This window comes from Biomphalaria glabrata, chromosome 17 (genome assembly GCF_947242115.1).
Source record: "Biomphalaria glabrata chromosome 17, xgBioGlab47.1, whole genome shotgun sequence".
Classification (NCBI taxonomy): domain Eukaryota; kingdom Metazoa; phylum Mollusca; class Gastropoda; family Planorbidae; genus Biomphalaria; species Biomphalaria glabrata.
In genome coordinates this window covers 11,026,153-11,296,335 of record NC_074727.1, presented here as the reverse complement: position 1 = coordinate 11,296,335, position 270,183 = coordinate 11,026,153, and the positions used below count along the sequence as shown (strand labels likewise).

The 270,183-nt window shown below is 37.0% G+C and overlaps 6 protein-coding genes and 1 long non-coding RNA gene across 37 annotated transcripts in view; 3 read left to right on the top strand and 4 right to left on the bottom strand.

The window, feature by feature from the left end:
- Positions 1-30,618: 30,618 nt before the first annotated feature.
- Positions 30,619-93,693, top strand: LOC106055540 (protein scribble homolog). 18 transcript variants are annotated; one of them, XM_056016203.1, is made up of 43 exons: positions 30,619-30,958; positions 31,043-31,160; positions 37,554-37,635; positions 52,287-52,376; positions 52,893-53,013; positions 53,721-53,795; positions 54,083-54,227; positions 54,443-54,515; positions 54,766-54,811; positions 54,963-55,046; positions 56,062-56,177; positions 56,736-56,908; positions 57,174-57,304; positions 57,427-57,546; positions 57,735-57,906; positions 58,546-58,781; positions 58,974-59,180; positions 59,416-59,583; positions 60,038-60,115; positions 60,702-60,824; positions 60,940-61,023; positions 61,490-61,582; positions 62,246-62,263; positions 63,379-63,459; positions 66,810-67,730; positions 68,818-68,928; positions 69,815-69,874; positions 71,255-71,371; positions 72,706-72,816; positions 72,926-72,988; positions 73,288-73,518; positions 74,504-74,551; positions 75,989-76,300; positions 77,342-77,419; positions 78,627-79,031; positions 82,371-82,467; positions 82,621-82,677; positions 84,038-84,140; positions 85,178-85,261; positions 87,706-87,818; positions 88,275-88,318; positions 89,107-89,171; positions 90,270-93,693. In XM_056016203.1, exons 1-42 carry the CDS (start codon positions 30,797-30,799, stop codon positions 89,161-89,163), a joined length of 5,808 nt encoding a protein of 1,935 aa, XP_055872178.1. In that variant the 5' UTR covers positions 30,619-30,796; the 3' UTR covers positions 89,164-89,171; positions 90,270-93,693. The 18 variants fall into 18 exon arrangements, with proteins under 18 accessions (XP_055872178.1, XP_055872182.1, XP_055872179.1 ...); XM_056016207.1 differs by lacking the exon at positions 85,178-85,261 and adding an exon at positions 84,952-84,966; XM_056016204.1 differs by lacking the exon at positions 62,246-62,263.
- A 3,018-nt stretch (positions 93,694-96,711) lies between these two features.
- LOC106063779 (protein usf-like) lies at positions 96,712-109,734 on the bottom strand. 4 transcript variants are annotated; one of them, XM_013222245.2, is made up of 5 exons: positions 109,589-109,734; positions 99,409-99,528; positions 98,245-98,429; positions 97,768-97,963; positions 96,712-97,290 (listed from the first exon to the last, which is right to left on the bottom strand). In XM_013222245.2, the coding sequence occupies exons 1-5, from the start codon at positions 109,703-109,705 to the stop codon at positions 97,093-97,095; spliced, it is 816 nt and encodes a 271-aa protein (XP_013077699.2). In that variant the 5' UTR covers positions 109,706-109,734; the 3' UTR covers positions 96,712-97,092. The 4 variants fall into 4 exon arrangements, with proteins under 4 accessions (XP_013077699.2, XP_055872197.1, XP_013077702.2 ...); XM_056016222.1 differs by lacking the exon at positions 109,589-109,734 and adding an exon at positions 105,013-105,148; XM_013222248.2 differs by lacking the exon at positions 109,589-109,734 and adding an exon at positions 103,781-103,939.
- Positions 105,112-112,962, top strand: LOC129923733 (uncharacterized). Its single transcript, XR_008775719.1, has 3 exons — positions 105,112-105,435; positions 108,980-109,194; positions 110,254-112,962. It is a non-coding gene; the product is annotated as an uncharacterized LOC129923733 (long non-coding RNA).
- Positions 112,963-113,043: 81 nt separating this feature from the next.
- LOC106063780 (protein Mpv17-like) lies at positions 113,044-125,860 on the bottom strand. Of its 8 annotated transcripts, none has more exons than XM_056016023.1 (9): positions 125,778-125,836; positions 123,179-123,339; positions 120,020-120,122; positions 119,787-119,902; positions 118,993-119,082; positions 117,775-117,870; positions 117,363-117,395; positions 116,054-116,106; positions 113,044-115,613 (listed from the first exon to the last, which is right to left on the bottom strand). In XM_056016023.1, the coding sequence occupies exons 3-9, from the start codon at positions 120,093-120,095 to the stop codon at positions 115,541-115,543; spliced, it is 537 nt and encodes a 178-aa protein (XP_055871998.1). In that variant the 5' UTR covers positions 120,096-120,122; positions 123,179-123,339; positions 125,778-125,836; the 3' UTR covers positions 113,044-115,540. The 8 variants fall into 8 exon arrangements, with proteins under 8 accessions (XP_055871998.1, XP_055872001.1, XP_055872000.1 ...); XM_056016026.1 differs by having other exon boundaries at positions 125,774-125,814; XM_056016025.1 differs by having other exon boundaries at positions 125,753-125,783.
- Positions 125,861-127,494: 1,634 nt separating this feature from the next.
- On the bottom strand, positions 127,495-152,308 carry LOC106055539 (acidic mammalian chitinase-like). The gene is made up of 12 exons (XM_056016287.1): positions 151,972-152,308; positions 144,929-145,105; positions 144,025-144,187; positions 138,494-138,587; positions 137,172-137,296; positions 134,308-134,437; positions 133,997-134,182; positions 132,886-133,008; positions 132,504-132,641; positions 131,234-131,636; positions 130,821-131,108; positions 127,495-130,693 (listed from the first exon to the last, which is right to left on the bottom strand). Exons 1-12 carry the CDS (start codon positions 152,027-152,029, stop codon positions 130,500-130,502), a joined length of 2,079 nt encoding a protein of 692 aa, XP_055872262.1. The 5' UTR covers positions 152,030-152,308; the 3' UTR covers positions 127,495-130,499.
- A 12,480-nt stretch (positions 152,309-164,788) lies between these two features.
- Positions 164,789-175,222, top strand: LOC106055538 (mitochondrial nicotinamide adenine dinucleotide transporter SLC25A51-like). 4 transcript variants are annotated; one of them, XM_056016045.1, is made up of 5 exons: positions 164,852-164,922; positions 165,130-165,188; positions 166,297-166,407; positions 167,394-168,099; positions 169,778-175,222. In XM_056016045.1, exons 4-5 carry the CDS (start codon positions 167,449-167,451, stop codon positions 170,072-170,074), a joined length of 948 nt encoding a protein of 315 aa, XP_055872020.1. In that variant the 5' UTR covers positions 164,852-164,922; positions 165,130-165,188; positions 166,297-166,407; positions 167,394-167,448; the 3' UTR covers positions 170,075-175,222. The 4 variants fall into 4 exon arrangements, with proteins under 4 accessions (XP_013067282.2, XP_013067281.2, XP_055872020.1 ...); XM_013211828.2 differs by lacking the exon at positions 165,130-165,188 and having other exon boundaries at positions 164,789-164,867; XM_013211827.2 differs by lacking the exon at positions 165,130-165,188 and having other exon boundaries at positions 164,851-164,922.
- Positions 175,223-177,946: 2,724 nt separating this feature from the next.
- The window catches only part of LOC106055537 (exostosin-1-like), a 95,788-nt gene continuing 3,551 nt past the window's right edge, over positions 177,947-270,183 (bottom strand). The window contains exons 2-10 of the mRNA XM_056015247.1: positions 226,877-226,951; positions 215,192-215,318; positions 194,587-194,706; positions 193,978-194,229; positions 190,219-190,317; positions 189,033-189,122; positions 188,753-188,913; positions 188,194-188,323; positions 177,947-186,003 (exon numbers count right to left, since the gene is read on the bottom strand). Coding sequence (XP_055871222.1) covers positions 185,779-186,003; positions 188,194-188,323; positions 188,753-188,913; positions 189,033-189,122; positions 190,219-190,317; positions 193,978-194,229; positions 194,587-194,706; positions 215,192-215,318; positions 226,877-226,951 — 1,279 coding nt within the window. The 3' untranslated portion in view covers positions 177,947-185,778. The remainder of the gene's footprint in view (positions 186,004-188,193; positions 188,324-188,752; positions 188,914-189,032; positions 189,123-190,218; positions 190,318-193,977; positions 194,230-194,586; positions 194,707-215,191; positions 215,319-226,876; positions 226,952-270,183) is intronic.

Here is a 270,183-nt window from a genome sequence, read left to right as displayed (position 1 = left end):
TGATGAGCTCTCTGAGGGACATATGGAGTTATGAGCTCTCTGAGGGACATATGGAGTGATGAGCTCTCTGAGGGACATATGGAACTCAGAGCTCTCTGAGGGACATATGGAACCCAGAGCTTTCTGAGTGACATATGGAGTGATGAGCTCTCTGAGGGACATATGGAACTCAGAGCTCTCTGAGGGACATATGGAGTGATGAGCTCTCTGAGGGACATATGGAGAGATAAGCTCTCTGAGGGACATATGGAACTCAGAGCTCTCTGAGGGACATATGGAGTGATGAGCTCTCTGAGGGACATATGGAGTGATGAGCTCTCTGAGGGACATATGGAGTGATGAGCTTTCTGAGGGACATATGGAGTGATGAGCTCTCTGAGGAACATATGGAACCCAGAGCTTTCTGAGTGACATATGGAGTGATGAGCTCTCTGAGGGACATATGGAACTCAGAGCTCTCTGAGGGACATATGGAGTGATGAGCTCTCTGAGGGACATATGGAGTGATGAGCTCTCTGAGGGACATATGGAGTGATGAGCTCTCTGAGGGACATATGGAGTGATGAGCTCTCTGAGTGGCATATGGAGTGATGAGCTCTCTGAGGGACATATGGAACTCAGAGCTCTCTGAGGGACATATGGAACTCAGAGCTCTCTGAGGGACATATGGAACCCAGAGCTCTCTGAGTGACATATGGAGTGATGAGCTCTCTGAGGGACATATGGAACTCAGAGCTCTCTGAGGGACATATGGAGTGATGAGCTCTTTGAGGGACATATGGAGTTATGAGCTCTCTGAGGGACATATGGAGAGATGAGCTCTCTGAGGGACATATGGAACTCAGAGCTCTCTGAGGGACATATGGAGTGATGAGCTCTCTGAGGGACATATGGAGTGATGAGCTCTCTGAGGGACATATGGAGTGATGAGCTTTCTGAGGGACATATGGAGTGATGAGCTCTCTGAGGAACATATGGAACTCACAGCTCTCTGAGAGACATATGGAGTGATGAGCTCTCAGAGGGACATATGGAACTCAGAGCTCTCTGAGGGACATATGGAGTGATGAGCTCTCTGAGGGACATATGGAACTCAGAGCTCTCTAAGGGACCTATGGAGTGATGAGCTCTCTGAGGGACATATGGAACTCAGAGCTCTCCGAGGGACATATGGAACTCAGAGCTCTCTGAGGGACATATGGAGTGATGAGCTCTCTGAGGGACATATGGAGTGATGAGCTCTCTGAGGGACATATGGAATGATGAGCTCTCCGAGGGACATATGGAACTCAGAGCTCTCTGAGGGACATATGGAGTGATGAGCTTTCTGAGGGACATATGGAGTGATGAGCTCTCTGAGGAACATATGGAACTCACAGCTCTCTGAGGGACCTATGGAGTGATGAGCTCTCAGAGGGACATATGGAACTCAGAGCTCTCTGAGGGACATATGGAGTGATGAGCTCTCTGAGGGACATATGGAACTCAGAGCTCTCTGAGGGACATATGGAGTGATGAGCTCTCTGAGGGACATATGGAGTGATGAGCTCTCTGAGGGACATATGGAGTGATGAGCTCTCTGGGGGACATATGGAGTGATGAGCTCTCTGAGGGACATATGGAACTCAGAGCTCTCTGAGGGACATATGGAACTCAGAGCTCTCTGAGGGACATATGGAACCCAGAGCTCTCTGAGTGACATATGGAGTGATGAGCTCTCTGAAGGACATATGGAACTCAGAGCTCTCTGAGGGACATATGGAGTGATGAGCTCTTTGAGGGACATATGGAGTTATGAGCTCTCTGAGGGACATATGGAGAGATGAGCTCTCTGAGGGACATATGGAACTCAGAGCTCTCTGAGGGACATATGGAGTGATGAGCTCTCTGAGGGACATATGGAGTGATGAGCTCTCTGAGGGACATATGGAGTGATGAGCTTTCTGAGGGACATATGGAGTGATGAGCTCTCTGAGGAACATATGGAACTCACAGCTCTCTGAGGGACATATGGAGTGATGAGCTCTCAGAGGGACATATGGAACTCAGAGCTCTCTGAGGGACATATGGAGTGATGAGCTCTCTGAGGGACATATGGAACTCAGAGCTCTCTAAGGGACATATGGAGTGATGAGCTCTCTGAGGGACATATGGAACTCAGAGCTCTCTGAGGGACATATGGAGTGATGAGCTCTCTGGGGGACATATGGAGTGATGAGCTCTCTGAGGGACATATGGAGTGATGAGCTCTCTGAGGGACATATGGAACTCAGAGCTCTCTGAGGGACATATGGAGTGATGAGCTCTCTGAGGGACATATGGAACTCAGAGCTCTCTGAGGGACATATGGAGTGATGAGCTCTCTGGGGGACATATGGAGTGATGAGCTCTCTGAGGGACATATGGAGTGATGAGCTCTCTGAGGGACATATGGAGTGATGAGCTTTCTGAGGGACATATGGAGTGATGAGCTCTCTGAGGAACATATGGAACTCACAGCTCTCTGAGGGACATATGGAGTGATAAGCTCTCAGAGGGACATATGGAACTCAGAGCTCTCTGAGGGACATATGGAGTGATGAGCTCTCTGGGGGACATATGGAGTGATGAGCTCTCTGAGGGACATATGGAGTGATGAGCTCTCTGAGGGACATATGGATTGATGAGCTCTCTGAGGGACATATGGAGTGATGAGATCTCTGAGGAACATATGGAGTGATGAGCTCTCTAAGGGACATATGGAGTGATGAGCTCTCTGAGGGACATATGGAGTGATGAGCTCTCTGAGGGACATATGGAGTGATGAGCTCTCTGAGGGACATATGGAGTGATGAGCTCTCTGAGTGACATATGGAGTGATGAGCTCTCTGAGGGACATATGGAACTCAGAGCTTTCTGAGTGACATATGGAGTGATGAGCTCTCTGAGGGACATATGGAACTCAGAGCTCTCTGAGGGACATATGGAACTCAGAGCTCTCTGAGAGACATATGGAGTGATGAGCTCTCTGAGGGACATATGGAGTGATGAGCTCTCTGAGGGACATATAGAGTGATGAGCTTTCTGAGGGACATATGGAACTCAGAGCTCTCTGAGGGACATATAGAGTGATGAGCTTTCTGAGGGACATATGGAGTGATGAGCTCTCTGAGGGACATATGGAATGATGAGCTCTCCGAGGGACATATGGAACTCAGAGCTCTCTGAGGGACATATGGAGTGATGAGCTCTCTGAGGGACATATGGAACTCAGAGCTCTCTGAGGGACATATGGAGTGATGAGCTCTCTGAGGGACATATGGAGTGATGAGCTCTCTGAGGGACATATTCAGTGATGAGCTCTCTGAGGGACATATGATGAGCTCTCTGAGGGACATATGGAACCCAGAGCTCTCTGAGGGACATATGGAGTGATGAGCTCTCTGAGGGACATATGGAACTCAGAGATCTCTGAGGGACATATGGAGTGATGAGCTCTCTGAGGGACATATGGAGTGATGAGCTCTCTGAGGGACATATGGAGTGATGAGCTCTCTGAGAGACATATGGAGTTATGAGCTCTCTGAGGGACATATGGAGTGATGAGCTCTCTGAGGGACATATGGAGTGATGAGCTCTCTGAGGGACATATGGAACCCAGAGCTTTCTGAGTGACATATGGAGTGATGAGCTCTCTGAGGGACATATGGAACTCAGAGCTCTCTGAGGGACATATGTAGTGATGAGCTCTCTGAGGGACATATGGAGTGATGAGCTCTCTGAGGGACATATGGAGTGATGAGCTCTCTGAGGGACATATGGAGTGATGAGCTCTCTGAGTGACATATGGAGTGATGAGCTCTCTGAGGGACATATGGAACTCAGAGCTCTCTGAGGGACATATGGAACTCAGAGCTCTCTGAGGGACATATGGAACCCAGAGCTCTCTGAGTGACATATGGAGTGATGAGCTCTCTGAGGGACATATGGAACTCAGAGCTCTCTGAGGGACATATGGAGTGATGAGCTCTTTGAGGGACATATGGAGTTATGAGCTCTCTGAGGGACATATGGAGAGATGAGCTCTCTGAGGGACATATGGAACTCAGAGCTCTCTGAGGGACATATGGAGTGATGAGCTCTCTGAGGGACATATGGAGTGATGAGCTCTCTGAGGGACATATGGAGTGATGAGCTTTCTGAGGGACATATGGAGTGATGAGCTCTCTGAGGAACATATGGAACTCACAGCTCTCTGAGGGACATATGGAGTGATGAGCTCTCAGAGGGACATATGGAACTCAGAGCTCTCTGAGGGACATATGGAGTGATGAGCTCTCTGAGGGACATATGGAACTCAGAGCTCTCTAAGGGACATATGGAGTGATGAGCTCTCTGAGGGACATATGGAACTCAGAGCTCTATGAGGGACATATGGAGTGATGAGCTCTCTGGGGGACATATGGAGTGATGAGCTCTCTGAGGGACATATGGAGTGATGAGCTCTCTGAGGGACATATGGAACTCAGAGCTCTCTGAGGGACATATGGAGTGATGAGCTCTCTGAGGGACATATGGAACTCAGAGCTCTCTGAGGGACATATGGAGTGATGAGCTCTCTGGGGGACATATGGAGTGATGAGCTCTCTGAGGGACATATGGAGTGATGAGCTCTCTGAGGGACATATGGAGTGATGAGCTTTCTGAGGGACATATGGAGTGATGAGCTCTCTGAGGAACATATGGAACTCACAGCTCTCTGAGGGACATATGGAGTGATGAGCTCTCAGAGGGACATATGGAACTCAGAGCTCTCTGAGGGACATATGGAGTGATGAGCTCTCTGGGGGACATATGGAGTGATGAGCTCTCTGAGGGACATATGGAGTGATGAGCTCTCTGAGGGACATATGGATTGATGAGCTCTCTGAGGGACATATGGAGTGATGAGATCTCTGAGGAACATATGGAGTGATGAGCTCTCTAAGGGACATATGGAGTGATAAGCTCTCTGAGGGACATATGGAGTGATGAGCTCTCTGAGGGACATATGGAGTGATGAGCTCTCTGAGGGACATATGGAGTGATGAGCTCTCTGAGTGACATATGGAGTGATGAGCTCTCTGAGGGACATATGGAACTCAGAGCTTTCTGAGTGACATATGGAGTGATGAGCTCTCTGAAGGACATATGGAACTCAGAGCTCTCTGAGGGACATATGGAACTCAGAGCTCTCTGAGGGACATATGGAACTCAGAGCTCTCTGAGGGACATATGGAGTGATGAGCTCTCTGAGGGACATATGGAGTGATGAGCTCTCTGAGGGACATATGGAACCCAGAGCTTTCTGAGTGACATATGGAGTGATGAGCTCTCTGAGGGACATATGGAACTCAGAGCTCTCTGAGGGACATATGGAGTGATGAGCTCTCTGAGGGACATATGGAGAGATGAGCTCTCTGAGGGACATATGGAACTCAGAGCTCTCTGAGGGACATATGGAGTGATGAGCTCTCTGAGGGACATATGGAGTGATGAGCTCTCTGAGGGACATATGGAGTGATGAGCTTTCTGAGGGACATATGGAGTGATGAGCTCTCTGAGGAACATATAGAACTCACAGCTCTCTGAGGGACATATGGAGTGATGAGCTCTCAGAGGGACATATGGAACTCAGAGCTCTCTGAGGGACATATGGAGTGATGAGCTCTCTGAGGGACATATGGAACTCAGAGCTCTCTAAGGGACATATGGAGTGATGAGCTCTCTGAGGGACATATGGAACTCAGAGCTCTCTGAGGGACATATGGAGTGATGAGCTCTCTGGGGGACATATGGAGTGATGAGCTCTCTGAGGGACATATGGAGTGATGAGCTCTCTGAGGGACATATGGAGTGATGAGCTCTCTGAGGGACATATGGAGTGATGAGATCTCTGAGGAACATATGGAGTGATGAGCTCTCTGAGGGACATATGTAGTGATGAGCTCTCTGAGGGACATATGGAGTGATGAGCTCTCTGAGGGACATATGGAGTGATGAGCTCTATGAGTGACATATGGAGTGATGAGCTCTCTGAGGGACATATGGAACTCAGAGCTCTCTGAGGGACATATGGAACTCAGAGCTCTCTGAGGGACATATGGAGTGATGAGCTCTCTGAGGGACATATGGAACCCAGAGCTTTCTGAGTGACATATGGAGTGATGAGCTCTCTGAGGGACATATGGAACTCAGAGCTCTCTGAGGGACATATGGAGTGATGAGCTCTCTGAGGGACATATGGAGAGATGAGCTCTCTGAGGGACATATGGAACTCAGAGCTCTCTGAGGGACATATGGAGTGATGAGCTCTCTGAGGGACATATGGAGTGATGAGCTCTCTGAGGGACATATGGAGTGATGAGCTCTCTGAGGAACATATGGAACTCACAGCTCTCTGAGGGACATATGGAGTGATGAGCTCTCAGAGGGACATATGGAACTCAGAGCTCTCTGAGGGACATATGGAGTGATGAGCTCTCTGAGGGACATATGGAACTCAGAGCTCTCTGAGGGACATATGGAGTGATGAGCTCTCTGAGGGACATATGGAACTCAGAGCTCTCTGAGGGACATATGGAGTGATGAGCTCTCTGGGGGACATATGGAGTGATGAGCTCTCTGAGGGACATATGGAGTGATGAGCTTTCTGAGGGACATATGGAGTGATGAGCTCTCTGAGGAACATATGGAACTCACAGCTCTCTGAGGGACATATGGAGTGATGAGCTCTCAGAGGGACATATGGAACTCAGAGCTCTCTGAGGGACATATGGAGTGATGAGCTCTCTGGGGGACATATGGAGTGATGAGCTCTCTGAGGGACATATGGAGTGATGAGCTCTCTGAGGGACATATGGAGTGATGAGCTCTCTGAGGGACATATGGAGTGATGAGATCTCTGAGGAACATATGGAGTGATGAGCTCTCTGAGGGACATATGGAACTCAGAGCTTTCTGAGTGACATATGGAGTGATGAGCTCTCTGAGGGACATATGGAACTCAGAGCTCTCTGAGGGACATATGGAACTCAGAGCTCTCTGAGGGACATATGGAACTCAGAGCTCTCTGAGGGACATATGGAGTGATGAGCTCTCTGAGGGACATATGGAGTGATGAGCTCTCTGAGGGACATATGGAACCCAGAGCTTTCTGAGTGACATATGGAGTGATGAGCTCTCTGAGGGACATATGGAACTCAGAGCTCTCTGAGGGACATATGGAGTGATGAAATCTCTGAGGGACATATGGAGAGATGAGCTCTCTGAGGGACATATGGAACTCAGAGCTCTCTGAGGGACATATGGAGTGATGAGCTCTCTGAGGGACATATGGAGTGATGAGCTCTCTGAGGGACATATGGAGTGATGAGCTTTCTGAGGGACATATGGAGTGATGAGCTCTCTGAGGAACATATAGAACTCACAGCTCTCTGAGGGACATATGGAGTGATGAGCTCTCAGAGGGACATATGGAACTCAGAGCTCTCTGAGGGACATATGGAGTGATGAGCTCTCTGAGGGACATATGGAACTCAGAGCTCTCTAAGGGACATATTGAGTGATGAGCTCTCTGAGGGACATATGGAACTCAGAGCTCTCTGAGGGACATATGGAGTGATGAGCTCTCTGGGGGACATATAGAGTGATGAGCTCTCTGAGGGACATATGGAGTGATGAGCTCTCTGAGGGACATATGGAGTGATGAGCTCTCTGAGGGACATATGGAGTGATGAGATCTCTGAGGAACATATGGAGTGATGAGCTCTCTGAGGGACATATGTAGTGATGAGCTCTCTGAGGGACATATGGAGTGATGAGCTCTCTGAGGGACATATGGAGTGATGAGCTCTATGAGTGACATATGGAGTGATGAGCTCTCTGAGGGACATATGGAACTCAGAGCTCTCTGAGGGACATATGGAACTCAGAGCTCTCTGAGGGACATATGGAGTGATGAGCTCTCTGAGGGACATATGGAACCCAGAGCTTTCTGAGTGACATATGGAGTGATGAGCTCTCTGAGGGACATATGGAACTCAGAGCTCTCTGAGGGACATATGGAGTGATGAGCTCTCTGAGGGACATATGGAGAGATGAGCTCTCTGAGGGACATATGGAACTCAGAGCTCTCTGAGGGACATATGGAGTGATGAGCTCTCTGAGGGACATATGGAGTGATGAGCTCTCTGAGGGACATATGGAGTGATGAGCTCTCTGAGGAACATATGGAACTCACAGCTCTCTGAGGGACATATGGAGTGATGAGCTCTCAGAGGGACATATGGAACTCAGAGCTCTCTGAGGGACATATGGAGTGATGAGCTCTCTGAGGGACATATGGAACTCAGAGCTCTCTGAGGGACATATGGAGTGATGAGCTCTCTGAGGGACATATGGAGTGATGAGATCTCTGAGGAACATATGGAGTGATGAGCTCTCTAAGGGACATATGGAGTGATGAGCTCTCTGAGGGACATATGGAGTGATGAGCTCTCTGAGGGACATATGGAGTGATGAGATCTCTGATGAACATATGGAGTGATGAGCTCTCTGAGGGACATATGGAGTGATGAGCTCTCTGAGGGACATATGGAACTCAGAGCTCTCTGGGGGACATATGGAGTGATGAGCTCTCTGAGGGACATATGGAGTGATGAGCTCTCTGAGGGACATATGGAGTGATGAGATCTCTGAGGAACATATGGAGTGATGAGCTCTCTAAGGGACATATGGAGTGATGAGCTCTCTGAGGGACATATGGAGTGATGAGCTCTCTGGGGGACATATGGAGTGATGAGCTCTCTGAGGGACATATGGAGTGATGAGCTTTCTGAGGGACATATGGAGTGATGAGCTCTCTGAGGAACATATGGAACTCACAGCTCTCTGAGGGACATATGGAGTGATGAGCTCTCAGAGGGACATATGGAACTCAGAGCTCTCTGAGGGACATATGGAGTGATGAGCTCTCTGGGGGACATATGGAGTGATGAGCTCTCTGAGGGACATATGGAGTGATGAGCTCTCTGAGGGACATATGGAGTGATGAGCTCTCTGAGGGACATATGGAGTGATGAGATCTCTGAGGAACATATGGAGTGATGAGCTCTCTGAGGGACATATGGAACTCAGAGCTTTCTGAGTGACATATGGAGTGATGAGCTCTCTGAGGGACATATGGAACTCAGAGCTCTCTGAGGGACATATGGAACTCAGAGCTCTCTGAGGGACATATGGAACTCAGAGCTCTCTGAGGGACATATGGAGTGATGAGCTCTCTGAGGGACATATGGAGTGATGAGCTCTCTGAGGGACATATGGAACCCAGAGCTTTCTGAGTGACATATGGAGTGATGAGCTCTCTGAGGGACATATGGAACTCAGAGCTCTCTGAGGGACATATGGAGTGATGAGCTCTCTGAGTGACATATGGAGTGATGAGCTCTCTGAGGGACATATGGAACTCAGAGCTTTCTGAGTGACATATGGAGTGATGAGCTCTCTGAGGGACATATGGAACTCAGAGCTCTCTGAGGGACATATGGAACTCAGAGCTCTCTGAGGGACATATGGAGTGATGAGCTCTCTGAGGGACATATGGAGTGATGAGCTCTCTGAGGGACATATGGAGAGATGAGCTCTCTGAGGGACATATGGAATGATGAGCTCTCCGAGGGACATATGGAACTCAGAGCTCTCTGAGGGACATATGGAGTGATGAGCTCTCTGAGGGACATATGGAACTCAGAGCTCTCTGAGGGACATATGGAGTGATGAGCTCTCTGAGGGACATATGGAATGATGAGCTCTCCGAGGGACATATGGAACTCAGAGCTCTCTGAGGGACATATGGAGTGATGAGCTCTCTGAGGGACATATGGAACTCAGAGCTCTCTGAGGGACATATGGAGTGATGAGCTCTCTGAGGGACATATGGAGTGATGAGCTCTCTGAGGGACATATGATGAGCTCTCTGAGGGACATATGGAACCCAGAGCTCTCTGAGGGACATATGGAGTGATGAGCTCTCTGAGGGACATATGTGTCACCACCTCAAAGTTGGTGCCATAGAGTAGAAACCCTAATTCTGTATTGTGTATGTTAATTCCATATTGTGAACCTTATTCACAACCCATGTAGCACTAAGGTGAACACTTTTGACCTTAGGTGAACCAGAGAGTTAAAGGCAGGCAGTCCACATAGAGATCTTGTAGCAAGCACTTGTATTGAGTCACTTAAGATATAAGCAGTAGAGTTAGATGTTTAAAGTAGTTGGTTATAGAATAAGTACTAAGTTGTGATATTCGTATATTACTGTTGGATTAATACTGACCATTCCTGGGTCGAATTGTATGGTGTATTCACTATGTGGTGTTATATTAAACTTATTGTATCTGCTACACCCAGCGTCATTTCATTATTCAGTGATTTGTAACAAGAACCCAATGTCACCACCACGCCTACATTGATAACCACAGCCACATTCATAACATATAAAATAATTCAGTGACAATATGGAACTCAGAGATCTCTGAGGGACATATGGAGTGATGAGCTCTCTGAGGGACATATGGAGTGATGAGCTCTCTGAGGGACATATGGAGTGATGAGCTCTCTGAGGGACATATGGAGAGATGAGCTCTCTGAGGGACATATGGAACTCAGAGCTCTCTGAGGGACCTATGGAGTGATGAGCTCTCAGAGGGACATATGGAACTCAGAGCTCTCTGAGGGACATATGGAGTGATGAGCTCTCTGAGGGACATATGGAGTGATGAGCTCTCTGAGGGACATATGGAACTCAGAGCTCTCTGAGGGACATATGGAGTGATGAGCTCTCTGGGGGACATATGGAGTGATGAGCTCTCTGAGGGACATATGGAGTGATGAGCTCTCTAAGGGACATATGGAGTGATGAGCTCTCTGAGGGACATATGGAGTGATGAGCTCTCTGAGGGACATATGGAGTGATGAGCTCTCTGAGGGACATATGGAGTGATGAGCTCTCTGAGTGACATATGGAGTGATGAGCTCTCTGAGGGACATATGGAACTCAGAGCTCTCTGAGGGACATATGGAACCCAGAGCTCTCTGAGTGACATATGGAGTGATGAGCTCTCTGAGGGACATATGGAACTCAGAGCTCTCTGAGGGACATATGGAACTCAGAGCTCTCTGAGGGACATATGGAGTGATGAGCTCTCTGAGAGACATATGGAGTGATGAGCTCTCTGAGGGACATATGGAGAGATGAGCTCTCTGAGGGACATATGGAATGATGAGCTCTCCGAGGGACATATGGAACTCAGAGCTCTCTGAGGGACATATGGAGTGATGAGCTCTCTGAGGGACATATGGAACTCAGAGCTCTCTGAGGGACATATGGAGTGATGAGCTCTCTGAGGGACATATGGAACTCAGAGCTCTCTGAGGGACATATGGAGTGATGAGCTCTCTGGGGGACATATGGAGTGATGAGCTCTCTGAGGGACATATGGAGTGATGAGCTCTCTAAGGGACATATGGAGTGATGAGCTCTCTGAGGGACATATGGAGTGATGAGCTCTCTGAGGGACATATGGAGTGATGAGCTCTCTGAGGGACATATGGAGTGATGAGCTCTCTGAGTGACATATGGAGTGATGAGCTCTCTGAGGGACATATGGAACTCAGAGCTCTCTGAGGGACATATGGAACCCAGAGCTCTCTGAGTGACATATGGAGTGATGAGCTCTCTGAGGGACATATGGAACTCAGAGCTCTCTGAGGGACATATGGAACTCAGAGCTCTCTGAGGGACATATGGAGTGATGAGCTCTCTGAGAGACATATGGAGTGATGAGCTCTCTGAGGGACATATGGAGAGATGAGCTCTCTGAGGGACATATGGAATGATGAGCTCTCCGAGGGACATATGGAACTCAGAGCTCTCTGAGGGACATATGGAGTGATGAGCTCTCTGAGGGACATATGGAACTCAGAGCTCTCTGAGGGACATATGGAGTGATGAGCTCTCTGAGGGACATATGGAATGATGAGCTCTCCGAGGGACATATGGAACTCAGAGCTCTCTGAGGGACATATGGAGTGATGAGCTCTCTGAGGGACATATGGAACTCAGAGCTCTCTGAGGGACATATGGAGTGATGAGCTCTCTGAGGGACATATGGAGTGATGAGCTCTCTGAGGGACATATTCAGTGATGAGCTCTCTGAGGGACATATGATGAGCTCTCTGAGGGACATATGGAACCCAGAGCTCTCTGAGAGACATATGGAGTGATGAGCTCTCTGAGGGACATATGGAACTCAGAGATCTCTGAGGGACATATGGAGTGATGAGCTCTCTGAGGGACATATGGAGTGATGAGCTCTCTGAGGGACATATGGAGTAATGAGCTCTCTGAGGGACATATGGAGTTATGAGCTCTCTGAGGGACATATGGAGTGATGAGCTCTCTGAGGGACATATGGAGTGATGAGCTCTCTGAGGGACATATGGAACCCAGAGCTTTCTGAGTGACATATGGAGTGATGAGCTCTCTGAGGGACATATGGAACTCAGAGCTCTCTGAGGGACATATGGAGTGATGAGCTCTCTGAGGGACATATGGAGAGATGAGCTCTCTGAGGGACATATGGAACTCAGAGCTCTCTGAGGGACATATGGAGTGATGAGCTCTCTGAGGGACATATGGAGTGATGAGCTCTCTGAGGGACATATGGAGTGATGAGCTTTCTGAGGGACATATGGAGTGATGAGCTCTCTGAGGAACATATGGAACTCACAGCTCTCTGAGGGACATATGGAGTGATGAGCTCTCAGAGGGACATATGGAACTCAGAGCTCTCTGAGGGACATATGGAGTGATGAGCTCTCTGAGGGACATATGGAACTCAGAGCTCTCTAAGGGACATATGGAGTGATGAGCTCTCTGAGGGACATATGGAGTGATGAGCTCTCTGAGGGACATATGGAGTGATGAGATCTCTGAGGAACATATGGAGTGATGAGCTCTCTAAGGGACATATGGAGTGATGAGCTCTCTGAGGGACATATGGAGTGATGAGCTCTCTGAGGGACATATGGAGTGATGAGATCTCTGATGAACATATGGAGTGATGAGCTCTCTGAGGGACATATGGAGTGATGAGCTCTCTGAGGGACATATGGAACTCAGAGCTCTCTGGGGGACATATGGAGTGATGAGCTCTCTGAGGGACATATGGAGTGATGAGCTCTCTGAGGGACATATGGAGTGATGAGATCTCTGAGGAACATATGGAGTGATGAGCTCTCTAAGGGACATATGGAGTGATGAGCTCTCTGAGGGACATATGGAGTGATGAGCTCTCTGAGGGACATATGGAGTGATGAGCTCTCTGAGGGACATATGGAGTGATGAGCTCTCTGAGTGACATATGGAGTGATGAGCTCTCTGAGGGACATATGGAACTCAGAGCTTTCTGAGTGACATATGGAGTGATGAGCTCTCTGAGGGACATATGGAACTCAGAGCTCTCTGAGGGACATATGGAACTCAGAGCTCTCTGAGGGACATATGGAGTGATGAGCTCTCTGAGGGACATATGGAGTGATGAGCTCTCTGAGGGACATATGGAGTGATGAGATCTCTGAGGAACATATGGAGTGATGAGCTCTCTAAGGGACATATGGAGTGATGAGCTCTCTGAGGGACATATGGAGTGATGAGATCTCTGATGAACATATGGAGTGATGAGCTCTCTGAGGGACATATGGAGTGATGAGCTCTCTGAGGGACATATGGAGTGATGAGCTCTCTGAGGGACATATGGAGTGATGAGCTCTCTGAGTGACATATGGAGTGATGAGCTCTCTGAGGGACATATGGAACTCAGAGCTCTCTGAGGGACATATGGAACCCAGAGCTCTCTGAGTGACATATGGAGTGATGAGCTCTCTGAGGGACATATGGAACTCAGAGCTCTCTGAAGGACATATGGAACTCAGATCTCTCTGAGGGACATATGGAGTGATGAGCTCTCTGAGGGACATATGGAGTGATGAGCTCTCTGAGGGACATATGGAGAGATGAGCTCTCTGAGGGACATATGGAATGATGAGCTCTCCGAGGGACATATGGAACCCAGAGCTCTCTGAGGGACATATGGAGTGATGAGCTCTCTGAGGGACATATGGAACTCAGAGCTCTTGGAGGGACATATGGAGTGATGAGCTCTCTGAGGGACATATGGAGTGATGAGCTCTCTGAGGGACATATGGAGTGATAAGCTCTCTGAGGGACATATGGAGTGATGAGCTCTCTGAGAGACTTATGGAGTGATGAGCTCTCTAAGGGACATATGGAGTGATGAGCTCTCTGAGGGACATATGGAACTCAGAGCTCTCTGAGGGACATATGGATTTCAGAGCTCTCTGAGGGACATATGGAGAGATGAGCTCTCTGAGGGACATATGGAACTCAGAGCTCTCTGAGGGACATATGGAGTGATGAGCTCTCTGAGGGACATATTGAGTGATGAGCTCTCTGAGGGACATATGGAGTGATGAGCTCTCTGAGGGACATATGGAACTCAGAGCTCTATGAGGGACATATGGAGTGATGAGCTCTCTGAGGGACATATGGAGTGATGAGCTCTCTGAGGAACATATGGAGTGATGAGCTCTCTGAGAGACATATGGAACTCAGAGCTCTATGAGGGACATATGGAGTGATGAGCTCTCTGAGGGACATATGGAGTGATGAGCTCTCTGAGGGACATATGGAACCCAGAGATCTCTGAGGGACATATGGAGTAATGAGCTCTCTGAGGGACATATGGAACTCAGAGCTCTCTGAGGGACATATGAAACTCAGAGCTCTCTGAGGGACATATGGAGTGATGAGCTCTCTGAGGGACATATGGAACTAAGAGCTCTCTGAGGGACATATGGAGTGATGAGCTCTCTGAGGGACATATGGAACTCAGAGCTCTCTGAGGGACATATGGAGTGATGAGCTCTCTGAGGGACATATGGAACTCAGAGCTCTCTGAGGGATATATGGAGTGATGAGCTTTCTGAGGGACATATGGAGTGATGAGCTCTCTGAGGGACATATGGAATGATGAGCTCTCCGAGGGACATATGGAACTCAGAGCTCTCTGAGGGACATATGGAGTGATGAGCTCTCTGAGGGACATAAGGAACTCAGAGCTCTCTGAGGGACATATGGAGTGATGAGCTCTCTGAGGGACATATGGAGTGATGAGCTCTCTGAGGGACATATGGAGTGATGAGCTCTCTGAGGGACATATGGAGTGATGAGCTCTCTGAGGGACATATGGAGTGATGAGCTCTCTGAGGGACATATGGAGTGATGAGCTCTCTGAGTGACATATGGAGTGATGAGCTCTCTGAGGGACATATGGAACTCAGAGCTTTCTGAGTGACATATGGAGTGATGAGCTCTCTGAGGGACATATGGAACTCAGAGCTCTCTGAGGGACATATGGAACTCAGAGCTCTCTGAGGGACATATGGAGTGATGAGCTCTCTGAGGGACATATGGAGTGATGAGCTCTCTGAGGGACATATGGAGTGATGAGATCTCTGAGGAACATATGGAGTGATGAGCTCTCTAAGGGACATATGGAGTGATGAGCTCTCTGAGGGACATATGGAGTGATGAGATCTCTGATGAACATATGGAGTGATGAGCTCTCTGAGGGACATATGGAGTGATGAGCTCTCTGAGGGACATATGGAGTGATGAGCTCTCTGAGGGACATATGGAGTGATGAGCTCTCTGAGTGACATATGGAGTGATGAGCTCTCTGAGGGACATATGGAACTCAGAGCTCTCTGAGGGACATATGGAACCCAGAGCTCTCTGAGTGACATATGGAGTGATGAGCTCTCTGAGGGACATATGGAACTCAGAGCTCTCTGAAGGACATATGGAACTCAGATCTCTCTGAGGGACATATGGAGTGATGAGCTCTCTGAGGGACATATGGAGTGATGAGCTCTCTGAGGGACATATGGAGAGATGAGCTCTCTGAGGGACATATGGAATGATGAGCTCTCCGAGGGACATATGGAACCCAGAGCTCTCTGAGGGACATATGGAGTGATGAGCTCTCTGAGGGACATATGGAACTCAGAGCTCTTGGAGGGACATATGGAGTGATGAGCTCTCTGAGGGACATATGGAGTGATGAGCTCTCTGAGGGACATATGGAGTGATAAGCTCTCTGAGGGACATATGGAGTGATGAGCTCTCTGAGAGACTTATGGAGTGATGAGCTCTCTAAGGGACATATGGAGTGATGAGCTCTCTGAGGGACATATGGAACTCAGAGCTCTCTGAGGGACATATGGATTTCAGAGCTCTCTGAGGGACATATGGAGAGATGAGCTCTCTGAGGGACATATGGAACTCAGAGCTCTCTGAGGGACATATGGAGTGATGAGCTCTCTGAGGGACATATTGAGTGATGAGCTCTCTGAGGGACATATGGAGTGATGAGCTCTCTGAGGGACATATGGAACTCAGAGCTCTATGAGGGACATATGGAGTGATGAGCTCTCTGAGGGACATATGGAGTGATGAGCTCTCTGAGGAACATATGGAGTGATGAGCTCTCTGAGAGACATATGGAACTCAGAGCTCTATGAGGGACATATGGAGTGATGAGCTCTCTGAGGGACATATGGAGTGATGAGCTCTCTGAGGGACATATGGAACCCAGAGATCTCTGAGGGACATATGGAGTAATGAGCTCTCTGAGGGACATATGGAACTCAGAGCTCTCTGAGGGACATATGAAACTCAGAGCTCTCTGAGGGACATATGGAGTGATGAGCTCTCTGAGGGACATATGGAACTAAGAGCTCTCTGAGGGACATATGGAGTGATGAGCTCTCTGAGGGACATATGGAACTCAGAGCTCTCTGAGGGACATATGGAGTGATGAGCTCTCTGAGGGACATATGGAACTCAGAGCTCTCTGAGGGATATATGGAGTGATGAGCTTTCTGAGGGACATATGGAGTGATGAGCTCTCTGAGGGACATATGGAATGATGAGCTCTCCGAGGGACATATGGAACTCAGAGCTCTCTGAGGGACATATGGAGTGATGAGCTCTCTGAGGGACATAAGGAACTCAGAGCTCTCTGAGGGACATATGGAGTGATGAGCTCTCTGAGGGACATATGGAGTGATGAGCTCTCTGAGGGACATATGGAGTGATGAGCTCTCTGAGGGACATATGGAGTGATGAGCTCTCTGAGGGACATATGGAGTGATGAGCTCTCCGAGGGACATATGGAACTCAGAGCTCTCTGAGGGACATATGGAGTGATGAGCTCTCTGAGGGACATATGGAACTCAGAGCTCTCTGAGGGACATATGGAGTGATGAGCTCTCTGAGGGACATATGGAGTGATGAGCTCTCTGAGGGACATATTCAGTGATGAGCTCTCTGAGGGACATATGATGAGCTCTCTGAGGGACATATGGAACCCAGAGCTCTCTGAGGGACATATGGAGTGATGAGCTCTCTGAGGGACATATGGAACTCAGAGATCTCTGAGGGACATATGGAGTGATGAGCTCTCTGAGGGACATATGGAGTGATGAGCTCTCTGAGGGACATATGGAGTGATGAGCTCTCTGAGGGACATATGGAGTTATGAGCTCTCTGAGGGACATATGGAGTGATGAGCTCTCTGAGGGACATATGGAGTGATGAGCTCTCTGAGGGACATATGGAACCCAGAGCTTTCTGAGTGACATATGGAGTGATGAGCTCTCTGAGGGACATATGGAACTTAGAGCTCTCTGAGGGACATATGGAGTGATGAGCTCTCTGAGGGACATATGGAGAAATGAGCTCTCTGAGGGACATATGGAACTCAGAGCTCTCTGAGGGACATATGGAGTGATGAGCTCTCTGAGGGACATATGGAGTGATGAGCTCTCTGAGGGACATATGGAGTGATGAGCTTTCTGAGGGACATATGGAGTGATGATCTCTCAGAGGAACATATGGAACTCACAGCTCTCTGAGGGACATATGGAGTGATGAGCTCTCAGAGGGACATATGGAACTCAGAGCTCTCTGAGGGACATATGGAGTGATGAGCTCTCTGAGGGACATATGGAACTCAGAGCTCTCTGAGGGACATATGGAGTGATGAGCTCTCTGAGGGACATATGGAACTCAGAGCTCTCTGAGGGACATATGGAGTGATGAGCTCTCTGGGGGACATATGGAGTGATGAGCTCTCTGAGGGACATATGGAGTGATGAGCTCTCTGAGGGACATATGGAGTGATGAGCTCTCTGATGGACATATGGAGTGATGAGATCTCTGAGGAACATATGGAGTGATGAGCTCTCTAAGGGACATATGGAGTGATGAGCTCTCTGAGGGACATATGGAGTGATGAGCTCTCTGAGGGACATATGGAGTGATGAGCTCTCTGAGGGACATATGGAGTGATGAGCTCTCTGAGTGACATATGGAGTGATGAGCTCTCTGAGGGACATATGGAACTCAGAGCTCTCTGAGGGACATATAGAGTGATGAGCTTTCTGAGGGACATATGGAGTGATGAGCTCTCTGAGGGACATATGGAATGATGAGCTCTATGAGGGACATATGGAACTCAGAGCTCTCTGAGGGACATATGGAGTGATGAGCTCTCTGAGGGACATATGGAACTCAGAGCTCTCTGAGGGACATATGGAGTGATGAGCTCTCTGAGGGACATATGGAGTGATGAGCTCTCTGAGGGACATATTCAGTGATGAGCTCTCTGAGGGACATATGATGAGCTCTCTGAGGGACATATGGAACCCAGAGCTCTCTGAGGGACATATGGAGTGATGAGCTCTCTGAGGGACATATGGAACTCAGAGATCTCTGAGGGACATATGGAGTGATGAGCTCTCTGAGGGACATATGGAGTGATGAGCTCTCTGAGGGACATATGGAGTGATGAGCTCTCTGAGGGACATATGGAGTGATGAGCTCTCTGAGGGACATATGGAGTGATGAGCTCTCTGAGGGACATATGGAGTGATGAGCTCTCTGAGGGACATATGGAACCCAGAGCTTTCTGAGTGACATATGGAGTGATGAGCTCTCTGAGGGACATATGGAGCTCAGAGCTCTCTGAGGGACATATGGAGTGATGAGCTCTCTGAGGGACATATGGAGAGATGAGCTCTCTGAGGGACATATGGAACTCAGAGCTCTCTGAGGGACATATGGAGTGATTAGCTCTCTGAGGGACATATGGAGTGATGAGCTCTCTGAGGGACATATGGAGTGATGAGCTTTCTGAGGGACATATGGAGTGATGAGCTCTCTGAGGAACATATGGAACTCACAGCTCTCTGAGGGACATATGGAGTGATGAGCTCTCTGAGGGACATATGGAGTGATGAGCTCTCTTAGGGACATATGGAGTGATGAGCTCTCTGAGGGACATATGGAACTCAGAGCTCTCTGAGGGACATATGGAGTGATGAGCTCTCTGAGGGACATATGGAACTCAGAGCTCTCTGAGGGACATATGGAGTGATGAGCTCTCTGAGGGACATATGGAGTGATGAGCTCTCTGAGGGACATATGGAGTGATGAGCTCTCTGAGGGACATATGGAGTGATGAGCTCTCTGAGGGACATATGGAGTGATGAGCTCTCTGAGGGACATATGGAGTGATGAGCTCTCTAAGGGACATATGGAGTGATGAGCTCTCTGAGGGACATATGGAGTGATGAGCTCTCTGAGGGACATATGGAACCCAGAGCTCTCTGAGGGACATATGGAACCCAGAGCTCTCTGAGTGACATATGGAGTGATGAGCTCTCTGAGTGACATATGGAGTGATGAGCTCTCTGAGGGACATATGGAACTCAGAGCTCTCTGAGGGACATATGGAACCCAGAGCTCTCTGAGTGACATATGGAGTGATGAGCTCTCTGAGGGACATATGGAACTCAGAGCTCTCTGAGGGACATATGGAACTCAGAGCTCTCTGAGGGACATATGGAGTGATGAGCTCTCTGAGGGACATATGGAGTGATGAGCTCTCTGAGGGACATATGGAGTGATGAGCTCTCTGAGGGACATATGGAATGATGAACTCTCCGAGGGACATATGGAACTCAGAGCTCTCTGAGGGACATATGGAGTGATGAGCTCTCTGAGGGACATATGGAACTCAGAGCTCTCTGAGGGACATATGGAGTGATGAGCTCTCTGAGGGACATATGGAGTGATGAGCTCTCTGAGGGACATATGGAGTGATGAGCTCTCTGAGGGACATATGGAGTGATGAGCTCTCTGAGGGACTTATGGAGTGATGAGCTCTCTAAGGGACATATGGAGTGATGAGCTCTCTGAGGGACATATGGAACTCAGAGCTCTCTGAGGGACATATGGAACTCAGAGCTCTCTGAGGGACATATGTAGAGATGAGCTCTCTGAGGGACATATGGAACTCAGAGCTCTCTGAGGGACATATGGAGTGATGAGCTCTCTGAGGGACATATTGAGTGATGAGCTCTCTGAGGGACATATGGAGTGATGAGCTCTCTGAGGGACATATGGAATTCAGAGCTCTATGAGGGACATATGGAGTGATGAGCTCTCTGAGGGACATATGGAGTGATGAGCTCTCTGAGGGACATATGGAGTGATGAGCTCTCTGAGAGACATATGGAACTCAGAGCTCTATGAGGGACATATGGAGTGATGAGCTCTCTGAGGGACATATGGAGTGATGAGCTCTCTGAGGGACATATGGAACCCAGAGATCTCTGAGGGACATATGGAGTAATGAGCTCTCTGAGGGACATATGGAACTCAGAGCTCTCTGAGGGACATATGGAACTCAGAGCTCTCTGAGGGACATATGGAGTGATGAGCTCTCTGAGGGACATATGGAACTCAGAGCTCTCTGAGGGACATATGGAGTGATGAGCTCTCTGAGGGACATATGGAACTCAGAGCTCTCTGAGGGACATATGGAGTGATGAGCTCTCTGAGGGACATATGGAACTCAGAGCTCTCTGAGGGACATATGGAGTGATGAGCTTTCTGAGGGACATATGGAGTGATGAGCTCTCTGAGGGACATATGGAATGATGAGCTCTCCGAGGGACATATGGAACTCAGAGCTCTCTGAGGGACATATGGAGTGATGAGCTCTCTGAGGGACATATGGAACTCAGAGCTCTCTGAGGGACATATGGAGTGATGAGCTCTCTGAGTGACATATGGAGTGATGAGCTCTCTGAGGGACATATGGAGTGATGAGCTCTCTGAGGGACATATGGAGTGATGAGCTCTCTGAAAGACATATGGAGTGATGAGCTCTCCGAGGGACATATGGAACTCAGAGCTCTCTGAGGGACATATGGAGTGATGAGCTCTCTAAGGGACATATGGAACTCAGAGCTCTCTGAGGGACATATGGAGTGATGAGCTCTCTGAGGGACATATGGAGTGATGAGCTCTCTGAGGGACATATTCAGTGATGAGCTCTCTGAGGGACATATGATGAGCTCTCTGAGGGACATATGGAACCCAGAGCTCTCTGAGGGACATATGGAGTGATGAGCTCTCTGAGGGACATATGGAGTGATGAGCTCTCTGAGGGACATATGGAATGATGAGCTCTCCGAGGGACATATGGAACTCAGAGCTCTCTGAGGGACATATGGAGTGATGAGCTCTCTGAGGGACATATGGAACTCAGAGCTCTCTGAGGGACATATGGAGTGATGAGCTCTCTGAGGGACATATGGAGTGATGAGCTCTCTGAGGGACATATGGAGTGATGAGCTCTCTGAGGGACATATGGAACCCAGAGATCTCTGAGGGACATATGGAGTAATGAGCTCTCTGAGGGACATATGGAACTCAGAGCTCTCTGAGGGACATATGGAACTCAGAGCTCTCTGAGGGACATATGGAGTGATGAGCTCTCTGAGGGACATATGGAACTCAGAGCTCTCTGAGGGACATATGGAGTGATGAGCTCTCTGAGGGACATATGGAACTCAGAGCTCTCTGAGGGACATATGGAGTGATGAGCTCTCTGAGGGACATATGGAACTCAGAGCTCTCTGAGGGACTTATGGAGTGATGAGCTCTCTGAGGGACATATGGAGTGATGAGCTCTCTGAGGGACATATGGAACTCAGAGCTCTATGAGGGACATCTGGAGTGATGAGCTCTCTGAGGGACATATGGAGTGATGAGCTCTCTGAGGGACATATGGAACCCAGAGCTCTCTGAGGGACATATGGAGTGATGAGCTCTCTGAGGGACATATGGAACTCAGAGCTCTCTGAGGGACATATGGAACCCAGAGCTCTCTGAGTGACATATGGAGTGATGAGCTCTCTGATGGACATATGGAACTCAGAGCTCTCTGAGGGACATATGGAGTGATGAGCTCTCAGAGGGACATATGGAACTCAGAGCTCTCTAAGGGACATATGGAGTGATGAGCTCTCTGAGGGACATATGGAACTCAGAGCTCTCTGAGGGACATATGGAGTGATGAGCTCTCTGAGGGACATATGGAACTCAGAGCTCTCTGAGGGACATATGGAGTGATGAGCTCTCTGAGGGACATATGGAGTGATGAGCTCTCTGAGGGACATATGGAGTGATGAGCTCTCTGAGGGACATATGGAACTCAGAGCTCTATGAGGGACATATGGATGGTGAGCTCTCTGAGGGACATATGGAGTGATGAGCTCTCTGAGGGACATATGGAACTCAGAGCTCTATGAGGGACATATGGAGTGATGAGCTCTCTGAGGGACATATGGAGTGATGAGCTCTCTGAGGGACATATGGAGTGATGAGCTCTCTGAGGGACATATGGAGTGATGAGCTCTCTGAGGGACATATGGAACTCAGAGCTCTCTGAGGGACATATGGAGTGATGAGCTCTCTGAGTGACATATGGAGTGATGAGCTCTCTGAGGGACATATGGAACTCAGAGCTCTATGAGGGACATATGGAGTGATGAGCTCTCTGAGGGACATATGGAGTGATGAGCTCTCTGAGGGACATATGGAACCCAGAGCTCTATGAGGGACATATGGATGGTGAGCTCTCTGAGGGACATATGGAGTGATGAGCTCTCTGAGGGACATATGGAACCCAGAGCTCTCTGAGTGACATATGGAGTGATGAGCTCTCTGAGGGACATATGGAACTCAGAGCTCTCTGAGGGACATATGGAGTGATGAGCTCTCAGAGTGACATATGGAACTCAGAGCTCTCTGAGGGACATATGGAGTGATGAGCTCTCTGAGGGACATATGGAACTCAGAGCTCTCTGAGGGACATATGGAGTGATGAGCTCTCTGAGGGACATATGGAGTGATGAGCTCTCTGAGGGACATATGGAGTGATGAGCTCTCTGAGGGACATATGGAGTGATGAGCTCTCTGAGGGACATATGGAACTCAGAGCTCTATGAGGGACATATGGATGGTGAGCTCTCTGAGGGACATATGGAGTGATGAGCTCTCTGAGGGACATATGGAACCCAGAGCTCTATGAGGGACATATGGATGGTGAGCTCTCTGAGGGACATATGGAGTGATGAGCTCTCTGAGGGACATATGGAACCCAGAGCTCTCTGAGTGACATATGGAGTGATGAGCTCTCTGAGGGACATATGGAACTCAGAGCTCTCTGAGGGACATATGGAGTGATGAGCTCTCAGAGTGACATATGGAACTCAGAGCTCTCTGAGGGACATATGGAGTGATGAGCTCTCTGAGGGACATATGGAACTCAGAGCTCTCTGAGGGACATATGGAGTGATGAGCTCTCTGAGGGACATATGGAGTGATGAGCTCTCTGAGGGACATATGGAGTGATGAGCTCTCTGAGGGACATATGGAGTGATGAGCTCTCTGAGGGACATATGGAACTCAGAGCTCTATGAGGGACATATGGATGGTGAGCTCTCTGAGGGACATATGGAGTGATGAGCTCTCTGAGGGACATATGGAACTCAGAGCTCTCTGAGGGACATATGGAGTGATGAGCTCTCTGAGGGACATATGGAGTGATGAGCTCTCTGAGGGACATATATAGTGATGAGCTCTCTGAGGGACATATGGAGTGATGAGCTCTCTGAGGGACTTATGGAGTGATGAGCTCTCTAAGGGACATATGGAGTGATGAGCTCTCTGAGGGGCATATGGAGTGATGAGCTCTCTGAGTGACATATGCAGTGATGAGCTCTCTGAGGGACATATGGAACTCAGAGCTCTCTGAGGGACATATGGAACCAAGAGCTCTCTGAGTGACATATGGAGTGATGAGCTCTCTGAGGGACATATGGAACTCAGAGCTCTCTGAGGGACATATGGAACTCAGAGCTCTCTGAGGGACATATGGAACCCAGAGCTCTCTGAGTGACATATGGAGTGATGAGCTCTCTGAGGGACATATGGAACTCAGAGCTCTCTGAGGGACATATGGAGTGATGAGCTCTCTGAGGGACATATGGAACTCAGAGCTCTCTGAGGGACATATGGAGAGATGAGCTCTCTGAGGGACATATGGAACTCAGAGCTCTCTGAGGGACATATGGAGTGATGAGCTCTCTGAGGGACATATTGAGTGATGAGCTCTCTGAGGGACATATGGAGTGATGAGCTCTCTGAGGGACATATGGAACTCAGAGCTCTATGAGGGACATATGGAGTGATGAGCTCTCTGAGGGACATATGGAGTGATGAGCTCTCTGAGGGACATATGGAGTGATGAGCTCTCTGAGAGACATATGGAACTCAGAGCTCTATGAGGGACATATGGAGTGATGAGCTCTCTGAGGGACATATGGAGTGATGAGCTCTCTGAGGGACATATGGAACCCAGAGATCTCTGAGGGACATATGGAGTAATGAGCTCTCTGAGGGACATATGGAACTCAGAGCTCTCTGAGGGACATATGGAGTGATGAGCTCTCTGAGGGACATATGGAACTCAGAGCTCTCTGAGGGACATATGGAGTGATGAGCTCTCTGAGGGACATATGGAACTCAGAGCTCTCTGAGGGACATATGGAGTGATGAGCTCTCTGAGGGACATATGGAACTCAGAGCTCTCTGAGGGACATATGGAGTGATGAGCTCTCTGAGGGACATATGGAGTGATGAGCTCTCTGAGGGACATATGGAACTCAGAGCTCTATTATGGACATATGGAGTGATGAGCTCTCTGAGGGACATATGGAGTGATGAGCTCTCTGAGGGACATATGGAACCCAGAGCTCTCTGAGGGACATATGGAGTAATGAGCTCTCTGAGGGACATATGGAACTCAGAGCTCTCTGAGGGACATATGGAACCCAGAGCTCTCTGAGTGACATATGGAGTGATGAGCTCTCTGAGGGACATATGGAACTCAGAGCTCTCTGAGGGACATATGGAGTGATGAGCTCTCAGAGCGACATATGGAACTCAGAGCTCTCTGAGGGACATATGAAGTGATGAGCTCTCTGAGGGACATATGGAACTCAGAGCTCTCTGAGGGACATATGGAGTGATGAGCTCTCTGAGGGACATATGGAGTGATGAGCTCTCTGAGGGACATATGGAGTGATGAGCTCTCTGAGGGACATATGGAGTGATGAGCTCTCTGAGGGACATATGGAGTGATGAGCTCTCTGAGGGACATATGGAACTCAGAGCTCTATGAGGGACATATGGATGGTGAGCTCTCTGAGGGACATATGGAGTGATGAGCTCTCTGAGGGACATATGGAACTCAGAGCTCTATGAGGGACATATGGAGTGATGAGCTCGCTAAGGTACACGGGCATTTCTTTGTTGTAGATGCACTGATGACAAAGTGTGGCTACCGGGTTCAAACCCTGCCCGCTCCCATCCCCTGCGTGAGGTTTGGACTAGAAAGTAAACTATCTTCAACTCTGAAGGAACATCCGAAACATGTAAAACAAACAAACCTTGTAGCCGATTCTTGAATTCACATGAAGATCTTCTTGAAAGATTCCTTGTATAGTAGTAGCGCTCTTTCCGCCGCTTCCGGATTTCCAAAGGACAATATCATCAGCATGTAGCATGTAGCTTCGGGAGAGGGGGGGGCGCTTACATCTATTGCGCTCCCCACCTAAAACCTTTGAGTGGAGGTGGTCTAATTTGTATGCAGAATCATAGTTTTTGAACAACATTTGTTGAATATCTATATTATATAAGCTAATTATATCTTATGTCGCACCACAGTCTAATCTCAAATTAATTCATTAGTCAATATAAAAAGAAAGAGGGAGGTCGATATCAGGACCTTAACTGGCCAGACCAATACTTTTTTTTTTAATTTTAGTGAAGAAATTACAATTTATATTTGTTTAAATCTGTCACTAATATAAGTTATGTATACTATATATTAAATTCCATAAGCTAGGACACATTTGTACAAATGCTCCTTCTTCCCTAGCGCTATTAGAGCATGGAATGGGTTGCCCGAGCTAGCCAGGAAAACCAGTGACTTGGCAGAATTAGGTCATTGGTTAATATGCATGACTTAATGCATGACGTATAGGACTGTTCCCGCAAAACCTCATGCGACGCTCTGTCACAACCTTTGTAAGGATTCGATTCCCAGTTCGGCATATGATTTTTTTTATTTAGACCCGATCTCTATGACTGACTAATAAAATCTGTCTTAGCCATCTTTGTTGAGCCACATTTAATGTTTTTCAATTTCGGCAGAAGACTATTCACACTTTAGGCCTATTAATGGAGCCCAAGCCACTGGTAGAAATTTGTAACCTTTCTTGACTACGCTCTTGGAATTACATGCCTGTATTTCGTTTTAGATTTTATATCAAAAAGGAAAGTTTTTTCGTCAAATCATCTGTTAAGGGGTTTTAAATTAAAAAATCTCTGGAGTTTTTTTTTTTTTTTTTTTAATTCAAAACCCCATTTAGCTACCATCATAGAATTTGGTGACTGTAGTTTGCTTTAAAATAATATTGAAGAGAGAGGTTTTCAACTCTAAACGCTCTGTAGGGGAATTTTAAACCCAAAACCATCTGGAGGGGGTTTAAACTTTAAAGAAAAAGCCATCAACTCAAACCCCCTTTGGCTACGCTCATAGATTTTATAGTGTGTAATTTGCTTTTTTTTTATATTGAAGAGGTACTTTTTAGCTTCAAACCCCAACTGGAGGGTGGGTTTAAACTCAAAACCTCTTTGGCTACGCTCATAGAATTTTGAATGTGTAATTTGCTTTTTTTATATTGAAGAGGGGGTTTATTGTAAATTTTGGAGGGGGTTTTTAAATCAAAATCTTCCTTAACTGTGCTGTTGGAATTTGGGGATTGTTGTTTGCATTTTTTTTTTGTTTTATAGAAGAAGGGGATTTAACTGCAAAAACCTCTGGTAGGGGGTTTTAAACTCAAAACCCCCTGGTAGAGGGTTTTTAACTCAAAGCCCCCTCGGCTGTGCAGTGGTAAGTGATGATTTAGTATTAAAATCTCACCTAAAATAAACAAAATGAAAGCAAAAATCAGTTACTTAATTCCGCTTAATTTCCTTTGGGGGGGGGGGTTGAACCCCAAGAACCCCCCCCCCTGGCTACGCCCATGAAGGACATAATCATCTTTTTTGAAGTAACGTCTGTATTATATAAGATAAGATAAGATTCTCATATCGAGTCAACCTATTCTTTAATGTCGAATGCAATCATGAGCAATTATTATAAAATGGAGAGAGGACTCTTACTCAGTTTGAGATATTTTTATTGGAAATATAAATCATAATTTATACTTGAATCCTTGAAATTATTTCTAAAAAGAAATTTAGAGTAGAATCTAATTTTCTACTTAATTTCTCCTCCCACTTCCGATTTGTGTGTGTGTGTGTTCAGAGCAAACGTTACATTGAAGCAGTGGCGTAGCTAGGGTGATTGGGGGGGGGGGGGAGAAAGGGACAATTTGAAAATCCCCCTGGGCTACCACTTGAGACGGCTCCCAAATGAATGTTCGATTTAAATATTATGCAAAATGGAGGCGTCCCCAAAGAGGTCAAGCCCCCCCCCGGGCCCCCAAATGATGGAAAACTCCTGCTACGCCACTGGATTGAAGAGACATTTCAATACTTGTTCGCCAATGCGATTCTAAATTTAATCCGTATTTTTTACGTCAGGGTGGCTTAATTTCTCCTGACAGGCTTGCGTTGATCTCTTGACGTCTTTGCGTGAAAAATAAACTTCTCACTAGAAACAAATGTGCTAAACACGAGGATGATCTTACGACGACCCTGCTCATTTTAATCCTGCATGCTGTACTGGTGTACTGCCTCGCATGTCTCACACTTTAGTATCCTTTCTTAATTTATTTTTAGTTGACCTATGATATTCTTAGTATGAGAAATAGTGTAATGTAAACGATTGTAGAATGAATTACTGAAGCTCATAATGCAGGGGAATGCTAATCACCCTGAACCCCACTGAGGGAGCTTGAAGACCCCTAGGTGGTGTTATGGAGTGTGCATATGTTTCTATGTGACTTGGCAGAATTTAAGTCATTGGTTAATATGCATGACTAAATGCATGACGCGTAGGACGTAATCATCTTCTTTTTTGAAGTAACGTCTGTGTTATATAAGATAAGATAAGAAGATGTGACGGTGGGAACAGCTTAGCGATTGGTTGTAAATGATGCAAGATAAACGGCATTATAATCAGCGGTCTTAGGAGAGACGACTCCAGAACGCCAGACTGAAAAGACGCGTTTTTGTAGTGAGATTTTGTTCAGAATACCAATTTATATTATTACTAAAGTCTAAGATAGCATTTCATATCAAGTTGAATTTATTTATATTGTGATAAAAGTTCTATTTAGAATTTTTCACAAAGAGCTTACCGGTACTCAAGTTATTTAAAGTTTTATAAGTTAAAACATAATACGCCTACAGCGATTTAGTTGTCTACAAGCAGTTTGGTGCTACAAGTCGACAACCATCTACAACAGATGGCTAAAATGAAAAGGGGGCGAACGAAATTTTGTGGCATGTCTCACAATTGATCTTCTTAGTTTGAGAAATAGTGCGCTCTAGACAATCGGAGAATGAATAGCTGAAGCTCATGAAACCAGCTGATGGCGCTTACAGAAATTGAGGGTGAACAGTTTTGTGGGATGGGAGTCTAGGGGATGTCAGAAGTAAATACTGGATTTAATTAAATAGTGAATTTTTCAGTGGCCTAGCAAGGTAGGCCTTCCTGTGGGTCGGAGTTCAAGAAAATGATAGTTAACGAAGCAGGAGGTTTTGGCACAGCTGTTTTGGTGCGAAACGTTGTAGTTGTATTAGATATGTTCATTTTATTATGTCCTTAAAAAGAATGATACATTACATATATCAATGCTTTGTATGTATTTTTGTGTTTAATCGTATTTTTGTATGTGAATAACAATAACTATTTTTGTCCATTACATTTGGAATTTAAGTTTTTGTGTGTGTAATTATTGTTATACCATTAACACTATAATTTGTGTGTGTGTGTGGGGGGGGGGAGGGATTAATCTTGTAAGACTAGATCAGTCTGGCCTTTGGCGTTCACTGGATAAAGTATGGAAAATTAGGTATGGATGAGTAACATCCGTATCTTATCTTATATAATGCAGACGTTACTCCAAAAAAGAAGATGATTACGTCCTACGCGTCATGCATTTAGATGTAGATGCAAATAGTAATCGCAGAGCTATCTGAACGATGGGTAAATTACGTTTGCCGTATATTTCCTAGGGAGTGTGGCCGATAAACAATTATAAAATTAAGGATTAACAAGATTGCTGGGTAGAAATTTTTATATATAAAAAAAGTATATGGAGAAAAAAAAAGGTAGGGCTATATTATTTATAGATTGTAAAATCTCGTACGTCAATAATGAAAAGAGGTCTTCCATATTTTGAGTGTTGAAACGGGGATGATACAGACACACTAGAGGGTAGAGAGAGCATTTTAAGGGTCACCAGAAAATAGGCAGGATTCGAGCTGGATGGACATGCCTCCCTATAAACTAGTATAAACGTTACTCGTTAGTGTCTACTTTTGACATGGCTTTAAGGTAATCCTCATATCAAGCCTACAGCGCAATTAATGATTATGGCAGTCCTACTATATAGTAATAGTTAAAAAAAAACACACACACAAAAAGGAGAGATCTAAGAAAGTTAAAATTGTTTCCGTAAGTAAGACTCTAGATCTAATCTTTCTGAACGTAAAAGCTCCTTCGCATACATGTATTTGTTAAATACATGGCATGCCAGACACTTTGTCACGTGATAGGTTAACGGGGTGAAAAAAAATCTTTTGGCTCACCTGTTCTTTTACTACCAATAAAAAAAAAACTGAGCCAAAAAACTTGCTTCTCACAATTATAAAGCGACGCATATTAATTCTATAATAAAAGAGACAAAAACTATTTCATTTTATTAAATTATAGAAAATATACAAAATACACATTTCCATGCAACTTGTAGGTAAAATTACTTTTGGTCGAAAATCCTGAACACCAGGCATAAATGATGGACTATTTTATCATGACGTCACGTTGTGGGCATCACTTCGAACTAAGGCTCATGTATTGTTGACACTGGTCATATCAATGATCAGAATGTGAATGCCTTCATCTTTCGTTTCTTTTGGATTATGTAACATTTCACCCATGTTCCTATTTTGGATTAATGTTTGGTAATTTTCGACATGTTGAAGTGCATTCCTTTATTTCGAGCCTGTAACAGGCAGGTTGAATCAGTGGACAGGCGACACTGGGGGCTTACAAGTGTTCCCGACGATGTTTTGCGCTACGCTAGAAGTTTAGAAGAATTAGCCCTCGATGCTAACCAAATTAAAGAATTGCCAAGAGTAAGTTTGGTTTGACAGTGTACTCTACGCCGTAATAATATTCATTGAAATCAACATGATCAACAATTTGTTTCTTCTTTTCAGGGATTTTTTCGGCTTGTTCAATTGCGGAAGTTAAGTCTCAGCGACAATGAAATTGGGCGTCTCCCCGAGGAAATATCAAATTTTGTCAATCTTATGGAGTTGGATATTAGTAAAAATGGTAATGACTTTTGTTATTAAGTATTTAGATAGCTCCTAAATCGTTGAGTTACTACAGGTGTTTTTTTTTTTGTCGTGTGAAATCAGTGGTTGCCGCCATTTTGAATAGTGGGATTGAAGTGTACACAACACAGACAACTACACATCTAGGCTAGGTCTAGATCTACACACACCCATAAAAACACTTGGTCTTTGGTACAGACTTAAAAAGATAAATATTATGAATAAGATTATCTGGTCATATAAGTGAACCTTACAAAATCTTATTTTTTTTTAAGTATGTTGAGTTATGAGTTAGATCTATATAGACTCTAAAAACTATCTATTAGATTTGAATCTTGAAATGCAAAAATTATTAAAAGCTAATATATCATATAGGTCAGTGATATGAGTCAAAGGAAAAAAATTGTTTACTAACCAACTGAATGATGAATTCTACATTGCACTATATATAATATAAATTAAAATTATTATCTATATTTTAATTCATGGATTATTCGGATATTTGAATGTTTTTTTCCTTATATTTTTATTATTAAAATGTTTTCTTCACCAAATTGACTAAAACTAAATGATATATAAAACTGTTTTGCCAATAGAGTCTTTTTTTAGAAATCACTCTGTTTAATACATGAATCGTGTATTTCATTAGCAAAGATGTAATACATTTAAGTGTAAAATTAATTTTTCAAATTACAAAAGATATATATTATATGCAATATTTCATGTTGAGAAGAATGACGAAATTCGATTGGGATTACTAAATTAAAAAAAAAAATTAGCATGGCTCAATAAAAAAAGGATGGATGAGTTGAATTTGCTAGTTGTTTTTTTTTTCTTATATGAACAAACTAAATACAGTTTATGCTTATACTATAAAGTAAAAAGTAAAGTCAAAGTGTCCATTTCAGATCTTGCGATATCTATGGGGCAGATGATATTTATAAAGGTTATGTTTCCATGGTCGATGGTTAATGAAGGTGTCATGTGGAAAGTACAGCGACCAACTGCCTTTAATTTTTCCCAACTAATGTTAGGGTGGACTCAGATGTTCCATAAAGATACCTAAACAAAAAATCCCAGTGTAAAATATTGATATTATATGTACATTTGCACACTATCACGTCAGTGCAACACCACTTGTGTGTTTACATAATAAATGGAGTACCTAATATGTCTTCCCTCTTAAACACTAGTTTGTTATTTGTGTATTACAAATATTCTACATGGTGTCAGAGTAAAACTTAAAAGCTGTCCAGACAAAGGTTTTTATTCATCTAATAATGGCCTCTTTTTATTTTGAGCAACCAATTTTGAATTGGAATGCAAAAGATTTATATCAAGAGTTTTTAAGGTGAGCTTTTGTTTCAAAGGATCGTTAGCTGGTGCCGATAGTAAACAAAAAGCCGGATGGCTGGGAAAGTGGATAGGTCAACAGGGGTGTGAAATTTACAAAACTCTAAATATTAGTGATAGTGAAGAGGGAGATCCGCAATTACTATTAAAGAAAATAGAAGACTACATAAGGCCAAGACAAAATAAAAGAGTGTCTAGATTTAGAGCACATCAGAGAAAGCAGGTAGAAGGAGAAAGTTTTGATAACTTTGTTACAGACCTAAAGCTTCTCATTATGGACTGTGAGTATGACAATCCAGATGACAGACTTATTGATTTGATCATTATTGGAGTCATACACGAAAAGGTACAATTAAGACTACTTGATCAGGGACAGAAGTTGACCCTTGCAAGGCTATAGATATAGAAATTGGACAACAATATGAGATGTCGCAAAGCCAAGTGAAAATGTTTAGGGGCCAAGAAGTTCTAGCAATCAAGAGACAGTCACACAATGTACTCAAGCAGAAGTCTAAAGACAACTCAGAAAGGTTATGTAGTAAATGCGTCAAGAACCACAAAAAAAGGAATATGTCCAGCATTAGGAACCACATGCAATTTCTGCAAAAAGAAAAACCACTGGTTTCAAATGTGCAGAAAAAGACGCAATGTTAATCTGGTAGAAGATGACAGTCACAGTGATGAAAATATTGTATCTGTTAGTACTGCAAGTAGCCAGTCTAAGAATGGTAAAATTGAGAACGTCAATGTCGTTGAAGACAAGTAGACGGTAAAACTAGTAGTGCATGGCAAGACATTAATTTTCCGTATTGACACTGGTGCAAGATGTAACATTCTTGTCAAATCAGAGTTTGAAAAGCTCAAAGACAAAGTAAAACTTGCTTATTCTGCAAAGTCCTCAAGTCTTTCACTAATCACATCATTAGGACTTTAGGAGCAATGGTGCTAACTTTGAAGAATAGGCCTAATACTCAGGGAATGAAAGCAAGATTTGAGGTTGTAGACCTTATTCAAGAGAACATTTTGAGTGGTGACACATCAGAATGCTTAGGACTACTACAAATAACTGATACACAGACATGTGAGTTTACAGAGATGATTCAGTGCATATGATCTCTAAGTGATTCGAAGTAGTGAAATTCAAGACTATACAAGCAGAGAACTTTCAATGCTTCGGGAAGTAATTATGACTGGTTGGCCAGATACAAGAAGCGAAAACCCAATTAAAGTCAGGCCATATTGGGATTCAAGAGACCAGTTATCAACTTCGGATGGAATTATATACTAAGGTCTGAAAAATGTCATGCCACCAGCTTACGTAAATACATGCAAATCTGATACACAAGTCTCACTTAGGAATAGTAAAGTTTAAGCAGCGAGCCAGAGAAGTCATGTTTTGGCCAGGCATGAATGCAGACATTGAAGTGACAGTCAGGGATTGTAGCAGGTGTGCTGTACATCAGAATCAAAATGCGCAAGAACTGCCAATACCTACCAAGACACCAGACCTTCCATACAGCATGGTTGGGTGTGATCTGTTTAACTTTGAGGGGGAAAAGTATGTGCTTCTAGTTGACTACTTCTCAAAGTTTATTGATGTCAAAGAACTGTCACAGGAAACTACATCAGATATCATTGGAGCAATGAAGAGTATGTTCGCATGCCATGGAATACCTAGAAGACTAAGGTTAGATAGTGGATCACAGTTGGCTTTGAGAGAATTCCTGAATTTCTGTAAATCATACAGGATAGAGCATGAAATGTCAAGTCCTCATTTTCAGAGTTCAAATAACGATGCTGAAAGAGCTATTCAGACAGTGAAGAAACTGTGGAAGAAAAGTGAAGACAAATTTCTGTCGCTATTAGACTACAGAACTACTCCACTGACTAATATTAATTTGTCGCCAGCACAGTTACTCATGGGACGCTGACCCAGAAATTTGTTACCTTCGAGCGAGGAAATCTCACCCCTAAGACACCAGATCTCAAGGTGGTGAAGAAACACTTTGATTCCGAGAAACATTATTATCACAAGAGGAAAGGAGTTGAGAATCATAATCCACTACAAGACGGAACGGCAGTCAGAATGGAACTTAATTCTAAGTGGAAACCAGGAACAATAGTTTCGAAACATCCTAAGCCTAGATCATATAATGTCAAAAGTGGAAATCAGGTCTTGAGAAGAAACAGGAAACACATCAGAAAGACTTCTAAGAAAGCAAACAGATTTGACAATAATTATATGACTTTTCAGATGACATCTTAGAACAACTTGAACCACAATATCTAGAGAGTCCAAGATAACAAACTATGCTAGATGTAGAACAGCCACTATACACTACTTCTTCTAACACCTCTAGACCACATGAACCTTTCGTGACACGCTCAGGCACAATAGTTAACAAACCCAAGAGACTTGATTTGTGATTAACTGAATTGACTTTTTAGTTGACTAGTTTGTTAGTTATTCTGATAAATAGACTTTCTGAATTAAAGAAGAGAGATATAACATATTGATATTATATGTACATTTGCACACTAGTGCAACATCACTTGTGTTTACGTAATAAATGGAGTTCCTAGTACGTCTTCCCTCTTAAACACTAGTTTGTTACTTGTGTTATACAAATATTCTACACCCAGTCCTCACCAGGTTTAAATACTTATGCTGTAGAGATTATATTTTTTTATGGAAAAAAAGTTGCCATGGTTTCATTGACTAATTTCATAAATGTTTAAATTCTAAAGCACTAAGAATAATAATTGGCTTGCATATCTTCAAATGATTAGTTTATTATCTAGCTGAGAACACAGACAGTTTTAAAGACAAGGAAAGAGTGGGGATAAAAATGTTGTTGATGAAACAATTTTACAAGGAAAACTAGTACTTTACACAGATTTAGCATTGCAGAATGCTACTGAAATATTTCAAGTCTATGACCAAACCTCAAAGCAGTGGGAAGACATAGTCCAAACCCTAGACCGCACTATGTGGAGAGAGATGGTTGTATTTTTTTAAAAATTTAATTTTAATTGTGAAGTTAATGCCTTAAAAATACATATATTCTGTGCTCTGGTAATTTTATTTATTTTTTATTTGTTCTGATTTTCTTGAGAATAGTTGCTGACCATGGAATACAGCTGTTGATAGAGATAATAATGTGATGAATGAAATCCACAAAACATTTTACATAATTATGCACATTTTGAAAACTATGTTTTCTGTTAAGTCATTTTACACACTGCCTGTAGTTTCTCATACCTCAATTCAAAGTTTATTTTTAAGCATCCATTGAGGATTAACTTTGTTTTTCTTGACCCCATACTTGTAATTTTATGAATGTTTTTAGAAGATTGGGGGATTATACAGATTAAATTCTATTTGTTTTCTAAAAAAAAACGTTTGGAATATAAATATTGATATATTACCAGTATACAGTTTTTAAATTGAACCTGGCAAACATTGATTTTATCCTTTTCTTAGTGATAAAGGAAGGGTCTCGGATTGCAGATTACATATGCCCAACCTGCAATCTGTTTTATTGATCACCACTGACCATGTATATTGCATGTTAAAAAAGTTGCTTCATACAGGGTCATAAGGGGGTTGTTAACAGTTTACTTCGATGCATCAGTATTTGTTCCCCTTTCAGACCTTGTGGTCTATAGGGCAGAAAATTTAAAGTTCATCTGTTACTGTGTCCTACTGTTAACGAGGGTGTCATGTGGCTAGCAAAACTTTACTTTTCTCCAACTAATGTCAGGTATCCATTAAAGCTGGGTGGACTCAGAGGCGCCCAAAAATCCCAAAATTAAAAGTCCCAGGATTTGAACCTCAGACCCCAGTTTAAAAGCCAAGCACTTCATCAGTCAGCCACCGCGGCTCTGCATCAGTATTTGGTTCAAGTTAAGATTTCAAGTATTTGTTTTTAACAGTGTAAATGTTATTGTTATGTGGAAGAGAGAAAGTGATGCAGGTATTATTAGGGAGACAGGATAGGAGGTATCTAAAACAAAATACTGGTATTATGAATCTTGAGTTGAAACTCTAAAATAAAAGCAAATGTTCTCTTCCAAACAAAGAGGACTATTAGCTGTTGCTGCTAAGCTTATTGGTTTGTCTGGCTAATTGTTAACAAATGTGTCATTCCAATACTTTAGTAAACCACCTTTATTTTCTTCAATAAATTATTTCAGTAACTGTTAGAGATAGGTGCAGTCAGTCTGACTCGTAGTAAAGTACCTCCTTTAAAACCTTGCTATCTATGGGACAGATGGTTAACAAGAGTTTCATGTGGCCAGCACAATGACCAACCGTCTACACCAGGATTTTAACCCGGAACCCTTGGTTCTGAAGCCAAGCACTTTACCAATCAGCCACCACGCTTTGTAGTCTGACTCGTAGAACAAAATTCCAGATTGAAAAATTCCAACTTTTTTTTTTTTAATTGCAATTTGAATTAGAAGCAATGTACATTAACATGGCCACTTTTCTCTTTTTTCTTTAAAATGTATGAATGTCTTACTAAATCATACTATGTTAAGGTTAAAATCAATAACTTTTAGCTATCAGTCTATTTTATCACATTGGGGGAATGAGCTGTTGGGCTAAATCATTTGATTCAGTTTGCTGACAAGATGGCAGATCTGATTCACAAGGGACATTAAACTGATAGGATCAGATCAGTCTTTCAGTTTCACACAGTGTTCATTACTCTGATGTGAATCAAATAATAGTTTGCTGCTCAAAACATTATTCATAATATAATACTATATATATATATTAATTTTCTACTAATGATAAGGTCAAGTCACTCTTTGATATGGAGCAGTTGATTTTTTGTTTTTTTTTTTAATACTGAAGATGTTGTTTGATTGGTTCAGTGGTCATTAATTTCCCTTATAAATGTCTGTTATCTGCTAGAACTGATTGGACCATGATTATACATAATATGTTTGTCACAATATACTTAACTAATCCAGAAGTAGAAACTTGATAATGATAAAAATATGATATTCCATTACTTTTCTTTCTTAGAAATCTATGAAATTCCAGATAAGATAAAACTATGTAAAAATCTGCAAGTCTTGGATTTCAGTAGCAATCCACTTACCAAAGGGTGAGTAACATTGTGAACTTATTTGTATATTAGTTCCCTTTTGTTTCTTGTTTCAGATGATAGCTAAGGCAATCTCAACTACTTATGTGGTCATCACAATGACCATCTTTATTCTCCTGAACTGATTTTAGTTACCCAGTAGGGTTAGCTATCTTTAGAAACACCTTCAATCTCTTAATCTCTATAGCCAGGCACTATCATGTAGCCATTATGAAACTTTAAGAATCTTTAGATCCTGGTGGATTAAGTTTTTTTTTTCTGTAGCCAACTGTTTTTACAATGTATTGCTGGGTATTTGTCTACCATTCAGCTTCCATTTCTTGTGCTGATGCAGTATACATGTATTAGCAGCAACAGTCTAAGCTGTCACTTAGGTGTGTGTAGTTTTATTTTTTTTTTTAGATTTGTTTTAAAATCGTATTTGTCTTCTTGCATTCACTGCTAGATTATTGCTTGCAAAAGGTTTTTAACGTTTTAAACCCACTTATTTTTAAGGATAGCACTGTGTCTGCATTAATTGGCTAAATCACTTGAGTCTTCTTTACCCAGTGTGTAGGCTAATTTTCTTCCTATATATCTTTTACTTTATTATTTTAATATAGGCTTGCATTAAAAAAAAAAACAGGATGGCCTGAGGTATAATTCCAATGTGATTAGAGATATTTCCCTAAGGCCGTTCACTTGATAGGTTTTGTTATTGATGTCATCTTTGTGAAACTTGATAGATGGACCTGTGTTAAACATAGCTTAAGTAGATTTAGAGATACGGTTCTTCATTGAAGTATAGGGGAAAAAATTAACAGAGATGTTGAGCCATGCCCTGAGAAATCATTTGTGTATTTGTGTCACGGTACGAAAACTTTTATGGTTTCAATATCAAAAAGATAAACAACAAGTACATTGACTGCTGTGTTTTTTTTTTAATATTGATATGGATAAGGAAAAGAAATGAACATAAAAACACGCTATTTAGAACCTATTTCGTAGTGTACTAACAGAAGACAACGCGCTGTAACGCAGGCAGCGAGGTTTGCACCAGTTTAGTGCCTGGTAATGAAGAATGATTAGAATCTTAGCGGGATACCTCTTGTCTAGTGTCCTTTGAATAGGCGAAACGAGAAACATCAGCCGTACGCTTACAACAAATAGCCTATAGATGGGCCCACAGAGAGTTCGATTTAAAAACAACAACAGCGAATTGTGGGGGGGAAAACGTGTTTGAACAGTTAAACCAAATCTGCATGCAGGGTTTACTGCACATATATATTGGGCTATTCTCATATGTGAAGTCGGTCGTTAGGGAATCCGGTGTACAGAAGAAAAGTCCCCTTTCAGATCTTGCGATGATGTGAGGGTCACCTGTTTCTATGGCTGACGGTTAACGAGGGTGTCATGTAGTTGGCCACTTTTCCGCAACTAACGTCAGATTCTTATATTCGTATCGAGCTGTAATGGCAGGTACCCATTAGAGTTGGGTGGAAGTTCAAAATCCTAGATTCGAACTCAAGGCGCCTCGGTTCAGTAGCCAGGCTCGCTTTACTACTCAACCAATGCGGAGGTACTAGGCCTATTTCCTCTTTTCATGTTTTCATTTTTAAATTTTCTTTTCAGGTTTTAATGTACCACATTTTACCGTATTGCGTTATCTGTCATTCCGTGTTGAACTGTAACGGCGAAATACATTCATATTGTATTGCTATAGAAAGTAACCCAAATGTTACAGATGATAATGTAACAAACAAATAGATTACTGCTGTGTATGGACATCCTTTATGAAACATCGAAATTATTTGTTGATCACTTGGAAATGTTTTTAGGAAAGACTTATTAGTTTTAATTGTTTCGTCCCGTTCTGACTTTAACCCCCCCCCCCCTTATATTTACATGAGTTTGTAGTGGCATGCAAGAACCAAGTCTTTATTTGCCGTGACTAATGTCGCGGAGGAAGGATCCTAGTCAGACTGGCCAGCGACCAGCCAAGAATTCCAACCAAGATCTCTGAACAGTGACCGGATCGCACCTATTAAGATCTAAATCTGTATAGTGTAAAGAGACGGCCAATGTTGCAGAAGGATTTTCTCGTGAGTTAGGTAGCAAGTCAACACGAAGGGAATGTCAATGAATCTTCACTTGTTTTCTCTTGTAGTTTTTCTGCACAGCAACTTTCAGTAGATGGTGTGTGTGTGAAGAAGAGAGGGAAAAGGAAAAGTTCTCGATCTTTAAGTGGTTTGACCCTGTGCGTTACTGCACTCAACTGTTCTGGTCTTGGCGCTTTGAACGTAGGTTCTAACACTAGGAGGTTGCTAGTAGAAAAAAGAGAGAGGCAGAGATGAGGATGACGTAATGCGAGCTAGTTGTATACAATTTCCACTCAAATAGTCTGCTCGTGGACTTGGGGCTCGGTACATTTTCTTTCCTTTGAAGTGGCTTTGCTTTCTTATACACATATCGAGCTGTAGATCTGAAGCAGGCTTGAAGTCGTCTTCAAATGAACCTAATCTACAGTACCGTGACAATAATACATTGTTTGGGGCGCATTTTACGTTTATCATCATGACTAACCATTCTCCCGTTTCAAATCTATGCACCTCATCGATGGCATCTACAGACCAACACAGTCAGTTTCGTATGCTGGCATGTTTACGTTGACCATAGACATTCAAGCACAAAAAAAAACGCATTGAAAATGAAATGAAAGGAAAACAGTGTCTGGGCAATGAGTGGCAAATAAAAAATCATGAATGTTGCCACGTTCGAACTGCGATTTGAAGCTGTGTATTTAAAGGTGTGACCGGACCCTACCCTTCCAGCGGTTAAAAAAATAATATTCGTACTCGCCGATTGGTTTAATTTGTTAATGGTAGAAGAGTTAGATTATGAAACATGTTTGTGACATGCAGGGCTTTTTTGTGTGACGGTACGCACCGGTACAGCGTACCGGCACCCTTTTGGAAAATATTTTTTCTTTTCTTGTATTATAACGTATATTATTAATTTTTAGTCGTTAAAAGTTAGGCAATCAACTACTGAGTACCAGCACCTATTTTTTTTTTTTTTTTTTTTTTACAAAAAAGAAAAAAAAAAGCACTGGTGACATGTGAGAAATGTTAAACTCAATGCATTCATATGTAAGATGGCATGGGGTGGCCCTAGAAACTCAGTGATCACATCATTGGTCTACTAGTTATTCACATCTTCTCCCCCATTTCTTGTATGGGTACGTGGACCGATTCGTTTTTAATTGTAAGTCATTCTCCATTGGCATTGGGCCATAGGCGCCAAGGTTTGTTTGTGACCTCATGACCCGGATATCCATAAAGGACACTATTGATTCGTCCAATCAACTCACTGGATGATCCCCCACTTCAGGTCAGTGTGTTGCCATGTCTAGACTGCGGTTCTCAGGTTTGAGACGTAGGTCCAAAGCGTGAAAGAAATGTCCTGACAGTGGAGTCTCATTCACCTACAGATGTTTCCTTGATGTATTATTTGGAACAATAATTCGTTTCTAGTTATGTGAGAAAACAAAATGATAAGGATAGATAAACAAGAAAAATATTTTTTAAAAGTACTTTTTTTTTTAAAGAAAAAAAAACAAATAAGTTTAGATCAGTCATGTGATAACGCTTTCGATATAGACATAATAAATGTGTGCGATTAGAAAATAATTATACCAATTGTTTTTGTTTAGCTTTTAGCTTTCTCAGTGCGCTATGATCCTATCACTTTGTCTGGACCAGTTGGGAAAGGGGGAGGGAAGAAGGGTGTATCTTTGTGAATGTTTACATGATCGTTTTTTAAATGCATAAAAGGGGGCTGATTCAACTTATACCACCATATCTGTCAAGTACGATTTCTTTCTCTTGTTTAAGATACCAAACTAAATAATGAATTACCAATAGTTAATTAACTAATTGTTGTTGTTTTTTTAAATTGATTATTGTTTTGTAAAAGAAATAATTGTGCAAAATTTCGGTGTGGGAGAAATAACGTGTACAAAGTTTTTGCCAGACAGACAGTGAGTTTTACATCAACATAGAAATACGTTAAAACACCAACACAAAAACATTCCCACTCACTGAACCCTTGTTTTGCGCCATTGCTTGGGAGATGCAGGAGGGCAGAAGTAGCCCAGTGAGATCTTATCAATTCTGGCTATTGTATCAGCACTACTGATTAGTTATAATGTTAGACCTCTTTTTAATTGCAGCTGTCATTGTCATTGTGGTCCAGTATCTTGATGTACAGTGTATTAAGAGATCAATGGACGAGGTCGGCTAGCGAGTTGTTCTTTTGTTCTTTTGCACCAAATAGTTTATTATTACATTTGGGGGGGGGGGGGTTGTAAACTTGGCAGACGAGAGCTATCTGAGTGCGGTCTTGTTGGGAGGGGGGGGGTCATCGAATGACAACACAGGCATGTTTGAAGAGTTTGGGCCTTTGGATTGGTCAATTACACCGACGTGCTCATGACAGATGTGTTCTCTTAAATACAAGGGAATAACAAGTGGGTGTCTCAACTTGGGTCTATGAAAGCTTTGTGTGTAACAATTAATTTGAGATCCTTTTTTTTTTTTTTTGTTTCTCTTTGTATCTTACATGCACATTTAAATCTTTGGGATTCTTAGGGAAAAATAAACTCGAGGCACCATTATTATTATTATTCTTTGTTTCGATTTGGAGGCATTTTCCTTTCTTTCCTCTCATACTTTTGCACTAGATCTAGATAGGGGAGTGAAACCAATTTGCTTTACGATCTGAATCCATATTTTAGTTTGGCTTTATTTTTGTGTTGAATTGCTACCTTTAAAAAAGGATCTAACAAATAATCAATTTCTTCTTTGTGTTCAATTAATGAGTTAAACGCTGATATTTTATTTCTCGTTGAAAAACTGGCCAATATGAGGATAGTTTTTTTTTACTTGTGCTTTGATGTTTTGACCATATTTTGAAGATTTGAACAAATTGTGGCAGTTTGAAAAAAAAAAAAGACACTAGTGAAACAAATAAAAAAAAAAACTATTTACAGTGTCATTTGTATCTCACCACTTCACCATTTCAAACATTTGTTTTAGTATAATTAGTGTCAACTTTCTTGAATGAGTGCAACTTTCTTCTAGTACGACTTGGGGCAATGTTTGTTCTTCGTTGTCATTCCAAGAAATGTACAGAGATTTCCGCCATTTTCAATGTCAGCAGCTACATTGGCAGGTGCTTAACAAAAAAAAATTGATGGTCAACTCAGACACAGCACAAGGGCAAATACTGACAGTCTCTACATTCGACCACATGGAGGAGTGTAGAACGGTGTAACCTTCCGTTTTATAGGCCTCAGCTTGTTAGATAATTAAAAAAAAAAATCATGGCTTGAATATTCCTTGCCAATTGTCGGATCCGATGGGGGCCGCCTTGGAGTTTATGTGATAACACAAACTCTCTTTAGAATCCTGTTGTCTAGTACAGCTGTAGATCTCGCTGGACTTGCAGTACTATATGAATATAATATAGAAAAAAATGTCCATTTGTTTTGAAGAGGAAAAAAAAAACTTGACTTTTCCAGGCATACATTCTTTTTCCTTTTTGACCTACTGTTCCCATTCTATCTGTATGTGTATTCTATCTTCTTCTGTCAGCCATCCTGGCACACGAATAACGCGCTATTTACCTGTTGACTCCCCAGCCCCCTCCATATTGTTTTCTGCCCCCCCCCCCAATCATACACACACTATCGCGCGATACATTTTTTTTTTGTGTTTTTCTTGCTAAGAGAAGAATGTTTTCCCACCTTATTTCTTTGGTGCTTTTTGTAAACAACACATTCTGTGTAGGCATGTCTACTGTTTGACTTTGAATACGAGTCATACACAGATAGCTAGAAGAATTAGCATTTCAAATTCGCATCATGGTGAGATTATGTTGAGCGTATTTCCTACGATAGATCTAGCTCCAGTCACTGTCCTGCTATGACGGAGAGGGGACAAGTGTCAGTCGGTTTAATGATGGGGTTCAACCTCACCCTACATTGTAGATACTGCGTCTCCCTTCAGATAGACATGGGCAGCATGCACATGTGTTGACCCCCTTCCTATATCTTTTGAGGTTTTCTACCCGCTTTTCTCTGTAGATTCCAGTTTAGTCTTTTATTAATCTCAGGGTATACAATACATTTTCATACCGCTCACGGACATTTAAACTTCAATATATATATATATATATATATATATATGCATATTATATTATATATATATAGTTAACCTTTTTGTGTCTCGCCTAAGACAGAGATGTGAGATTTTCCAATCGTTTGTTCTCCCTTACGAACTGTATTCTGCATGCTGCTATACATTATACTTGTATTTCCCAGGAGCTGAACTCTTCTTTATCGTCGATTCGGATTGGGGGGGGGGGAAACAAATATGGGCCCAAAAGAAAAAAAAGGCAACAATTTAAACACATGTTGTTTCTCCAATCTATTCTGTTTTTTTCGTGGACTACAAGCCTAACAACGAGTGTATTTATAAGTGGAGTCTAATGGCATCGCACTCTTACAAAGAAAGACCGTGGGATGAGAGCGTTACAAGGGACATGAGAGATCTACACCTAATGAGTGATCACAACAAATGGAAATCTTTTCAGAATTCTCTCTACGACAGTGAACGAAATACGTTGGGGGAGCTACGGTGTAGATTGTTTATTCATTTCAATCTAAACGTGGCTTTAAAACGATTTTGAAACACTGAGCCAGTTGTGTGTTGTCTGAATGAATGTCCATTCTCTCCTCCAGAGTAGACATGCTCAAGCAGTTTGTTTTTTTCTTCAGTCATTTAGGTTCATCATTTCCTTACGGCCAATAAAGATTATTATTGTTATTTGTATGACTTGTCATTCACACCTTAATTTTGTCAAGGACAGTAATAGAATTGATTGAACTTTGTAAAGGTCTAAATGATGGTAATAGAATTGATTGAACTTTGTAAAGGATGGTAATAGAAATCATTGGTAAAGGTTTTGGCAGTGCTCCCCCCCCCCCTTTTTTTTTTTGTTTCTCCTATATCTCGGTTGAAAACAAATTTGTTAGAACACAAGCGAGTTAAATGTTAAGTACTGAACTAGTCACTTAGAGATGGAAAATGAAAAGGCTGAAGGGGGAAGCAGTGAATGTGCCAGACAGACGACGATGTCGTCTGTTACTGGCTAGACGAGTCCTAAGAGTATGAACTTGTTCCCACATTCCTTGCGGTCCACTGGCCGCTATGGGGTATCCTCTTTCAAGTTGACCAGTTTGACTAAAGGCCATTTCCTTGTCCTGGACTTGTCCCTGTAACTCGGTGTCATTAGTTCAATCTGTCTCAAACGTAAAGTTTTTTAAAAATGTCATGTTAGCTCTTACAGAAACAAATAAAACAATATATGTAGAGAGAGAGAGAGAAAAGTCATTGTCTTCGAAACCAAAAGATTACACTTGAGTACGCGGACCCAGATGCGTTGTAGCGGTAAATAAAACAATATGTAGGCTGTTGATTTTATTTAAAGAAGAAACAACAAAAAAAAAAAAAAAAAAGAGAGAGATTCACTGCTTAAGAACGTACGTTTTATACAGCCAAAAATATATTTATAAAACCCACGCTCGACTGCACATTTGGTCCAGAAACCCGATTCTCCTATTCTTTCAGTCCGGTCTCTTGAATTTATTTACAAAACAATTGGTCAAGATCTCAAACCTACGCTGGCCATCTAGAACCTTGTAGTCCCCACCCCTATTTTTTCCCCATTTTGGCCTACTTTAATACTTGGCTTCTAAATTCTGGACAAAATGACGAAGACGAAATGCGAAAAACAAAATGAACAATTTTTCTCTATTTTGTGCTTTGTTATCTGGTATATTCAATGAATTATTTCCATGATGATCTAGACTTACGTCTCTGGCCTACTTACACATTTATTCACGTTTATTATTGGTGTAGTCTTAGAGAATTAGGATTGGCCTAATATTAAGTTGAGCTACAGTGCTTTTAAAAGTCCTAGTAAAATCTCAATGGAAAAATAGCGGCGGGTGTGTTTGTGGTGTCCGGGTGAGGGCTAGTATGTTGCTTACTGTCACTAGAATGTTTTAGATGCATGTTTCAGTGATTAGATAGGCAGGGACATCACAATGGTTTGGGTTTGTGTACAAAAAGTGAGAATAAGAATGCTCTGTAAAGAATGAAGAGTGGCCTCCCCCCCACCCCCTTAAACAAACAGCAGAATGGTACACAACTTTACTATTTGTAAATAAAATACTCTTGAAGTCTTGCTAGCGCTAGAGGCTATGGGGTGGGGGAGTACTCCATAGTTTTTTTTTAATCAGCAAAGAATTTTATTGACATCTTTTTCTGTTATCCTGCATATTATCACACACACACACTTTCATAATTCATTCCCCTGACCTGACCTCGAGCTTTGTGGTCACCCAGGGCAAAGATCGGTGAAAACCTCAACTCTGAAAGTGAAATGTAACAATGTGCTCTGCCCGGCGTCAACATTTACACTGGTATTCCTCCTCCTCTTTCTCCCTCCTCCTCCCAACGTGCCTACCGTTATCAGTTTTCATTACTGTTGATTTCTTCTCTTGGGAGATTTGTGCGCGCCCCTCCTCCCCCCTCTTGTTTGCAGCCCATCCATCCTATTGTGCTAAATATAGACATTGTCTGTCTTAAAGCTTGACTGATATGGGAACTTGGGCTAACACTCGGAACCAAAGTCTCAATAACAACGGGTCCCGCTAGATTTGATTCTCCCGCTGTAAACACGGTTTTGTTTGTCGCTACGTGAGAGGCGACATCGACCACCCCAATTAGTGGTCAGCATTATCTACTCTTATAGTAGTTAGCGGAGTTACTAACGGAACTGTCAGAGTATTCCTGTGGCCCAACTTGAAGAAGTTAGCTTAGTTAATAACGGAACTGTCTGAGTATTCCTGTGGCCCAACTTGAAGAAGTTAGCTTAGTTAATAACGGAACTGTCTGAGTATTCCTGTGGCCTATCTAGAAGTATTTAGCTGAGTTGATAACGGAACTGTCTGAGTATTCCTGTGGCCCATCTTGAAGAAGTTAGCTTAGTTAATTACAAAACTGAGTATTCCTGTGGTACATCTAGAAGACTTAGTTATGCCCTAAAACAAACGATGTATCCAATGTTTCACTAAAATGTCACCATTCCATGCAAACGTCTTGTCGGCTTGTATCAAAAATTGCTTCCTAATGGGAGAGGAGAAAATCTAATAACAATTTTGTTTACAACTTAAAAATGTATTTCTTCAAATCAAGACGAGGTTTGATCGGATCACATTCAGCAGAACGTGTTTTTGGGCGGCACTACACTTTGTTAAAGAATAGGCCAACACGGAACAGGTTCTGTAGGTCAGCGAGACACAACCTTTTTTCATTATGGGAGACATCAATTCGTCCAACGGAAACAAGCCTCTGCTGCTGCATTGTGGGCAGAGATCTCGAGGACCCGGATAGCACCGCGTCACGGCTAGATCAGTCCCGCGGGCCGAAGTTTGGGCATGCACGTGAAACTGGGGTTGTATATAAGTGAAATCAAATCAGTGAACATCAATACTGACAATGGACCACATTCACCAATCGTAAACAAACAACATTTAGCCACGTGGTGCTCTATCTCTTCTATATAATTCACTATTTCATGTTTAATTCATGATGGTTGTCACGTGACAGTTTTTTTTTCCGTTTTATCAATAAGATCACGTGACTAAATGTTGTTTGTTTACGATTGGTGAATGAGGTCCATTGGGAACAGGTGGAGAGAGACAGTGACCAAGAAAGCTATGGACAGTGAAAGTACATGGGTCTCAGCTCAGGAAGAAAAACGCACAATCCGAAAAACGGCCAGCTCCTCTACCACCGAAGCAAAACCCACCTTAACCTGCGCTATCTGTGGACGGGAGTGTCTCTCCAAAATAGGGCTCCACAGCCACATGAGGAAATGTGCTCTGAGATGAACCATAGTCGTTCTACGACTGAAGGAGGCCAATGAATATAACTGCATGCATCAATCCAATGGATTCATAATTTAAGCCTCAATTACTACAAATAATAAGAATCCGTGTCTAATGCAAGGTTTACTGGTAACATACAGACTAGTGACTAGTCTCACTCACCTTTTCCCGCGCGCTTCAGTGAAGGTATACTTTATGTATTGACATGATGCAAGGCTGTTACGTGTAACCCTTGTGCCTCTGTGTTTTTGTGTTTTTTTTTTTTTTTTTGATGGTGGAAAATTGTGAATCCAAATTTGGTTGTTAGTGGCCAACTATCATGTCCAAGCTTTATTTATTGCGTCGTATTATCATGCGGAAAGTGACTCTGTGTGTGTGAGTTGGGAGGAGGGGGTCAAAGGGGTAGGAGACTTAAGATTATAGGGCATATTTGGCCTGGCTTTTCAACTACTGAACGAGCCACCCCCTTCTCTCCAGCCTCGACATTCTCTCCCTGGGCTACCCCCAGACAAATGAAAATTTAATTATGCCAGGTCGCGTGGTGTTTCCTTCAGCACGTAACGAATTCGAACGACTCCCAGGAATCTAACTGTGCCATGTGCTGAGTGTATTCTAGCTGACACATGCATACACAGCAGGCAGTATTGACTTGGCCGTGTACTCTTTGATCAAACACATTCACCGCTTGCAAGTGAATGAACATGTCAATGAACAGCATACATGTATCATTCCTCCCATCAAAACGTCAGTGGTAGAGCATTGGGGAAGTGCTAGAGCAGTTGTGGGACATATTTAACTTTGTCGATAGACTTGACATTTCAGCAGCAATATTAGTTTGTAAAAAAGCTTATTTGAATATTATTTTCTGTGTGTTTTTGTGTGTGTGTGTGTTTTCTTTTTGTAAATGTAAATTTTGTTTTCCATCTGCGTAGTAGTGCGCCCAGCAGATTGCTGTCAACTTGCTTATGCCTGGACTAGAGAATTGTTTTAGAAGTAACTACATCCGTATATTGAACCCCTTTGTCTACTCGCTTTGTTGGCGTGACAAGCATAAAATAGTTTATTCATTAATGGTCAACTAGCTACAGTCACAAGAAATAATGTTTAGTATGTTTGGACATGGATTCAATAGCCACTGATCGAGCATACGAACACTACTTGTTCAGCAAGACTGATATAATTCTGCAAGGAGGACCCAACGTCTCTCTGCATCAGATGCCTATTGGTCTCTGACCATTGCTATTCACATCTTCTGCTTCTACTCTATCCAGACTTTGTCTGGCATATAGAGATTCGATTTCGCCCCAAATTATTTAACTAAATTCTTTCACACACACGCTATACTTCTTCACATTCTCTACACCGGCCGCCACCTTACAAGAAGTTGAATCCACAAAATACCTATGAAATGGCAACGTGAGCTAAGTATTAGAATCTGTTACTGCCGTAAGATCGATGGTTTAAAATTCATTAGCTGCTAATATAACTTCATGTTGATAGCCGGTTTTTTTTTTTTGCACCCGACCCCCGTCGCTAAACTCAGCTGCCACTTTGGGCATTAGAGCAGGGTTAAAATCTAGGGGTAACTCTTTAAGATGTAAGCTGAAACAAGGAAAGATAATCTGGACGAATGTCTTGTGTGTGTGTGTCTGTGTTTTTGTTTTTATAGATTTTGTTACTTTCTTTCAGGGAACCTGTCCGCACCCCCCCCCCTTTTTTTTTTTAATCCCGTGATCTTCCCGGTGCCACAGTCAGGCTTGGTATTTTCTTGAACTATAAATAGCCCTTCATTCTCCCTCTTCCTGCCCCCCCCCCCATCCCCCCCCCCCCTCCCCGTTCTTTGTAAAACCACTTGCTGACATGAAGTCCACTCGTAGAGGGCAGGCTACGTGATGGAGTTGGCTAATTAAAGCTACTTTTTGTTCTGTGCCGCACAGGAACATTAGAGTAATAACACGAATAGAACATCAACACCATCCTTGTAGGCCTGCACCACATTGGTGTGTGGGTGTGTGTGTGGATGAAAGAGATGGCTGTACTTGAAATAACAATTGATGGATACGTTCTAGATCAATGTAAAAGTACAATTGATAGCTTTGTGACTTCCATTGAATGTTAAATATAAGTAGGTCACGTCTGCTTCTATTATCAATCAGTTTTTGAGGGTGGTAGGAGAAATAGTTTTTTTTTAAAGTTACTATCTGTGGAGTTTGGTTTAAACATGTCAAATACATTTTTTGTTGCTGTTTATAAGTTTTGCTCAGTTTGTAGTTGATACAGTTCTGAAATCATCCTCAGTAATACAAAATATAAACATAAATGTTTGCTGCTCGTCTGTATAAAAAAAATCAGGTATTTTTCCACTATTTGTGTCCAATATTGTGCTAGACATGAGAAATAGATGGGTATATAGATTTTATAATATAAATTAATAATTCAAATTATTAGGAAACATTATTTTCATCTTACAATATAGGTTATTAAATATCTCTATTACAACATATATTGGTTATAAAAATTCTTTCTGTTTTCAAAGTTGACAAAATGCTGTCTAGTACAGTGAAAGCTTTGGATAGCTTTAACATCGATTGATTGTGCTTATCCAGCTAAGTGTCCAGACTAAAAACTATGGCATACAACATCTTTATTTATGCTGCATAACTGAGTCTTTCTTCATGGCATGCATTTTCAACAGAAAATTGATACCCTATTTCCTTAGAGCTCTTCCTGGGCTTAAGTCGCTTCTTTTCTATTGATTGCCTTGGGCAGTGGTTCTAAAATGGTGACTGTCAATCATAACATTGCATCCTGGTTTTGTTTATTTTGTATTTTACTGAACTGTCCTCATAACATTACTGAATACACTTCTAGTATTTTATACTGATGCAAGTTAGCATTAAGTTTTATAAAATATTTTGTCTCTTTCTTTCTTCTAAATAAACTACTACAATAAATAAGTATTAGAAACTGTAATTAGCATGCAAGTTATTTCAGCTTTCCACTGCCTAGCAAGTATGTTATAATTTTATATTTGATTTGTTCCACCACTCTCCCCACCCACTTGTTTTTTTAGATCTTGTATTTGTTTTGCCCTCAGTCTGCATTATCCACCTTGTCTTGTAGCATGAGTCTGTATCAAGATGATTGCTTTCAGTTTGAACTGTCTTTGTTGGGACATAATATTTCATAATGACATATGAACTTTTTTTCTTTTTGAAAGCTAAGAGCTTGATGCCTAAAAATATTGTGTTTCTTTCATTGAATTAATACTGCTGCGTACTATAACTACACATTCATGTTAAAGTTAGTTGGCTTTTAAAACCAGAAAACACCAGCCAAGTATTTAAGGGAGATAAATACGGCAGGCTGCTGTTATTAGGACAAGGTTGTCTTTGGTAAGAGCTCAGAATGAGTTCTTTAGAGTGGTTTCCCATCGCTGGTAGAGATGTTAGTGCTTTTATTTCTTCTCCCTTCTGAATTACTACTATGTAGCCAGCCATATTTGGACACTGCTTATTAACCTAGCTAATGGTATAAGGAAAGTGGGGTGCTCTTTGTTGGTCATTCTGTCATGAGCCTCCTTACAATGGAAACACCAATCAGTGACTTTCAAAGATTTAAATACAAATAATTGAGAAACGCTTCTTTAGATTTGATTGACACAGTGTTTTTTTTTTCCAATTAAATGTGTTGATTTAGTAAAACATACATTTCTCATATCACTTGGATATTTTTCTTTATTTAGAAAAGATTAATAATAAATGTGGCTATTATTATCTAGCTCTATACTAGGGGGCATTGGGTCAGAATTTAAATGTTAAGAGTGCCTGGCTACTGAACTAAGGTATTTAACATTTGGAATTTTATTGCATCTCTTTGTCTACCTAGCTGTAATAGGTACCTGGCACAATTTAAAGGGGAAAAAGTAGTTGGTTGTCTGATGGCTTTTATGTAAGAGCACTGATTCTAATCTAAGAACCCATAGGATACTACTATTTTTTATATTTATTGTCCCAGTCTCATATCATGAGACACTACACAGTTTAGGAACCACTCAAGTACATGTGTGCTTAACTTATGAATTTGAATTATATTATGGTGGTACATGTCAGTAATTTTGTATAACAGGAAAAAAAGTATAATAAACATAGCTTTTAATTTGTTTTTAAAAACTTGATATTTATCCTTTACAGTATTCATCGCTAAATCAATATCTGTTCAGTTTAGTTCAATAGTATTTTTTTTTAAAATTCAAAATATACTTGTATGGCCAAACCCCTAAAACAACATAGTTACATACAAAACTTTGATTACCCTGGTTTAGGTAGTGCAGGAATTTTTTCAGTTAGTGCCACAAACATGATGACTTGACTTCTAATGATGAGATTCTGTTAAAATTGGTCATTTTGCTAAAAACTTGATACATTGTTAACCTAGCAGGTCTAGTGTGTTCTGCTTAAGATATTCCCATAATGATAGATTCATAAACTTGAATGTTGGTAAATAATATTAGTAGCTATACAATGTTTGGTACCTATTACAAGCTTCTGACATATTAACTTGCCTTTCATTTTAATGTTGATGTTATATAATCAATCACTTTTGATTGAAAAGAATCATTTTATATTTTTTTTTATTTTTTTTGTGTGCACAGTTTACCAGATGGCCTACTCCAGTTACGTAACTTGACACAGCTAGGCTTGAATGATGTTGCTCTGCAGAGGCTACCTTATGACATTGCCAGGTAAAGTACTTGGCCAACAGGTCTATCTGCTGCCAAAATCTTCTTAGGTTTTCAAGTAGTTCAAAGTATTAGAAAATTGATTCTATTTTTGACTCTTCATTTTTTATGAAGTGATGAATTATTATTTGGAATAGGTTCTGAAAATTTTCTGGGCTTGATTTCTTTAGGTTAATGTGATGAAATGGAAGAACCAATACTAATTACTTGACATATGATAATCCCACTAATTCTGTTGAGGACAATAGTAGATGTTCTAGTTTGGTTAATGAAGTCTGTGATTCACACTAAATGTAGGGCTATATGAAATTCATTTGTACAAAACTCATATAAAAATTAGCAACAAGTTTAATCGAGAAAAAAAAATGAACAATGATATAATACACTTGATTATCAAACTAATATTATACTTCAATGTCTGCATAATTAAAACAATAGTACCTCATATAAATGTTTGTAAATGTCATTTACAATTTCTTGTGTATATGCTTAGCTGCCTACTTGTTCTTTTGTTTTCAGCCTGACAAGTTTGGTTTCCTTAGAACTTAGGGACAATATGCTCAAGGTCATCCCACAGTCCATTTCTTTTCTCATCAAACTGAAGATATTAGACTTGGGGAGCAATGACTTGGAGAACTTGGTCAGTACAATGTTGAACACATTAAAAAAACCTTCAAACTAACTCTTGGGTTTTTTATATGCTGACTACGAAAGTGTATAATTGTTTTTTTTTTTTCAGTTGAACAAAGTAGATTTTAACTTAATAAAGATTTTTACACTATTGAATTGTGTGGATTTCCCTATTTTAAATGTTATCCATTTGTTTTAATTTAGAAAATGTGTAGTGATGTTTCATGCACAAATGGAAGACCATTTTATCTTATCTTATATTATACAGACATGCTTTAAAAAGATTGCTTATTCCTACCCATGTTCTATCTAGTTGAAGAATATTGTAATATTGTTTTTCATCAATTCAGGCACCTTATTCCATAGCTCAGTTAGTTGTATCAAGCTAATGGGGCCAGACACTTTAAATCCAAATCTTTTAGTGTCCTACACATTATTGCTTTTTTACATTTGTCTTAACATCTAGTTAATATTTCAAAATGCATTGATTTTATTATCTTTAACTAAATATTTATTCTCAATATACTATTGAGCATGGACTGGGTTTAATCAGCTGTCAGGAAAACTAATGATATAAAGATATGATAAAGATATGAATTTATTTTTCTAAACCCTTGAAATGTTATTAATATAACTTATTAAATAATTTTACAAATTTTTTTAAAGTTTGATGCGTTTTGTGTTATTGTATAATATTATATTTATTTTCTGTTACAGCCACCATCTATAGGTTCTTTACCTGCTTTGGAGGAATTGTGGCTTGACTGCAATTACTTGACAGAATTACCTCCTGTAAGATCATTGTTTACATATAGTTAGTGAATTTTGACATCTTTTTATGTCTAAATTAATGGTTGGGTTACACTTGTTATGGACAATGTTTAATTTATGTCAAAATAGTTCAATAGTCATATTGCTGCTAGGATATGGTTAACATGGAAAAAAAACTTATACTGAGTCTCATGAATATCTACTTATCACATTAGAAAGATCACTTTAAAAAAGATTTATATATATAAAAATGGCAGAAGCCTTTGGATTACAAGTTCTTATATCACTTCTGTTGTTGTTTTTCCCAGGAGATTGGCAATTTGAAAAAGTTGTCTATACTAGATGTTTCTGAAAACCAACTTGAATATCTTCCAGAAGAAATTGGAGGCCTGCAAAGTTTAACTGATCTTTGTTTGTCTCAGAATGGTCTGGAGTATTTACCAGAGGGCATTGGTGAGGAGTTATATTAACTTTAATTTTTATAAGATTCATAATCACTGAATTACACAAGACTTTAGAACAAACAAAATTTAAGCATTTTATAGCTGTATTAAAGATAAAAGTTGAGGGCTGATAATTTTGATGAAAATTAAAAAACAAAACAAATTCTTTGAACATTTTTACATAAGAAATTATTTTTTGTGTTTTATTTTCTCTTGTTTAAATAGGTAACCTGAGAAAATTAGCAATACTTAAAGTTGATATGAATAGATTATTGGCACTAACTTCATACATCGGCAGGTTGGTATTCATTGTTTCGTACTTATGCCTAAGAAAAAAATAGGTGCATTTTATTGGCAGAATGAAGATATTGGAGCCACTTGTTACACACTCAATTAACTTTAAAAAATATTAATTTCTGTTCCTTTTTAATTTCTCTTGTCTGCTTCTCATCTCATCTCTCTGTTTCTTAAAGACACATATTTATATCATATCATCGTAGTGTATTATTGATTGTTGTTTTGTTAACATATCTTGTTTCTCCTAACAGCTGTGAAAATATGCAAGAATTAATTTTAACAGAGAATCTGCTGTCGGTAAGTGGAATCTTTTTTGTGTGGGTTTTATTTTTTAGCATAATAAGATATACTAATGAATAATATGATAAAAATACATTAAAATGAACTAATTTTGAAAGTAATCAAAAAAAAAAAAAAAAGTTAAACCAATAATTAATATTTTCCTCAGGATTTACCCAATTCTATTGGGAAGCTAAAAAACCTGCACAACTTGAATGTAGATAGGAACAGATTGACTGAAATACCAGTTGAGGTAAGAGGGAAAAGGGTTTTGAGTCTTTTCATTTGTCAACATGTTAAGAATTGAAGAAATTAATTGTAAATAAAATAAATGAGAAATGGATGAGTGCTCTCATCCAAATCACAAGAAAGATGGCGCTTACTATAAGCTATCCCGACAAGACCAACGTCTAATCTTTCGACTCAGGACCGGACACTACAGAATGCGACAACATATGTACCGGAAGCTCAAAATTGGAACCAGTGAAATCTGCCCATGTGGAGTATCACCAGAGAATGCCGTCCACGTCCTCCAAAACTGCTCTCTTTACCAAGAGGCCCGTATAAGACATTGGCCCCAAATCACCCCAATAGAAAGAAATCTATATGGAGAGCTCCCTGATTTGGAAACCACTGCGCAGTTCATCTCATGTATTGGTCTAGTCGTCTGAACACTCCAACATAACAATGAGAACGAAGAAGAAGAAGAATTCAACATGTTCAAATATGTTTGTAATGGGTGAGAGGATGAGTGATTGTAGCAAGTCTTTTGTGTGGATTTATTTGAACATGTTGTCTTATTTAGTGAGAAATGACTTTTGTTAGCTATTTGTGCTGTTCTATGTCACATACTCCATAAGAGAGAGCACAGCAACAAAAAGACTGAAATGAAAACATTGTACTCTTCCTATTGTTGTGTAGTTTTAATATATATATATATATATATATATATATATATATATATATATATATATATATATATATATTTTATATACGGCAACTTTCATGCACACTCACAGTGGTAAGGTTTAGTCTCTTTTGTTGACTACTAGGGGGAGGGGTAACTGGGAGAAGGTTTCCATGCTACCTGTAGGTGCTCAGCGAACACAACTCTGCTTGAGTGGGGAATCGAACTTGAACCCTACCCCCATCCCCCTTGATATTTATCTAAAAGGTTTTTGCCCCTCAGCCCCACATTGAAAAGGTTCAATATCAAAATGTGGAGCACTGTGGTGTGATGTTATAATCTACTTGTTCTCTCCATTTAGATTGGCAAATGTAACAAGCTAGGAGTTCTCTCTATGAGGGATAACAAATTATTGAGATTACCCCAGGAATTGGGAAACTTAAATAAGCTCCAGGTCCTGGATGTTTCAGGAAACAGGTTAGTAGCGTCTATGTGAGCAGTTCTGTAAGAAATTCTTTGGTTTGTTTTACCTAAGCTTTATTTGCATACAATCATTTTAAATTAGCCTATACTCTTAATTCATTGATTGGTAGTTGAATTTTATTTATGTAAAAATTTAAAAAATAAATTGTCACATAGTAAGATATTTATGAAATCATGCCTCCCAGAAGGGCAGAAAAAGCATAAAGATGCTGTAAAAATATATTTTTTATTATTTTGTGTACAAAAATGTTAATAAAAAGGAGATAATTGAAGATAATTTCTGACTAAATACTAAGCCTATTTTTTTTCTTCTAATCACTGAAATCAAAGAGTTAAAGTGAATAGCACAACATTAAATGTGTGTGAGATTAACACAGGAGTTCTTGAACATCAGCTTTTTATCAAATTTAAAGAAAGTTAAAAGACAACACAGTTCTTCAACATTTTCAAAATAAAAATCACTCACAAAACATAGTGTGAATTCTTGCATGTGTGACCATTCCTACTGTAATCTTTGAGCCATTTCATTGTACACATTGTTTGTTCTTCTAGATTGGAATACTTGCCATTCACCATTGCCAACTTAAACCTTAAAGCCTTGTGGTTATCTGAAAACCAAGCCCAACCAATGCTCAAGTTTCAGACAGACTTTGACGAGAGAACTGGTCAGCGTGTTCTCACCTGTTTTCTGTTACCCCAGCAAGGTTTCCACACAGAAAGCATGGGTAGGTAACAGCGAGATCAGCTTATGTCTTTATTGTATTTTATCTTAAGATGTGGTGTATTTCCTTGAGATTGATTTATCAGGTTCAACTGTTTGAGAAATAGGGAAATACAGTTTTATTGATAAATCATGTTTATTTTTACTTGAAATAGGGCATTAGAGTTTCAGTATCCTTATTCTTTTTTTTAAAACTATTCAAATAATGTATAAGTATGGTTCAAAATGTTTAAGCTTTATACTTAGTATTTATTTTTTTGTTTGCCTAGAAAACCTTCTTAAAGGCAGCATAGCAACTGAAGGTAGTTTCACAGACAAAGATAAACCAAGAGACAGCGTAATTAGGTTTGCAGAGGATAATGACAAGTTGGATGATGGGGAAGACACAGATTCTGACTCAGTAAGTATCTTCATTCATGTTTCATTTTTTTCTGTGTTGTTCAGAGAGCCTCTGAACTAGATAGCTAGTCCTTCCCTTTTTACAGTGCGTCTTGTGACACATGCATATATTGTGTTTTACAGAGTCACTTTGTCAGGCATGACACACCTCATCCCAAAGAGCTAAAGGCCAGACATTCTAAATTTTTAAAAGACAAGAATATTGATGGACATGTCATACCCCATCATGAGAACCGAGAGGATGTAAGTGTTTTGAAAATTTTTTTATCTTTAAATTATTTCACATTCCAAAGAGACCAAAAAATATATATCTAGTATATTATTGTATACTATAACCCAAATTTAAGTTGTAATATAATATCAGACTATTAAAAGAGCTAGAATTTATTTCACAAAATATTTTAATGAATTAAAAAAAACATTCATTCCAGGATCGGGCCTTTCAGCCGTCACGTGATCATGACACTAGGTATTCTGATGATGATGAGGCTCCAGGGCCTTATTATAAAGATTCAAACCCGCCTGCTCAATTTAACTCTACATACACTAAAAGTCCCAGCAAAGAAGTCAAACCTGTGCCTAGACCTCCTGAAATCATCAAAGGTAAGGTGGACTATTAGAAGTATCTTATCAAAAAAACATTAACTTACTAGAATTCTTGCTGGTTTACAGAGAGTAGCAGGATTCAAAGACCAGGGAATATACGTTTGGGAAAAAAAGCACACCAGCAGTGTCTGTTAATTTGTTCCAAGGCTTTACATTGTTTATTATGGCAGGAATGTCCCCCTCTTTTTTTTTTTTAAACTTCCATTAAATGGGACACATTTAAATGTCCCCCCAACATACTTTTCATCCTGTGAATTATTGTATTTGTTACAACAAAATAAAATGAACCACTCTCTTTCTCTTTCCTTACCCATCACTCTCTCTCTCCTTAGTCTCTCTCATCTCTCTGGAACCCCCTTTTGTTTTGTTTTTTCACCTTGCACACTGTAATGTTGTTGGGCATAAACTTTTGAATCAATTAGAATGACGCACTTTTTACCCCTCCCCTCTTTATTTCTTTTATTATCATTTTTAGTTCACTGCTTTGTGTAACAAATTCTATATATTGTATAAGTCAGCAAGATTTCATCAGTTAAATGATGTTGAAAATACATAATTTGAAAAATTGAGTATATTTATTCAGTCTCTTGAGGTACACTTTTAAAAATACATGTACAATTTGTGTTTTTATTACAGCCCCAGAGCTTGAGGGTCCACCACCTCCCTCAGTGCCATCAGAATCTTCATCCTCAGAAGATGAGGACTTGCCACAAGAGACAGCCCCCTTATTAACTAAAACAGTGACCCTCGCCCCACCGCCTACAGTGAGGATAGCCCCCAATGAGGTGGAGGAGATAGACGAGGAAGATTCCAGAGAAGACTCAGGTTCTGAGCGAGCCCGTCACAGCTCTGGGGAAAATTCTGAGGATGAAGTGAGTACAGAAAAATTACTGGCGGCTTATTATAGGGTTTTATTAGCTAGTACATGACATTAAATTATATCTTCATTAGGATATTTTTTAAAAGTTATAATTTGTAATTTAAATTTTAAATAATTTTTGGGCTTAATGTACATGATCAATGTATTTACTCTTTTACTATTGGAAAGTCTTATCTTTGCACAGAATATACTGAGAGACAAGAAAGTTGAGTTTGCTCCAGATATTGATGAAGATGTAAACAAAGATCACAGACTGAGGCGAAGAGACACTCCCCATTATTTGAAGAACAAACGTGTGAATAAGGAAGAGGATGCTGAACAGAAGGTCCTGGAGATCCTTGCCCAAGTCTCAAAACAAAGAGAGACAGCTGCCCTATCACCAGCTGTTCAAGTGGGTGGCTTTCAAAGACATTTTTTTTATATAATTAGCAGTAACCTATTAGATTTTTATATCAATCATTGAGTGCAAAATGTGAGTATTTGGCTATGAATGCTTTTTGATTCTAAGGCTTCAGTTTGATTCCAGGGCATGTAGATTATGACCATATTCTTGTGTACTACCAAGAAAGATACTATACTAGTCTTTAGTGGACATTGTTAAATTGATGAGTTTATTTTGTTAATAGCCACCAGAATTAGACGTAATAACATCACCGCCCCCTGCCACACAGCAGATGCCTGTTGAAGTGCAAGAGGAAGAATTTGTTATTCACATCCTGCGGGAGCCTGGCCAGGGCCTGGGTATCAGTATTGCAGGTGGCAAAGGTTCAACACCAGTCAAAGGCAACGATGAGGTAAAGCATGAATTAATAAATGTACTTTTGTCACAAATGTATTTATTACTTTCCTACAAAGTATTCAGTTCAGGAAGGTGCTGAATGTAATTTGATTGAGCTTTGAGCACTCTTGTTTGCATAGTTAAGACTCCATACATTGGTTCAATTACCAAACCCTAGCTAGCTTTTTCAACTAATTAAACTGTCTGTCAAATCAGGTGCATGGTTAGTCTGCTTGGTTAGTACTTTAAAGCATTATTAGATTTTAGGCAAGGCTGTCCTTAAATTAACTTATAAAAGTAGAAATAAGATAAAGATAAGGTATTTATCTACCAATAGAATTTTGATAATTTCATAAAAACTCACATAAAATTTAAAAGATTTTGCTTGTTTAATAAATATCAGTAATTAAATTACATGATATTATTTAGTAATAAGAATGTAATATGTATTTCTATATCAATATCCACAGAGTATCTTTATATCCAGAGTAACAGAAGATGGTCCAGCAGGTAAAGCTGGTATCTTGAAAGGAGATAAATTATTGAAGGTAGGAATGCATTGTATATTAGGGTAAGGGAGAATTATCTGTTTAGTCTTATGACTGATGATAAATATAACTGCTTTCATGTAGAAAATCTGGATAGAATGTCTTGATTTGATCTATCTCCTCATGTTATTGTCAGTTAGTCAGTTTTCTAGTTTAACATTGACCATAAAAATGTGTGACCTTATCTTCATAGGGACTTATGGATCTCAACAGGAACTTTAGAAAAATTACATTCTGTTGTAGATGGTTCACATCATTGCAATTACATCCTCATAGACTTCTGTAACTGAACTCTTTGTTTAAAGGATTAAATAGAAGCTAATTTTGATGATGTCCATTATGTATTGTGTCTAGCCCTTTTTTTTTCATTATTGTTTTTTTTCTGTTTTATAGTAGAGAATTTTTAGAAAAACTTTGGTAGTCAAACCAAAGTTCAGCTTTATATAAAATATCATTATTTTATTTAACCCCTCATTTATAATGCCTGTGCACTATATATTGTCTCATTTTATCCCTCCCCAAAAACTTGTTCTATACCTGCAATACAAGACTTACTTTCTAAACAAGTTAACTGTTAATATTTCAGGTGAATTCCAATAGTTTAGTAGATGCTGATCACTATACTGCAGTCAATGTTTTGAAGAACAGCGGCAATGACATCACGATGGTTGTGGCTAGAGAGAAGCTCGTAGCCAATGCTCATGCAGAGGTCAGTTGTTAGCAATTTTAAAACCATTGTGAAAGTTTTAATTGATGGGTGAAAAACTTCAACTTTAAAAATTTCAATGTGAGATTAAAAATTGGTTTCCCTTGTGTTTCCTTAGAGCTTGGAGCTAGGTGACACAACACATGATAACATCACTACTGTTTCATTTACTGCAGAACCTGAGGCAGAAGTTTATGGAGAGGTAGATACAACTATTTTTTATCTAGTGGGTCTTAGTATAAAACAATAAGATTCAATGGCTTAAAGCAAAGTTGGAATCATAATAAAAAAATTGGAATAATTTGTAGAATAATGTTGTCGTTAGTTTCTTTATTTGTAGATCAATGTTGCTAGTACCTTTACCCTATTTATTTTTCAGCAAACGCTGTGTATCAATTTGTATCTGGATTAACATATTTATTGTTGGTAGAGTGTTACTGTTTGAGTGACACTTCTGTTTTGAAATTTTTAGTTTTGTATTTAATTTTCACCCATTGTTTTTTTTTCCCCTATGTCAGCAAGTGTAGCCAGCATGATATTACCCTTCTTTTTTTGTTTCCTCTTTTATTATTATTTAATATCTATTTCCCTGTTAGGGTTGTGACATACCTCACCATGTTTGAATTTCTCATACATTCAATGAAAATCAAACAAAATCTACTTTTCAGACTGTCTCCACGACATTGATACGAGACCACACTGGTTTAGGTTTTAGTATCGCTGGAGGGAGAGGAGCCGTGCCTTTTAAAGGCAATGACTCGGTAAGTGTTTTCTATCTCCTAACTGGCATGTCAGATAATTTCTGTACTCTGTACAATGATGTGAGGTCTTTTTGTATCTGGGCAAATATTCAAACATAATGATGCCTCATAAATCATGCCAGTTGTTGATATTTAGCGTTCAGGTAAGCTTGTATAGCATTATCAAAGTAAGCCTCGCCTGATATAATATTTTAATAAGTGAGCATAATATTATGATGAAAAAAAAAAGACTTTTTCTCTGTAAAAGTTATTGGCTTGTAAAATGACTTAGGGTTTTGTAGTTTCAACATTGTTGATTCTGTCTGTCTGCTTATTATGTGAGCTTATGTGTAAGGGCTGTTCTATTTTGTATTGGTGTGATTGTTCATCAAGTTTATTTTATTCTTGATCAGTCATTTATTCAAGAAACTGGTTAAAATGGAGAGTAAATTTTAAAAAAGTGTTATCTCAACATTATTTTATATTGCTATCTCATTGAGGATTAATAGATCAATGATTCAAGGCTTACAATGAATAATAAATCTGAGCAGTCAAAATATTGTGTTATTAATTAATGGTTCACTATTTTATTGACTATACTTGTGTTAAATAAGTGTTACACTAAGTCAATACTAATACACTGTAAGAAAATGTCATGTTTTGTATCAACCACTGTTTCAACAGATGTACAATTTATTAGAGGTTGGTATATTTGTGGGTGACAACACTTATCAGTCTGTTACTAATTATAGATTCCTGGACCATAGAACTAAGTCATCCTGCATTTTTTTTTCATTTTCTTGTTAAATTTTTTTTTCTTTTCTTTATTGAATATCTTCAAATAAGTGCATGAAAAGAAACTTTGTTGTTTTTTTGTTTCGCTTAAAAATTTTTTTTTCTGTTTCTTTTGTTATTAATTTCTTATGTTTGACAACTTTATAAATGTGTAAACAGAGTCTTGTGAGTTGTGTTTCTGGAAGCATGAGTAGCTAGCTTGCTGACTCAACATTCTTTTATTATTTATTTTTTTTTTTTTTATTTGTGTCTTTGAGCTATATTCATGGTACTTGACATTTCATTTGTTTTGTCTTCTACTTCATGAATGTTTAGCGTTGAGCTAATCAAACAGCGCATATGCATTGATCTTTTGTTTCGTATGATTTTAAATCTGTAAAAAGTTTTTTCCTATATAATAGGTTAGGGTTATACTACTGGGTACAATTTTAATAGTCACAGAAATATTTAAAATATTAAAGCATGTACATAAAGCAGGTAAAATAATTGACCCCAAGCCCAATGAAAGTAGTACTCTAGATGATAATGTAGAAGTTTGCCCCCAGAATAATAACCTTTGTGAAATAATCTGTCTCTGCATGATAATACTTGTTGTAATTCTATACTTATTGAGTAGAAATACATACATTACATGTACCTCTAATGTCTAAAAGTTGTTAATATCTCGTAAACTCTGGTTTAAATAAGGTATTTAGCTTCATGATGAACTTTTTTTAGAATGTTAAGACCTTAGAACAGCGGTTCTCAACCTTTTAAGCTCGGCGACCCCTTTTTACAATCCCCCACAATACCAATCCATATTTTCAATGGTCTTAGGCGACCCCTGGCAAATGGTCAATCGACCCCCGGGGGGGGGTCGCGATCCACGGGTTGAGAACCCCTGCCTTAGAAGAAAAAATGAAGGCTTCTTGGCAGCTAAGTTATTTGGCCTTTTTTTTATTATTAAATCAGAAGTGTCCTTAATCTGTATATTCATATTTATCATTATGTTACTTGGATCCATTTGTTATACTTTTGTTTAGGCAATCTACATATCTAAAATAACTCCTGGAGGCACAGCTGACAAAGATGGTGTTTTGAGAGTGGGCGATAGAATAGTTTCTGTAAGTCTTCGTTATTCTTCACCAATTAATTTAGAACAATTACACATAGAGTGAAATTCAGCTTTTTTTTTCTCCTCATCAACTTTGAATACATTTGATTGCTTTCTATGAAAGAAGGATTGAAATAATTGATTTCTTAAAAGTAGTTAGCTTGATCAGTTTCTGCAATAGATTAATGGAAAAAGTAAACATAAGTTGTTTCTTTCCAAAATTTTACATTGTTGATGTACTCAATTTTATTTTAACTTATTTATATATATATACTAGCCTGGCATTACCCGCGGCCTGCGGGTCTAAGTTTGTGTTTACTAATGTAGTGGATTGGATTTAGATGTATGTTAAACTTAGCTAATGATCCTTTCACGTTATTTCTCTTTCGCTACGAAAATGAAATTAGTTTTGCGAAAATGGGTTTACCCAGAGCAGATACATACATATCTATTAAAAACGAAAAGAGCGATAGATTTGTTAAATGAATGGGATTATAAAGTGAACAATTAAACGAAATAATTTTTAGTACGCGATTCATGAATGAATATAGATCTCGGCCCATCTCAACTCGGCTTCGCAGCTTTTGTAAACGAATGTAGTCTCTTAAAAATAATGCTTTAGAAAACCAAATTTGAATGTTTATTTGATCAAAATATGAAATGAATGGACTATAATTAGTATGTTCATGTGTTAAAGTATAAAACTATCTGTGCGAAGAGAAGTTTTATCACCTTAGAGTTGAATTAGAGTTTTAGATCTAGGGATGGGATTGATGGGATTATAAAGTAAACAATTAAACGAATTAATTTTCAGTAAGCGATTCATTACGGTATTGTCTAATGAAAGAATGTTTGTCAGGAAATCTGCAGTCACAGATATAAGAAACTAATTAATGTAAAAAATGCTTTTGAAACACAAAATTGAAGGTTAATTTTATTATATAATGAAATCAATGGATCTTCTTTTGTCTTTTCATGTGTCAAAGTAAAAAACTATCTGTGCAAAGTGTATTTCTTAAAATTAGATCTAGGTCTAAATCCTTTCTATCTTTTCTCATGTCAACATTGTAGACATGGCCTAGATCCATACTATAGCTTTAATAGAGTCGGACAACTTTATTTTTTTTTTAGGGTCTTAAGTTTGTTTTATGGCTACAATACATACACTAAGGTTTAAGTTGGTACCCAAGAAACATTCGTGCCAAGTTTTATCAAGATTGGTCAAGCGGTTTTGATGTCTATAAGTAACATACATACACCTCACATTCTACTTTATAGTATAGACTAGCCTGGCATTACCCGCGGCCTGCGGGTCTAAGTTTGTGTTTACTAATGTAGTGGATTGGATTTAGATGTATGTTAAACTTGGCTAATGATCCTTTGAAGTTATTTCTCTTTCGCTACGAAAATAAAATTAGTTTTGCGAAAATGGGTTTATCCGAAGTCGATACATTCATATCTATTAAAAATGAAAAGAGCGATAGCTTTGTTAAATAAATGGGATTATAAAGTGAACAATTAAACGAAATAATTTTTAGTACGCAATTCATGAATGAATATAGATATAGGCCTATTCAGCTTCGCAGCTTTTGTAAACGAATGTAGTCTCTTAAAAATAATGCTTTAGAAAACCAAATTTGAATGTTTATTTGATCAATATATGAAATTAATGGACTATAATTAGTATGTTCATGTGTTAAAGTATAAAACTATCTATGCGAAGAGAAGTTTTATCATCTTAGAGTTGAATTAGAGTTTTAGATCTAGGGATGGGATTATAAAGTAAGCAATTAAACGAATTAATTTTTAGTAAGCGATTCATTACGGTATTGTCTAATGAAAGAATGTTTGTCAGGAAATCTGCAGTCACAGATATAAGGAACTAATTAATGTAAAAAATGCTTTTGAAACACAAAATTGAAGGTTAATTTTATTATATAATGAAATCAATGGATCTTCTTTTGTCTTTTCATGTGTCAAAGTAAAAAACTATCTGTGCAAAGTGTATTTCTTAAAATTAGATCTAGGTCTAAATCCTTTCTATCTTTTCTCATGTCAACATTGTAGACATGGCCTAGATCCATACTATAGCTTTAATAGAGTCGGACAACTTTATTTTTTTTTTAGGGTCTTAAGTTTGTTTTAGGGCTACAATACATACACTAAGGTTTAAGTTGGTACCCAAGAAACATTCGTGCCAAGTTTTATCAAGATTGGTCAAGCGGTTTTGATGTCTATAAGTAACATACATACACCTCACATTCTACTTTATAGTATAGACTAGCCTGGCATTACCCGCGGCCTGCGGGTCTAAGTTTGTGTTTACTAATGTAGTGGATTGGATTTAGATGTATGTTAAACTTGGCTAATGATCCTTTGAAGTTATTTCTCTTTCGCTACGAAAATAAAATTAGTTTTGCGAAAATGGGTTTATCCGAAGTCGATACATTCATATCTATTAAAAATGAAAAGAGCGATAGCTTTGTTAAATAAATGGGATTATAAAGTGAACAATTAAACGAAATAATTTTTAGTACGCAATTCATGAATGAATATAGATATAGGCCTATTCAGCTTCGCAGCTTTTGTAAACGAATGTAGTCTCTTAAAAATAATGCTTTAGAAAACCAAATTTGAATGTTTATTTGATCAATATATGAAATTAATGGACTATAATTAGTATGTTCATGTGTTAAAGTATAAAACTATCTATGCGAAGAGAAGTTTTATCATCTTAGAGTTGAATTAGAGTTTTAGATCTAGGGATGGGATTATAAAGTAAGCAATTAAACGAATTAATTTTTAGTAAGCGATTCATTACGGTATTGTCTAATGAAAGAATGTTTGTCAGGAAATCTGCAGTCACAGATATAACGAACTAATTAATTCAAAAAATGCTTTTGAAACACAAAATTGAAGGTTAATTTTATTATATGATAAAATCAATGGATCTTTTTTTGTATTTTCATGTGTCAAAGTAAAAAACTATCTGCGCAAAGTGTATTTCTAAAAATTAGATCTAGGTCTAAATCCTTTCGATCTTTTCTATGTCAACATTGTAGACATGGCCTAGATCCATAAAATACTATAGTTGTAATAGAGTCGGACAACTTTATTTTTTTTTAGGGTCTTAAGTTTGTTTTAGGGCTACAATACATACACTAAGGTCTAAGTTGGTACCTAAGAAACATTCCTGCCAATTTTTATCAAGATTGGTCAAGCGGTTTTGATGTCTATAAGTAACATACATACACCTCACATTCTACTTTATAGTATATATATATATATATATATATATATATGTGTGTTTTTTATTTATATATATATAAATATATATGTTTTTTTAAAATTAATCTTTAGATCAATGATGTAGATATGGCAGATGCTCGTCATGACCAGGCTGTGGCGCTCCTGACAGGTCTAGATAGGACTATCAAACTAGTTGTGTATAGAGAAAAAATAGTGCCTAAAGGAGAAGGTTCAGAACCTCCACCCCCAGGCAGTCAGCGAATACCAAACATTACTCAGCCAGTCATCAACTGGCAGCAGAGCAGCACGCCTCCAGCACGGACGCCAAGCCCAGTTGGAGCCCAGCTCCCACCTAGACTGTCGCCATCATCAGCTGGTGCAGTGTCTTACCAAGCACCAACTGTGTCACTGACAAGTGTATCTAGTCCTTTGTCACCAGCAGGTAGAGCAAGTGGTTCCAGTCCTTCGTTTGGTTCTCCTAATCGGTATTCTGGGATAGAAGCAGGTCCAACTATGAGCCCTCCAAGCCCGTTCTCTGCTGCTGTTCCAACATCGTATTCATATCTTAGCCAGCCAGCTGCACCATCACCGACAGGGCAGACTTCACCATCACCTATATCTCCTAAATTTGGAGCAAAGACTATCTCCACAGACTGGTCAGTGCCGCCAACCTCTGTCCAGCCTCCAAAGTTTGTGTACCCTGGCTTTAGTAAAGCGCCATCGACCACAACGTCGGCAACGATATCCATTGCCTCAGCGCCATCCATATCAATCCCTCCGCCATCTCCTTCAGTTCAGACTCCGTCGGCCAGAAACTCAACATCACTTCCACCATCACAGACTCTGACTATGCCAGTACCAGCACAGATCTCCAGGTCATCTTCAGCCAGCTTGAACAGGGCAAGCACAGGAGATATTGGAGTCAGCAAAGTGTTGAACATGCCCACTATGTCCATTGAAACTCCAGATGATAGCCCTGAGTCGAACCATGTGGAGTTGAGGTCTCACTCTCCTCAGCCTTATCCAGTAGAAGTAAGTAGATTTGTTTCTAATCTAAAATATACAAGCCCACTGTAGACATGGCAGAAAAAAAGTTGAAACTAATGACCATTATTTTGTGCTTCTCTAACACTGTATCTGAAATTGGACCCATTGAAAATATAATTTCATTGTTGTTTTTTTTCTATATTTTATTTGTTATATAATAATAATCTTTATTATTCGTATGGAAATTTGTTTTTAACTAATGATTTTCAAATCATTCTTTGAAACACTGTTTTTGAGTTTAACATTATAAAACTGGACAGTGACAGTTTACTGTCACTGTTCATCTTAATAATCTTGTGTTAATGAATCAACTTGAAATTTCACATTGCAATTTCAGTCAGTGTTAAGACTAAAATGTAGCTTATTATGTGTTATACATCATTTATAAAATTAACTGCTTGTTTTAAATATAAAAAAACAACAACCCATTATTTGAAATAAATTTAGAAATCTTTCTTTTTTTCAAAATTAAGTTAACAGCAGAGCTTATTTTTATTTTATATAATAGTTATATAACTGTTATGCACTTTTGTTTTACTTTATAGTGACAGGATTTTTATAGTTTGAAATGGGAAATAATTATGAGCAATGGCAATAAATGCCCTGTTGGGCAATGTGTTTATTTTTCTGCAAGAATGGTTTCTATAATACGTTTGGCATCTTTGTAAAGAAAGTATTCAGTAAATTGACTGTTGATATTCCATTGAAGTAAATCCTTTATTATATCATTATTGACCTGAGAGAAATAGTTGTACAATCTGAACAGAACTATTCAAAAATTCAATTTCAGAATTGCAAATACATACAATCAGGGTCAAATATTTGCTTTGTACTTATATTTAAGTTAATTTGTATTGTAGAAAGAGAATTTTTCCTTATTTGAATTTATTTTATTTCCTGGGATAAATGAATCTTTGCATTGCACTGTTTTTTTTTTCTTTCTTATAAACAAAGTTTGTTTATTTGTTGACTTCTGGCTGTTAGCTTAAGTACTGAAACCATTCACTATTTATTATCTTAGTTTGATCACACTATTGTTTGTGCTCTAATCATTGGCACTTCTTCCACACAGGATATCACAATAGTCAAAGCTGGGGGTCCACTAGGACTCAGTATTGTGGGTGGTGTGGATCACTCCAGTCAACCTTTTGGTGGAGATGAACCAGGTGTTTTTGTATCCAAGGTAAGTCCTTCATGTTATTGTTTTAACTAGGCTACAAGTCTCAAAACTTGTTTTGTTCTAGTTTTAATTTGTTTGCTTTTTAACTATTTCTTCAAGTATTGAAATGGGATTCTTTTTGTTGTCTGTTTTATAATGGTTAATGCTATGTAGTTACAAACATGGCAGTTTTAATCTTTTCATTTAACACCATCATAAAGACTTAAGATTTGAGCATTATAAATATAATACAGTCAAATCAAGTTAATTGGACCTTAATGGGACCTGCTTCTTATTTATTAAAGTAAGAATAATTTTATTTATAAAGTGCTGTTAAGAAACATAATGTAGGCTTAAGGCGCCATAATAACATTATAACAGACATAAAGTTAATAATGACAAACTAATCTTAAAGGTTTTGAATTGATACGTCTGAAACAATTCTTATTATACAATTGAATTATGTTAATAGGACTAGCTGATTATTAGGACTGAAATGATCCTGACCTAATGTGGTCTAATAAACCAGATTTGACTGTCCCATTGGCAGATGGGGATCAAGCTGGAATCTTAAATAGTTTTGAAATCAAGGAAATTTTTAAAAGTTAAATGATTACTAGAGATTGAAGTACTAGCATTGAAAGTCAAATATTAAAATGTAGAGTTGTTTCTTTGGAAAAACAGAAAAACTGTTCCGCATGGTGTAACTTATAGATTTACTTTTCTAGTTAGTTCAGGCATCTATTTGTCAAATATTGTTGACACAGAGTGCTTATATTGCTTATTTTTTTTAAAGCTTTTTGTTGTTGTTTTTTTAGCACATATTTTGATACTATTTTTGTACTGTATTTATTGTTTTATCTGGCATTCATAGAATCAATATTTATATTTCATTTTATTTGTACCATAGATAGTGAAAGATGGTGCTGCTTCCAAAACAAGCTTGAGGATAGGGGACAGAATTTTATCTGTAAGTAGTCCAGTTTCTAGAATAGAGTGTGCTTCAGTCTTTTAACCAAAACAAGTATCATAAAATAAAAAAAAAGCTTTATTTCAAAAGACTATTCCTCCGTTATGAAGCTGATGACTTGCTGTAAGAGTGATTACTTTGGTCTTAATAACTAATGAATGATAATTTTGAAAAAAAAAGGAACATTTATTAATCAGCCCCTTCCCCATCACTCCCAGAAAAAAATCCTGTTCAAGCTCATGTATAAATCTAATATTCTAGTTTGGTGATATAGGTCCAGACTAGGAGACATTAAAAAGACAATAATGTAGACTAGGATACTGGATCTAGTTAGAGATATGGTATAGAAAATTTTAGTTTGGTGCTATAGATCCAGACTTACAAACTTAAAAAGACAGTAGTCTAGAATGAATTCTACATAAGATGGTTCCTGAACATCTATTTTTATTTAACTCTTTAGTGGATATAAGCATGAATTTTCACTGATGTGGTTCAAGATATAGCTCTTCAGACAAAATTTAATTTTAAGATATTTTGAAAAATTATATGGTCAAACCAGAGTTTTCTTTGTGTGGCCAATAAGCTAGTAATTTTTTTCTCAATCATATACAAAACTCAAATTTATAGGAATTCGTTAAAGCCCACCCTAGAGTTAAGTAAAAGAGAAGTAAAGTTCCCCTTTCAGACCTTGGGGGTCTATATGGCAGATGATGTGGCCTGCAGTTAACGAGGCCGTCATGTGGCCAGCACAACAGCTAACCGCATTTACTTTTCCCCAACTAATGTCAGGATAGAGCTGGGTGGACTCAGGTACCCAAAGATCCTGAAAATAAAAATCCCAGTCTTCACCAGTATTCAAACCTGGGACCCCCAGTTTGGAAGGCAAGTGCTTTCCCCTTCAGCCGCTGCTTTTTTTTCTAGAGTTAGCAAGCTAATATAGGAGGAATTGTACAAAGTTGAAATGTGTCCAAAAATAAAAAGTCTGGACAGTGTGACATTGTCAGATATTATTAAATTGGGTTACTTTTACTGTACTTTGACTAATTAAAATTTAGTATTAATATTTTGCCTATTTTAACCTCAGTCTCAAAATTTTCCAATGCATGATGTGACTGTCTTTTTCTGATAATAAAAAATTTACTTAGCAATGAAAATCATTTTCAACATCTACTAATTATCAATCCATTTTTTTCCTAGGCCTTTTATATTTGAAATGTACAGATTCGTTTACATTTTTTTAGCTTTTTACATTTTTTTAGCTTTTTTTGAATTGTGTTGTTCTGAATATTTTAAAGAGGTTTACGGGGATAAAAATTCTGTGTATATTATCTGGTCATCCAACTTGTGTGTCTATAAAATATATCCTTTTTTTCTTCCTAGGTAAATAACAAAGACTTGAAGCATGCCACTCATGAAGAGGCTGTAATGGCATTGATATCTCCGACCTATGAGATCCACCTTAAAGTCAGACATGATCCACCTCCACCTGGCTTACAGGTAAACTTCTATCACTATGGCATTGTCAGTTGCTTGTCACTAAAGGTCTACTGTGTTTATTTCCTGTGCCATAGTTACTGAAAAGTATTTTTTCTTATCTTTAAGAACTAGATTTGTTCTTATTTATTTTCAATACACCTTTCATAATTTTTTTGTCTTATCAGCTTTCCCCATAGTTTTCATGTTTAAGAAATTAACTAAGACATTTTAAAGCACAGGTATGCACAAAGTGTATATTTAAACAAAATAACAGTGTAAATAAATACTTAAGTATGTTTTCTTTTTCATTCAACAAATCTGTTTTTTTTAGAAAGCATTTTTCATGTGAAAATAATTTTTGAAATACAGCAACAATTTTTTATGCTATTAGACAATCTCATTATAGGGGAAGTAATTATTTTCAAGAGTGTCTTTAGAGGCTGTATTCTACTCCCCCTTAAAAGCTGTGTTCATCCTAGACAACCAGAAAAACAATATCTTTCAATATACACTAGAAATTGGGGTCTGATGTAATAATAATGTCCATAGTTATAAGATACTTCTATTTCTGATGCTGTGTAATAGGGAGTCCATCTATTTCACTGCACAGAATTATGAGGCTACATACATTGGTGCCTTGTTCAGGGTGAGCCTATGTTTACCATTACTTCTCCCATAGTACTTAACATCAATCTTCAACAAATACTCGGAAGCTCATACAATTTTTAACTTTTTTCCCCCCTTATTCTTTTCTTCTTTTCTTTTTTAAAAATTTTTCTTGATTTAGAAACCCCCTCCCCCTTTTTTTTTTTTCCTTGTTATTTTTTTATATACAGTTTTTGCTATGACTAACTATTTAATATTGTAAAAGAATATATTACAAAGAATGTCAATGATATCAAAAGTACATCCTACATCTAAATATCACTAGACTTAGCTGGTTTTGTTTTGTCATTATATTGAATTACCCAGGTAAAGTCAGCTAATTCTATCAACATTTTTTCTAATTGGAGGTGTGGCCAAAGTCTTCTGCATTTAACTGGGACAGAAGTTTTTTGTTTTAAAAACATTTTTGGTTCGGCAAGAAACCATTTACATAACAGTTATCAATGACAGTTATGTTTTTATGAGAATTTTTTTCCCATTTTGTGAAAAGTTTTGCTGTATGTAATTTTTATATTATTTTTAATTGGTTTTTGAAGTGATTCTTTCTTGTACCTTATAATAAGATCTACTTTCTAATTGTGTTATTATATTATCAAACATAGACTCACTTGCTGTCTAGAATAGAAAATAGAAAATTGTCATTTCTTCTTCATGTTCTAACAATGAAACCTTGATCTACTTTCTGTCAGGAGTTGACCATTGTGAAAGAAGCTAGTGAGAAGCTTGGCTTGTCAATCAAGGGTGGGGCCAAAAACCTGGCCACTCCTAATCGCAGTGATGAAGGAATATTTATTTCTAGAGTAAGTTGAATCTAAAAACTGTTGTAGTCTAGATGACACACATCAATCCATGCTAAATGTTTTCTGAAATTACAGCTATTTCTTAAATGTATATATATATTGTGTTCAGATCAATGAAGATGGTGCTGCTTCCAGAGATGGACGTCTTCGAGCAGGACAAAGAATTCTGGAGGTATTTGTTAATGGTTTATTGTCATTTTAACAATAATTGAGATTTTTTTAAAATCCATTTTTTTTCAATTAGTTTAATATTACTTTGAATCATTATATATAAAGGTAAAGCACAAAAATCTACACATTAATTAGACCCTACACTTAAAGTTATATGCTTTCATTTTTCTTGTTGACAACTAAAAAGCAGAAGCCAAGCTTCAAAAGGAGCTTTAGAAGAGTTTCATGTTTATTTAGTTAATTTTTAAAATAATTGTATAGTTTAGACTTAGTTGACACAAGTCTTGTCACAATTTTCAGGTGAATGGCACATCATTACTTGGTGCCACACATCAGGAAGCTGTGCGTGCTTTGCGTAGTGTAGGGGACAAGATGACCATTTTGGTGTGTGACCAGCCCCCTGAAAAGAGTGAGACCAACTCGCCGGCCGAGCTGTCCTCCCCGAGCAGTCAGGGTGGCTTCCTCTCATCCCTGCATGGGTCAGTGTCCAGTATTGACAGGGATGATGAGGAGGCTCGAATAATGCAGCAGGTAGGTTTTTGCTTAATTTAGAAAATTAACTAAATTAGCCTGTCATTCAACAGTTGAATGAGTTTATTGCATCATTCAAAGACAATATTTAATAGCTAACTATACAAGAAACAAAATGACTGACTAATATTACTTTAATTATCTCTTAAATAATTGTTACTTTGTATCTTGGTATATTGGTCATTAGAAAGTAGCTTCTTTTATTTTTATTTTTTGTGTTTACATTATTGGTTTTCATTTGCATTAATTGCATATTAATTTTTTTTTTCAAGTAAATATTTACATGGTATGGGTTAAAATTTTATTGTTAATGGATTGATTACATTTGTAAAATTTTTTGAATGACGTAGTTAATTTTCTAGTGAAACAATGAATCTCTTTGCATGTCTAGTTCATTAAATGTACATGAAGGTGGCCTAAATGCAATGTGCTCACATGTGCTGTTGTTTTGCACAAGTACTGCTTTGTTGCTGTGTTTTTGGTGTTTGTAAGTGAAACACACTTAGAGAAACTAAATGATAGCAAACTAAAATGAAATTTAAAAAAATACTCTGGCTCTACTTTATTTATTATGTTATTAGTTGCACAAGTTTGAATGTGCTATGCAACATGGTGCTTAAATGTTCTAGAAACAAAGATATCACTTATGATGCTGCTAAAATGTTCTAGAAACCAATATATCATTGTTGGTGCTGCTTTAATGTTTTTAGAAACAAATCTGCTTTTCATAGTCTGAGTGGGAGAATGAATGTTAGCAAAAAACAATTTTTTAAAATATATTTTCTAGAACTGTTGCTCACAAAGCACTGACACTTTTTTTGTTTCCCTGGCTGATAAGTTCTTCTCATAGGAATATATAGTCATGTTGGCTGGTCCAATAGCATGCCCTCTTATTGCTGAAGTCTTTTAGGAAAAACTCTCTTTTAAGTTATCTGCACTGTGGTGAATGTTATGGCTTTTGTTGTTGTTTTTTTCTTGTGTGTAGGAACTGGAGATGATGAAAGAGACAGAACAATGGGAGTTAGAACAAAAGGTAGAAGGCAGTTCTTGTCAGCTAGTCACTTTCACTCACTAATATTACATAGAAATGCAGGCAATAACTCTTAATACAAACTGTTGTAACATGTTTTACCAATACCATGAAAGGATTAATGCTTTGCTATGATCTTGAAAGATATTAATTCCCATCTTTTTCTTATTAATTAAGGTAGTGTTGAAAGATCTTAATTATCCCTAATGAAATCATGGAATGTAGAACAAAATTTCAGGATCAATTACTCGATACTAAAAAAATTGTAATAACATGCACCTTAGTATTATTTAGCTGTAACTATTGAATAATAGATTGAAACAAAGACTTGAAATAGGACTAAAAACAAAGAACATTTTTATCCTTATATATGGTACACACTTAATGAAGGCTAAATGATGCTTAATCAAATTTTAGCAAGAAACATCAAATTGCCTAGGGTTTGTTTGGTTAGTTAAGTAATCTAGCATTTGGACATCATTTCAAATTTACAGTTAACACCCAGGGCTTTTTTTTTGTGACTGTACGCACTGGTTTGACGTATCGGCACCTATTTGAAAAAATTATTACTTTTCTTGTATTTTAACGTATATTATTAATTTTTAGTAGTTAAACGTTAGGCAATCAATTACTGAGTACCGGCACATATTTTTTATTTTATTTTTTACAAAAAAAGCACTGTTAACACCAGTACATTGATATGCCATAGACATAATAATATTTGAAACAAAATATTTTGATCTACACACTTTACTGGTAGGCTATTAGATATATTTTGTTTCACTTTTGTAAGATCTATATATATATTAGATCTATTCAAAAGTTTGGCTTCGTTTCACTGCAAAAAAATATATAAAAATATTCAAATGATAGATCATCTATGAGTTGTGTCTACAAGACTCTGCATGATCACAAGTCTTACATTTACCTGTTGGGCTTATGAAGCCTGGTTGAATAGAACATTCAGTAGATCTACTTTGTCATTTTCAGCAATCCCAGTGTTCCTTTCTTTTGTTTTCTTTTCATTTTTTTCATTAGTTGCATTTTGTATTTCGTGTGTAACAAACACCAAATGGCTTAGTTTTAGCATGAAGCGTTAGACATTTGTTGACTAAATAGAAAGGTGTAAAGTATTCTAGTCACTTTTTGGTCAAAGTCAAATGGAATTAAACTTAAAACAGTACAAATTAAAAAAGAAACAAAAACAAAAAACATGAGTGTCTTTTAAAGATGATATTTCTAATGTTTTTGGTTTGTGATAAGTACATAAAACCAATATAAAACTTGATAATCTCATCTTCAGTACTGTGACTTTAGTACTTTAAGCACCACTATCTATATTAATTTAATTAATCTTTAGTTGGTAATACTGCTTTTAATGCTTTGCTTTGATTAGAACATACTTTTAGATCTTGACCAGCATGATCAACTAATTTTCAGGAAAGACTCAGTAAATTGAATGATCCTGATAGTCCAGTAGTTGTCCCTCTGACCTTGCCCCCATCCCCCCCACCTCCGGCGCCACCAATTCTTGTCTCCCCTGCCATCAATGTCCAAAGTACCCCACTGCCTAGTCCACCAGTCATTGCCCCTTCCATGCCATCTCCTCCGCCCATCTTATCCAGCAGCGAGTCAGAGACGGCTGTGGTGGCCCCTGTCAGCGTACCCGTCATCCACGCAGACCAAGTGAAGGAAGTAGTTGAGCTTGAGCGGGCCCAGATTGAAGTGCCGCAGCAAGCAGTGTCAACAAGTGTATGTTAACATTTTCTTTGAAAACCCAAACATGGTATCAAATTAATGACTCAATGTAGCAGATAAGAACATTTGTTAATTTTTTTTTTTTACATCGAAGTCAGAAATATATTAACAAATTGCAGTGCTTTATAATTTATTCATTGAACATTTGAAACAGTCAGTTCCTGAGTGCTGGGAAATATAACTAACACTAATGAATATCTTGCATGAACCTACATTTGTTTCTTTCTCTCTCTTAGCTTGGTGGCATGGAATTAATGAAATTATAGTTTTTATCTTGATGCGTAGCTTTTTTGTAGTCTTTTTCTTCTTTCATAGCTTGTAGTTGGCAACTATTCCTTTATAATTATTTCATGTTAGAATATCTTAACTTTGTGAAGAAAAGAATTGGACAAATGAAATTGAATGTGAGTGAGGAATGCGTTGTTGAGAGTTGTATTGATTAAATAACTTAACTATATAACAACACAAAAGATGAAGTAATGGCCAATCAGTAAACAATGGAATGTTGGTGCTTTTGTACTTGGAGATAGTTTAACAGAAAAACTGCAATTACAACAAACACTGCATGAGATTGTTAAAGCACTATAGAGAGTCAGTGATGTTGTTAAATGGAATAGTGGATGGAGGTTTGTTGTGAAGTGGATTGGGTTTGATTCATTACCTTTACTTATTAGTTGTGACATAAAACCTCTTGCTTTTTTAAATTGACATGTGTAATAATCAAAATCCACACACTCCAAACACCAAGGTATGTGTCACGATCACATAGACCATAAAATACAAAGATTAGAGCTTTTGGAGCTGACTTTAGCAACCAATACAGAGTCATGATCTTATGAATGGGTTAGAAATTCCTTCATTTTAATCTCACTTTCTTGTCTATAATCTATTCCATTGATGCAGGTATGAGCTAGGTAGGGCGTGGGAATTATCTTCTTGAATTTCAAGATGAATACAAGGTGTAGACCATAAGAATGAATTAATGTTACAGTTTGTAATAAGGTAGTTCAAGACCTTTACATTCCCTTTCTTCAGTCTGCCAACCAATCTGTGATGAACAATCAAGTGCCTCTAAAGCCACCTGTAGCTGAGAAACCTCTCAACAGCCTTGGGGTAAGTGTCTTTAGGTTTTCTTAACAAATTTGATCTTGGTTTTAAACTTGGCCTTCTATAACAGATTATGTTTACACCAGTGCTTCTCTAAGAGGTGATCTTTACAGTCATGCCATAGGACATGACATAACACATGATATTGGTTCAACAAGGAAATAAGATGCAAGAGAGAAGTACACATTTGCATGAAATTTGTCAATTCTTTTCATTATCCTATTGGTAAACTGGAGAAGCACTGATGTAAATAGTCATTCATATATGGTAGCTATCAAACTGAAGGTTCTAATAAAGTTATTCTTTGACTAAGACCAGTAGCTCAGTCATTAATGACATAATCCTTCTATAATGATTAGCTCTATAATTGTAAACTTTTCTAGTATTGCAACGATTGTTGTACCCTTACATTTGTTGTAACATGGTGTGTCCTATGCAGCATGTGTTAGTCATTGATTAGTAACGGTTTGTACACTTGTGCCTTTACCTAGAATCTTATCATCTTGATATTTTAGACTCAATTTTTTTTCTCAAACCAGATATTTTAAGATAAACATAAAATAAATGGGACTGGCATGATTTATAATTTTTTTCTCAGTATTTCAAGTATTGTTTTGAGGGGGTTGCACATTCGTTTTTTTTTTAAACCACAAAATAAATAATTAACACTTTGCATTTCTATAAGTTACATTCAAACTGTATGTGTTGTCTGTTATATATATAGCTGTGTTTCTCAATACAGGACTGGGCAAACTAGTGTATGGCCAGAATGTTTTTTTCCAATTAAAATCAGTTTCATAATTTACCCCCTAAGTAATTTTTAAAAAGTGCTTGCTCCCAGAAGTTTTGAGAAACACTGTTATATACTTGTTGTCATGGTTGGGGTGTGTACAAATATGCCTGATGATTGGTCATTTACAAAACAAATATATAGGACATTTAAAAATATTGTTGCCAGTTTTTGAAAACTTTGTAGGCCAATGTATGAACCAATGCATATATTTGGTCTCATGTTTGTGTTTTGTGCGTCACTGAGTGTCCAGCCATCAATCATCATGTTGTCTCTTCTTGTTGTTCTTGTCACCATGACTTGTCATCATTTGTTTGGCCAGTTTTGTCAACAAAAAACATCTACTCTGCATCTTGTTTATATATGTGTATATATATATATTCATCTATATTTTGTTTCTTTGACTCTGTGGTTTGCATGCAGCATGTGAAGAGACCTGAGCCCCAGCTAAGTGCAGCTCCAGTTCTGACAGCCCCCAGGTCATTTAGCACCACCAGCACAGCGGCCGAAGCAACAAAGCCTCCCCCCGTGTTGTTGGGTCCCAAACCTTTTGCACTTTCTCCACGACCAGCTCCGTTCTCAAAGCCTTCCACTTTGAACAATTCCCAGCCTCCTTCTGAGCCCACTGTTCCTAGGCCAGTAGTGCTACCAAAGCCTGTTCCCTTTGCCCCTCCTCCTAAGATTGCCCCAAAGCCTGTGTTCAAACCAAGTGTTTCACCGGTTAAGCACGAAGCCCAGGATGGTGGGGACGTTTCCTCACCCATTTCGCCTCCTGAAACTTTTGATGTGAGGAAATCAGCCCGTGTGCCTTCAGGATATATTCTCAAGGTAACTTCACACAAATTCACATTAGAAAGAATGAGCTAATACCTCCCCCCCCCCTTTTTTTTTGTTTTTCAAAATCATAACTTTTTATTAAGGTGATAAATAAAAGCATTTCCCTGTTAAAATTTACCCCCCCCCCCTTTTTTTTCAATATCATAACTTTTTATTAAAGGTGATAAATAAAAGCAGTCCCCTGTTAAAATCACCCCCCCCCCTTTTTTTTTCCCCCCCAAACACACACAGACACACAACACAAATACCTTAATATCTACATTTGTTTAAAAAGTTGTTTTTTTTTTTTTTGCAATACCTATGCTACTCGGTAAAAAAGAAATATTTGGTATTTGAATTTTTACTCACATTTCTTGTACATTGCTGCTACATTTTAGATATTTATTTAGCTTATGTAAAACCTTTGTTAGATGCCATTTTGTACATTGTTCTAGCATCAAACTTACTGGTTTGTTAGATTACTCAAGAGACTTACCTACTGAAGAGACTTTTTCTGTATCATTGAATTTGACACTGATACACATACATACATTAGATTTAGTCTTCTATTGAATGTTCTATCAAATCAAATTGTTGAAAAGTCTGCACCATATTGTTGAGCATCTTTCAAACTATGATTCAGTCTTTTCTTAAACATTCATTGTTGTGTTGTTTCTGGGTTGTCTTGCGTTTTGTTTAATGTATCAGTTGATGTTGTTACATCCAGCCAAGCTGCCCTATGTCTATCTGCTAGTTAAAGTTCAAACAATGCACATTGATCATTATTCCTGTTGTTAAAATTAAGTTTTTTCAAAATCATACCATACAATGTGCATTGTAGTTATCTTATTTTAATGTTTTTTTCAAGCATCACTAATTATAAAATCCAACATGTTATAATACATTCTAAGACAATTCTTCCATCTTTGTTAGCAGACGTGTAATATGTTATCAGTCAATTAGACAAAAGATGTTTATGTGAACCTTTTTTTTTAAACATTGAAAATAATAATTTTTTATTAAAATTAAATTGTGTACTGTGAACCAAACTGTGAGCTAGCCTTTGAAAGTTTAGCAACTGGACAAATTTTAAGGCCAATTGCCATTGTTAAATGTTTAATAATGCAAGTGTTAAGTGATTTTTTTTTTCTTTATAGAAGTTGTTAGGATCCCATTCAAATCTTTTGGATATCTAGTCTATTAGTTCTAAAAACAATTTTCCTGCCCATTTCTTCTTTAAACATTGTCACTTTGTTTTAGTTTAGAGAAAACCACTCTAAAACTGAGTAAAATGATGTCATAGATAAAAACAAAACAATTTAATTATCATCCATATGTTGAAAACACAAGGTAAATTTGTTTTGGCCAGCTAAGAACAATTGATATAAATAGTTATCTCATATGGTTTGGTAGGAAAAAAACAAAATTTTAATCTTTTAGTTACTTTTTAAATTAGTAATTAGAGAGATATTATTGGTGGGCCTTTTAAAACTTTTGTGTAAGCTTATTGGTCACAAGGTAGATTTTCAGATTCATATATATTTATATCAATTAATATGACTCTCTATAAACTTCATTGATCAACTTGGTGTTGGCTATAGGGGGAAGGCGGGTGGGGAGGGGGGGAGGGTCTGGGAACACTTCACTGTGATGGAAGCACACAAAAAATTGTGTGAGTGTGGTAACAATCTAGTCAGAGACAAAATTATGATGGAACTGACCAGTAGTTGACCTGATTGGTTTGACCTGTAACATTTTGACCTGCCTGTGTGATGGATGTGGCTTGTGAGTCATGGCCCACACATCTAATTACTACACTTGATTAACCTTTGTTTGAACCATGAATTCATTGTTTCCAGAAGCTCACCACTTTGTGACTCATTGCTGGACATGAGACTAAACTAGTGAATATCTTTCTACCACAGGGGTCCTCATCCACCAACTAGAATGGTTTACTAGACTAGTGTATGTCATTGCCTCAGGGGTCCTCATTCACCAACTAGAATGGTTTACTATACTTTTGTTCTTAATAAATTTAAAATTCAAGCTGAAGCTAATTTGCATATTTTTTTAACAGTTCTTTTTTTTTTTGTAGTAAAAAAAAATAATTTCTATTCTTCAATTTTTATAGTTTTGATAATAAAAAGGTTATAAATGTTGTAATTGTTATTGACAAAAAAAAAAGTTTGTAAGTGTATTCTCAACTGCAGAAAGTGAAAGATAATGTTTGAGAAGAAAAAAAGGTTCCCTATATATATATATATAATAATTTTTTGAACAAGGAAACATTTAAAGTTTTTTTTCTGTGGTTAGGAAACTACTGCTGCACAAGATGAAGTTGTTGGCTTTGACAATTTATTCATTAAATTCATGCTACCAAGAAGGTTATGTCCCAACTATCACAACCTTGATGGATAGAAATGATGACATATCCAGCTGAATAATTGTTGTACATTGAATCTATTTAGTAGAAAGATTTCTGCCAATGTGTAGAAGCCTTCAAAAAATTTAGTCAATAAAACCACAAATGAATGCTAAATCAATACCAAGAGCCATCAAATCAAGTGCATGTTGTGGAGCTAACCGAGTCAGCTATATTTATCATGTGATTGTAGAGCTTGATGGAAACTATTGACAAATAGGAATACCAGCTGGGAGGGAGGGAGGGAGGGAGCTAATGATTGCTAGACTGTCCTGCTAGAGGGATGAATGAGAGGGAGGAGAGGCTGGAATTATTGATCTCTTAGCTGTTGCTCCCTGGTAGTGTCTCTGGCCTTCACCCCTTGGACTCACACAACAAACTCAGAACGTCCCCCCGCCCCTCTCCCTTTCTTTCATTTCTCAATGCCAGTCAGAACTGAGTGAAGCTCCAGTGTTAGAACTTGTTGGTGGCTATTCTTTGACCATTTCCTCTGTTGCTCTGATCTAGTTCTCCTACACTGATATATTTTTGTGTTCATCTTTAAGATGGTAAGTTTTGTCTGTGTCAGTTTGTTAAGATAGTTAGAGCCTTGTTGATTTAACAAAGGCATTTGCATGTAAGCTTTTATGATGAGTGCTGTTAATCATACTAACTAAGACTTTTTTTGGTTCAAAGTGCTAGATTGAGTTGCCTGTGCACACAAACACTTTTGCATCCATTTATTCTTTTTGTTCTTTACATTTCTTTAGCACACATTTTCTGTATATGCACTGACTTTGTTTATAAAGGTGATCCCATGAGGTCTATAGACTTGGCTGATTGGAACACAATTTAGCATTTTCATAAATATATGAGACTTACATTTGCTTTTCTGTGATGTACACACACACACACAAAACTCAGTTCTTTAAAGTACAGTTTCTTCGCAGGCTGCAACCAATGCTGAAATTGAGAAGATGAGCTTCAGGGAGAAGCAAAAGTATTTTGAGAAGGAAATCAAAGATGCTCCAGCTACAAGACCAGCTGGTGAGTTGTTTAACGAATACATTTTTCAATCACTTTAAATTAACTTTAAATTAAGATGGACTAGTATTACCTTTGAAAGAAACTTCTATGTTATGTATCTAAAGCTAATTCTAATAACTAAAAAATCTGGTTGTGTTTCTCTGCTACCTTCAGCTAAACATTTTAGCTACCTCTCTGAACATGAGGTGGCCATGTTGCGGCAGGAAGAAGGTTAAATTCGTATTTATTTCAATGTTAATCTAGTGTTTTAGTTTAGTATGTCTTGTGCTTTAAAAAAATGATTTGCCTTCTCTGTTGTCATCTGTCTAAATGTTTGTTTTTACGTGAATTTATTTACTTTTTTTACTTTATTTACTTATTTACTTGAAATATGTTTCTAGTTATTCTTTTTTTTTTTTTTTTTTTTTTTTTGGCATTGTTTCCTGTATTATTTAGTTTTGTTTTTTTTTTTTGTTTTTTTTTTTTTGAAGTAACTATTTTCTTGTTGACTTTCTCCAAGCTAAAGGATTGTAAAGCAAATAATGTATGCCTGAAGTAGCCGAAGGTTTAGAATTTCAGTAGCATGAATGTACCTGTTGAAATAAGTTCAATGAAAACTGAACTCACTTCAACTTGGGCCACAAATATTTTGTAAACTTTTAATCTTTTTAGACTTTGTTGGTAATTGCTTGTTGTTAAATGTCATCGGTGCATGGCAGTTCCATTCACAATAGTCTTTAACTAGAGTCAGTAACAATGAATATAATTATTGGTGTCATATTTCATGTGTAACATGAGGTAATGCTTGCATTTTTTTTAGCTATATAAGTTTGTGTGTGCATTAATCATCTTTTACAAAGCAAAATATTGTGTGTTGTAATCATTTGCATGTAATTCCCCTTTCCTCCAGGTTGTGTCTAATAGACTAATTTGATATAATTGCTCACTAATTACATTGTCCTAGCTAAATAATTAATTAAACTATACTGTTCCCATCATTTGGCTTTTAAAATATGTTACTAACTGTAGACATTCTAGTTGTGGTGTCACCTTGACCAAGTCCTACATTTATGGCTTCAATTCTTGCATTTTAGACTTAGTTACAACTAGTTATTATTCATTCTTAGTATAGCATTCACTTTGAACCATTAGTATAGCATTAAATACTAAAGTTTAGCAGGAATGATCTCTATTTATCAACTGTTTGATTGGTTGCTAACAAAATATTTTTTTTCTTCTTCTTCTTGAAAATGTTTCCTATGCTGGTTGGTCACTGACATGTTCTTCACATTAACTTGATGGTGTGGCTTGCAACTGCTGCAATATTCACCAACGCCTCTGGCTACATGTAAAAACTGTGGATAATTATCAACATTTTGGATAACTTAACACGCTTTGATAACTACGCTTTGATAACTAACAACTTCATGCCATCTGATTTTGGATAATATATGTACAATTTTAACTGACCTGATGGATTAACTCATCTCTGATCTTCTGTACTGCATGTCTTGCTTATTCACAATGGCTTGTGGGTTTCTGTGGCTGTCTTAACATTGTTTTTAAACTAATTGACACATCACACTGACAGCCAAGAAAGTCGGTGGCATGTCACAGGCTGAAATACTATCTTATGTTACAGGAGGAACAGGGGACATCACTCCAGATCATGATTTGGATCAGGTTCTTTCAAGGTAGGTTTGTCCAAACACAAAATACATTTATATTCTTTTGGTTACAAAAACAAAAAAGTTCAACTAAATAATCAGCTTGCTAATGGTCACTGAGAGAACTGTTTATTTGTGTCATTTGTGCAACTAGAACAATATATAGTATTGGCAGTGTGTTGTTTTCAGTGTTACTTTATGAAGACATGCCTGTACATCACAAAGATCTTAGGTAGCAAAAGAGACTGGGAAATTTTATAATAGTTATTTAGAAATATGTGCAGGTAAAAAAGCTGTAAAGAAAGTAATGCATAGATTGATTTAATTTAAGCATCTTTGGTCTGGCATGGTTAGAGACTTTGTTATTGCTCTAGGTTTTCTAAATAAATGAATCAAATAAAAAGAAAACTGTTCCAATAATATTTCCTGCCCCTAGAAAAGTCATTAACACATCTGCAATTTCAGCTTTTATTTAAGTAAAGGAGACTTTTGTTACCTGCCAACTAATGTTTTTATTTTAGTTTGAAACTTATGAGTAGTGTTACTGCAAATGCATAAATGTTATTGTAAACATGCAAGTTTAACATTTTTTTCTAGCGTAACAATAGTCACTAATGTAAAAATACATAGCCATGTTTGTTGCCTTGATTAAAAGAGAAATGTGATAGGTCTAGAATGATAATTTCAAGGTGGTCTCTACCACATCATCATGTTTCATTAGTTTTGTATAAATCATTGATGAGTTTCTGATTTGACATGGTTACTGACTTCATGTTTTTTTATCTTCATTTTTTTGTGTGGCATTCTCTCCCCTACTCACCACATAACAACCTTGCAGTCTTGATTCCAAAAGGTATTTGAGTCAGTTTGTGATCTAGCACTGATGTTGTCTCTTTCTCTTCCTGTTCATCAACAGTCCAGACAACTGTGCATGAATATGTGTCACTTTTGTTTGTAACATGTCACTGATTTGTCACAGATTACACTTGTAGATAATTGTCCTGAAATACTCATACATCACATTTTCTTAAAGTGGATAAATTAGATTGGATTCTTAATCTTAGGGGTGTTACTCCAAAGGAATCTTCAGATGGTATTATTGCTAGGCAAAGAGAGGCAGAGAAAAGGGCATCGTATCGGAGGGCTAGGTTTGACATGTTTTTCTTTTCATACTAGTAGCCAACATATGGTTGACTCCCTTACCTTTCAAACTATTTTAACCGTTTAGTTTCTTTTTTGTATAATATTTTATTTCCTTTTTTTAGAAGAAATTTTAATCTTTTTAAAGCTTTTACATGTATTCTATTCTATATTGATTTTATATATAATGATTAATATTTTGTAAGTGGATGGATTTTATAGCTAGATTTCTATAAATTCTTTTATTTAAAAACATCTCTTACGTTTCTTAAAATGTCTGCTATTTATGTGTAGTTGTTTGCCAACCATCTCTGCAGATGTTTATTTTTTTTTTTTTTTCTATTTAAAAATGAGAAAAAGGGCTAACTCTGGCTAGATGAAGTAGATAATCTCTTTATAAACTTAGCTTTCTTTTGTTCACCTAGAAGGTTCATGGTGTTGTAGATCATTAGTTATTAGCTTGTCCTCACACTTGTATTGCATCTTGAAGACAGTTGTTGTTTGAAGTGTAATATCCTGACAGTTGATATACATTTGCGATTACATGAATGATTACTAAGAATTAGCCAATGAATACTGCAAATAATATGACACAAGAATGACTTGTTCATAACTTAATATTACCCCCATCTTATTGTAGTCATAACTCATTACAGTGATGCAAGCACTAAAATACATTGAACATTTTCATTTTTTAATTTATACCATCACTTTTATAAACAACAACAAAAAAAAAATGATTAGTCTCTAAATTCAAATTAGGATCAAAGAAAAATAATGACACAGTACACTTTTAAAGTGTTTAAGTTGACTTGAGATCACTGTGGATTTGTTTGGAATATTGGTGAACTTTACTTTTGAAAAGCAGAAATAAACTTTATTTCAAGTCTAATGTTCATTTTTGTAAAAAATACAAAAGAGGGGCATGAAGGTAGAACTTAATTTTTATTTTTTTATGGGTCTAATACAAAAGAATTGTGTGTTATCTGTAATGGTTGTTTGACTGTTTTGCTCTATGACTATACTAGGTCCTTTGAGAGTAAGTCAGTCACTTCCAGCATCCTTTAGAATGGTTGAGCTCTAAGTTTTAGTTTATTCAATCATCTTGTTGAGTAAACTATAGGAACCATGACCAAGTCAAAACATTAGATGCATGGAAATAATCATAGAAGTAAACAGGAAATATTAGATAGGAATTCATTAGGAAACAATTTTTTTTCAACTTTCTTGTTCTCAGTCTGACCATTTGTAATGAGTTTTTTTTTTTTTATTAAAATGTTATAATGTCTATAGACTGGAAGAATTCCTTACATTTAACTTTTGTATACCAGTGTAGAAATAAAATTCTAGGATTTGTTTGTGTTTCTTTCAGTGTCATGTTGAAAAAAAAAAATTCAGATTATTAAAATTCATATAGAAAGATTTAGTTTATTAAAAGTCAAATACTAATTGGCTAACTCTCAATTGCTACACTAGTTACAATCTGCTCTAAACTTGTTCTTTATAAGCATGTGTTAACTAAAGTGCTACTTACTACTGAAGACACTTCTATTAATATATATATATATATATATATATATACTCAAGATACATATGTTGACATACATTGACTAAGGCACTTCTAGTGCTAGTATGTGGAAACTATATTTGTTTTTTGGCATTTTGGCTAGACTTTGTAGGTGAGAATTTATTTAATTTGGTATTTTGGGTAGAATTTTTTTTTAAAGTAGTAAGTAGCTTGTTAGTTTTTGTCTTTATTGGTGTAAGTTTGACACTAGTTCACATTAGCAGGGGACAGATGATGTTTGTAGTAATTGAATAGATGTGTTCATTTATTAGACAATTTTCTTGTTACAGAATACCAAAAGGCTGCAACTGTTTGTTTAAAAGTATTTGTTTTTAGCTGTATTAGTTTCAAAATTAATTCATTTTTAGTAATCTATTGATAACAAATGTTCTTCTGAAATCCATATTTGTTTGTTTTTTTAAATTAAAAACCAAAACGTTCACTCAAAATCTTATGCCTGTAGTCTGCTTCTGTATTTATAGACTTGTATTCCTTTAAACTTAGGCCTGGGGATATTTGGCTGGTTTTATTATATAGAAACATAATATCATAGCTTTTGAAAAATAATGTTATGCAGGCCTAGCTTCATTGATAGACACTATAACATTTCATAATTTTAAAGTCATAGATTAAAACATTTATTTCCCCTATATACATTTGTTTATTACATTGAATATTAAAGAAAAACAAAACAACTATTTAATGTTAGAAATGTTTCTGAAGATACACTTGACAGGATTAGTAGTATACATATTATATATGTATTACCTAGCATCAGGTCATCTTTACAGTTTCTTGCCATTAGCCTTGCAATCAAAATTTTTTTTTTGTTGTTGTTTTTCCAAGTTGTAGTTGTACTAACAAATGTATTTGTTTTTATATTAGAATGAAAAGTCTTGAAGCGGATGCAGTCCAGGCACAGGCTGTGATAGCAAAGGCACAGGAGTTGTCTAAAGATTCCAACAAAGCAAATAGACTGCAGACTGTTGCTTTTGCAGGTCAGTTATTGTCCAATTCTATATTAATATCATTCAAGACCAGCCACAGGTCTTCTGGGCTAGGAAAGTAAACTTCACCTATACCATTGGTCAGTTAATAACTTTTACTTCCCCAATAGCTGTCACATATCAATTAGAACTGGACATGGCATAGACCTTATAAAATCTTTTTTTTTTTTTAATTAAATCTCAACCTTCAAGCAAGACTGAAACTTAAGATCAGTTTATACTTCATGTGCAAAGATTTATTAAATGCATTGAATGCTGGAGGACAGATGACTGACATTTGTTTTGTTTTTTGTTGTTGTTTTTTTTAGATTTTATCTTCTTTTTTTTTTAATGAGACATGTATATTGTAGTACTTTCATTAATCTAGTTATGAGTGTGAATAGATGATGCCTAGACACAATGAACAATGGTAAATACTAACACTATAATACTTGTGTTGTTTCTTAGATGAGGACCAGCCCAATCATCCAAATCATAATGGAGACTCAAGAGTAAGTTTACAGTCACATTTCTAACGGAACAATGTTTTAATATGTATGATGTTAATTTAGTGTTGATACAAAAACTTTAGCAATTTAGCTGTGCTTAGGCCAAAGTTGTTGGACTCGTATTTCATAAGTAGATGATAGAGAATAGCAGAAACTATAACATTGTCATAACTTTAAGGGAGGCAACTCAATGAGGACAGGTCTTTATTTACAGGGCATCACAAACATAGGTCATATCAGTTTTCTTTAGTACAGTTTCTTCCTAATCCCTCAACTTAGGCTGAACTCTGTTTTTTTTCTCTGTTTTTTTTTTCTCTGTTTTTTAATGCCAAAATTCTTCTATGTCTGTTTTCTAAATATTAAAAAGAAAGAAATATAAAAAATTTAAGTTTATTGAGAGCTATTTTTTAAAACCTAAGCTTTGCTTAAGTCATAGTCTGACTGATGATGAATTCAGACATTTTTTTTTTTTTACCTATGCTGCTTTGTTTGTCGAATAGGTGCCATTAAAAAGTATTAAACTATTGAAATAGTTTAAATACATTTCGGTGTGCAGCTATTTGACAGAGATAATAATACAAGCAAGTGTCCATGTTATTGTTGCTTTCTAAAAATGTGACTTTGTAGGCATTGCCATTGACCTCTGGTTTGAGAGAATAAAAATATAATTTCATTGAATGTTTGGTTATTAAAATTTCACATTGAGTTGTAAAATGTACAAGCTCGATATATATCTAGTCATAATGTTGATGTTGTATTTTCTCATTAGCCACATATACTTGTGTCCCCAGCTGGAAGGTGTTAGACAACAATTGCAGGGTGTCAGGCTAGCTGAGAACAAACATTAATATTAATGGTAAGTATAGATCAGTTTTCATTTGGCAGTCTTTGTTGTTGAAGAGTAGATAAAGTTCACTTCACTTTCTGCCATGAATTATCCTATTCTATTGGATACTCACACCCTGGTGGCTAAAATAACTTGCACCAAACAACTAGCAATCAAAAGATTTGTAGACAGTCTAATCACAAAGCATGTCACGTGAGGAGACTTAATTTTTTTATTTTAATTTGAAACACTTGTCTGTCTCACTACACAAAGTGTGTGCCCAAGGAACTCCATAAAATGACACTATTTAGCAGAAGACTAATGGAATAGTTTCATTATGATGACTGAAGCTGAAAGGTGGCATCAGCTTGCCCTGTAGCAGTTTCTCTTCATGTTATCCATGTGTTTCAAAAGGGTGATTTTGGCTGACAAGCTGCCATTTCTAAGTTAACATCTGACTAGCATGTCGACCATCTCCATTCATCTCAATAGATGCTGTTACTCATTAGAGAGGAATGTTTTTATTCCTAGTCTTCAATAGAATTTTTAGCTGACTACCCAGTAAAGAAAAACAAAATGGGATAGGAGAATTGGTTCATTGGAAGTTTTGCTTTTCAGTTAGCAATAGTATTACTTTGTGCACTTACCCAAACTTGGGGTAATAAATCTGGCTGAGACTAAATCATTGGAAATTAAAGACTTAAAAGTGTCCTACCCATAGAATGATTTATATATAATAATGTTGTATTATACAGCAATTACCTGCAGTATAAAGAAAGCCATAGCCTTTATCTATAATTATTATAATTGCAATAAATAATAAAACATTTTCTATATTATTATAGATACAAGTGTTCCTATTATGTCATTTTTTGTGTGTGTGTATAAAATGTACAATTTAAAGTTATGAAATGGTGGCCATAGACCAGGGAAAGCATCAACAAAATAGATCTTGATTGAGTACACACTTTTTTTTCGTAATTGAAGATCAGTCTATATTTATTTTTATGGCTCTCCCCTCCCTCCCCCCCCCTGATCATCACATCTCTAGTCATATCATTGTCTTGTTATTGTATATTTATTAACATGACCTATTACACAAGTACATTTTTGTCTCATTTGTTTCAGCACTTTTAGGAATTCTTTTAAACAATAGGATTGGATGGATTGTTTCAGCAGCTCTGGTGGCTGAGACTAAGGGTGTTGCTGCTATCAACAAACAGCTGTAATAGTGGACAGTTCTTGGTCAGTTTCATCTTCACTGTTGTCAATGTTGTCTTGAAAGATAGCCCAGACCTGATTTTTTATTCAAACTCAATTTTTAAGTGATGCATTTTTAAACAATATTTTTTAAATAATGAATTACTATGTACATATTTTCAAAGTACATTTTCTGATTAGCCAGTTTTATAAATGCTGAACACATTTTTTTATTATCATCATTACATTTTTTTTTTTAAATTATGCCCTTAATTTTTAGGCAGTTTTGTTAGTGTCAAATTGTTTTTATGTTTTTTGTTGTTTTTTTTTTACTTTTTATGCAAGATAATCTATAAAGGTTCAACTTATAGACTTGTCTAAACAATAATTATATTCAGTTAATTTTAGTTGTACAATGTATTATTCAGATACCAACTCAAGTCATTTTTGTTTAATTTGGTGTCAGTGAGCACACCCAGGGTAGATCACTCAGTGTCTGGTGTGGTTTAAAGAGCCTGTCTTGAGTTCTTGTCCTTAGTTGTTTCGTACATTCACTCTCACTTTTAATTTGCTACAATAGCTGTATATAAATATACATAATGACCTATTTAAGATACCAGTAAGTGAACGTGTTGGCAGTGTTAGTCTGTTGTGTTCTTCTATGTGTAAAGTAACCAGATGTATAGGAAATGTCAGTATGGTATCAACACACAGTGGTGTTTTTTTTTTCTTCTCATTGTTGGGTTGCTTTAAATGAGACTTTTTATTATTGAACTATGTGTAGGAATGTGTTGTTGTTTTTAAGTCAGAGTTACACATCTTTGTTATTTTAAAACAATGTTGTTGTTTTTTTATTTATAACTTTTTTTTTTTTTTTCATTTTGTGTTAATTAGAAGAATGTCATTGATTTCAATATTTGACAAGAATTAGGTTGTGAGAGAAGTAACTGCTTTGCTAGCACTCTACATACATTGATGGCTCTAATTGCTTTTTTACATTTTTGGTTTATTTTTTAGTAAACCTTTGACCTTTTGGGTGTTTAAAAGATAAAATATATGGTGCATACTAAGACCTGGGATGGCTGCCTGCTCATGCACTCTAGACTGTCATTTCGATTGTCCCAGGTTTGAACGCTTCCCTGTGCCATCCTACGGGAGGTTGGTCTATGATGTAATAAACTTAAAGCAATGGAAAATAAAACTCTTGTTCATAAAGTTATTAAAAAAACAGCAATGGAAGCAGCTTTTTATTTGTTAAATTGTACTTTAGAACTTGGCTTTAGTGCACTGCACTAAAGCAAAAGAGTTTCAAAGGAATGTTGTTTTTCTGTTGTCAGCAGTATAGGAACTGTTTTTTTATCTACATCTGTTCCAATAATCCTGGTTGTAACACAAAGCTTAACTAAGTAAGATAGCTTTGTTTTTTTTTTTAATCTGGCACCAACATTATAGTTTAAAAATTGTAGTAGGAATTTATAGTTGTTAGCTTGTAACTTTGCCTTTTCTTTTTTTGATCATGATTTGTACAGAATTGTTTCTTACTGCTGTAGGTCACTAGATTGAGTTCACATTTAACATAGTCTTGTTGAAGCACTGTCCCCAGTTTTCACATGTTCAATGCATTGCTCAACTCTTATCAATGCTCTGATGTGTCCAGGAGAAATGTAATTCCTTTGATTGAATTATATTTATTTGACGCTTTTTTTTTTTGGTGCACTTAGAAAGAAAAAAAAAAGTAGTTGATGTAAACTTTGTTTTAAGAACCTGTGTGGTGTGGATTGTTGTTGAGCTAAGAAGTAAACAAACATCTTAACATTATTAGTTTGTAGACAAATAATTAGTTGTTTGTTTTATGTATTGAAGGCAGTGTGTTGACATTAGAGACTTGCTAAATAACGAACAAAACATACACGTTTTTATTTGCTAAATTTATTGCATTGGTGGTGTAGTAGAAGTAATGTTTTATGTTGCGATTTAGCTTTTACTATAATAGATTAGTAGTATTGACAATACTTCAATTGATTTTGTACTAATTGATTGACAAACGCTTAATAAACTCATAAATAGTGGCCTGGTGAACAAACAGTAACAAGAGTATAACATACATATTTATGCTTAGGTTGGAAATGGTGGATTGTTTTACAATAACGAACTTCTTCCATTATCTTCCCAATTTACTCGGCAGATCTTTAGGGTCTACAGTTTTCTTGGTAATTGTTAGTGTCCTCAGAATAAAAATAACATTCAAAATAAACACTTATTAAATGTGGCCCACAAAACAAATCAGTAACATAATCAAATATGGAGAGATTTAAATAGTAACATCGAGCAACTTGTTAGTATGCTTTTTGTACCAAATTTTTTTTTTTTCGATTGTGTAATTTAATCAGACACTACAGATATATGTTTTTTTTTATTCTTTTAAATGGAAGACATACAAATTGGTTGTGTTCAAATGTTTTGCTTCAAATGTATGACCCCCTCCCCTACCCCCTTTTTTGGAACCAGTATATCTATATATTTGTGCAGAGATGATATATCACTGTTTCTTGTGTTTTTAAAATATAGACACCTTCCACCCGCCCCACTTCCCAGTGATAATGTGCCCTTCTGTAAGTGTTCATGTGACCTTGTTATTGAGAATACTAACATGTATTACATTGTGTGATGTAGTCCAAACTATGAGATCTTTGTCTAATCTGTACAAATATATATAGATATATATAGATTGTTTTTATTGATCCAAGTTTTGAAGCATTAATTACTATTGATTAAGAGATGAGTCATGTTATTTTTATAAGAAACTTATCAATACACAATACAATGTACTGAAGAAAACCAAATGATCCACACCCTATGTCACCTTGTAGAAAATTCAACAGTAGATCATGCTAAGTCCTAATTGACTTGGAGTAGAAATGTGCCCTTTCCTAATTGAAGTCATCATGTCATGCCTGTTCAAGTTTTGTAAATAGCTAAGTTGTAAAACCTGCCTAAGTTCACACTAGGACATAAAACCTGTCATGCCATCTCTGTGTTCTTCATGAAAAATGGTGTGTTTTGTTAACAAATTGATGTTAAAGTCAGCCAGTTGAAGGGGGTGAAAATAGAACTAGATACAATACTTTTGGTTCCCTGCCCATCCTTTTGTCTTTTAGTGTGTGGTTTCTCTAACTTGGATTAGAATCTGTGAGTGAAAGTGTTCTTCCCAAAGGCTACACACTGTATCAGTAACATTCTCTTATAAAATTACTTTTTTTTTTCTTGTACATAGACAAAAATGTTCATTTTTTTTATTTGTAAATTGGTTGAACAAGATATTAAAAAAAAAAATAAAACCATGATTTTGCCATCCAATAAATTGTTTGTTTTCTAAATAGTTTAAATAAAAGTAATACTTATGTTCTTTAAATGAGTACAATACAAATATTTAGAAAATAAGATTATTGTGCTATTTCAACTACAATGGAGAAAATGTTTAAGTAGAGTATTGGAATTATAAACACTAGGCACATCACTAGCAAACAGAAACCTATGTCTCTTTGGTTGGAAAAAGTCTATGAGAATAGGAAAAACATTTCCACATATTTTTTCCATTTGTCGCAATCACCTACATCGTTATAAATATTTGCCACCCTGGTAAGGGGAAAATGTTCACTCAGGATCAACAGGAAGACAAAAATAACACTCTTTCAGACCTTGCAATCTATATGGCAGATGATGTAAAGGTCATCTGTTTCAATGACAGACAATTAACAAGGGTGTCGTGGCCAGCACAACAACCACCTTTACTTTTCACAACCAAAGTTAGATACCCATTTCAGTTGGATGGAGTCAAGGGACATTCTAAAAATCCCGAAATTCAAATCCCAATCTTCACCAGGATTTGAATCTGAAACCCATGTTGCTGAACAAGTTAAACATAAGGAAAAAAAAAATCTTTTTAAAAACCTCAAATTGCATCGATTATTTTGAATCATATCATGTGATGAGTCAAAATGTAACCAACGTACTTGTAATATCTCACAGGTCTGTTGTTCAAAAAAGAATAAATCATTTATTTCATAAACACATGCACCGGAAGCTCAAAATTGGAACCAGTGAAATCTGCCCATGTGGAGTATCACCAGAAAATGCCGACCACGTCCTCCAAAACTGCTCTCTTTAACAAGAGGCCAGTATAAGACATTGGCCCCAAATCACCCCAATAGATAGAAAACTATATGGAGAGCTCCCTGATTTGGAAACCACTGCGCAGTTCATCTCATGTATTGGTCTAGTCATATGAACACTCCAACATAACAATGAGAACGATGAAGAAGAAGAAAAATTTATTTCATAGACAATGAATAATTTAGCAAAGTTTCAACTTGATCTGAGAATGGAAAGTGGTAGAAATGACATATAATAGATTTTGACCAGACAGATGAAGTGTTGATATAAGTTTGGTTAAAAACAAAGCTCATTATCTAGCCCTTGATAAAAGTTTGGTTAAAAACAAAGCTCATTATCTAGCCCTTGATAAAAGTTTGGTTAAAAACAAAGCTCATTATCTAGCCCTTGATAAAAGTTTGGTTAAAAACAAAGCTCATTATCTAGCCCAACTACCTAGAAAAAAAACAAACTCCCTTCAATCCAATAGTCCTTTTTGCTGCTTCACAAAATAGGCTGATGATACGGCTCTTCTTGCCCTGCTCTCAGAGAGCTCACATAAATGAGTACTGTAAAGATAATGTTGCATTATTAAATGTAAAAAAAACCCAAAGAAATAATAATTGATTTTCATATGGAAAATAAGGAAAATGATATTGTTTCTGTAGCTGGAGAGACCATTGAAATAGTGCAAACTTTTAAATACCTTGGTACTATCTTAGACAATACATTTTACTGCAAATACTGATTATATCAGCAAAAGAGGGCAGCAAAGATTACGATTACTTAGAAAAAATGTCCTCATTTAATGTTAGCGAAAAGGCCTTGGCTATACATTGTCACACTCACATCTGCACTATTTTAAGTTTTAATATCACTGCCTGGTATGGCAATCTGAACAGTAAAAAAAAAAAATAAACTTCATAGAATCCTAAATGCTGCTGGTAAAATTATTGGCAAAAAACAAACCCCATTTGGGCAGGGCAGCTGTTTGAGAAAAACACTCATAAAAAAGCTAAAAAGATTCTAGAAATAAAAAATCACCTTTTGGGTCAGGATTTTGTGATTTACCATCACAAAAGAGATACAAGACACTGATACCAAAGACAGACACAAAAACTCTTTTGTTCCCCTGGCAATCAAATCATTAAATAGAAACTGATATAAACTTTTTGCATATATATTATGAATGAGTCTGGTGTGAATATGAATGGCTGCCTGGTCGTGCGGTTTGCGTGCTGGACTGTGGTTTGGATTTATTGATGGTCCCGGTTTCAAACCCTGCCCGCTCCCATCCCCAGTCGTCCTGCGGGAGGTTTGGACTAGGAAGTAGACTATCTTCAACTCTGAAGGAATATCCAAAACATGTAAAATTGGTTTTTCTATAGTTATAATGTTTTGTTTGGTGTAATGCACAAATTTCCTTTATGGATAATAAAGATTATGATTATTATTAAATCCATGGCTTGAACGCACCCAAACCCAAACAGAAAAACTTCAGGAGCCAACCAGAGGAAAAATCAGGGGCAGGTAACTCTTAGGTAGTTTGTAGTACAAAATGCTATTTTCTGGCAGATCTGCAACACAGCTGACCCTAAACTGTTTTGGTCATTGAAATTTTGTTTTTTCCCAACACCTGCAAGGAGCTGGACAGGGGAGATGACGTGAATGACAACAGTCCAAAATAACTAGTGCACAGATTCTCACTTTTATTGGAAGGATGCACTAAGAATGAATATAACCATCTAGTTCCCATGGAGTGTCACAATTACATAAAATATGACTATATTGATAGTAAACATTAGAAATGATATAACGTACCACAAACAAACCTTATCAGTACCGGTACTTCTAACTGTGGTAAGTCACCTAATTAATAACAATACCGTCCATTATATTTTAATTTTTCAGTTTTTAAAGATTTTTAGTCTATATTTATGCATATATATTTGTATCTATTAGAACAAAATCTGATCCTAACTGACCAAGTCTAACTTGGCAGACACATGGATCACAAAGATTTTGTCTAGTGGCTGATGAAAGTATGTTTTTCCACTGGATAGGTAGCTTCAGACTTCTGGCATTTAGAAATGGTTATACTAGCACACTTTATGTTAACTACTAACATTCATTAACACAAACACTGTTGGTGAAGCTTGAATCGCCCTATAATGTTTAAATATCAACATCAAGTTAGTGTTACAACAGGACAGCAGGCTTAGATGTCATCTGTTTATTGATTAACAATAACAATCACCATCTCCAAAAGTATCTTCTAAATCAATGATATACTCTTTAAAATAAATAACAAGAACAGTTTACATATCAGAGAATCTCCATGACTATAAATGTACACAAATTCTTTCAAATCATAGTACAGTACCAGTACTAAAATTAATATTTAATTTCACAGCTTGATAAAAAGAAAATACTTTAAAAAAATAAATGATATAACAAATGGCATGTGTAAATCATTTTTGATTCAAACAAAGTCTATGAAATAAAACATATATTTGTTTTATCAGAAGCGCAAGCTAAAAGAAACAAAACCTACAGACTTATAAATACATGAATAAACACACAAAATTGAGTTTCCAATTTATGACAAGTATTTCTTGAAGAATTCAGACATTCTAGAAAAAGCCAGATCACGACATTCTTTGTTATAGTTTGGCCCAGAAGTGTTTGTGAAGGCGTGACCCGCGGGGTATACGTAGAATTCTAACACTTTCAAGTTGGCGTCCTTAAGCTTAGCCTCCAAAGGACGGAATTCATCAGGAGAAGCAAACCCTTTAGTCTGTAAAATAAAAGTTCATTTTAGATTTTAAAATGTCAGTATTTTATGAAGTCAATATTGTTAAAAAATTCATCCAAGGATTATTTTATTATTTTAAAAAAATAGTACTGATGCTACAAATAAAGAGGACACAAAATTGAATGAGATTCACTGCATACAAATCAGTTAGACATAATGTTCTCAGAAATCCAGTGAGGAACATGGAAACAAACAAAATGGTAAATAAAAATATTTAAGATTTCAAACAGAAAACATAGAAACAAATTGGAGTTGTTTGCTGACCTGTCAGATAGTTATTTAACATTATTTATTTTCAGTGTTTTCTTAGTTTTTTTCTTTTACATATTTGAGCATCATGAGAAAAAAATTATCCATGGAACTGCTCTGTGCATGTACAACTGTACATGGGAGAAGGTTTCCATGCTTTGCTTTGTAATTAAAATATTTGCTATAGACTTAGCTTCCTATGTTACCTACATCATCTTTCTCTGCAAAATGACACTGAAGTGGTATTTTAATTTTTGTGACGTCACATAGCTGGTCAGAGGGGATTCCGTAAAAGGGCACGGCTGCATCCACCTCCTCAATCAAAGCTGCTGCTGCCATGGACAGAGCTCCACCCATACAAAATCCTGTGACGCCCACTTTTTTACATCCTTGCTCTTTTAAATATCTGAAAGAAAAAACAACACAATATTAGCAAAGCAGTTAACTGACTATGCCACATTCCAGAACAGTACAAGTACCAGGAAGATGGGGGCCACTGGGTCTACAAGGCCACATACATGTAAATAAGTTAGTTACATTAGAAACACTAATCTAATAAAAAGCCTGTTTTCTTCTTATTTCACTTAAAACATACAAAATAATGTTTATCACATTAAAAACGACTAAACAAAACAACTTATAAAGTGATCTAATTCTATACAGCAACAATGTGACATTATGTCTTACTTGGCAGCTGCCCGGATATCATCCACTGCTCCCTTCCAGTCCAAGCTGCCCATGTAGTGACCTGCAGTCTCATTGTCTTCTGCTACTTTACCTCGGTATAAATCTGGGACCAGAGTGACAGCATCGTAGCGTCCACACAAATCCTTGCCACACTCTTGGATCTGTTGATTGACTCCCCACCATTCCTGGACAAGGAAAAAACACATGCATGTCACAGCTTAAACATCAAACTATGTAGGTCACATCAAACTAAGTAGGTCACATTAAACTAAGTAGGTCACATCAAACTAAGTAGGTCACATCAAACTAAGTAGGGCAGATCAAACTAAGTAGGTCACATCAAACTAAGTAGGTCACATCTTTAAAACTTGCTTTGGTGCACTTTCATGTAAGGTAATAAAGTCTGCTATTCTTTCAAGCACCTCATGGCATGTGGGATGATTGTATTTGTGTATAGAATCTTAGTTGTAAGATAGAACAAATTCTAGATTTATTTATTATGATTTCATTGGTCTATTAGTGAAAGTAGAGATATGTCCCTAGGGACATTGTTGTAAGAGGCCTGAGTTTTTAGTCTAATCGTATAAGCACTATAGAAGTCAGTTTCATAGCTGTGTATATTTAATAGTTTAATTTTGATGCAGTTGTCTACGATTGCAGTTATTCTGATTACTTTGATTAAATTTATATTTCTGTTACTAAATGATCCCTGGTGTCTTTTGAATTATTGAAAGAAGTAAATTTATTTATGTGTCCATGTCAAGGCCAGGAATTCACAACAGTATGTGTAGAATGTTTGACTAAGTGTAGAAAGTTGCTGAGAAAATGTACTGCTAAAACTTGGAAACCAGTGTCAGCATTAAAATAAGGGTGAGTCCATGTTAGCCAAAAGCATTAAGTATTAAAAGATAAGACGGGACAAGTGGGGAGGGCAGAGAGGGTTCAGATGAATAAAAGTTCTTATAGGATGGAATTGTCAGGCTAGTGGTAAGGTTCATCTGATTCTGGTGGTTTACTGTGCTCATAAATTCCAGTTGACTTTAAGCTTTAAAAAAAACAAACAATTATGTCCAAGGAGCATTACTTGAGAATGTGTCTTCTGTGTTCATTGATTAAATATTAGATTACAATCTGGACATGGCAAAAAGTGGACACTTGTCTTACCTGTAATACAATAATGCCTCTGGGCTGTTTCTTGGGGTCACCACACAGGACACCAGGGCAGGCACCCAGTTTGTTTGCACTTTCAAATTTGACTACTTTAGGTGTGGCCATGGTACTTAACTGAAATAAGAGTCAAACTATTGGCTGATGAAATTAACAAACAAACAAACACAAAATTATACAATCAATAGAATGGGGGGAAAAGAAGTCTACAGTGGATATATTGTATATATATATATATATATATATATATATATATATATATATATATATATATATATATATATATATATATATATATATATATATATATATATATATATATATATATATATTAAATTAAGTCCCACATTACACTCAGGTGCTGTTCGTGGGTCTATTATTGAACAGTATCGACAGTTAAATAAGATCAAGTGGATTTTTTCTTGTTAGTATGTTAACAATATAGTCAGTCTACACATTATGTGACACACACAGCATTGGATATACCGGTACGTCTAATAGTGAAATATTTTAAATGCCCTAAAGCGAAGGGTCAAGGTTAGCCACGTGACATTATCGTAAGACAACAGAAGGAATGTGACGGTATGGTCGACCCAATTTATAAAGGGCACAGGCTAACGCATGAAAGACCTATGTAAAGTCAGTGCATTAAAAAAAACAAAAGATGAAAGAGACTACAACTTACTTTAAAGACATACAAAGAAAATAATATCGATATAGACACTAGATCTAATAAACGCGAGAAAAGGGGCATTACTCTGTGGAAAGAATGACTTTGAATCTTCACGCAATTCAACAGAAAAGGGGGGTGGATGGGGCGAGATAGAAAGTATGTAGACTTTGTTTGGACTAGAAATACAAAAAGAAAAAAGTGCCTACTGAGAAAACAGAATTTAATTGAAAAAAATAAAGATATAGGTCTAATTACTAAACTACTTCACAAGACTCATCTGAAATCCTTACGCGCCTAAAGCTCTTAGGTTCATTGAGGTCAAGGTAATGCTGAGACCAAGACCGACCTTAACACAAACGAGGCCTTTAGATTTTATGGGAGGTAGCTATTCGAAAGCAGTAGTTGAAATGGCATCCAGGCCTTTCTATCAACAACATGAAATAAGCCGGTGATAGGATACGAATCTACCGGCCACCACACGACACAGTGTAGGCCTAATATCTGACCCAATTTTTAAGCAAGCATCATGTCTAGTCAAAACACACACCTCCCTCTCGGCCGCTTTGGAGACATTATAAGCTTTACGATGCATGGCGGAGACAGATCCCGATGTTAACAAGTTGAGAACGAAACTATCCAATCTCAACAGGACGCAAGTTAATGACTTGATACTGCACTAGGATCCAAGCTTTACAATTTAAGAATCACCAATGTCTGTCTCATAGAGCGGCACTACAGAGAAACAGAGCAATAACAGATATTTCTGCACATCAATGCAAAGTAAATGGCGACAAGCCAGAAGTAACACGCCCAAGACGAACTTGACTCCAAGTGATGTAACTGGTGTCAACTAGCCACAGAATGCAAAGTGTCGTTTGGTAGTGAGTTTAAGTAACAGACAGACTGGACAAAAGCCTCACAGGATGAGCACACAAAACAGATCACTTGAGATACACACGAGTTGAACAACAAACACGCAGTGGGTGAAACATCAACACCTAGACTTGGGACTTTAGTAACGAGGTGAACAACAACTGTAGAGAAACAAAGCCAAGTCATGTGTCTGCGCAAGATGATTGGTTTGCAATAAAAGAAAAAAACAATATTGACACGGTAAAACAAAGGCGGTCTATCACTATCAAAGAAAAAAAGGGTAGAGGGTCTAATATCCCTCTCCTTCTCTTATAAAGATTTTTTTGGTCCAAAATAGATTCTTTCATTATATTATTGATTTTAATGTTTTCCCGCGCCGCCTCTTAAGTGTAAAAAAAAAAAAAAGCAAGAGAATTCATCCGTTCTCTTGTGTCAGTAAAGCGGAAAGACTAAAGGCACAGGTAAATGTCACCCTAACGATACACTAGCATGCAAACACTTCCTCTAGTAAATACCGGGGGACTTTGTGTTTTGCTGACTGAAGTCCAACTGAAGGTTTAATTAAAGAGTTCAACAGAAGACTTGTTTGGTTTTCTACTGACACTCTATGGTTTCAATGGGAACACATTTAAAATGGGCCCAGAGGTTTTACGTTAAGTCTGGCAAAAAAAAAAAAAAAAAACTCTAACAAAAAACTAGTGAAACCCAGCACGTATGATCAGCAACATTTGGTTAAGTGTTTTGTTATTACTGAATGGAAGGGGGAGGAGGGGGGTCATTAATGGAGACCAAAGTTGTTGTTTAAATACAAATGATCGAAATGAATGGAACCCACGTTAAACAGATGTAAGGGACAAATGAAGTCAACCGGCAAGTCAGTCGAGACAATCAAAAAGTCAGATCTTAAGATGGAAATACAATCTTTAAAAAAAAAGATTACTTTAAAAATCTCTTTTCTTAATAATAAAAGGAGTTTGTGTTAGGCTACACGTAAACTCTTGGGCGGTCCCAGGGGTGTATGCTGTACTCATAGATTAGGATCCACACTAACAAATTGACCTAAATATATCACACAAAATTGACGACTAAGATGAACAACCTTTTATATTGTATGTTAAAAATGTTTTATATAGATACATACATTTTCCTTCTCTTTCTCCTACTTACAATATGTATATATGTTACGTTAGGCCATTAAGTTTTATATCTCGAGTTTCAATATTACCACTGCTTTGAGTGACTGCTTGAACAGTGTAAGCCTAGATGTTTGACATCTGAAAGTAAAGTTCCCCTTTCAGGCCTTGTGGTCTATAGGGCAGATGATGTAAAGGTCATCTGATTCATTGGCCTACGGTTAACGAGGGTGTTATGTGGCCAGCACAACAACCAACCGCCGTTACTTTTCCCCAACTAATGTCAAGAGACGCCTATGGATCTCAAAATTAAAAATCCCAGTCTTCACCAGAATTCGAACCCGGGACCCCCGGTTCAGAAGCCAAGCGCTTTGCCGCTCAGCCACCGCGCCTCCTGTTTGACATGTAGACACAAGCAAAGACTGAGTCTCAGTTGCAGTCTAATACAGGCTTTAGATCCCAAGCTATCATTAAATCCTTAAATTACCCTTCGTAAAGTTCCGCCCAGGGCCGGCCTTAAGTCTCTGCAAGCTATCCGGCCGCAGTGAGCCCCGCATTTTCATAGGGCCGGCGCTAATACTATGTGCAATCCGTTTCGCATAAGACCCCGCGATTGTTAGAGCGGCGCCTTCGACATCACGGAGAGCCGGCCCTGGTTGCGCCTATACCTAGTTATAGTTATTTTTTTAACAAGTGCCAAAACATTTGGTTTATCAAAAGGAAAAAAAAACAACTATTTCCCATTCGATAACTGTCCTACGAGTAGGCTACTACAAAGAAGTATAACTATAGAGCTAAGACTGTTAAAATAGCTTGTTTATACATGTCCTATGTGTAAAAAAAAAATAATTAAAAATTAAAAAAATAAACAGTATGCGCAGTTAATAAAAAAAAATAATTTAAAAATAAAAAGATTCACTTTCAGAAGACCAAGAAGTACACATTGCCACAATTTAAAACATTCGATGGGGACATTGGACTTTCCGTAGCATGAAGCTTTTCATTGATGAGATCTAGACATGACAGACTGACAAACGGACAGGCTACACAGAAACCAATGCTGACTTTTCCCTAAGGGAAGAGGCACTAAAAAAAAAAAAGGATGAATGTCAAGTTTTATAGATACATAGGCTTAAGTGCTGATCCGACATTTAATGCATCGCCGAATCTTTGTTCTTAATTTAGGTCTACAACAAAACTTTTTAATTTAGGTCTACAACAAAACCGTTTTAATTTAGGTCTACAGCAAAACTGTTTTAATTTAGGTCTACAACAAAACTGTTTTAATTTAGGTCTACAACAAAACTGTTTTAATTTAGGTCTACAACAAAACTGTTTTAATTTAGGTCTATAACAAAACTGTTTTAATTTAGGTCTACAACAAAACTGTTTTAATTTAGGTCTACAACAAAACTGTTTTAATGTTATAATTTAGGTCTACAACAAAACTGTTTTAATTTAGGTCTACAACAAAACTGTTTTAATTTAGGTCTACAACAAAACTGTTTTAATTTAGGTCTACAACAAAACTGTTTTAATTTAGGTCTATAACAAAACTGTTTTAATTTAGGTCTATAACAGAACGTCTTCAAATTTAGGTCTATAACAAAACAACAAACACTAAAAGAAAAAAAAATGACTACATTTATAATGACATTGAAAAAAAAACTAAAGTCTCTAGCCAACTCACTCGTGTTAGTTCCCCCTCAAAAAGTGTATGAAGCGAGTGGCAGACCAGCCTCTACCAATGGATTACAAAATTACAAAAAAGAGGAAGTTTCTTAAAGCATGTTTTTCTCAGAAACTCTGGGATAAGACTTGTTTGTGTTTCTGCGGTCAACAAACGCTGAGAGCTCTAAGGGGATTTCCCGGAATTACACTGGCTGTAAATATCGGAGATTTGAGTTGCTTGGGGTTGAGTGGTTCCAGCTCAGCTCAACGTGGGGATTTGGGAATGATTCATTTTATACAACAAAGTCGTACGATAGAGAGAGAGAGAGAGAGAGAGAGAGAGAGAGAGAGAGAGACGATAAAGATAGAACGAAGAGATAAGTTTCGCTTCATTTTTAAGGCTACAATAGGCCTATTGGCGATGACGAAGCTTATATCAACTCACTCTGTCTGTCTGGTAAAAAGTTTGTACACGTTATTTCTTCCACACCCAATCTCTGATCAAGTTGAAATTTTGCACAATTATTTCTTGTGTCGGACAAAACAAGAATTATATATATATATATATATAACCAATTACTTAATTAACTAATGGTAATTATTTTGTTTGGTATCGAACAAGGGAAAGAAATCGTACTTTACAGATGTGGTGGTATACATTTCAAATTCAACTTTTTTATGTAGGTTTATTTAAAAAGCGATCACCCTTCCTCCCCTCCCCCAACTGGTCCAGGCAAGTGACTAGGATCAAAGCTAAAAGCATGAAATTGCGACAAACAAAAAAGCAATAGGTAAAAACATTTCTAATCGCACCGATTTATTATTGTTAGTCTATATCTATTACAAATTTGGATACATGACTGATTCAAACTAATTGATACAATTACACTTATCATACGCTTTTTTTTTAAGTATTTTTTTTTCTTGTAAGTTCAGTGTAGAGTTTGAACGATTTCACTGTTACCCCTCGGTTCGCAGGCTAGGCGCTGTACCCCTCATCCACCATGCCCCGCCCATGTCAATGTGTTATACAACTCTAGTCAAGGGCGGCAACATCGACAGAATGATTTGTGGACTGTAACATTGTGATAGCGTACAGAAACCACTTCTTGACACAAAGCAGGAGCCTTTGGCTCGAATACATTCAAGAACATCATCTGTTCAATCCTGGATGTTAGAACTACTGTGGTTTCAGTTTGAACTTAACAAACAGACTAAATCAAACAAAGTCGTGAATTGTGTTGTACTTACATAGTGAAAGCTAGGTCGTAGATATGTAGTAGCAGTCAACAAACGTGTAAGTAACCAGACGCTAACTTGAATACAATGTTGGGGGGAAACCTCCGCTGGTTATTTTTATACCTACTTAAACCCTCCCCCGTGCTAGTGCAGCCCCACCCCGACCCCAGCCCGCGTGAACAAGCAGTTTTATGTTTTGTGTTTAGGTTTAGTTAAGCTGGTAGTTGCTGACCCAAGGCTATGAGTCAGTCAACGGAAGAGTTCCCCCATTTCCCTTTAGTATGAATATGAAGTCACACAGGGGGATGGTGTAAAACAAAGGAGGATCCAGTTTTACATTAATATCGAGGCGGATATAATTGTAGCCACCTACAGTGCACCTGGGGGAAAGAGGACACAGGTACAGAGTATTACCGGGAGATGGGGGAGGACAGGGTAGGTAGTATACTTATATCTCTACATTTTTCAAACCAGATTATAGGCAGTCATTTTGTGTATGTGTCTTAAACACAAAAGCTTTCAACAAAGCTATTTTAGAGCATTTAATTCACCCCATGTCTACTCATGTATTTTTAAAATGTATACCAATGCCTAACATTTGCTAGAAATGTAAAAGCAGTTGGGCATAGTGCTGGCAACATAAACCTCTTGTTCCAAATCGCCCACATTAATATCTGAGATGCATACCTCTTAATAATCTAAACCAGGATATGGGACTACTGATGTTTATCAACAGGAACAAGTTTAGTCCCTTGAAGCACTGAAAGTTACTAAAAAGATGGTCATTAATAATCAAATGACTGGGATTGGTTATGGTACACACAAAAAGCTAGAGAGTAATGACATCAATACTATATGTTGTGTAAAAGCTACCTGTTGTTGTTGTTTTTTTCTAGATGTGTGAGTGGGTAGATCTGTGTAACAAATTGTTACTTAGTAGACTATACAATTGTTTACATTGTTTTCAAATGAAGTTCTCAGTTTCATCAATATTCATTTGCTCAACAGTTCTATTTTTACTAGTGAAGAGAAAAAAGAAAAGAAAGCCCATATGGATATTTGTTTTAGAGAGGATAAATTATGACTACTCCCTTCCTGATTTAATTTCTAAGCTTGGTCTACATTTGTCAACAGGAAAAGTTCACATGGTAAATGTGCAAGATAAAAAAAACAAACAAACTTGACACATTGATCAGTTTATATATAGCTGTCCCAAGTATCCAGAAAAGTTTCCTAGAAAATCAGCACTTTGATTAAAGTGAAGGAAGTGCAGCTAAGGTCTTATCTCGCCAGGGCCTTAGCTAAAAGAAAAGACACTCCCAACACTTACTGCCACATTAAAGTGATGTTGCTAGCATTTTGTCATGAAACTGACCAGGTAGTCTTTTAACACAAAAAGCATAAAGAGCGTGAAGAACATTTTCCACAACTTTCTGGCATTAAATATCCCTCTATAATAATATATAAGAGTCTAATTTATCCAAATCCATTTTTTAACACATAATTTGATGTAAAAAAAATATTTTTAAAGTAATTTTTAGTGCTTAGTATTTAAAGTAATTTTTAGTGAATAGTCCATTGTTGCAAGGCCACACTTCCAAGTGAACAACCAAGACTAAATTCTATTAGAATTTCTTTCCAATTTGTGTAAACCAGTCAAATATCAAGACTGGCCCAAGATTTCCTATGCAGAAGTGTGAATAAAATGAACACACTCACTACTTAAATCATGCCTAACTATTTTGTTGTCTATATCATTTTATTGTGTGTAAATAGTATCCTTTTCCCTAGAAAAAAATAAACAAAGAGAAAATAAATCTGTTTAACATGTTAGAGACAAGCATTTTGTTTTCCAAAATAACAGACCTCGAAAATGGGCAATTATAAAGATATATTTTTTTTGTCTACAAATCATTTTAATTCCCTTTTTGACTCTTGATTATAAAAAAAAATATGTTTAACATAGTACCCCAGTACACACATTCATTAGCTATCAGTAGTATGACAAGAGAAGACATACAGAAAAGATTATTAAGGTTTTGTTGATGTCTTAGGCCAAAAATAAGTGTAATGCATTGTCAGCATATTTACCAATTTCCATTTAAATCTCTTTTCAACAGATCAAATTAGTTAATAATCACAGCTGGGTAGACTTGAGTTTGACCTCAAAGCACATTTGCAAAGCAATGTCTAAATGCTTAAATTAAGCTATATATATTAAAAGGTAAACAGAGATGAAAACTAAAACAATGGCCTATATTTGAGTTGGTCTGTATTAAAACAATGTTGGAAAAGATTTGTACTGAAAAAGAAATAAAGTTATTATGTATTTTGTACAGATAGGGTGGGGAGAGAAGTATTTCACTTTTTAGTGACTATTTCACTACCACCAGAGTCTGGTCTGGCTGGTATGTGAGCCCAATGAGGGAAAAGATGTTGACTTAGCCCCCTAAACAAACTGAACAGGTTTAGACAACAGTAAATGACAATACTTGGGCCCTCCTTGTTTGTATTTGTGAGACAAAGCTTAAAGCTATTAGGACTAAGAACCATTGTGTAGGCCTAGCTACTATGTTAGAATATTTAACCTGTCAACTTCTATATTATTAACTTAGTAAGGGTAGTCAACTTCATCTGTTACAACAATTATATAAACTATATTTATGTTTGTATTTCTAGGATTATTTGATAACTTAAAAAAAACAACATAATTATTACATTAAATCTAAAGTATAAATCATATCTCTACTAATTACTTAGATGCCTATAAATTAGTCTAAGTGTATGATATTTATGTGACATATTAAATGTAGGCATTGTGGTTGATTGGTTAATTTCTAATAGTTATCTAACAAAACCTTGGATGTCTAAAACAAATAAAGCAATTAAGTCTATTAAAGACGATTGAGTCACACTTGTAGTCCCTGAGGTACAGTTGTTCTCATTACATCACACACACACACTTACAGACTGTTATATACTCATTAACAAACTTTTAAATAGAAAAATTAGGTCTCATTAGCTTAATGTATAAGCCATATCAGAATAATAGGTACTGGGCAAATAAAGATTTTTAATAGCATGTTTTGTAATCTAGTTTTAAGACATGCAACATATATTATATATGCCCTTTGAACCTTGTTTTTCTTTTTAAAATAGTTTTTATATATGTGCTATCTAAAAATCAAAAGTAACTTAACTATTCTGAGCACAATGGAAATGATAGTAAACATTTCAGTCAGATCATACATAAGACAAAACAGAGTTATAAAAATGATGTATAATAAAAATGGTGCATAATCTGAATGTGCATATATATATCCAATAGCCATACTAAATTTTTAAAAACAGTGACAGCTATTGAAAGACCAAGATAACTTATATATGCACCTTTACTATTGTTACGTGCGCAGCATAGTGTGAATATGGGATGGTGCAAATGCGTATTGAAAGGGGAAGAAAGAGAGGATTGAGAAATGAAGTAATGTAAACGAAGATCTAATTCACATATTTTTAGTTGTTGTATCAAGATTAAGTCCTCATTATATACTATATATTCGAGTCTGTTTGGTGTATGATTAAGAGTCTCATCTGCTCGTAACAACTATCCTATATTTTGACCACTCACACTGTATAGGCAAAGTAGGCGAAACCAAATTTTTGACAAATGAATTGATTACAACAGACAGTGGCTTTTCCGGGGCAGATAAAATGAGATAGCCTTTATGCTACAAAAGCAATGGAGTCTATAAATTGTATCTATTAGATCTATACTTATAGACTCTAGATCTATGTAGATCTATATAAAATCATCTAAAAGTCTAATTTATGAAAATGAAAGTGGTAGTTTCCTAGTAGTATACTACAGTAGTTATAAAATTGTCAAAAAAGATCTAGATCTATACTTAGAAACTATAGATCTAGAAATATAAATAATCATAATGTGATCATCACTTGTATGTTGTTTTACATGTTTCAGATGTTCCTTCAGAACTGAAGATTACATCCTATTACCTAGACTCTACTCTATAGAGTATAGTTCTCGATTCTATACTTCTACTACTACTAGTCTACTACTAGACTTCGAAGTTGGAACCTACTAGGTCTAGATCTAGAGTCTAGTCTAACTAGTGAGTACTACTCTCAGCTCTGCTACTGTCAGTACTGAACGTGACTTATAGATCTACAAGACAAGTAAGTATAGTATAGTCTAAATAAACAGCAAAAGACAAGATAAGGCGAAAGGGTTCCCATGCCCATATGCTGATCTATTCTTAGATAGTAGACCCTCTATAGTCTATAGATAGATGGTTAGCTTTAGTGACTTTAGTCTAGATTTAAAATGGATCTCTAAATCTAAGTTCTAGATCTATAATTTAGATTCTGCTAACTACTAAACTAAGTAACTAAACTAAACTAAAGGCCGATAACTATCATCCATTTTTATTAATTGATACATCAAAGGCAGGATCAGGGGCAAAATAAGTTTTCTTCAAGTCAAGGACTAATCTAGTCTATCGAAATTTAATCAAGTAGAAAGATGGAAACACGTTTTAAAATCGAAACAACCTAAAATTAAGCTGCTTACGTGTCGAAATATTACTGCAACACGATTTGTAGCAGAAGAATTAGACAAATTTATAACATTACAAGCAATTCGATAAAAAGTATTAGCAGGAAGCATCTTTTGCCAGATTTTTCGCATGATAAAGTTTTCTTTAATAATAATGTTGCCTCTACTACACCAGTCATAGTATAAAACTATAAACAATTAGAATAATAATTTCTTTAAATTTAACTTAAATTTTTTAAACTTTTTGAAAAGCTATATTAGACTTTATATATCGTTTTATGCTAAGGTGACTAGACTTAGGCGTGACAGTCCCGCTTTAGACCGTCTGTCACGCTTTTCATAAAATGTCCAGGCGGGACGGCCAATGTCCCGCTTTCATAAAACCCAAAACATCGAAGTTCAGACAGACTTACCAACAGAGTTCACGTTTATAAAGACGGCAAGAAAGACCAACAACCACAGTGAGGTACGATGCTAGAAATGTCGATCACAGTTTTCTGTCGCACATGTTTATATAGAAACCAAACATCTGATTGCAGATCGTACTTTTTAATTGGGAGCTCCCACAAAGCTTCCTTTAAGGTAGCTTCTCCAACATTTAAATATCCTATCTATTTAATAGATCAATTCCCAGCTGCTAAAGGTACTTTTGGCTATCATATAGTTTTCCTTATCAACAGTTTTGGATCAATGGACTGCACTTTGACATTACTTTAAAAGTATGACCCAAATGCACATCTGCAAGAACCAAATGTGAAGATTTGACTCCTGGGTGTTAATGAACAAACTAAAGTAACAGGTTCTTGATGCTCAGTTTTTGAATGCTTTCACGGATGCTTCAAGCCCACAATGAAGTGAAATTGTTTCCCCATCTCTGGAAATCTATTTTTAATTAACAAATTCGTCGATTTAGAATCTACCAGAATTTCGGGTATAGAAAGACCAGGTGGTTTTAGCGGCTTTAGCCTTGAATCATTCGGTGGTTAGACTATCTAAATTACATCCTGCTTTGAAATCGTATTTCATTTCACAAGAGAAGTGTCCAACCTTAATCAACAGCTTCTTTGAAAACCCGTGTGATGAATTATGGCCTCATTTTATACACAGCACTGCGGCTGTATTCCATGCAGAAGTTTATCGAGGGACAGAATGTCAGACTTCTTGAAGTATCTTCTGCCACAAACGGATTCGTTCAGAAATACACGAAAAGAAGCTTGAAAACTTTCCTCCTCAACGGTGACGCGAGTTGGTTAGAAAAAGTGATATAGCAGCAACAACCGTAAACGTTTACGACACGTATGCCGAGTAGCGGGTATTTCAGGGGGAGAAGTGGCTTCTTGACAGGTTGACGCTTTCAGATGGGTTGCAGAGAAAGATGATTTATCTTTGAAAACGTTTCAGAAAGCCTGACATTATTTCAATTATTGTGTGCAAATTGTGTGTCTATGTACATTGTGGTTTATTACAATAACTTCCAAGTTCTTGAAAAAAAAAATATTGCTCGAAAAAATCTTAGTCTGTTCTTTTTACCATATGATCGACATGTGTCCCGCTTTGGCTCCCCAAATATATTGTCACTTTATTTATGCTCATCTAATTTAGAGAGATTCCGAGCTATCAAAACAGGTATTGACAATCCCCCCTCCTCTTTTCCTCCATCAAATTCTCTCGCCCTCTCCTTAGACTTCCATACCCCCCCCCCCAGCTCACATCTCCTTTCCAAGTTGTCACACTCGCGGTTAATAAAAAAAATCTATTTTTAAAAAGTTACAAAGGGAGTAGGTCTTTTAAGTATAAAGTCATAGGCAACTCCCTAACCTACTTTTCACATTTAGAGTCGAGTATGTATAATTTATGGAATTTCAGAGAGTGCACTGTCCAGTATTTTACGCTATGAAGACCCAGTTGTAACCCACTTATTTTGTTTTCAACATTTGTAAAAAGTATGTAAAATGCCCCATTCAGACTTTGCGATCTATGGGGCTGATGATGTGAAGGTCATCTGTTTATGTGGCCAACAGTTAGCGACGGTGTCATGCGGCCAGCACAACGACCACCCTTACTTTACTTTTCCCCCAACTAATGTTGATCTGCTGGGTGGACTCAGAGGCACCCTAAAAATCACAGGACCCCCACGGATCGGAACCCAAGCGCTTTACCACTCAGCCACCGCGCCTCCTTCCAACATCTGACACAAGATTAATTGTCTGCCGAGCGAACGACTGGGGTTGGTTCTGCAATAGTAGGCTAATGTCACGGTATTTCTTTTCGTTCACCCGCTTGCCACACAGCAGCTCAATGAAGAAACACTTTGACTCCTTGTTACAGAAATTAGTTTTATTAATTAACTATAACAGGGAGAGTAGGCTGGTTATCTTTTCGTATTGTGCGCCTGTCTTCGTCATGTGCTTTTCTTTGGGTTTCGAATGTGTTTCCTATGGCCTTCATATGTTATCTGCTGCCAGCTACTTTCGTCCAGGGCCTGCGTTAGTCATAGGTAAGTAAACTAGGCAGCCGCCTAACGGTAGGGCCTCTGATTGGCGGGGGCCTCGCACAGGACTAAAACAGCAACATTATTTTTAGAGACAAAAACGCGAAACATGGATCCAATCTTATATTTAACAAAACTCTATGGCTCCGAAATTCCCTTAGAAACAGCGTAGGTGGAAATAGTTAGGCTTTTTAATGTAGTGGGAATATATATAAGTCCAGACTCTGAAACGTATAGGAGTGAAGGGAGCATTACAGCACTGTAGACTTTCAGTTTTGTGGATATACTGAGTGTCCTTGAAGTCTGACAAAAGCAGCCCTGGCACACCTCATCATCTGGCATTGGCTGAGATGGTGCTTCCCAAAATGAAATATTTGCTAGTTTCTGTATAATTTTGTCGGTTCTTTGACAGATTTATTTTGAGAAGGTTGGTGCAGCACTTGTTGTTGTTTTTTACATTTATGGGGATATCTTTTATATACTTGGGAGTTACATAGACCTAACAACAGTGTTTTTAAACATGATCTTGGGTTCGGTTTGTGTAGCTATGAGCCACCTATTATTTTGCCTTCATGTCCAATATAACTCTAAAAGCACTATAGCACTATTTGATCAGGGCACTGGTATTTAGATAGTTCAGCGCCAAGTTTGAAATGTAATTCAATAATTATGAGCCAATGGATTACCGTCTGTCTGAACTTATTTGAACAATGTTGTTGAACTTTTGTGCTCTCTTTGTTTCTTTCAATAATGGCATAATATTAATAAACAAACTTTAAAAACAAAACAGAAATTGTGTTCACCATTCGCATGTGTTAGCATGTGTTAGCACATGAAACAATCAGTAGGTCAAATGGCTCATGCTAAATATAGCTCCAGACATCAAACAGTAACAAAAACAATTAGTTGAAATATAAATGTGATTTTCTGATAATTCTTTTATCTACAAAAAAAAAAAAAAAAAAAAAAAAGACCTAAGTATATTAAACTGTTTTTTTATTTTTTTAAAATGTTAATGACCATTTCAAGGATAGACATGAACAAAACAATATGAAAAATAAAAAAATAAAAAAACATTAGCATCAAGTAAAAATAATATGGCTATAATGAACATCTATAATTCACATTAACGACTATAATGTGTAGTGACACTCAAACTTAAAGGAAGAAAAACAGATCTAAGTTAAAGCCAAACATATTTCATACAATAAAGAATGTATGTAATGAAATAGGGATGGAATCCTACCAGTAAAACTGTAAAAACCCAATAGTCATCCTGGACTAACAGTCTCTCTTTTCAAAATACAGATATAAGCTTTTCTTTAACACATGTTAGAAGTTAGAATGAAGGGTAGGGGGTTGTCAAAGTTACACTGATGACCGAGACTCAAAAATACTATTTTAAAAACCTAAAAAAAAATTCTAATCTTATAAAAAATGATTAATGTATAAAGAAAAATTAAAATTCACATAAACAATAAATATATATATATTAGAATAAAGTAATAATCAAATTTTATTACATAAAGTACCATTAATTCCAAATTAATCACTCAAAATGCAAGAAAATATGTTATATACAGTAAGGTCTGATTCAAATTCTGATTTTAGAACATTCATATCAAAATGAATTTATTTCAAGTTACAATTTTTTATTTTATTTTATATATATATATATATAAAAAAGGAAAGATGAGGGGGGGGCATAAATTCTCTTTTTAAAAATGCATAAAAAAGCAATTAAAATTGTTAATAATCCTTTTCTGTTTATAATATTAAAATATTTCTTAGTCCAGAATAATTCAAACATAAACAAGCGTATACAAAAGTCCTAAATAGATCATACAATGAAACATTTTAGATTGATCCCATAAAGACATTTGTAGGACATTTCTAAAATAACAGTACATAAACAAGTTGACATAAAGAGACATGACACAGAGTAGTGAAGAGTCCAAAAGAGGACATTTCAAGGCCAACAATAATAAATGGCTACTAACAGTTTTAGACATTTTGTTCTATGAAAATGCTGAACTCTTGAAAGAATAAAGAGAGATAATGTTCAATTTTTTATTTTTTTAATAATAGTAACATATTGCAGATAATAGAATGTCAAGTGGTCAAGTACTTAATTATTTATTATTCTGATTGAAATTAATATTATTAGTGCAAATAGTTTAGATCAGTGATGCCCAACCTAATCCGACCTGCAGGCCATTTTTATTTCCGACACTCGTGTCGTGGGCCATATGACCACAACGGTACAAAAACGAAATGAAATCGACCTGTAACAATTTGATTAGAAACTGATTAGCACTTACATTAATTAATGGGATATCTACAAGTTATCTTTTTTTTTACGCGTCGGAAAATAGCTTAATACTTAAAATGTAAGCAACAGCTAGCTAGCTGACGCCTTTTTTTTTTTGTTCTCTTTTTGTTAAATTTTCCCATAAATCCTTCCATATCTAAGCGTAACTTAACATTTTTTGTATTTGCAGCTCCAACCAAGAACGCCTTCATATCTGTTATATAATGCTGCTTAGCCTATATGTTGTTTTTTAAGCTACTTTCTGTACAACTCAAATATGTTGCCTTATGATCATGTTCCACTAAAAATAAAAGCTCCGTTTAACTTTTGCTGGTAGATTCTACATTCAGAGTTCACTTGTATTTTCTTTCTATTTCATAAAAGTACCATTGTTAAAGGTCATGGTACTGATCCATCAGAGATAAAGTCAGGACCCTAATGTTCATAAGATACTTTTTTAAACCTTTTTGGTTTTTGGAAAGGGAGAAGGGATTTTCTACACTTTGTGCCGACTTTTTGGCGGGCCAAATCTGGCCCGCGGGCTGTATTTTGGGCATCACTGGTTTAGATCATTGAGATAATTATGTATGGTTGGAATATAAAGTCTTTGTTGGTTATAAAAAAGTAACACACCAAGTAAAATAAATAAAAGAAACAGTACAACACATTGGATGCAGATTAACTATCACAGATAAAGCAATTTTTTATCTGAATATATTCGAATGCTTCCAAGTATCATTATATATAACCTTCAACAGTAATTCAAAATGAACTGAAACAGTTCAAAATGTTTTTGACTTTGGAGAAGTATACTTTTAGACCACAAGGTTGAATATTATTTTTATTTAAAAGTTCCATATAGTCTAGATAAGAACAAATCTGTATGACTATGATCTCTATAATTAATTGTTTATTGATTTTTTAAATTAATATAACTGATTTTAAACCAAAAGACTGAATTCATTAAGTTAATGACTGAAGTAATTATAACATTTTCAATAATTGTTTGACAAAAATCATAAGTCACAATGTCTTTAAGCCAATATTTCACTAAGCTTTCTGGCATATATGTGATTATAAAAAAATGAACTAGAAGCTGGTAAAGTTTGAATCTTCCAATAACAATCTTAAATCTATGATTCACACACACACACACACATCCTATCTATTGCTTTCGCTCTGTTACCCATGCCAGATATGTGTTCCAACCAAGAGCTACACAATTTACAAATAGCACCCTGAAAAAAAAAATTACAACAAGTGAGTTTTTCATCATAATCTATTGTAATAATATTATACTAATTATAGTATAATAAAGCAAAATCTATTTCACTCTAATAATGGTTATTAGACTGTCTTTGGATAGAAAAATAAGGCAGCACTTTATTGGAAAGCTTATGGATGGACTGGGTTGAATAATGCAAGCAATAGGGGATAAAGAATATTATCAATAATTTATTTACTTCATATAATATTTACTTAATTTAGTCCTTGGGGAGAGAGAATGCACCAAAAGAACTGTAGTGAAATGGTTGAGATATTTGAGTGGTGTGGAGTAAGGTGAGCCATATAGTGCAGAAAAGTAAGAAGAATTGAAACTGAGACATACTAGACTACACTTAGATCGGTCCTGAATTTCTCCATTTCCATCAAGACTGAAAACATTTTCAAAACTTACCTATGTTGTAAAGGCAATACATAAAAATTGATTAATTGAGCCAGTGGCCAAATCTGAAAGAAAAAAAAAAACAGTCAATAGTAGAGTGGTAATGTCAGAACTAAACCCAAGAAAATTTTGAAAGCGCTTACATACTGATAAGAGGGAAGGAATCTATTCTAAAATACAAAAGACTAACTCAGAAAAAAAAAGGAATGGAATAGGTCTAATGAGCATTTGTTTTGAAACTGAATAACTGATACAGGGTGAAAATGATTTCGACTACTGTTGACAATGAGCTGAGTGCAACACTTGAGGGAACTATTGTCATTCTAGTGGACATTTGGGCATGGAACATGGTAAGTACAAAAAGTAAAGTTCCCCTTTCAGACCCTGCAGTCTATAGGGCAGATGATGTAAAGGTCATCCGTTTCTCAGGCCAACGATTAATGAACAAGGTGTCATGTGACCAGCAGAACGACCAACACCTTTACTTTCCCCCAACTAAAGTTAGGTATCCATTAGAGTTGGGTGGACTCAGACGCACCCTAAAAATCCCCAAATTCAAAATCCTAGTCTTCAAGAGGATTCGAACCAAGAACCCGAGGTTCAGAAACCTAGAGCTTAACCACTCAGTCACTGTGCTGGTGCCAAACATTATAAGCTTTCCCAACAATTTTTTTCATTTTCTTTGCATTTCTATGATGTCAAAATCAGACTAGTACATTACTTAGCACTTCCTTTTTTAAAGAATAAACAAAAAAGGATTATTCCATGGCTGTTTTTTTTTCCATTATAATATATGCCCAATAGTGAACAATATGTAATTTATCACCATATATATCTCTCATAATTAATTTCTTTTGAAAATAACGATACTTGTATAATATATTACAAAAACATCTCATTAATTATCAATGTATCATATAATTGCCTTCACCATTAGGTTCTTCTATATAAACTTTTAAGGTCTTTTCCCCTCCATCTTTGGTCTAACATGGATTTCTCAAAGCTCATAAGCTTAAGACCAAGATGGCGCTAGAAGGCTAGTGTAAGGCTCAACCATCCAGAATGTCAGGTCAAAATCTCATACAATAACCTAAGAATATAACATGGCGATGGACATCAGAATTGTAAACAGATCCCACCTATTTACTTTGATTAACTATGTTGAATATTGAAAGTGACAATATTGGAACTGCTCTGAATTTCATTACAAGAGTAAACTTGAAGTGTGCGTTAGAATAATATGAACGCTGGTCACACTTTTATATATTTATAGTTATTAAGATATGTGATGTCTGACACCATTAACAAATAGCAGACTTACTTTATAACTTGTGAAGAGGAGAGGCAAAAACTCCTGGAAGAAGACAAATAAACTAGAATTAGAATGATAATATATCTAGTGCCTCTTCTGCTCATATCAGAAAGTTAAGTAAACCTTATTTTTACCTACTAGCAAGTTGGGATAAAGTAGATTCCAATTGCATTATTTCAATTGATTATCACTTCTCAAATAATATTTATATTTTATCTTGTTGCAATATATGAAATAAACATTCTGCAAATATTATTAAAATGCTGTCTTGCCCGGCTTATGTAATAAAGATGGTGAGGGGTGAGTGAATGAGGTAAGAAGGAGTGAGATTTTTTATTTTTTTTTTATTTCGATTTTAGGCACATCGGCACAATTTAGGAGTGAGTGAGATTCTATTAAATACTCATAGAAATGAAATCACCTTTTGAAATTTGTTTTTGATTTCTTGAATTGTTTCTCCTTTTAATAATCCCATTACTGTCAGAAATGTGGACAGAAAAAATGGAGACATACACAGCTGAAAATGTAAACAAATAAAAGTTATGTTACATTATCTTCTTTTCTTTTACTTCATCTCATCCAGATTTAAAAACAAATTGTACCTGATGACTATATCTTATTTGTTAACAGGGTAATGTTTAAAACACTGGCTAAGTCTAAAATAATGGCAAATATATCCTCATAATATATTTAAAAAAACAACAACAGGCAATGACTAAAATAATTCTGCCAATGCATGATTAAGAATCTCACAGACAACTTGGCAACTGGTTATTTATAAAAAAGGATTATAAATGTTGATTCTGTCTTATATGTATATATTACACCCAAAGTTTATATAATAGTTAATGGCATTTCATGTCTTCAAATAACTTTAAAAAAACCCAGATGATTTAGGACGTCCAACAAAGCTCAATATAATAAGGATTGAATGTCTTGTAAATAAGTGTGTTTACTACTTTATGTGTAAAAGTATGAGTTGAAGGCATTGCAAAGCGCTTGTCAGCTATACCAAAGGACTTGTGCTTTAATCATGGTAGAGTTTGGCTGTGTTTCTCAACTATTTGTCATTCCCGCCCCCCTTGCACCCCACCAAAAAAAAATTGTATGTCTGTGCTCTTGCATTACCTGGAAGAAGCTGTAAAGACTTAATAAGTAAAAAGTTTCCCATATAGACCTAAGTACCCTAATTCAAAAACCCTGTCTAGAACAAGTAATTTATTGGTTCCGAAGCAATTTGATTTATCACTCAACAATAAGACAAAAGTGAAAAGATATATATTAATTCATAATTTTTTTTTCTTCAAAAACATATTAATTTTGTAATAATGTCTTTTTAATTGATCAATACTCCAATATCAATTTAAACCTACTATAATAAAAATATAGGTAGTAAATATCTTCTCTTTTGAATGTCTGTAATTTATAAGATAGATAACAGAGGTTACCACTTTTGCACCTCCTTATTAGCACTTCATGCTGACCCTTCCATGCAGGGGATGTGCTCCACAGGTCAACTAAAGTCACTGATGACCTACAGTTTTACCTTTTACAGACTTAGGTATTGACAACACACTTGTCAATAAGACAAATGATTTAATTACAGTTTTCAGGGCTTATTTTACACATTAAGACTTACTTGATCAGTTGCCATCATTTTGATAGCAGCAAACTTTTTACCAGCATATAATTTATCCAGTGTTAGATACCATCCTCTCATCATTGGACCCTGCATTCAAATAATTCCAATGGTGTAAACATTTTGAAAATAAAAATTATAGTTTTTTTTTTATTTTCTGAAAAATACACAACCCAAAGTGACAAAAGACTATCAAAGAGTTGATTGGGTGTTTTGAGATATCCATGTCTTACTTATATTCAACAAGGTTCAAAACAAAAAGCTAAAGTACAGGGACTTATACTTCATCAAACTATTTTTATGTAGACAGAAATATGTCAAATCAAATGAGTTTTCATTATTATAGCATTGTTTGAAATGGGTCAAATCAAAGAGCAAAAATTTAAATGTTAAAAGACAGTTTAAACTAACTTTAAAATAGCTGTGAAGTATTTGAATATCAATATGTCATCAAGAAATGCTAAAGAAAGTAAAGAAATTCAAAATGAAAACATTGTATCCGTATTCTTTGTCACATATATTACAGTAAAGACTGGTTGATCTAATTGTTTTTTATTTAAATCTCATATTTAAAGTAATATTACATTACTATTTAGGCCTCTGCTGAATCGCTGTTACTCCTAATAACAAGACACAAGTTACTTGTACAAGAAGGTTTGAAAATATTTGAAGGTGCTACTGGCACATACACACATATATATATATATATATATATATATATATATATATACTAATTAAAATATAGATGAAATCTAATCATATTTTAAATATTATAAATAAGTCTATTTTCCTACAAAAAAACAGAATCCAAGAACCAAAAACCTGCTACTTCTTTTCAAGTCATATTGCTGAAGTCCTTTTCTCTCTATAGCTAGCTGGCTGATACAATCTCCAGCAGTCATAATTGTACCTAAAGAGACAGGATAAAAAACAACAAATCCAAATTATCAAGAAATCAGAATATAAAAAAAAAAACAACTAATTTCCTATTAGTCAGTTTAAATAGTAAAAATAGTTCCTACATTACCAGTTGTGAAAGCCATAGTTCGTAAAGGGTACATCTTTAGTAGCCGTGAATAGCCCTGCCATAATCGAGTTACCATGTTGACAGATTGAACTGCTCACACAGGCTAGAACATAAAAGAGAGAAATTGAAATCTGGAAAAGTGTCAAATGAAGGTGGCAAAATATAAACTCTATTATGAATTAGTAAAAATCTTGGAGAATCTTTAAGAAGGTGTTTAGCTGATAATAGCTCATTTTTTATTTTGACAAATCTAAATACTATTAGAATATGACACCAGGAATGTGATTTTATTAGTTGAACTGGTCTATTTTTTTCAAGGGCCATACTAATGAAAAGAGTTGAGCTGCTAGGTGTGGTGGAAGTATAAGTACCAGAATTATGTAAAAGAAAGGGTAAAGCAAGATATAATTGTGCAATCGAAGTTTGGCTTTGCTGTTATGCTCTATTTTATCATATTTAATAATTAAGTCTTTTTGACTTGGACAAACTTGCTTTTATTGATTCTGACAAATATGCTTCTTAGGAATAGCCTTGTAAACTTTTATTTTATAGCCTGGGACCATAATAAAGATTATATTAAACAAGTTGACCCACGGCGTAGCATACGCCTTTATTTTGCAGGGCCGGCCTTAGGCTAATGCAACCTATGCGACCACAGTTGGCCCCTCACTTTCAAAGGACCCCCGCTAATTCTAGGTGCAAATTATTAAATTAAACTTATAACAGAATTCCAGCAGCCTCCTGATTTACCAGGAGCTCCTTGAAATCTCCTGAAAGTGCAAAATATACGAAAAAGTCCTGGAAATCTCTGGAAATTATTAAAAATCTTTTGAAAACTCATACAAATCTCATGAAATATATAGACAAAATTTGTCATTTTGGGGTGTCATTCAATATGGAAAATGCCAATCCTACGCGTGATAAGCAAAAATGGCATTATGCATTACCCGTAATTGTGTAATCTGGTGAAAGAAACTTCTCATGCCTCAAACTAATGAAGAATTACTTGAGGTCAACAATTCTCATAGATAAATTGAAACATTTGGTAATTCTTGCTATTGAGCGTGATCTATGAAGGAAATAAAAATTTTATGATATACTGTATGACTTCGCTACACGCAAGGCTCGTGAAGTAGTTCTGTAAGTAGTAAAGAATGAAGAAAATGCAAAGACAAATTTATTTTCTTATACAAACTCTTAAATTTCACTTATTATCTGTATCCCTACCCAATCTTGGCCCCGCGACATCTGTTTTGCATAGGGCCCCACAACAGTTGAGTCCGGCCCTGCTATTTAGTGACTAAAATTATGTGGGGTAGAAATAAAAAAAGAGTGATCCTTCCATGACTTTTTGGTCACAATGGTTAAGCCCGGCCCTGCTATTTTGTGACGGGTGAATACTACTTGTTCTCCCACCCTCTTTTTTTTTGTAGGGTAACTCTAGTCCGTCTGACATGCAGAAATAAAAGAGTGATCTTTCCTTTACTTCGTGCGTGTCCAAACTCTTTTGCTATGAAGAGAATTATATATATAGATTTAACTTATTTAAGCATATCACTGTCAGCCATGGCTCTTGTCACAGGCTTTTAAAGATGTAGATCTTGGTCTTAAAGGGTTAAGTGTATCATACGATTGACCTTTAACTTTAATTATAGATTTGCAACAAGCCTATGATAGAGTGTGGAGAAAAGGTCTTATTTTTGAAAATGAAAAAAATGGGCATCCATGGAAGAATGTACAGCTAGATCAGGGCATTCTTAAACAGAACCATCCAAACTCAATTCGAAGGTGCCATCTCTAGTAAAAAAAGTTTGGAAGAAGGACTACCACAAGGTTCAGCCCTTAGCTGCACTCTCTTTCTAATCTTCATGAATGACCTCCCAGACCTCATTTTGGTCAATAAGGCAATGTACTTTTCTTTTTGTGTAATTGGCACATAACAAAAAGAAACTATCCCCTAAAATATTTAAGTCTATTTCATTAGACCAGTGGTGCCCAACCTTATACGGCCTGCAGGCCATTTTAATTTCTGACACTCATGTCGCGGGCCACATTAATGAAAGATAATAAAAAAAAAGGAAATAGAGACTAAACCATTTTAAATAGTTTTATCACAATCCCATGTATGCTGTAGATAAGTGTAGATCTACTTACACCCATAAGTCAATATGTAACAATGGTTTCAGGCGTCTTGTAGCTGAACGTTTTTCCACTAAATTAAGTTCTTGTAAACATTGTGATCATACCCAGCAATTGTTTTCAGAAATGTGCAAGGTTTGTGAGGACAACAAGGCGTAGAAATTTATTGTCTGTATTGACCAAATTTCTCAAGCAGGGAAGTCTGGCTTTGTAAGTCAATCAGTTCCAGTTGGTGTCACTCCTCAGCGGCAAAAGAAATGATTTTGAAATCTGCTGCTCTGTCATTTAGTTTTGAATTTGGATTTTCACTAACATCTTTCACTCATTTTGCATTTTTCATGGCAGAAAAGCTGAAAGCTACAACTGTTGTTTTTTTCTGGACAAATTTATTCCATCTCTGCCAGCTATCTCTTTTTTATGCTTCATTTCTCTTCTTAAAATGTGAGCAACTCTGGAGCCTCTATTACAGCCGACTCATTTCTTGACTTCTTGGTAAATATTTTCGCCAATCGCTAAACTCTACTCAACTTTTGACGTAACTTTCCGATCTTTTCTTTGCGGCTCAAGACAACAATGCCTCATATTTTTGTAATGGTTTGTTTTAGAATGCATATATGTTATGTTACTTAAAAACATTACTGTACAGATCAAACATATTGACTTATTATGTTCCACAAATAAAAAGATCTGTCCACTTTTCCTGAAAGTTTCAACTTCCAATTTTGTTTCTTCGACCATCCCATTTCAATAACGAACAAATGTTACATGGAACGGCACCAATCATGTTGGTGTCAGAAGAACACGAATCAAAATGATGCAGATAAGATGCGCTGTGATAGACACATGAGATGTCAAGGACACGGCTAGCTCAAGACAGCCGCGGAACTATCTAAGACTATCCAAAACAACAACTTGTGTTTTTATAGAAAAATAATTAATGTGACTACTACAAGACGAAAAATTAGAATGCAATCCATCAAAGAAAAAGTGAATCCTAACATAGAAAATAAATTTTTCAACCTTTTTTAATTTTTTTCTATTTCCTATCTTTTGTTCCGATATTTTGGCGGGTCAGTCTGAACTACATCCGGCCCGCGGGCTGTAGTTTGGGCATCACTGCATAGACTGATTCATTGTAACATTTTCTTCATCTTGGCTAGAGTTTCATTTACATTCAACATCTGAAATTACAGCATCATCTTCAGAAATCTCAATTGCCATTTATTTACTTGCCAAATACAAAATTTACATTAATTACATGTGAGATTTCGATAATATTACATGCCTGAAGAATGTTGTCATTTGTTAAACAGTGACTATTAGTTGGCATTCTGATATTACAATGCTAGCTACTATTTCAATACATTCGATAAAAACATTGTAAAAGTCGAAGCAGTGTTTATATACATGCAGCTAACATACAGAGTTGTAAGTAAGGTTTCACATCTGCTTTTGATATAAAATATTATGTAAAGTTTTGGAATATTTGTAGAATTTCATTAAAAAATTAAAATATGTTTAGCCGAATTATTTTTAAAAATGTTTGTAGATCTATTCATCAATTGAGACGACAATTGTGAATAACAAGTTCCAACATTTAGCCACTGACAGTTTTTTTTGTCAGTTATTCCAAATGTGCATTTTTTTTTTCACTTGGGTATCACCCCTGTAATGGTTATCACACGGTGCTGACCGCACCCCCCCCCTGGTGATGCCACTGATCTCAGTATAGATCTTTATGACCTGTACTAGTGAAGTGTATAAAGTGTATTGTTAGGTTCTTTGACATACTTACTCTACTGACCAATAAACTGCTAGACTAGCTGCTATATTTACTAATTTAGTATTATAATTTATTATATTATAATTTAATTAGTTAGATAGTTTATTTATTTCGGACATTACATGAATTCAGACATTCGCTGTTTTTGTGGTCATTAAATAATTATTTTAATATTTATTATAAAACTAGCGCGCTGTATAATGTGCTTGTCCATTTTCCAATGATTCTGACCTAATTTCCTTCCATTTAGCTGTCTTTTTATGTAAGAAAAACGAATTTCAAATTTGTTAGTCAGGTTGTTTTTTCCTATGATGTTACCCGGATGACTTTACCTCTTCCTAGGGTTAAGACTATATTTTTTGATTGGCTAAGTCTATACTAATGAGCCGGCAATATTTATTCTGTTTTTGGAGCTGATTTATTTGATTTATAAGCCAAGTTATTTGATTCCATACAAATAAAAAATTAATAGGGTGTCCGAATTAAATTACGATTTTCTTACCAAAATTTATTTCGGACAGCCAGTTTTGGACATCAATAAAAAATGATCTTATATTATATTTGTTCGTTTGTTGAATAGAGAATAAATGGGTAAATGTTTGGAGTGAGCTTTGTACATTGAATGAAGTTAAATGCTTAGATCTAGACCTACTAGATAGATCTAGATTTATATAGAGAGAATATATAGAATATAGAGGATTCAGTTAGGCAAGAATAGCTATCCTAACATGTACTATACTACAAAAGATCATCTGACATCTGTATTAGAAATTTATTAAATTAATAAACAAAAAACACAAACATTCAACACACATCTAATCATGCAAACAATTCAAACATAAAATAAGTCTAAAAGTCGGTATTACTATGGAAGTCACTATCCCATTGACCTAATTTTGGTAGAATAAGTGTGTTCATATTTTTACTTTTGTGTTCGTATTTATGCATAATTCCAAAACATCTTAATGATTTAATGTGAGGGGTTATGCCTGGGGATCTTAAAATTTAGTTAATGTTAGTAAAGAATTAAAATCTGAGTTTATTGAGGCCTAAATATAGAGATGGTCCGAAATAAATAATGGTGTCCGGAATCAAATAATGTGGGTCAAATTTGTCCGAATTAAATGAAAACACACGGCCTCTTTGACCTTAAATATAATAACAAATATAGGTTAGGAGTACAAATATAAGTAGTCATCCTTATTTATTCTTCTTAAACTAAAGAAGATTTTGATACTTCATTTTCTTTTCTATGTCGAACCATTGTCAAATGAACCATTGTCAAATAATGCGCTGTCAAAGTCAAACTTTCAAATTTGGGCCTATAGGGGGGGCATAGGTGTCCGAATAGCATAAACTACTCTAGAATCTATATAGTTTTGAAACAGCATGGCTGGACTTCCAAACCCATACTCGCCAAAACTAGTCACTCATTCAATTCATAGTGTTAGTTGATTGATAAATTTGGTATCATTGTAATCAATTATAAACTTCTCAGCAAGCTCTAGGGCTCTACTAGGGGCTAGCCTCTACATAACTAATTAATAACTTTAACTAGATCTAGAATACTAGATGATTAGTAGATGTCTAGATCTAGAATTCTAGATAGTTTCTGTTGTTATAGATTATAGGGCCTAGATGAACATTTATTTTGAATTTTTGTCGAAGTCCCAACCTAGGCGACCTAGCTAGATCTAGTCTAGATGTAGTACTAGTTATCTAGACCTCTAGCATTGACTATATTCATTATATTGCCATGATTGTTGTACAACTCAGAATCAGAGACTGACTCAACAAGTTGAACAACTTACAGTACACAGTGACACACTCACTCACACTGGCAGTGACACTCCACTCCACAGCAACAACTTGAACAAAGCGTCTTAGTTTTCTATGCTTACGATCTTGAAACCATGACCCATACAAATTGAAATCATGTTTTATGACTTGTTAGAATGGTTGCTTATTTTTATTTCGCATTTATTGTGTACATATTGGATCTATATTTTTAAACCAGAGGTCACAGAAGCGAGTAAAGTTTACTTTCAGCTATGGCTCCCTCCGTTCTTCATTAATAAATAAATACCCGGTAGTAATTAACTTTAAACAGTGTCAAGTGACATATGGTGGTCGATCTTTCCAACCTCTTAGTCACCCTACTGGCCATGAAGAAGTCAATTTAAAGGGCCGCAGAAGCCCATCTTGAACTGTTTGGATAAGGTTGAACCTCAGATCCCCCCTTGTAACGCCCATGGGATTTGATTTCCGTTCATTGTATGTAATATATGGACCCTAGGCCAATATATGGCTTAAATTATATGCCTATTTTTGTTGGGGGGGGGATACCCAACCAACCTCTCGCCACGCCCAAACGCTCCCTTTTCTGAGCTCATGATTTTAAGTGTCTGCAGTTTTGCTTTATTTTTTCTTATACAGCAAAGTTACAGTAACTCAATGTACATCTCATGGATGGACAATTTTATTTCGGGGTGGGGGGTTGTGGCGGGGAGTTGTCTGAACCCCGAACCACACATGGTTCACAGAATGGTAGATCTGGGTCTAATATATTGTTGATATCCTGCTTGCGCTTGCAATTTGTTTCCATTTAGAATTTGTAACTGGACTTGCACCTAACAAGTAGGCTATAAATACCCTAGCCATGGGAGACTACTGTGAAGGCGACATCATTCCGAACAAAGGTAATAGCCCAGGCATTCATTTCATTTCTATTATGATCTATAGTCGCTTCGCAACAGAAGACCATAGGATGGATAGATGGTGAGACATGGCTAGGATTACCAGATTTTCTCCTTTTTTGGTGTCCTTTCCTACGTCCGGCAGGTATTCGCCTAATTTTGAAAAAATTCTGCGTTTATTCTGTTGCTTAGTGCAGCGACATATTATTCAGCAATTATTCACATTTTTTGGTTTAAATACAAAACCCCGTTCTAACAAAGAAGTAAATTCAATGTTTTTTCTATCACATTCCATGAACATGTGTTCGTAGGCCTATTTAGCCTAATGGCTTTCAAAAAGAAGCTGATACTCAAAACTGACGAGAATCGGTGATTGTTGTTGTGTTTAGTTTTGCATCGTCGAGGGAATTCCAACTGTGAAAGTATTATTTCTCTGAGAAATGCACAGTAGGAAGTTAGGAACCTACAATCCGAAGAAAACGTCATGCATTTAGTACCGCCACGAGTAATTCGTAATTGATGAACTACTGGGGAAAGCAACTTTATTTTAAAAAAGTAAATGTAGCAGTTTTAAAGACTTTATTTTTTTAACTAGATTCTTCGAATAAATTACAAGCCTTTTTTTTAAAGTTTATTTGTCCTATTTTATGTCCTCCTTTTTTATGGTTTGTCCTCCTTTTTATCCTCTTCTGGGCATGTAGGTGTCTGGTAGCCCTATAGTGCCCTAGACATGGCCTGACGACGGACATTAGTTAAAGATTTTGTACTCGGTCAGTGCACTGGTGTTCCTTTAACAATTTCATAGAAAGAGAGCAAACGACTATAGGATAAAAAAACAACTAATGAACAAAAGGGTACAACTGTTCTAAAGAAATTTATTGTTTTTTTTAGTTGACAAACTTAGTGACAGCTCAACAGTTGTTTTTTATTTTGGTTATTTTGTTTTCAAAAGGAGAGAGAGTGAGACAGAGAGAGAGAGAGAGAGAGAGAGAATATTATTTTAAATTATGTTGTCTGCGGGAGACTTTGGGATTTTGATGTCAGATATAGTGCAATTAGGGTTTAATTCAATAAACAGGCTACAATTATAGTTAAAGACATTAATTCATATAACTGTTTTTATTTAAGAAGTAAGAGTTAATATTTTTGAAGGTTTAGTCTTATTTCAGGAAGATAGTTGTTTTAATGTACACAATACAAATAGGCAACAAATAAAAGGCTAAGACTATTACAAGGCAATGAATGTACAAACTTACTCTTGTATCCAATAGCATTAAGTAACAAGACAAGTTGTTTCAAAGTATTTAGTTTTCAAGGTTTGTCATTTATTGTTGGGCACTTCGGGAAAGTGAATTTCTTTCACAATGAAGGCTACAAATAATGCAGGTACTTAAGTTCAACGATTACAAGGTGTTCCACACAGTGCTGTCTAACACACGATAAACTTTTTACTTCTTGGTTTTATTTATGCCAATGGTTGTAGGGCCTACATTTAGTGCATTAACATCCCAATGGCTATTTGTTATTGTTGCTTTAAAAAAATGAGTCTTGAAGAAGAGATAATTTTTGATGTACATTTGAGGAAACAGCTCCATTGAAGGTAAATAAAAAATGTATGAAACGATTCTATTTCACAGATTTTTGTCCATTCGAATATAATTCACTAGCAATCCTTTCCCACTGGCTTTGATTTGTTCCCAGGCTATATAGTGTTCATTTTGCCACGAACCCTTCCCATTTTTTTCTTACTTAAAACAATATAATGAACCCCACATGTGTCTTAACACTTTAATAACACCAATAGCAAATCAAACTGTTTATCAGTCTGCACTTAGTGTGGTGATTTCATTGCACAGTACCAAGTAAGAGCCATGCTTGAAGCTGAGCTCAGAAAGCCTCAGGAAAAAGACCCAGAGGCATTTTGAGGCCAGCTGAAAAAGACTCATCAGGACGCAACGGCCAGCTCAGTGGGCTATTGCATTAAGCCGAACAAAGACTGGTTCGACAAGAACAAAACCCAGCAACTCAAGAGTTATTAATATATTGGAATACTATTGTCTAATCTAGAGAAAAAGGACAGGGCCAAGTCTCATTTCTTAAATTTAATAATGTGTAATTTAACGAATACAATTTCGAATAAACCGATCGTGTCTGGGATTCAGAAATTCTAGATGCATGGAGTCGCTACAGTGAACAAAAGTATTCAGATTTTGAGTTTTTTCTCCTAATTAAACTATTTTTCTTGTTTGTGTCAGATCTTTTATCCCAGTTTCATTCAAACTAAGTCTGTTTCATTGTTGAAAATATTTTGTGTTTACGAGTGCGTCAAGTTTTTTGAAGCTCTCACACGGTTGAAACATTTAGTTTCATTTCTAAATCACTGAGACTGTTAATCTACTGCGCGTAGGTCGAAATTTGTTTGAATACCTGTAAACATTTATTTTTTGTTTTCTTATGTATTGCCCCTTACTGAATCCCTCGTATCTATATAAAGCTTGCTGTTAGACGGTATGTATTGCCACTTACTGAACCCCTCGTATCTATATAAAGCTTGCTGCTAGACAGTATGTATTGCCACTTACTGAATCCTCGTATCTATATAAAGCTTGCTGCTAGACAGTAAGTATTGCCACTTACTGAATCCCTCGTATCTATAGAAAGCTTGCTGCTAGACAGTATGTATTGCTACTTACTGAATCCCTCGTATCTATATAAAGCTTACTGCTAGACAGTATGTATTGCCACTTACTGAATCCTTCGTATCTATATAAAGCTTGCTGTTCGACAGTATGTATTGATACTTACTGAATCCTCGTATCTATCTAAAGCTTGCTGCTAGACGGTATGTATTGCCACTAACTGAATCCCTCGTATCTATATAAAGCTTGCTGCTAGAAAGTATGTATTGCCACTTACTGAATCCCTCGTATCTATATAAAGCTTGCAGCTAGACCGTATGTATTGCCACTTACTGAATCCCTCGTATCTATATAAATCTTGCTGCTAGACAGTGCGTTTTATTGGAGATGTTCATACATGTCAGAAAGCAGCAAGCTTTTTTTGTGTGTATTCTGTGTACAAGATAAAGTGTTGATTAACTATGCATATTGTATACACTTTATAGCACAGCAGAATCCTTTTTTTTTTAAAGATATCCCGTTTTTTAACTTTTATTTAGTTGGCAATTTTAAAGTTCAGTTTAGCGTCCTTGACATTGTTTATTTTATCAAAGTTTCCTAATCGGACCTATTATTAATTAAAGTTAGCTTTATTGATATATTTCTAAGTAATATGACAAAAAAAAATGAGAAGGATGCACTTATTACGATGTTAAAAAAATGATCATTACAATTTTTTTCTTTCCAAAGTTTCAAGATTGTATTGATATAGATTTAAATAAAAAATACGGTGACTTCTGAGCAGTAGCGTAGTGCGGTAAGCCTACTTGCCTTCCGGGTTCAAGGGTAGGAATATGCAGGTACTACTTTTGACAAATTTCAAAACATTCAATTCAATAACAACTTGTTAAAAGTCATGCATGATCGCAATGCAATGCATTGGCAATCTTACAGTCAAACTTTTTTTTTTCTTTCAAGGGACACAGCGGGCACCCAGTGTTCATGAGGGCACCCAGTGTTCATGAACCCTTCGCGCCACAGTTGCTACACTACTGCTTCTGAGCCAGCAAGGATGAAGCTCGTGGTCTTGAGTTAGACAGCACTGGCATGGAACTTCTGGACTACTTGTACATAATTGATTAATTCTTTCGTTCGATTCCGGATACATTTGAAACGTAGATTTTTAAATAATCTTTGAAAAGAAGAGAGCGTTACAAGGGGGGTAAAATGCAAACTTGTATCCTTTAATGATGACAGTGGACATTGAAGGCGTAGTTACAGATTTTGAGCTGTTCGTCATACTTGGTCCCCGGTGGACAGGCCATCACGTGAGGTGGAACGTCTGACCAACTCCCAGCCATGCAGATAATAAAGTGGTCACATGAGAAAGGATCAGCATATGTCCCCATTCCTTTTTCTCGACAAATATTTAGTCTCTCTAAAAGAGAAAATAGTAAAATCATGACATATAGTTCACTCATTTCTCAAATATAATGCAAATGATCAAGAAATAAATATTTGCAAACGTAATAATATAAAATCTTAAAATAATATAATATATTTACCATCCATCTCTTCATCTACTCCTTCGCTACTGCCATGATGGCTGCTAGCAGCCGGCGAGTTGCTCTTGGGTTCCTCCGCGTGTTCATGCGCTGCTGTCCGAACCACGTGATTCTTCTCTTGCGGATGATGTTGCACATGGTTGACATCTTCAGCAGAGTCCTGCGAGGATGCGACACTCTCCGAAGACTCTTTGCTGTCGGGACTTTTCTTGTCAGGTGGGGACGACGACCACCATTTTGTAGTCTGCCAGGAAGTAGTGTCGTCACTTTCCTTTTGTTTTTGCGGAGCTGCGAAATATCATAATTTATCAAGAGAATAAAAATCTGTTTTAATATCTAAGGCACCAGCAAACCGTTTATTAAATATTTGTATTTTTAAGTAATAAAAGCATCAGAGAAGAGCCTTTACATACCAGCTTTGTGGTTTCGTACAAACTTCTTCCTCCACAAATATCTGAGCCTCTTTGATGGCGACCCTGTGGTACCGGAAGTCTGTGGTAAACTTGTAGGCGCCTTTTTCTCTGAGAGTGGTCGCCATTTTGACATTTTGCGGGATTGTGTCCACGGTCGAACTTTCAGTTTCTCTTGACTTTCAGAGGTGGATTCCTGATTTTCAGCAGATGTTGGAGGAGGGGCTGTCGTCACTACCTCTGCCTTCTTATTGCTGGCAGCGGCCGCTATTTTCTTGCCTTTCTTCCAGGTTCCTTTTGCGGGACCACTAGTCACAGAGTTCGGCTCAGCCCAGTCTTCGAGAGGAGCGTCTGGGCGAGGCCTTGTGTCTATCTTGAACTCAGGATGAGCTGCAGCTGGTCTAGCCTTTAATCAGCACATATAAAGAGATACAAATGTATTAGTTTGACACTCACAAATGTTTACCACTATGAGGATTACACGTATAATTTAATTAAACTGTTCTATTGATGAAACGAAAAGCTAAAATAGGTGACTAGTAGGCCTATAGCGATTGTGTCTTACGATGACCTGCTAACTACTGTCACAAATAGCAAACTAGAACTCTATGGCCATATCACAAGGTCCTCTGGGCTAGCAAAGTCCTTCCTTGAACAGTACCAGGAAAAAGAGAAGAGGCAGACAAAGAAAGCGATGGGGAGACATCAAAAAAATGGACGGGTCTGCCGTTGAAAGATTCTTTCCAAGGCAAAAGACAGAGAGGAATGGAGAAAGACGGTCAACAGATCTCATGTGGTGCCCCAACAGACTATGAAAATACAAGTTGAAGCCGATAAAAGAAAAGCGAATAACGTCTTAACTAATCTGAATTCTGCATAATACTTGTCTTACTTGCCTATACTGTAAACTACATCTACAGCACTTTTAAAGATTTCTTAATGAAAAATATAATGCTGTATTATGTTATAAAATATTAGAAAATAATTTTTATTGAATCAGACATCTGATGAAAGATATTCCATTTTTTATACTCTTCTATTATTACTTTTTAATCTCAGACAAAGCAGCTTCAGCATCAGCACAATACTACTATCCTGTGTCATTGAGTCTCGTCAACTCCCTTTAAAATAATATTTGGGGGTACTTTATACAAACCGTCAAACTTTGCTCTGTTAAATTAACGCAAGCCTTTTATTATAAAAAAAAATAATAAATTCGGCAGAATATTCAAAATAGGGATAAAAAAAATGTTGCAATGAAGTCAGTACTTACCACAGACGAGCCTCCGATTGATTCTGTGATCGTGCTGAGCAGGGGATAATTTCCCTGGCCACAAACATTACCGAAGTCGTCCATCTCAACAGACCAGACGAAGGCACCTGCAAGATCTCGCTTGAGAATGTTGCTGGCCTATTTAAAAAAAAAAAATAAATATATAAAATAAAAAATAATATGTAGAATAGTTATTTTTTTTATATTTATTTGCATTCAATAGTCGCTACTTTTAATAGAGAGCATTTAACGACGTAATGAAAATATTCAGCAGAAGTTTCGCATCCCCAAGAAAAGCGGAAAGTTGATAGAATGTGAGGCTGAGGTTCTTTATTTAAAATACAAATTTATCTTTATGAATCCCATTAAAAACAAAATTTACCTTGATGGAAATACTTTTCTTGTCTTCGTAGCCTGCCCACTGGTCACCTCCGTAAGCGTAGGGGACAGACTGCTCGTCAATCCATTCAGACTTCCAGCCTTCATCTTGGAGATTTTTACAGATCTGTGAACGTACATGGATAGAAACTGATGCATGTTAAACTGATATTTAAAAATAAACTGCATAGTATCCTAAATTCCGCTGGTAAAGTCATTGGCAAAAAAAAAAAAAAACCCAGTTGGGGCAGCTGTTTGAGACAAACATCCATTAAAAAAGCTGAAAAAATTCTAGAAATAAAAAATCCCCTATTGTGTCAGGATTTTGTGATTTTACCATCACAAAAGATATACAAGACACCGATAGCAAAGACAAACAGACACAAAAACTCTTTTGTTCCCCTGGCAATCAAATCATTAAATAGAAACAATCTGATATAAACTTTTCACATGTAAATTATGAGTGAGTCTGGTGTGAATGTACATTTTGTTTTTTATAGTTATAATGTTTTGTTTTGGTGTAATGCACAAATAGTAAGACAAATTTCTTTACGGACAATAAAGATTATTATTATTATTATTTTCTTGAATGTTAATTTAAATAATTTTGGATTAATGCGTACGTTAACTAAGTATTTGTTCTAAAAATAGAAATAGTAGACAAGACTGCTTTAAAAGCAGCATCGACTGTTCGAGGAAGGGGAAAGAATATTAAAGGGTGATGATTTTTTTTTTGGTTTGTTTTTTTCTTTTAGGAATGACGAATAGTTGAATCAATTCAATTTCATACTGTGCATATCAAGACATTCGCGTCTTGAGTATCATATATTAACATCAATACAGCAATCAGCATCGATCATATTTTTTATGTTCCTCATTGTGGTTGTACAAAGAGGCCTTTTTATGAACAACATATCTCTGAACTCACTTCAACTTTAATATACTTGCCATTCAACAATCACACACGGTTCTTTCTGTCTCTCATCAGCTGCCTCCCTTCTTTATTTTCCACGCCTGCCGTTAATCCTAAAGAATTACTCCAGCCAATACGCAAGCTCAATCTCCTCTACCCCTCTCTAACAAACTTTATAAGGTACGATGTTAATATAGCATACCTCATAGTAGGCCAAAATTCCAGTCTCCCGCGTGTACTCTCCCTTGTGGCCTCCACCAACAGCCGGCGCCCTAACACCGTGGTCGTCTGGGTCCGCCAAAGTGTAGGTCATTCCGTAAGTGGGGATGCCCACCACCAACTTATCTTTCGAGATACCAACATTCAGCCAGTAGTCTATGGACCATTCCTAGAATCATCAAGATATATCATAGTTAAGGTAATCTGCCAAGCATCTGAAACTGTAGCGCACAAAAAAGAGAAAAAACAGAGAAACTGTGTCATTAAAATTAATTCACAAAACGGTCAAATTACCTGATACAGTTGAGATTTTTCGCCAGTCTTTGGGTCATCTTTGTGAGGGTAAAGTCCACTATGATGTCCAGTCCACTTCTCCCACTGACCATGGTAGTTGTAGGTCATGAGAAACATGTAGTCAATGTATCTGTAGAGTAAGCAATATTCTTGATGTCTTAGATAATATCGTATAAACTATTTTAATCAAACGGAGATTGTCATACATGGCAGAGAATCTATAAATAGCAAGATTTTTGGTGTATCCGGTGTACGAACTAAAGGAAGCGTTGAGAAGCTCGGTTTTCAAAAATGTCATTTAATATTTGATGTACTTTTAACAATAATATTTGATGTACTTTTAACAATAATATTTGATGTACTTTTAACAATAATATTTGATGTACTTTAATAATAATATTTGATGTACTTTAATAATAATATTTGATGTACTTTTAATAATAATATTTGATGTACTTTTAACAATAATATTTGATGTACTTTTAACAATAATATTTGATGTACTTTTAATAATAATATTTGATGTACTTTTAACAATAATATTTGATGTACTTTAATAATAATATTTGATGTACTTTTAATAATAATATTTGATGTACTTTTAACAATAATATTTGATGTACTTTTAACAATAATATTTGATGTACTTTAATAATAATATTTGATGTACTTTTAATAATAATATTTGATGTACTTTTAACAATAATATTTGATGTACTTTTAACAATAATATTTGATGTACTTTAATAATAATATTTGATGTACTTTTAATAATAATATTTGACGTACTTTTAACAATAATATTTGATGTACTTTTAATAATAATATTTGATGTACTTTTAATAATAATATTTGATGTACTATTAACAATAATAATTGATGTACTTTTAATAATAATGTTTGAAGTACTATTAACAATAATAATTGATGTACTTTTAATAATAATATTTGATGTACTTTTAATAATAATATTTGATGTACTTTTAATAATAATATTTGATGTACTTTAATAATAATATTTGATGTACTTTTAATAATAATATTTGACGTACTTTTAACAATAATATTTGATGTACTTTAAATAATAATATTTGATGTACTTTTAATAATAATATTTGATGTACTTTTAATAATAAAGTTTGATGTACTATTAACAATAATAATTGATGTACTTTTAATAATAATATTTGACGTACTTTTAATAATAATATTTGATGTACTTTTAATAATAATATTTGATGTACTTTTAATAATAATGTTTGATGTACTTTTTATAATAATATTTGATGTACTTTTAACAATAATATTTGATGTACTTTTAATAATAATATTTGACGTACTTTTAATAATAATATTTGATGTACTTTTAATAATAATATTTGATGTACTTTTAATAATAATATTTGATGTACTTTTAATAATAATATTTGATGTACTTTAATAATAATATTTGATGTACTTTTAATAATAATATTTGACGTACTTTTAACAATAATATTTGATGTACTTTAAATAATAATATTTGATGTACTTTTAATAATAATATTTGATGTACTTTTAATAATAAAGTTTGATGTACTATTAACAATAATAATTGATGTACTTTTAATAATAATATTTGATGTACTTTTAATAATAATATTTGATGTACTTTTAATAATAATATTTGATATACTTTTAATAATAATGTTTGATGTACTTTTTATATTAATATTTGATGTACTTTTAACAATAATATTTGATGTTCTTTTAATAATAATATTTGACGTACTTTTAATAATAATATTTGATGTACTTTTAATAATAATTTTTGATGTACTTTTAATAATAATGTTTGATGTACTTTTAATAATAATATTTGATGTACTTTTAACAATAATATTTGATGTACTTTTAATAATAATATTTGACGTACTTTTAATAATAATATTTGATGTACTTTTAATAATAATGTTTGATGTACTTTTAATAATAATATTTGATGTACTTTTAATAATAATATTTGATGTACTTTTAATAATAATATTTGATGTACTTTTAATAATAATATTTGACGTACTTTTAATAATAATATTTGATGTACTTTTAATAATAATATTTGATGTACTTTTAAGCCCTTCAGAATGAAATTACATAAGCTCTTTTTGTATCACAAACTCATTTCAATACAGAAGTAAAAGACTTCAAACGTATTATTGGTACATTTACCTAACGGTAATAAAGGAGACTTTATCCGAAGATCTCACGCAGTGAGATTTTGTTACAATTACATCTCATTTCTTGCTTAATTTGGTTGGCAAACAGTGAAGCGTCCTTGACATTGTCTTGTCTAGTTCATCGTGAAAATCGACAATAAATAGATATCGATGTATTTATTTTTATTATGACAATAAAGCATAATTGACGGTATTGAAATAGGCAAATGTAATTCCTTAAAGCAGTGTTTCTCAAACTGTAGTCCGCGGACCCCCAGTGGTCCACGAGACGACCGTAGGGGGTCCTCAGAAAGATGAAAATTGTATACAATTAAAATACCTTTTTCGCTAAAAGCTTTTTTTCACTTAGGGGTGCTTGGGCAAGTTTTGACTACCGGTATATAAAAGGGTCCCCAGGTTAAAAAAAGTTTGAGAACTTCTGCAAAGCCAAATGTTGTTAGGTAGAGACACACATTGACTGCAGCTTACACACTTCGTGGGGGCGTCCACAGCCATACACTTTGTAACTGAGAGTCTGCTCGTTTATGCTGCGACACATCCAGTAACTGGATTTAGCAATACCCTGGGTACATTCCCATATCTAACAACCATATAAGGAGAGAGAGAGAGAGAGAGAGAGAATCTTAATGGCCCTCGGACATCACTTACTGTATAATCTTACTCGGCTCGTAGCTCTGGTCAATGTAATACGTCCCCGAGGCTGCGGCTATGGTCAGAAGCAGCTTCTCCTTACCACTCTCTTTCGCCTCTTCCTCAAAAGCTTCATACAGACCCTGACATGATGAATGTCAAATTCATAGCCAAAAAAAAAATGTGTCTTAAAGTTAAACACAAATAGTCTACAAACAAAAACGTACTTTAACAATAATATCCCACTTACACAATATTCCTGTGTGTGTACAAAGCAATGGCTACATTTTTAAGAAAACGCAAAATACTTTTAGAGACTTTTTAAAAACGATAAATGATTTTAAAATGAAATATTGGCAAGCTATTTCCATTAACTTCCAATATGTTTTCTTCTTAGAGTAACCTACTACTGGAGATTTTCATACTTGGAGGATAATCTATAAATAGCTTTTTGGTGTAACCGGTGTACAAACTAGTGTTGAAGTGTTGAAGTGTTGATAAACTTTGATGTAAAAATGTTCATTATATATATATATATGTACCACAGACCTATATCTATACTATAAAGTAGAATGTTAGGAGTATGTATGTTCCGAAGAGAAATCAAAATCGTTTGACCAATCTTGATGAAAGTTTACTCTTTGGGTGCTAACTGGAACCGTGACCTTTCCTTTTAGTTTCCATGGAGATGAATATATATGTCTCCGTTCCGACAATCCTAGATGTAGATCTAAATTATAAATATTTCAAACCCGTTGTTTTTTTTTTTTAATCATTTTTTAAATATTATATTTAAATAATAGGCCTACTAAATTATTGCCTTCCCAACCACAAAACTGAACGGCATTATAATTTAGATCTATATCTATATCGTGTATAACTGTATATTATATGCTACATAGGCTAGGTTTGAAAAAAAATTACATCTTATAACTACTTTACAAAACAACAACAAAACAACACCTTGGTTCAGCTTTTGGAAGTTTTTCACAATATTTTTGTGTAGTGTTAATAGATCACAATTTCCAGTCTAGGTATAACATATATAGGTCTGTGGCATGAATCTACTTTTTAGCACTGCGCAATGACATTTTTAAAGCTCTTCAGTTTATAAGTTGTTCAGTTTAGCGCCCTTGACATTTCTAAGTTTCTAATGAACACCTGCAATAGTAGGCCTACTGTCTTAACTTGCGTAATTACTGATCTCATAGAGATACTGTGCTCTAACATATTTTCCAAGTAATGAATGGGTTTACTAAAAAAAAAAAAAACTTATTATAAAACAAGACAAACTATTGAAACTACTAAGACCAGGCTATATCATGTAATGTTTCACAGACCTTCATTAACAAAGTGAATCGGTATTTATCTTCAGGGGGACTGCCACGAGTGGCCGGGAACTCCCAATCCATATCAAATCCATCGAAGCCGTGCCTAGAATGAAAATTACGGACATCAGTAAATGTTTTGAAAATTTCATTTACTGAAGTAAAAAAAAAAAGCTTGTTACACAACTATAACTAAATAAGAATATTAATATTAATAATATTAATCTAAAAAAAATATCAAAATAATGACATTACATAAAAACTTTTCAAAATCAATAAAGCTTTGTCAAGAACAATTTCGTATAAAAATGAATATAATTAATTACTCTTGTGACAGGTGGGGAAATGTGATGTGTGTTTGGCGCGTTTAATGTCTAGGGGATGATTATTTTTAAAGCTATCACACACCAACCTATCAGCATATGAATCGGGAGCAGACACGCAACGAGACAAGCAATGAAAGATAGATACAAAAGTTAAAAAGAAGAATATTTATTTACCTAAATATTTACAGATAATAATAAAAAGGGGGAGGGTTTGCATCTATCTCTGATAAATTCTATGTTTAATCATCATTCTTGCACCTAATAAGAGAGTATGTCACTTTGTCCTCTGACTTAGCTGGTTTTCCTGTTGATGTCGCAGCTGGCTGTGTCCTGGCTTGAGGTTCTGCAGCTGGAGGTGGCGCTCTAGCGGATAGAGCAGTGTTTCTCAAACTTTTTTGTCTGGCGGCACAGTGAAAAAACTACAAAAATTTCGCGGCACACCACGAAGAGCAACAGTTGTTTTAAAATAAAAAGAAAAAAATATTTTACCTGTTTTTAAGTATTACATTTAATGTGAGGGGTGTGCCTGTTTTTGACAGCAAATGCGATCTAATCGAGGCTCCAAAGTCGACAAACAAACTCGCATTTCATCGTCTATTGCAAGAAGTCTCTCTCTTTTCTTAGATTTGATTTCAGCCAGTGCTGAAAATCCAAACTCACAAAACCATGAAGATGCAAATGGAAGAATTATTTTGATTGCTTTTAAACTGATTGCAGGATATAACTTGTTGATTGAAATCCAAAACACATCCAGGCTTTTCTCGGCAAAACTTGACTTAAGAACTGCATCGTTTTTTAAATCAATGAGCTGCTCTGCTTCTTCAGTTGTCAGATTTGTAGCTTCATTGTTTCCAAATGGATAGCTAGCCCATCCATACACATTACTTCCAACTGTTGCAAAGTAATGCTGCAATGCTGACTGCAGGTGTTTCAAAGTGTCCAGAATTTCGGGGGTGATTTCTTTATTTGAAGCACATTCATAGTAAGTAGGAAAGCAGGACTCCTTTCGAGATCTTACTTTGCCACAAAGACAATTTTTCACCACATGACTTCAGTTTTGAGGATGCAGTGATAATGGTTTCTGAAGACTTAAATTCAATTAATTTAATTTGTCAAATAAATCAGAGAGAAATGTCACCTTAACCCACCAGATCTCGTCATGAATAGAAAATCCAGTCTTTTTTTCAGTCTCCAAAATGAAATCAGCTTAACCTTGAGCTTCTTTGTACCTTCGTTTGGTTCCTTGCTTTTCATTTAACGCTTTCGCGGTTTCATTTTTACTAACGTATTTCTCCATGGATAAAAATGAATAATGATTATTGATAATTTGTTATTATTAGCATACACCTAACAAATTTACATGAAACACATCGCTTATTATTATCGTTACCAATTCAAGAACTGCTGTACGTCTGCTAAGGCGGCTAACTTTTAGTCATTATAATAATATATTGTTACAAATGAACAGTGATAGGTAGAGGTCAACGTATGACCCCGGCGAGATGACACAGCAGCTAGTGTTCCCTGGAATCGACATGTACAAACAAAGACAGGATGTGACGTGTCCACACGTGTTGTTCCAGGGGACGAACAGATCTAAGTAGGGGGACAGTTACTAATGAACAGTGACAGATAAAGGTCACTACGTGTGACCCCGACTTGATGACACTGCAGCGAGTGTTTTCTGGAGTCTACGTGTATAAATAAAGACAGGATGTGACGTTTCCTGACATGTTATTCCAGAGGATACTAGGAGTGTTTGTGCAACTTTGGAGAAGCGATTAGGGACTCTATATAAGCCAGAGAGTTAATGTGAAAGTCAGTCGTATGGAGTCGTGAGTGAGCCGTTACAGTCGATACAGACTATGTAAGACGTGTGCGGCTCTGTGGAAGAGAAATGTGTACGACTCGATGCAAGTTAACTAGGGTAGAGTTAACTGGAGTGGACTACTGTCGTTAAAGTCTATACAGCGAACTACAGTGGACTTGAGCCGTTACAGTCGCTACAGTCGATGTAAGACGTGTGCGGCTCTGATTCGGTAGACTTGAGTACGACTTGGTTCAGCTTTGGGAGACCTGGAGCGACACTGGGAAGTGTGTCGTTGGTCTGTTCTGTGGAATACGGCTCGAGGAAAGTTGAGAAGAGATGAATTGCAACGAAGTGAAGAGATGAATTGCAACGAAGTATAGCTAACTGTAAACTGACAGATATTGTACAGTCTTCTACGCTACATGTTACAGTAACGAATTGTTAGAGTTAATAGTCATTAAAGTTATATGAAACTGAAAGTTTAGTCGTCAAGTTCTTTGCTGTGTTTTTATTTGTGTGCCAACTAATACATCTAGCCAGAAAATTCAGAAATACGTAACAATATATATAGTGAACAATTCCATAACCTGAATAGCTAACACCCTTTTACGTCACTATGGAGCAATCCACTACTATTACTGGTCGTTGTAAGTGGGGATGTCATCGCAACGTAAAATAAACATTTAATAGTTGGTAGACCTGTGTAACGCTGCACGTGTAGCGTTCTCAAAACTCCCGCGGCACACCTGCAAATCTTCGCCGGCACATTAGTGTGCCGCGGCACACAGTTTGAGAAACACTGGGATAGAGGGACGCCGGTGATATAGTTCTTGTGGAGTCTCAATAATATCTGTAGTGGGCACAGTAGGGCGGGTGGCCGGCTACCGTGGGCACAAGGTTACTGCGGGCAGAGCTGATCTGCCGTGGGCAGCGTAGTTGACAGGATATGCCCAGTGAGTTGCAGAGGGTTGGCGTAGCTATGACGTCTCACACAGATCTGAATCTATCGGCACGTCGCACCTAATAGCTTGACAGGTGGGCAGTCGAATAGGCGGGCAATGCCGATAGCGCCGAGTAGTATAGTTGAGTAGATCTCAGTAGGCAAGTGCAGTGCTGAATAGCACAAAGCACATAAATAGTAGGTGATTCTCGACAGCAAATAAATAGGCAGGTAACTCTTGATAGCAAATAGGTGATTAATCCAATAGATAAAAGGCAGACACCTGAGGGAGGCACCAGGTATTCCTCTAGGAGAAAGAATGTATGAAGTAGTCCAGACTCAATAGCTCAACGACAATGAGAAATAAGAGGGTCTGATTTGATTTGGATCTACTTTATATATGCCTGGAAAATGTGGGCGGGAACAGGAAATGTCCTAGGCTAAGAATTATCTTACACGTGGGTGAAGTCTGACAAGAGATGGGATTCGCACATTGGGAGGCCAATGGGCGTGTTTGTCCTCGTGGTCTCCTAGATCAAAGAGAGACATAGGAAAAAGGGGGGGGGGGAGGGGTGACTTGCATTCCACACAAGGTGGTGTCCACTGCGGCTGTCAGACATCCTGTCGATAAGATCAAAGTCTGTGCGTATCTTTGCCCCGGTCAAGGGAAGATAACTCAAAAGACGTGACCTAGCTATCTCCAATGTGGTCAACTAAGTCTAGCCTGGAGCGGAAAAGGTGTCTCGGGTGAATGATTTAGGGGTAGGATGGGGAAATAATTAAAATAAAATAAATAAATAATGAAAAATAATAATTAATGCTGTGATAAATTTGAGTGACTCTGACAGCGAGTTTTGGACTTGTCACAACTCTAATTAGCATGTGAAAATGTCTACAGAACAGATGTGAATTCTCCGTTCAGACATATTGAGTTCCTTATTCAAAGGTCATCATGTCATAATATCTCCTCAGCGCTGTTATCCTCACCGACCCTAAACTACACTCGCTATTCAAAATATAGCTTGACCATAGACATAAATAAATAGCTCTATAGTTTGGCCGATAAAAGAAAATTTGTGACTTGCAATATTGTGTACTTTATTATACAGCAGTGTAGTTTTGTTTAATCTCTAAGACTGAAGATCATGCAACTTTTCAGAATTCGGAAATCCGACAACAATAGATAGGCCTATACATGTTTTCAAGTTACATGAAGTTACTTCCTTTTTCCAGTCTATATTTATTTATGTCTATGAGCTTGACACTATCAAGAAACAGACTCTAAGAGATGAAGAATAACTGGAAGACTTCCTGTGCAATCTGTGCATCACTATGACGCTAAGATGTTTCCAGATAGAGTCCTGCTCATCACTTCTCGTCCAGAAGGAGGCCTTGTCAAGCACTTTATAATCTTTATTTAAAAAAAGCCTCTGATACTTTTTAAAGTTTATTGCAACTTTAATAACAAAAATAGACATTTGAAAAAGTTAACAAAAGTTGTTAATGACATCAAATAGTTATAGTTTTAGGCAATCAAACTCAAATGAATAGGAAACATCTATCAAGGTTTTCTGTCAATATTATTCGCCTTTCCCCTAAACGAGACACGTTCAATATTTGGACCAAGTCACATGACAATGTTCCAGCTGATTGTAATAAGTCTCACTGCCCCCTAAGCAAAGGTTTCTGTAATTTATAAGATAATATAAGACACAACAGTGTCCATAAACTGATTTTTTTAGAGATAGAAGACCTAAGTAAGGTACGTAATTCATTGGTGAGACAAAGACTCATAAGGTTGTAAGAAGGTGGCTTTGGTGTTTAATTAAAGAGTATTTCCCCTGATTTGGCGTGATGGGGTCTTAAGGGCTATAAACACAATATTTTTTATTCCAAATCATCGTGATCTTAGTGCTTCAAACACGATAGGGCACTTCTCATGACCGACAGATTGCCCTAACGGTAAAAATTCCCAATAGGGGCCTAAGCAATCCTTCCATTGTTAACTAGTCCCCCATGACGGCCGCCTAGCGCGGTGAATGCTTGCTTAAAATAGCAAAACAAACAAAGAAAACAAAACAAAGAAATTGTCAGAGCTTGTAACTCGTGTGTTCGAAAGGCTTCGAATAGTTCAAAGCGAGAACACTTGTTAACTGAACAAAAAAATCTTTCGATATAATGCATCTGTCTGCCTGCCTGATAGCCTGACTGCTCATCCATCAATCCATAGATAGAAAGCAAGACAGATAGATAGACAGACAAACAAATGGATGGATGGATGGATAGATAGATAGATAGATAGATTACTAGTTATCAGCAAATCGCTAATGGTATTGCAAAGTTTAGCCACAATGCGCCTACACACGTCCCATATCTCACATGGGACGTCTTTAAAAAATTCCTGAATATTGTGGTTTAAAATATATTTATCTAACCACCGAAGAGCATTTCTTGACCCTTGACCTACTTGCGAACATATTTGACTACGTTTTGTATCCACGTGTTTCGTGTGTGTTCGTCTCGAATCATTGGAACGAAAGGCTCCGAGCCTATGTTCCACCCTCCAACGGCCAAAAGCACCTTCAGGGAAGGGTTTTTCTCTTTCAGTGCCAGAGTTCTTGCATATAGTCCTGTTGAAAGTGAAACAGCATGGTTAGATCAAGAAAATAACAAATCATATGGCGAGTTCACCATATAGTAACTAAAGGTTACCATAATGGACCTCATTCGCCAATGGTATACAAACAACATTTAGTCACGTGATCTTATTGATGAAACAACGAAAAAAATTGTCACGTGACAGACATCATGAATTAAACATGAGATCGTAAATTATATAGAAGAGATAGAGCACCACGTGTCTAAATGTTGTTTGTTTACGGTTGGTGAATGAGGTCCCCCAAATGGGCCCATGTGTTTATCCCTTTCGGGCTACAAATTTTGCCCCTTACTGGCCCCATTAGGGTTCCATCAGGTCTTCCTTCATCTGGGCCCCCTGATTGCGCTCTGACTCGCCCCTAAAAAGGTCCCTATTTTGGGATTTCATTTGGCCCTGTTGGGATCCACAAGTCCTTCCCATTATTGGCCCCACACGGGTTTCACAAGGAGATTTTCTGGGTCCCCTGACTGAGCCCAATCCCTTGTTCATTCCCGAAACGGGGCCCATGTGGTTAGTATGGGCTGGCCCAGTTGGGGCCCTAACCGAGGCCCAAAATCTTTGCTATCAGGGATATTGCTCTATGTTTTCAAGTATTTATCAATATTGATTTTTTTTATCAGCACATATCAATATATTTATTTAAATCTCAATGCTCTTTAAAACAGATGTAACAAAATATTTAGACCATCCATCGTTATCTCCCTGAACTGACCGTTTGGACCATGGTCGTTCTTATTGCCAGGCTTCAGGTCAGTGCCGTCTTTTGAGATGTCCACAAAAGCGTATATGATGTGTGAACAGAGATAGGGGTTGATGTCTTCCGGTAAAAAGTTGCCAATGCTGTGTCTTTTGTAAGCAAAACTGCTGTAGTAACAAAACACATGTTTCCCTGTAGAGGAAACGCAAAGTTTAAACAAGGTCTCAATAAGTGAAACAAATAACAACAAGGTTTGTATACGGTGTAACTATGTGTGTATATCAAAGTGTGTATAAGTAAAAAAAAAATAAAACAAGGTTACAAAAGACAGTTTGTGTGGAAACACAAACTCAAAATCGGCCCCCGAAGTAAAATGTTTTACATAATTCGGATAATCCTTCAGAGTTGAAGATAGTTTACTTCCTAGTCCAAACCTCCCGCAGGACGACGGGGGATGGGAGCAGGCAGGGTTTGAACCTTCGATCGTCGATAAATCCAAATGACAGTCCAGCGCGCAAACCGCACGACCAGTGGTCCACCCAGGTAGGCTTTAATATTTTCCGAAAGAAAATCCGAATGAAATTATATCAAAGACAAATGAGAGATAAGAATGGAGAAAGAAGGTTAACAGATCTTGTGTAGTGCCCCAACCGTCCCGCAGATCAAAAGATACGTGAAAGTGAATGTAAAGTTAGATGTGAACCTGGCCTAACTAGTTTGTGGTCTATAGGGCAGATGATGTAAAGTTCATCTGTTTTTGTGGCCTACGGTTAACGAGGGTGTCATGTAGCCAGCACAACGACCAACCGCCTTTGCTTTTCCCCAACTAATGTCAGGTACCCATTAGAGCTGGGTAGACTCAGAAGTTGAAAATCCCAGTCTTCACCAGGATTCGAACCCGGGACACTCGGTTCGAACTAAATTTGTAATGTACAAAACTCTGTGTATGCATGACACATCAAAGTATGTATAAGTAAAGTTAAGTTTGTTTATGTAACAGAGACTGTCCCGCATCAATACTTATGAGGGACATTGTTCTTTTAATTATATAAACCAATATCCTTAATGTTAAGAAACAACAGTAATTTTCTAATTGAACTAAAAATAGCAAAGCTAAAAGTAAGCAGAGATGTTTCCAATAGAAACGCTAGTTCTTTCTAGTTTGTTGGCGGAGTTAATTTTAGGGAAGACAATAAGCTGTATCAGTCAATAAGTGTCAAGCTTCATGTTAAGTTTACTTTTGTGAATCTATGATTTTAAATTAAGTTATAATGTGTGTTAATTGTGTGTGTTTTAATGTTGTTGTTTTTTTAGGAATTTTTACTTTAAGACTTAAACTTTTTTATTTCGTAAAGAAGAATTCTGTCCTTTATTCACCTGTACACAGATTCTCCTGCGTGCTTTGAAATTTGGGTCACCGTCTAATACTATAATTCCATCGTATGTAACAAATTCCATTGTAACAGGTACATTCTGTGTTGATATGAATAACGAGAACACGAAGAGATCTATATAGTTTCAAGTTCAAGCAACGTTTTAAGCCACTGATTAACATGCATGACAAGATTAACACAGGGACACACTTAAGACGTCATCATCTTTTTTTGAAGTAACGTCTACTATTATTTTCAGACGTGCGTGTTTCTTTCTTGCATGACTAGATGCATGACGGCTTTATTGTCGTCACCTCTTCAAATTGTGTGTGTGTGTGTGTTTGACTATTGCACGTGCCAGGTACTTTGTGACATGGATTACTCCGCAAGCGTTTGGGCTCAAACACCGACAAACAGGCTACAAAGACGTTTTCGGTTGAACTAGGCCTTCCGTCTTCTTTCTTTGTTCTAATTGTGTGCAAGCATGCTGTCAACGATGTGCCTTAGAACAGTAACACAGTAACACACTCACTCCAAAGGTGTCCCCCCCCCTCAAGTGAAACCTGGTCAATATGTCAGTCATCCCTGGGGAACAAGTTGACTATAAAATGTGTCATTAACCAAAAGCTCTAACTCACCAAGAGATGCTGGCTGTATTTATAAACGAATAAAAAATAATATACTAAAGTTGTTTACATTAATGTTTTTGTTTTTGTTGTTTAGATCAACTTACTCTGTCAGTCAGGTTAAAATCTTTTACACGTTAGTTTCCTCTTTCCCCCTTCTCAAAAACAAGTTGAAACTTTGCACAATTATTCATTGTCGATGACAACAAATGAATCAATCGAAAAATTATCCAATTAGTTTATTAATTAATCCTAATTAATTCATTTTGAATTATATATAAAATGTAGGTATACTAAATTGGCGAAGGGCAACCCATGTCAATAATCACAATAATGTAAACAAATGTAGAAAATTAGGTCGTTCACCAAAACTTTTAAACGAATAATAGACTAATAAAACCTTCTATTTTTATCAGTACTTGATTGGCACAGTATCTAAACACGTCATAATTTTCATCATGGAGGCTCAAGTTCAATTCAGACTCGAGAAACGTAAACAAACAATTCTTTTTTAAAAAGCAGAACGGAAACTTGCTCCCTGATGCCCCCTCCCCACCTTCCCCAGGTTCACGAAAGGGAATGGGACCATAGTGCACTGAAAGAAAACCTTTTTTAAAATTTACATATATATATATATATTTCATTAACATACATTGTCACACAAGTACAAATATTGTTTCTTGTTTAGTTCTACTAAAAAAATAAAATGAAGTCTCCGCTATCCAATGTACAGACTACAGATAAGCTATGTAGGACTTTTTGATTAAAAAAAGCGTTTAGTAATTTGTGTACACTTTTTTAGCATTACAAAATCCAAAATGTCTAACCTTGTTTATAGCACTACAAAAAAGTATCATTTAGTTGACGTAATATTCCAAATAGGATCCCAGACATTGTTTATTTTATCTATTTATTTAAAAATCTCTGCCTATGTTCCACTTTTGTTTCATTTGTTTCATAGCCTTCACCTCCCACATTTAACTTTCTCCTCGCTTTTGTCTTACTGTATTTTATTATCGAGCTTCTAGCGACTCACTCCGTCTGTCTGTTTGGTCAAAATAGTTATTTCCCACAATTCCCACTCTCATTTCAAGTTGATAGGCAGCACGGAAACCTTCTCGCAGATTTCCCCCTCCCCCCAACGGATACACTAAAGTGATTGGACCATAGCATACTCAGCATGCTAGAATCAGGAAACAAAAACAATGAATATTTCAAATCGCACAAACTTATTATTGTTAGTCTAGACAGAGGCGGCCCTAGCGGTGCGTGGGGCCCTCGGCGAATGTCATATGCGGGGCCCTCTGAACCCTAAGGGTAGACAATATATATTTCGTACCACGTCACGCTAACGGGATCGTCCGCCTCTAACGCTGTAGGACTTATTTTTGTTAGAAAACATACTACCGTACTTTAAGCACTGGTCTTTTAACTACACAAGCTCTCCGCCTCATCTTCTGTATCTGATACGTCCCTGAAACACTACGTAAAAGACATCTGCTCTTTGTGGCAAACATCAAGCGTGTAGTCAAGGATAACGAGAAAAATAATGCATATGGGTCCGTGAGCTAATTTTGAATCCTATATCCGAGATAATGGTCGTGAGCCTCTGCGTACTTAATTCGTCGAAGACATTCTTGAATGGTTGGGTCGAATTCGTCAAGCATCTCAACCAAGTCTAAAAACTGAACGTTGTTCGGTGCAAAAGCTTTCTCTGTTCTCCCACGAAATGCGCTGTTTTTTTGTTGTTGTTTTTTTTTTTTGGTACTGAACAATCGCTAGAATTCTTGCTAAGACTGCGTGCGAATGCAGTTTTTCTTTTGTAATTTGTTCTAGCATCAAGTTATTCGTTGCAATATCATTTGGCGCTGTGGCTGAGTGGTTCAACACTTGTCTTCCGAACCTGGAGTCCTGGGTTCGAATCTCGGTGAAGACTGGGATTTTGAATTTCGATATTTTTAGGGCGCCCCTGAGTCAACCCAGCTCTAAAGGGGTAGGCCTACCTGACTTTGCTTAACCGTGGGCCAAATCTGTCGTTTAGATGGTAAGGTCTGAAATTGGAATTTTACCTTTGGCATTAGAGTTTAATCCAATCGCACTGACTCATAATTATAACTATGGATGACTGCCTGGCCGAGCGGTATGCAGTTCAATCATCTCAATGGTCTGGGGTTCATATCCTGCCCGATGCTATCCCCGTCGTCCTGTAAGAGGTTTGGACTAGGAAGTAGATTATCTTCAACTCTGAAGGAACATCCGAAACATGTAAAACATTTTACAAACATTTTAACGTGATTGACAGAAACCTCGTGCTGCTGAATGTTTATCAAGTTGTTTCCAGTCGCAGCAGCTTTCGTTTGCTAATTGACCTCCAGTAGCTATCATGTCGAACAAATTAATAGGAAAAGAAAATACTGTCTTTAGTCTTTGGTATTAGAATAAAGTGTACAACAAGAGCTACTATGGTCCATTGACTTTCGCACATCCCACTTTCCAATGAACAAAAAAATATATTCGATGTAAACTCGATGTAAATGCACAGTAGCCTACGGGGGCAAAAATGAATACGTCATCGTCAAACTTTTTGTCTATGGCGGACAAAAGTAACAGTATATTTACTGTATACGTACCAATTCTTTTTATACTGCAATGCGACATAACAGAACTAAATAATGACTCTTTATTTACGAAACAAACTATTTTGATTGGTTGCTTTCGGTGACGTGTTTTATTTTAGACCAAGGTGAACTGTTAAATAGTGATAGCCGCTTAGAATGTACAGCTCATAAGAAGCTGTCCTTACCGAAACTGAACGGTATTTCGAAACCGAGAGCTTACACGGTAAGTGGTATCACATAGATGCAGGAAAAGGCTTCCAAAATATAAAATATTGAACAACAAGTCCTAGTTTATGAGAACTGGTCTGGTTTTCGAACCTGATGGTGACAAGGGACCTGGGGCGGTTGCCCCACTTGCCAGCCCCTAAGGCCGCTACTGAGTCTAGATCAATGACACATTAATTACACGATTTAAAAAAATGATGCAATTTCATATAAACGAGTCTTTAAAAATATTTTTATACACCTATATATTTTCTTACTAAATTAGGGTTACCAGACATTCGGTTTAAAAAGGACGTCCTTTTTTGGGGTCATGTCCTCCTTTTGGGAGTCGTATACTTCGTAGCGCATTCATTGAGTGCAAAAATGTCTGGCATATAGGCCCTCTATGCTGTTTACTTCAAGTGCACAGTATCCCCGAATTCAATCCACATAAACTCAAATGTATACAGTAGAAAGATGACACGTTTTATAATGAATCCCAATATTTCGTAGCGTATATTTAAAGCTGTTCTAAAGAAACGTTTCACTAAAATCTATAATTTTTTCTCTTGCATTCCAGGGCCAAATGTTTTTGTTTAAAGAACGTCTTGATTTATCAACAGTAGACAAGGGGAGAGAAACAATCCTTCCATTGACTGAGTGAGGGGAATGTTTCTTACATAGAACAATCTGAATGATTTTTTCTTTCACAGAACAATCTGAATGAATATTTCTTACATAGAACAATCTGAATGAATGTTTCTTACAGCGAATAATCTGAATGAATGTTTCTTACATAGAACAATCTGAATGAATGTTTCTTACAGCGAATAATCTGAATGAATGTTTCTTACATAGAACAATCTGAATGATTTTTTTCTTACACAGAACAATCTGAATGAATGTTTCTTACAGCAAATAATCTGAATGAATGTTTCTTACACAGAATAATCTGAATGATTTTTTCTTTCACAGAACAATCTGAATGAATGTTTCTTACAGCGAATAATCTGAATGAATGTTTCTTACAACAAATAATCTGAATGAATGTTTCTTAAATAGAAAAATCTGAATGAATGTCTCTTACATAGAACAATCTGAATGAATGTATGAGTGTTTCTACATAGAATTATCTGATTAAATTTTTCTTATACAGAACAATCTGAATGAATGTCTATTACATAGAACAATCTGAATGAATGTCTCTTACATAGAACAATCTGAATGAATGTCTCTTACATAGAACAATCTGAATGAATGTCTCTTACATAGAACTATCTGTATGAATGTCTCTTACATAGAACTATCTGTATGGATGTCTCTTACATAGAACAATCTGAATGAATGTTTCTTACAACAAATAATCTGAATGAATGTTTCTTAAATAGAAAAATTTGAATGAATGTCTCTTACATAGAACAATCTGAATGAATGTATGAGTGTTTCTACATAGAATTATCTGATTAAATTTTTCTTACAAAGAACAATCTGAATGAATGTCTATTACATAGAACAATCTGAATGAATGTCTCTTACATAGAACAATCTGAATGAATGTCTCTTACATAGAACAATCTGAATGAATGTCTCTTACATAGAACTATTAGGTTTGAGCAGCACAAATAATTAAATAGTGCGAATAGTCGCTTCGTCTGACCAACAAGATCATCATAATTGTCTAGTAGTTTTACAGCCTTTAAATTATTGACATAGCTCATCAAATAAATTGTAAGTCTAGTGTTTTTTTACAAAGCTTATCTTATCTTATAAAATACAGACCTTACTTCAAAAGTTGGTTACGTAGGCCCAACTACGCGTGTTCCTATATGTCAATCTAGTCATGCATGTTAATCAATGACTTTAATTCTGCCATGCAATTTGTTTTTCTGGCTGATAGCGTTTTTAACTTGTTATTCTTCCATCAAGGAGGCTTGAACCCTTCAAATCGAGCTTTTTAAAAGCCAGCACTGATAGCCCCTCATCCCCACCCCCTCCTAACGCCAACTAGTCCACACGAGGTTGGACCATACCGCATTCAGATTCATAATTGCTAGTCTAGATCTGTTACAAATTAATTGCACGATTGAGCTAAAATAGGCCTAATTGACAGATTACATTAAATATATTAAATTTTAAAAATAATTTACTCGTTTTCAAATTAATTAAATACTTACAGACTTTACTTTGAAAAGTTATGAATTTTTATTATTTTAGTTCTAAGTCTACTCATGACATACCCACAGCAACATATCCAAGGCTGCATAAAATCGCCAATGCTAGCACGAGTCCTTTCATAATGATTTAAGTATGTAATCCCTTAACAAATATTTAATAATAAGTATCTTTTTTTGTTAGTTTCTTTTCAATTGAAGACCAGTTTAAATATTTCTCTACATTTGGCTTCTTACAAGTCTTCACTGCAGCGCTCAGAAATTAACTTCTTCGGCACTGACCTATGAATCCATGTAAGCAGAGCGCAATTAGAAATTATATTGAATGCTACCTCTTTATAAGTGGAAGCTTCTGACACAGTTGCTTGGAGCAAAAGTTCCGCGGAAGACAAAAATTCGGCTTGTGTACAGTCTCATTCAGATGTGTTCTTAGAAATCTCCGAAACAATGCTCAAAGTAAACCTAGTCTTTCATCGGAAATGCTCATACAATGACCATTGGGGGAAGGGAGAAGGGTAAGGTGACCATTTTAGTGGACTCATCCTCAAACCCAAAGCTAAACACTTGATGTCCGGTGCTATGCCAAAAGCAACCATCCCCAATTCACTTTTTCATTTTCCCTTCTCTTAAAAAAAAAAGCTAAACAAATTGCAAAGCTGCTCTCCGGGGAGAGATGTTTAATGACACGGCATTTCACAGACTGACAACAAATTTGTTACTTCTGATCTGTCGTGGGGGGGGGGGGGAAGGCTCACCATTTTCCTTTCTTCGTTTCTCCCCAGTTCATTGTTCCTTTTGCTTAATGTCCAAGCCTTTTTTCCATTCATAGTTTTACGAATCTCAAATGAATACTGGACCAAACTCAATAGCCACTTACTAGAAAACCGTATCTATGAACTTACAAATTCCAACCAATTTTCTTTTCTTAAAGAAAGCATTTTACAATAGTGTTATGGAATGTGTGTGTGGGTGTTTCTATGGTGTCAGTTGGAAGAGGGGAGCGATGCAGTGTGTGTGTGTGGGTGTTTCTATGGTGTCAGTGGGAAGAGGGGAGCGATGCAGTGTGTGTGTGTGTGTGTTTCTATGGTGTCAGTGGGAAGAGGGGAGCGATGCAGTGTGTGTGTGTGTGTGTTTCTATGGTGTCAGTGGGAAGAGGGGAGCGATGCAGTGTGTGTGTGTGTGTGTTTCTATGGTGTCAGTGGGAAGAGGGGAGCGATGCAGTGTGTGTGTGTGGGTGTTTCTATGGTGTCAGTGGGAAGAGGGGAGCGATGCAGTGTGTGTGTGTGTGTGTTTCTATGGTGTCAGTGGGAAGAGGGGAGCGATGCAGTGTGTGTGTGTGTGTTTCTATGGTGTCAGTGGGAAGAGGGGAGCGATGCAGTGTGTGTGTGTGTGTGTTTCTATGGTGTCAGTGGGAAGAGGGGAGCGATGCAGTGTGTGTGTGTGTGTGTGTTTCTATGGTGTCAGTGGGAAGAGGGGAGCGATGCAGTGTGTGTGTGTGTGTGTTTCTATGGTGTCAGTGGGAAGAGGGGAGCGATGCAGTGTGTGTGTGTGTTTCTATGGTGTCAGTGGGAAGAGGGGAGCGTTGCAGTGTGTGTGTGTGTGTGTTTCTATGGTGTCAGTGGGAAGAGGGGAGCGATGCAGTGTGTGTGTGTGTGTGTTTCTATAGTGTCAGTGGGAAGAGGGGCGCGATGCAGTGTGTGTGTGTGTGTGTTTCTATGGTGTCAGTGGGAAGAGGGGAGCGATGCAGTGTGTGTGTGTGTGTGTTTCTATGGTGTCAGTGGGAAGAGGGGAGCGATGCAGTGTGTGTGTGTGTGTGTTTCTATGGTGTCAGTGGGAAGAGGGGAGCGATGCAGTGTGTGTGTGTGGGTGTTTCTATGGTGTCAGTGGGAAGAGGGGAGCGATGCAGTGTGTGTGTGTGGGTGTTTCTATGGTGTCAGTGGGAAGAGGGGAGCGATGCAGTGTGTGTGTGTGTGTGTTTCTATGGTGTCAGTGGGAAGAGGGGAGCGATGCAGTGTGTGTGTGTGTGTTTCTATGGTGTCAGTGGGAAGAGGGGAGCGATGCAGTGTGTGTGTGTGGGTTTCTATGGTGTCAGTGGGAAGAGGGGAGCGATGCAGTGTGTGTGTGTGGGTGTTTCTATGGTGTCAGTGGGAAGAGGGGAGCGATGCAGTGTGTGTGTGTGGGTGTTTCTATGGTGTCAGTGGGAAGAGGGGAGCGATGCAGTGTGTGTGTGTGTGGGTGTTTCTATGGTGTCAGTGGGAAGAGGGGAGCGATGCAGTGTGTGTGTGTGGGTGTTTCTATGGTGTCAGTGGGAAGAGGGGAGCGATGCAGTGTGTGTGTGTGTGTGTTTCTATGGTGTCAGTGGGAAGAGGGGAGCGATGCAGTGTGTGTGTGTGTGTTTCTATGGTGTCAGTGGGAAGAGGGGAGCGATGCAGTGTGTGTGTGTGTGTGTGTTTCTATGGTGTCAGTGGGAAGAGGGGAGCGATGCAGTGTGTGTGTGTGGGTGTTTCTATGGTGTCAGTGGGAAGAGGGGAGCGATGCAGTGTGTGTGTGTGGGTGTTTCTATGGTGTCAGTGGGAAGAGGGGAGCGATGCAGTGTGTGTGTGTGTGGGTGTTTCTATGGTGTCAGTGGGAAGAGGGGAGCGATGCAGTGTGTGTGTGTGGGTGTTTCTATGGTGTCAGTGGGAAGAGGGGAGCGATGCAGTGTGTGTGTGTGTGTGTTTCTATGGTGTCAGTGGGAAGAGGGGAGCGATGCAGTGTGTGTGTGGGTGTTTCTATGGTGTCAGTGGGAAGAGGGGAGCGATGCAGTGTGTGTGTGTGTGTGTTTCTATGGTGTCAGTGGGAAGAGGGGAGCGATGCAGTGTGTGTGTGTGGGTGTTTCTATGGTGTCAGTGGGAAGAGGGGAGCGATGCAGTGTGTGTGTGTGGGTGTTTCTATGGTGTCAGTGGGAAGAGGGGAGCGATGCAGTGTGTGTGTGTGTGTGTTTCTATGGTGTCAGTGGGAAGAGGGGAGCGATGCAGTGTGTGTGTGTGTGTTTCTATGGTGTCAGTGGGAAGAGGGGAGCGATGCAGTGTGTGTGTGTGTGTGTTTCTATGGTGTCAGTGGGAAGAGGGGAGCGATGCAGTGTGTGTGTGTGGGTGTTTCTATGGTGTCAGTGGGAGGAGAGGGGAGCGATGCAGTGTGTGTGTGTGGGTGTTTCTATGGTGTCAGTGGGAAGAGGGGAGCGATGCAGTGTGTGTGTGTGTGGGTGTTTCTATGGTGTCAGTGGGAAGAGGGGAGCGATGCAGTGTGTGTGTGTGGGTGTTTCTATGGTGTCAGTGGGAAGAGGGGAGCGATGCAGTGTGTGTGTGTGGGTGTTTCTATGGTGTCAGTGGGAAGAGGGGAGCGATGCAGTGTGTGTGTGTGGGTGTTTCTATGGTGTCAGTGGGAAGAGGGGAGCGATGCAGTGTGTGTGTGTGGGTGTTTCTATGGTGTCAGTGGGAAGAGGGGAGCGATGCAGTGTGAATGATGCAAGAGAAGTGGCAGTGTCGTCAGCGGTCTTAGAAGGCAGACGACTTCAGAACGCCAGAGCGAAAAGAAGTGTTTTTGTAGTGAGTCTGATTTTGTTCAGAATACCATTATATATTATTACTAAAGTCTACTACATTTTATTTCATTTGATCTCAAGTTGATTTTGGTTATATTGTAATAAATGCTATATAGGCCTATAATACTTTTCACAAAGAAGTTATTTCAAAATTGTACAAGTCAAAATGGTGTGCTTCTTCAGTGGTTTAGTTGTCTACCAGCAGTTTGGTGCTACAGGCCAACGACCGTCCAAAACAAATGTAGGCCCTATATCTACCTTTTCGTGAGGTTGAAGCACTGGACAAGCATTGTATTATGGATCTCTTTAAGACAATGTAGGAACATTTCAATCGCCAGACTACAGTGAAATATTTATATTAATATAGCATTTTTTAAAATGAAAGCAAAAACATGTATGTATACAATTTAAAACGTGGAGACATGCTCAACGTATTGTGAGAACCCTTCGTTTTACAAATGTATAATAGAGCAGGTTTATCGCCTGCTCACAAATACGATTTCCAGCGTAGACCGGAAGATTCGCTAGCTATGCATCGCTCTGTAAACCGAGGCTCGGCAATCAAATTTGGATTAACTCCCTTTCCCATTCCAGTCCGCACAGTGGCCAGTAGTTTGCGAGCCAAGGTCGTTGGACCCAACAGGTGAAACCGTGTTGACACAGACGAATGTTAAACTGCCGCATCTCATATTGACACCGGTCAATGTTTTGACATGGCCTATTGACAGTGACAGTATCCGAAGAACTGCATGGACCAATCGGGCATACCTCTAAGTGTGGGCGCTGGTAGATTGCGTCAAGAATTGACAGCGTAATTTGTACTTGATAAAGAATTGCGACAGACGGACATTAGCTAAAATATATTTTATATATATAGTCTCAAATATTTCTATGAGAAAAATACGCTTTTAACTTTTAGAATAGGTTTGATTCTTTTGTTAGTATTGCACTAACTGATACCAGCGCTTCACTGCTTCGAGATAGTTGGTAGCCTACATCTATAAGCTTATTTGGACCGAAACACAATTTCTTTAAAAAATCCATCAATGGAATGGCCCGAATTAGAACATGCCCACATTCTTTGTGTGCATCTACTGGAACGCTCTTCTGTCAACCATACAGTTTTTGCCCTTTGAATACTAGAAATAATTTCATTATTATTATTATGTTAGAAATGAACGAGTAGTCATTCTCTGGCGCTGCCAGAGTCGAGTTTCGCTAAAGAGAAACAAAATTCATCGTAGTCCCTTTAACAGTTTCCACTGAGGAATTTTCTGGTGATGTGGCAGGTCTGCAGCAGTACCGCCCTCTGACAGGCAACGAAGATGTTCCTAGGAATGTTAAGGGCCTTGAAGGTGTCTGTGAGGTCAGTTGTTATTATCCCCTCGGTTGATATAACAATGGGGTATATTGTTATTTTGGACAATTTCCATAGACGCTTAATCTCCAAGCCTAGGTTCCCATATTTTCTTTGTTTTTCTATCTCAGTTTTTCTTAAATTATGAGACAGTGGTACAGCGATATCGATAATGGTAGCGGTTTTTTCTTTTTTATCGATGAACAGCAGATCCGGGCAATTGAAATCTACAGTTTTGTCGGTCAGAATAGGCCTATCCCAGTACAGCAGATGTTCAGTAGACTCGAGAACCTCTTGCGGAGAGTATTTATAATAAGGGGGAGTGTCCTTACCGATCAATTTGTACGTCAAAGCCAGGTGTTGGTGTATTAACTTTGCAACTTGGTTATGGCGACCCAGGTAGGCTGATTCTGATAGGGCTGGACATCCTGCCATAATGTGTTCAATCGACTCGCCCACATTTCCACATTTTCGGCATTTGTCGACAACATTGAGTTTCAGGATATGCTTCTCGTAATTTTTTGTCCTGATTACTCTGTCCTGTATTGCTGTAACAAAGCCTTCTGTTTCAGGGTAGAGATGACCTGCTTTGAGCCATGTTAAGGAAACAGCCTTGTCGATGTTGTCCCCATGTAATGAAGCCGGAAATTTTCCGTGGAGTGTTTTTTCTTCCCATTGGCGAATCTCATGCCCTACGTCGTCCAAACCGATATTGACATCAGCATTGTGTAGGTTCAGAGGGGTTGCATCGGAGTCGTATTTCCGTAGGAAGGAAACTAATTTGTTGCTGGAGGCGAGCAGTTTTGATCGTATTTTTAAAACTTGCATCTTACACAATTTGAAGATGTTCTGCAATCCACGACCCCCATCCTTCCTGGGCAGGTATAACCTTATGGTGGAGGACTTGGGGTGTAGACATCGAAACTTGGTTAGTAATTTTCTAGTGAGTCTGTCAATGTCATGTAGGTCGGTGTCAGTCCATTTGATCACACCGAACGTGTAAAGGAGCACAGGGACGGCCCAGCTGTTAATTGCAGTGATGAGATTACTGCCAGACAGTTTGGTGTTGAGGATTTTATTAACTCTTTGCCTATATTTGCCAAGAAAGTCCTCTTTTAATTTCTTATGGTTTATCTTGGCATTCTGGTTTATTCCAAGATATTTATAAATAGAGGCGGAGTTCAATTCCTCGATGCCTTCAAATTCAATGTTGGTGTTCGTTGCCTTGCCCTTTTTAATGCTTATGATGCCACACTTATCCAGGCCAAAAGACATACAGATATCGTCACTAAAGCATTTTACCGTTTTGATTAAGGTGTGTAATTTTTGCTCGGTTTCTGCATATAGCTTTAGATCATCCATGTATAATAAGTGGGACACACATTTTGTACATTTAGTGTCAACCCTAAAACCGTTTGTAGAGTCTTGGAGTAATGTAGATAGAGGATTAATCGCTAGGCAGAACCAGGGTGGAGATAGTGAGTCACCCTGGTATATACCTCTTCTTATGTGCACAGAACCTAGTTTATCACGAATTAGGTGCAGGTTTATCTTCCAATTATCCATACAGACTTTCAATAGTTGTTTTATTCTTGGGTTGATTCTATGGATGTCCAGGGTTTTTAATAGCCAATCATGCGGAACTGAATCGAAAGCTTTTTTGTAGTCGATGTAACACATGTGTAAATTTCTCTTTCTTCTATTAGCTTGATGCAATATAATACCATCTATAGTTAGCTGTACTTTACAGCCCATCGACTCTTCAATGCAACCTTGTTGTTCATCTGCTAGTAGCTTATGGGCAGAACAAAATTTATACATTTTACTTTTTAAAAGTGAAGTTAATAGTTTATACACCACTGACAGACAAGTGATAGGGCGATAGTTTGATGGTTGGTTCGGATCCCCTTTTTTGGGGAGGAGAGATGTTCTCCCTTCAGTGAGTCCTAACAGCATCGAAGACGGTTCTGATATTAGCTCGTTAAAACTTGATGTTAGTGGTGCATGTACGGCTGTAAGTTTTTTCAGCCAAAAGTTGTGTATATTGTCCGGTCCAGGAGCAGTCCAGTTGTGGGTTTTTGAAATAGCTGCGGAGACTTCCTCAGCTGTGAAATCCTCATCAGGCATTTCTGGTATTAGGTTGTTTTTAGTTTGGATTTCTTCGATCCAGTCAGCCTGCACATTGTAATGTAGCGGGTCGGACCAAAGCGCCGCCCAGTAGTCGGTAAAGGAGCCGTGTTTAGTGCTATCAATGGTTTGAATTTTGTCAGCACCATTATCAGCTAGTTTACGGAAGAACTGTTTTCTCATGTGCTGAAATAAAGCGTTATGCTCCTTTCTTTTGGTGGTTTCGTTGTAGCGCTTTAACCTAGCTCCCTTTAGTTTAGCTTTCTGTCTCAGAGTATCTTTCAAACATAAGAGTCGTGCGTGGCTATCACAGTCCGTTAATTTGATTCCAGTTGTTCTTAGTATTGTCTTCATTTTGTTAAGTATTTTCGCGGAATGGTTGTTTCCCAGATATTGTCCAATTGTATCCATTTGGCTCCTCAGTTGATTAATATTGTCTTCAAGGCGCCTTTTCCAAGCTGGCACATGTTGTTTTGGTCTTTGATTAATTGGGCCTAGCTCGAAGGTCTTTTGTCCAGAGAGCTCCGTGACAGCCACAGCGGCGCAGTATATAGCGAGGTGTGTCTCAAACAAGTTTCTTGGTGTTTCAAAATGGTTGGCTAAGACTTTATTTATTTCATTAATATATGTGTTTGTCTCTTTCTTGACGTTTAGCTTGGGGATACGAGGCCTAGAGTTAAGATTGGTGTTTTTATAACGGTCTATAAGATTAGAAAATTTTGAGTGTAGCTCATTGCTTATTGCCGATGTTGGGTCATTCTCTTGTTGGTTGGGTGTTCTACTAATGTCTTCGTTGGTCGGCTGTGTGGGCATGTCGTTTATGTCTGAGATGAGCTCTTGTATATGAAGCTCATGACCTACTTCCCTTCTTATCACGTCAATTTCTGCAGGGGTCAAATAACATTTTTTAATTATTACAGATCTTCTGTCTACAACATTCTGCTCTGTAAGGTTTAGATTAAGGTATAATTTGTTAAATTCCAGGGAGAGTTTTTGCCTATAACCTGGTAGAGGTTTATCATCACAAATGTAAACACGGAAGAACGATTTGATAATGTCTATATTCATTTCTCTCGTCCATTTGATCCTTTTGGCTCCTCTTGTTCTACCACCAACAGCACCTCTCAATTGTGTGGGGTGCGAGTCAGGGAGTAGACCGACCTCTTGTGTTTGATCATGAGGTTGTGAATTACCCTCAGTAAACACTCGACTCATTGGTGAATAATATTTACCGCCTAATTTATTTCATATTCATCGCTGTCCTGGAAGAAGCAATGGGTCCGTTCTATTTCCTCAAAATTCAAAAATGAAGTTAAAAAATGAACGTGCGTTAACTAGTTTATTTTGATCTACTGTCTCAGTAAACAAGCTTTTTAGATCTAGGTCTAGTAAACATGGAAGTGACACAGCGAAAATGGCGTCCCTAGCCTAGGATAAGAAGTGATCTTAAAACTAAGAAAGTTTTCAAACCCAATGCATAAAAACATCCTAAATATATGCAGACCTACAACCATGTAGCAGTATGTAGCAGTACTTCAGTATTTGTAAAGTCTAGAGTACAAATATTATTATGTTAGAAATGAACGAGTAGTCATTCTCTGGCGCTGCCAGGGTCGAGTTTCGCTAAAGAGAAACAAAATTCATCGTAGTCCCTTTAACAGTTTCCACTGAGGAGTTTTCTGGTGATGTGGCAGGTCTGCAGCAGTACCGCCTTCTGACAGGCAACGAAGATGTTCCTAGGAATGTTAAGGGCCTTGAAGGTGTCTGTGAGGTCAGTTGTTATTATCCCCTCGGTTGATATAACAATGGGGTATATTGTTATTTTGGACAATTTCCATAGACGCTTAATCTCCAAGCCTAGGTTCCCATATTTTCTTTGTTTTTCTATCTCAGTTTTTCTTAAATTATGCACTTTTTCCCCAGAGAAGTTGAAAAACGGGCAGGGGTAGTGAGTGTCTAAACCAACCACTAGGATATGGATGTATGATTTTAATGGATTTAGATTTAACAATTTTAACTGTTTTAATGAATTTAGGATTGTGATATCAAATGGAGCAAAATATTGACGAGAGCGCTATAAACTTTGAATTCATTTGCTTTTATGTATTCAGAGCAGAGAGCTATTCGCAACTTTATCTGATCAATAGATGCTTTAACAAATATGATAAATTATAATAATTTGGTTTTAGGCCGGTATTCTTTGGAGATAAATACTTGGAACTTATGCTGGTAGTGATGATGGTGTAACAGAATTATCGTGTCGGTGTAGAGATTGTGATGTGTTAGAAAATTAGGCTACTAGCACTAAGGGCGGGGGAGTTCGTCTTATCCCGAATACAGGTCAGTTCTTTCTGTCATTCTAAGCACTGGCGGATCCAGAACTTTTGGGTTGGGGGGGAGGGGGCGATTTTTTTCCAAACCCTATACCTAATGCCCAGTAAACCCTAACCCTATGCATAAACGAGAATAAACGAGCATATATGAGAATTTTTAAAAAGCAGCATTTCTCAACCTTCGGTGAAAAACAAAACAACTGGGGCAGCGCTATAACGTTCTCTTGTGGGGTTCGGGGCGAAGCCCCGACGACAAAAGCGTTTTCTTGCTTTTCTCACTGCAGAAAAGTATTCTCCTGACATTTACAGCTCATTATTCATCAATGGAGTTCGGGGCGAAGCCCCGCCGCCAAAAGCGTTTTCTTGCATTCTTCACTGTAGAAACGCATTCTCCTGACATCTACAACTCATTATTTATCAATGGAGTTTGGGGCGAAGCCCCGACGCCAAAAGTGTTTTCTTGAAATTCTTCACTGTAGAAACGCATTCTCCCGACATCTACAACTCATTTATTATCAATGGAGTTCGGGGCGAAGCCCCGACGCCAAAAGTGTTTTCTTGAAATTCTTCAATGTAGAAACGCATTCTCCTGACATCTACAACTCATTATTTATCAATGGAGTTCGGGGCGAAGCGACGCCAAAAGTGTTTTCTTGCATTCTTCACTGTAGAAACGCATTTGTTCCTTGAAAAGATAAGATACCCCACATATTTAGATTTTGGCTTTGAGGATCTCCGCCGAAAAAAAATTATTCGATAAATAATATTCAATAAAATCAAAGTATAAATTGTGAGTTATAGTCCCAAATTTATTTAACTAGAAAAATATCAGATTGAGTAAAGGTTAGAAAAAGGCGACTATGAAAATGATTTGGGTTTAGAACTCATCTCAATCGTGACTCTTATACTGAAAAATTTCGTTTGAATTCTAATTTTTTGAATGCAAAGTCTTTCTTAAAATAGTTATGATAAATTCATGTGAAATTACATAAACTCTGTCTGGAAATGGGAGGGGCGGTAGAGTAAAAACGATTAATCCTCGCTCCTTTAATAATTTCTGCTAAAGATTGCATTTGGCATTAAAGAATAGGGGTGTGGCGACTCGATATAAGAATTTAATTTATAGTATATATAAATTATATTAGTGACAGATATTTTTGTTTTGTAATTTCCTAACTGTAATACAAAAAGAAAAAGTATTGGTTTGTCCGATGGGGGAATGGCGATTGCATGAATCGCCCCTCCCACCTGGTACAACCCTTTTTCATTTAAATTTTACTAATGATAAAATTTGAGATTATAGTGAGGTACGACATAATATACAATGAGTTCACATATCAATATGTAGTTTATATTATATAGATATTCAACTAATTTTGTTCACAAACTATGATTCTCCATAAAAATAGAACCGCCCCCCCCCCACTCAGAGGGCTAGAGTGGGGAGGGCATTACATGCAATTTCCCCCTCCCCCAACCTCACCGAAACGACCAAGATACAAGAAGGCGAGCGACATAATATAAATCTATATATTAATTCATCTAATTTTGTTCACAAACTATGATTTCTCCATTTAAGTAGGACCGCCGCCCCTCAAAAGGTTTAGGTGGGAAGGGCAGTAGAGATAAATTGGCAAACAGGGAACGACATAATACAAAGATCGGTTAAAATATCAATAACAAGTTTTAATCACATAGATATTTAATTGATTCTGTTAGCAAGCTGTGATTTCTACAAAGAAATTGGACCGCCCCCCCCCACTCGAAAGTTTATGGGGGGGGGGGCGGGATTGATACCATCGCCCCCTCCCGACCCCAACAAATCGGCCAACATACTAGAGGGGGGGCGAAATAATCTAAAAATAGGTTGAAATATAAATAATTAGTATATATTATTAACATAAGTAATGAATTCGTATACAAATTGTGTGAATTCTATACTAAAATTCGTCCGCCCCCCTTGGGGGGGGGGTCGTCCGAGTGGGGGGGGGGGGCGATCGCCCCTACCGCCCCCCCCCCGGATCCGCCAGTGATTCTAAAGTGTTCATTAACTGGTCAAGGCGTTTTAGAAGTTGTGTGTTAAAAAAAGGGAAGGTGTAAGGAATCCATACGTTGTTCCTTCTGATTCACCTAAAGGCAATACTGGTTTCTTCCAGTTTAGTCTAGACAGAATCTTTTGTTAAAAAACAAGCCAATTCTGAAATGACAGATCCTAAATGAAAATAACAATCCAATAAAGCAACTTTCTTTTTTTTCCACAAGCATCCCCACCCCTTTTCTCTCTGTATTGGTCATGCCAGCATGCATAAACTGCCTTCTTGCCCATGATACACAAACTCGCAGCTATATACGGCTTTTAACGAGTAGCTTACCCCACGAAACGTCTGGCCCTATTGGAGGAGGAGTATCGGTTCCAATTTATTCTACTATTATTTACAATACCTCTATTCAACTCGTAGCTTCGCGGAATCTAAAAATTTCTGCGTGGGTGAGCTAAAAAACCTGGGTGGACACGGATCTCGAAAACGGCTCTGACGATTTTCCTAGAAATTTGACAGCTTATGTAGGCCTATATTGTTGGGAAAAGAACTATTAGCTCGTTGGACTCACTTGGGAAAATTGAGCTTGACCGTTATAATTTTTCAAAGATTAAAAAGAAATTAATTTACATTTGGCCAGAAAACTAGAAAATCTTTATTTTGAACGAAGTAATAATAGGCCTACGTCTTCGGGTATTTCCTCATGTAGGCACTATATTATCAAATGTGTAATAAATTAATGTTCAGGCACATTTTGCACACAGGCTTTTAAGTCTAGATCTAAATAGCTCTCATTAGAAAATTATGAAGTATAGTAGATTTATACATTCGCTTGAGAATGATTTTTATCGGGAGTGGGGAAATGGGGCGGGTAAAAATGTTCAATTATTTTTTAATCTAACATTCATTATCTTATATTATCTTATATGATACAGACGTTACTTCAAAAAAGAAGATGATTACGTCCTAAGCGTCCTGCATTTAGTCATGCATATTAACCAATTACCTAAATTCTGCCAAGTCACTGGTTTCCCTGGCTAGCTCAGTCAACCCATTCCATGCTCTAATAGCGCTAGGGAAGAAAGAGCATTTGTACAAATTTGTCCTAGAATATGGAACGAAAAATGTGCCTTTATCATTGTATCTTTCAGAGTATTTTATTAAATTTTGTTTTTGTATTTGAAGATTATGGTTCAGTGTTTTATGTATTATTGCTACTTTACTTTTGAGCCTTCTATCCTGAAGGCTTTCTAAATTTAGTGATGTTACTCTAGTCATTAGTTATTAAGAGCAAAATTGCTCTATACGTTGCTTAAATTAGGTATTATCTTTTTTTAAATGTATTTTTGAAAAATGTTTTTTGTCTTGCTCGGTGATGCGATAAACGACACATATTATATCAAAACTTTATATGGTCCCTAGGCTGAAAAATGGTTGAGCAGAAAATGAAAAAATGCGAAAGTGTATGAAAAAGCCGAATTTAAATGGATATTCCTAGATCTATAACAAAAGATTGCATACAAGTAAGGTCATATATAATCTTTCGCATCATTAAGAAATTGTCAGCTATTCGAATGGGTAAAATTACTTCTAAATGATTAGAAATCTTTAGATCTACATCTAGATCTAGATTTTGTTTCTAGAATTTAGATTCTAAATCATACCCTAGATCTAGTCTAATAGTTACACAACACTGCCTACACTAGTTACTATATAAGTTACAGATATGAGATAAGACTAAGAGTTAAAGTTGAGTATATCTATGTTTTTTTTTTTATGTTACAGTTACTACAGTCACAGTATCATTACATTACTTTACTATCACTATCATGAGTCTATGATGAGTATGTTATATATATTTTAATATATTAATTTAAATATAATATATTATTATTATATTAATATATATGTAGATGTAATATAGATTAGCTAGAGTTCTCTAGATATCTTAGTAAACCTCATTATCTAGATCTAGTTTAAGCTGGTAATTAAAAATTATATTTAATGTTAATTAATTTTATTAAATTTAATCTTTGTCTTGACTTGTAAAGTCCTGTATGATGGGGAGCGAAATAGCTTTACTAACCATTTTTTTTTTGTACACATAAAACATTACGCCATGCACAATTCTTTTATCATGAAATCACAATAACAAGATACTTCCATGCTAGCTAAGAGGCTGTTTTGATAATTTAAAAAATGGCACAGTAATTGTTTTTTTATTTATGTTCGGAGAGAAATTATCTGCAGACGAGACAGAAGTCTTATATAATATGTTATCTTTAACCTAAAAATGCATTCATCTGTTGTTAATTTATACCCAAGAAAGTCTGACAGAATAGAATGTTCTTGAGAAACATAGTTAAATTCTTTGAAGTAAAGCTAACTTTTGGTAATCTGATATTTTCGTCAATCCGACATCCTCCAAGTTGTAAATTTATGTTAACTTGAAAGTTTCAGACTTTCATTTAGAAATGAAGATTTTTAAGTCCTGGCCCAAACCCCTGAATCAACTTATATTGGACTCAATTATTGGTTATCTGAAGGTCTTTATAATAATATTCTCATTGAAATGTCTTAGTACTAATACTGAGTTTATTTACTGATAAAGAAATAATTCAGTATTAAAGGATTCATGAATCCTTGAGATTTGTACATGTCCTAAAGTAAAACCATCGAAACAAATAAAAATTGATGATTTTTTTTCTTTAAATCATAGTGAGTTAAATAAATAAAATATTCTAAATTTAATACTTACAAGTCACAATGAAAAATGCAATCAATTAATTATGGTCATAGTTAATCTCATTCTATTAATAATTTTCAAAGGTGAGTCCTTTTTAAGTACTTATAAACTGTCCAATGATGTGCATTATATTTCTTCACTTTTTGTCATTTTTTTTTTTCGATGAATTCATCTATTTTTTTTTTTCTAAACTTTTTTGTTTTCAGGTTTATACTGTTGATAATCTCATAAGAATCTAAACTCAGTCTACCATGGTCATCTTGGATGAAGGCTTACTGAAACATCTCATACCAGAAAGATGTATACAACAGTTTTGGGTAAGAATTGATTGGAACAAATCTGCATATTTTTTTTGTCCCTAATGACATTATAAATATTGACCTATTAGATTTATTTAGACTTAGATCCTCCTTGCACTGTTTTCCAATTGGGCGCAAGCTGTGACCATAGAAGTGAGTCTCCATCACTGGTGTCCACTGTCTTGATGCTATCCATGAAGGTGAAACACCAGGCTATATGAGCTCATCCCTGTTAGAGTTTTCATCAGCCTCCATGTTATGCTACCTTTCAGACGTGATTCATTCTGACAAAGGATATGTCCAGCGAATCTCATGCAATGCTTGGTTACTTCATTAAGTGGCTGAGCGCCTATTTAGCATAAGATTTCTTTGTTTGTGACCTGATCTCTGTAACTGAATCCTAAAATAATTCATAACCACATCTGCTGAGCCACATTTAACCTTCTCTTGATTGTTTTTTGGTAAAAAATTTTTTTACAAAGAGACGTTAATAAAAATAAAATTCTTCCCTACTGGTAAAAAAAGAAGTAAAAATCAATATATACATTTGTTTCCTACTAGGGGCTGGGGGCATTTGAATTCCAGCATATTCCGTTTGTGATTGAAATTTTAGGAAGATACTTAGTCTTAAGTTCTTATAATCATTTAAAGCTATGAAATCAGATGGTGGATGAGGTGGTTTACGATTCTTGCCTTGGTGAGAGCTCTCATTGTTTCGTTCCATGGTTCTACAATTATTTTTGTATCAACTGATGGCCTTCAGGATCTTTTATTTCATGCTGATATTTTATTTTCACATCTCAATTATTTCAGCACTTTATCTTCATCATATTATTTTAATTTTTAGTTGAACTCCATTGGTTGTTTAGCTACTATTTGTAATATGTATTATATATATATATTTATTTATTTATTTATACACATATAAATTAAAAATTTCTTTTAGGTAGGAAAAAAATTATACTTCTAGTTTCCATATTAATATTATGTGTTAAATTCATCAGTGATCTTTAGTGTCCAAGGTGCAATAATCTACAAGCGATATTTCAACATAGCTATATGGAAGAGAGGATGACTGTAGACAAAAATGCAGAGCAGGCAAGTTACAGCCAGGTACCACTCCCAGTTCCACAAACAGGCCTTCTATTGCCTACAGGACAGCACAGAGACAGGGAGTTTATATGTGGTTGGGGGGCCGCCTTCATTAATATATGCATAACATTTCCTATCAACAAAACCATCTTCCGACAGCAGCTGCATGGAGTCTCCATTACTCAGGCTCTCCAACAGCTCCGCAGTGATGGTGTGCAATATTTATACCGTGGGCTGCTTCCTCCTCTGCTTCAGAAGACATCGTCTCTGTCAATCATGTTTGGAGGCTACTACATGTCCCAAGATTTTCTCCAAGTTCGGCTGCCCAGCCTGAGTGTCTATGTGAACCACACAATAGCTGCCATGACGGCTGGCACTTTGGAAGCAGTCCTGAACCCTTTTGAAAGAGTCCAAACACTGATGCAAACTGCTAAATATCACAACAGATTCAGCAACACACTAGATGCCTTCAAGCACTTGCGGCAATATGGGCTGAAGGAGTATTACAGGGGTCTTAGCGTGATTATTCTACGCAATGGGCCTAGCAATGTTGCCTTCTTCTTGGGTCGTGAGTGGCTTCAGAAACATGTTCCCAAGAGCAATACAGGAACTGAAAAGGTATGATGTAAATGAGTTGCTTCCTAGTAGTACATTGTGTAATAAAGATGTAATTAAAGTCTGTATAAAGTGGGTAAGAGCTTAACTATTTTTTTTAGCATATTGACATGTTAGAAACCTATCGCAGGCAGGCTGAGTTAAGAGGCAGAAGGGGGACCCATCTACATTATTAATGCTACCCAACAAAAAGTCTATATATAATGTTTGTTACTTTATTGGCATTACCAAAAATTATTTAATATCCAACACTTTATGTAAGTTGTAGAAAAATAAATAATACTGAAAAATATGTCAAACATTTTACATAACCACTTATTGAAAGAACATTTTTAAAAATTCATTTCTTTATGTCAGAGCTTTCCTCAAACATGATTCACGGTTTTATCTTTTAATTACATTTCCTAGTTTATCCCTAGGAGCATTCTTCACCATCACCATGATCATAAGATGTGTTTCCAGTTATTTCCAACTTATCTGCTACATTGTCCCAAAGTCAGAAATTTTGCTGGGGATAAACCCCTTAAAAAAATAAACAAAATAACATTATTTTTAATTCCTCAACAATTTTGACTGAATATATCTTCACATGAATATAAATGAATCACACTAATATTATGAACTCACTTAGTTACATGTCATATCTTCATTATTAAGTCAAAGTGTTATCATTTCAATTTCATTTTATTGAATATTAAGCGGTTTCTTTATCTTGAATATCTTGAATGTCTTACGTCCTTGTCTAGTTTAACATCCCCCCTCCTGCTGTCCTAGTTTTAATGTTGAGGAAAGATTGCAATGTGACCCTTGCCACTCAAATGTAATCCATGTCATTGATGAGTTGTAATGTTTACTTAGTGAGCACTAGAGATATGAATGAAGAGGTGGTCTTGGAGATTACTGCTCTGAAAGTAACTAGCTGAAGGCTTTTGAAGTGTACTGGTCAGTTAATTGTTTCTTGACCTGGAAATGGATCGCTTTGAAAGTTTCTTCTAGTTTCTTCTAATGATTAATAACATGACATGCATCACCAATATATGTGGATGAAGAAGGACAAAATGTATAAATAAGTCAATTGTCAAAACCTATTTTAAGCAAAAGTCAACACACATGCACACACACACATACAAATTGCAATAGTATTTCCTGCACACTTGAATAAACAAGTAAAATTAGGTCAGTATGTGATGCAAAAAACTAAGCATAGTAATTACAAAGCTTAAATATCATTTCACTCTGTCTGTCTTTGTGTCTGATAAAAAGTTTATGTATATTATTTATTTCTCCCAGACCCATTCTCAGATCAAGTTGAAATTTTGCACAATTATTTCTTGTACCTGATAAATCAAGAATCAGTTGAAAAGAAATGACCAATTAGTTAATTAACTATTGGTAATTAATTATTTTGTTCAGTATCAAACTAGGGAAAGAAATCATACTTGACAGATTGTTGAATTAGTCCCCTTGATGAGACTTGAACCCTAAGTGAACACATTTTTTTTAAAGCATTTAAAAAGGGATCATGGTAACATTTACCAAAATACCCCCTTCTCTCCTCCCCCCTCTAGGCTATATTTCCCTAAATTATTCTATCAGCTCTGCTTTGTGACAAAGACATTATCTGTTGAACCATGTTGGGTATAATGATCATCACTTATCTATATTTTGTTTTTGTGTCTAGATGTTGAAAGACTTTATCTGTGGCGCCATGTTGGGCATGTTGATCAGCTCTGTTTTTTACCCTCTCAACGTCATCAAAACCCAGATGCAATGCAAACTTGGCGGTCCCTTTGATGGCATCTGGGTCACCTTCAAGAGACTCTGGCAGGAGAGAAATGGCAGCGTTAGAGGTATATTCAAAGGGGTCCATCTCAACTACATGCGTTCCTTTTTGTCCTGGGGAATCATCAATGCTTCCTTTGAGTTCCTGATGGAGACACTGTATAATGAGAGACACCAGAGGCCAGGCATCAGATAAACTTTGGAGTTGTTAGATGTTTTCTTTGGTATGTATCATACTTTAATTTACTGACCATTGATGTCTGGAACAGATGTAGAATATATGAGGAAAAATCACAGTAGCCTCACATTACTACTTGCAAGGCCACTAAAGTTTTGTGTTAAACAATTATTGTTTTTCTGTATTATTTTTGTTTCAGATGAAAGCATTGCACCACAGCTGTTATTTCTTTGTTTTTTTTATAACCAGTGAATTAACTTAGTACAAGGAAATTGTCCTCTAGATTTTCTTTTTTCAGAAAAGTTAGACAACTGTGTTTTTATTCATCTATTGTCTTTGGATACTTTCCAAACTGAGAACTATAGCTCTATAACTTATATTAATGAGATTTACAGTTCTATAACCTTCTATATTAATAAATGTTAACACATCTGTGCTATACATTTGATCATTTTGTTTATTTTGAATTTGTGACTTTCATGCACCACAACAACCTCATGCAATGTATGTTCAGTTTCCTAGAACCTTCTCCAGTTGTTGTTGTCATTGAAAACTGTTGATCATTTCTAAAAGGCTTTCCATCTATTGGAAGGCATTCCTGCCTTAAGAAATATTTGGGCCCCAGACTGCCCTGTATGTATGGACCCCTCTTCTTTCCCCTCACATGCCAGAAACCTTCAAATACATATATAAAATGCATAAAAAGGGTAAAGGGGCCCTCCTGTTGGGACCCCGGACCAAAGTCCTGTTTGTTCCCCTATGTTAGCGAACCTATAGTAGGAAGTAGTGATCTTGCAATTAAAACAACAACTTCTAAATAGCTATACCAACAGAATTGTTTTCATACTCTAAAGCATGTAGAGCCTGTTAGTTTGTTACTTCTATAACAATATAACAGCTCAGGTTTAGCTATTTAATTATTTGTTTCATTCACTTGTTCGGTGAGTACTAATTTAATCATACTGATAATTCAGAAATATATTTTTGTTCTTTTGAAGAACAGGCACATTAATATAAATTGTAATATTTACAGTTTTTGTTTCATTTCCAAAGTTTTCTTGTTGAGTAAAATATTATTTGATACTAGTGCACAAACATGTCAAATTTTAAATTTTGTCAACAAAAAAAACTTTCAGTAAAACTCATTTAATATATCAGATTGTGTTAGAGCGGATAAAATATTTTTTTTCTTGTCTCATTTTTTTTCTTTAAAAATGGAAATGATTTTTATAAAATATTTTCTCTTTTTTTTTTCCTCCACTACTTTGAAAATCATCTTATATATTTATAGTAAGTTGTAAAAGAAGCTTAACAATCTGTTCTGTGATTCATTAGACAAATAATTTAAGATTTATACATTTCATATAATGCAATATACATTGTATAAAGATTACCAGGCATATAATGAAATATAAATTGTATAAAGATTAACAGGCACACTTTAAACTCTCTATCTTTATAAGAAACATTCTTGGTAGATAGTGCCTATTTTACAAAGAAAATATATTATAATAATATATACATAAATTTGACTGTTAGTTTATAAATTCTAGATTTATTATGAAATAATATCAAGGTATTTATGCAGACATGGTAGTGGTCAGTTTCTTTTTTCTTCCATTTATAAATATATATGCTGTTCATACTTAATTACACATTATAAATGTTAAATTTAACGTTTATTAGTGTATGAATTTTATTCAAGCATTTGAGTCTTCTGCGTTTTAAACATTTTTCTGTGAGACGTTCTATGGTTGGACTGACATGGAAGACTAGGGTGCATCTGTGCTAAACAAAAACATTTTGTTTCAAGACTTTGTTTGTTTTTTTTTGGTCTGTGTAATAGTACCCTAGTGTTTCTGCTTATCAATATTTTATTTAATCAATATTTAAATATATCTGTAATCAAATTAAATACCCTAATAATTATTGACATTTTATGTTCAATAAACTATTACAATGGCAATAATGTGTATGTATTCAAGGTAAAAGTGTAAATAGCTGTGACGCCATCATTAATGAAATAGTCAACAGCTATTATTCCATACCTAATAAGCAATGCTCACTGAGTTGTCAGCGTTGATCTGTTAATAGTTGATATACTCTTTGGTTTCTACATTTAGTTTCGCAGCCAACAGTTTGAATGTTTGTTTGAATGTCTGCCGTGTAGATATACCTATACAAACTTCTCAGTTCCATTGTTTTTTAATGTGAACATATTCTAAGTGAAACATTAGTTTTTTGAAACTGAAAATCAACTGACCACAGTTAAACAATGTACATTTTTTCATATTTATTTCATAGTTTTGTTTATAAAAAATACTAACATTAGCTTCAATGTTTCTGCATTGATTTTTGCAGGTTTTTCTGAGTGTGATGATTATAATGTTGACTGATAATGTCATATACTGCCTATAATGTTTCTATTTTCTTAATAGTAAAGAGTTTGGCATAATGTATAAGCATAGTTTATATATTGATATATCGATATCTTTATTTATTTCTACGTTACTGCGCTTCAGATTTTATTTTTTTTGTGATTCTGTCATTTTATTTTATAATATGTAGCAACTGTGTAGTGCTTTTGAGCCTTAATTCATGTTTTAATTCTTATTACTTATATTTAAGTTAAGAGTTAAAACTCATTGGCTACCCAATTCATGGCTTTTCTAAATTTGAAAAAAAAAAGAATTTACTTGTATTCTTTAGTTAACAAAGTAATAAACTTCAGTTTTTATGTTTCACTGACTCTGAAAGTATGCCAGTTGGGCCAATACATTTTGTTTTGTGTTGTTTTTCCCTCCACATTGTAAGAAGTCAGTTTGTTTCTGTGAAATAGAAACTGAGTTCTAGTGCCCATACTATCTGTTGTATTGTACAGTAAATTCACATGTTCATGGTGAATCAAAGAACTTAATATTTTCAATAAGATCTTTACTTCTAATCAGTAGAACACAAATATATAATCTAATTGTACTCTGGGTTGTGTTAGTCACTGACAACTCCCAAATATTGTTCTTTTGTAAACAGAGGTGTGAATGTGGTGTCTCCTTGTTCTTACTATAGATTTCAACTGGGTCTAAGTAGCTTCTTGTTCTTTCCAGCATGTAAACAGAGGTGTGAATGTGGTGTCTCCTTGTTTTTACTATAGATTTCAACTGGGTCTAAGTAGCTTCTTGTTCTTTCCAGCATGTTAACAGAGGTGTGAATGTGTCTAAGTAGCTTCTTGTTCTTTCCAGCATGTAAACAGAGGTGTGAATGTGATGTCTCCTTGTTCTTACTATAGATTTCAACTGGGTCTAAGTAGCTTCTTGTTCTTTTCAGCATGTAAAACATGTCCATTGCTGAAAGTGTGAATGTAGTCAGTAATACTTAGGAGAATGTTGAATGGCCAGCTGGGGAATCAGTTGGGAATGAGAAAAACAAAATGTCCATATTAGTTAAGTAAACAAAAACCTTGAGGAATATATAAATCACATCTTTGTTGGTACATTTTTTCTCCAACATTATTGGTCTGATCTGAGATATGGATTAAGATGAAAATATCTGCATAAAAGTAGTTTAAAGTGTATAAAGAATGAAGCAATTGTTTTGCAAGAAAAAATGAGCATAATTAAACTTACTCTGCATAAAAGTAGTTTAAAATGTATAAAGAATGAAGCAATTGTTTTGCAAGAAAAAATGAGCCTAAATGAAACTTACTCTGTTTGGCTTTTATTTTCGTGTAATTCATCACAAGACAAAATTCACTCAAATTGTTTCTGTTTTGCAGAAACGTGAAGACTTCATATTTTCATTTTCCAAATCCTGTAGCAACGTTTCATTGCTGTGCTTGTGGAATGTTAATGTTCAATTTCTCTAACTACTTGGTCTGCTTACGGCTCAGGAGCTATTTGTATCTAGGACACCATTAAGTTTCTCTTCTAGTCTCAGAAGTTTGCAAGTAGGTTCTATACATTTCAATGTGAAGGGTACATAGCTTAGAGCTGTTGTAGACAGCTTGTCATTATAGTCAATATATTTGATATGCAATAAGATTCAGCATTTTTCACTGGGTGCTGTGTATGTAACGTCTTACCTCACTAATTATCTTTATCTTAAAGCATGTGCTAATGCTGATGGCAAGCATTTTTTTGTTATATGGGTTAGGGTTAGTTGTTCAAGATCTTATATAAATTGATAGGCATTAGATAATCTAAATAGTAATTTGGTTCATATCTAAACTGAGTCTCAGGAAATTTCTTAGTTTCTTATCTTATCTTATCTTATATAATACAGACGTTACTTCAAAAAAGAAGATGATTACGTCCTACGCGTCATGCATTTAGTCATGCATATTAACCAATGACTTAAATTTCTTCTTGAAGAAAGTAGTATGATTAGTTTGGAGATAACATTATTAGATGGATTTTATTGACATCGGTATGTACCTATGTCCATAAAGTGAACGTTTTTAAAATTTTCGAATGAATTGATGACAGTGTTTAGTTTAATGTTTAGTTTTTTTTTAACTATTAATGAATGAACCTTAAGCATATTGTTTAATACAACACAATTTCACTTCAGTCTGTTTAATATTAATGTCAGTGATGATCTACTTATTTAGTTTTTTTTTTGTTTGTATTGTGTCTATGTGACATTATAATTAAAACTGAAGGTCTCTTTGCAATAAAAAAAGTTGGGCCCTTTTTGAATAATCATGTTTCTGTCTTCCCTTTGTCTCTGTACTAGACTCTGCTTTTATTTCAAGATTTAAAAAAATATAATAGAAAGATAGTAAGATTATAGTCAAATATTCTTAATTTATTGAATGAAAATCATTTATTTTGTGTGAATTTTTTGTGTATTCTAGAATTGTGATGATTATATTAATGATTGTGATGTTAATGATTTCATTTGTTTTAGGAATGAAACATTATTTGTTTGTTCCATATTGTGAAAAAAAAATAACAAGAAAAATGTTAACATTTCATTTTATGAATGAGTTGGTTTATCTAATGCACTGAACTATAGAAGTGTGATTAAAGTTTATTGAACACCTTATTAAATAACTTGTTTTTCCTTTGTAATTCACCATTATGCTTGGGGGACACTTTTAGTTTAATTTCCAGAGTGTGTGTGTGATGCACTGATGATAGCTTTATACAATAAATATTCTCAATTTTCCCAAAAAATAAAAGGACCACAAGCTAAAAAAATTCATTGTTGTTATTGCCAAACTGGATCAATGTACTACATTAGGTGTTTACTATTCATTGTAGTTATTGCTATAACTACAAAATAACTAGTTAAAAGAGCTTTACAGAAGCCACTTTAGCCCCTAAGATAAATCTAATGTTTGATATGGTAGTATAGTCAAGTTAATCTAATGTTCTAGATCAGTGATGCCCAACCTTATATGGCTTGCGGGCCATTTTAATTTCCAACACTTCTGTCGCGGGCCACATTAGCAAAAATAAAATTTGTTTAAATAAAATAGAGTGGCTCCAGTAGGCCTATTTATACACATAAGTCAATTACATCATAAGGGTTTCAAGTGCCTTATAACTGAACAAGTTGTTATCATATACAGCAACTGTTTTCAGAAATAAGCAAGACAACACAGCGTAGAAACATATTTTCTGTATTGCTCGAAATTTCTCAAGCAGGGAAGTCTGGCTTTGTACGTCAATCAGTTCCAGTTGGCGTCACTCCTCAACGGGAATAGTAATCATTTAGAAAACTGCTGCTCTGTCATTTAGTTTTGAATGGAGATTTTCACCAACATCGTCTACTCGACTCATTTTGGAATTGTCATGGCAGAAAGGCTGACAGCTTAAATTTTTTTTTCAAGATGATTTTATTCCATCACTGCTAGCAAGCACCTTTTTATGCTTCATTTCTCTTCTTAAAATGTGAGCAACTCGGTAGCCTCCATTACAGCCGACTCATTTTATTGGCTTCTTGGTAAATATTTTCGTCAACCCTAACCCTATCTCTAGACATGACTTAAGGGTCTTTTCTTAACGGCTCAAACCAACAATGCCACCATATTTTTGTAATGGTCTGTTTTAGAAACACAATAGATTAGAATTAATTCCATCAAAGAAAAAGTGAGAGTAATAACATAGAAAAAATAAATGTTTGAACCTTTTTCTTTTATTATTTTCTACATTTTGTGCCGCTGTTTTGGCATCACTGTTCTAGGTAGTGAAATAGTCGGTGTTTTCTTTCAACAAAGTTTTCAGTACTGAAAACCTGAAAGTAAAGTTACTTGGTTAAAATGACTGTATGGGAACATTAGGCTATTAAGTAATGCCAAAAAATCACCTTTTTAAACCCCCCTTGTAACAGATCTCAATATCTCCCCAACCAGAGTAACATAACAAAAAAATCTAATTTTCTAAAGTCTTAAGGATAAATATTTTTGACCGTTGCAATGAACACATTTTATAAATATTTTTGACTGTTAAATCAGTCTTTGTTATTGCTTAAACTTTATGCTAAGAGCAAATGCAGAGTGAAATAATACTAAAAAATGTTTGATTATACAGAACAATCGTGAATATCTTTTTTTTAACAAAACTTATTTCAACTCACTCTGTCTTTCTGGTACATGTTATTTCTCCGACACCATGTCTCTGATCAAGCTGAATTTTTACACAATTATTTCTGTTACATGCCAACACAAGAAACAATAAAAAAAAACAACCAATAAGTTATTAATTATTTTGTTTGATATCTTGAACAAGAGAAAGAAATCGAACTTGATTAAGTGGTGGTATAAGCTGAATTAGTCCCCTTTATAGGTCGCCTCTCTTAATTGAAAGAACGATAATATACAATCTTGTCTTGTCATAAGTCACTAGCAGAGCAGTTAGCACGTCTGCCAGAGGAGGCATTAGCCACAAGTTCGAATTCAGGTTGTTCCCCCTTTGATTTTTCAGCTTTTAAAAACCAATTACAGTAAAATCCACCCAGATATTCCTTTCTTTCTTCCCCCCCCCCCTTTCCTAACTGGTCCAGCTCATAGGATTATAGCGTATTTGGGAAAGCTAAAAGCAATTGGTAAAAATATTATTAATCACACAGATTTATTGTTGTTGGTTTAGATCAGTAATGCCCAACCTAATTCGACCGGCGGGCCATTTTAGTTTCCGACACTCGTGTCGCGGGCCACATGACCGAAAAGGTACAAAAAACAAACAAAATGAAATTGATCTGAAACAATTTTATTGGATCTGTTTAATGAATATTTGAAGTTGATCTTTGTTTTTACGCGTCGGAAAACGGCTTCACGTCTCTACTTAAGATGTGAATATCAATTATCATTGTAGCTATTTTAAACCGTCTCATTTTCTTGACTCATTTTGGTAAATATTCCCATCGATCCTACACTCTCTAGGCGTAGTTTAACAATCTTTTATCGCGGCTCAAAGCAAGAATGTCGTCATATTTGTTTATAAAGACATTTATAGGTTTACTTTTTTCTAAACAACCGCATATTCTTTACAAAGCAAATATTTAGGATTATTATCATTATTATCATGGTGGGCCGGATCTGGCCCGCGGGCTGTATTTTGGGCATCACTGGTTTAGATCTATTTGAAAAATGTAATTCCATGACTGATCCAAACTAATGGATACCTCTACATTTCATAGAAGCATTGTTTGTTTTTCTTGTTATACAGTGTTTTTATATTTTAAAACTTTTGATTGATACCTGTTATTTCATTTGAATATTTTTTTGTACATAACAAATCTCCAAACCCCCTTTCCCCCCCATAGTTATTACATACTATCCAAACTTTGCCAACAGTTTTGATATACTATGTCTAATGTAGCATAGGACTACTATACCTAACCATTTTTCTCTATTTTTGGAAATTGAAGAACTAGAAACACAATTAATAATTTTCATATTAATGTAATGTTTATTCCAAGCATTTAAGATTTAAAAAAAAAAAGCAACCTAACAATATAAACCTCTTAATGCAAGTAGTTCATATCATTGACAATATTTATATCAGCCTTCAATATGCATGAATCCTGTACACACACAAAACAGTCAGGTCATAATTTAATACAACTTTTGTATATACACATTAGTTTTCAAAATAGACATTGTTTTTGTTTAAAACAACCAAATTTACATCAACAGGAAGTACATACATGAAACTGGAGAAATAGAATGCATTCAAATACATCATTACAAATATATATATATATCAGTGATACAAAAACAACAAAACATGACAGACATGTCATAAAGATGGTGAAAGTGGAACTTCAACTGATTTACCATGTTGCTGTTTTTTTTTTGTTGTTTTTTATTTGTCATTAACCCCTGAGTAATTAGTCTTCAAAATGTTTCAGACAGAAAGAGAGATAACCCAATTTAAAAAAAAAAAAATCAACAGGTCAGAATAATGCATGGGATGAAGCAGACACAAATCCCACAATGCCTCCTGGAAGTGAAAAGAAACAAAAAAGTGTCCATATTGGTGCATAAATATTATCCAATGGAAGTCAGGTTATCCCAGCAATCAATATAATATGTACTGTGCGCCATTCATAGATACAAGGTACATAGATATGTTATCAGGGGGGTATGAACCACAAACACATTTAAGCAAAGAAAACAGCTGGTCTGGAAGTCTTTAGATGAACAGTGACAACATTAACCAAAATGCTAAAAAAGAAAATTTAAAAAAATCTAGCAATTGTGGTTGTGCTAGAACTAAACTTTTAAATGGTAACTATTGAACAATGGAAAGTCACTCGAGTTACCACATTAACTGATAAGACAAAAAGTTATTTCAAAAATTGTTTCCCCTTACCAACATGGTTGACCAGTTTAAAAACAGCAATGTTGTTACCCTCAATTTTTCAATATCTGCTAAGTAAAAATAATAAAGAAACAAAATTGAAACGTAGAGATAATGAAATATCTTGGACAATCCATCGTGAGTCAGAGGGCTTGCTATGAGGCTACTTTGGACTAAAAAATTAAAAAAAAAAAAGAGCAGAAGTGCAGGTGATATTATGTATGATATATGTATAATAGTCCATAATAAATCAATAGCTGGCAACAACCAGAATGATGAGTCTGGATAGTCATGGACAGATGCCCCCTGTATTTTGATCCCAGTCATTTCTTGTTCAATATTTAGAGACATTCCCAGTGGATACAAAGAGCCACTTATAAAAAAAAAGTTTCAATAGTTACAGAATCTAAAAGACAAATAGAATCATGGCCTCAAGAGAATCTAAGTCAAAGAAATTATGGGCATAAAACAAAAAGATATGACTAGTTAATAGTTATTTGGAATAGTCAAACTGTGATAATTTAAATGTACACAAATCTAATACTACTAAATATTCTAAGAATTCTGTAATAATTGTGCAAAACTCGCAGCAAATTAATATCCTAGCATTAAACAGCATATAATATTGAGAAATAACTGTTAAAAATCTACGTAGGTAAAAATGTAACCAATTTTGTTCACATACATACATGTAAGATAAATATAAAACAAAGTTTCTGCTACAAAGCGAGTAATACTTTTGTGTAAACCTTAATTTTCCAAACATTTCTTTTTCCCACCCTATATGTAAGACATCAACCACTATTCTGTTTTTTTTTTTTTATACAAATGCCATTAATATAATTTTGTTGAATGGCATTTAACTTGATGTTCACTTTGGTGTCCTCATGTTTGATGATAAAAACACAGTCTCAACATAACAGCATCACACACACACACAAAAATGCAGACAAATTCTATACATAGTGTATCAAATAAAGAAAGTACTTATGTTCTATAAAACAAAACAAAACAAAAAAGTATATTAAGTTTCCAACAATATTAGTCAGGGCAAATTTTGTTTTTTTATTCTAATGGAACTAGTGTACAACTGAACAGGCAATAGAGAACTTGTGCATAACATTGGTTCATCCTAACACTATTTTAATGAGTCTCCTTCAAATAAAAACTATTTCAGTTGTTGATTTTTGTAAAACTGAAAAGCAAACAAAAAGTGGTAATGGAAAGTCAGAAGAATTAATTCTAGAAAGAGTCATTGTGGTATGCTAGTTGTCATTACTCTTAAAACAGCATTTTAAAATATCATTTCAAAACCTTATATCAGCTACTGAAATATTCCCAGAATGCATCTGGAAGCCAATAGACCTCTGGCTGCCTGGTCGTGCGGTTTGCGCGCTGGACTGTCGTTCAGATTTATCGATGCTCCCGGGTTCAAACCCTGCCGCTCCCATCCCCCGTCGTCCTGTGGGAGGTTTGGACTAGGAAGTAATTATCTTCAACTCTGAAGGAACATCCGAAACATGTAAAACATTTTACAAAACAAACATTTTACATTACATCCCTAGGCACTGGACTAAGTTCAAAATGATAGCAGTGGTGTTCACCTTAAAGAAGGATCAAGCTGTGAGCTGTGATAACTGTCACCAGAAAGGATTCAAAAGTTTTCAGTGGACATGTGACCGTCAAATTGGGTGAGCAACATCATGCATCATAGGGCACACCCAATCAAATGAAAGATAAAAAGTTCATTTCTACTTATTAATACTGAATTATTTGGATAATGTATTCAAAGACTACATAAAACTGTCACTGTCTGTACTACAAGCAGAAATAACACCTCAAGACCAATGAAGAAAAAGAGAAAACTAACTAAAGATCACAGATCAATGAGTCTATCTATGGACTGACTTTTCCCCCACTGTAATCTATTTGATGATGAAAAAATGAAAGAAGTCCAGAAAACTAAAAGCAAAAATGTATGTACTGGTAGTTTGTAAAGTTGATTTTAAAAAACGTAAAGGTTCAATATGCCTTTGAAGGTACAATGACTATTATGGTTTCCAAAAGTGTGCATTTTTATTATAGATCTAGTTAGTATAAAAGACAGTCAACAGATATTGTGTGGTGTTCAATGGTCCGAAAGACTAAAAGATAGGTGAAGGTTTTTTAAAACAAAATTTAAATTTGTATAAATCTGTGGTGTAAATGTAAAAGCATGTTTGATTATAAAACTGACCCACTGGGGATAACTACAAGTTTGTACGTAAAGCTAATGCTTTTCATTATTTTATTAATATAACATTTTTGTAAAATAGCAGATTTTAAAATGCTATAAATAAATTGAAAGTAATGTTTTGTTGTATTATTAAATTTATAATAAATAAAAACTAAATGATAAATTTTCAAAAAATATATAAATACTGATAGAAATATTACTGCTAAATTTTTTTTTTTCGGACAGCAAGCTAGATAACATCACAATTAAGAACTGATTTGCAGGCATTAGTTTGGGGAACCCTGACATTGAACTTTTGTCCTTTCCACATAGTTTCTTAGTTCTGTAGACATTAAATCAATTAGAAATACAATTACATTGTTTAAACCAAGACTATGACATAAAAACAACAACACAATCAAAATTAGATTTCCACTAAACAAAACAGATTCTATGTACTATATAATATATGTATATATATATATAATATACTATGATATTGCTTGTGCTCTTATTGCCCTGCAATAAAAGTATTGAGAGTCATTAACACACATACACATCAGCATCGTGCCAACACAAGTTCATTGTTCATAACAAATCTGTTGGCCCTACACAAGAAAACAAACAAAAAAGGGAAATAATTCAAAAGAATCACAGATTAAACTAACAGATGACATGGCTTTAAACAACAACAAAAAAACAGGCAAAGATTAGAAATTAAAACCTAGATTTTCATAGCACCCCAGCCAAGGTATGAAAATACAACATAACTAATACATTATGTTCAGTTAAAACAACAATAAAACAACTATTGTGTATCATTCAATAGGTTCTTGACAAACATGTGTGCAATTTATACATTCAATTGAAAAGTCTTCAAATTAGTTTCAAGATGTAGAGCACTATTAGCGTTTCGTAGATAATAAAAAAACAGAACAAGAGATTCAAGAAGAGTCACAATCTTATAATCAAAACATTTCTGTTTGATTTGCATTCTGAATGCCTTTAGGGTACAACTAAAACAATTGTACAGAGACTATGAGAAGTAAACCTAAATTAGCTCAGGCAGGAACAAATAAGATGCCCAGTTTTAAAATTGAGAGTTAACAAAACAAAAAATGTGTTCGTTGAACAATTATCCCAACACAAAACTCTTTTTTTTTTTTCCTCAAATATTAAAAAAAAAACGTGTGGAAATTCTTTTGTTTGTTTTCCCATGTAATCTACAATCAAAATGTAGACATCTATGAATTAGTGATTTAAATTGATTTGGAAACAGGGGAGAAAACTAAGAAGTAATAATGATAGTAAGGAAGATAACTTGAGAACAATGTAAACTAATTTGAAAAAGAATGATGAATTACTAATACAATGGTCCAATCAAAATGACATAAAAGGACAAAGAGATGCAAATGTATGCCAACTGCAGCTGCATGGCACATGTAAAAAACAACAAACAAACTTTAAGAACATGGTGCAAGGATTCTTCAGAGGTGAGTGATGCAAACCATCGTTCCATGCCATAGTAATACTGAGTTATAAGGAATAGCAATGACATCCTTGCACTATAAAACACTTAAACTCTAACCTCAGCATTAACCCTGGTCTAAACAACTTGTGTTGACAAATCTTTTTAATTTTTATTTACTTGAGAAATGTTCATCAAAAAACAAAAGAAAAACATACAAGATAATTGCAGTCCTTGTTTGTTTTGATGGTTTCAACCTGTCTGTATTTTCCTAGGCTTTCTGTAGGGAATTTAAGATGATTGAACTCTGGTGTTTGAACTCAGAAAGCTAATCAAAATTGAATCTCTTGAGGAAGTTTTAAGAAATGTTACAATGCTTATAAAAGTGGGACACAACTGGACACCATGTCATTTACCTTTATCTGAACTCTGTGATATACTAGTGCACAAAACAACATCAGAGAAAGAGATCAAGAAGGTAAGCATGCATTAGAGAAAGAGATGAAGTTTTACAGTGGAAGGAATGTATTGACAATTGAACTCTTTGATATGATAACAACATACTATGAACAGAGTGCAGCTCAAGTAAATAGACATCCATAGTGCCTTCCAGTTCTGAACACAACAACAAGAATACAAATGCTCTTTTTTAACATGCCAATTCATAAACTTTAAAAAAAAAAAAGTAATTATGATTACTTTCTGAAATTACATAATTCTAACTTTTAAAAGCCAGAATCTTTTAAACTCCTTAAAATAAGTTACTGTGAGCTCTTCTTTAAACCTAGTCATTTCTGCTTGTTCAACTGGTGACTATGTACAATGGTAAGTCTAAAAAAGGGAGAGTAGGAGTTTTAGCAATCACAAAATTCCCAGTATGAGAATAAAGATTGAAGTGTCAATGTCTTCAGAATTAAGGCACACAGCAAGTATAAATGAAAAATTTATTCCTAAAGCAGCTTGGAGTTGGCTGGAAATGAGATTAAAAAAGACATTAATCACTCAGTAAAAATGTGTTCAATATAGTTATACACTTTTCAAATAGAGTCATTTTTCTATGTTAATTTTAACACTGTTACAAATTGTTCAAAACTCACAGAGTTTCACTTGCATATGTACAGTGAATGTATACCTCCGTATTTCCACTTACAATAAGTAAGTAATCCCATGCACAACCACACACACACACACATAATCAGTTCAAGCTGCAGAAATATAACTGAATATGAAATACAAATTAATGACGACTTTCTTAGGACTAACAAATAGAGTCTGTAGCTAGTTTCACTTTGATATTACCCTAGTTCTGATAACTTGTTATTCTTGACATTAACAATCAAGTTGCTAGGGTGATTTAACTTTGACTATTAAATTAAAATATTTGACAATTTTGAATCTGTGGGATTGGGTAAGCTCTGCAATTTCAGAAGCAACCATTTGCTAAACTAAATATCACAATATGTAACAAAAAATCTTTATATCTCTATTGTTGTTGAAACTAGTAGATGGCAGTCTTCATTAGTTGAAACTACAAATGATTTTGAAAATTACAAATGGTTTTTGATTTAAATAACAAGAAAATTCGGCACTGTTGGCCAGTTTTCTGTCTGTATGACAGGTGATGGTTGTCACCTGTGTTCTTTTGCAACTTGTGTTTGTTAATCTTGTTAATGACTTTGTACCTGGGACTGCCTGTACATTGCAGAAATATTTTGCTATGTGTAAATATATTCTAATTTAGTTTTAGACAGAATATTATTTTTCTACTCAGGTGTTATCCCCCCGACGACAAAGGCATGTCCTGACACCCTGACCCAAGTATAACGCTCCACTTATGGAAAGAGGCGAAGTCTAATTGGTCAGCTGTTTAAGATTAGCCAGCACCCAGGTCACCAGGTGAGTCTGTCCACACCTAAACATAGTCCATTATGTTTAAAGCTCACATTTTCTAAAACAATGACAAGCAGAATTAACAATTTGTTGCAAACATGCTAGGAATAAACCTAAATGTCCATTAGGTCTATAGTTTTAACATATTGTGACACAGCTTCCATTACATATTGTGACACGGCATCCATTCTTATGCAAACAAAGATATACCCAAAAAAAAAACACATAAATGTCCAAATTTACAAGGCCCCAAAAAACTCTTTAAAAAAAAAAAAAAAAAAAAAAAAATTTAAATAAAAAAAAAAAAAAAAAAAATTTGCAGTGCTTGAAATATTTCATAAGTGTGTGGCAGCCAAACATGTATTCTTCTTGTGCTCTAGCAAGTGGTAGATCTAGGTCAGGTCATATTGTTTACACACAGCCACTATGTACAAAATAGAAGAATGCACAAACAAATCATTTTATCCTTAAACTTTTGGTTTGTTCACATGAGCTCAATGCTATACATTAGGACTCAAAGTGCTAAAGACCTAAGAAATCGGCCAGTTCTTGAAGGAATGATTAGAAAATTATGGTCCCTAGACAAGGTACAAAAAAAAATTATATAAGTAATAAGAAATGAACCAACTAAAAATTACTATTGCCATAAGTGATCTAAATAAAAAAAAATGTATTTATTAGCGCCAAAGAAAAAGGGATTAGCTAAGCTTTAAAAAAAAACTAAAAATAAAATACATAGATATATTTACTAAAAGTTTTGATGAAGCTATGATTTGATGATTAAAACAAACAAACAAATTATTTCCACCAATCAATGCAGACAATAAATAGAACATGAGCTCTAGAAGCTGACTAGATATGAATGAAAACTGTATAAATACATGAATAAATTAACATAGATCAACACAAGTGTGTCATGAACATGCACAATAAAAGAGAATCCCATTAAACTACAAGAACATAAGTTGAGTACAAGAACAAAGTAGTGACAGTTTGACTTGAGCAGTTCTGGAACTTTATGGTATTTGAACATACCAATACATGAATACACTGAACATCAGAGAATAGAATAAATTAAAACAACTCATCTGGCATATATTAAAACACACTACAAATTATGCTCTATAGCAACATATGAATATAATGTCTGTTTTTTCTCCTTTTAGTTCCTACAAGGTTGATTATTTGATATCTCTTTAGTTTTAAGCAGCAATATTATTTACAATTCTTGTTGTATGAATGAAACAAAAACACCCACACACATGTATACAGTCAGACAAACTATCATTCAAAGAACACCCACACACATGTACACAGTCAAACAAACTATCATTCACCAGGGTCAGGACTGGACCGTCTCTATCTGTCTGTACTTCTTCCTCATGTTGGACACTGGGTCCTTGTAGAGCATGGTGTCAAGCCTGACTACGGAGTGGAGCAGGGGCATGTAGCCGAAGTAGTCCACAAAGTCTTCTAGACACTCCTGCCGTTGCTGGAAGTGGAGCTGACCTATTTGGTCCAGGGTCTGTGCCTGCAGCGACTCTTTGTACTGCTTTCTTTGGGTCACCTGTTCAGACAAAAAATGTCAAATGGTTAGGTTCCAGCACTTACTGGGAACTCCTGGTTGATGAGGAAGAGTTACAAGACCCAATCCCTTTTGAGCCATGGAGGCATCCCTTGTTGATTCCTTTACAGTAGTGTGAGTAAGGGCAGCACAGGCCTGTTTTGCTCAATTTGATAAACTTTTTGTTTTTTTTTTAACTTAACAAATCCAAAACTAAAAACCTGAATAAGGTTTGAAGATTGTTCAACAAGATTTTAACACACCACGTAATCAGATCAAGTAAACGATGATTGAATACAAATATAGTTGACTCGAACATTGTTCCTGATTTTTTTTACAGAAGTTTTTCTTTCCCCACTACAACATTACAATTACACTACAACTACAATTTACAACATATACTTGTTAAGATTGTAACATGTTTCTAATGCAGGGCAGCCCTAACAATTGCAGGGCCCTATGCAAAATGGATATCCTTATCCCTACCCAGTCTGGATAAGGATAATAAGTGAATATTATGATTTTCTACTAGAAAAAAAAAAGTCTTTTTTAATAAATGAAAGCTGACGATGCCTTTTTCTATCCAGCGTAGTATTGACATTTTCCATATTGAATGACAATTTTGTCTATTTTTTAGATTTTTTCAATTTTGCAATTTCAGGAGATTTCCAGGGGCTCCTGGAAAATCAGGTGGCTGTGGGAACCCTGTACAAGTTATAATGGTTTAATTTAAGAATTTGAACCTAGAATTAGTGTGGGGCCCACTGTGGCCATATAGTTACCTAAGTTTACAGAGGCCTAAGGCTAGCCCTGTTCAAATGCACAGGGGAAGGTATTGATGCATTTAAATGGCAATAAAAGGCCCATGTTTCTTATCTTATCATTTAGATTACAGATATGAATTATGTTCCACACATTTCATGTTTCAATCTGTTTATGACATATTACAAAGAGAACTGAGAAAAGAAGTAAAAATTTCCATTGTCTAATATTTTAATTTTCTTGAGTTGTAAATTGCAGATTTAGCAATGTTGTCTTTTTGCAATTTTTTAGTTGCTATGTGAACAATTGAAACATATTGAACAGACCTTTACAGAAATACTTCCAAAAGATGGTAAGAAAATATTTTGATTTAATCCTTGCATCTTTCTGAGCATTTGATTAATGCTATGTTTTTGTATTTGTAACTTATGGCAGAGTACTTCAATTATTATTGCTTCCATCCTAGAGTTCTTTAAGTTTAGTACTACTCATGCTAGTTTGAATATTCACTCATAAAAAAATCTCACAGCTTCTTTTTGTGCATTGTCCCTACACCCCCACCACATAAGAAGTCAAAGGCTCAGTGAAGTGAATCAGGACCTATATATTAATATAAACTTTCCTTCAGGCAACAATGCCAGGTGAAAAAGAAGAAGAGGCAGACAGAGAAAGTGATGACAACTTTAATTTCAAAGAATTCCCCCATTCATTATCATCAGTTTGTTCTCGAGTCAAAACAAAACAAAAAAATTTGTTTGTGTTCAATAAAACATGGATAACTAATTCTAATTATCCTCCCTTCCAAATATAATCATTTCTAGGTTTATCTCCCTTCCATAACTAAGTGACAGTGTCATTCATATTTACAGACCTTGGTACTATATTATAACCTTTGCAGCTATACCCAAACATGGGAAAGGCTTTAGGAGTCAGCCCTGAGGAATAATGCGACATTGGCAGTTTGCAGCTCAGAGTGCACAACCTGGCAGAACCAGCAATGCCGCTGACCCCAAACTGTATAGTCACTTGCCGTTCCTTTGGATACATCAGCTGTCTGGAGGGGGAAACTGCTGTGAAGGTGATATAGTTCCAACCAAAGCTAATATCCAGGCATTCATGTCATTTCTATGAGAAGATCCATAGTCGCATTGTAACTGAAGAAGGCCTTACAATAACCCACTGAGGCACTTAAGACATCTACTGAGAAACATTGACTTTTTTAGGACTCAACATATTGTCAAGTAGCTCCTCAGTTGGAACTACTTAAATTCTATAGATAACACAACATTCAAGCAAACTATATCTTATTTGGCAATTGGGCATTATGTATTATCCTAGTAAGCCATATTCTCAAAGGGGATCACATATCTCCTAGCAAATGTATGTATTCAAAAGACAAGAATAAAGAAGTAACTATTTGACATGCATTACCTTAATGGGAGAGAGTCTGGTTGAATGTGTGACTAAAAAATTCATGAGAATGTCTTCACAGTTATTGCACTCATCCACCTTGGCTAGAATCATGGGACTCAAATAGGTTGTGTACAGATAGTTGTAGTATCTGAGGGATCACAAAATATCATTAAAATTCAATATCAACATGAGTCTCTATAGGATCAGATTTGTAGCATTTGATCAAATTGTGTCAGTGGTAATCCAGCTTTTACAAGCAGATGATATTGTTTGTTAAAAAAAACTTGTGTGTGTGTGTGTAGAACAGATCACAAAATGTATATAGACAGTATGATGACTGCTTTGTCGTGTAGTATATGATTTAGACTGTCACCATAATAGTTCCAGGTTCAAACCCTGTCACTGCCATAGCAAAACTTACAAGTCCGAGTAAAACTGACAGATAAAGTAATACAATATTCCTAGATCTTATCAACTGGTTAGAGAAACAAAACAAGTATTATCCATGCTTTGCTTGGTTGCCAAACTAACAAAGTCCTTTCCCTCCTCTAACTCCCACCACAGCAAAAGAAACTACCTGTGATAAACAGCAGCTGAAGTCAGCACCATGCTATATTCATTGGTCCACCTTGAGCTGTACTTCCATCTCCCCACAGACTCGTCCCAATGATGGCTTCTTGCTGGGTAACCAACTATTCTGTCTGGGAACTCTTGCCACACACTAAAGGCAAAGTCAATCTGAAAAATATTTTAGAACAAAGTCTATAAAATATCAGCGCCAACATCCAGTAGGGGGAACATTTTAAATAAAGAAAAATGATTATAATGATTTTATGAATACCATAAAGAAAGCTGACCTCATCAGTTGTCAGTAAGACATCTTCATCCAAATTAAATACAGCATCAGTCTCTATTTCCTTGTAGGGGGTGAACCTGGCATTGATGGACTGGAGACAAATGAAAACATTATTTCTATACATTATAGATGCAGTTGAAAAGGAGATAACCTAAGAAAGAGGACAATGGAGATCTATAGTTGCTGGTCAATACTCCTGTAGGGGGTGATGAACTGTGAGTAATGAAAGATGCAATTTAGCATTCCCCAAAAAATTATTGCATAATGCTTAACATGTTTCAGATGTCCCTTATATTGAAGGCCAAACCTCCTGCTGGATGATGGGGGATGGCAGGGGTCAAGGTTCAAACCAAGAGCAACACCCCAGAGCACACATCCAAAATAAAGAAATGTTCCTTTAATATGTATCAGAGAGCTACTGGGAATGTACTTGGTCTAGACTAGATCTTAAAAGTTCTAAATCATAAGTCTAAATCTAGTTCTAGATGTCTATCTAATGAGAGTACCAATAAATAATTACTCCATTATACAAAGCCCGCTGGCCTAATGGGTAGTATCATTCCTACAAGGAGCTGACGGTGTAAGAATCATGAGTTTGAGCTAAAAACTTTTTTTTAAATTAATTTTTACAAAATATTTTTTAAATTTTAAGTTGTATAGTGAATGTATTGTCTTTTCATAAAATGTATTTTTTTAATTTCTTGTTTTCTTGAATATTTTCCTAAAATGTTATTTTTCATTCTCTCTTTAACTCTTAAAAAATTGTAAGAAAAGATCCCAGGTAGGTGAAAATGTTCTCAGAGTTAACATATTATTCTTGGGAAATCAGGGCTGGCTAAGCTGGTCTGTTTCTTAATGTGCATCTCTTCAATTGAACATCTCTTTCCTTCTTGTGACTTGCTTTGCACTTTGAATGTATTACACACTTCCAAGTTTTTTTTAAACCAAGACAATACTAAGTGATCAAAAGGGTTACTTTCCTTGGGGACATTACTGCAGACCTCTTTTATGTATAACATGTTCAGTGTAAGAAACTTTTGGACTCTACAGCAACATTGTGTGTCATGTCTGTGACACTATACTGTGAGCTGACAACACACTTTTATTTTTTCTCACGGGCACTGAATCACAATATTAAACAACATTAAGAATGGCTGATAAAAAAAAAATTCACTGAGTGTAAATACCTTTATATCTCTTGTCTTGACCCTCACTGGTATCCCCAGGTCAGTCGGCCATTTTTGTGAAGGAGGGGGTGGGACATCACAGTGCCACAATACAATCACCTAAAACAACATGAGCAAATAAAAAACTTTTCAACACAAAACATGACTGGATGATTATAGTTTTAATCAGGGCCATAAATATTTTGATCTTCTCATGTTTAAATGTCCAAGGTAATAAAACAACTTGAGATAAATACACTAAATTGACTAAATACCAACATAGCCGAAGAATTTAGGAGTACCAAACAACAAGGCAATGATAAGTACATGGGCTAATAAAACAACATCCATAATATTTATTTTGGTCAGGATGAAACAGCAAATTATAATATTAATAAAATGATAGTAATAATATTACTTTATATTCTATAAAAGCCACAAGTTAATTTAACAAGCACAGGTGGTGTGGCTTTTGTCATTTTATATAGAAAAGGGGATTTGGCTAGTAGTTAATTGTTCCTGCTTTCTATTTGTTTTCTTAGTGCAGCTAAAAATAGTTCAGCTAATTCCAAAAGAAATCAAGACCCAATTGGAATTATTGGGCAGCATGGAACTTATAAAAATATTTTAAAAAGATTCAGTCATCAGAATGTGACATCCACACATTTCCAGCATAATAAATGAAGCCTTGAGAAGACAATGTATGTAAAATAGTTCAATTTGACGCTTAGAAGATAAAAACACTTTATAAAAAATCATCCTGAAATACAAGTAACAAGGATAATTGAAAATATATCTCACGTGAAAGCACTTTTGAAAAGGATTTAATTATGTGCTAAGATTATGTTCTGCAGAAAAGAAAAAAAATCGTTTTGCATGTTCAAATTTCTAGCCCAAACATTCAGAATGGCAGGGGATGAGGGCAGGCAGGGTTTGAACCCAGGATCATCAAGACTACCTATCAACAGTCCAGAGTGCATAGGATATGATAAGGCAGCCATCTAAACAATGAAAACAGCTTTTTAGGATTATGATAGGTAGAAGAACCTTGAAATGTGAATTTTCCAAATTCAAGTAGAGCCTTGTAACTTCTACATAACCTCTCCACGTACACGATGTAGCATGATGGGATCTCTCATAACCTCTCCATGTACACGGTGTAGCATGATGAGATCTCTCATAACCTCTCCACGTACACAATGTAGCATGATGGAATCTCGTGTAACCTCTACACGTTCACAGAATAGCATGATGGGATTTCTCTCATGAACTTTTATGTTCCCTTTCATTTGATTTTATTTCTACAAAAGTGAGAAGATAAAAGTAAAGTTTTTGTTGACAAGCTGAGCCACGTGTCACTATCACAGTGGATTGATGTAGACCTCATGAAACAGATGGGCTCTGTGCACAAAATGGCAAGAGATGCACATAAAAAAATGTGTCAATACTTCAGTAGGCCTGCTGAATCAGCCCTTTTTTTTTTATTTCTCTTTGGCTATGCATACATAAAAATCTGGATCAATACAATTGATGATGATCATTAAATGTCAAACACCAAAATTTCAAATATAGATAATGAAAACTTCTAATCAACTTCTTTTTAATGAAGCATCATCGAAGATATGTCAACTGCAGCTACTGAAAACTTAAAAAAGAACAACTGATTTTTGTAGTAATATTTACTTTTGTAGTAATATTTACTAAGGCAATATTTCTAAACAATTTAACATTAGTAAAATTGTAAATCTTTAAAGGACATTTTTACTGCTGTCTTTTTCAATTTAATCCTTTGTGACTTTAGATTGTAAGCTGAGATTTTGCTCTCCAAATAAAGTTAAAATGTAGACATTTTTGTGTGCAAAAAAATATACTTATAGTGTAATTTTAAAAGAATTTTATCAGCTAAAATAAAAATCTCTTAATGCACTTGGTACTTTCAATGTAATCACACTAGCCCCCCCTCCCCCTCCCCCACATATCAGAAAAGAAAAAATAGTATTGGTAAAAAATTAAGTTTGACCAATGCAGCAAAATGAGTATTCAAGTGGTACACTTATTGTTTCAGGTTTTACTATATTCTATTCTTGGCAGTACAAATAATTTATATACTCTCTGTCTTCGTGTTTTAACTTATCTTCTGTCAAACAATAAATTCCATTCTAAATTCTCAATGTTTATTAACCTCCCTGGTTTGAAACTAGCCTAATGAGGGCTGATGAGTTTACTAACAATTTTTAATAAAGATATGATTTGTATTATCTAAGATATAGTCCATAGCTCACCAACACATATTCATTAATAGCCAACATTTATGTCAAGTTACACACATCCCTTTCCTGTTCAACACAAAAGTAGGTCAGTCACAAAAGTGTTAAATATCAATACTAAAATGTGACAATCATAAATAGAGTACAATGGAAAAAAAAAACACATAAAGGGAAATACTTTTGTTTTTACATTTTAAAATAAGTAAAAAATGTCCTAACAATATTTTACTTTTTTAAAAAAAATCTTACAAATATACATCTCAGAGCATTTACATTTCAAAATCTTTCAATTATTTCTTAATTTGTTTTCACAGAAAGCCCATCATTTCAGTAAAAGCTTTAATGATTAAGTAAAAGCTTTGATAATTAATAGGTAGGATTTACAACAGTAGTAACTGTATACTATGGATAGGTAACATATCTCTCAGTAAGATTAAAAGGTTATCAATATACTATGTGTTTTTCACTTATTTGTAAATGTTATACATTTTTATTACACTTTATTACCTTACATTCTGACATACAAAGCTTGTTATACAAAAAAAAACAAAAAAAACAATGACTAATGAAGAAACTTGGAATCTAACTTGAGGGAATGGAGATGCTACAGAAGAATTCTAGGCATCATATATTAAAACCATATATAAAAACCTTGGAAATCCAAAACAGGATGTTGTTTCTCTGTTGTTGGTTTGTAGCTCCAATCAGATAGTACAACTAAACTGATGTAGGCGTATTATATTTTAATATAGAACTTTAAATAAACTTGAACAAACTTCTTGATTAAATAAAACTTAATGTAACTTTTGTTAACACTTTACACAAATTTAACTTGAAAGTAGATAGTTGTAGAAACAAGTGAAATGATCATTGAAACAAGATAAAACTCGCTACAAAATATAGCTCCTTTCTGTCTCACATCTCTAGCTAATCTTCCTAACTTCAAACAAGTCATTAAATTAATTTCTATTACACCAGACCACCTTGTGCTTTTATCAGAAACTCTCCAGCCTACACAACCAAAACATCTGCCCTACTTTCCGCCTAATTACATCAACAACATACACACATTTCATAGCACATTGGGTCCCATGATGACCTTACATACACACATTTCATTACACAGTGCCACAAATTTTTGGGCCCCATGATGACCTTCTGACCACTTTAAAAAACAGCATACTAAAACTGTACAGCCATATTACACGATTAACAGGGCTGGCAAAGACTTTTCTGCAGAGAACAGTACCAGGGAAAAGAAGAACAGGCAGACCTGGGAAGTGATGGGAAGACAACATTAAGAAATGTCTATGTAGGAAACTCTAATGACAGAGAAGAATGCAGAGATTTTGTCAACAGAGGTCCAGCAGACTAAGCGACGGGCAAAGGCGAAGTCCTACCTTTATTAATTATTAAAAATATGTCTAAGTCAAGTAAAAAAAATCATGCTATCAAAGCTAACAAAGCTCCGTTTGAGACTAGAAAAAAATCATCTTAAAGTACTTAAAACTACCTTGTGACAATACTGTGACTTGGACACCATCCTCAGCACTCGGAACAAGGACGGTGAAGACGTGGTGACTGGGGTCGTTGCATAGACCACAGCTGTAAATTTATCCCTTGGTGTCTCACCAAATGGGCTGAAATAGAACGGGTAGTTGCTGGGGATGTCTGACCACTCAGGCAACACAACATGAGCCCCAGGGACAGTGTTCCAATGATAGGATGGACGAACCAGGTGATTTTGAATGCGATTTTTCACAACCTGTGAAAAAAACAATATGTAGACAATTTTTTATCAAAAACCCAAGACACTGTTACTGGTCATGTCATTAAAGAACAGTACAATCACATACCTATAAATAAATTACAAATTAACATTTCCTACAGATGCTAGATTCTCCTTACATGCAAATAACAGGTAGCAATATTGATAGGTCAGTGTGTATAAAAAAAAATTACTAGAAATATATAATACATGTTCTTTAAAAAAATAGATTTAATGATGAAAGTAGAATATAAATTACTATATTTAAAAAAAATATTTAAAACAAAATGATCTCTAATTGGATTTTACTAGTTTACATTTTCTCTTGTTGATATTAAACTAAAATCCACTTACCTCTATAACTGTATTAATAATTTTATCAACAGAAGAGAAATAAGACTCCCAGACCAACTGACACTGTTGCCTCATGGCCAGAATGGAGCTTTCTGTGATTGAGTGGACAACTGCTGGGACCTGGACAAAAAACAGAGCTCTTACTTCACAGACTAGATCTAATTCATCAAAACTCATGACCGTAGAGATCTTCTTCTAAGCTGAATATGTTTTTAAAGGTTTACTTGGCAGAGTGAAAAAAAGATACATTTTTTTTTAAATAAACAAAATGAATTTAAGATATGTTAAGCAAATGTTAGAATTCTATTAATTTATAAAGTAATACAATATATAATGTAGTGCTTTTTTTTTCTCTTCTTTAATAAATTTATCAAACTGAAACAATATGTAGTCTAAATTAGATGCAGTAAAATTAAGTCAAAAAAAAATAAAAAATTAAATAACAACTTCAAGTTTAAAGATGAAAGCCTATTTGTCTGGACCAGTTGGGAAAAAAAGGGAAAGGGGGCTGAGTGGGAGGAGAAAGAAGGGGGTATCTGGGTGAAGGTTACTGTGATAGCTTTTTGAAGGCATTTATAAATAAAAAAAAATGAATGACCTGAATTTGAAATCAAGGACTCAAGCAAAGTGCTTATGAAAATAGGTTTATAGTCAGTTAGTTTCAAACTTTAAAGAGGCAACCTATTTCAAAGTATAAAGGGGACTAATTCAACTTATATCACCACATAAGTGAAGTGCAATTTCTTTCCCTTGTTTGATATTAAACAAAATAATTAATTACCAATAGTTAATTAACTAATTGGTAAATATTTTTTTTTACTGATTCTGTTTTGTAAGGTGCAAGAAATAATTATGCAAGATTTCAATATGATCCGAGATTATGTGTGGGAGATAAAACATGTACAAACTTTTTACAAGACAGACAGACAGAGTGAGTTGATATAAGTTTTGTAAAAATCAGAGATGGTTGCAACAAATGTTCTATTACGAATTCTTACTAGTACAAGATAAACCTATGAGTGCCAGTGAAGTAAAATTGTGTCTAGGAATGTCAATTTTACTATCTTCTGATTGGACTATTAACTGTTATTTCTGTGTACATATGGCTTAAGAGTGTTCCATGTTCCTATAGCATGTGGAGATGTGAATGAAAAAAGAAGGTTTCTGTGCCGCTCAACAAACACAACTCTGGTTAATGTTACACACACACATTCCACATATTAAAAGAACGAGAGATGGTTAACAATAATACAACTTAATACATTGTGGTTTGCTACATAGTCATGAAAAAATCTGCCAGCAAAAGGACTAACATCTCAAACATTTTCAATATATATAATGTCGCTGATTATAACCCATACATACTTCATACTGGTTATTAGTATTGTAAAAACAACAAAAAACAGTCAAAACCATTTTTTACTGACAGCTTTGAAAATGATCATGAAAATGCTATGCTCTGTTAACCCCTCAATCTTCCAACCTTTTTAACTATTGTACTTGGGTCAGTTTACCAAGGCTAACAAGTGAACATTTGACATAAGAAGAAATCCTAAATATTTATATAGAAGCTTTACTCAACCAATATTTCTTAAGCAGCTGAAATGATGCAAGATATTTATTAATCATTGACAAATAGACTGAAATACCTAGAATGTGTGAAAAAGATAGAAAGGCGACTATTTTCTGGCCTACATACGTCTATAGGCTACATAGAATGTTACAGACTTAAAGTTAAAGTCAAAGTGTTAAAAGCCTACTATTTGCTAGTCTACATAAAATGTTACAGACTTGGAGAGTTAACAAGCTACTATTTGCTGGTCTAAATAGATTGTTATAACCCTTATACAAGTAACATATTATTATTAGAAAATTGTCATTTTGGAAAGTACGGCCGTCATCCCCTTTTTTATTTATACTTGCACTCCCCACGTAGGACAAAAAGTCACGCTAGGTGTAAAAATAGCTCGTGTTATCTCCCAGAGTTACGACACACAGAAGAGATGTAGAGGGCGCTGGATTCCATGGGGGCAGGAAGCATCAACATATTTGGTGTTTGTTTGATCCCGCCACGAGGGCATCCATTATTATCTTCCAAGAGAAAGAAACATCCGACAGGATGACGCATGACTAGGAAGCCAGAATGCCGAGCAGTGCAAGTTGAATCAGTACATCGAGTAATTCAAGTCAATCTGAGAACGAATAAAACAAAAGGGACAATGGCTTGAGCGATGGTCACGTGCTACAAAAGGGACATCGTGGAGGAGGTAATCAGAAAACGACGTAACTAGAATCCAACTATACCTCTATTCTTTTTTTTTCGCCTCTTTTACGCCACTAAATTTGTAATAGACAACTTCATTTAGGTTAAAGTCTTTTGAAGCAACATTTTTGCGGTAAAAAAAAAAGTCAACCATGGAACTATAGTTAGGTCAACTACGTTACTAGCATCTGCATTTATATGACACTGATTGTCAAGCAAGAGGAAAAGCAGTTCAATAGCAGACGTGACCAAAGTGCTTCCCCTTCCTTCTTTGCTTCCGGTAATCTATTCTCTTATATAAACTTGTAACAAACGTTAGATACGTATATTAAAACAATACTTAATACTTTTACGATTATTTGACTATTATCTTTGCCTCTAGCTTTTTCCCTACCTTTGCCCCCCCCCCCCCCATTCTTCCCCACACCCTGCACCCCTGAAACCCAAAATTTACGACAATCAATATCGGAGATTACTATTTGACATTAAGGCGCAACGCTGAAACACGATACTACGGTGATAGATAGCTCAATAAACACGACTACCGGGCCACTAATTGTTTAAACGATCTCACTGGTATCGATTTCATCCTGCAAGTAGTCAAAGCAGTTTCTCTTAAGGGCACACGACTACCTCTCACGTCCTTCCATACACAGTGAAAGTATGTTCCCACTATTCTACTTCTTCTCCTAGCCTTCCCCCGCTCTGTTCAAATCACACACACACACCTTTTTCTGCTCACTTATATATGTCATGGCAGCGAGTCTCAAACTGGGGAACAAATCTGCGCCATTGGCAGTGGAATTATAAATCCATCTCCGAGTAGTCACCTTCACCTATGTTGGACCGTTCGGAAACCACATACGATTTGTCAACCGTCTTGCTTCATTCTTCTCTCTGTATTTTTGCTTTGGATAGAACCTCTTTCAATGGCAGGCCCGTCCGTTCTTTTATGTTGTCTTCCCATCGCTTTGTCTGCCTCTTCTTCGTTTTCTGGTACTGTTACCTGAAGGAAGGTCTTTGCGAGTCCTGAAGACCTTGTAATATGGCCATAGAGTTTTAGTTTGCGTATTTATTTTTTTTTACAATAGTTATCAGGTTATCGTGGGGTCCAATCACTGTAGTAACCATGTATTTAATCTCTTTGTTTGTGATGCGGTCTTTATATGTGATACCTAGGATCTTTCTATAGCATCTCTATTCCGTTGCTATGATCCTCCTCTATAGCTCTGCAGTCTGCGTCCAAGACTAGCAAGCATATGCAAGAATGTGGTGTCGAGGGCTATACCTTTGTCTTTCCATATTGTTCTGAGTATTAACGAGATTATTATTAGCATTTAAAAATTAAAACGTTAAAAATTAAGTGCCGTCGTTTAGTCCAAGTAGGATTTTTAATATGGCATTGTCTACGCGAGAGGCGTCTGCAGCAAGATCGATTTAATTTAAAAAAAAAAAATGTCCCTTACGTCTTCGCCAACGCGATTCTAGCGTCCCGTCTTTATTACGTTTAGAACGATACATGTACCCCAATAGAAGCATCATCGTTCTGGTGATTTTTTGACGATGCCAGTTTTACCCATGCCATTCTTTAGGTTGTTATTCTCGCGCGTGCCATTCTAAATAAAGTTGCTTTCTTATTTTGACCAAATCTCCCCCTCGCTCATAAATATTCATGGATGTTCTTCGTTTCGCGATTCGGTATAAGAACAGTGGTGGGCGTACTCCATACATCTTCTTTTATCCCGAGGAACGAATCTTGGATATCATGTTGACACCATCCACATAAAGATAATTATGTAAATAATGTGGAAGTTATTTCTACGAAATAAATCAACTTAACCGTGTAAACACTTGCAGAAGTGGATATATGTGTGTGTGTGTGTGTAGTAGTAGTAGTAGTAGCTAAGTAGTAGACTCCCAAAGGGAAGGGGGGGGGGAGAGGTTTGTTAGTGTTGTTGTTTAAGTCCAATTAGAGATGGCAGACTCCAGTATTGATTCAGTGGGTACACGAACCCGGCCACACTTCACCTGAGCATCTCAACCAGGACTCGTTAAAAAAGTTTCTCCCGATCTAAGTGATAGAACAGGCTGAGAGGCTCTCCAACCGGAGGCGGCCCCACTCCCAGAAGTACTTAGTGCGATGTCAGCTGTCTATCTGTAGCATTTGGTTTAGTCTTTAAATGTTAATATTAAACCTTTGTAACTTATACAAAAAATATGGAAATCTAGCTTTAAGGCAATCTTATCTTATATATTACAAAAAAAAAGTAAAGTTCCACTTTCAGACCTTGTGGTCTATAGGGCAGATGATGTAAAGGTCATCTGTTTCTGTTACATATATATTACAGACGTTACTTTAAAAAAAAAGAAGATAATTACGTTCTATGCAACAAAATTATCAACTTTTAAATTTAAGCCTAAAATATTAATTTCTTAAAACTTGAAGAAAGGTGGGCAGCTGATAAAGTGCACAGCAATAAAATTCTAAAAGTATTATCCTAGTTTTACCTAGAACGATACAGTGCCAAAGAGAGCGGACGCTTAGCAAATTTCGAGAATCACTGTTAGAAATGGACAGAGAAGAAGAAATGAGGTCCCAAAGATCAACATGGTTTGATTTAAACAGCGAGGTACGAACTTAGTCATAGAGCTCGTCATCACCGATCAGACCATAGGTATAGTAAAGGGGGGGGGGGGGGTAATTAGCTTTCTTTCTCATTCTGTTACACCCATTCATTTGTGTATATATTAAAAAAGAGCAACAAGTTTCGAGAACAAAGTCGTGTAACTGGAAATCGACTAACTTAACTTCTTTGGTTTTCAATAAAAATTCAATTAAATAGTTGTTGTTTTTTTGGGGGGGGGGAGGGAATGGAAAAGTGTCTGTCAGATTTTTATTTCGCCATTTAACAATAAAGCCACTCAAAAACAAACACATGTTAAATAAGATTAAGCTTATTGCAATAGCAACACGTCGTCCAGACCAACAAGCTTTGTCAACGCACACAGAATTGGGTCACATTTTGTGTGCGTGTGCAAAACGTGCAGATGTTTTAGTGACACAAACATGACGAGACTTTCGCTTTTTAATTAAGATACCATTTGCAGGTCAAGAAAAACGTGTGTCCGTAGGTCAACCTAGTGTTATCGCTGATAACAAAACTTCTCAAGTTAGGCATGCTAACCAAAACACACATGACTTGCGTTCTGCACTTACAACAACAAAAACAACTTTTTCAATACTCAGTTGTACACTTTAAATGTCTGATTTGTGTTTGCTATATAAACGAAAAATGTGGGGGAAATTCTATCTAGCTAAAAGTCACTCTCCAGTCAAGGGCAATAAGCCTGATTTCATGACAAACTCAGTGACAGTGCGAGTTAACAATATTAATGCTTACGTGTGTGTGTGTGTGGATATTAAGTTAGCGCTGGAGGCATGAAGCTACGCTGCCGACCCTCGACGCGGTGGCTGTATGGAGGAGAGGGGGCAAACGTGTGATGGTGAGGGCGCCAGGGGGGGGAGGAGGAGGAAGATGAGCCAATTGAGGACCTGGCAAACATTTCAATTACGAACAAGTGTGAGTGGTGTCCAAGTGGGGGGACTGTGGACCGGATGTGAGCTGTGAACAAATGAGGTGTGAGCGTGTGTGAGAAGCTGTGGGGTGTGGGGGGGCGTACTCGTCAGTGGATGTACTCACTAGAGACCCCACTAGCTTTTGTAAAGGTACGCTCTTTATGAGATCCCAAAACGTCGTGACTAATGAACTTGAAAAGATTCCATGTACTTTTGTGACTGTATGTGTACACCATCCTAGTCACTTTGGTGTTTCCATGTTCTCAAATGTTGCAGAGTCACACGAGACAAGAACAGTGTATATGTCCCCCCCCCCCCCTTTATATTAAAAACAACAAACTAGTAATGAAACATAAGTGGAGTTTAAAGCTTTTAGTTCTGAAACAAATGATGAATAAACACGACATGTTTTTATATAAAAAACAACAACAATGTAAGCTCATTTTGGGGAGAGAGGGGGGAGGTATATCAGAAATAATCCTGCAACAACATTTAAAACTTTCTCTTTTTCATATCAACCAAAGCTGACACACACACAGACATAGACTCTCTCTCTCTCTCACACGGAGCCGTCTGAACCAATCATCTCCCGCCTCACCTGTGACCCTTGCATCCGACACCCCAGCGTCAGATTCTGTTAGTGATCAAAAGTCAAGTGGAACGTGGGGAGTCCCCCTCCCATCTTTTTTTTCCAGCTACCATTCAGCACGGCTTTGGTCAAAGTCAAAAGAATCACAAAGAGAGAGAGAGAGAGAAGAGAGAAAATTAATAGCCAGATCTATTGTCACCTTTTGCTGAACAAAGCTGCCAAGTCCAAGTTATAAAAGCCAAACAGATCTAGCTTTCTAGTTCTTTTATTTTATTATTATACAGAATCCAGATGGTCAGTGGTAAATTGAACTGTACTATTAGGAGATTCCTATACGCTATATGCTCAATGTATCAAATGATCTATATTGGAAGGAGGACCTTAAAAAGACGACTCCAAGAACACCTTAGAGACATTCGAAATTGTGCAACTAAGCTCGAATCTATTCACTGATCTCTTCGTCAATGCTATACAACAATGCAATGACAAAAAAAACAAAAACACCCGTCTGCAGATCTAAAAAAAACTTTATTTACATGTAAGGCACCCTCCAACCTTACGGGATCAACAACCAGCACACTTTTAGTTAATATGCGATGGATACTATCACCCCACCTTTCTCATTTATTTTTCCTTGAAATTACTGCCACCTTTCAATTTCCCGCGCTTTTTACACCAGCGTAGCACATCTCTTTTCTGCCTCGATCGAGAACAACATCGGACAGATAAGTCAAATTAACCCTATTTTGAGTTGTTTGTCCATTTTTTGTTTTCTTTGATGAAGGCCTCGTGGCCCAAACGTCCTTTGTTTTACTTGGTCCGGCAGGGTTACACAAATGCATGTTTATTGTATTTTCTTAGAATTTAGATGAGTTGGATGCTAACTTTCCAAATTTGTAAGACATTAACATTTTTATTATTTGACACAAATTTGTAACTTTAAAAAAAAATAATTCACATGAAATTGGTCATATCTTGGGTTATATCTAATTAAAAAATAACCCTTTTACTGATTAACCTTTTCATTTCCTATATACCTACTTAGTATTTGTACTTGTTTTTTGTTTTTTTTAGTTAAAGTGTGCAAAATATAATACAAATGGCAGCTTTGCCTGCGTGTAGCGTTTGCTCAGTATCACTACACAGCATGCCGAGTCAAGAGGTCACTCAAACTGCTCAATGGCATTATTGAAACCGTTGGGCACAATCCTGAGTAGTGTGTACCATCCTCCTCCCCACCCTACCCCCAATAGTCAGGGGCGTTATCAATATGAAAAGTTGGAGGAGGAGAATAGAATAGTCCCTAGAAAAGCATCCATTGTCCACCTTCCTCGCCTCTCTAAATGTCCATTCTGTGTCTAGATTTCGATCCTCCCAGGTCTTTCCCACCACAGCAGCCCCGGAGAGTTCTATTGTTGGAGGCGGTACGAGAGTACTACATTTCTTTGTCCAGGTGTCGCTGATGTCTGTGCCGTTCTGCCCAACAGAAACAAGTGCTACAATTACAGGTTTTACAGCCGACGCGAAAGTAGGAGTGAAAAGAAGAGCCTAAGTTTAAACCCAGAGCCTAAATTTAAACCCAGAAGTCAGACGATACGCCAACTTCTTGTGAATTTGTTTTCATTAGCAACAAAGCCACAAAGAAATGCACATTTCTATTTCATCGCAGACTGAAACTTTGCGACCTTGGTGATCTTTTGGCTCCACAATTGATGTGCAAATAATTAGCAGGAAACAGCGCGTATTCAATGCCTAGGTCACGTGATTTCGTGCATTTATAGATACGATCTTGGCAATTTTTTTTTAATTTCATCTGGAATCTGACATACTTTGGGGTTTGAATTTTGGTATTCATTAGGAGAAAAATAAAACTATGTGTTTTTTTTCCCAACACACTCAGAAATACCTAGAACTGTGCAACTTTATATCATTAAATTGTGTTTTTGAAGAAAATATTTATTGCCGTATTTCGTCAGTTGTTAATGATGAGGTTTCCTCTAAAAGACCCGTCATAGCAAACACTCGTCCACGAAATTTCATAATTTTAAGAATCGCAGTAGCCAAAGTGTCGAAGATTTTTTGCTTATATTCAGATGCTGCAAAATTGGCAAGTGAAAAAAAAAAACAACAAAAAAAAAAACAACTTTTATTGGCTTACCTAATAAAACAAAAAGGTATGGCGGTGCGTCTTCCAGTATCGGTCTAAACATTAAAACTATGAGAATCGATATATTCCCCGCACCGATACCAGTTCGGTTTCTTATACAGAATAATAGTCAAAGTCAAGAATCGACAAACACAACTTATATGTATTCTTTCTGAGTAGATGCATGCCATGAATAAAAGCAAACATAAATTATAAAAACAACAAACAACAACAACATGGTGTAACAGAAACTAGTTACTGTGCCCAATGGAATCAACCGCTTTCATGCATTGACAATAAGTAAATAAGTCATATACTTAACTAAGGCATGAAAGAGTCGAATATCATAATCTTCCTCGCCTTTGGTAGACTGTGTCGACTGAACGCATGCTTGAGACGGTGGAAGGTCCATAAACTAATTCGATTGAAAGGAAACATATTTTTAATCGGACGCAGTATCGAATGTGTTGAAATGCTCTCCTAGAGAGATTGCCGTGTGTGTGTGTGTGGGAGGGGGGGAAGAATAAAAGCATGAGTCCCCAAGGAGTAAGCTGTTGGCTCTCACAAAAAATAAACTTGAGCATCTCTCTCACGAGTTCACCTGCTGGTGTCATGTTGGGAGATCTCGAGCTAAGAAATCTGGAAACACAAATATAACAGGGGAGGGGAGAGAATCAGGTAGAAGTGGGCATTGGCTGAGTACTGACGCCTGGACCCTGATATATACACAAACACACATTAGCTAGTCGACGCCGTCCTACTGCACGAGCCTTTTGTTTCACCTTAACCAACAATCCAAAGTGGGTCACACACCTTCAGCCGAGTGAAACGCAGATTGATCTAAATACACAACACACACAAACACCTAAAAAAAAAAGCGTAAACAAATACATTCGTATTACGATAAATATACAACAATGGACTACATTCTGATAGAACATGTGCATTCTCTTTACTAGTCAAAATGAAACAGTTTCTCTCCCTTTCTTCTCTTCTTCCTTCTCAATTCTTCAACCTGCCACTGTGCACATTTCTCGTTAACTTTGTTATCATCTTGATATCATCTAAGTCTAATCTGAACCAGCTCTTCCCTCCCTTTACCTCTTTGAACATCTTGGCATAAAACAAAATAGAGTTAGCCACCTTTTAGGAAGTTCAAATCAGGCGGCACTTTTCAAAGAACTACTTTCAGGTCAAGGCCGTTTTATTTACAACTTTTTTCCCCCCTTTTCAAACTCGCAAACATTTTTTTTTCAAAACATCAATAAGAAAATATTTTAAGGAGATAAAACTTTTTTTTTTCGTGAAACGTGAATATGAAAAAAGGGGATTGGGGGAACTTGCACCTTGAAATCATCCTAGCCCCCATACCTTTCGAGGTCAGAAACTGTACGAGAGGGTTTAAGGCTAGTGTAGGTATGAAGACTTGGCGAGGTGTATGAATCAATAGTCACAAAGATAGTACAAATGAATCTACTGACTTTAGTTTCAGATCCAATAAGACTATTGTTATTTTTTTTTTAACGTGAGCAGTAGAAGCTATATTCAGAAACACCGTGAGTCAGTCAAGTCAATGTATGTCAATACACTGACACTATGTCCATACAGCCTCAGATAGGACACACCCTGCGAAAACCAATGACCAAAGTTGCAAGGCAATTGATTGGACTCCGTAAGAGGACAGTGGTCCAGCCCATGCAAACCTGGACAAATCTCGGCCATCAGTATGAAGCTGAGGAGACTGGAATGACATGGAAGCAGATGATGAAAACTGCTCAGAACCAAGTTCGGTGGAGAGGTGTGGTTGCCGCCACTGGGAGTGCACGGGAATAAGTCAAAGTCAGTCTGTCAATATATTTAAGAAAGAATTGATGCAGACAAAGCCGTTATCTGCCGGGGATCTATTTAAGTTTCCTTTAAGTCTTCTGTGCCTGTCTTCAGCAAGGGATTTCCTCTAGGGTACCCCAAACAAGACAGTCTATAACAAAATTATTTACTTCACAATACACAGCGGTGTTTGTAAAGAAAAAAAAAACAAAAAAAAAACTACTTTTGTTTATTGCTCACAAATGTGGAACCTTTTCTCTCTCTCTCCTCCCCATAACGTTACATATTACCCCCTTCCCCCACGCTTTTTTTTTCTCTCTACTGTGGGTTTTACTTTTTTTTTCAACAAAAGATAAGCGATATTTTAAACTGAACTGTATAAACATGCAATGCCATATGAGTGTTACTGCCATCGGGTCTGAGCACTCATAAAGTCTACTTAGCATGGCCAGCAAGTGAGAAAGAGAGAGAGAAAGAGAGAGGCGCGAACATGTTTTGGGGCGGAGTAGCTATAAAACAAGTTCAGCAAGGTTCTCGAGTGGTTCCATGTTTGATTCTTTGAGAACCACATGACAAATAGTGTCAGGTACAAGTCTACATTTTAGGGTGAGTAATAAGAAAGTATTACATGTTACTAACAGTCTGCTCCCCAAATGGATGACAGGTGAAATAATTGCTTACGTCAGCATTTTGTATACGTTTTAAAAATATCTACCTTTGAAAATACCTGTCCCTTCTCGCATAAACATCACATGATATCATTCATTCCAAACCAATTTTTTTTTTTAAATCATCTAACAAAGCATCCATCTTTATTCTAGGACATGCAGTATCGGTCATGTTTCAAGGCCATTTATTGTCTACCAAAAGTGCATTGGAGCTTGTTACACAGTGACCTCCGTGACCCTAAGCGTTTGGCTATAAGCACACAACAAAGTTTAATGTAAGAACAGTATAATGTCTGCAAATTTTAATACAAGAACATAATACTATTATATCGTCGGCTAATAAGTATATTATATCGTCTGCTAATTATCATACAAAAGCAGTAGAACTTAATATCGTCTGTTAACACAATAAGCAGTATAAAATAATACCATCTGCTAATTTTTATACGAGATTTTCTAGATAAAATTCAGAATGTCAAGGATGCTAAATGGAGCTTTCCTGTTGTCAAGTTCTAGAAAAAAATAAGAACAATTTCAATGCGTCACAGTTGATCATCGTATTAAAACACTTTTATTACCACTAGTCATGCACTAGTTTTTTGCTATTAAAAAAAAAAAACGTCTGCTAAGGTCATTGAAGGAAAGCCACGTGCTTACACTAATTTGAACTTATTTTGTGCTTTTAACGGAAGTGGTTAGAAAATTGAATTCTGTGGTGCCAAGAGTGCGCCAAAACCATAGACTTAGATATTAGATCTAGACCGGAAACCGGAAACAAATTCTTATCCGCGATTGATCGATTCACAGACCTATATATATAGATTTTTATGTACATTTAAATAGATTGATTACCTAGATCTTTCTACATTATGTATCTAAAAATTGTAAAATAATAATTATGAGACGAGAGTACTCTTATTTTTGATGTTCAATTACTAGATCTAGATCTAAAAATTAAATTATATGTTACATAAGTTAGGGTTGGAAAAAAAACAACAAAACTTTACTTATTATAACTACTTTACAAAACAACGCCACGTTTTAGCTTAAAAAAAAATTCACGACATTTTACGACAAAAGCTAGCTATTTATAGTTTTTCCCGCCAATTATGAAAATCTATAATACAAGAATAGTTTAATATAACATCGTCTGCTAATTTTATGAATTTTACAAAACAATATATAGTGATATTATTGAACAGCCTGTGGCGAAAAAACAAATCTGAACTTTGCAGAAGACAAATATGGAAAAACAGACTCGCTTCTACCTTTTATTCCAATATTTGTTTTACATTTATGTAAAAATAACTTGCTAAGTTTATCCAAGGAAAAAAAAACACATCTTCCTTCTCACGCGCCTATTTGCAATACAAATATTTATAAACATAATGAAAGGTAAACACAGAAACCTTTTTTATTTTAAACCCAGTCTGGAGCTCACGAAGTGAGAATTAAAACTAAGGAACATGCGTAGTTCTAGATCCACGAGATAAATTTGAATTGTGATATTAAAAAAGCAAACATTGCAATAAGCGATCAATGTGAGCTTTACTTTTATCTTTATAGTCCAGTAAAGTAAACAACACGCGAACTATTCAGGAATGCGCAGTTAGTAATTCCATCTTATACCCCTCCGGCTTGAGTTACTTCATGTAACACACATTGGACTTAAGTGACCAGCTATGTAAGCAAAACTTAAGTGACCAGCCATGTAAGCAAACTTAAGTGACCAGCTATGTAAGCAAACTTAAGTGACCAGCTATGTAAGCAAACTTAAGTGACCAGCTATGTAAGCAAACTTAAGTGACCAGCTATGTAAGCAAACTTAAGTGACCAGCTATGTAAGCAAACTTAAATGACCAGCTATGTAAGCAAACTTAAGTGACCAGCTATGTAAGCAAACTTAAATGACCAGCTATGTAAGCAAACTTAAGTGACCAGCTATGTAAGCAAACTTAAATGACCAGCTATGTAAGCAAACTTAAATGACCAGCTATGTAAGCAAACTTAAATGACCAGCTATGTAAGCAAACTTAAGTGACCAGCCCTGTAAGCAAACTTAAGTGACCAGCTCTGTAAGCAAACTTAAGTGACCAGCTATGTAAGCAAACTTAAGTGACCAGCCCTGTAAGCAAACGTAAGTGAACAGCTATGTAAGCAAACTTAAGTGACCAGCTATTTAAGCAAACTTAAGTGACCAGCTATGTAAGCAAACTTAAGTGACCAGCTCTGTAAGCAAACTTAAGTGACCAGCTATGTAAGCAAACTTAAGTGACCAGCCCTGTAAGCAAACGTAAGTGAACAGCTATGTAAGCAAACTTAAGTGACCAGCTATTTAAGCAAACTTAAATAACCCTCTCTGAAGCATAAATAATGTATTCATTGTAGCCTATTATTCAACGAAAGTTTCTACAATCTCGCTCTAGTTGTAGGCTAGAGAAAAACTTCCTTTTAAAGAATACAATGAAGTGCTAACAAATAAGAAATTGTTAACGTTTTCTAATTTTGTAGTAGTAGATTTTCTGTTGTTTCTAAAGGTCGTATTTTTTTTTTAAATTAATGAAACATATTTTCAATCCAGTCCACATAAAAGAGTATAGAACTTGACCATTGAAAGTTCTAAACTTCAAAATTTAACCCCCCAAAATTGGTGTAAGAAGTTAAGCCATTAAAAAACTATTGCGCACCACCATTGACTCTACGAATGATGAGGACAAGGGGAAGACTTAATCAATGGTTGTGTCAGCTCGACAGCAAGGGCATTAACTAATACTCATATGACATATACTTCCAAGAGTTATGCATAATGTGTAAGTTATTCAATTAATCTCGAGTAATTTAGATCTTATCTTATCTTATAAAATACAGACGTTACTTCAAAAAAGATGTTGATTACGTCCTAGTCAATCTAGCCATGCATGTTAACCAATGACTTAAATTCTGCCGAGTCATTGGTTTTCCCGGCTGGCTTCATCCAGGTTAGACACAAATTGTACCACGAGTAACTTATATCTGGGTGCTTCCATCCAGGTTACACACAATTACACAGAATCTATGTTTTTGTAGAAGAAGAAAGAACTGAATGCTTATAGCCATGTACTGTTGTCGAAACTCTTTCTAAATGATGATGGATGTCACGATTCAAAGTAGTGGAGAATCTAAAGTCCAATCTTATATGTATAGGTCAGTCGGAATGGGTGAAATGATGGCCAACAAGTATGAAAGAGGAGATAAGCGAGTGACTGTTGCGTGATATCTGGATGAGAAGAACTATAATGGAGTGTGTGTGTGTGTGTGCTTAGTACAGAAGAACGCGGTCCAAGGGGAGACAATACTACGATGGGATAGATTTCGAGAGCTTTGGATTCTAGTTTTCAAGTAGTCTTAATAGTTGTTTTTATGTAAGGATTTTTTAAAATATAGATCACTTCACTGCTAAAGCACACTCGATCATTGCCATATTTTTCATCATTCCCTTGTTTATCCTCCTTTAACTTAATTTATACACCATTCCCTGTCTGCACCCTCAAATCCCTTGTTTTTATCCTTTATTCCTTTATGTTTATCCTTTATTCCTATATTTATATCATTCATTCCTTTGTTTGTATCTCCTAGTACCTGTATGTAAACCTGAATGCATGTACATGCGACATGGTTGTACAGCAACCAGTCAGTACAGTGAATCAGTTGCTTGGAGCCCAGTCTGCAGTCAATGTCATCAACGTAACCCCTGGTAAGTTTGCTTCCAAAAATGCTCCAACAACCAAATGCCATGTTGACTTGCTTCTGGGATGTTTTGAACGTGGCATGACAGAAGTGACCTCCCCTTGGCCTCGAGTACAAGAGAATCAATTAGAAAAATAATCTAAATGTCAAAGGAAGGGGGTAAGAGAAAGCTAGCGGTGTCTGAGAATATTGTGTGACGAAACATCTTTGGTAGAGAGGGCGGCCATTACGGAAATAATATCAACGGACCAATGAGCTTAAGGAAGTGTGTATGTGTGTGTGCGTGTAAGTCTAACTAAAGTGTGTGTGTGTGTGTGTGTGTAGTTGTGTTAGTCTAACTAAAGTGTGTGTGTAGCTGTCTTAGCAAAAGTGTGTTTGTGTGTGCCAGTGTGAAATATATATTTAGCCAGAGTGATTTTATTATGATGTTTTGTTTAAAGTTTCATTCATTACGCTATAGGACTTTTTGTTTTAGATCTAGAAATGTATTAGTTTCTTTCAAAGCCGAACTGTATTGTCAGAAAGAGAAAAAGGGACCTACATCTCTATTTGGCCTACAGTTGAACAATACAGTTTGGACCCATACAGCGTATAGTATATTGCACTAACGTTTTCGACGTCCACTTCTGCTGGCGAGTTCTCTACCATCCTAAACAAGAGTCAATGATGCAAGCTGACCTTCTGTTAGTTATACATAGATCAGTGATACCCAACATTCGGCCCGTCCCGGGTTGAGGAGAGCATGTAAATTTCCTACACACCCTGGTGACGTTTATTAAAAATATATTTTTAACATGTCATTTTTATGCAAGTCTCGAGGGGCAGGATATAGCCCGCGGGCCGTAGGCTCGGGCATCACTGATCTATGTATAACTCCAACATGTGGCTACAGGGCTGAAATGTGTGCATGTATTATCACTTATAAAATACTCAGCACAGGTTGGAGGCGACGGCTTCTGAAAGAGACAGCTGGAGAGCTCATACTAAGGTCGCGGGGCACACTTTTAAAGTTCACAGAAGGGCTCTAGTCGAAGACGAAAAGTAAAAAAAATACCCCCCTACCCGCGGACAATGGCTTTGTTTGCATTCGTAGTGGCAAAATATGCAGGTCGCAACTGGGTCTTCGGAATCGAATACAATGCCTGTGTGTATATATATTAACAGTTTGTCCGCTGCACCGTTGCCAGCTAACAAGGGGTTAGAGAGTATGAAATTGATGCAGCGCGCAATTTGTTTCGAGCAATCTCCCTTGTTACGAATAATGGTTTTAAAAAAACTTTTTAAAATTTACAAATAATATGTAAACTTATACTAATCAGTATTGGAAAAAAAAAGTCAAAGTAAATACATTTATTCAAATGCGATTAAAAAAAAAACAGCGCCTTTTGGTAAATGTAGGCCTTTATGTTAGATCTGGTGTGCTCTCAATAAACTCCTGAAACTTTAAAGTGTTGATTTCGAGAAAAATGCTGGCAGAAGTCTCTCCCCCCCCACACACACTTCCTCAACCAGGTGTTCAAGGTAAGCGCAGGAAGTCAATAATTTAAAGTAAACAAAACAAAAACAACAACAAAATAATAAAAAGGCAACGCGTCACGTAGACCAAAAAAATATTTTGAAAGTGTAAAAATACACGAACAACTTACTGGCCCTTGGATATCTGTTTGGTTTCTTTTTTTTTTTTTAAATTTCATTTCCTTTATCTTAAGAATGGAAATAAGTATGTTGTATTTGTTTGTTTCACTTAATATATGAGGTCAAGCCATTAGCAGTGTTGTCAGACGAGGTTGCCAGTTTGGCTGTTGCCCCTTCCTCTCTGTAACGTCCTCTACACATTATCACACAAAAGTCACACAAACTGTCAGCCATTGAAATTGAATGAGTTACTGATAGGTAGCGAGAGTACATAAATACATAGTTTTTTATCTACCCACGTCCCCCACACAGCTGATAAAATACATTTCCAACACAACGGTCATAAATACGTAAGCTAGGATTAGGCTTACAAAAAAAAAAAGGATGAAAATAGAGGCCTTGTTGAAAACTACTTCCATTCTTGATTGTTTCCCCCAAGATTTAGAAAGAAATCCCAAGGTAACAACCATATATATATATATATATATATATAATATATATATATATATATATATATATATATATATATATATATATATATATACCACAGAGACAGCAGTAACATCAAGAGATTCACCTACATTTCTTGTCAATGCGAGTTTGCGCTATGGCGATGAAGTACTGAAATCAACCCTTCCGGGGTAATTATAACATATCTCCTACCTAGAGTTGTATTTTATTGCTTTGAGCCTACCGAACCTTTGCCCAGCTATCCAGTATAACCAAGTTGTTGTTTTGTCCCACTGCAGACATCTTTGTTGGATAGTGCGTGGAGACAATTAATTCTGGTTTGGAACATCGCCCGCTAGGCCACATTAACAAGCATCGAATACCTCGGGAGCGATGCCAGGTCACCCAGTGGAGGGGAGGACTGAGACACCCCAGAAGTTGACCTCTCGTTTCTTCGTAGTCCTACCAGATGAATATGAAAGGTATTAATGAGAACTGTCATAAACATCCCAGAGCAAAGAACATTCCGTTCACTATTTCACGTCAATAGTTCATAGCCAACAGTTTTAGTTAGGGCCAATAGTTCATAGCCAACAGTTTTAGTTAAGGCCAATAGTTCATAGCCAACAGTTTTAGTTAAGGCCAATAGTTCATAGCCAACAGTTTTAGTTAAGGCCAATAGTTTATAGCCAACAGTTTTAGTTAAGGCCAATAGTTCATAGCCAACAGTTTTAGTTAAGGCCAATAGTTTATAGCCAACAGTTTTAGTTAAGGCCAATAGTTCATAGCCAACAGTTTTAGTTAAGGCCAATAGTTCATAGCCAACAGTTTTAGTTAAGGCCAATAGTTCATAGCCAACAGTTTTAGTTAAGGCCAATAGTTTATAGCCAACAGTTTTAGTTAAGGCCAATAGTTCATAGCCAACAGTTTTAGTTAAGGCCAATAGTTTATAGCCAACAGTTTTAGTTAAGGCCAATAGTTTATAGCCAACAGTTTTAGTTAAGGCCAATAGTTCATAGCCAACAGTTTTAGTTAAGGCCAATAGTTCATAGCCAACAGTTTTAGTTAAGGCCAATAGTTCATAGCCAACAGTTTTAGTTAAGGCCAATAGTTTATAGCCAACAGTTTTAGTTAAGGCCAATAGTTCATAGCCAACAGTTTTAGTTAAGGCCAATAGTTTATAGCCAACAGTTTTAGTTAAGGCCAATAGTTCATAGCCAACAGTTTTAGTTAAGGCCAATAGTTCATAGCCAACAGTTTTAGTTAAGGCCAATAGTTCATAGCCAACAGTTTTAGTTAAGGCCAATAGTTTATAGCCAACAGTTTTAGTTAAGGCCAATAGTTCATAGCCAACAGTTTTAGTTAAGGCCAATAGTTTATAGCCAACAGTTTTAGTTAAGGCCAATAGTTTATAGCCAACAGTTTTAGTTAAGGCCAATAGTTTATAGCCAACAGTTTTAGTTAAGGCCAATAGTTCATAGCCAACAGTTTTAGTTAAGGCCAATAGTTCATAGCCAACAGTTTTAGTTAAGGCCAATAATTCATAGCTTACAGTTTTAGCTAAAGCCAATGGTTCATAGCCAACAGTTTTAGTATTACCCAATTAAAGCTAAAGGTTTAATGGGAAATTACATTAAAATAACTCTTCAAAAAAATAAAAAGCATCAAATGACAACAAAAACATCTACAACGGATGGAAAGAAAGCAGAATTGGTAAAAAAAAAATCTAAAACACGATGAAGAATACGATTTAAATGACTTCAACTCTGCTAAGTCGTTGGTTTTCCTGGCTGATTCAGGCAACCCATTCCATTCTCCAATGTCACTAGGGACAAAGGAGCACTTTGTTCTAGCATAAGGAATAAGAAATGTGTCTCATCTTTGTGATGTGCAGAGTTCAAAGATGTCGAGACAGCCTGATCTGGGATGATGGCGCCAAGTCAGCAGAACTGTGTCCCAGGTGGGAGACAACAGGTAAACACGACACGAAGCACATCGCCAGGAAACTGGGACTAGCTTGATGATTTTGACATTCGTGTTACATGCTGCTAACGAAATATTACCTGAAACTGTCACTGAAAAACGTACCAGGTAAACAAGGAGAGATGACGTGTGTACAAAGACTATTCCCCGTCCCCGCCCCCCCCCCTTTTTAAAAAAAAAAAAGAAACCAAACCAAGCCGAAGTACTTTCAACTTGTAGTTAGATAGTAAGGTGTGTTGTTTTACTCAATTATATCAAGACTTCAAACGACTATTTATCAAAATATAACAGTACATACAGACACAATGATAAAAGCTAATTGGATGGCTGCCTGGTCAAGTGGTATGCGCTCTGGACTGCTGTCTCGATGGTCCGGGGTTCGAGCCCTGCCCACTGACATCTGCCAACGTCCAGTAAGAGGTTTTGGCTAGGATGCAATATTGTTCAATTCTGAAGGAACATTCGAAACATGTAAAACAAATGAACCAACTAAAAAAAAAACCTATTTCTTATTCAATAGGCCAAGACAAATCCATATAAGAGCTCTTATTTCTCCCCACGCGCAAATTGATCATGGAACGATTGTCTGAATCATCCTGGTAAAACCGATGACGTGATTGAGATAAAATCTGTAGTGATCATGAAGGGGCCAAGTTAAGACACGGGTATGTAAAAAAAATATATATATAAAAAAGTTAAGTTCCACTTTACCTTGCGATCAATAGGGCAGATGATGTAAAGGTCATCTGTTTTTGCCGCCCACAGTTAATTAACGACTTCTCCTGTGGCCAGGACAACGACTAAACACTTTTACTTTTCCCCAACTAATGTCAGGGGTACGCAAAAGCGAAATCCCAGAATAAAAATCCTAGTCTTCACAAGGATTCGAACTCAAGAACCCCGGTTCGGAAGCAAAGCGTTTTACCACTCAGCCACCGCGCCTCCCAAGGCATGGGTAAATGTGTCGCAAATTGTTGCTGAAGAGCTGTGATGTTCACATCATCACTAAGTCACGTTTGAAACGCACTTATGAAACGCAAAGTTGCATACCATTCGTTTAGAATGTTAAGTCTTCATACTGAAATGAAATTAATAACTCCAGCCATGAACGCTTGAACAAAGGATTATGAATGACAACTACTGGTCATGACCAACGGCCAAAAAAAACGCCCGATATCTCGCCTAGTTGTACTTTTGTAGACTCCCACAATCGAGCGTGACGTATGTTAGGAACGTCTTAATTCATTAGATAAAGTTTCCATTACAAACATTCTAAATCTACATTTCCTAACATCTCAAGACAAAAACAAAACAACAATAACAATATTTTTTTTTAAATCCTTTAAAAAAACAACAGAGCTTATCTAAGAAGAAGAACTCCGCACTTACACCTATACCTCTCAATAATGTAGACGTTATTTCCCCTATTCATTATCAAACAAAAAAATTAAATGACTAGTTTATTCACAGTTTTGTTAGGCACAGCAATTTTTTTTTTTTTTAGATTGATCCGAGTGGGTGTGGAAGAAATAACGTGTACGAACATTCTACCAGACAGACAGTGAGTTGATATAAGCTTTGTAAGAGCCCCTCCCCCCGCCCCATAATTCCAACAATTTAAGACACATTGATTAGTTTACAGAAGCCAAACCTGGGCAGCTTTGGGGGATGAGGGGGGGGGGAGATGGTCCTAATACGCGCACGCTCCCCAGCCCCGACATGTGCTTTACACGAGTCTTACCTGCAGCAGAAGCCTCTCATCAGCCCAGACGACCACCTTGTTCCAATCGATCACCTCAGAGAAAGGCAGCTCGTAGCCGTTGCTTAACAAAACTGGAATGCATGTAGCTTGTAGACTTTCTAGGAACCTGAGCAGAAACAACAACAAAAAAACTGATTTCAATAAAACGTGTTGGGGGAAGGGGAGTCGTGGGTGTGGTATGTTAGGGGGGGGGCGCAGTGGTCAAGGACGTGTGAACACTGGCCTATATTTATTGTGTACTTAAGGTGCCAGAGAAAAGCCCTTGTAGAAGACAGGCGCGGAGGACGTAGAGAAAACATAAATAGACCCCCCCCCCGGCTTTGTCTGCATCAGAAGTGGAATAATATGCAGGTCGAAACTGGATTCGCATGGCCATGTAAAACACTGCACTCGTCCTTAATCTTTGGATACGTGAACTAAGTGTATGATCTACTGATATGTTCATCGGCGATTGTATGCAACGTACCGTCAGAGTATAACTGACCACATGGGTCACAATGCGAGTTTACGTGTAACACAACTCCTTAAATGTTCTCATTTTGTATTTATTTTGTACCTAGGGATACAGTAAACATTTTAAAAAAAAAAGTCACACGCAGAAAACAAATCTCAAGCTTATTTCCACTCTACATCATGGCCATTTATTTATAGGTCTGTGATTTATAATTTACTTAACTGAATCTATATAGGTCTGTGATATCAACATTTACTAAATCTATTTGCAGAGGCAGCCTATGCTTGTAGCAGGTATCCTATCAGGGCTGATGGTGACAAATGATTCTATTTATCGCCCTCCCCCCTTTAGGCGCGGGGCGATTGCCCCCCTCGCCACCCAAAAAGCCGCATCTGCAATTTGCAACAAGACTAAACAGGTTGTAGTAAGTTTTTTTTTAATTGGTCGTCTGAGCCTGACGTAAGGGGAAGCTTTCTGTCCCGAAAGGTAATATGACGCGGTTTTAGTCACGTGTAAGCTGTTTAGTTTAAGCTGTTCTGAAAAAAGAGATCAAATTACGTCTGGGACCTAGATTATAGATATTTATACATTTCTCTACACAGAAGACACAATTAAACCGACACCCAAACAGGCAACAGTTTAATCTTAGTCAGATTTCACCAACTATGCAGATCACAATCGAGATTTTCAGACTCCAAGACAGTACCTAAACCTGGATCTAATATTTGACACTAAACACGAAACTACATGTCTGTAGTGCTGAACTGTGTTCCTTGTTTAGAGAGGTCTAGGTCTAGTGTTACATGATGATTCACGCTACAGAGAATTCAGAAAATTCAAGCGATTCTCAACCATTTCAGATCAACTATTTTAAAATATAAAAATAAGCATTTTAAGACTGTTCTTGCATAAAAAACTAGTTATGGAGACTGGCCTCTTGACCCCGAGATATTTTGATTGAGATCTTGAGGAGATGGAATTATTGATTAATAACACAGGAATCTGTTCTGTCTGGGAGAATACATGTATGGATCAGAGAAATGGACACTGACTCTATTGTTGTCATCCGCCTTGCGCAACACTATCAACACAGCACTAAGTGCGCACAATCCACAACAGTGCTAAAACTCATCGTGTCAAAAAAAAAAAAAAAAAAAACAACAACAACGTTTGTACACAACTTTATAGTGACAACGTATGAGGACCCTGAAGCAACGGTAATACCACTATTTGAGGCGGCCCCTGCCAACTGAGTGGACGAGGAAAACCGAAGACCCCAAACTACTGTTCATGTTTGTTTCATCAGCTCATTCATACACACTGTAATAAACATCTGTATGTTCTGGGATTCGATGAGTCGCTTGTCATGGATTTACAATAACGAACATTTTTTGAAAATTGGTTTTCAATTTTACAATTTATAAGTACACTAGCCATATATTACCAGCGGCCCACGGATCTTAATTTGCGTATCACTGTCGATAGAGTCACTGAGAGTGTTTTGTAAACAATTAAACGAAATAATAATGTTATAAGTAAAGTGAATGCGTGAATGTAAAAATAGTATGAATGGAGCTATCAAAATAGCTAAACGACCTAAATCCATATTTTCAAATAAAAACATTTGCTTGTTGGCCTATATATATTTGATTAAGTTATGAAATGAATAGACTTTATATTGTATGTTCATGTGTTAAAGTATAAAGTAGATCTATCACCTTTGAGTTAGATCTTGAGTAAGAGATAGCCTAGATCTAGACTAATATAGAGTTAAATATTGGCTTGGATAGAGTTCTTTCCGCGCGTGTGTGGAGGCTTCGCTCTGCGCATGCGTGACCTTTTTTGTTAGATGTACGGAATCATGAATGGAACTATTAAAATGTATGTCAATACGACTTAGCAGCTATAGCGAACGAATGTAAGAAAAATGCTTTAGGAAAACAAATTGGAATATTAATTTGAATAAAATATGAAAAAATGGACTATAATTAGTATGTTTATGTGTTAAAGTATAAAACTATGTTTGCGAAGAGAAGTTCTATCATCTTAGAGTTGAATTAGAGTTTTAGGCCTAGGACTAGAGAGATGTGTAACAGTTCGGTCTTGTCTAATGAAAGAATGTACGTCAGGACTTCTAAATTCGCAGATATAAGGAAGCACAAATTGAAGGTTATTTTTATTAAATAATGAAATCCATAGACTATATGATGTATTTTCATGTGTCAAAGAAGCTTATTAATTATTGTATGTTAGTATATTTGATATCCCCCATATAGAGCCTCATGTATCCTGTCCAATCATAGCGTGTTTACATAGCGGTAAGCACGACACATGAATGGGACTATTAAAATGCATGTCAACATAATGGAAGCTATAGCGAACGAATGTATGAAAAATGCTTTAGAAACACAAAATTTGAGGGTTAATTTGATTAACATGAATGGACTTTATTTTGTATGTTAATGTGTTAAATTATTAAGTAGATCTTCCCTCTTTGAATTAGATCTAGAATTAGAGTTAGATCTAGACTGTCTAGACTTAGATGTCGGCTTCGATAGATGAATGGGATTATATAGACTATATTTTGTAATTTTTTATGTGTCAAAATAACAAACTATCTGTGCAAAGTGTAGTTTTAAAAATTAGATCTAGATCTCGATACTTTCGATTTAAACATGGTAAACATGGCATTTGTGCACAGTTTCATCAAGATTGGTCAAACGATTTTGATTTCTATTCGGAACATACATACTCCTTACATTCTACTTTATAGTATAAAAAATTTCCCCTTTTCTATATCAAACAAAATTAATTAATTACGATTATTAATTAATTGATTGGTTATTTTTAAATTGCTTCATGTTTTGTTAAGGACAGTGAATAATTGTGTAAAATTTCATTTGATCCTAGCATGGGAAGTGGGAGAAATAACCTATAAAAAATTTGTACTAGACAGACTGACGGGGTGAGTTGCTTTGTAAAAAATTTCTTGAGAATCAAAAGAACACGTTTCAGTGAAGACGAGAAAACTGTGATACTCAGGTACTCGGCGAATCACTCACCAAAATCACCTTCACGTTCTACGAGTACTCACTTTGTTGAGACATGTTGCTGACATCCAGGTAGCCATGTTGTTGTTTTTTTTTTGCGGGAGATTTTCGTTGCCAACTCTCCCACGCTTAGATAAGGTCACTTGTTGCGCGTTGACAGTTTGTAGTCTGGATCTTCCCAGCCCTACACTCGCGCCTCGAGCTAGGAGCATGTACAATATCCAGATCGTGTGCAAGCGTGTTGAGTTTCATGTAGAATTACCATCCGATTTACGAAACTCCATGCACTTTACATAACCCGAACTTTCGAACTATACTACTACAATTACAAATAGTTCCATTTTTTTGTTTTCTAGGAGGAATTTGATTTTTAAAAAAAACGAAAAAAAAAAAGTCTTTGATAAAACTCCGAGATAAATGTTGTCAAAGCTTTGTTTTGATAGCTCTTCCTTCTCGTAAGAATGCACTAATACAGGGGTGGGCAAATTACGGCCCACATGCGGCCCGCCAAGGCATTTCATGCGGCCCGCGGACAGCTACTAATAATAGGTGTGTCAACTGTGTATGTATATAAGATATGTAATATATTGAAAATAAATCGATTAAAACTTATGATTCTTATGATGAAGAGTCTAAAGAGTCAGCCTCAATACATGTCATTATAAAAAGTTAAAAGTACTCGAAAATTTATCTAATTGGCAATTAGTCGAAACTGTTAGTCAAAGATGCAAATTCAGGCCAATATTTATACAATGCTTTGCAGAGCTGTGTAGGTTTTGTTATTTTCCTTTGTTAATACGTGAAACTAGTTCTAGTGAAGTGGTTGAAAAGTTCAAGACTTATTTGAATTTGCTGCCACACTTTCACATTATTCGGGACCACATACATCTGTGAACAAGCATTTCCTTGTTTGAAAATAAACAAGTGTAAACAAACTACAACAACAGGTCAATGCTGACTGACAGCGATTTGAAAGCAGTCACGAGGAGAACAACTAGTAAGCTGATAGGACAGTTCGGAACATTACGCACTGTTTCTGTTTTACATGTTTCGGATGTTCCTTCAGAGTTGAAGATAGTTTACTTCCTAGTCCAAACCTCCCGCAGGACGACGGGGGATTGGTGCGGGCAGGGTTTGAACCCTCGACCGTCGATAAATCCGAACGACAGTCCAGCGCGCAAACCGCACGACCAGGCAGCCATCCAGGCACGAATGCAAACAGTTAAATACTTCACATTGAGTACGTTTGTTGGGAATTGTTATCATGTAAAAGGCAATGTTATTGTAAAATTAAAAAGTATAATTAAAATTAAAATTAGTTTCAGAAATTGCTAATTATTGTTGTAATTCTTCCATTGGGACTGATAAAAATTAGATGTAAGTGTATAATATAGTATAAATGTGAATTTAAAAGACATTATATATATAGTTTGCTATCGTATTTTCTAAGTTGTAAGTGTACAAACAAACAAACACGCACACACACACATACATATATATATATATATATTTCCAACATTTGTTTAATGTGGCCCTCGTGTGAAAAAGGTTGACCACCCCTGTACTAATACGTCTTAACCTAGCGAAGTTCATGTCAAATGCCTGGTTTCTAAGTCTTCTTGAAAAAAAAAGTACGCGTCCGGAATGCAGGTAGATAGACAGGTTTCAATACTTGCAGCAAGAATATCAGACGCTTCAAACTGCTAATAACCACATTCCTAACCCCCATCACTACAAAAGTTGTTATTTCCCTAGCCTGCTATCACTTAAACCAAATTCACGCGTCCTGTCGTGTCGCATGTCTCCCAATACGATCAGCGTGAACACTGCACGACATGCAGACATAGAGATTGATGGCGACATTCAAGTCCTGGTGTGTGTTCACTACTTACGGGTGTCATTTAAATGATCAACTAGTTGATGGGGACACTTCGGAAAAAGACTCATTTCTGACCTTTGGGTCTCAAGGATCTTTGACGTGACCTTATTAGTACATAGGCCGTAACATTGAGTGCTGTTCTTAAATAACACCAACAAAAAAAAAAAAAAAAAAAGACTAAGTTAATCTGTCAAAGTTTTTGTTACACCGGTACACACAATATGTGTAGGTCAAACATAAATCACTTCCTTAACAGTGAACTCGAAAGAAACAATTTGATCTCTACAGACTGTGTAAGAGACACTGGTTATTACTAGATCTATATTTGTCGACCTCTATTGAAGTTATGTATTAATTAGATCTCAAACAGCTATAAACAACACCAGCAGACTTTTTCGTTCTGTTTTTAAAATGGTTTATATGTATATGCATGTATAATTTTGAAAAAACTAAAGAGCACGTAATCGTAAGATCAGTGGCTGTCGCAGCTGTGCAAATATCTTGAAACAAGAAGATAGCGGTAGTGAAATTGCATTTTTAATTATTTTTGGTGGGCGTATTGAATACAGCCTTTTATTCCCCTCCATCTTGTTTTAAAAGTTCTTTACGTATGTCATAAAATATACATCCTTAATTTAAAAAAAATAGCATGAACTTTCGGAAGTTTTGCATTGAAATATTGTTTGCTTAACACAAATCATTGTATTATTTTTTTAACGTTGTTTTAAAAAGATTTTAATAGCAGGTGTCTCTAATATGACTTTTTTTTTTATAAAGTTCGCTTTTCGAAGACAAAAGGAAGCCTCTACTCCTATTTTCAGCGTGCTAAATACACAACTCGGAATTTCAAAAGCGCTTTTATTATTATTTTTTTTATCTTCGGGGTCGCTAAGATAGGCAATAATTATTCATTATGCATGCTAATTATACTAGACCTTTCGCCTCGGTATCCAAGCGTTTACCGTCAGCACCCCCCCCCCCCCATTGCTAACTGTATTCCTGACATAAGTGTTATGTTAATAACACCCCCCCCTTCCACATGCTACACAATTTCGTGCTCTTAAGTGAGCAAAGTTCAGGCAGAATCCACCAGGTGTTGCAGTAGCCCCGCAGGGAGGGATGGGACTCCAGCTAGTGAAGCGGACACAAAGGGCGACAGGTGGCTATTTAAACCATTGGGACAGCTCAATGGTGAAAGAGTAACGCGAAAAACTCCTAAAAGGTGAACAAAAATTGTCTTAATAATCGTGGAAAGGTAAAAGTTAAATCCTTTTTTTTTATTTTCTTTGTTACGCCACTGACTGGATATCAGAAGGTGTATGATTCTATATATCAAAGTATTATCTTACTGAACGAAAACATTCATTAAAGAAATAAAAGTGGGATGTTGGAATTCATAGATGTAAAACTGTGTGATACGTTAGTGTTAATTGTTTTGTCTTTTTTTTTTGTTTGTTTTGTGGCAGTGAAGGCCTCGTGGCCCAAACGTCCTTTGTTTTACTTGGTCCCGCAGGGTCACGTATATGCATGTTTGTTTTTGTGTGTGTGTGTATTTTCTATACAGCCATTCACCCCTGTAGCAGTATATCTTTGTTTTTGTATATCCATTACAATGACTAGCGGGAGGAGAGGGTCGAGGGGTTGACAGTAGGAAGCAGAAATGAAGCTGTGAAGTCTGGCAATGAGTGTGATGCGAGCCCAGGGTCGAGGGCTATTTGGAAACAATGGCCTGACTGAAACAAACAAGGAATTATTCGCCGGCTGACTCATTTCGGGAAAGGTCATCGACGTGTTAGACGTCCAAGTGGATTGGCTGTTGTTGGTGCGTACCACTTGATGCGGTGTAGTGTGGGAGTGACAGGCGACTAAGTGATTAGTACACTTGGGGGGGGGATGCAACAAGAGGTAATGAATGGCGTGCTACAAAGTGGAATGTGTACAGAGTACACGGGGACATCCAGCCCTGCTTCTAAACAAGCGATGTATACAGCCCAAAGTACATAACACAACTAACATTTGTGGGGGAACTTGAACACACACACACACACACAAAAGGAGAAGGGTCAGTCAGCAGGTAGACAAGGCCAAATGAAAGTGATGCGCAGATTCGATGCGCAGAGCGATGCTCAACTTGTCACGTGTGGAGTACCATAGTTCCAGAGGGAAATAGTACGAAAAGCAAGACGCTGTAGATCTCTGAGCCGACCCTGTCCGAAGTTACACAGCGATGATCCAATGGTTGCAGCCTCCTACCGGGACCTTCGGGATATGTATGTCAAAGATGCCGATTCAACCAAGATGGAGTCTCTTGAGAAACAGAGCGTGTGTGTGGGGGGGGGCGGGGTGGATGACGTGAAGTATCAGCGAAAGGATGCGAACACAAAATATCTGCCAAACTGAGGTTTGTATAGCGAACACAAAATATCTGCCAAAGTGAGGTTTGTATAGCGAACACAAAATATCTGCCAAAGTGAGGTTTGTATAGCGAACACAAAATATCTGCCAAAGTGAGGTTTGTATAGCGAACACAAAATATCTGCCAAAGTGAGGTTTGTATAGCGAACACAAAATATCTGCCAAACTGAGGTTTGGATAGCGAACAAGAAATATCTGCCAATGTCAGGTTTGGGTAGCGAACAAGAAATATCTGCCAATGTCAGGTTTAGGTTTGGATAGCAAACAAGAAATATCTGCCAAAGTCAGGTTTAGGTTAGGATAGCGAACAAGAAATATCTGCCAAAGTCAGGTTTAGGTTAGGATAGCGAACAAGAAATATCTGCCAAAGTCAGGTTTAGATTAGGATAGCGAACAAGAAATATCTGCCAATGTCAGGTTTGTATAGCGAACACAAAATATCTGCCAAAGTGAGGTTTGTATAGCGAACACAAAATATCTGCCAAACTGAGGTTTGAATAGCGGAACAAGAAATATCTGCCAATGTCAGGTTTAGGTTAGGATAGCAAACAAGAAATATCTGCCAAAGTCAGGTTTAGATTAGGATAGCGAACAAGAAATATCTGCCAATGTCAGGTTTGTATAGCGAACACAAAATATCTGCCAAAGTGAGGTTTGTATAGCGAACACAAAATATCTGCCAAACTGAGGTTTGAATAGCGGAACAAGAAATATCTGCCAATGTCAGGTTTAGGTTAGGATAGCAAACAAGAAATATCTGCCAAAGTCAGGTTAAGGTTAGGATAGCGAACAAGAAATATCTGCCAATGTCAGGTTTGTATAGCGAACACAAAATATCTGCCAAAGTGAGGTTTGTATAGCGAACACAAAATATCTGCCAAACTGAGGTTTGAATAGCGGAACAAGAAATATCTGCCAATGTCAGGTTTGGATAGCGAACACAAAATATCTGCCAATGTCAGGTTTAGGTTTGGATAGCGAACAAGAAATATCTGCCAAAGTCAGGTTTAGGTTAGGATAGCAAACAAGAAATATCTGCCAAAGTCAGGTTTATGTTAGGATAGCGAACAAGAAATATCTGCCAATGTCAGGTTTGTATAGCAAACACAAAATATCTGCCAAAGTGAGGTTTGTATAGCGAACACAAAATATCTGCCAAACTGAGGTCTGAATAGCGAACAAGAAATATCTGCCAATGTCAGGTTTGGATAGCAAACAAGAAATATCTGCCAATGTCAGGTTTAGGTTTGGATAGCGAACAAGAAATATCTGCCAAAGTCAGGTTTAGGTTAGGATAGCGAACAAGAAATATCTGCCAATGTCAGGTTTGTATAGCAAACACAAAATATCTGCCAAAGTGAGGTTTGTATAGCGAACACAAAATATCTGCCAAACTGAGGTCTGAATAGCGAACAAGAAATATCTGCCAATGTCAGGTTTGGATAGCAAACAAGAAATATCTGCCAATGTCAGGTTTAGGTTTGGATAGCGAACAAGAAATATCTGCCAAAGTCAGGTTTAGGTTAGGATAGCGAACAAGAAATATCTGCCAAAGTCAGGTTTAGGTTAGGATAGCGAACAAGAAATATCTGCCAAAGTCAGGTTTAGGTTAGGATAGCGAACAAGAAATATCTGCCAATGTCAGGTTTAGGTTAGGATAGCGAACAAGAAATATCTGCCAAAGTCAGGTTTAGGTTAGGATAGCGAACAAGAAATATCTGCCAAAGTCAGGTTTAGGGTTAGGGTTAGGGTTACTATTAGGAACTATTTGAAGGTCCTGAGTGTCAACGAGTGAGAGTATTTCATTCGAACGCATTGTCCCCTCTCTATGATCTCATAGATGTCCAACCTTTGATTGAGTCACATTTTGGTGCAAAGTATAGGCAAGCTTTAGGTCATTCCAATAACTCACAATAGATACGATAAACTTGAAAGGCCAGTAAGTCTACTAAAGGTAGAAATAAAAAAGACTTGATCATCTGGGGCCAGTAAGTCTACTTAAGGTAGAAATAAAAAAGACTTGATCATCTGGGCTAACAACTTGCATTTCAGTCCTTTTTCTTCCTTGCTCTAAGCAGGCACCAGCTTTGACCCTTTGTTTCAGCCAAATGTTATACTATAAATAGTAACAGATCGACGCCTGTAACTAGCGAGTTCCGGGTGTCAAGGGAAAGCAACCAACAAGAATGATAGATAGTAGGTCACGAGTACACGCATGCCAGTGTCGGCGCCTTGGCGAGGGCTATCTACTTTCTCACCTACTCCATGTGCTGCCTTATAAAACAATCATCAACCCGTGGGGGGTGAGGTAGGGGATTTGGGGGGAGGGGGGTGATGGATTTCCGGATCAGCAGCTCAGATTTCTACCTCTGCCCTCTCTAAAATCTGGGGCCAGCAGAATAATTCACTCAGCTCGGGGCTATTGACAGACGAAGTAGCGAGATAAAAACAAAAAAAAAAGAACATTTCCAACCGCAAATTACACTGATGTATATATAGTCTGGAGTAATGAGTGTAGCTATATATCGGTGTCGATGTGTAATAAATAACAAGCAATAGAAAAAAAAACACTTTTTTTTCAAAACAAAGTTCATCTAAGGAAAAGAACCACTAATTACTTCCATTTATTGAAAATTACAGGATTTATCTCCCTTTCTGCTATATGAAACATAATTAATTAATTAGTACTAAATGAATAATTGGTAATTTTTTTTGAATAATTCGTGAATTGTCATCGACTATAATCGACTATAAATAATATTTTTTTTTTAAATTTCAACTTAATTCGAGAAGGAAAAATGGGAGAAAAACATGTCATAACGCAATAAGGGGATTAAATCCATAAATACATCCACATCTCTAATTAAGTAGCATTTATTCCCCTCATCACCAATAATTAATTAACTAATTGGTTTTATTTTATTTATACATGTCTTGTCAAGTTTAATGAAGAATTGTGTAAAGTTTTAACTTGATCCGAGAATGGGAAATGGGAGAAAAAGCTTAGAGCTTTGTAAAAATATAACCTGCCACATCACTAGCATATTTCTCAGTGGACTGAGGCTACATCGAGGCGTGTTTTCCTTCAAGGCATCTCCATCCTGGCAGTGTCATCGAATGACTATATCTATGAGTTCAAGTGTGAACAAAGCTTAAATAAACTCACTCTGTCTGGTAAAACATTTGTACACGTTATTTCTCCCAAACCCATTCTCGGATCAAGTTAAAACATTGCCCAATTATTCATTGGCATAGATAGAAATAAACCAATTAGTCAATTAATTATTGGTAGCTAATTATTTTGTTCGATACCAACAAGGGAAATTATTCCTTAAGTACTCAGAGATATGGCTAAATACGTAGGGTTCGCCCTCTTTAATAATTGTACACGTTATTTGTCAAACGCCCTTTCTCGGATCAAGTTGAAACTTTAAAAAAAAAATTATTTATTGTACTTACCAAATCATGAATCAATTAAAAAAAATAATCAATTAATTATTGGCAATTAATTATTAAGTTTGATATCGAAAAGGGGAAAACTTTTACATTATTGAGATATATTTGTAAATCACTTAGATAAGCTTTGTTCTTTTTTTTAAAAGTATTTTCGCTTGTTAATAATAAAATAATAATAAAAGAAAAATAATAATAGGAAAGACTTTACAGACAAGGTAATCGACCAGATCGACTGCTGTTCATTGCCAGACAAGAAGAATCAGCAATTATTGTTGAACTTCACGGGTCGATATATTTCGAAAATGAAAAATACCGACAATGAAAGAAAAAAAAAAAGACAATATACACTTGTTGAAGAAGCAATACGAAAGTTGTTTAGAATTCAGGATTGTAACATATCCAATACTTACCTAAAAGACCCCAAGCGACGACCCCGGGGAACTAAACAAAATGTGGAGTTGTATAACAATTTTTTATAATCATATCTGTGGAAGACACACAAAAAAAAACAACATATGTTAAAAAAAATAAAAGTGAATGCTTATTATATTCAAGTGACTCTGTTCATTAAATTAACCAAGTGTGAAATAAAAAAGCAACACCATGATGTGATCGTGTGACGTTCCAAAGTGCTAACATGGCGACAGAAGTGAGAGACGGAGAAGTCACCAATCATATTTATTCCGAAACTTAGGTTCTTAGAGAAGTCACCAATCATATTTATTCCGAAACTTAGGTTCTTAGAGAAGTCACCAATCATATTTATTCCGAAACTTAGGTTCTCTTTATTAGTACAGTATCCAGAGTCAACCGATGTAATTTGTTTTTGTTTTTTCTATGACCTACTGTTTACAAGGATGTTGAATTACCATCACAACGACCAACCAACCATATCTGTTGTCTTCAAGTGCCTACAAGGATAACACAGCCTTCAGCCAGAATCGGGATGCTTTCCACTAACCCTAACCCCAACAGCATAAACTAAACTATACATTCAAGCCTAAGCCCTACTTGGAAATACTTTCATTCTCTTAATAGGCTTGGTGGCTATGTGGAAGTGCGATTGGCTTCCGAGCCGAGGGTTGTCAGGTTCGAATCCCACCTGGGATTTTTAAGGCGACCCCGAGTCCACTCAACTCTAATGGGTACCTAAACTTAGTTGGGGAAAGGTAAAGGCCGTTGTGCTGGCCACGTGACGTTAACGTTACTTTTTTTCAAAATACTTTTTTCATTCGCTTATTTGAGATAAACTCATCGAAACTCATACATCTTAATAACTGGCTGGTCCGATTAATCGGATGTATAATAGAATTTCAAAGAGTGATTCGGTTCAAATAAGCGGCTGGTCCGATTAACCGGTGGTGCGATTAACCTGTGGTGCAATGCAATTGCATAACGGTGCGAATGTAGAGCGGTGCAAATGCAGAGCGGTGCAAATGCAGAGCGGTGCAAATGCAGAGCGGTGCAAATGCAGAGCGGTGCAAATGCAGAGCGGTGCAAATGCAGAGCGGTGCAAATGCAGAGCGGTGCAAATGCAGAGCGGTGCAAATGCATGTTTGTATAGAAATGACGTCTGAAAAAAAGAAAAGAGGGTCTGCTTAAGGTTTTTATACTAAATGTATTCATTAACATTGATTGACGCCATAGATTTTGGTGCATTTAAAGTTACTAGAAATAAAGTCAAACCAGCCGTTGTTGTAGAATGAGTCTCTTGCAACAACAGGGAAGGTCTCGAGTCCTTATGTGGTGGTATCTACGACCAATCCCCGAGGGAAACTATTTCACAACCAAACGGATGAAAGAAAAAGAATACAGGGAGATAATCTCCATCGAATTGATACGACGGGACGGCGGAAATTAAAGTGTCCCAAATGGGGTTCAGGCGAAACGGGATCCACTCGTTAATAGCAGCTGCCGAGTTCGTGGTTTCGGGGTCATGGAGTTTAGCAACCGAAAGAACCAACTAGGTTCATCTCGCAAGGCTAAGGCGAGGGATGATTAAGAAAGGGGGGGGGGGGTAGAAGTGCGGGGGGGGGGGTAGAGGGAAGCTGTCTGAAATCGATTGCCGCTTTATTGAACGAAACAATGTGCTAGTCTGATCGCCATTTCATAAGCGAGTACAGGAAGAGGTGCACAGCTATACCGTAAGGTCGTGGGTTTGAATCACAACAGTCATCTAGACATAGTAGAGAATGTATGTGTGTAAATGTGCGAGTGCATGTGTATTGACTGAAGATTTCAGAAGTAACCAACGAGTAAGAGTGTCGCGGGGTACTTTAATGGGAGAAAAAAAAAGGGGTATTGAAACTTGTACACTGGTATTGAAAGATGTACACTGGTATTGAAAGCTGTACACTGGTATTGAAAGCTGTACACTGGTATTGAAAGCTGTACACTGGTATTGAAAGCAGGGTATTGTATTGTCAATACAATTTAAGTTCATTTGATCAAGTTTTTCAAGTTCTGCTTTAAGAGAGTCATACTACAAAGATTTAGTTGGGCTAGCTGTCGAACAGTCATCTGCAAGCACAACTTAGGCCTGGCAAGAGGTCTCAAAAGTACCTCCTGCTTTTAATAAGTACTGGCTACAGGCGAGAAAAAAAAAAAGGTTTTATTCGCCACAGTGTGAAAGGAGGCAATTTGAGTTTTTCATGGCTCATCAGGACTACGGCCATTCGTAAGGTCTTACGCAGAAAAAAACAAAACCAAACATGCGATATCTAGATCTAGATTTTCATGTTTACGCTTACACTAAACTTGTATAATATAAATTTCATGGGGCTCAATAAAGAAGATACAGCCTTTGGCAGAGAGAGAGAGAGAGAGAGAGAGAGAGAGAGAGAGAGGGGGGCGTAAGGACACATTGGACGAGACGTTTGGTGAGCGTGTAGCCAGCAAGCAGCACCACGAGACAGTGTGATTCATCCGTTTATAAAATGGTGAAAAAAAAAAGTGACAAGAGTAAATCAAAGAAAAAAAAATTAAAGGAGAGAGAATTTCCGATTAACACCGGAACATTGAATCAAACTTGATTAATGATCGACATTAAATTCCAAACACGCCCATCCGGAGGCGCCACCCATGAAGCAGCATGCAATTATAAGATCATTAGGACTTCCACACATAATCATTTAGATGTGCACGCGCCTATCGAATCGGCATAATACATTTCAAGTTATTAACGCATCGTCTATGACTCTGTCTCAAAAAAAACAACGTCTGCTGATATATAAAGAAACAAAAAAATGGCAGCACTTCCTGTTTCCGGTCTAATCTAACTCTTGGAATGCGTAACGTGTTTACTATAAAAACTTCAAACGACGACGACTTTGACGTTTATTTAGTGTGTACTTCTGGGTCGTCTTGACTTGTAAAGAACGAAGGGAAAAGATGATTGTGGTCCCGGGGTGGGGAAAGGGTTAAATCGGGAGAATGAGAACAAAAACAGGAACTCCTTTCAAATGTGCACCAAACAATTAGAGATGGGCCTCTACTAAATAGTGCTCAAACAAAAGGTTACTGCAGCAAACAATTAGAGATAGGCCTCTACTAAATAGTGCTCAAACAAAGGGTTACTGCACCAAACAATTAGAGATAGGCCTCTACTAAATAGTGCTCAAACAAAAGGTTACTGCACCAAACAATTAGAGATAGGCCTCTACTAAATAGTGCTCAAACAAAAGGTTACTGCACCAAACAATTAGAGATAGGCCTCAACTAAATAGTGCTCAAACAAAAGGTTACTGCACCAAACAATTAGAGATAGGCCTCTACTAAATAGTGCTCAAACAAAAGGTTACTGCACCAAACAATTAGAGATAGGCCTCTACTAAATAGTGCTCAAACAAAAGGTTACTGCAGCAACAACGCCAGTCAAAAGTTCAATGGATTGTGAAAAGGTGAAATTTACTTCTGAACAGTGGTCATTCACAAACTGGTCCTGTGGTATGCGGCCAGGACTGTCGTCTGGATGGACCTGGGTTCTAACCCCGCCGCCGTCCTGCGGGAGGTTAGTGGATGGAATAATCTTCAATTCTGAACTAACATCCGAATCATGCAAAATTATACAATGGCTTATCAAGAGGCGAAAAGAAAACATTGACCTTCTGGCACTAGCGGATCCAGAACTTTTGAGTGGGGGTGGCGATTTTTTTCCAAACCCTAACCCTAACGCCCAGTAAACCCTAACCCTACGCATAAACGTGCATACAGCGCGCACACACACACGCACACACACACACATATATATGTATGTATATATATATATATATATATATATATATAAATATGAGAATAAAAAAAGCATTTCTCAACCTTCGGCGAAAAACAAAACAACTGGGGCAGCGCTATAAGGTTCTCTGGTGAAGTTCGGGGCGAAGCCCAGGCGCCATAAGCGTTTTCTTGCTTTTTTGACTGCAGATACGCATTCTCCTGACAAGTACAGCTCATTCTTCACAATGTAGTTCGGGGCGAAGCCCCGACGCCAAAAGCGTTTTCTTGCTTATTTCACTGCAGAAACGCATTCTCCTGGCAAGTACAGCTCACTATTCATCAATGGAGTTCGGGGCGAAGCCCCGACCCCAAAAGCGTTTTCTTGCATTCTTCATTGCAGAAACGCATTCTCCTGACATCTACAACTCATTACCCATAAATGAAGTTCGGGGCGAAGCCCCGACGCCAAAAGCATTTTCTTGCATTCTTCTCTGCAGAAACGCATTCTCCTGACATCTACAACTCATTACTCATAAATGGAGTTCGACGCCAAAAGCGTTTTCTTGCATTCTTCACTGCAGAAACGCATTCTCCTGACCTGAAGCTCATTATTCATACTATTAAAAAACGACCTTTCGAATAATGTTGTATTTGAAAAATATTCTAATTTGAATTTATAGACCCATAATACATTGCAAATAAAACCGATTTGTTCCTTGAAAAGATAGGATACCCCACGTATTTAGATTTTGCTTTGAGGATCGCCGCCGAAAAAAAACTTATTCGATAAATAGTATTCAAGAAAACTCTAGCATAAATTGTGAGTTATAGTCCCAAATTTATTTAGCTAGAAAAATATCAGATTAAGTAAAGGTTGGGAAAAGGCGACTATGAAAACGTTGAGTTTAGAACTCATTTCAATCATGACTCTTATACTGAAAAATTTCGTTTGAATTCTAACTTTTCCAATGCAAAGTCTTTCTTAAAATACTTATGATAACTTCATGTGAAATTACAAAAACTCTGTCTGGAAATGGGAATGGCGGTAGAATGAAAACGATTAATCCTCGCTCCTTTACTAATTTCTGCTAAAGATTGCATTTGGCATTTAAGAATAAGTATGGGGCGACTCGATATAAGAATTTAATTTATAGTATATATAAATTATATTAGTGACAGATTTTTTTAATTTTGTAATTTCTTAACTATAATACAAAAAGAAAAAGTATTGATTTGACAGATGGGGGAAACGCGATTGCATGTATCGCCCCTCCCACCTGGTACAACCCTTTTTCATTTAAATTTACTAATGATACAATTTGAGATTAGAGTGTGGTACGACATATTTACAATGGGTCATATATCAATACGTAGTTTATATTATATAGATATTCAACTAATTTTATTCACAAACTATGATTCTCCACAAAAATAGGACCGCCCCCCCCCCCCAGCACTCAGAGGGCTAGAGTGGGGAGGGCAGTACATGCAATCGTCCCCCCCACTCACCCCACCGAATCGGCCAAAATACCAGAAAGGGAGCGACATAATATAAAATTTATATATTAATTCAACTATCTTGTTCACAAACTATGATTTCTCAATAAAAACGGACCGCCCCCCCCCACTCAAAGGGTTTAGGTGGGAAGGGCAGAAGAGGTATTCGTCCCCTCCCCCCACCAATCGGCAAACAGGGAACGACATAATATAAAGATCGGTTTAAATATCAATAAAAAGTTACAAGGATATAGATATTTAATTGATTTTGTTAGCAGGCTGTGATTTCTATTAATAAATTGGACCGCCACCCCCACTCGAAAGTTAAAGGGGGGGCGGGATTGATGCCATCGCCCCCTCCCGACCCCACCAAATCGGCCAACATACTAGAAAGGGGGGCGAAATAATCTAAAAATAGGTTGAAATATAAATAATTAGTATATATTTTTAACATAAGTAATAAATTCGTATACAAATTGTGTGAATCCTATACTAAAGTTCGTCCGCCCCCCCCCCTTTCGATGGGGGGGGGGGGGGGCGGCCGAGTTAGGGGGGGGGCGATCGCCCCTACCGCCCCCCCCCCCTGGATCCGCCAGTGCCTTCTGGTTAGATTGTTAGATGAATGTATAGTACTGACAGATTTGGTCATCCACACAATGTGAATGTGACAGATGACTATGGCCTTAACATAACTGTGTCGATGATTACAAAGTAAGTAGCATTAAAACATCGAGGACTTCATAGTTTTCATGTCTATGTCTCTTAATCTCATAGTAGAACTCACACATGATCAGACATGTAATTTAATTTGTAACAGATCTAGACTAACAATAATAAATCTGGGCGATCAGAAATATTTTTACCAATTGTTTTTGGTTAGCGCTATTTCATGCTTTTAGTTTTCTCAATCCTCTACGATCTTATCACTTATCTGGAACAGGTGGGAAGGGACGGGGGGGGGGCGAGGGTGTATCACTATGAAGGTTACCGGGATAGCTTTTTAAATGAATATTATGAAAAAAAAAAAGAAGCTGTATGACTTGAATCCAAAAACGAGTGCTCTTGTTTCGTCAGGTATGAGACATAACTGTGCAAAATTTCAGCTTGATCTGAGATTGGGTGTGAGAGAAATAACGTGTACAAAAAGTGTACCAGACAGAGTTGATGTAAGCTTTGTAAAAACTAATGAATAAAAAGAAGGGAGAAAAAAGCACACGGAGGATAGAAAGCTGATTGCGAACAAACAGAAGGAATCGGTCAAGGACTGAATTAAAGCGAAGATCTCTTCGATTAACGTAAGCGTACCCCCAACACCCCAATCAATGTCTGACCCATGAATCATTAACAGGCAAATAAAAAGGAAGAAGAGGGTGAAAAAAAAATTCCGGGGAGGGGAGGATGGTGTGGTAAACCATCTAGAATTTCCCCAGAGATAATCACTAGACTCGTGGACTCGCCTTGTCTGACCCCTCGGAATGCGGATGGGTCGATACATGGTCAAGATGTTCCTAGGGATATAGTGGACGCTGGGGGGACGTCCGAGAGCGTGAGTCACAAAGACGTATGGGGTATGTCATCGTTTAGACCGTATCTACAGCCAAAAATATGGGGTGGAGGTTTTGGTTGACCCGTGGTCAATCTCGCCAGTACACCATGTAGATGAGTTCAGACTTTTACCAACTTTGTTTTTGTAAGTTTCAGACATTCCTTTAAAAAAAATGAAGATAATTACGCCCTAGCCCAATGGCGTTCGACATCATGACATGAGATAATGGCGTAATGTTTAATATTTAATGTAAAAACAAATTTCGGACACTCATTTGGGGGATCCCTTAAGTGGGGGCCGGGAGGGTGTTCAAATTTGAGGCCGCCTCCCCAACCCTAGCTACGCCACTGTCCTAGCCCAAACCTCAAACAAGACGACATTGGATAAGAGCAACAGGGTGCAAAATTTGAACCATCGCGTATTGGATCTATGTGAGAGTGTAAAGAGAGAGAGAAAGAGAGAGAGAGAGAGAAAGAGAGTGAGAGAGAGAGCTAGGGCTAGAGCTAGTTCCATGTTTATGGGCAGAAACTGCAAAGGCACAATGAGCGGACATATTATTAATATTGTAAACTAAGTCTCGAAGGAATTATTCATTGTCAGATATCTTTAAGTGAACGTTCAAGAATACAATATGTGACAAGACCACGTGGTTCTAGTGGAAATTGTGACAAGACCACGTGGTACAAGTGGAAATTGTGACAAGACCACGTGGTACTAGTGGACATTGTGACAAGAATACGTGGTACTAGTGGACATTGTGACAAGACCACGTGGTACTAGTGGACATTGTGACAAGACCACGTGGTACTAGTGGAAATTGTGACAAAACTACGTGGTACTAGTGGACATTGTGACAAGACCACGTGGTACTAGTGGACATTGTGACAAGACCACGTGGTACTAGTGGAAATTGTGACAAAACTACGTGGTACTAGTGGACATTGTGACAAGACCACGTGGTACTAGTGGACATTGTGACAAGACCACGTGGTACTCGTGGAAATTGTGACAAGACCACGTGGCACTAGTGGGAATTGTGACAAGACCACGTGGTACAAGTGGAAATTGAGACAAGACCACGTGGTACTAGTGGAAATTGAGATAGGACCACGTGGTACTAGTGGAGATTGAGACAAGACCACGTGGTACTAGTGGACATTGTGACAAGACCACGTGGTACTAGTGGACATTATGACAAGATCACGTGGTACTAGTGGACATTGTGACAAGACCACGTGGTACTAGTGGAAATTGTGACAAGACGTAGTCTAGACCAGCCTTACACTGACCAGCTTGTTCGAATCATTCAGACACACGATCTATTTACTTCTTGGGATAGGGAAAGGCTTAGATGAAAATGTTACTTTTTTTTTTCTCGAGTTGGTTATCCTAATGCTTTTGGAACTATCTATACATGTTTATATATATAACTGTATCATGGCTCTGGACTAGGCCGTCACTAAGCCTAACAGCTACTGTAAGAATGAAGCGATACGATTGGTTAAATCAAGTTTCTCTTTCAGTATTGTTTAGGGACGCATGAAATAACTTAAAACAAAATCTCGCAGAACCCCGTTTTTTTGGAAGCGTGAAGAATTTTCTGTCTAATTTATTAAATATAAAATTTTCTGAGCATTTAAATAAAAAATGATATAATGTTTACTATTACAACTTTTTACGCAGAATTTAAATAAGTCAATAACTAAAATTTGAAAAACTATCGGAGTTTCCCTTTAAACACTTGGATATAAGATACGAATGAAGAGCTACTCCATTTTCCAGGTTTTATAAACACACCATGTTCTGAAACTGAACACATTATGCCTGATAAAAAAACACAAGAAGAGGACAGGGGGAATGGGTTTTTTTTTTGAGGGGGGAGGGATTTTTGTTTCGACATAAAGTGTCTACTAAATTCCCTCTTTCTAAAATGAACTACCACTCTCAGCGTCTAGCAGTGCTGTAGCGTCACTGACTGTATAGGCCAGATAAACCCAAACGCTGGATACCATAGACCAGTTGACAACGAATGAATGTTATATACAATTTAAAGCTCAAACACACAGACGTACATAAATGTGAGGGCACTGGAGACAAGATCTAGGCTTTAATGGAGATGGAAACAAAAATATCATCACCACAGGGCAAGTGTTAACATGTACCAGGCATTCAGAAACACACAGTGGGGGAACAAATGAAACGTCTGGTGTCTGTAAGACATGTCTGCATCTAGGGCATTAAACTGACCTGAATACAACTGCTTGACTTGATATACTTCTTTGATACGTCATGTAAACAAAATCAATTGTCACCTCATATAAACTAATTCAACTGTCACCTCATATAAATAAATTCAACTTTTACATCATATAAATAAATTCAACTTTTACATCATATAAACAAATTCAACTGTTACATCATATAAACAAATTCAACTGTTACATCATATAAACAAATTAAATTGTTACCTCATATACATATATTCATTTTCTAAGGCATACACACAAGTTCATTCAAACATCTAGATCTATTGCGGAAAAAAAAACGTTCAACATTTTCCTAACGTCCCAACTTTCATAAAGCTGCTGAACCGGCACTGACCGTGACATTCGTGGGCCGGCCTTCCGCTGACCAACCCGTCCTTGGAGAGTTCGGCATACAGTACAAAAAACAAAAAAACGACCTTAATTCTTTTTTTTTAAACCTGGTCTAAAAAAAATCGAATCCAGGTTCTATGGTTTTGACGTGACCTGTGGTGACCCCGTAAGCTACGGTTTGGCAGACCGCTAAGTTATCTAACCGACCACTGGAAGTGAGCATAAGGAAGTGGCCTATAACTACAACTGAAAAGATACCAGGGTTTTAAGAGATTCGCCATTGGAGAACAAAAATAATGGAAAGCTCATTCCTCTTCTAGGCCCCTTTCATCCCGTCTGTCTGAAATGTCTTAAACTGCAACTTAATGACCAGTGCGGTACCCTTAAGTGGCCAGACAGACAGTGACACGAGACGATAGATTACAATACCGGGGACCTACCATTACTGGCTACGTTCCAAACTCCTGGGCAGCAGAGAGTGCTCCGTGACATTTCGTAGGGCGGTGACGTGCCAGGTGGGCGTGCAAAGAAATTGGGCTGGGGAATCAACGAGCGTAGGGCGAGGGGGAAAAAAATGAAGATTAGCCTTAACAAACAGTCTAGGTGTCTGCAAGTAGCACAGATCCACAGTGAAGTTCTCTTGTACATTACATACGTCATCAACAGCACAAAGTGCAGCAAAGCGGAAAAACATCAAACAACGGCTGTAAACGTACAGGCAGTAAATTTCGTTCACTCATTATGGACATTAAGTCTATGCAGTAGGGCGTACATTATGTATTTGAAGTAGGGCGTAGATTGAGTCTATGCAATAGCTATAAAACGTACATTAAGTCTAAACAGTAGGGCGTACATTTGAGTCTATGTAGTAGAGCGTGCTTATAATTCTACAAGAGAAATGAAAATTTGATGAGTAAATTTCCTGAAAATGGAATTAGATTTTTTTTAACCCAAACAGTTTCAGAGTAGCACATTCTATCGGTTATACTGAAATAGAGGCAAGGATTCATTCGGTGCGCCGAATTAATTCACCTATTGTTTATGATTTTTTAGGCTTGTCCGATAATTTTACAAAACTTATGAACTCGATAATATCGCTGGGGGGGGGGAGAAACCCCCACAGGTTGAGAAGCGTTGTATTAGCAATATATATATATATATATAATATACAATATATATATATAAAATTGCTGTTGGTGTTGTTAATCGTTTTCTTTTGATTGCAGCTGACGAAGGCCTCATGACCCAAGCGTGCTTTGTTTCTACTTTTAGTACAGCGGGTTTCCTAAATGTATATTATGTTTTCTATACACATGATCTAGGGGGCCACAGATTGAGAAACACTGCGCTCTGCGCCTTCCGTATTCTTCTGTACCCAAGTCTGTTCTCAAGTAAAGACTATGATAAAAAAAAAAGAGGACAAAGAAATAGGTTCGGGGTTCAAATCCATTCGTTGATAACAGCGGGCTCCATTGTGATGCCTCTTTCATCCCAACCTGCCTAAGATAAACACGAGCTGCCCGAAGAAAGGGCAAGGTCACAGCCTCGTGATGCGTGATGTTTACCAGACGAGAGACATGAATGAGATAGAACGAGGGTTAGATTTTCTACTTCAGAGCTAAAGACAAGACCCCTTTCAGCGTCTGAGAAGAAAAGAAGCAACGAGAAAGAGAGAGAGAGAGAATGAAAACAAAAGATAGTGACGTGCAAAAAGATGTGAACAATACAAAAGGTCCTAAATGCAACCCATACATTGACATCTTAATATACCGAGACAGATACAGCACTTTCACTGGGCTTAGCTATTTATCAGAATCTATTGGATGTAGCAAGTGTTTTGATTCTTGTGGGTTAATTAAATGACACAGCCATGTTCCAATAATTTAAAACAAACAACGAAAACAAAAGAAACACACCAAAAAAAAAATAAAAAAAATATTTTTTTTATATTATAAAAAAGAACATTTTAAAAACATAGATGTTGGCCACAAAATCAATAACTTTTGCACGAACACTTACAATTAATAACAAAATGAAATGCCTGATAGATATTGTGGACTAGCCTTCTTGCATGTTAGCCACGGTTTGAGACTCTGCTGACTAATAGTATAATAAAGCACTTCACACAGTCGACTATTTATTATATTCAAAGTCAAGTAAGAACGGATGGGAGAGCTCTAAAAAAAAAGTTTTAAAAAAATTTAGGTCACGTGATTGATAGAAAGTTTCAAGATGACGTCATATCAGCTGATGGATGTTTTGGGAATTCCGTTCCCAAAAGTCTGCAGATAAATGGCGGGATAAATCCTGGGCAGACACAACATTTTGGAGAGCTGTCTTCTATCAACTCACAACAGACGAAGAGATCTAACAGCCATCGTTCTCTCTCTTTATATATCACATATATCATCAGTTGGTCATTTATTGAAACACTTCAGTTACACAAAGTTTACTTAACGTTAAAACCCTACATTAAACTGAAGTTGATTTAAGTAAAACCCACAGAACAAACAAACATAATGTATGTCTAGAGCCATAGATTGCTATATGTACAACAGCTTGGGAATGACTCATTGAACAAAGAATCACGGCAAACAGAAAGATGCAACAATAAGACAAATGAGCGGTTCTTTTAATATTATGCCCCCTACTCCCCATCCCCCCCCCCTTTTTTTTTGGAGGGGAGGGGAATAAGAATCTGAAAAAAACCTTTGTTGTCAAGATCTATCCAATCATATTAGACTTATCATCAAGAGCTATCCAATCATATTAGACTTATCAGACAGGCGTATTTATAATGATAAACTTAATGAGATTTTTCAATTACGCTCAGTTGTTGCCCAGTGGGCGCCAAGGAGCGAGATGGAGGCACGATGGGGAAACTTCATTAAATAAGTGAACACAACAAAATCTCTTCCTCCCCCCCCCCCCCGCCTTCTTCTCCCTAACTCTCCTCCCATCCTTTCCCTCTTCTGTAACGCACAAGTTATGTTCAAATCGCATCCGTCACAGATACACCCACACCCATACACACACGATATCTTTTACAGTCTTAGGAGGTCAACAAAGACCATTCTGATGAGTCTTAACAAAACACTTAGGCACCTTTCATAACTTACTGATCTACAAACTACGTGGGACAGAAAACTCACCACGTACAAACCGGCGCGTTTCGACTCAAAAGTGTCCAAGCTCAGCCCTTCAATACACATAAAACAGGTGGGCAGTGCGGGTCGTCCAATTCACATACAGTCGATAGGTCGTAAACTCTGACGCTCTAGATACTTTCCGATCCATACACAAACGGCAAAAAGAAAAGGGCCTTAAGTTTTATAATAGCAAAAATAAAATCGTGACTTATCCTAAAAAAGAGCTTCCACTTCGTTGTTTGGAAGCACACAAAAAAAAAGTCTTGTGATAGAATGACCAAGTTAGGAGCTGCTCCAGCCTTGAATAGATATTAGCATCTTGTCTGAAGCTGGAGGCTTTTATTCTTGTTATTAGTTGACAGAAATACGGAATGTGCTCTACACATGTGTGCTTCTAAACAGAGCGTGCTTTACACATGTGTTCTAGACAACACATTTCTCTACAGTATGTGTTCTAAACAGAGCATGCTTTACACATGTGTTCTACTTGAATGTGCCAGTGTATTTATTTTGTTCATTGATAAATAAAAAACAAAAAAAAAAGGAATTTATAAAGATTGATTATTTTAACTATTTTAATTATATGTTACACTCTAGATAGTCCCCACCCCCCTTTTTTTTCCTCCGGTCCTAATGTTCAGCCAGTAACTCTTTTTTTTTTTTAAAAAACACTGCAGTCATATGAAATTTATCAAACAGAAGTACACAGATCAAGTCGAAGGCCATTTAAAAAAATAAATCTTTATGGTGATTCATGCACTTGACATAAATACGGCAATCCCATCATCCTTCCAGACTATAAGCACTTCCCTAAACTCCATCCAGACTATAAGCACTTCCCTAAACTCCATCCAGACTATAAGCACTTCCCTAAACTCCATCCAGACTATAAGCACTTCCCTAAACTCCATCCAGACTATAAGCACTTCCCTAAACTCCATCCAGACTATAAGCACTTCCCTAAACTCCATCCAGACTATAAGCACTTCCCTAAACTCCATCCAGACTATAAGCACTTCCCTAAACTCCATCCAGACTATAAGCACTTCCCTAAACTCCATCCAGACTATAAGCACTTCCCTAAACTCCATCCAGACTATAAGCACTTCCCTAAACTCCATCCAGACAAATCATATCTTTCGAACTCACCAGTGCTTGTTCTAAATAGCTGGTCTTCCGATTGGGTCAGATTTAAACTACACGAGAGAAAGGAAATGAAAAATATTTTTTTTTTCAAGACTCTGGAGTCTATGCTTAATTGACCACAGGTTTCAGGAGTTAGCAGACAAGAACTTTAGACTCACTAGGAAAACCGTCTGACCAAAAAACATCCAGACTCTCTCCCCAAAAAGACAGGAATGAAAGATCTGGCGCTTGATTGAACTTTCTGCTAAAAAAAAAAATCCGTCTACTGGAAGCGCCGTCAATTATACAACAGTTACAGGAGCATCCCTCCCATTCCCCCGAATTTGATTGGGGGGGGGGGGTGATGGGGGAAGAGACCGAGCACTAGAGTAAGCATTTAATATTCCAACCTCATCTATCCTAGAATGATAGTCATTGAGAAGACCCCCCCCCTTTTTTTTCCCAACCCGCAGAAGAATGGCGCAGTGGATATGGATTAGGGAGAGGAACCTCTCATACCCCACCACTTTAACTTGGTTACTGTGTGTGGTGGCCATTCGTTCGTCTTCCTCGCCCTTGTGTTGTAATTCCTTATTCTCTTTATGTGCGTTACCGAGAAGGTCGGTTCACTGTAAGGCTGGGACACTTATTTGACCAGGTACTAACTGGGACACTTTTTTGACCAGATACGAACTGGGACACATTTTTTGACCAGGTACGAACTGGGACACATTTTTTGACCAGGTACGAACTGGGACACTTTTTTGACCAGGTACTAACTGGGACACTTTTTTGACCAGATACGAACTGGGACACATTTTTTGACCAGGTACGAACTGGGACACAGTTTTGACCAGGTACGAACTGGGACACATTTTTGACCAGGTACGAACTGGGACACATTTTTGGACCAGGTACTAACAGGGACACGTTTACACGACCAGCATTTCCCGGTAGCGGCTCACAAAAGTCCTAATGCCAAGCACGGAAAACAAAAGGGGTTATTAATTTTTTTTTCGATATTTAACACAATGTTTAATTGTAAAAGATTCTGAGATTCTTACCCCTCACACTCAACTGAGAAAACAAGTTAGGCAAGTATTGAAAAGAGATTATATGACACCGTACGGCTAATTAAGCTAGCTTGACCCGGTTACACGTGATTTGGACAATTTGAAAACAAAACAGGAACTGCCGTTTCTTTATGGAGACTATTGTAACAATATGGAAACATACACGAGTCTCTGTATGGGCAAGTGTATAAAGAAATTCATTGTCTTAGGAGTTGCTGTAATGCTAACTCACAGAAGTGTCCTAGGAACGGCAGCCAATCAAAGGTATACACAAGGACAGTTAAAGGTGACCCCCCTCCCCCCCCCCCCCAAACAAAACAAAATCTTCAATATTTCTATATTCCCAAACTTATATTGTGAACTCACAAGACATGGGGCCAGAGCCGAGCACGACCAAAACTAGAAAACGATTTACCGAAAAGGGAATCTAGAGTGGCACAGCAGAAAGGAATCATCTTGGAAGAAGGCGCAATGAAAACTTTGGGCGAGGAGGGGGGGGGGCTAGTTCAAACAAAAAACGTCAGACAACGTGTTGCAGTAGAAAACACGCGCCTATCCATCTCCGGTCGCGCTCTTTTATCTACAAGTTTCATGTTTGTCCAATTTGAAAGTTGATCCTATCGTCTGCCAGACAATGTCAAGAGCAGAGTTATTGTTCGTGTTTAACATCCGCGTAGATCTGTTAATAAGTAGGTTCACGTATTATTTTCCTTGTACTGTAAACAAGAAAAAAATCGCAAGCACTATTTAACTTTTACCACTCAGATACTATAATTATCTATCCAATCAAGGTCAATAGGAAATTAACATCCTTGATCTATCTACACAATCAAGGCCAAATAGAAATAAAGATTCTAGATCTACCTCTATCAACCAGGTTAAAGCCTTTAAAACAATTCCTTTATTGACTTAAATTTAGACCTATCTACCAATCGAAGAACTTAAAAAAGATATTCCCATTTATGCATAGAATGTAGATCTGTACCTATAAAACAACATGCACGAAATTGAATTTGTGAGAAAGCATCATGTTTAGAATCAAATTTCGCTTAATTTGTTTGGCTAGCTCAAACAGAATTTAAAACTGCATACGACACGTTATTTCTGTTGACTGCTGGAGATGTTGACGGTGACGTAAAAAAATGTTCATGTCGCTAAACTGAACTTCAACTTTGAGAAGTTTTACACTAATTGAGCTACGTACGGAAGTGCTTAGAATTTTTTTGAGCTTTGAATCTGCAGTGCTAAAAAGGGCAAACACAAAATTCATATAACTTTTAAAAAACAAAGCGTATCGTCACTTTCTTTTACCCTGTACACAAATACTCCAAAAGAAGCAAGCACTGTTGTTTTTTTCCATAGATGAAAATCTCTAAAAACATGTGCAAATAAAAGCTGTGGGTATAAAAAGCGAAGTGTAAGTCTGAGTAAAAATGTGAAATGTAAGATGCATATCAAAGTAGTCAGGGAGTTCCACATTAATAGGCTCTGATCTAACATCAAAATGCGAATAAAATAACATGACTTAGTCTAAGACTCTCAGTAGTATTAGAACTACTGGCGTAGCATACAAGCACGCACCTACACACACGCACATACACACACACATCCGGTCGTAAAACTCAGACGACTGCTAAAAATTGCTAATCCCAGGTATAAGAAAACAAAAAAAAAAAAGTATAAAAAAATATAAAACTTCATGTTAGTAAATTAGTGTCAGAAATGTTTCTAGGTCAGTGTTTCTCAAAATTGTACACCCTAATCCGAAAAAAAAATCAACGCCCGTACTTGATGATGCTCGAAAATGGATTTACGAATACAATACAATAAAAACTGTATTCGCACCCCCTTGCTAGCACGTCACGCCACAGTTAGAGAAACATTGTTCTTGGTCTAATAAAACGTATCTCTTTGTTAAGCACTGCGACTAGAGTAAAGAATTTTTTTTTAATTTGATGGGGCGGTTGGGGGGGGGGGTGGGGTGGAAGACTTGTTTGAACATTATGTTCTCTTATGGTCTTTTGTGGTTGCCGTTATGTTGTGAATTTATTGTTAGTATTACTTAGTAATATAAATGTGTATGAATTGTATGCTGGAGATTGGAATCGTGACTTTTATGGGCTAAGCAAAGTTTGACCACTACGTTTCAATACACTTCTATGGGCTAACCAAAGTTTTGTGCTTCAAGTTGTTATGTGGAAATGTGTACATTGTTCATTATATTATAGAACATCGAATTCTTCATGCAAAGAAATCTCCGGATTAGGCTGGCATATTTGTGTCACTAGACTAGACATCTAGAACTACTAGCTTGTACTAACCACACATACACTATAGTCATTCACAGACTTTAGAGAGTTAGACTGAACCACACATACACTATAGTCATTCACAGACTTCAGAGAGTTAGACTGAACCACACATACACTATAGTCATTCACAGACTTTAGAGAGTTAGACTGAACCACACATACACTATAGTCATAGACTTTAGAGAGTTAGACTGAACCACACATACACTATAGTCATTCACAGACTTCAGAGAGTTAGACTGAACCACACATACACTATAGTCATTCACAGACTTTAGAGAGTTAGACTGAACCACACATACACTATAGTCATTCACAGACTTTAGAGAGTTAGACTGAACCACACATACACTATAGTCATTCACAGACTTCAGAGAGTTAGACTGAACCACACATACACTATAGTCATTCACAGACTTTAGAGAGTTAGACTGAACCACACATACACTATAGTCACAGACTTTAGAGAGTTAGACTGAACCACACATACACTATAGTCATTCACAGACTTTAGAGGGTTAGACTGAACCACACATACACTATAGTCATTCACAGACTTTAGAGAGTTAGACTGAACCACACATACACTATAGTCACAGACTTTAGAGAGTTAGACTGAACCACACATACACTATAGTCACAGACTTTAGAGAGTTAGACTGAACCACACATACACTATAGTCACAGACTTTAGAGAGTTAGACTGAACCACACATACACTATAGTCACAGACTTTAGAGAGTTAGACTGAACCACACATACACTATAGTCACAGACTTTAGAGAGTTAGACTGAACCACACATACACTATAGTCACAGACTTTAGAGAGTTAGACCCAGCGTCAACACACAGCAACGTTTGGTGGAATGTCACAGACATTGAGTTCAGCTTAACGTGCAGTTTTCTGCACTGCCGATTTAACACATTTATTATCATTTTACCACAAAGTACAAATGTGCCACAAAGTACAAATGTGCTACAAAGTAAAAATGTGCCACAAAGTACAAATGTGCTAAAAAGTACAAATGTGCTAAAAAGTACAAATGTGCTAAAAAGTAAAAATGTGCCACAAAGTACAAATGTGCCACAAAGTACAAATGTGCTACAAAGTACAAATGTGCCACAAAGTACAAATGTGCTAAATAGTACAAATGTGCCACTAAGTACAAATGTGCCACAAAGTACAAATGTGCTACAAAGTACAAATGTGCTACAAAGGCTGTCAAAAGAAGTAAATAAAAAATATGCAAATGAAACTAATACTAAGACAGTCGATTTCTAGTACACAGTACACAACATCTCCCGAGAAATGTACATCTACAGGTAGCTTACATCTTTGCTGTACTAACCCTTAACATCACCCCCAAAAAAAGTAAGAAAAGCGCTACCCTCCGCCACAAAGAAAAAAACAAAAAAAAAAAAAAAACACCGGCCCTTCCGGCTCCTCACACAAAGTAAAAATCAAATATCTTTAAAACACATTTTTTTTGTGTCTATCTTCGTGTCACAGTGACCTCATTTGGTAAGTTAACTCGAAAGAACTCTTCGGTACACACGGGCCAAGAGGATTTAAAAAAAAAACGGGGGGGGGGGAGGGGTTTTATACTGTCTACAAGATGTAGATCTTGTTTGAAATTCTAATTTTATTTTCTGACTCCAGGATAAAAGAACCTTACTATATTTCTTTCGCTATCAGTTTTAATGCTCCTCCACCAGAAAACAAAAAAAAAACCCCGAGGTACAGCATTTAATCCCATGCAAGTGATAAAGATAGATAACCCTAGTTGAGATCAAAACATAACCCATCAGAGAGGGCAGATAACTCCAGACAAAAATGTTTCCAGACGATGAGTAAAATTCGCACAGGGGGTTAGCCTTATCAGATCTCATGCTAAACTAGACGGAGGGAGTCTTTTTATGCATGTTGTTATAAACAACCATTCAAATATTTTAATGCAGCCTTTATATTTTAAACAAATATTTCTATTCAGACACGTAAAACCATTAACTAATAAAATACTATAAATAATATAATGAAATAAGAAGCAATACCCAGAGATGCCGCCACCGATATTTGACAGTGCAGTGAGAAAGAGAGAGAGTGAGAGAGAGTGAGAGAGAGAGTGAGAGAGTGAGAGAGAGAGTGAGAGAGAGAGTGAGAGAGAGAGAGAGAGAGGTAGATGACGTAGAACGGGGGATAACATGATATTTGACAGTGCGAGAGAGAAAGAGAGAGAGTGAGAGAAAGAGAGAGAGAGAGAGAGAGAGAGAGGTAGATGATGGGGATAACATGATATTAGATAGAGAGAGAGGGGGGAGATATCTAGTTCTATCAAATGTTAAAATCGTGTTACTCAGATACACAAATCAGTCTGGACATCTAGGTCAGGTTGACCCCATTCCAACAGTTAAAAAAAAAAAAGTTCTGTCCGGAATCCACCCTTCCTCGTTCAGATGTTCGATACGGCCCTCCGACAAGCCTCATTAAAAATGTACCTCGTAAATCGTGTCTCGGTTGCTAAGGAAATGTAAACAGTACATGTCCTCCTTGGAGAAATAAATACACAAAATAAAATGTCACGGGCTCGTCGCATGTAAAAATGACGAGTTCTTACGCTTCACGTTTACACGTAATAACAGACATCTAGAGATGTTACAGTAAACATTCGGCTGAGATCATAATGTGGAGGGGTGGGGGAAGGATATTTTAATGTAACTTATTATTGGACATAACTGGATGATTTTTGAACATTGTATGTCATTCATGAGAATAAATAGAAGATGCAAAGAGTCAGGTGACTGTTCAGACTATTGGAGAATTTCATTTATGGCGGGAAAAGGTATAAAATAAACTTTTTGGTGTATCCGGTGTAAACAATAAATAAAGGAAGTATTGATAAGCAATGCTGTTCAAAAAGGTAACGGGAAATAACTTGTTTGTAAATTTTAAGAACAGCAGAGCCGAATTCTCTGTTCTCTTCTATTTGTAGTACAAAATAAGTGTACTATAAATGAAGTATTAGACTTTTAATCTATGACTTAAACTGAAATTTAAAAAAAAAAATTCAGTTCAGTGTATCGTTTAAAAGAACTCGCGAGTGGTGACGCGTTAGAGATCCCCCCCCCCCCCAAAAAAAAAAAAATCGCCACATACACATTATAAGGATTAGTACAAGGCAGTGTTCACACATATCATAGCTTTAGGGATCCGAAGATTAGGGAATAGTGATCTTTTCTAAATGGTTGCAGACCCAGATGTAACCCCAATATTTTGTCACTTTCAAAGAAGACAAATGCCGTGGTCTTTCGGGTTTATATATTTATCTACTCTCTCTCTATATATATATAAATACTATAAATGTGCAGCATAAGTTATTTTATAAGAGAAAACTGTATTGACACATAGATCTAGGCCAATAAAATGTATGACCAAAGCAATTTTGATGTTATTTTGTTTTAAGTTATACTACATTGAACTCGCATTGCAACCAAGAGAACATCCGCAGTTTATTTATTTATTTAATTTTAAATCATTTCTTTTCTTTCTGGGCGTGTCGTTTGTTTAAGCCAAACTTTAAGCTATTCAATGTTGACAAATTACAATGTATTAAACAGATCTGTATCGCTTTTTTTTATTAATCTAATCATCTGCACCTGAGCCGGAGCAAAGGCAACTTCTGACATCAGCACTGAGGGAGAAGACTGATGTCATGATCGTTTAGGCTCAAGATCCCAAACAAATCGACCATGTATCCGAGCAGGTGAGCCTATCAGAGCAGGTGAGCATATATATATATATTAAGTAATATGTCCGTGAAGTGAAAACCCATTAAATGTTGCGCAATTGAAAAAAAAAAAGGGGGGGGGGGCTCTAGCTTTAGGTTTCAGTAATCCTAAATGCACTATTATAAAGTTACTTGGTTTTATGAGCTTTGTCCATCATACTAATAGTCAATTAACTGACAAAAGTAATCAAATGTCCATAGAGTTAACAATTGGCAGGTCTACTAGTGGTGACTTCCCAGACCTGCTATTGTAACTATTACAATTAAAACACACACACACACACACATACAGACACAGATATATATACACACACCCTTAGCAATAGATTTCGTCAACACTTGTTGTTCAAAATGTATAGAGATCGTCTATTTCCTTCATAACTTTACTTCCACATAGTCTCCATCCACTGGGCACTAACAAGACTAATTGATATCAAACAACATCCATCACGTTCATTACTCAACCAAACCGTAATCGGTACAAACACATACAAACAAAACACAGCTTACTAAAATTCTGACATCAATGTTAATGAAGATGGGGGGGGGAAAATGGAATGCCAACTTATATAAAAAGTTCTAGATGCCTATTAAAGCGTTATTGACAAACTTACCTTAGAGACAATATCGGCATCTACACCTAGTCAAGGTAATTTACAATGTTGTGGCTCATTGGCCACGTTTCTAAAGCACATGAATTCAAAAGTATGCTACAGGCCCTGTATTGCACACCAGTATTCACAGTGCAGCTAGTTCGCACCAAGGCACCATTCAGCACAGATCCTGAACACAAGGTTGTGGAGCTGTGAAACAGGGACATGACGGACTTTCACCCCAAAGCAGGGAGAAGAATATTAAGGTAGCTGTTCTGAAATGAGGTCTTAGTAAAGTTCAGGAAGCAAGAGTCTCTGTATCTTTTGGGAAGTCGTTCTGTGGGAGATGAAGACTTGTTACTTAAAACCGCAGTATAGCAGTGTGCGACAACCGTTCTTGAGAGTCTTCTGCGTAATTGCCCTAAAAGTTGAGTTTAAGACTCTTTCAACTCTAGGCGCACGGAAGCTTGCCTCCATCTCGTGAGTCCACCTACCTGTCTAAACAAACTCTGGGAAAGATTCAAGCAGATGTATATTTTTACATTCCTATTACCGATATCTCGTCACCCAAGACAACTTGGTTGGAAGAAAGGCCGAAGGCCGAGCGCACATGGCAAATTCCCCTCCCCACCCTCATTTATTCTCTGTACCAAATCAGCCGTGGAGGTGTCCGAAATAAGGGCGGCCTTTCGAGGAACAGTGTGTGGACGGTCACAAAAGTGACATGTTTGTAGGGTTTTCTTTCATACAGCCATTGAAATGTTCTCGATCCTTAGACACCTCAACAGGGGAGGGCGGGTACCTCCATTGGGCTCCTCTAACGAACGATTCTACTCGAGCGCCACGTTGACGCTGAGAGGCATAGCCTGGGCTGCTCTTGAAACAAGGATGTGTAATTATGATAGCATTGTAACGGCCGGGGCGACTGAGACGAGTGACAAGAACTGTTCAACATGCAGAAAACTGTGTGGCGGAGCCGACATCAACGGCCGAAAGCTGTTGTATGTGTACTTGTTACGTCATCGCCTTTCTCATTGTGTACATGAACACCTGAATTTTTAGTCGAGAAATTGTTTGATAAACACATTTATAAACATTTAGAGGCCTAAAAAAGGCGTAAGCTAGATGGGGTATACGCCGTAGTACCAAATTGCTGCTTGGTGTTTATATACAATGTATTTTAGTTTAATATGTGGTTCATATATAGTTGCATAAAATGTAATGATTTTAAATGAACGATAACAAGGTTTTAAAACAAAAATCGACATGTAGCCTACGAGTATTTGTCTTTCTATTAACTGTCATATACAAATAGACTCTTTTACGATTCTAAGCTTATAAATCAATTGCGAAATTTAGCCGATGATAAAGTTTACCTAAGTTAAGAAAAAAGAAGGGTTAAGAAGTATGTACGTATACGAACACACAGGTATCCTCCACATCATATTTGTAAACTAATACGTTCAATCTTCACATGTAATGTGTATGAGAAATCATGGTTTGAACGTCTCTAGTCCGTGGGTGCCAACGTAGACTTTGTTAGCTCTTATCATGTGTTTTGTTTTTTGTGTTATGCACAAGTGTTGGACATATTTCCTCAAGAATAATACATAAATTATTATTTATTAAGCGTCAAACGAGACTAAGTCGATAACGTTCTGTCCACCACCCACGCGCGCACAAACACAACAGGGACCAGTCATGGGCTAAATCCAGGTTAAACACTTCTAAGTCTCGAGTCTTTTTGGAGTCTGCAATGATCCCTCGCCAAAATTGGCGTCATCGCATTATGCAGATTTTTTGTACGAACGAGTTTTCTCCCCTCTATTTATTGTTACTGTATTCCAATGACTGATGGTTGAGGAGTGAGCCCTACAGAGAGGTACTTTGATTAAGATAATCGGAGAAAACCAGTCAGTGCTAGAGATGAGCGATTGAAATAAGCTTGTATGGTCTACTTAACGTAAGCCAGTTTAACTTTGCAAGACTTTTAAGAAGAGGGAGAGGTTGAAAGAGACATTTCATGAACGTGAGATCCGTTTCGCATTGGGCCCATAATGGTTAAGTGCGGCACTGCTTTTTAGTGACGGGTGAATACTACTTGTTTTCTCCCCCCCCCCTCTTTTTTTTTCGCCTCTAAAATTACGTGGGGTAACTCTATTCCGTCCGACTTGCAGAAATAAAAGAGTGATCTTTCCATTACTTGGTGTCCAAACTGTTGAGCTATGAAGAGAATTATATATATATATAATAAGGGGGGCACCCAGGAGAAGGGTATCCGTGCCGCCTTTCAACTCGGGTCCAATCCCGATTTAAAATTCCTTGCCTACATCAGGATTCGAACTAGAGCTCCATTGTTAGAGAGCGGTTTATGCACCTGCAAATGTGTTATTATATATATTTTTTGGTCATTAAACGAAACAGACTATAAAGAAGTTGTCCATTATTTGAGGATTTGGATTAGTTTCCCTTTGATTGGTTCATTCTTATTCTGTTTACCTAAAGCACGAGGTGATGTGTGTTCTGTTATAAAGTGTATTTGATGACTTGAAATAGTATACACATATATAAGGTAGGAGCTAAAATTTGAAAAAAAAAATTATCTGACAAGGGATATCCACAGGAAATGTGGCCAACACATTGTAACGGAATCTTAGCTGTAGAGAGCTCGCGCCATGTCGAGGATATGACGAGGGAAATAATTGTTCATTTTCCCCACAAGTCAACTTTGCATAAACATCTCACAAAGTGGCTTGCCAATAAGCAACATTCACAGGTTTCCCCATGTGTGCTGGCGGCAGTACCGGTATGCCATTTGTACATGCCCCCCCCCTTTCCCACTTTCCTTTACCGGGGCAAGCTCCCGGGGCAATGGATATGTATTTGATCCAACAGTGATTTCTATCTTAAGGAAGTCACAAGGAAAAGGACGACCTTTTTTTTTTTTTAGCAAGACCCAGATTTAAAAACTAAGACAAACTGACGTGCATGATTGAGCCGTAAGTTTGAAAAGCAAACAATCTTTGCACCAAAATGAGGCAAATACCAACACATATCATAATGTATACTTACAATAATAATATTAAAACAAACATTTACAAACCAACCGAGACGGTAAAGGAGGGAGAATACTCGGGTATACATATATGTCTAGTTGGAGTGACTGCGCATACATACACACATACGCGAGGTCATTTACATTTCAATAGGTACTTAGATCTAGATCGACATAGACTTCTATTTAAATGAAAAAAAAAACACAACTATAGATTGGCGCTGCTTATAGAGCATAGATAGAAGATATCATGTATCAAAACTTTCCACCACTCTGCATATTCATCGTCGTCTGAAGATTTGAATGGAAAAACTAGCGTGGTGTTGGAAGATGAGGTCGGCCTTGGGAGATAGCACTTTGAATATCTCATTCATGTCCACCATGCTCGTCCTAGTCAGCGTAAATAGGAAGTCGTCAAGTTGAAATAGATGCTTTCTTTTTTCAAGAACAATTGTACAAGCAGGAAGTATGGTAGCTTCCTAATCGAGGAGTTGCGAGTTCAAATCTCAGTGAAGACATGACACCCATGTCAACCGTCAGCCACAGAATGAGCTTTATAAACAACAAGGTCTGAAAGAGGAACTTTAAAGTAAAAATAAAGTTCCCCTTTCAGAGCTTGTGGTCTATAGGGCAGATGATGTAAAAGGTCATCTGTTTCTGTGGCCTACGGTTAACGAGGGTGTCATTTAGCCAGCACAACGACCTAACCGCCTTAACTCTTCCCCAACTAATGTCAGGTACCCATTAGAGCTAGGTGGACACAGAGGCAGATCTCGAAATTGAAAATCCAAATCTTCACCAGGATTCGAACCCGGGAAGCAAGAGCTTTGCCGCTCAGCTAACGCGTCTCCCAAAGAGGAACTTTACTTCTGTTTAAAAAAAAACAAACAAAATAAAAACTCCTAACGTAGTAGAACTCAATAATAAGACGGCATTGATGGCTCTCGCTTGGATGGGTCGGCGAATCTGAGCAAATGTAAAATGAAACCTATCTTGTCTAGCAGAACTCTACAGGCCTATAAAGAATGCCCAAAGTGTTTTGCTTGGCTTCATACCCAATTTACTTTTATTGGACAATATATTGCTAAGTAGCAAACAAACTCTTTTGACAGAGGCTTGGGCTTTCACAAAGCAGATATCTCTCCAGAAGTGACCGTATTTTTTTTAAACGTAATGTTAATAGAATATAAGCTAAATAAAACCATTAACATTGCTAATAAGATCATTGCCAAGAAATTGCACTTAACATATACGGAAAAAAATATTCTTTCAAAAGCTAAAATATTTAAAAGAAAAAAAATCGACATATTTGTGGCATTATTTTTACGTTTTACGTGGTACGAATCGTCTTATGAGTTGTTAATGTTAATTAAGATATTAGTATTATTATGAAATACATAAATAACACATTGGAGCGAGACTTATCAAGGGCAAACAGTCTCTTATCGCAGTTTTCTATGTCCATATAAAGATAACATAACTAGACCGGCGCTTAGCTAGCACCGCGGTGTGTTTAGATATATCGATGTCACAGCCACTCGACGGTGGACGTGTCGTGATCCCAGGTGCAAATCCTTTCGTTTTTTTTTTTAAATATATCTCAGCGAGACATTTTGAGAGCTTGTTAGAGTCAACAAACTGACCCCCCCCCTCCTTTCTCACATGACTACTCTAGCACTTGCACAGAGCGACCCTTAGAACATTCTAGTACCAGGATTTTGTGCAGTAAATATATACACCATTACTACTTGGCCTCGACTTTATGTAGCACTGCGAACCGAACAAATCTGAGACTTGTGATGCATTCATGTTTAGTTAGACAAGCAATACAGTGGCTAACACCAAACTGTGGTAGAGGGGGCCACAAATATAGAGGTGCCGATCCTATAGAGAAAGTGGAGATGCAACGGTCACACCATAAGAAAAGATGCCAATAACAGATACATCTTAGATTGCAACCCTCCGGGGTACAAGACGCTGAGGAAGACCAAAATGAACATGGTGGCGGAGTGTAACCTACTAGATGAAGCCGAGAGGACAGGATAGAGCTAGGAAACCATTAAAATACCAGCAAGAGACAGTGGAGAGTGTGGAGTGTTTCTACCGAGGCCCTATGTTTCACGAGGAACACAAAGGACTGATGATGATGACGACGCTAAAGACAAGAAAGACAAATCAAAAAGCTTAAAGACCGAAAAATGTTTTTCGATGAGAACAAAGGACGTATGGCCGATGGATATATTACAAAGTTGTACTATTCATCGAATCGCTAATTCCGACCTGACAATCTGTCATCGTTATTCTTAGATGTATCGATTACGACACCATGACTTAATCGTATATAATGAAGGGCCTTCATCTAACTATCAAAGAAAAAAAAAATCTTTTAGACGCAGGGGAAGCGAACACAAAAGCACCATTAAACCCGTGAGAGGGCCCTTTCATTTGATCGCAGTCAGCACATCCTCAGCAGCATGCTTCACTAGGATGTCTCTCAAAACTGAGACGATGCCCCCCCCCCCCGGTATATGTGTAAATGAAGGGGGCTCACGAAGAATTAGATAAACGAGTACCCAAGTAGACTCCGTTGACTAGTGTCTTAACTCTTTATCTCCTAACTGACGATGCCAGCGTTGATTCCACCAGAATGTGGTAAATAATTACGGAGAGAAAGAGACCCAACGGAGGTGCACTTATCAGATAGTATTTTAAGCTGATTACACATCTATTGATTTGTCCTTCAATGTGAATAAAATAAAAATTGAACTAAGTGTGCTAACGAGAGCGTCACGTACATATAAAAGTCGAGAGTTGTCTTACTTGTATAAACAATAAACAGAATGTTTACATTTCGAGACAATACAGACGATTTCCCAAAAATCTAAAATTAGCAAAGAGAGTTACAAAAAAAAAAAAAAACATTTTTTCAATAGAGAATTATCGTTATTTCCTGTACAATAGAGAAGCTAGTTTAGTGAGGGTATACATATTCGAGGGAAGATAATAAGCGGGAATTGCGTCAACAAGTATAAAGCTTCATGTCAAGCCTACTTTCCTGACTCTATTATTGAGATGAAGTTCTATTGTGGGTTAATAGTGTGTGTTAAAAGCGTTTCATAAAGCGGAATTATAGGGTGTCCATAACTAAATAAATATCTCCGGCAATACTTTGGGAATTGGGTCGAGACCATTCTTTATTCGTGGAAGACCACGTCACAGGTCTGGACGTCGTGGCAACGAGCTATTGGTCTAAACTGCCCACAGGTTCAAACTTCAAACTTCTAATCAAACGGATAATTACTATTACTTAATATAAGCCTTGTTGTTATTGTTTTTTTAAAAGTATTTTGTGTGTATTTCTTGTTTCCCCATTATTTTCCTCTGTCACCACAAATACATAAAAACAACATTTATTGTGTATTTAATTATATAAAAAAAAGTTCAGCAGGGGTACCCCCGTATAACAGTTTAAGAGACACTGTACATTTAATCCCACTCCTCAACGTCGAGTATGTAACGGCCTGGTATTCTAGGTAAGGGAATCCGTCTGCAATGATAAAACCGTGCTGCACGGGAATCCTATTACAATGTCACGCTAAAATGATTACAGCCCTCGCTTAAAGCCCGAACAAAAATACTTTTTTTTTCTTTTCAAAGTGTGTTGCAGACGTCGAAGAGACTGCACTTCCGTTCTCGCAACAAGTCTACCTCTTTAATCTCAAAGATATGTGTGGGGGGAGGGGGCAAGGCCTTTATAACCCGACTGGTTCTCAAAACCAAATTTGAAATCGGTGGAGGTGAACTTTTTGTTTATCAAAGACAAAGGCGGGGACGCTACTATAAACAGATCAAGAGCCATCGCCCACAACCTGACAAGACATGCATCAATAAAAAAATAAAAAATTATATATGGATTTAGTCCCCTTATAACGTTTTGACACGTTTTTTCTCCCACTTCCCATTCCCGGATCAAGTTAAAATTTTGCTTAATTAATCATAGTCGATAACAATACACGAATCAATCCAAAAAATTAACCAATTAGTAATTCATTTAGTACTAATTAGTTAATTTTTTATATAGAACAAATGGAGAAAAAAAACCTCAATTTTCAGATAAATTTCAGATAAATGGCAGTAATTAGCGTATCCTTCCCCTAGATAAGCTTTGTTTTTTAAAAGTATTCTTTTTTTCTATTGCTTGTTATTATTAGCAATCTATAAATTCTTAACAAATGCGTAAATGGAGCTCAAATACTTTTTTTTTCCCTCAGAAAGATGTTTGGGAGTTTGAATGTTACATTTTCTCTCATACTTTTGTGCTATTGGCATTAGGTTCATTTCATCTTTAGGACTGCGTGGACCGAGTCTAGAAGGATCTGATTCGTTGTCACGACATGCAAGCGAATGAGAACCACTGGAAGTCCGCTCAAACTGAATGCACCATTAACCCCGAGTCCTTTCTCCCACTAGTTCCCAGCCCAAAGACGGCGTTACGCTGGGAAGGAGGAGGGGGGGAGGGATAAGATTTACGAGTGGGGTTTATAATTAACTATGATTGTCATGGGGAATAAGAAAAGAAGGTTCCGAGCATGAGGTCGAGGGCTTAAAGAAAGAATGCCATTGTAAAGCGAGTACGAGAAACGTGGTGTAGACTTCACACTCACCTCCCTTTATTCATACTTAACGCTGTCAACGACTTTCAAGCTCTCACAAGCGTTTCATTTGTTGCTGTTGTTGTTTTTCTGTGCATACGCTTATTTTCTTCTAAGGCTGCCAATTGTGGTAGTTCGTACTTTTTGTTTTTAGTTACGCATTCGCATTGTTAAACTTTTGGAGCTACATAGAAGGCTATGACGTTAGCGTAGTGGTTTTTCCAGACTGTACAGTAGAGCGTCCCACAGTTCATGTTAAATGTATACTAGTAATACAGTGTGCCGAGCAAGCGAAGGTTAACATTCCAAGAATACTAGAGCCTAATTGTTACACAAGTGCAGATATAAAACGAATTCAAACACAACCACAAATAAATTTTTAAAAAATAATAACGGACAAGAAAATCTCTTTGCTAGGTTAAAAAAAAAACAGTAAAAATTTGCTTGGAAGATTTAGGTCGTCTGCTTCTGCAAATTGTATTTGAATTACATCCCTTTGTGTTGATTTATGTTAATACATTTCTGTTGCATTTCAATGGAGCATGGAATAAAAGCCTCTAGATAAACTAAGCTTGAAGCAAGTTAGAATCTCCATCGTAAGATCCGCCCCTGCTTTGATGTCCAACTTTCTATAATGTTTTTGGTTGAAATATTCATTAAAATTAATTGTAAAAAATTAGTTTTTTAAAAACATTACCATATATACATTATAAGTCTGTCTTGACACATATTGGCAGCTATTTAGTTAGTGAATTAAGCGAAATTCTGCTACTGATTTATACGACATTTGTTTCAAAAGATTTCAAAACATCACTTGAATACCTCAAAGATAATTACAAGTGCTTAGGGGTGGGGGGCGCAAAGGCTAATTGATAAGAACCAACCTGAACGGAAATATCCACTCTATTTATAGAAGGCTAAATGTACTCACAAGGCATCAAGTGAGACAGAAGGTATCAACAAGCTTGGGAGTCTAGATATATAATGTATAAAGTGTTTATTTATAGATGAGCTACTTCCAGGCTACTACCTGAGTGGATGGCGGGAAATGAAAGCACTAGACGTGGGGGTCGAGGGCCTGATGTAACTCTTTGATGAGATGGATCACAAAGTAGTCCCGAGTAAATCAACGTTACCATCAGAACATCAATAAGTCTTGGAGATGAGAATCAGTTCTTCCATATTTTAAAATAAATTTATTTATAGCGGGAAGACCTTCAAATAGATTGCGTTTAAAAAACAAGTTTCTTAAGGATCAGAGGTGAAAGTTCACTAGACTAAAGTAAAACAGTTTAGAGTTAAAAATGTGTTGCAACAGATATTTTGTTTTTTGGCTAACGGAAAGCATTGATTCAATCATGGAACTATTAACTCAATATGCTAATGAGACCATTGGAGATTTTCACGATACAATACAAATTGCCAAGGACGCTACATTGAACATCAAGGTGGCCAAATTAAGAAAAAAAAAAAAACTACAAACGAAATTGCTTAGAAAATTTAATTCCGATACTATATAAATATATAACTTTTAAAACAAACATGAATTTTTTTTTACTAATCTTACATGTGGGAAACTACGTAATTGATACAAATTCGTATAGTCTCCCACTTCCACGTACTAACGTCAGGCTCAGATGTGGACTCTATAGAACAGTGGTTCCCAAACTTTTTTCTTAACGGAACACTTAGCACATTCTGAGTATTTAGCGGACCATTTGCATATTTTTAAAAGAGATTAATTCACGAGGTGGCCTACTAGTTTATTATTCCAGTAGTTCGCGGAACACCTATTCAGCCCTGGCGGAATACTACGGTTCCGTGGAACACAGTTTTAGAAAGACAGCTCTAGAAAATACAAAATGGCAGCAACGTTCCGCTTAGAAAACGAGATTTCAAGAGCAGCGGTAATTAATTATGATCATTATACAAGCAGACGAGATCAAATGATGTCATTAAGAGAATTGTTCGTTCTATAAAACTTAAAGGAAACTCCGATGGTTTGACAACTTTTGATATAATATTCTTTTGATTTATATAAAATGAATATACTATTCTTTTTATTTTAGTTTCAATAATTACTTAGTAATTGAGGTTTTCTGAAGTAGTTTTTCTGCGCATCCAAAATCGGTCAGATTTTCACCGGGTTTCTATGTGACGTCACACAAACCTAACTAAAACAAAACAAACAAAACTAAATGTAATAACGGAAAACCATACAGTAAAGTTTACAATCTCGTAAAAGAAATAGAACTAGGTCTCTGCAGTTAGATCTAGATCTTGTAAGCAAAGAAAAAAAAATAACGTGTTAAGAGTAGATCCTCATGCTTGACTAACCGTGGCAGTGTGTATTTTCTCGCCTGACCACTCAACACACAACAAACACTATCGCTTGCTAGTCTTGTCATGTTTTTTTTTTGTTTTTTTTGTTTGTTGTTTTTTTTTTTAAATATCAAAAAATTTACTGTCTAATTTATTAAATATAATGGTTTCTATGCATTTCAATAAAAAAAATGGTAAGATATCAACTATTACAACTTTTCAAGAACCTAAATATGTCAATAACTCAAATTTGAAAAACCAAAAGGAGTTTCCTTTTAAAATATATGCCGAACTTTCTGCCAATGTCTGTCAGTCACTTAGCAGAGAATACAAAAGATTCTCAATCTGCAGGGCAGAAGGAAGACAAGAAGACAATCTTCAGGGCAGAAGGTAGACAAGAAGACAATCTGCAGGGCAGAAAGAAGACAAGAAGACAATCTTCAGGGCAGAAGGAAGACAAGAAGACAATCTGCATGGCAGAAGGAAGACAAGAAGACAATCTGCATGGCAGAAGGAAGACAAGAAGACAATCTGCAGGGCAGAAGGAAGACAAGAAGACAATCTGCATGGCAGAAGGAAGACAAGAAGACAATCTGCATGGCAGAAGGAAGACAAGAAGACAATCTGCAGGGCAGAAGGAAGACAAGAAGACAATCTGCAGGGCAGAAGGAAGACAAGAAGACAATCTGCAGGGCAGAAGGTAGACAAGAAGACAATCTGCAGGGCAGAAGGAAGACAAGAAGACAATATGCAGGGCAGAAGGTAGACAAGAAGACAATCTGCAGGGCAGAAGGAAGACAAGAAGACAATCTGCAGGGCAGAAGGAAGACAAGAAGACAATCTGCAAGGCAGAAGGAAGACAAGAAGACAATCTGCAGGGCAGAAGGAAGACAAGAAGACAATCTGCAGGGCAGAAGGAAGACAAGAAGACAATCTGCAGGGCAGAAGGAAGACAAGAAGACAATCTGCAGGGCAGAAGGAAGACAAGAAGACAATCTTCAGGGCAGAAGGTAGACAAGAAGACAATCTGCAGGGCAGAAGGAAGACAAGAAGACAATCTTCAGGGCAGAAGGAAGACAAGAAGACAATCTGCATGGCAGAAGGAAGACAAGAAGACAATCTGCATGGCAGAAGGAAGACAAGAAGACAATCTGCAGGGCAGAAGGAAGACAAGAAGACAATCTGCATGGCAGAAGGAAGACAAGAAGACAATCTGCATGGCAGAAGGAAGACAAGAAGACAATCTGCAGGGCAGAAGGAAGACAAGAAGACAATCTGCAGGGCAGAAGGAAGACAAGAAGACAATCTGCAGGGCAGAAGGAAGACAAGAAGACAATCTGCAGGGCAGAAGGAAGACAAGAAGACAATCTGCAGGGCAGAAGGTAGACAAGAAGACAATCTGCAGGGCAGAAGGAAGACAAGAAGACAATATGCAGGGCAGAAGGTAGACAAGAAGACAATCTGCAGGGCAGAAGGAAGACAAGAAGACAATCTGCAGGGCAGAAGGAAGACAAGAAGACAATCTGCAAGGCAGAAGGAAGACAAGAAGACAATCTGCAGGGCAGAAGGAAGACAAGAAGACAATCTGCAGGGCAGAAGGAAGACAAGAAGACAATCTGCAGGGCAGAAGGAAGACAAGAAGACAATCTGCAGGGCAGAAGGAAGACAAGAAGACAATCTGCAGGGCAGAAGGAAGACAAGAAGACAATCTGCATGGCAGAAGGAAGACAAGAAGACAATCTGCATGGCAGAAGGAAGACAAGAAGACAATCTGCAGGGCAGAAGGAAGACAAGAAGACAATCTGCATGGCAGAAGGAAGACAAGAAGACAATCTGCAGGGCAGAAGGAAGACAAGAAGACAATATGCAGGGCAGAAGGTAGACAAGAAGACAATCTGCAGGGCAGAAGGAAGACAAGAAGACAATCTGCAGAGCAGAAGGAAGACAAGAAGACAATCTGCAGGGCAGAAGGAAGACAAGAAGACAATCTGCAGGGCAGAAGGAAGACAAGAAGACAATCTGCAGGGCAGAAGGAAGACAAGAAGACAATCTGCATGGCAGAAGGAAGACAAGAAGACAATCTGCAGGGCAGAAGGAAGACAAGAAGACAATCTGCATGGCAGAAGGAAGACAAGAAGACAATCTGCAGGGCAGAAGGAAGACAAGAAGACAATCTGCAGGGCAGAAGGAAGACAAGAAGAAATGTGGATTGAAGGACGAATGCAAGTTAAACAGAAAAGAGAAAGCTGGAATGCAAACTCTCACCTTCCAACAAAATCTCGTCCACGTGACCATACAACGAGGTCGTAAAGTCATACAAAAAAAAAAACTTCACCTATTATTCTAGAGAAAAAAAAAAGAAGTCAGAAGATGGCGGTGATAATCGCGCTTTTGTTGCGCTCGCCTGTCCGCTCGGGGATTGACGCATCTCTTAATGAAAATCAGCGGGAATTCCCTATTGAATCGGCCGAAAAACAAAATCGCCTATCAAAAGTCTTAGGGCACGTTCTTTGCGCTACATTTACACGGTTACCTCGCGATATCAGAGCGTGCTGGTGTCGGGGCTAGGCTCTGACTTGGTCACACAGTTGGGTTTTTTTTTTTAAATTTCAACACTTTGTACACGTCAGAATATAAACATTGAAGTAAAGCCTTTTTTTAAAACTGCCCATGGTGACCACTGGTATATATGACAGAATGGGGACAGCTGCTAAAAGAGGGGGCGATAAGGAGGATGAAGCAGTAACGGTTTTAAAGTTACAATCCCCCCCTCCCCATTCTCATTTGAACCAAAAATAGCACGGCGATAGCATACTGTGTCTGGGGAGGTGATAATCCCCATTTAAAACTGGTTAGTATATAATTTGATAATTTTGTCAGCTACCCATCAAATATAACCTCAAGAAAGACTCTTATCGGTATAAATATGAATGTCAAAGAAAGAAAATTACAGTTGAACAAACGCCCAAATGTAAAGGCAAATATGTTTTGTTTAAAACTTGTTCACTATTCGGACTTAAGATCAATCTTAAAAATATTTCATTTATAAAACTAAAACATTGAAACTTTGTGAAGAAACTGAGTAACTGATCACCTCATTAGTTTGACTTGAATACTGGTACCCGTCTTACATGATATTCAACTGCATTAAAGTAGTATAATTTATGACTCCAAACATTTCTTAACCTGTTGGAGACCTACTTACACCTTCACATATACCTTAATCTGTTTGGGCACCACACAAGAACTGTTGACCATCTTTCTCCATTCTTCTCTTTGTTTCGCCTTTGATTGAATGTCTTTCAATGACAGGCCTGCCCATTGTTTTCTCCTCGCTTTCTCTGTCTGCCTCTTTTTTTTTTCTGGTACTATTCCCTGAAGGAAGGTTTTTGCGAGCCCTTAGGACCTTGTGGATATGGCCATAGTGTTTTAGTTTGCGGTTGTTTTTTTTTTTTTGGAAACTAGTTCGCAGGTCATCGTGGGGTCCGATCGCTGAACTAATTCTGTCTCTAATCTCTTCGTTTGCGACCTACTTACACAAATTATTTAATTTATCAACAAAAGTTGATCAACTTCTTATCTTACCTTATATATTACAGACGTTACTTCAAAAAAGAAGATGATTACGTCCTTCGCGTCATGCATTTAGTCATGCATATTAACCAATGACTTAAATTCTGCCAAGTCACTGGTTTTCCTGGCTAGCTCAGGCAACCCATTCCATGCTCTAATAGCACTAGGGAAGAAGGAGTATTTGTACAAATTTGTCCTAGCATATGGGACGAGGAATGTGCCTTTATCTTTGTGTCTTTCTGTGTATTTATTAAATTTGAAGATTATGGTTCAGTGTTTTATGTATAATTGCTACTTTACTTTTGAGTCTTCTGTCCTGAAGGCTTTCTAAATCTAGTGATTTTACTAAAGGTGTTACTCTAGTCAAATGTGAATATTCGTTTGTTATGAATCTCACTGCTCTATTTTGTGTCTGTTCCAGTTTCTTCATGTTTTCTTGAGTTGAGGGGTCCCAAACAGAGGATGCATATTCTATTATTGGCCTAACCAAGGTTAAATAACATTTTAGTTTTATGTTCTTATTTTAACTCAATAAAAATAATTTTATCGTATCTTATAAATAGATCTAGCAAACTTAAGAGAACGCATCTTTTAGTTAAGGGTTTATTCGTGCCATGGTTTAAAAAAACAACAACCCATAGAGTCAATGTCTTTTAATAATAATAAAAAAAAGGTTGCTAAGAGAAGTCTAGAATTTCCCCCATCGACGCTTGGCTCAGCTTCTCCGCGTACATCAAGCTTGTCAATCCTCGTGCACAGGCCCGACATTTGCTGAATCAGTTTAGAATTTAGTGCACCGAAACACGGCCAGTTCGAGTCTCGAGGGAAAACCCAGATGTCGTTCTCGGCGGCGTAAAGATTAAACCCAGACACGGCGTTAATATAAAATCAATGAAATTATGGGGTTATTTTCAGAAAGGGAAACATCGAATTCAATTACATATCGGGACATTGCTTAGACTAAAAGCTGTCTGGAGGCCGTGTAAGAAACAACGGATTATTTCCAGAATAAGTGGGCAGGGGTAAAAACGTTTCTTTCAGCGTTCAAAGTGTTTAATGTAAGAGAGCCCCCAGTGATAGGCAGCTCCTCTGATAAGGTCAAAGGCGCTGAGGATACAACAAAATATTAAAATGTTCCACAGTTGCTCTTTTTTTTTTTCATCATTTTACAATCAAAATGACTCAGGGGTGGATAGTTTTTCTTTTTTTTTTTCAAATTATTATTTTTTTTTTTGGATTTGAGGAGGAGATTGAGTAGAACACATACACATAAGGTTAGAGTAAAGATGGAGATATTTAGTCCACCTTTACAACCCCCCCCCCCCAAAATAGTTCCCCCGAGGCCCACAAGGCTTCTGAATAAAATTGGGAATGTTCTCAAATACAAATTTAATAATTACGCCAGAGAAGGATGGGTTCTTCGTCGCCTGCATTGGTTTAACGACATAATGCGTACCTACAGGGGTTCTTATGTTGATAGAAACGAAGAAGAGAATGTTTCAATGGGAGGGAGGGACGCAGCGCCCTTGCCATCCGCCTTTCTTAAACCACACTCTATCTCCATTCAATGTAAGACATGGTGGGCAAGAGAGAGAGAGAGAGAGAGAGAGAGAGAGGCAGTCCAAGGAATACATAAACATATATGGAGCTCTAAATGGTAAGAAGGAATAATAGTTATGACGTTTATGTTTTTGCTATATTATGTTTTGTCTGCGTCGGATGTGACAAACTATGTAAGCCACACATGGGTCTGCGTAGCCACTTGACATACTACACTCTTGCTTGACGCGGAGACAATGCCTCGTACAGGTTTATATAGTCAAAGCAAAAGAAGGGCGACAACTTTTAACAGAATCAGTGTGAAACTGGGTGAACGTCTGCTGCAACTGACGTCAATGCACTGCGAGGCGATCAAGACTGGCAGAACTTGATAAAAAACTTGGTAGTAGACACAATGCATTTAATAGACTTCTATTAATGAATAATAATAATAATCAACTTCACAGAACTCGAAACAAATCGGTGCTGAAATTGACGATCCCAGTCTCCCCAATTTCACAACAAACCCAAGGAAGGTTTCTTCCCGTCACTTTCTATAGCGAAATACTTTATGTTCTTCTTTCTCAAGGACTATTGCTAAAATCCAGGATATTTCTCAGTGTTTGCAGTGCAGTCTCGAGGCTTGAACTAAGAAGGCTCGAGAAACACAGTGATGAGATGACCAATAGAGAAAATCACCTCCCCTACCCAAAGTAGCCCTTCTTGCGCAGCACTTTGATCACACTTTGTAATCTGGAAATTTCACACGGAGGAGGGCATGAAACGCCCCCCACAAAGACAATGAGAAGTACCCTCCCCCCCCCAAAAAAAAAGGCGTACCCATGTACACACAAGTAAGTCAAACACAAACACACACACGGGTGTATTGCTTCTTATGTATCTCTTTATGTTTTTTTTTTCCCTTAACCAAAAAAAAAAAAAAAATCAATATATCTATTTGTCTATCTTGACAATTTTATGATCCTAAGTTGATATCGACTTGAGACTATTACCCGAACAAACCTGGCGAATAAAAGGGACAGCCCCTACCTACAAAAAGGACAGTTACTTTTCTTTTTAAAGTCACGTTGATTTATGATCAAATTATTGGTTGAACTATCGAACCTCATCTCATCGTATGCTGTCACCCCTGACCCATCAAAAAAATGGGTGATACTTTTTTCCCCATGAGCCTTCTTTCAACCCACATCGTTTCCATGTTGCTGAGTCTGTTAACAGAAAATGAACGTCAGTAGAACCAAACTTTTTTTTTTTTTTTTTGTTTAAGGTCCATAAACGTTTCAGTCACGTGTCACACTCCGCATAAAATCTCCGAGTCTTTTGACACAACTGTTCTTTTCTTCATCATGCACTGCGGGCGGGAATTTTAAGAGGCCGGAACGCATCTCGTTAACGGACCGGATCTGGCCCGCAGGTCGTAGTTTGGGCATCACTGGCGTAGATGGTGTTTAATGCTCATGCCCAATGACGTTTACTCTGCACGTGCCGGGCTCAGCAATTATAATTGAACCAGATTTCAGGCTACAAACTTACATCTAACCTGGGTATTTCCTTTGGTTATTTATTGATTTATCGATCGAGCCAAGAAGGAACATTAAATTTGGTTTTCGTAGTTTGCATGAACATAAGATTATTTGCAGTGAACACACACAGATACTAGATCTTGATTTCTGTGACGCAGATTTGCTGTTATTTTCTCGCGCAATACGCCGAGGCAGAAATAATGGCACCAATTACAATCATTTAATAGTTATTGAAAGTAGTGCGGGACTATATCTCTGTATAGTCATTTGTGTACATTGATATCACTGTATAGTCATTTACCCAAGCAGAAACCAGCATGATGAGTATAATCAAGTATAATCTACTTGTGCGCCCATTGTGAAATGTCATACAATTATTGGTTTATTTATTTTTCTTAATATGAACTAATTTTGTTTTGTTTTTTTAAGTCATCTTCCAATGTTAAACCCAACAGTTCACCGTGTAGTCTAGATAGAAACTTTGAGCTGTGGCGTTCGAATCTCTTTATTACGATAAAAAAAACAAACTAAGGCAGTTGTAAACTAATGTAGGCCTTCACTGGTTATAGGGGTAAACAAGGAGAAAGAGAGAGAGAGAAAGAGAGAGAGAGAGAGAGAGAACACGTCAGACGATTTAGTTTCACACAATGTACTAATAGCCGGAAAAATTTGGCTGGTCCTTTCTTTAATTTCTAATCCAAATTGACCAGAGTCGGACTTCATTATTGAAGAGGGCAAAATACAAGCGTCTAAACACACACCGAGCTCAATGTAGGGACGTCTGAAACACACACAACTGTATACTCCGATCAAATCGAGACCAATCCTAATTTAAGGCCCGAACACTGACCTGCAACGTCACAACCTGTGGGCAGTGGAGACCTATAGCTCGTTGCTACGTCAAACGTCTATAAGAATGGCTTCGATCAAAAGTCTAAATATAGATCCATATCTCAGACAAGTCCCATTACTGTTTGCAGCTTTTGTATCTTATCAGGGTTAAGGTTAGCGTTCTTGAGTAAACACAAATCTACCAGGATTTCTATTGAAGGGTTCTATGAGGTGAATTACATGTGTTCTATAACAGCCGTCGTCCAAGTAATAGGACAAAATAAGACCATCGTTAAGCAAATAGAACACTCAAATATAAAACATCATAAACATAGACATATAATATATATATATATATATATATATATATATATATATATATATATATATATATATATATATATATATATATATATATATATATATATATATCTTCTAAACACAGACATATATATGCTCATAAACACTAGACACACATATAGCAGTAGGTGGGTAAACAGAGAGACAGATCTAGAAAGCGCCCTTTCAAGCTATGTTGTCTTCATTCGATGGCGCTAGCGCCCAACACACGGCGCCCCCCCCCCCCCTCCCCCGTTCAGTACAGTTCTGAGCTCACTGACCAGGTATCAATGCGATGCGGCGTGCTTTTTGCTTTTCACTGTCAGAAATCAAGGGGGTGGGGGTGGGGGTTAAAGCGCGGGAAGATCTCCAGTGAGGCGCCGAGCCTGGTGTTGACATTTCAAGAGAAGACTACGAAGAAGGTCTGTTGTAAAAATACAATTTAAAAAAAAAAGAAGAAAAAGTCTGTGTTTGAACAGACAGCGTTAGTCTGGGAATAGTTCCATCTCATGTTACTTCCAAAAATAACAAGCAGCTACACACACACACACACACTCCCAACTGCGTGACGTGCTGTGACCCAATGACGACTGCACTCTGGTGCTTCACGTCAACCAACGTATCTATCCGACACTGTTACCCTCATGCGCCCAAACACCTACCCCCACCCCCCAGACATGCGCCTAAACAACTACCCCACATGCTTCTACCCCTTGTCAGCCTGTTTTAACGCATTATAGGGGTGCTGACGTAAGCATTACGTAGGCCAGCATATTGTACAGTCGAAGCATGTCGTGCCATTCGAGTCGGCGGAGGGGCAGCGGTTCTATCATTGTCGAAAAGAAAAAAGGAACCCCATTATAAAAATAAACAACATAAAAGGGATAAAAGATTCGACGCTTGATAAGAAGCGAGACGTCTCCACAGGTGATTGTCGGGCGTCTCACCGATGATCTGGAGCTACAAGCGAACACGTTAACTTTGTATCACGTTGTGGCCTGGACACACAACGCTTAATAGACCTAACCAACTATTAGACATCATTCTATGGCCGACGGTTAATGGTGTCGTCATGTTGCTAGCATAATGATCAACCACTTAATATAGTCAATATGATATATGTTTTGCATAGGCGATATATATTTTGATAAAGGTGATATATGTTTTGTAAAGGTGATCTATGTTTTGTAAAGGTGATATATATTTTTTAACCATGATATATGTTTTGTAAAGATGATATATGCTTTGTAAAGGTGATATATGCTCTAAAATGGAGATGTAAGTTTTATAAAGGTGCTAAGCGTTGTGAAACGGTGATCTACATTGAATAACACTAATACAAAGTTAAAACAGTAGAATACGTTTTCTACGGCAGTACATGTTTCCATTTGGCTGTAGGGTTGCATGAACTGCTAAACAGATGTCCCGGCGTCTTGAACATTCTTGAAATACTGGACCAGGCATAGAGTTTCGGCACATACCAGCCCATAAAGTAAAACATGACACTGGGGGTCACCACCAGATGTCTCCCTTGCCTCGTGTAACGAAGTATTACACCACGCATGACTTCACTGCGCACCAGAGGCTGAGATAAGGTACTGTCTTGATAGAGACCATACCGGGGTTGGGAAGAGATCAATACATTGAAGTGTAGAAACATTGTTCACTTTTGATGACGCCACACAAAAAATGTTTTTATTCGTTTCATAACTCAATACAAATTGGCAAATTGTCTGGGTGGAAAGACATACTCATATTTGATACCCATTGTTGTGATTCCTCTACCTTATAAATTACAGACGTTCCTTTAAAGAAGATAATTACGTCCTACGCGTATACATAGTTTAAGGGAGCGGAGTATCCCGTAATGTCGATTAGGGTTAACGCTGAAAAATTAGAAGAAAACATTCGATACAAGCTGAGCTGGTACGGTCCTATAGTAAGGCATGTCTCACTTTCAAAAGTCATTTAAATTTTCTTTATTCTCACAAGATAAAAAAAAAATAATTAAAAAGACAGGACTCTATGTTAAAGAGCTAGTAGTGGGTGTACATATTTTCATTAAATGTAGCGAGATGACGAACGTATTTATAATATGAAAACAAAACTCTCAAAGGCGATTTTTTTTCTTCTTTTATAAATATATGATCTACTCTGATAAATGATCAATTAAACAAAAAACAACAATATGCCAACATGGCATAAAAATATCCTCAAACCAGAAGAAATGACGGCTGCTGAACACGCGTTGGCAGATGGTACCCATTTAGTCATCCAGTACATAGACACCCCAACCCCAAACCTTTTATTTTGTTTTTTTGGCGACGACTTAAAAAAAATGTTACGATTCTTTTCAAAACCAGCGGCCCTATTAGCCAGCCCATTAAACTAGAGGTTACCGTTATTTTAATTGTGTTTATTTTCAGTCCAAACAATCGTCAAAGTCGCAAACCAGTTGCCCAAAAACTTTTGTTTAGTTGACACGTAAACAGAAGGTTGTCCCAGGTACCATCACCTGTGCTGTGTGATTTCTCGGAAACGTCGATGTACTAACAAAGCCATTCCCCCGACCCCCTTCAACACCAAACACATTCTTTCTATATGAACAACTATCGTATAAATAGAATAAAACACATTCTACATCCCCGTTCAATCTGCCAGACTCACTCCGGAACACAGGAAGTAGTTAATTAAATCCACATTCCCGAGGCAACAAAACGAGGGCAGGAATTGATTCTTCTGACCAGATCAAAGACAAAAAAAAAGTATTTAAAAAAAGTAATGCAAATTGTTAGCTATACAGAAATGTCTGTGAATTAGAAAAGATAACATCACGATATCTGTTATTATAATACTATACAAATACAGATGCACTATTTATTAAGGATATGAACACATAGTATAAGGGCACCCACATTCACACATGCGTACACCTAAACACGAGGAAAAATTTCTTTGAAAAACTATCAGACGACATTAGCCAAATACCGGAAGTAAAAAAAAATAGAATATGAAGCCTGGGAAAACGAAACTTCACTTATTACTATATTTATTATAAACAACATGGGAATATTCGTTTCTTTAAAATCTCACGTATCTATTTTGCGTCTGCACTAACTCTAGCGCACTAACTCTAGCACACAAACAGTTATACTAAAATATTAATAGTTAGTTCAATTGATGGTGCACTCATAAAGCAAGTTTAAGACTAAGCGGTAGAGTGTGTTTAGGGGAGAAAACTATCTCTAGACTAGTACTTTTATGTTCACTGATATAAAGTCAATATAATCATTTATCTCCAAAGTAAACGGCCATTTACATGTTTATGTTCAATTTACACTTTTTTGTGTGTTTCATTTTGTTTTTTTTCCCGCTGACCTCGAATCCCAGTCTATATGAAAAACAAGTAATAAATAAAAAATAAATACTTAAAAAAAAACAACAAAGCTTGTATTAACTGTAATGGTATAAATTAGTTAGAAATAGCAAAGCAATGATCAATTACCGATATACTTTTACCAATTATTTTTTTGTTTAGCTTTGAGCTTTCTCAATGCGCTATGATCCTATCACATGTCTGGACCAGTTGAGGGAAGAAGGGGGAGGGGGGGGTATCTTTGTAAATGTGTACTCGATCGTTGTGTGTTTTTTTTAATGTATAAAAAATGTTTCACTCATGGCTCGGTTCCTCAAGGGGGGCTAATTCAACTTATACCACAACATCTGTCAAGTACGATTTCTTTCCTTCTTCAAGATATCAAACAAAATAATTCATTACCAATAGTTAATTAACTAATTGGTTAAATTTTTCAAACTAATTCTTGCGTTGTCATGTAAAAGAAATAATTGTGCGAAATTTCAGCTTATTCCAAGATTGTGTGTGGGAGAGTCTTTATTTCTAACGTGAAAGAGGTATCTACTAGATCTATGTATTATTGCGATTTTCGACCATCTCGATGTACAATTTAACAC

What these genes read in the sequence shown, in the direction of transcription:
- LOC106055540 (XM_056016203.1), top strand. Translation starts at nt 30,797, where the DNA reads ATGTTGAAGTGCATTCCTTTATTTCGAGCCTGTAACAGGCAGGTTGAA. An exon ending in GTATTTACCAGAGGGCATTG is followed by an intron (nt 54,228 to 54,442) that starts GTGAGGAGTTAT and finishes TTGTTTAAATAG; the next exon opens with GTAACCTGAGAAAATTAGCA. An exon ending in CAGGTGTTTTTGTATCCAAG is followed by an intron (nt 68,929 to 69,814) that starts GTAAGTCCTTCA and finishes TTTGTACCATAG; the next exon opens with ATAGTGAAAGATGGTGCTGC.
- LOC106063779 (XM_013222245.2), bottom strand. Translation starts at nt 109,705, where the DNA reads ATGCGAAAAATCTGGCAAAAGATGCTTCCTGCTAATACTTTTTATCGA. An exon ending in GATATCCGGGCAGCTGCCAA is followed by an intron (nt 97,964 to 98,244) that starts GTAAGACATAAT and finishes TTTTTCTTTCAG; the next exon opens with ATATTTAAAAGAGCAAGGAT. An exon ending in ATTTTGCAGAGAAAGATGAT is followed by an intron (nt 97,291 to 97,767) that starts GTAGGTAACATA and finishes TTTATTTTACAG; the next exon opens with ACTAAAGGGTTTGCTTCTCC.
- LOC106063780 (XM_056016022.1), bottom strand. Translation starts at nt 120,095, where the DNA reads ATGGTAACTCGATTATGGCAGGGCTATTCACGGCTACTAAAGATGTAC. An exon ending in AACTATGGCTTTCACAACTG is followed by an intron (nt 119,903 to 120,019) that starts GTAATGTAGGAA and finishes CTGTCTCTTTAG; the next exon opens with GTACAATTATGACTGCTGGA. An exon ending in TCAAAAACAAATTTCAAAAG is followed by an intron (nt 117,396 to 117,774) that starts GTGATTTCATTT and finishes GTCTTCTTCCAG; the next exon opens with GAGTTTTTGCCTCTCCTCTT.
- LOC106055539 (XM_056016287.1), bottom strand. Translation starts at nt 152,029, where the DNA reads ATGAAAGGACTCGTGCTAGCATTGGCGATTTTATGCAGCCTTGGATAT. An exon ending in CAATCGGAGGCTCGTCTGTG is followed by an intron (nt 131,637 to 132,503) that starts GTAAGTACTGAC and finishes TGCTGATTAAAG; the next exon opens with GCTAGACCAGCTGCAGCTCA. An exon ending in AGTAGATGAAGAGATGGATG is followed by an intron (nt 130,694 to 130,820) that starts GTAAATATATTA and finishes TTTCTCTTTTAG; the next exon opens with AGAGACTAAATATTTGTCGA.
- LOC106055538 (XM_013211828.2), top strand. Translation starts at nt 167,449, where the DNA reads ATGGAAGAGAGGATGACTGTAGACAAAAATGCAGAGCAGGCAAGTTAC. An exon ending in GCAATACAGGAACTGAAAAG is followed by an intron (nt 168,100 to 169,777) that starts GTATGATGTAAA and finishes TTTTGTGTCTAG; the next exon opens with ATGTTGAAAGACTTTATCTG.